Here is a 267,275-nt window from a genome sequence, read left to right as displayed (position 1 = left end):
TTGCTTCTCTTACTTTATAGCCTTTCTAATCTGTCAAGTATTACTGCAGTACAGTGTTCTATTTTTGACATCCAATGTACGTTGTATTTTTTTTTTTTAGGGCATACAACAATATGCATTGTAATACATTTTGGAATTTGTACAGTTATGGAAGTGAAATTTTGAAATAAGATAAAAATTATTCCAGAAACATACAGGGCAGAATACATTCAGTGCCTTTGAATAATGTGCATTCCGTAATGTACTGTAACTGGTCATAACCCACCAGGAACATTTTGCTATGCATGTTAACACTGAAATGAGAGTTGAAAGGGCTCTTGAACAGCCCTAAACATTCTGATGGAGCTTGTGAAGGAAATGTTCCCAATGGATTGTGCCCCTACTCAGCTGGTACGATAGTATATGATTACTAAACTGCTGTCATTGCCAAAGTAATTTTTTAAAATTCCCAGATATGTTGAATTGATATAGAGGAGTTCATATTTAAGTTTCACAAAGGTCATTAAGGTTTCTTTCTTGATTTTATGGAGATAAACTATAGAGAAGCTAATACAACTTACATTTTCATGGCCTTATGCAGTTTACACAAAAATGACTGAATTAGTATATTTGCTAACACAGGGAAATATAATACGTCTCATAAAAATATACTAAGACACCATGGTCACAACAGCACATTCCCTTTCCCAACGGTCCAAGCCCCAGCGACTACTATGCTGCAGATTTTACCAATGCGCTTGGCAAGAAGCAGTGTGTAAAATTGCTACTCGAGCTATAGCATTCAAGAATTGGCAAAAGCTAAGTACGTTTAGTCACAAATGACCACTATCATCTGTTAGAAAATTACTTGCGCGCACACACACACACACTCACCATATCACGTAAATGGTTTACCTCCAAATATGAAATTTTATATAACAACCTATGGTTGAAGGAATGCTCAGTTTCATTTGCCAATAAATTGGTTTTTCATAACTTGCATCAAGTTTAATTTTAAGTAAGCTTTTCTATGTAGATATTTTGTTGAATTTGTACATACACTTAAAGTGTAGATGCTATATGCTTCTAGGTGTTTCAAATAAAAAACACACATGCTTTTGTTGTACTGTGTAAGAAGTACTCTAGCCAATGAAGTGCATGGTATTTGAAAGCATCTACCTGAATACATATAATTTAAAATTTGAGATAATGAGGTATTTAGCCTTCTAGCTGCAAGTTTTTAGGTCATATGCCAGCCAACTAAGACCTGCTACTATGCAACTTCTATTCATATTTTGTGTGTGCAAGGTCCATAGAAACTTATTTAAATGAATGGAGGTTGCATAGCAGCAATGTTTGACAGATTGCATCCAATAATATCAGAGGGCGTCTCAGTGCTTTTCATTAGATTACAACACATATTTTGCAGCTTTGATGCATATACTGTATACATAGAGCACAATTTGCAACATTCTCTCTAAAGACTGGAAAGAAGTTAAGGTTTTCATAGGTCCCGTTTTTCCAAAAAAGCAAAGATCAAAACAGTTAAATGGCACTGACAAATAAGCACAAAAGGGAAAACATTTCTACCAAGATTTACTAACAGTATTGGATATCGGCATAATTTTACAGTCAAATGTAGATGCTAAATTTATCCATGCATGTGAACATACATGGAGAAGAATACTTCTGTAATGGTGCGACACATTTTGTATTAAAATAAATGTGGTTTAAAATTTAACTTGTTGTTCAGTCTGTATCCCATAACATTGATTATACATCATCAGAGATACCCTTCAAATGTGGGGAAATGAAAAGTTATCATTCTAAATAAGACTAGATAAGGGCAGGCTTTGTTGTAGGTCATCATTCTGGGGTTTGTCATGTTCATGGGAATTATTTTTATTACCAGTTGGTTATAGCATAAAAGCTACCAATTGCCATATTTTGATTTATTACAATTTAATAACTTTTTTGTGCTTTGAAGATCGAGATTATTAAAAAATCATAATCTTAAAGTGAGAATACATTATCAACCAAACGAATGGAAGGGCATTTAAATTTGTGGAACTTTCCATTTATATATTACATTTATATCCTGACTTTATTCCTCCTTAAGGAACCTAAGACAGCATACATAATCCTCCTCACCAGTTTTTCCTCACAACAACAACCCTGTGAGGTAGGTTGGGCTGAGAGTCTGACTGGCCCAAAGTCACCCAGTGAGCTTCCATGGCTTAGCGGGGACAAGAACCCAGATCTCCCAATTCCTAGTCCAACACTCAAACCACTACACCACACTATCCTTGTGTGTTCTGTTCTTGGGAGGTGGGGTTGTTGGTTTTTTTAAACAAGCTTTCTCTTTCTGGTGCTAGCATATTGCGATGTTTTCCCCTACGTTATTCCAGACGCATGGGAATAAAACCTGCAACTCACACTCCACTCGTTTAGAATATCCAAAGGTACCCTGGGATTTAATTTCAGATAGAGACTTCCAGTTCTCTTTCACAAGGCAAGAAACCTGCAAAGTTTCAGAAAGATATGTGGCAGGGTTAGGGAGTTAAAATGCTTGAAACACCATTTAAGGCTTTTTCATAGTGAAGCCTGGCGGTTGTGTTGGAATGGGTCATCTCATGGTGTCATCTTTGGCCCACCCCATTTCAACTATACTGGCTATTCCCCCCCCCCACCCCTCCATGGTAGATCCAAAAATAAAGGCAACAATACCAATAGGGATCAGAAAAACAGCTGTAAGGCTAGAAACTAAAATCAAACAAGAAACAGCTGCGCTGGTTATGTTCCCAACACATTGCAATGTGAGTCTTTATCAAGGGAACTGGGGAATATAAAATATTAAATACATGGTAGATTATGTATAAAATACACACCAAAACATTTAATATACAGTTTCACATATTTCCAAAAAACTTTATGAATTAGCTAACTAAAAGCTTATACTAAACTATCCTAAAATTCATGAGTTTTATAATCAGACAAAAGTGTTCAAAAACCTGAGAGATAACGCATGTTTTGAAACCAAAGCAATGTGGAATGCAACAGAAGCAGAGATCAGCGATCAGGACATCCATAGAATAAGCTGCACTACTTCAGTGAGGGCCAGCAAGTACAGGTAGAGGCAGGCGGGCAGTTGCTGGGATTGGCAGAAGCGGCAGTCACAAGGACAAGCAGGCAGATAGCTATGCAGAGCTAAGTGCCACCCTTGCCAGGAAAGCATGATCTCCCTCATGCGCAAGCTCTACACCAAGCAGGATATTTAACTTAACTTTCTTTATTGCGATCTATAGATCCATAAAAAGAAAAGAAACAAACAACAAACAACCAAACACAAGAATCAGACATGAAATCATACAGTTAGAGCTATTATCAACTTTAGTCTAATACACAAAGAGCTCTAATCTTGGCTGCCACTGCAAGAAATTTAGCAACAGCCAAAGTTGCTAAAGCAGGATATTGCACTATGAAAGTAGGGCTGTGCTCCGCTTCGCTTCAGAGCATAGAAGCAATAGTGAGGCGGCCTGATTCGCCTCCGACAAAGGCAGAGATTAAGCAGGTCGGGGGGCTGTGGATTGAGGCGAAGAGGATCAAGACCAAGCAGATCCTTCGCCTCAATCCGGAACTCTGAAAAAAAGGTAAGTGGGGGCTTACCTGGTGCTGCCACAGTCCTTGTGGCAACGGTGGCAGAGCCAGGTAAGGGCAGGGGGGAAGGGTCTTACCCGAGTCTGTCGCATTCCAGCAGCAGCTTCACCTGAACCCAAGGACTCAAACCGGAACGCCAGGCTGCGGCCTGGTCTTCCTGTTTGAGTCCTCAGGCTCAGTTGAAGCAGCCGCAGGACTGCAACGGAAGCTGGTAAGGGGGGGGGGCCTTACCTGCCACCACCGCTGCTGCAAAGCTCCGATTCGGATCTGGAGCTTTGCAGTGGAGCAGACCATAGGCAGATCGACGTGGGGTGAAGTGGACCCGTTCCGGAATTTGCGGATCGGGTGCGGATTGGATCGGGGGGTCCGTGCACAGCCCTATATGAAAGTGGTACATAAGTCAGGAGCCACACCAACCAGGATACAGCACTATGAAAGTGGTACATGGTATGTGCCATGGGCCCCAACAGTTGTCAGTGCACTTCAGTACTGTTATAAAGCAGTAGTGTGGCTCCTGCCTCTTATACTGTTTTCATAACTCTTTCACAGTGCAATATCCTGCTTGGTGTAGATCTGGTCATGGTGAGGGGGAACCCTGCCTGTGGGAGGCAAAAGTTGAACTCTTCACTGAGGCAGCACCAAGAGAGCAGCTAGATGGGCAGACAGCACAGGCAGGGAGTTGCAGTGGCAGCTGGTTGGCAGAGCAACAAGACAGGCGGTGCGGAGAAGTAGGCATCCAACTATAAGTAAGAGCAGCACCCTTGTGGGCACCATCCCCCTGAAATCAAAGGGCCTCTTTTCCTGGGCCTCGCCTGCGTTCCCCTCCAATAGAGCCTCTCACTTTTACTGAAGTTTATTTATTTATTTAAAACATTTCTTGGTCGCCTTTTAGGGCAGAAGCCTTCCCAAGGCAGCCTACAGCCATAACATACATAAAAACAGTTAATATATCAAAAGCGATTAATATATGAATGCAATAAAATAGCAATTAAAACAACAAAGACAACAAAACCAGCAGCAATAGCAGCAGCAACAACAGTCATACCAAGAGAAGGCCGTGGCAAAATAATATATTTTCAAGACCTCCTTAAAAGCCTGCAATGAAGCAGCCTGGCAGTCTTGTTCCAAAGGTGTGGGCCACTGCAGAGAAGGCTCTTTCAGATGTGATCACCCTCTTCCTCCCACCCCCCGCTCCCCACAGAAAATTTCAACTCTGCACATCTGTTCCAGCATTAGGCATAATAACAAATTAGGCGATACAAGGTAGCCCCACAGGATAACAACAGTTCAATGTCAAGTGAAATTCATTAGCAAACCAAGAGCACAATATGGCAGCAAAGTATTTTTGTTCTTGATTTGCAAATGTTAGGGCAAAAGCAGCCGGTATATGGTCAGGGGTAACTCAAATTTCAGTTAGTAGGATCAATTTTCATAAACCTCTACAGTTCATTTGCAACCCTATTCCAAAATAACAGTGAAACATGCACTGAAGAATGTTTTCTGTGGTCATTTCCCTACAAATATGACATGGACTGAAAGGCTCTTTATGACATCATCCATCCATGAGAGAGGGTGTCTTAATCAGGGCCTACACTGTGAACATCTAGACTACATGGTGTGTGCATGTTAAATTCAGATTTCCTTGGTCCAAGTCTAACACTCTGTCCATCACACTATTTTGTTTTGAGTGTGTGTGTGTGTGTGTGTGTGTGTGTGTGTGTGTGTGTGTGTGCGTGTGTGTGTGTGTGCGCATGCACTCCTGAAACAGCCAACAGCTACAAATACGTCCAGGAAAATTGACAACTAGTTCAGGAATGTAGGTCTGTGGCCAATTAGCTCATTTTGTGGTTCACTGAAAAGCCCCTCAACTCAGAATGGTTGCTTGTAACTGGGTGATGTGGTGCTCCAAGCAGAATATGTAAAAATAACACAACTAAGCTTGTGACATGCCTTGGATCCAAGATTACACTTGCTAATTTATAGGTCAGTAGTCCATCTTGCAAAGCAATCACACCTCATCTGTTTCAAAATTTGTCACAGCCATTCAGAGAACCTAGTCAGAGAGGGCAATGTGAACGTAATAAGCATGAAGAGTGAAACAGCATTTTATGCAGAAGGTTGAGCTCAAGTCACTCTTGATGTAATTGCAGAAGCAAAGATGAGGTCACTCTTTGCAGTACCTAGCCCATAGGTGTAAGACATCCCTGTTTATAATGCTTTGCTACTCCTTTAAAATGTGATTAATTAACAGAAGCTTTGAATAAACGTAGTCTGACAGATTAAGCAGAAGTCACAAAGCAACCTTTCAGGACACGTTTGCTTAGTTTATTAACATTCTTGCCTCTGAAGCACCCATTATTTGTAACTGAATGAGGAGAACAATGACATCAATTTTCTCTGAAATATCACATTGTCAGACAGCATTAATTTCATTGGCTCTCTGCCTAATATCTGCCTGTCTAAGGGCATTAGGACCCTGCTATTCTTGGTGTAATAAGAATGTGCCTCTTGATATTAGCATCCCATTGGGTTTTGGTGATAAGAAATGGTACAGGGGAAATATCCATAGGACATAGATAATGAGAACAGGAAAGCCTGTTACAGAGAGAGAGACATCATCATACTGTAAAAGGAACAGAAGTCTTATCATTTTGTTTATAGTCTGGTTGTTAAAGGATTAATTAGGGAGCAATCCTATTGCCCCTAGTCAGTGTGGCCCCTAGACATTCTTATGTCCCCTAGACAAGATACTTCAGATTCCTGGATCCAATGTCAAAGACAGTGCTCTGACCTCAGACTCAGGCATCCATGCTCCCTCACCCCCTTGCAGCCAGTGTAATAGGAACTGTGCCAGCTGCCTCAGAGCCAGCAAAAACAACCATGGAGAGGAGGTCAAAGGGAAATTCCAGTGGGCAGGTAGGAGAAGGGACTGGAGAGGTCTTCTTATACAGTAACCCATGGCCTCTCCAGTCTGTTTCCCTTCCCCTCCAAGATGACACAGCTAGATGGGCAAAAAAGCCCATCTAGCTGAAATGCAGCGTGCAAATATGGCAGAGGCAAGGATCACCTCCGCTTTTCCCCCTCTCTCAGCATTGATACTCACACACTTCTGAGTATGGAAGAAATTTGCACCCTTGACACTTTGTATATAATCTGGCTGTTAAAAGGTTAATAATTTTCTCTGCATTTTTTAAACCAAGTGGCCAAACAGTCAGGCAGTTGCCAGGAAGTCTACAGAGCAAGGGCGGGACAGGTATGTCAGCTGCAGGTCAGGCACCTTTCTTGTTGGGTGCAGAAGTATCTGCTCTGAGAGAAATATAGGTTTCAGTTTGCAAAATACAGAGAGGCTTTTGCAGAAACGTTTGCAAGGAGCTCATCAGAAGAAATTTGGAGGAAGGGTGAGCCTTCCTGATTGGTCAAGAGTTACAAGAGCACCAACTAGCTTTAAGTTATAAAATGTAGAGTCAACAAAGAGTTATTTAGAATGTACAGGAAGTCTGAAGTAGATAGGAAAGTTGGAAAGAAAGAAGAATGAATGTTTGGAAAAGCTGAGAAGTCTAGCAGTAAGTTATTGTTGAAAAGAATTTACAGAAAATCGGAATACAGACTACTTAGGAACCCTGGTTATTCTCTAACCTATTTGCTCTTACATTTTTGCTGTGTGTGTGTGCGTGACCATTTCAATTTAATTTTTTCCTCTAATAATAAAACTTCTTCAGTAAACTATGAAAATGTTATTATTTAAACCTTGTGTTCCCATTTCTTGTTGGATTATCCACCCTATGCCTAAAAGTTAAACCCCACACTTCCTAAACCTAAAGGTTTTTACAGGAAACACAGAGTGTTTAAGTATGGAGGGGGCAGCTAAGGAAAATAAAGAATTCTATCTGGTGGCAGCATAAAGATAATAGGAAGGAAAGGGCAACCAGGGGCCAATCTACACTAGTCTTATACCGTTGCTAGTGTCCCTTTCTAACGTGGTTCTCTGTATCGGTTCTCTGAATCACGGGGCACACTAGCGTGACTTGCGTTTAGCTGTAACGTTACTGCTGGGCACATGGTTAAATCCTTTCCGTTGTTCTGGGTTGCTCTGAGCTGCTGGGTTTGCTCCGCCCACTGCCTGCCTCATTCTTAGCCAGCAGAGCAGAGCAATAGTCTTGAGCACACACAAACCTCTTCCCAAAACATCTTAGTGGAGGTCCCAGGGAATAGCCTGAGTGCATAAGAGCCAGCCACTTTGTTGAAGTTAAGCAGGGTTGGGTCTGGTCAGGGTTGGGATGGGAGACCAAATTGAAAAGTTTTAGCAGCAGCCCTATTTAAGCCCCGCTGGTCATGAGTTTTGGACTGGGAGCAAGAGACCCTTGTTAATTTTCCTGCACGGAGCTTCAGCAATCCTTTGAGCACTCCTCAGCTCCTTTGCAAAGAGGGGGGAAATGTTAAAAAAAATCATAAAAAATCAACCGATGACCCAATTTGATTCAAATTTTAAGGCAGGATGCATGGGAGTACTTCACAATAAAAGCAGATTCTAAGGTGGAAAACTTCTGAGTCTTTTGCATGCAATTGTCAGTGATTGCACAGTATAACGCTGGTGTGATTTATCTGCTGTAGCAGATAAGATAGCAAACGGGGCGAAGGAAGGAGAACAGGAAGTGGGTGGAGCAAACCCAGCAGCTCTGGGTTGGGAGACGAAAATTACCGGTAGAACGAGGCACATGAATCTGTAGCCACGCTGGAACTAAGAAATAGAACCGGTAAGTAGAACTCATTTACAACGTTGGAGACCCAGGGTCACGTGACGCTGTGCGTCACAGTAACCCATTCAAAACGTTCGAATAACACCAGTGTAGATTCCCACCAGGAGCAGGACACCCTATTTGGCCAGGTCTCCCTTCCACTCATGGATCAAGGCATGGTTGGTCCTGTGACACAGGACTCCAAGGCTTCAAGATAGCAGCTTACTTAAGTCATAGTTGGACTGAGATTACATTGGACTGTGGTAGCCTCCCAAACTTTATTAATGTATACACCATATTTATATGCTGATCCTTTAATATATATGAATTGGGTGGCTTATCGGACTGAGAATAAAATACAATATAATATTTTAAATATATCAAATAAAGTAAAATGAGTCCTTTTTAAAGAGCTGAAAAATGACACCATCTCTTAATACATTTTTTTAAAAAAAAAAAAACACTTGTTAAAATGCATGGGTAAATAAAAAGGCCTTGTTTTCTTCTTTACAAATTGGGGTGGAGCTCTTACTAAGGAAAATAGTTATAATGGCCCACATTACTTCGTACCTCCTTGTTCTGAAGGCCTTCATCTCCCCAATCTTCCCTAGAGGAGGATCCCCAACAGCTAACAGTTCATTAATTGTTTTTGTACATTTTCATTCCAAGCAAATGTTAAATAGTTATGAATGCATGTGAATAATTTACCAATGATTTTTTAAACTGACACAGAATAAATAATGAAATGGGTAGCACAAGTTATTCCTATTGATCACACAGACTAAATACGAAAAGGAGGTAGCAATCTGTTTTCTGAGGACAGGAACTGTTGAGAAAGGCAATCCATAAGTCACAAGGATTACTAGTTCTTCCCTAGGAGAACCGCAATCTACCCTCAAAATGCAAAAATATTCGTAAAAGATGTTGTTGTTTATTCGTTCAGTCGCTTCCAACTCTTCGTGACTTCATGGACCAGCCCACGCCAGAGCTTTCTGTCGGCCGTTGCTCCCCCTAGCTCCCCCAAGGTCAAGTCTGTCACCTCCAGAATATCATCCATCCATCTTGCCCTTGGTCAGCCCCTCTTCCTTTTGCCTTCCACTTTCCCTAGCATCAGCCTCTTCTCCAGGGTATCCTGTCTTCTCATTATGTGGCCAAAGTACTTCAGTTTTGCCTTTAATACCATTCCCTCAAGTGAGCAGTCTGGCTTTATTTTTTGGAGTATGAAATGGTTTGATCTTCTTGCAGTCCAAGGCACTCTCAGAATTTTCCTCCAACACCACAGTTCAAAAGCATCTATCTTCCTTCGCTCCGCTTTCCTTATGATCCAGCTCTCGCAGCCATAGGTTACTACAGGGAATACCATTGCTTTAACTATGCGGACCTTTGTTGTCAGCGTGGTGTCTCTGCTCTTAACTATTTTATCAAGATTTGTCACTTCTCCTCCCAAGAAGTAAACGTCTTCTGATTTCCTGGCTGCAGTCAGCGTCTGCAGTAATCTTTGCGCCCAGAAATACAAAGTCTGTCACTGCCTCCACGTTTTCTCCCTCTATTTGCCAGTTATCAATCAAACTGGTTGCCATAATCTTGGGGTTTTTTAGGTTTAACTGCATCCCAGCTTTTGCACTTTCTTCTTTCACCTTCGTCATAAGGCTCCTCAGCTCCTCCTCGCTTTCAGCCATCAAAGTGGTGTCATCTGCATATCCGAGATTGTTAATGTTTCTTCCTGAGATTTTAACTCCAGCCTTGGATTTGTCAAGCCCAGCACGTCGCATGATGTGTTCTGCATACAAGTTGAATAGGTAAGGTGAGAGTATACAACCCTGCCGTACTCCTTTCCCAATCTTAAACCAGTCCGTTGTTCCGTGGTCTGTTCTTACCGTTGCTACTTGTTCGTTATACAGATTCCTCAGGAGGCAGACAAGATGACTTGGTATCCCCATACCACCAAGAACTTGCCACAGTTTGTTATGATCCACACAGTCAAAGGCTTTAGAATAGTCAATAAAACAGAAATAGATGTTTTTCTGGAACTCCCTGGCTTTCTCCATTATCCAGCGGATATTGGCAATTTGGTCTCTAGTTCCTCTGCCTTTTCTAAACCCAGCTTGTACATCTGGCAATTCTCGTTCCATGAATTGTTGGAGACTACCTTGCAGGATCTTGAGCATTACCTTACTGGTATGTGAAAAGTGCCACTGTCTGATAGTTTGAACATTCTTTAGTGTTTCCCTTTTTTGGTATGGGGATATAAGTTGATTTTTTCCAGTCTGATGGCCATTCTTGTGTTTTCCAAATTTGCTGGCATATGGCATGCATCACCTTGACAGCATCATCTTGCAGTATTTTAAACAGTTCAACTGGGATACCATCGTCTCCTGCTGCCTTGTTATTAGCAATGCTTCTTAAGGCCCATTCAACCTCACTCTTCAGGATGTCTGGCTCTAACTCACTGACCACACCGTCTGAGCTATCCCCGATATTATTATCCTTCCTATACAGATCTTCCGTATATTCTTGCCACCTTTTCTTGATCTCTTTTGTTTCTGTTAGGTCTTTGCCATCTTTGTTTTTGATCATACCCATTTTTGCTTGGAATTTACCTCCGATGTTTCTAATTTTCTGAAAGAGGTCTCTTGTCCTTCCTATTCTATTGTCTTCTTCCACTTCCGCGCATTGCTTGTTTTAAAAAAAATCCTTATCTCTTCTGGCTAACCTCTGGAATTTTGCATTTAATTGGGCATATCTCCCCCTATCACTGTTGCCTTTTGCTTTCCTTCTTTCTTGGGCTACTTCCAGTGTCTCAGCAGACAGCCATCTTGCCTTCTTGGTTTTCTTTTTCTTTGGGACGTTTTTTGTTGCCACCTCTTGGACAATGTTGCGAACTTCTGTCCATAGTTCTTCCGGGACCCTATCTACTAAATCTAGTCCCTTAAATCTATTCTTCACTTCCAATGCATATTCCTTAGGAATATTAGTGAGCTCATATCTAACTGATCTGTGGGTCTTCCCTATTCTCTTTAGTTTGATTCTAAATTGTGCAATAAGAAGTTCGTGATCTGAACTACAGTCAGCTCCAGGTCTTGTTTTTACTGTCTGTATAGATGTCCGCCACCTTTGGCTGCAAAGGAGGTAGTCAATCTGATTTCGGTGTCGGCCATCTGGTGAAGTCCATGTATAAAGCCGTCTTTTAGGTTGTTGGAAGAGAGTGTTTGTTATGCACAGTGAGTTGTCCTGGCAAAATTCTATCAGCCTATGTCCCGCTTCATTTTGTTCTCCTAGACCATGCTTACCTGTAATTCCAGATGTCATTTGACTACCCACCTTAGCTTTCCAGTCTCCTGTAATGAAAATAACATCTCTTTTTGGTGTATTGTCCAGTAGATGCTGCAGATCCTCATAGAACTGATCTACTTCTACTTCAGCATCTGTGGTTGGGGCATATATTTTGATCACTGTGATGTTAAATGGCTTAACCTGAATTCGAACTGAGATTATTCTATCATTTTTTGGATTGTATCCAAGCACTGCTTTAGCCACTTTATTATTAATTATGAAGGCTACTCCATTTCTTCTGTGATCCTCTTGTCCACAGTAGTAGATCTGGTGGTGATCTGATGTGAAGTGGCCCATTCTAGTCCATTTCAGTTCACTGACACTGACTCACAGATATTTCCCTGACCACAGAGAGTATTGTTGTCATATATGAAAACAAAATTCTACCAAAACAATGTCTATGAATTATTTATTTATTACTTGACTTAGTACTAGATTTATGTAGCAGCCCATCAACACATCTTCCCTGGGCAGCTTACAAAATGAGAAGTAAAATACAATATTAAAATAGAAAATAATGGCAAAACATTATTTTAGATTAAAATGCAGCATTAAAAATGCAATCACAAAAATGCAATCAATCAACAGCTCAGTTTACCAAATCATTCAGAGACAGATGAGAATTTGTTTGTATAAAATATTAGTTTAAAGGCCTGGGTGAAAAATAAAGTCTTCTCACGATGCCAAAAAGACACTGGTGCCCGGTTAACTTCCCTAAGGAGGCTACAGCCATGGTGCCATTGCCAGTGTTGTAGTTGAGCCATGACTCACAGGGTAGTACTTGAGCTGTGACTTGCAATGCAATGGGACTTTTCGATTAGCAGTGGTCTGTCACCCCCCTCAGGTTCCCCCATTCTAGATGCAGTCTTAACAATAGTTATGTGTGTTGGGAGGGAGGGGCAGAGTGGATAAAGCATTGGACTGGATTTTCTGATGATAAATCCCATGACGAAGCTGATTAGAAAACACTTCAGATATTCTATTAGCATCTGAGGTACAGAATTAAGTGGAAACCATTTCTGAGAAAGCAGCAGGCCAGAAACAGAGCTGGTCTCTTAACTGTGCCTGGATATACATGGTGGAGATTTCTGTCCCATAACCACTGAAAAATCGATTCCACATCACACAGTGTATAATGTCTCCAGTCCTCCTTGACAGTACGTAAACAGCCCAGGACAATAACCACCCCTCGAGAAGGCTAACTTTACTGCCAAGGAATAAGACCTCCCCATTTTTAGCAACACGCACACACTTTTTCATAGAATATATTCATCATTAACATTTTGCAACTCAGTGCCAATAAAATAAGATTACTAGAGCAATAGTACAATATATTGAGGGAAATATTATTACTCTCATCTGGGAAAATTAATAACAGCCTTTATAATAATAGCAATCCACATCTTACAAGTAATTATTTGAGGCCTCTGGGTATATGATCCACCGGAACAAAGCTACACACACTGATACGTTGCCAAGGGAGACTCCTTTGTTGCTGTGGCAACAACCTAAACAGAGCTCTTGTAGGCAAGCCCAATCAGCTGCAATATATTAGTAATTTCATATGTACAGTATATATATGAGATAATGATGATCCTGGAGTCAGTAGTAATGTAGGATTTTTCTGGAATTTCCTGTTCATTACTTGCTCAATAAATGCTAACTGTGTAAGATGACTCTATGGTGCCTCCACCTGGGTGTCACAGTGCCTCCCTATATTAAGGAATTGTTCCTTCAAGAAAATCCCATACACTGTCTCCATGACAAAAAAAACTTGCCCAGGAAAGGAACCTTGTCACCCACCTAAAGATATTGAGATCTTCTGGGTCCAGGGAGGATTTCCTCAGGAGTGCTCTCATCACTGCCACTTTCAGGTGACATGGGGGCACCCCCTCTCTCAGTGAGGCATTGCTAATTTCCTGGCTCAACCAGGGTTCTCACATTAGTCGCAGTGTGTGTGTGTGTGTGTGTGTGTGTGTGTGTGTGTGTGTGTACACAAACACAATCATAGATTCACACCTGTCTGTTGAGGAAAAGGATGTATCTGATAAAGTAAACTTTAGTCTAGGAAAGCTTACGTTCTGATAAATCAGTTAGCCTTTAAGTTGTCACAAAACTCTTTGTTGTTGTGCTGTAAGAGCGAAGACAACACAGCTACTCCTTGTGATATTGTACCTTGGCAGGAATAATATTAATGGTCAAGGGTTATACAGTGGAAGATAATTAGCTGGTGATATACAAAAAAACCCTCTATATATAAAATTCTTCTTTGTATCACTGTTATTAGGAACTAGTATTAGGAATACTTTGTTGGTCCAGTGCTAGGGAGTGGTATACTAATCAATCTTTTGTCTTTCTGTAAATACATATAATAAAATATAGAACTTCTGTGCTTCAGCTGCAAGAGTTCTTGAGTTGATTTTCCCCACTGTTGCCAAAAGACAGTGTGTACTCGATGATGTGCATACTGCCTCTGCAAATGGTCCCAACATTTCCAAGTTTGTTGGGTACATGTGTGTATATATGAGGCTTCACGCAGGCTCAGTGCTGCCATAGAGGCAACTCAGGCGGTGGCCTAGAGCGCCAAGCAAACGAGGGTGCCGAACAGCGTACCCGGAAGCTTCTCTCCTAGAGTGGCTTCCAGGTGTGCTGTTCCAAAGCCGCCGCCCCGGCCTCCACCCAACCCCAGAGTCCTGGCTCCTTCGAAGCCACGATGCTGAGGTTGGAGGCGGAGGCTTCAGTACGGCGCGCCAGGAAGCCACTTCCAGGTGCGCCGCTTCAAAGCCTCTGCCCCGCCTCCCAACCCCAGCATCCTGGCTTCAAAGCCGGGAGTGGGAGGGAGCGGGCGGTGAGCGGGTGAGCGAGGAGGGAGCCGAAGAGGTTAGCGAGGGAGGGAGGGAGAGAGGGAGGGGGGAGCCGGAGCAGTGAGCGAGCGGGCGGGGGCAGTGAGCGGGCGAGCGAGGGGGGAGCTGGAGCGGTGAGCGAGCGGGTGGGGGAGCAAGGGGGCGGTGAGTGAGCAAGGGGGCGGGGCAGAGGCTTCAGAACGCGCCTGCCTAGGGCGCAATATAGTCTGGTGCTGGCCCTGGCTTCACGTGCACATGTGAATGAAGTTATTTGGCAAACTAGCTGATCAAAAAACTTACCAAACATCAGAGTCACCATGGGAATTTTTTGGACAAGCTCAGCATTCACATCTGTTGCTGTCAAAACATATTCCCAAATGTCTCACAAATAGGAAATCTACGTATGCCCCTTCTGGCATTTCTACCTCATGCTGAGTTCCAAAGAGAGAGTGTCTATGTGCAAGTTTCAGGTTCTCCCAGTGCAGACGTTCACCCAACCCATGAATGAGAGGGACCAGGGACAGAAGGTGACGTGATACCATGGATGGGAGCTTTAGTGATTCTTCATTTGTAATGCCCCTACATCAGGTGAGTAGTCTGGGTTCTCAACTAAAAGCACCCATTCCTCTCACTGATATTTCATTCACTTTATGTCCTCTGCATTCCCCCCCAAACACACACTTTTCCTTTCAGTTCCAGCCCTCCCCCATTTCCCATATGCCCTTCCCTTGCTTTATGCACTGCCAAAGAAAATCTATTTAAAGGCCGTACTTCGCTAGAGGGAGTTTAACAGCAGTATATCTCAGCAACTGCCATCTGATATGCGAAGAAGGCATAAACCACTTCAAATTAACACAGTTTGATAGTTTAGTTTGGAAGACAGAAGACTGAAAACACTCCAGGAAAATGTAACTGGTTTCATTTATACATTATCATACAATAATAATACCATTCCATAATAATGCTCAAATAATGACATAAAGCATCCTTTTCCAACCCATCCTCCAGATGTTTTGGACTATGGTGGGATTGTGGGAGTTATAGTAATGGAGTTGTAGTCCAACATGTCTGGAGGGCACCAGGATGGCATAAACTTTGAACATGGAAATGTTATGAGGCTGCCCTTGGGGCTGCCTTGACATCTTCTTTGCCCTGGGGTGGCTCTGAATCTGTGTGGCTTCGGTTAGATGACGCAGCCGCAGATCTGAAGCCACTTGGGGGCAAAGTGCTGAAGATGTGCAGCTGAAATGTTAGGGACTTACCCCGACTTTTCCAGCCAGAGTGAGGGCAGCCTGGCTCTTCTGCTGGTCTGTCCTCACTCGGTAGGACATTTCCGGCAGATGGCAATCTTTAGTCCTGGAATAGCTGGATAGCTGGCACAACACCATTTCTGTTGAATTGCACAAATAAATAGGATGTTACTGACTGTGTTACTTGGGTCACCCTCTCCTGGCCAATGGATGCCAGGGGGTGGCTTAGTCATGCACGTAGCAGCCAGGGTCAAGTTAGAGTTTCAGGACTTTGGATAGTTCCAATCATACCACTACGTATGGATAGTGTCTGGAACTCAGGTGAGGAGTTTCATTCTTCTCAGACCAGACTGCTGCTCCCAGGTTCTACCCCTTTCCAGAAGAGTGGAGAGCCTAGAGCCTACTACTCCATAGCTTCTCAATCCACCTCGTGCTCAACTGGAGAAGCATATGGGAACATGAAGGCCCTGTTGTTAAGGGGGATTTACCCCGAGGCCTTCAGGGGGTGCTGTTTCTGGGAATCCCAGTTCAGTGGTCTGTGGCTAAAGGGGCTCCTAATTGACAGGTTATGCATCAAACTCTGTCTCACAGTCCAGCACCTCTGGGGCTTATGGCATTGCTGTTCCTTATGCAGCTGGTTTCTAATACTGTGTGTTAGAGTCCCACCTGCTGCTCATGACAAGTACAGGATGGTTTACATGTCATTTTGTTTGCTCCTGAGGCCTAAGTTAGGGTGACCATATGGAAAGGAGGACAGGGCTCCTGTATCTTTAACAGTTGTATAGAAAGGGGGATTTCAGCAGGTGTCATTTGTATGCATGAAGCACCTGGTGAAATTCCCTCTTCATCACAACAGTTAAAGCTGCAGGAATATAGCTAGAGTGACCAGATACAAAAGAGGGCAGGGCCCCTGCGGCTTTCACTGTTGTGATGAAGAGGGAATTTCCCCAGGTGCTACATGCATACAAATGACACTTGCTGAAATCCCCTTTTCTCTACACCTATTAAAGAAACAGGAGCCCTGTCCTCCTTTCCATATGGTCTCTCTACCTAAGTCAAGTATATGATTGTGCTCTTAACTCTTAATTCTTGTGAAGCCAATCAAATCATATAGGATGCCATCAATATAGGTGTTGGGCCAAGGTACAGGCATTTGAGAACTGAGTCTTAATAAAAGAAGAAGAAAAATATCAGAGACATAAAGTGTGAGTTGTGTTATAAATCAATTTATAACAATTTTAAAAATAAAAAACACAGGAGTAAGTGTGCGTGCACTAAAAATGCAAAAAGCAAAATGTACTGAATCAATCTTGAATGAAACATATTATTTCTCCTGTTGGAAGAAGCCTAAGAAGGAGATTAGTACTAACTCAGACAAGAAGTAATAAAACCAATTCAGCTTCCATCTGGGAAAGGTAATATCACAGCCCTGTGATGTTCCTGAGATGACAGAACACCAGGCTGGCAAATGAGCTGATGTCATGGATAAAAGATAGACTGGAGCCTGTGTTCCTCTCAAGAACTTTCATTGCTGTTGGGGAGCAGGGTGGGGGGAAGCTGCGTAGACAGGCTGAAAATGTTTCCAGTGAAGTGAAATGGCAGAAGTGTGCAGCTCTAGAATCAATACCTCATCTCTTACCCATTTTAAAACATGAGCAAATGTAAGATGAGAGCAATGAACAGGAGTCATGTTATTGTTTCAGAGTTATGAGTGCGAGGCCTTATTTTAAAAAGTATTGTTAGACACTGAACACTAAAATAATCCTAAACATTTTAGAATTGTGAGATGTCCCGTCCCCCTGAAAAAAATAAGAATGTGCACTGTGAGGGAGTGGGAATACACTTTTCTTTCTTTCTTTTTTAATATACTGACATATCCCTTCCCCCTCTCCCGTTTTCTCCACAGCAAGCTGTAGAAAGGTATTTTTGTGGAAACCAAGATACTTATTATTTCAAGAGCTGAACATTTGGGAATATATGAGAAATAGTGGAACAGGCAAAGGATAAGAGTTGACAGACCGGTCACTTTATTGCAGGTAGAATGCAACAGAGTAGGCAATTCCTTGTAATGTGTGCATGAGTCACAGGCAGCCCACCTAATTATTGATGTAGCACAAGTTAGCAAGTTGGAGTGAGGATTTAGGCCATTACAGCTAAATCTCCATTCTGATCAGACACTGGCTCAGTTCAGACAACACATTAGTCAATAGTCAATAGTGGTGGGAATAGTCAACTCACAGTTGTTTATCTAGGGGGTACTCCCAACACAACGGCTGAGTTTGGACAACACACTAATCAACGGTTGTTTCCCATTCTGTTCCTATTACCCCCTCCCCCATTGATTAGCTTGTTGTCTGAACTCAGCCAACATGTTCCTACACAACTGTGGGTGGGTGGGGCTGGGGTTGAGTGGACTAATAGTCAACCCGGCATTTGACTGACACAGCCCCTGCCCCTTTCCCCACCCTCCCTTCTCCCACAGTCCTCCTGGTGCTATCCCAGCAGCCTCTGCTAGTTGTTCCACCTGTAGCAGAGCAGTCATCATGGTTCTGGCCACTCTTGCCCAGGAACTCTGTAGCCAGCCAAGATAGTCAACTCAACCCTGCAAAATAGTCCACTGAGCCTGACAGACAACACGCTAACCAACAGTTGTGTGACTAGACAATTCTGCAGTGGGTTGTGTTTCTCAGTTGGTTATTTTGAGAAAAAAGTCAACTGTGGGATGGTTTTGGCCTGACAGACAACACAATTACCAACTGTTGACCGCTCAACTTACGGTTCATGACTTAAACCACCGTTGGTTAGTGTGTTGTCAAAACTGAGCCACTGACAACCATGTGAGGTGGTATTTCCTCCTTCTGGGTTGGCCAGTTGAGCCTCACATTTCACACATGTGACAAAATTAAACAAGCAAATTATTTTGTGTGCATTACTGAAGTAGAACCTAGCCACAGAATAAGGTGCATGGGAAATGGAATTAAAAGAAAACTATAACAATTGGAGACCTAATATTTATTTATTTATTTATTTATTTATTTATTTATTTATTTATTACATTTTTATACTGCCTGATAGGTGAGGCTGTCTGGGCAGTGCACAATTAAAACCGTAAAAATGCAATGAGTATACAATAATTTTAAAATGTTAAAAGATAGAAGTGCAATCTAAAATCAGATAAATTACAGTCCAGGGTAAGCCTGTTTTTAGAAGGCATTTAGAAGCTATTACATTTTCTGCCTCCCACACCGCATGAAGGAGGGTTTTCCAGAGGGCGGCTGCCACTACCGAGAAGGCCCACCTCCAAGGTTCTTCATGGCAACATTCCATCCATCCCATGAACATAGAAAGCTGCCTTCTACTGAGTCAGACCCTTGGTCCATCTAGCACAATGTTGTCAACACTGATTTGCAGTGGGATTCTTTCCTAGCTCTGCTTGGAGATGCCGGGGATTGAACTTGGGACCTTCTGCATGCCCAGCAGGTGTTCTACCATTCAGCTTCAGCCCTTCTCACTAAGTAGACTATAGACCCTGAAAGTGTAAGCCATAATAAATCTGTTAAAGGTGTCACAAATCTCTTTTTGCCACAGCAGACTAACAGAAATAATTTATGTGGGAGGAGATGCAAAACAAAGACTGATCTGTTTCTTAGGGCACTGGAAGAAGTTCAGGTGTGCGCGGGTGTTTTGTTTGTGTTTTAAAGAAGAAGAAGAAGCTTTGCAATATTTTCATACAATCAAGAATCAGACCCCAGGTAGAGTGTGCTACATTTCCCCCTTTGGTTGTTGTTTGCAGAGGTAGTAACTGCATTTACCTCTAGGTAGCTATAATTAGCTAGAGACAAATGAGAAGAGAAGACACGAGGAGGAAACCACGGCATATCTTGAGTGTGGGGACAGATGGCAGCCACCTTGGGGCAAGATTGGTTTTATTATAAATTCTTAATGCTATACACTATTGTATTAGACAGGCCAAATTTCTGACAGAAATAGTTCACTGCAATGTAAATTCCTCTTGAACAATGTTTCTGTTTGGGGCCTATTTTTCTGCCATTCTATATTTCCTTTGTATGCCATTTCCCCTCTCACACAATATTTCCCCCTGCTGTCTCCCATCTTTGCACAACTTTTGCTACATTCTTTGAATACTGTGGACACACCCCATTGCTTTCTGCATGTACACGCTCTTCCCTTCCTCATAACGTTCGTGTTGGGCATCACCTTTCATTCCTTGTCTACTTCTAAGCATTGCCATGGTTCCAGGAGGCCCACTTTATTAGGCTTATCAATGGTTAGTTCTCTGCAATGTTTCCCGTGAGGTGAAATGACAGATTGTGCCCTGATATATAAGATGGCCTTGATTGAGCTTCTTGTGAACAAACACTCACATAGGTTTGTCCTTTTAAAAACATTCATTGCAACTGGAAAAAGCATCCCAAACATTTGTCCTGTTCATAAAATAGATAGTGTATTTTATTGTTGTTTACATTTAGTATGTCCTTCAGCTTAAATCTAAGGGAAGGAAAATGGAGGGGGAAAGTAGATGTGTGAGATTAGTTAAATGCCAGGTGTAGCGACAAGCTATCAGAGGGAAAGCAGGAGTTGTGTTGGGGAATCAGAGCTCAGAGACCAAGCCAAGAATGCACAGAAATACAGTACACAAATGAAAGGAAGCTCACCATTGCTAAGGCAAAGTCTCAGCCTAAACAGGAAGCTTTGTATGGCCCTTTCTGATGAGGGTTAGTTTAAGTAGGTGGGGCAATCCAGATCCAAGGAATATTTAACCGCCAGGGGGATGCTCCAAATTGTAGTTCTGCGGCTCTGCACATGGGGTCAGTGGTGTAGCTAGGCAATTCTAGACTCTTGATTTAAACTTTAAAGGTCTTGGGTGGGCTCTTTAGATCGCATTCTGTATAGCTTCAGTTTTGGCCTACAATTCCCATCATGCCTCACCATTAACTATGAAGGGTAGGGCTGATGGGAGCTGTAGGCCAAAATATCTGGAGGGCCAGAAATTGGCCACCATTGCTTTTAACGCCCACTCTGGAATATTTGGAGGATTCAATTGCAAACAAAACAAATGAAGAATTGAACAAATACAATATATTTTAAGAGCTTTTGATGTGTCTTTTTCTTTACCTCATTATAGAATTATCTGTACAGGGCAATCATTTGTGCTTGAAGCAAAGGGATTTGTCTGAAGTGCAAATAGGTAGAGTACATCCACCCACGTATTTGTCTTCTATATAAATAAAAATGTAAATGTTCGTTCGAAACAGACGTTATATCTCCGAAAGTTCTTCATCGATTGCTTTGAAATTTTGACACAACGTTGCATTCGAATATGCGAGCGTTGTTACGTAACTATGTTCTATATAGGGTTAAAAGTTTGTCTTAAAATCGAAGAAATACGCCTCCTCAAAACCAGTCCTGCTGATCATTGTGACATCGCCAACCAGTAGGTCAATCCACTGCCTCTACCTCCTCTCCTATTTGCATGTTCTCTCCTATTTGCTCTTATAGGTCATTGTGACATCGCCAACCAGTAGGCCAATCCACTGCCTCTGCCTTCTCTCCTATTTGCATGTTCTCTCCTATTTGCTCTTATAGGTCATTGTGACATCGCCAACCAGTAGGCCAACCCACTGCCTCTCCTATTTGCATGTTCTCTCCTATTTGCTCTTATAGGTCATAGAAGCAACAATCTTGACAGGACCTTTCAAAGGTGAAGATGTCCTCATTCCTCGAATTCCTATGATTCCAACAGATATGCCATTTCAATTTAAGAGATTGCAATTCCCAATTCGATTGGCGTTTGCAATCACCATCAACAAAGCTCAGGGCCAATCTTTAGAATTGTGCGGTTTAGATCTAGACACAGAATGCTTCTCACATGGACAATTATATGTTGCGTGTTCTAGAGTCGGCAAACCAGACAATCTCTATATCTACACAGACAATGGAACAACTAAAAATATTGTATATCCACAAGCGTTGTGAAATTAAACATATTAGAAACATCCGCTTTGTCTTTTCTTTCTTTTCAATTTAACCAGACTGAGCCACAGCAACGCGTGGCAGGGTACAGCTAGTTGATAATAAAAGCTCATTGTGTAGAACCAATGAGCTGGCCAGAGAGGTGCTCGTCATGGAAAATCCCATTGGTTTGGAAACGCAGAGTGGGGCACCTTCAACCTCCCTTCGTGGTTCCCCTAAGGCAAGGGTCACTTACCTAAGAAAATGTGCACCAATTATGGTCTGAGATCTAAGGGTAGATATCTACTAGTAAGTGAGTGTGCAAGGCCCAGAGGAAACCCTCTCTGAAAACAACTCCCACAGGGACTAATTTTTGATATCTTTTATGTGGTTCCCATGTAACGCTTACAGAAAGGAAAAGAACAACCTCTGATCTCTGCTATAACTTTATTGTCCCCATTAAGATGGATGTATCTTCTCCTAGATCCAGGGAAGTTACCAAGAAATGATTAGACTTTCGACAATGTAACTTCTCTGAGTTACTGTTGGACCGTATCATATTTCAAATATAAATTGAAAATACTATGAACTCATGTATAATTTATAGCTTATGTATAATTAAACATCACTGGAATGAACAGAATTAAACAATGCTCACTTATAAATGACTCCCTCATTTCACAAATGTACCACAAAGAAACCATACAAAAGGCTTAATGGTGGCATCTATGATGGTCATTTGATCTATGTAGTTAATAACCAGCTATCAGTATATTGCATCCTTTTCCAGATGGTAGATCAGTGTGATATTGGTAGCTTCCTATTCCAGGGTCCTGAGGCATGGAGACCTTTTATGAGTATGTGTACTGAGTGCTGATTGATCAGATGTGTAGAAAAGTTGCTTCAGGGCAGCCAGAACAATAATTTGGTGGGGTGGGGATTGAATTCTGAATTGATTATATGAATTAAATCCAGCCTAGAAGGCAAAATAATGCATTCCTCGCCCTGTCAATTTAGGTTGTTTCAGGACAACAAATACCACTTTCTGTGTGACATGTTAGTATTAGCAGCACCATAAGAGGATGTCTTGCTGACCTATTATACAACTGAAACAGCAATACTATCAGAGCTCTTTTTTGCCATCTAACTATTAGGGTTTTAATTATTTATGTGGTATTATATTTAATCGCCGGTCCAATGGATATAACTTTGGCTCCTGCTTGTCCAGTTATAGTGGACACTTTTCAATTTGTACAGCCCAAGGATGTGGACAGGATCCTTGGGGAGGGGAGGCCTACTCCTTGTGTGCTGGACTCTTCTCCTTACTCATTTATAAAAGCAGCCCCGGGGGTGGGGGGGCAGGGACAGGCTGAGTGGGTAAAGATAGCCGTGAATGCCTCTTTACAACAAGGTGTGGATCCATCTTGCCTAAAAGAGGCGGTGGTAAGACCTATTTTTTTGTTTTTAAACCACCTCATTGTATTGGATAATTTCTGGCCAATCTTCCAGTTTTGGCCAAGCTGCTGGAGCTTGTGGTGGTTCCTCATCTCCAGGGATTTGTCTAGATCCATTTCAATCTGGTTGTGGGACAGAGACTGTTTTGGTCACCCTGATGGACAATCTACAGCAGGAACTGGATGGGAGGAGTGTGTCCCTGTTAGTTCTGCTGGACCTTTCAGTGGCTTTCAATATCATCAACTATGGTATTCTTCTGAGGCATCTGTCTGAGGTGGGACTGGCAAGCAGCATTATATGATGGCTCTAGTCCTTCATGGAGGGGCAATTTCAGAAGGTGGTGCCAGGAGAGTCCTGTTCTACATAGCTGTTGGCCTGGGGTGTCCCTCAGGGTTCCATCTTATCCCCCATGCTATTTAACAGAGGCAGGGTGGTGTAGTGGTTAAACGGTTGGACTGGGAGTTGGGAGATCTGGATTCTAGACCCCACTCAGCCATGGCATCTGACTGGGTGACTTTGGGCCAGTCAAAGGCTCTCAGCCCAACCTACCTCACAGGGTTGTTTTAGTGAGGATAAAATGGAGACGAAAGGGGTTATGTATACTGCCTTGGAGGGGGAAAAGGTGGGATATAAATGCAATAAATAAATAAAATACATTAAACCACTGAGAGAGATTGCCCAGAGTTTTGGGTTTCAGTGCCACCAGTATGCTGATGACTCCAAACTCTATCTCTTCTTTTCATCTAAATCAGTGCCTGCTAACTGAATGAAGGCAAACAAACTGAAGCTTAATCCAGAGACAGAGATGCTTTTGGTTAGTTGAAAGGCAGATCAAGGAATAGGGACTCAGTCTATACTGGATGGAGTTACACTCCTTTTGAAGACTCGGGCTTTCAGTTTGGGTGTACTCTATGTCATGCCCTCACTAGAGGAATCCTCCTCAGACAATGTACTACAGCCTCCAGAAACCAGGGGCACACTACAAGAGTTGCAGACCAGAAGGAGCCTGGGCCCTCGGGGAGATGGCTGCAGGACCATCCCCATCAGAGGGATGGGATTCTATCTGTGAGGCAAAGGCTGAGCAACCCCCAGGAGCATCGTTGCCTAGGGTGACCATATGAAAAGGAGGACAGGGATCCTATATCTTTAACAGTTGCATAGAAAAGGGAAATTCAGCAGGTGTCATTTGTATATATGGAGAACCTGGTGAAATCCCGTCTTCATCACAACAGTTAAAGTGCAGGAGCTATACTAGAGTGACCAGATTTAAAAGAGGGCAGGGCACCTGCAGCTTTAACTGTTGTGATGAAGAGGAAATTTCACCAGGTTCTCCATATATACAAATGACACCTGCTGAAATTCCCTTTTCAATACAACTGTTAAAGATACAGGAGCCCTGTCCTCCTATTCATATGGACAAGCTATCGTTGCCTCAAGCAACAGGCCAGTAGGGCTCCAGTGAGAAGTAGTGCTCACTTGCAAAGAAGGACTCCTCAGGAGAAACTGATTCCTCATGAGTAGGGCTCTGACCAGAGAGCTCTAATGTTCTGCAGCTGGGCTCTGGGTGGGTCTTAGCAGGCTCTGCTGTTAAAAGCCTTCAGTGTCTACCTAGCCAATGCTGAAACAACATTGTTCTGTCAGCAGCAGTGCTTTGTGGGTGGGGTGGTATTGTGGTTTGTGATTGATTCTCTGTGCTATTGATTCTGTGTAATGTATTGGACTGCTTAACTGTGTTTTGACCTTTGCCTGCTGTCTTGATCACTCCTGCCATAGCCTGAACACACTGGACTGAAACCTGTGTTCTTGAACCTTTGCCTGCTTAATTACTTTGTTTATTGATTAGTCCCTATGCTCTTTGTCTGCTGCAACCAACACAGGACTCTCTTGGATTCAATCCTGAGCCTGTATGCCCCGGTCTTGGCAATGACTAGGAATGTGTTTGCACAGCTGAGACTGCCAACTATGCCCATTCCTAGAGATGTCTAATTTGGCTGTAATCATGCGTGCCTTTGTTATATGCCATGTGGACTACTGTAATGTGCTCTATGCAGGACGGCCTTTGAAAACTGTTCAGAAACTTTAGCTGGTCCAGAATGCTGTGGTTAAACTGTTGACCATGGCGGGTTACGGAGAGCCTGAAACTTCTTTGTTCCAACAACTTCCCTGGCTGCTGGTCTGTTTCTGGGCAGAATTCAAAGTGCTGCTAATGACCTATAAACCCTTAGATGACTTGGGACCAGGTATCTGAAAGACTGCCTTCTCCCATATGAATGCTTTATTCAAGAAGGCCTTTGGCTTGTAAGTGGGTCTGTTGGGTTGGATGCTGCTCTTAAAAATATTCTGTAATAGTTATGGTTTTTTATTGTATTATATTGTTTTTATCAAATTCAATTGTGCCTGTAAGCTGCTTTGAGTGTAAATGTTGGTAGAAAGGTAGAGCATAAAATAGTTCGTGTAATTAAAAGAAGTCCTTTACACTACTCATATATTTGTTTTTCCTTAACTTTGTTTCTGGTTCAGTGGATGTAACTAAAGAAATAAATATTTCTGAACTACAGAATGCAGAGCTTACTCAAGATGTCATTACTGGATCAACTTCTGTACTAATCATATGGACAAAGTTTGTGAGGATTTCTCTCCACTTTTATACTGCTTGAAATCTGCTTCTAGTAATGTTGGTATTCAGACTACGTGCTCAGTGTATTCTATTCATCTGCCCTATGGTGTATTATAGCTGGTGCCTCTAACGTGTTTTGATGCTTCTAAAAATGAAGAAAAGAGATGCATTGTCAGGAGATGGGGCTGTTGCCTAATGGTGGTGTTTGCTCTCAGCCAAGCGGATGCTATTCTATCTCCATTCCCTCTGGCTGTAGCAGTTATGGATGCCTGTTTGTGTGTTTGATAGGTGTTGTAGAATCTACAGAGAGTAGTAGAACTACATGATAATAGAACAGTTTTACGGATAGCAAAAAGACTGATTTTCTCTGACAGTGTACTGTGATAATCCATTCATTACAGATTGGGTTTTTGCATGTTAAGTTACAGAAATAATTACTACCTGCCAGATGTGACATGACATAATCTGATATAGATGTGATTTTCTTGCATTTGCATTGCAGAGTGTGTGAATATCCAGATCTCAAAAAGGAAGCAGTGTGTCTTTGTATATGTGATATGCAGAAATCTCAACTACTTTGAAAATGCATCTAGAGTAAATTAAATCCTCCCACTGATGGAAAAGCTTCCTTCAGTGAAATGGGGAGGGGTTGATTCCCCTCCATTCCGTAGCCTCCTGCATGTTCTCATAATCTGATCTTGAGGATTAGTGAAGCTACAGAAAACCTTCCAGGCTGGAGAAGGCTTCCCACTACAGATAGTTGTAGATAGATGCTGGAGCTAGCATGCTAGTCCCTGGTCTCCTTTCCCATGTGTAGGGTCTACCTATTTTAGGAATACTTGCATAGGGTTATAGCTAGGGCTGTGCACGGATCTCCTGAACCGCTTTGTGGCCCGATCCGGAACTTTCGGATCGGGCCTGAACCACTTCGGGTTGGGTCGATCCGACCCTCCCCTGCTCTGCTCTGTGGAGCGAGATCTGGAGGGGTGGATCAGGATTTTGCCCCCCCCTTCCCTACTTACTTGCCTCCGCAGAGACGGCGGAGGCAGGTAAGTGGGGAAGGAGGGACAAAATGGGGGCCAAATAAGCCCCCTCCCCCGTACCCCTTACCTGGCTCCATCGCTGTCGCCGCATGGACTGTGGTGGTGGAGCCAGGTAAGCCCCCCCAACTTACCTGCCTCTGTCATGGTCTAGCGCAGGCTTCAACTGAGGCCCAGGCCTCAAAGTGGGAGCAGGTAAGCCCCCTGCCCCCTTACCTGGCTCTGCCGCTGTCACAGTATGGACTGTGGCGCCAGCTGAACCACCCTGACCCTCACTTACCTGCATTCGGCACTCTGGGTGGAGGCGAGCCGCTTCGCCTCGATCCGCAGCTCTCCTGACCAGATTCAGATCCGCCTTTGGCGGAGGCGGATTGGGTTGCTCCGCTCCAGATTCGCAATCCGAATTGGAATGGAGCACAGCTCTAGTTATAGCCTTGTAATACTATCCACATTGCAGGTGGGGAAGCAGGGAGATGAGAATTGCCTGAAAGCTATTATTTGCTGCAGGAGGGAAATTGCTCTTGGATTTAATGCAGTGAATAAAACTAAAATGTATTGCTCCTGATTGAAAGTGGCTCTTAACTTCTTCCCCCCACCCCCACCCCCAGGTATATGATCCCTAAAATGAGGATCTCTCAATTGAAACTGCAGTCCTAAACATATTGACTAGGGAGTGAGCCCCAATGAATTCAGCAGAACTTATCTCTGAACGAACATGCATAGGAATACACTGTAAGAGTACTTGGATATAGATTTAGGCTATGATCCATTGAACTCAAAGTGTGTGTGCACGTGTGTGTTTTACAAATATTTAGGTGAAGATGGATTGCTTTAAAGCAATGTGCCTTAAATCAGTGACTGAAATAATGATTACAATTATCAAGAAAAATGGCCTGTATATCAGTGATTAAAATCGAATTTCCAACTTTCTGAAAGGCATGTACAGACTGGTCCTCTAACCTAAAACAGTTGGGAAATTTATTCTTAGCTGTTGAGTTCCATGTACGACTTCCTTTGGCTTCAATGTGCTGAGTTGTAAACCAAAGGGCAGTATCTAATGGAGACCACCCATGAGTGGCCGGCCCTGCTGGTTCCCTTCTGCAATATTCAGATACTCTCATTATTCCTTCTGCATTTGCTTGTACACTGCAACTGGATTTATCTGATTGCCAAAATCTGGAATCTTTGCAACTGTTTAGCCAGCATTGACATCTGTTGTCCTTCATTCCGTGGCTTTATTGTTGTTGTTTTTCTGAAACAGTGTTCTGGAAAATCCTACCTATTCCTGGAAACATGGAAGAACAACAAAGTTAACAAAATATTTTCATTTCTTTTTTTTTATACTAAGATCATGTCTTATGTAAACAAACACTATAGTTTTATCTGTCCGTTTATATTTTGTAATGTTTATATTCTGTGGACAACCTCTGAGTGAGAATATAATGTAACCACATTGGTCAAAAGCCTGGCTTCTCCACTGTGTAACTGCCGGTAATAAGACAGTTGTGGCTGCCTTAGTCAATTTGCTGTACGAGGAGGCTTCATCAAGATAATAATTTGAAAAGGACTAGGGGGAGAAGCTGCCTTTGTTTATGTAGGTACCAAGTGGATTGTTGAAGGGTTCAACAAAAGTGGTGGTTAGGAGGTCCATAAAGGACCACTAATTGGTGTCTGAAAGAAGACAGTAGGTGAGGGCCCCCTCCCTGCCTATGCAAACACCCTTTATCAGACTTCTCCAAAGTCTTCTGAGGCTGCTTTTGCAACCTTGTAATGCAGTTGGCAAGGTCCTTTCCATGGTTGCTCAAAGGGGTGGGGTCATGGGGTTATAAGATTTTAAAGTCCCCATTCTGAGGTTGTGGAAGTGCCTAGTGATAGGGATTCTTATGAAGGAGAAACAATAATTCCAATCCCACTGTGTCCTTCAGGACTTTTAAATAAGTTTTCTCTGGAAGAACCACTAAATGAAGCAAGCTTGTGATACCATGGCCAATGACATTCTTGTAGGATTTTTATTGGCTTCCCTTTTGTTTAGCAAAGCTATTCATCATGAATTGTTACTATGTATTGTTTTATATTCCTTTTTGTTTTAGTTTTCCTCCCCCTCTGTTTAAGGACATCTGGTTTAAGTTACTATAAATCTATCCTGACAAATCAGCACTATGTATTTACAAACTGTGGCATTTGGTAGTTGCTGTGTAAGCTGTAGGATTGGTTTCTGGCATTATCTGCACCCACCTTTCACTGTCTCAACTTCAGTAGCCTAGAGCGCCCTTGTAAATGTTTATCAGAAAGCTTCAGGTTCTAAGGCTTTATCTTTTGTTATTTGGCTGACGGCTTTTCGGTTCATTTTTCCAGGTCATTCAACAGCTGAGTTTGCCTGTCGGAATTCCTACATAGGCTCCTAGCTATTTCACCTTCACATATATTTAAGATTGAATTTCATATGTGAATCTTTTGCAGCTGATTGTGGGTTTTATATAAACAAGCACAGGGAGCTGAATTGACACATTTAACACTAGAAAGCACCAGTACAGAAAGCACCCTTTTTCATGCAAGCCAAGGAGTAGCTCTAAAATCTCAAACTTGTTCAGAAGGGCAGGGGAGGCTGGTGGATCAGATTTTGGTGGGGTGGATATTCCATTCTGGGTTTTAGGGCTCCTTTAAATGAGTGATTTGTTGCATGCTCATGATTGGCTGCTCACAGAAGTTTTGGGGTTGATTTTAAGATGTTGTCAACAACCAGCACGTCTCCCGCTGAATCCTCCAGAAATCCAAGGATAAAAAGAACCACTTTTAAAGTGGTAATAGCCAGGAAACATCTGGATATTCTGCCACCAGATGCTGCTGTCTCAATAGAACTCAGTGGAACTGAACAGAGAGAAAGTATTCAATTAAAAATCGCTTGTCACCCTTTTCCTCCAGTGTAATGCAGCCCATAACAATCACACCAACGAACAAGGAAGCACATAAGCCCTGGGTAAACAACACAATTTCCCTTAATGTAGAAATGTTCATAGTTACAACCAACCAGAAATCTAAAGGAGCTGTCCAAGGTCCTGGACTCAATCCCCCAAATGGATCTAGCACCTTGGATAGCCCCTTTAGACTTCTGTCTGGTTGTAACTAAAACCCAGAGTGGAATCTTTGTCCCATGAAAATTGGATTCACCAGCTTCCACTGCTGAAGGGGTCCCTGAGGAGACCCAGATCCATAGCCCCAATATACAGTATATACAAAAATCGGTGAGGCTCAAAACAATGCTTCCTCTGCTTTCTACTGGAGGCTCTTGCATGTTGAGGTTTCAGAATCTGTTGGTAACACTTCCACTGTTCTTTTCCCTGTTCCAGATGACAATCTCCAAAGATGTAACAGGTGGGATTATAAATATAAAGACAGGTAAAAATTGACAAAACCTGAACTATAATTGGAAGGGAAAGCGCTATTGGACAGTGGGTTGTGGCATCACTAATCTATTACAGGCATTGTAAATAAATATAATGTACGAGGTTAATAACATACCATCATTGGTATTGTGACTTCCAGTGCCTGTAGTTGTGGGTCATCTCTCTTGCATTTTAAAGGTTTATGCTCCAGTTTAAGTATTCTGGAAAATCATATGTAAAGGTTTCTAAATGCCGTCATCGACAATCATGTGATAAATGTTAGTATGTAATGTTGCGAGTCAACCACATTTTTATATGGGTCAATAAATATTCTTGCAGCATCTATAAAATGCTAGCTTACTTGTCCTTAACTAAAGTGCATTTTTGTCAGTAAACAGATGGGGATAACAGCAGTAAAATTAGTCCAATGAACTGGGTTCTGTTCTATCAGATTTGACAAGTACACGTTGTGCTTCACTGTAAATAATTACTCATATTCCTGTAAGGATTATGCTGTGTATACATTGTTCCTCTCTAATTTCAAGGAATGATGATAAATACCTTTGTCCAATTGATGATAAATACCTTTTGCGTATATATACATACCTGAATGAAACAGAGGTAAAGGAAAGCTATTGTGGAAAGTTAATTCTCTGCTTCACAGAGCCTTGATGTTGCAGGAAATATGTTCATATATTAATTACGTATGTGTTATATATTAATTCTAAATATGTTTTCCTGGTCAAAATAGCTTGAGACAGAATATCTAAAGAAGAGGTGGGGAAGAGGTCGAGGGCCAAATGACCCCACCCAGCCCTTCACAGCCTGGATAATGTCAGGGGCATGGCCACACCCCCGACATCATCCAATCCCTGGATGAAACACTGGTTAGAGCTCCAGTTGGTGGGTTGTTTGCTGACCAGCTTTGGTGCATCTGTTCTTTCCCCAGCTGGGGAAAACTTGCACACAGGAAAGCTGCCTCAACTGCGTTGGTGGCTGGAGGAACACTCCCACCACTGGTTCAGCGAAGGATGACTTTCTCGTGCACCATCCTCCCCAATGGAGGAAGGCAAGGCACAAGCAGGACTTTGGGGCTGTGCACACAGCGCATAATCCCCATGGAGGCAACACGTGGAGCTCCAACAGACTCAGCTGGCACTGAGAGGAGCAGCTCCTCCCAGCATTATTTGAGTACCTGCTGACTACTTCACTGCTGTCATCTATGAACTGTGATTGGAGAATCAATCAATCAATCAATCAAGTGTCTTAGTAATTTGCCATTATACACAAAGATTGGAGATAATGGTGGGGATTCTTCTTGGGGTGGGGAGACTTGGAGACCAAGCCAACCCCACCCCATCCTGAAGGAATCCAAGAAGGTTTCATGAGCTAGACGGGCTATCCTGATCTAGAATAACCATGTCTAGATAAAACATATGATTTGTTGTTAAGAATAAAAATGTTGACCCTGAATGCCACTGAATATCAGTTGCTGCAGAGCAACACTGGACAAGTGTGATGGCTTTCAAGCTATTTTTTGTGGGCTTCCTGGAGTCATCTGGTTGGCCACTGTGTAAGGCAGAATACTGCACTCAGATGGATTTTTGGTGAGGTCCAGTTGGACTCTTTTTGTGCTCTTAAGTTATTCAGTGGCATGCTGTCTCTGAACATGGGGGCATCATATCACCATCATAGCTAATAGACACTGATATACTTTCCTCCATTACAACATTAGTCATGGAGAGACAGTGCATTGAGGGTGGTGCCATGCCCTACCTGGAAGACTATTTGTCTGATGAAGAAGAGGATGGGGAGAGCCAGCACAATGGGCCCAGCCAGAGCCAGGTGAGGAACTGGAGGCTATGGCTGACAGCCCTCCCCTGGAGCCAGTAGAAGAACCTCCAGTGCTATTCCTGAACTCCCCCAAATGCAGGAATCAGAGCCTGAGATAATTCATGTCCATGAATGGCATAGGGTCAGATGTGAACAGCAGAAGAGCAAAAGGAAGCCACAGCTGGGGCCTCCTTTAAAAGCAACACACTGACCTAACTAGCCAGCTGTGTTGATTAAGGACCAGCTATATATCAGCACAGCCAAAGTGAACTCTCGGCTGCAAACAAGTGTCTTATCCCCATGCTCCGCCTTGCTATTCCGGACCTTTGCAGATTCCTAGACGCTAAGCTACCCATCTGGACTGGCCTTGATGCTCAGTAATACAAACTCCTGTGGACTGAACTCTGAACCACTTTGACCCTGCCTCTGTCTTCTCCTGCCAACCATACTTGGAATTGTGTATATGTCCCTGGCCTGGCCTGGCCTCCCTTTTTCTGATTCCTGGCATTACAGAATAGATACCTTGCTGGTCCTGTTCAATATAGTTTCGATTTCTTTCTTTTCCACCCACTTTATCTTTAAGCAGAATACCATTCATGATCTTATCAAAAGCTAATAAAATATCTATTCAAGTAGATTGAATGACAGGCATTTTGGCTCAGAAACTTACTCAAAACCAATCTATTTTAAGCAGAAATGATTGAATGCATCATTCTATTGAAATCAAAGTGTAGCATTCCAAACACAACAACAGGGGAAAACAAATAAAATGGCAGCATCGCATGCACCAATAACATATCAACGTTCTATCAACATTCATGCCTTAACTTCTGAACTGTTCATATTAATAACAGAAGTATATAATGCTGTTCCTCGTTTGACATTAAACAGTATAGTTTTATCTCAGCACATATATGTATTTATTTAAAACATTTTTATCCCACTCTTCAGCTGAAAAAGCTCCCAGGGAAGCATGCATAAGATCAATGCAAATTATGCAATAGAAAAAGAAAAGACACATAAGGAAAAAGTGAGGAGGAGGGAAGAAGAAAACAAGCAAACTCAGGCACCAATGCTTAAAGTTAGTAGTAGTTCTTGACCATCTGCAGTGGAAACAGTTGAGAGACAGGAGGATCCAAATAGAGCTGGTGTCTCAGCAGAATCAAAAGACTGGGCTCTGCTTCCTCCTGCTCCCTCTGCTGCAGCCTGATGGAATGGCTGCTGCTAAATGACAGATAAGAGAAGGGGGAGGTTGAGGAACCAGTCTCTCGGCAGAGTTGATGGACTGACATGCAGAAATGGGAAATACCACATACTGAATTTCTGTCTGTCGCAGAACTATTACTGGCATAGAGCTTCTTCCAGGAAAAGAAATATTATGGATGAGATCAAGCAGGGTCTAGCCATGCCCTTGGAGGTGAGATGCTATGGGGGACTGGGCAAGAGACCCCCAGTGGTCCCCCTCCACACCTACTCCTCCCCACTGTCACCAGCTGCTATTGCTCTTCCTCCTCTTTCTCAGCTTTGCTTGACAGGCAGTGAGCAAGTAAGCAATGGCCTCTACTGCTCTCCTTCGCCATTTTGCAATGGTGAAGCCCCCAGCAAGTCCCAGGGTCTCTTGTCAGAGGGCCCCTGCTGAAGTGTGGGCCCTTGCCTGGGGCCCAACTAGGCCAACCTTTGATACCAGCCCTGCAAGAAAGTCTTCTGCCCTACCCTATGCAAGATTAATGAATGGGGAAAATACTGACGTTCCTTTCCTCTTCCCATATCCCATCACCCGAGAAGCTACCCCTTTACTTAATTAATTTTTGATACTTCCATCCTGACCTACCTTCAGGGAACTCTAGGAGACCTTTTCTTTTTCTTTTTACAACCACCTGGAGTGATAGGTTGGGCTGAGAGATCATGACTTGCCCAAGGCCACCCTGTGAACTGCTAAGTAGAGCAGAGATTTGAACCCAGGTTTCCACATCCAAAGCTGACAGGCTCAGTACTGCACCATACATCAGCTTTCCCCAGCGTGGTACCCTCCAGATATTTTGTACGACAACTCTTATCAGTCCCTTCAGCACAGCCAGTGTTATGGCAGTTGAAAGTAATATTGAGGTGCATGGGACTTCTGCCAGTACAGGGATAGGCAACGTACAGCCCAGGGGCCATATGTGCATCACACACACACCCAGTGTGGCCTCCACCATCCCACCCTACCTGTTGCCCCTTTCAGCCCTATGTTTTCTTCTTTAAAAAGGGGAGAAAAAGTCCTGGTTTGCACTGAAGTTTAGCATCAAAACACTGCAGACCCTTAGAATGGACAAATTTAGCTTGGAAGAAAGCTAAATTTATCTGTTCTAAATCTTTTGTAGTGGCTAGGGTGACTTAGAATGGACACATTTAGCTTTGTGTCCCCTATTTATTTATTTATTTTTGCAGTGGAGGGGCAGTTTTAGGGGGAGGGTGGCCCACAGTGTGTCTGGGGGCAGGGAATTGGTTCCTCGGCTTTCTGAAGAAGCTAACTCCTGCAATAAAGCCTGCTAAAGGACAGGAGCCTTCATTTGCTAATTGGGAGAAATGAGTTGCATGGGGCACAGGGAAGAGAATGGAGATCACACTTGGGGGTGTGACCTATCTGCATCTCAGCAGAGAGGTTTTCTGCAGCCTTTTGTGAACATCAGCATTTTTATGTCAATTACTTTAATTGCTTACACACTGAACAATGATATTAGAAAAAATATGAATGATATTTCTAATGGCTTTTTAATGGAATTTAGCAGCTGGATATGGGAAGCCAGTGCAGTGTGCTGGCTCTCTGTGGACCACCCATTTCAAAGTATCATGTGTGTAGATAGTTGATGTAAACAATGAATCATGTCCTACAACAATTCTTTTGATAAGTTTGATTCTCTCACTTTTTCAAACCAAAACGGAAATCAAAGCAAAATGGCTTGCTCAGAACTCCCTAGTGCATTCTGTCTGTAATAAGTACACACTCCTTGAGAGCCTTTCTGCATGAAGCTTTTATTTTGTGTTCATGATTGTTCACTCATGGTAGTTTGCGGTTTCTTTACATGTCATCCCCATCCTCCAGGGCCTCTCCTGCACTTTGCAAACATTTCCACAGCTTTTTTTTTAGATTGAGGAAAGTGTGGTGTTATTTAGAAATGGTGGGATGAGACTCTTATTTATTTGCACAATTCTGCCATCTCACAGCACCATCTAGTGGTTGGCTAATAAAACATATAGAAAGGCAGAGAAACACACACACACACACCCAAAATACACATTCCTGCAATGAATGAAGCAGAAGCCTTAGTAAAGGTGTGTGGGAAAGCCCTGAGTGCCTGGAAAGCAGTATTTTCTTTCCATGGAATGATTCATTGATTTGGGAGGGTTTTTCTTTTCAATTACAGTGCTGCCTCAAAAGACATCCTCAGGGAAGAGCACTCACTCCATAGTTGTACACCTTGCTTGGCATGCAAAAGGTGCTAGGTCCAATTCTATGCATATGTGGCAAATGTAGCCACTAGGATTCTAAGCGGCATTGCTGGGAAATATCTCAGCCTGCCACTTTGGAGAGCTGTTTCCAATTGGAGAAGACAACAGTGTCCAGATGGACAAAAGTTCAGCTTCATATATTCACCTTGCAGTACATGGAGCTTCAGCCAGAATGGAAAATTAGCAGTTGCAGAATTTTTATTTTTATTTTTTGTCTAGACATGCATAGGATTACGCCCTAAGGCTGTAATCTTATACACATGAACCTAAGAGTAAGTCCTATTGAATTCAGTGGGACTTATGTCCAAGTAGTCAGGCATGGGATTCCACTGCAAATTTATTTTCTTAGTATGGTCTGCCTTTACTACTCTCTTGTAACAGTATAATTTGGTGCAAGATTTTCGATAGGGTATATTGAGAGCGGTTTAAAAACAGATCTGACCTCCAAAGTGAAATCTGGGTTGGGGCGGGGAATGAATTGTTTTATTACAGAGTGTTGCTGTTTTGCCTTTAGCCGTCCTTCGAGGTTATCCAGGAGGGGAGAGTAACACATGGCTATTTCTCCCTGTTTACAAGTGAAGTGCCCCTTTCAAATAAACAGCCATTAGTGGAACAATAGGGGCTTCTAATCTTACTAATCCTCTGAAAGATTGCAGTGATTGTGTTGTATGAATCAAGCTGCTGCTGGCTTGTGCCTCTGTTTTATTGTAGGGAGAAAAGCAGATGACCCCCTTTCCAGACTCATGTGGAGTGGAGCATGTGAACGAATTTTCAACAGGGTATGTAAAAAGGACTGCTCTGAGCCGCTGTCCTTCAGCTAGTGCTGGATTGCTATAGCCTCGACTGTTTCGCAAGCAGGACTCACTTCTCAATGGACTACTAGACCTTCCCCTTTCAGGATCTCTCCCAGCAGACGAGTAAGTGCACTCTAAAATATGCATGAGAGGGTGGCATGTGGTCTCTGTCCATAATTGTCTATCATATTTGCAGTGATCTCTGCAGAAATAGCTAGAGTGCAATGTGGGCATGATGTATATTGTAAATGGCAGATCATTATTCTGAGCACACAATGCAGTATGTGTGTTGCCTGCGTGTGTGCCTTTTGTGCTTGGCAGACTGGTCCCTCACTCTGGATGGGAGGAAAAGCTGTTTGGGTCATCATAACAGAGTAAGAAGGAGACATGCTAGTACGCAGTGCAGAGAAAGTCACTATCACACATGTGGTAGCAAAATAAATAAATAAAAGCATCCTTATAATTTTCACGTCAGCCATCTTAACTCCTGGCAATGAAATCTTCTGACTGCAGATACTGAGAGGCAAGGAACACCCAAAGAAAATGTGCCACAGTGAATGCGTGTGATTAATACATTGCTTTGAAGTATGACACAATCTACAGAAAGTCTGCCAGCCTCCCATTGCATATTTTGCGTGATCAGGAGAGAGCCTTTTACACCAGCAAATGTTTACCCTTAAAGTTTTCCTCTAAAAACCAGTAGAGGGAACATTCTTTTTGTGTATGCTGTGCTACAGCTCTCCAATGGATGTGCACACCCACCTTCTCCTCTCATATAATACATATTTGTGCCACGAACATTTTGCTGTATAATATTTTTCTTAACTTCCCACTTCTTTACCCTCATATAGTAACGTGATGAGCAAGAAGTTACAGTGTTGCTTCAGGATTGTATTTCCATTCATGTAGGAAACTAGAAATGTGCATAAGGATGCAGAAGTAATTGGCCATTAAACCCTCTCTATTACAAATCACATAGGGGCAAATAGTTACACAAAAATACAATTATGTTTCCCATTTTCAACAAGTAATTGTAGGGATAAAATTCTTCTGCTTCAAGCATATCTTTGGAAGGCAGTGTGGACATTTCTTTACCCCATTTTAGTTTTTGGTTTGCCCCACCTTTTTTTTTTTTTTGCTTGATGATGTCTGATAATGAAATGTGAGGAACTCTGGTGTAATCAGAGTTCTGTGGACTTGAGCAGTTTGAATGTTTGTTGTTGTTTGTTTTTTTTGGTTTTTGCAAATTTTTAAATTGCAACATCTCCATTTGGGAATTTGAAATGAAATTCATTTTTTGTTACACCTCTAAGAGGCACACAGCTTACAAAGCAGGTTCAGAAATCTAGTCAATGAGAAGGATTAAGGGCACATTCATAAGGTGGCAGGTTCAGAGATGTTTGAAGTCAGTAAAGCCAACAAAGTGACTCAGTAATTAAGTGGGAATAGAAAGGGCTAGGGAGAGAATTGCAAGAGGCAGCCCAAATCTGATGGGCAGGTTTTTTTTATGCATATCTGTGAAAGTATACCACCCTTCAGCGAAGTTAGGTCATACCTATCCCAGCCTAAAACCTTAAGTAATAAACTAGATCCCAGAATCCATTTCTGCTTTCACCAGGGGGCACATGCTTAGCACCAGGGGGCACATGCTGCCAAAGGCCACATTCCCTTTTAGGGGCCATATGCCAGTCAGAGCCCAAGCCAGTGGTGGGCAGGACCAGAGCTAAAAATAGGTGGGCCAACCCTTTTCTCTCTTCTTTCTGACATCCCCTTCTCCCTCTTCTCCTACTTTCCTGCCTAGTGGACTGCTAAGAGAGGGAGAAATAACCTTGCAAGTGATCTGAAGTTAGCACTTGCTGTGGGCTGTTGAAATTAGATCTAGGGTTGCAGGTTGTCCATCCCTGGTTTAGGGCAATGGCTGGAGAATGGAGGCAAAAGGAGATTCTGGAGATTTGGTTTATTATGATTATTTAACATTTTGAGCTGGTATCCAAGTCAGAGGACAAAGAAATTCATATGGTAAGTGGCAGGCTAGGTAGAGCTTGTGTTGTGTACAAGGAATAAATTAAATGAGATTTCTTTGTAGATATGTTCATGGTAAATATAATTGTTATGGATAGAGAATAAGATGGGATGCTACTTTTAACAGGTCTGTTTCAGAATGACATACAGAACCACTTTCTCTCCTTCTCTAGGATGGGAGGAAAAGAGTCCCATCATCATTGGGTAACTACAATTTTTAATCTAGAGATCATAATGGAGTTTGTTTGTTTTTGGCCATATTTTCTTTCCAATTTGAGGATTTAAATCAACCATTTCATACTGAGAGAGAACTCAGCATGGGATTATGGGAGGGTAACCAAGTTTTGTCAGCATAGAGGCCAGCTGGGTGTAATATTCACTTCATGGAAATGTACAAATCACTTATGAATAAAAGAAGTGTTCTGGTGTTAAATCCCTCTAATTAACAGAACCACTGATTTAAATTAGCAACGTCTGTCTTCTTGGACTGTGTGGAAACATTTGAGGTTCTGACACACTGTTATGCAACAATCTCCACTTCATTTATTGATAGTATTTCTATACCACTTTTCTGAGACCAACCAAGGCAGTTTACAAAACATACCAAATCCTGTACTTAGACTAAAGAATTTGCTAGATCCGCATACTGTTTGGTTGACCATGTTGCATTTTGTTTCATTGGTAGACTATTTGCATTATTGTGAAAACATTCAATTTTGATAACACAGCAGCAGTAGGAGCGAGTTCTGAGGGAGGACAAATTGGCCCCAGAGCCAGCCCAAGACATTTGGGTCCCCAAGTCAAAGTACAAGACACACCCTTGTCCCAATTTCATGGATATAAGCTGACAGGACTGTCAGTGGAATCTCTCTCTCTCTTCAACACTGTCAGTGGGACTGTATTCTCCACCTCATCTGAAGGTGCTAGCTTAAAGGGCACAGAGCAGGTCAAGTGGCACACAGTTTTCTCTTTCAACACCTTGCTATTACCTCCCAGAATTTGCCTCCTGAGACAACCGTCTCACATGCCTAATGGCAGGGCTGGCACTGATTGGGCCCCTGATGTTACCCACCCCTGATTTAAACATTTTCACTTGGAGCCAAAGGTAAGTTAACTTAGAGAGCAATCCTATGGCTCAGAGACAGCATCTGGGGGGTGGAGGCGGGACACAAGATAGTTCAGATTTCTGGATCTTGGACCCAGCAGTCCATGCTCCCCTCTTGCTCAAAGCCAGGGCGGAGAGAACCACAACAGCTGCCTCTTCAAGGTCACAAATGTGACCTTGGAGGGAAGGTAATGGGGGCGTACCTGTGGGCATAGAGGGGAAGCGACCAGGAGGCTGGTTTAAGAGGAATCTTCCGCTCTCCTCAGCCTCCCCCTCCCTGATGCCTCAGGGCAGAAAAGCCCATCTAGTTGAGCTGCAAAGTGGGAGGAGTGTGGAGGCGAAGAGGCTTACAGCCATCCTCATAGGATTGCACCCGTAACACATTGTTTTGATGTCAGTTGAGCCTGTAGTTGGATAGGTGGTGAAATTGAACAGAAATACTAGCTATGATTTATTTTGGCACCAGAGCATGGAATTTTGGGTTAGGGCAATGGAGAGTGGGGAAAACCTGTCTTTTATGTAAGAGTTTCCTCAGTTTCAGTTCCCACCCACGCAGACTTGGCTTCTTTCTCGCTCTCCTCTGGCCATCGTGTTTTGGCGATTCACTTCTCCTAAGGTCCTCGCTCCGCTAAGCATCTGCTGCTGCTGCTGCCTTGATCTGCATTTCCATCTCGCTCTTTCAGCATCCTCCAGTCCCGCCGGGCAGCCCAAACCTCCCATTTCTCCCCGCCCTTCACCCTTGCGGGGAAGACGCTGGCGCAGGGGAGCGCTCGGATGTGAAACTCCAGGCAGGGTAGGATGAGGGCAGGAACTTCACGGGGGCTTCATTTGGGCACTGGGCATGTGCGAGGGGGCTGCGCACATGCCCAGTGAGCCGGCGCGGAGGCGAGGCGGGTGCTGCGCCGCCGTTGCACCTGCAGTAATGTGTCACCGCGAATAGAGAAGAGATGGGCGGGTGGGAGCGGAGTGCGCCACTTGCCTCTGCGCGCCACCTCCCGCCTTTCCGGGGGGGCTTAATGCGCTGCGCCGAGGAGCAAGCCGCCCTCTCGAGCCCCGTCGCCGCCACCCACTGACGTCCCCTGCCGCCGCCCACCCGCAGCTCCTTTGCAGCTGCGAGGCTGCGGCTGCTTCCCGCCCCGCGAACGCCCTACCCTGCCCCAGCAACGTTATCCTGGTTGCCAGGCTCAAGAGTGACATCACCCCGGTCCAATCAGTGCCCGGCGCTCCCCCTCCTCCGCCCCCCTCCTCTTGCCCCAATCGGCTCGGTTCGCCCAGAGCCCCTTAGGCAAGGGCGGGCAGCTGCCGAGGCGCTTGGGCGGACGCGCTGTGGAGCAGCGGGCGGTGGGCAGGGCGCTCCCAGGTGCTGGCGGCTAGCGCGCGAAGCCTCCGGCAGAGAGTCCAGCTGTGCCGCCGCTGTCCCTGTACACAGGTAGGAGTTGGCGCTGTTTTATTGTTCTATCTGCGCAGCGGGCGAAGGTTGGAGTGGCCGGTTTACCTATTTCTGAGTTTATTTGAATGCCCACAAGCCCGGCCCACCCTCCGGGAGCGGTGTGTGCCCGTAAGGGCTGAGACCGTTGCAATAACCTTTTCTGTGGGGGTGGGGTGGGGGAGCCAGCGACACTTTGGAGGGGGAAGTGGTGCGCCTCAGGGCGAAGTGTGCCACATTGACGTCAGTGTCATGTGGGGGCAGCCTGGGGGAGAAGTGCCACGCATGCCGCTGAAGGAGGAGTCGGGTCAACTTTTCCCATTGAAACCTGCCCCAGCAAAAAAAAAAAAAAAAAGGAAAGCCGCGAGCTCGATTTTGCAGTGGTGGCGGCGGCGGTGGTGATGGCAGCAGCACGCTGTGACTCGAATGATAAGATGCGACCGCGTTGGGGAGGGAAAGATTGGTCAGAGGCAATCAGTGCCCCCTTTTCTCCTCTTCCCACTCTCATACATCCTCCCTTTCAATCTTAGAATATCAGAAGCCAAAGGCACATCACTTCTTACCTTTCAGCTCACCTGTTTGACTCTTTTTTCTCAAGCTATGGTGATATTTATTTATTACATTTATATCCCACCTTTTTTCCTCCAAGGAACCCAAGGCGGTGTACATAACCCTCCTCCTCTCCATTTTATCCTCACAACAACAACCCTGTGAGGTAGGTTGGGCTGAGAGTCTGTGACTGGCCCAAAGTCACCCAGTGGGTTTCCATGGCCGAGTGGGGACTAAAACCCGGATCTCCCGACTCCAACATCTCACCACCGCATTTGGTTCAGTGGCTCAGGCTATGGTGATAAAAACAAATTAATATTGCCCCAAGAGTGTGTGTGTGTAAAAGAGTGTTTCCCTCCTCCCTTTTTCTGAATTGCACCGTCTCTCAGGAGTAGCTTGCCTGGATTTGCAGCAGACAGAAATGGCAAGGAGAACAAGAGAGAAGATTCTTCTTAAACTTTGGTTACACAAAAAGTACATGTTGCTCAGGGGTGATATTTTCAGGGGGATTGATGTTCACATAAGCATTCCTAATTGTTAATTCACAATGTCTGAACTCATGGGAGTGTTCACTGTGGAGAAGACCCAGCATGACACTCACTTCGAAGTAGTGTATGGTATTTCCATCTGCAAGGAAATGATCCAGTGAGGCAATATTAATGTGATGGTAGGTACTAGGTAGATCCCTGTGAAAAGGCTTGTTAACCCATTTTAGGGCTACAAAAGTATATACTTAGAGAAGCACTATGGGATATTTTATCCCAAGTGGGTTGTTATTGACCACATATACTCCAGCAGCTAGCCTGAAAGAGCAGACCAGGAATTGGATCCAACTTTACATTCAGTGAAAAGACAAATTAAAGTGGGCTACTCCAATTGCAGTGGCCTCCAGAAGGTATCTTTAACATATCCTCATTGCTGCTGTTTGCATTTACACTCTAAATTCGGTGCATGCTATATTTACATCCTAAATATGGTGCATGCTATATGCTAAATATAGTGGAAGTAGGACAAATAATTCAACATAAACTTCATTTTAAAAATTCTTATTACATAAAAGTTGTACAGAAATAGAAAGCCTAAAGAATGCAATTTTCTTTAATATCTAGAATATTTTCCGGCTTGTGTATGAATAATGCAGGCATTTAGAGCTTTCATTGTAGTTCACACATCCATTTTAGCACTGCAGGCATCTTATGTAGACACTGTAAGAATTCCAAAAGGCAGGCTGGTTTCTCCCTGACAATTTTTGTCCAAAGTTTTTATACACACACACTCATATATATAGAATCATTGACAAGCCCACACTTGTACATTTATTTTCTTGATTGCTTTATTTGAAATGCAATTACTTTTTTTTACAAATTGTCACTTAGTATATATGTTGCAGTTCATCTTGATTATAGTAACACCTGCTGGTGAGAACAGAGAAATTTCTCTTGGAGTTTGCCACTGCTGAGTTCAGCAGTAATGTCCTCATACTAAATAAAAATGCATTATGGAAAAATAAGTTTCACTGGCTTTGGTGGAAGTTCTTTCTAAGCAAAGGTGGTTTTGCTATATAACCAAAGGGCATGAATTATAACTTTCACCTTTGTTTATCAGTTGAGACCACAGTCAAGACCTCAGTAAACTAAGGGTAGAAGTAACAATATATGCCTTTAAACAGGATTTTATGTATGTTATCATATGTAACTTTTTTAAAAAGTAAGAAAGACTAAACAACGTAATCCTTGGTTAGTTAGTTAGTAACCCTGTCCAAATATAACCAATGACTATGGTGCTTTATGGCATTTGAGTCGGTGGGTGGGTGGTGATGGTGGGAAAGACAGATATCTCTAACAAGTTATTTAAAGTACAATATTTATTTATTTATTTTACAAAGTCCCATTATTTCTTCTCTTGACCCATATCCACCCCCATCATCCAGACTATAATAACATAAGAAGAGCTATCCTGGATCAGAACAAGGGACCATCTAGTCCACTGTTCTGGTCACATAGTACCCAACCTTCCCATGTTCCCCAGCAACTGGTGTACATAGGCATACTGCCTGTGATATTGGAGGCAGGGCCGGGCAAAGCTGGTAATAGGCCCGGACCAGATGGGAAATGTAGGCCGCATTTCAAACTGCTCATTAAGTATTACTAGATATCACTCTTGCTATCAAGCATTCTCGCATCAGTCCGCTGGTCTCTGTCCACCACTCTGCCGCCAAGATCATCTTCTTGGCCCGCTGCTCTGAGCATGTCACTCCACTTCTGAAATCTCTTCATTGGCTTCCAATTCACTCCAGAATCCAATATAAACTTCTCCTGTTGACCTTCAAAGCTTTTCACGGTCTAGCTCCTGCCTATCTCTCCTCTCTCATCTCACACTATTGCCCTGCTCGTGCTCTCCACTCCTTTGATGCCATGCTTCTCGCCTGCCCAAGGGCCTCTACTTCCCTTACTCGGCTTCGTCCTTTTTAATAAATATTAAATTTAATATTTAATATTAAATAAATATTAATATTTAATATATATATTAAATAAATATATATTTAATATATATTAAATATATATATTCATCCTAAATAAATAAATATTATTATTATTATTATTATTATTATTATTATTATTTATTTATATAGCACCATCAATGTACATGGTGCTGTACAGAGTAAAACAGTAAATAGCAAGACTCTGCCGCATAGGCTTACAATCTAATAAAATCATAGTAAAACAATAAGGAGGGGAAGAGAATGCAAACAGGCACAGGGTAGGGTAAGCAGGCACAGGGTAGGGTAAAACTAACAGTATAAAGTCTGCACAATATCAAGTTTTAAAAGCTTTAGGAAAAAGAAAAGTTTTTAGTTGAGCTTTAAAAGCTGCGATTGAAGTTGTAGTTCTCAAATGTTCTGGAAGAGCGTTCCAGGCGTAAGGGGCAGCAGAAGAAAATGGACGGAGCCGAGCAAGGGAAGTAGAGGCCCTTGGGCAGGCGAGAAACATGGCATCAGAGGAGCGAAGAGCACGAGCGGGGCAATAGTGTGAGATGAGAGAGGAGAGATAGGAAGGAGCTAGACCGTGAAAAGCTTTGAAGGTTAACAAGAGAAGTTTATATTGGATTCTGAAGTGAATTGGAAGCCAATGAAGAGATTTCAGAAGCGGAGTAACATGGTCAGAGCGGCGAGCCAAGAAGATGATCTTTGCGGCAGAGTGGTGAACAGAAACCAACGGACTAATGTGAGAAGAAGGAAGGCCAGAGAGAAGAAGGTTGCAGTAGTCCAACCGTGAAATAACCAGTGCATGAACAAGCGTCTTGGCGGAAGAGACAGACAAAAATGATCGAATCCTGGCAATATTATACAGGAAAAATCGACAAGATTTAGCTACTGCCTCAATATGAGGAATAAAGGAGAGCGAGGAGTCAAATATAAAGCCAAGGCTACGAGCTTCCTTGACCGGAGTAAGCGTAACATCATTGACAGTAAGAGAGAATGAGAGATGAGGAGAAGGTTTAGGAGGAAAAACTAGCAATTCATTCTGCTTAATTTTATCTCCCACCTTTACCTCTGGGGAATGCATTTTATGAAGGAACTGAATCGCTTGATCTAGCCTTTTGTGATTGCTTTCGGCCCCATTCATGTGCTTTTGTCTCATCTCTGCTGGAGATGGGTGTGTGTGTGAAGACACCTTGGCTTTTTGACTCTCAAAATGGAGTCAGTACTGCTCACTCACAGGAGAGCAACTTTGTAACAAATCTTTACCTCTACTCTACCAGGGGGACTTGGAGTAGACCCCCTAAAAATTGTAGGCCCATGCCAACTGGTCCCCCTGCCCCCCCTCTACAAGTCATGATTGGAGGTAGCACAAAGATATCAGGACTAGTAGACATTGATAGCCTTCTCCTAGAATTTGTCTAACCTCCTTTTAAAGCCATCCAAATTGATGGCCATTACTATGTCTTGTGGTTGCGAATTCTATAGTTTGACTATGCGCTCTTTGAAGAAGTACTTTTTTTATCTGTCCTGAATCTCCCACCAATCAGCTTCATGAGATGGCCCTGGGTTCTAGTATTTTGTGAGAGGAAGAAAAATCTCTTCCTATCCATATTCCCCACACCATACATGATTTTTTATACCTTTGACATGTCTCCTCTTACCCTCCATTTTTGCAAGCTAAACAATCCCAGCTGTTGTAACCTTCCTTCATAGGGGAATTCCTCCTGGCCTTGATCATTTTAGTTACCCTTTTCTAGAACCTCCTCCAAGGAGAGAGAAGGAATAAGTGAGGTTATAATTAGTTTAATTATGTAATCCAATAAGTAAAGGTACTTCTGTTGACCAAAAGTTTCCAAAATCCATATTTGTGTAATACTTTTATTAAGTCAACCAAAAGATCACAAAAACATACAAGCAATTGAGATCTCTTGATCCCTTCATCAGCCAAGTTACTGCAAAAAGCAAGTTCGAAGAGAAGGGACAGACGGACAGATGGACAGGATCCTGACTTGTTGAAGTTATATTGTGTCAGTCCAAAGATTAAGTGGCAGAGCGGAATCTACAGATATTCAAATTAGGCTCAGCAGGTCAGGTGATGGTTACAGGTTAGACCTGAAACTGAGACAAGAAATGGGGAAATGTTTTGAAAATATAAAAGCAAGCTTTTAATCAGTAGTGTCTACATCCTGGGCAAAGCACACAGGATCCTTTTACTGGTGGACCACAGAGAGAAACAAGGCAGTCTCTATATTTACAATTCGATTTGTTTAGACCCCTGGTATAGTTCTTAGAATGTTCAAAAGTCAATATTATGTTGCAAGACAGGTTGTTGCTATTATTATCATCCTATTGCAAGTGGAAGGGGTCCCAAGGCTGAGAGATATTCACTTGACGAAGATCACTTAGGCCTTAGCTAGACCTAAGGTTTATCCTGGGATCATACCGGGGTCATCCTTGCCTGCTTCCAGGATCCCCTGTGTGTCACTTACATGAACAGGGATGACCCCGGGACAATCCTGGGATAAACCTTATGTCTAGCTAAGGCCTTAGTCACATTATGCCAGAGGTGAAATTCAAACAGTGGATTCATAGTTCATGCTCTCAGATAACATGACTCACCCACTCTCCGTACTTACTGTAATCCCAGGATATTAACTTCTCAAAGCAGCAACAAGATCTCTTTGGCCTTCAACATTGAGCATACCCTAAATCTTGGATCCATAATTGACTTTATGGATGATCCCTTATGACAGGGATGGGCAGAAGGTAGATCTCCAAATGTTTTAGACTTAAACTCTCAGCATGTATGACCATTGGCTATGCTGCCAGGGGCTTCTAGGAGTTGAAGTCCAAAACACCTGGAGATTTACTTTCTGCTTACCTCAAACTAGCAAGCACCTTTTGTTATCTGTTAATAATTGGAATTTACAAATGCAAATTACTTTCACAATTCTCTTCCTGCTACATCTGCCTGTGAGCAACATGTGGCCCTTCAGATGTTGTTAGACTTAAGCTCCCATCATTCCTGACCATTGGCCTTGCTGGCTAGAATTGATGAGAGTTGGGAGTCCAACAACATCTGGTTTTCTGGACACCCCCCCCCCCCCGAGCCTTCACTTCTCTAGGCAGACCACAAGAATTGCATAAAAGGTTTCTTCTCCTCTAAATCCCAATTAAGCCTACAGGCTAGAAAGGATATTTTATGGCTTTAATTTAAATGAATCCAGCTCCACTAATGCAATACTGGTTTCCCACAGCCTTTCAAAGAAGTGACTTGGGTATTCTATTCTTAATAGTTGCAAAAGTTATGAATACTTATTAGTTCATGCACTTTTCTTGACATGAATATCTGATCCCAGAGTCATCCTTAACCTAAATAATCTGTGCTTGTTCCGTCAGACTTTATTTCTTTATCATAAATTGTGAGGTTGATATATAATGCCACTCTTTCCTCTTGCCCATTAATCCAGTCATTCCTCTTCCAACACACATCTGTCATTGTATGAATTCAAATTGTGGCTACTTCTGAATACTGTCATTATTGTTTGCAATTCATTAGTGATATCTAATAACAACCTTGTGATGAAATGTTATCATGTCATGAGCAAAGCTGCCAAATCTCTTAGCTGCATCTCCTTATTTATTTTTGAAAATGTGTGTGGTAATAGTAGAATAAACATATTACAAACACACATAAAATAATGACAAAATTAAACAGCAAAACAGTAGATTAAAAACTGGCATCAATGCAATCATCATAGATGAATAGCTAAAAGCCCATGGAAATGGAAAGGTATTTGCCTAGTTCCCCCAAAAAGTCAGAGGAGGGGAGAAAATTCCATAAAGTGGGGTGCCATCACTGAAAAGGCCCTCTTCCTAGGCACCATCGGCTTCACTTCTGATAGTGGGAAGTGCATGGGAGGCTTATGCAATTTCATTCCCTGCAGTGAGCTCTGCCATAGGTTCCCTGTCCTGCTAGGGCTCTTTTCAGCATGTACTTGGTTAAGATGTACTTGGTGAAAATCTGCCTTGTATGCATCCCCTCAGTACAGGGGTTCTCTTAGGGTCTGAATCGGGCAAGGTTAGACACACCTTTTATCCCCAAACCCCCTTTCCAGTTTGTACTGACAGTATGATCTATATAACACACCTGTTACAACCCAATGCTCCAATAACTGTTCATTTGTTTAATTTTTTTCAGCTCTTCATCTCACAATTCATTTGTGAGATAATTTGATGTTGTTCCTTAAGTGAAAGTTATGCTGTTGTGGGATTTTCTCTCTCTCAGGTTTCTAAAGTTGTGCAGAGTGAGAAATTAGATTTTCACAATATTATGTACAATAGCCATTTAGGGTTGATTTACAGCTTCAGTAGGTGTAGCTAATTTTCTCCCAACATGGGAAGCACACACAAGGGCCAGAGCATGCCCTCAAAAATACGTAAGACCATCATGAGATTTTCTTATTAATTGCATCCTTTCTGGAGTCATGGTAAACCATGTAGGGTTGCTAGCCCCTGTAGCTGTAGCTTTAATGACACTTTGATCTGCAGCAGCTATCAGCAGGTGGAAGTGTTTAGCTCCATGCCATAAAACACCTGCTAGTTTTTGCATATCAAATCTCTGTTAAAGGCACAGGAAGAGGCTAGGCTTCCTTTCTTCTGGCCACTGGCAATATCTGAACTCCACAATAAATAAGTTAGTAGGATGCCAGTAGGTATGCCTGTAATAGAGGCTAGATCTGCAGCAATTAGCAGATGATAACATTCATCTCCAAGGTATAAAAGCTTCACCTGTGTATTGCAGCAATCAAGCTTTTTCACACATACTGAGGAATGAAGCAATAAAGAGTCTTAAAGACTAACAAATTCATTATGGCACAAGCCTCTGTGGAGTAAAGTCTACTTCATGTCATAATATTTTTTTTAGTCCTTAAGGTGCAACAACACTCTTTATTTTTGCTGTAACAGACTAACATTGTTACCCCTCTGGAAATACTGTTCAACTGACCTCTCTAAGTATCCCTTTAACAGCTAGCAAACCTAGATGGCTATGAATGGGGAGCTCTCCTGACTAGTGTTCCTTCCTTCTTCCCGTTCCCTTTTATGATGTTCCTACTGAAGATCACGTGTGCTTGCAAGTACAATAGAGAGCTATTGCTAATTGTATAAAGGCCACTGGGTTAAACTAGTAAAACTGCAGTAGATGTCAGGGGAGTTTTGTTGAATTTGCATAATGAATAGTCTTTACTGGAAACTGATCATTAAAGTTGCAATCCTAAATCCACTTACTAAGGAGTAAGTCCCATTGAACTCAGCATGGTTTACTACTGAGTAAATGTGCATAGACAGTGCTGTATTTCAAATGGTGCAGTTATTAAACATAGAAAATTGTATTTATTTTAAGATGTTATTTTTTTCTTCAAAAGTCTCAGGTCATGCTTACAATAGCCTTTTGATTTAAAATGCTTGTTTATGTTTCTGCACATATGAACTTTTCCTTTCAAAATCACATTATTAATAGAATTGGGATAAGGTTAATCCACACTTCATTATAAGGATAGCATTGACTAAAAGATAAATTGGACATGATCGAAGCATGCTTCTTCAAATTAGGGCATATTATACATTTCTTGGAATACTACACAATGTTATAAGCATAAAGAACGGCTTGTAGCTGAAACAGTCCTAGGTTTGTGACCCAGCACAGCTGTTCCAGTTCCATTCATGCTCTCTTATTGTCGGATGTTCTTTGGAATTTCACAAGCAGCTGACTAAGTCCTTAAGAGGGGTTGATCTCTACAAACCTGCATTGTGTTGGCATATTACTGGAGAATTCAAAGGAAGTGATGAGCTTTATTCCTTGACAGTTTTCCCTTGATGAATCTGGCCACAGAAGCCAATAATGTTACTGTAGTTTGCTATATAGAATTGCTGCAATTTGCTGTCTCGAATTACATCGGCATTAAGAATTCACAGCTGGATAATCATTATGTTAGGTCCACAGCATAGTGACTAGATTGTTGAATCTAGACCTATCCAAGATAGACCTACAAGACCTGGGTTCAGATCTTTAAGGCACATTATTTTTCAGTCTTCACATAGGTAAACATTAGAGTCTCCATCACCCCTTTTAGCATAAATTGCCCAGTCATGAACATGTTTACTCATAGAATCAGTGGGACTTGTTTAATCATAAGTTTGCTTAGGATTGTAGCCTAACAAGCCATTTCAAGGCTTGTTAAATAAATAAGGGAAATAACTGTAGTGGATAGGTACATAATATCACATTGAGCAGAATAGTCTGCAGAGGTTATGGTAGGTTTTAATCTACCAATAGGTAACCTGTGACACGTCAGATTTTGTTTGACTACAACACCTGTCATTTCTGATTATTGGAAGCAGAGTCTAAAAAGATCTGGAGGGAGACAGTTTCCCCACCCCTGCTCCAATTAAATGGTCCATAAGAAGCGGCCTTATACTGAGACCAGTATTGTCGACACTGATTGACAGCAGCTCTTCAGAGTTTCAGACAGGAGTCTTTCCTACCCCTCCCTACCTAGAGGTGCCAGGGATTGAACCTGGGACATAGGAACATACAAAGCTGCCTTACACTGAGTCAGCCCATTGGTCCATCTTGCCCAATATTGTTGACACTGACTGGCAGCGGCTCTCCAGGGTTTCAGGCAGGAAATTTTCCTGTCCTACCTGCAGATGTTGGGAATCAAACCTGGGATCTTCTGTATGCAAAGCATGCACTCTATCACACTGAGCTATGATCTCTCACCACATGCAAAGCATATTCTCTACCACTGTGTCATGGCCCCTCTCCTGTAAGTGGGGGTGACATGAAAAGTTTCAGGGCATCTGAAGACAGAGTTACACCATTTCTCACACACATACTATCAAAGCATAGAACAAAAATCCCAACAACCTAGACATTTTGAAAACCAAGTCAAGGCTCTCTTCACACATTAAAATAAACATGTACAGAAGAAGGATTGTTCCTTTGGTCCTTATTCCCACCTACTTCATGAATTTAGAAAGAACTAGAGCGGTGTGAAAGGGATATTGAGATTGATGTCAAAGGCCATGTTGATGTCAGTGAGTGCAATCCTGCTCACCACTCTATGTTCAGTGGATACTGGGGATAGTGGGATAGTTGGCCATGAATCTTATTTTACAGAGGGTGGTCCTCAGTTTTAAGGGATTTCTTGCCCAAATTCAATTTAAAGAAAACTATAAGTAGCAAGAATAGGGATTTTGAATTTGTCCATCCACAGCTACCACTGTCATTTAGTCATGGTCTTCTCACTATGGTGGAATGCACTTTATTTCTACTTAAATTATAGTAATGTTTCCCAGATTTGCATGTATTTATAATTGTACATTTGTTATACTGATCTCTAATCTGCGTTCTCTTTTCTTGTCATGCATTTTAACATTTTTGGCAATGTGTAAGTGGTCATTTTAGGTAGGGGATATCTGCAAAATCATTATGGCATCTTCTCAGCAGCTCTGATAATTAACACACTGGTTTCTAGGTAAATACAAAACTTAATCCAGCATTCTTGAATTAGTGAGTTATTTGGGATCCTATTATGGAGCTGGAAACTCACAAACATAAATACTATTCCTTAATGTTCTCCAGAGCCAACTTGGCCAAGAAACTGGTTGTTCAGTGGAGTATACCGTTGTCTGTAGAATAAAAGGAACACACCACTGAGTTTTTGGTGGGCTAGTCCTCAGACATGAAATGCCAAATATACCAATTCAAGTATACATCATAAATGTACTACCAGGATATCTTCTTTCTAGGCCAGTGTCCTTGAAAACAAATTTCACATCAATTCCCCAATCTTCATTTGATACAATATTGAGTGCCTATCTCAGCACATCTGAACAAATACTAACGGAGAATTTGCTCATGCCTTTAATTGGCCCATACTCTTCCTTTGCACGCTTTTTTGAAACACCCAAAGTAGCCCTTTCACTCCTCCTACTTGCAGTTACCATAAATCTATTTCATACCTGTTCTCTTCTGTCATTCTTCAGATTTCTTTTGCACAGCCTTTGGGCTATCCATGTTAAAATGATGGCAAATACCAGTAACATCAGCTCCCTTCTTAGCAGAGTGTTTCACTATCTGCTGACACATGTCAAAGCAGTAGAAAAGCAGTACAATAATTTTCCTGAAGCATGTAAGCAGTGGGGTCGGAATTGCTGTCTGATTTTTAATGGTAGCATGCTTGGGGAAAGCCTTTGTGATGTCTGGTTGCTGTTTGTTTCATCAGGAGAGATATTTGAAGGATTTCATCAGCAGAGAAATTTGAAGGATTTAACATAGAATCTACATTTTCATGGCAATGTTTACATAGGATGGCGATTGTTCATAAGTTGAGCAGTTCTGTAACAATACCAGGCCATGGTTCATATTTATTGTAATTCTGCCTTCAATTAATAATGGGGTTATTCAGACATAATGCAGCGACACCATCACATGGTGTTATGAGCTTAAGCTGGCATGAACTTTGGGCTCACCAACTTTCTTCTTCCCTTACTTGCAGAGATTAAAAGCTTCTGATTGAGGTTAGCAACAGACCATCTGTGGCGTTACACCCCACAAGTCAATTCCAAATGTATGTCTGCAGTTTGTAAGTCTGTGGTTTGTAGAATGTTGGCCTGAGTGGGCGGAGTTAGAATGTCTTGGGAGGGGGGAGGAGTGATATATATAAGGGAATGACTGAGAGGATTGTGAGTTCTTGTTCTTTTCAGGAAAGCTTTTCAGGGAGACTTGTTAGGTACTTTTAGAGTCTGTAATGCTCTCTGTATTTATGGTACTTAAGTTCTGGGAAATTTGAGAGTCAGTGTAGTGAGTGGTGTCTTTAGGGCGTGGTGTGCACGTAGTGGAAGTATATTAATCAATACTGATAATAAAGAAAGTTCAAGAGTGATTGTGTGAGAAAAAGGAAAGCGTGAATGTGAATGAGTGACCGGATTGTATGAAAGGTTTCAAAATGTTATTTGAAACAAAGCTTATGAACTTTTAAAAATAAATTTTAATTGTTTTGTTTTTAAAACTACCACAAAAATCCCACGTGTCTGTTTGGCATTTATCATCTTAAGTTTACACATTTAACACCCACTCTGACAATCATTCACCTAAGCAGATATAACTCACAGCGCATTATTATATATATTAAAATCCATTCTCCATTTTTAACCCCTTTCTCCACATAGTTTGGAGGAAGGTGGTTTTTATCCCTTGCCTCCGGCGTATCAAGCGGTGGTGCTTAGCTTGAGCAGGGAGTAGCCTCGGCCGGATCTGGTGTTCAGAGCCTGTGTTGCCCCATAAGAAGTGGTGGCAGACGTGAGGTCTGGTGTTCAGAGCCTGTGTTGTGGCACCATCATTTGCTATTTGACAGAACCCAGGAATTTATGTTTTGCTAAAACCATAGTTTACCCTTAAATGAAGGTTGCAAGCTATGGTTTGGTTTGCAGGGCAAGCAGTAGTTTGCTGCAAACTGAGATTAGAAGCTTCCAGTCTTGTCATGAAAGAGGAAGGGGAGAACAAAGCTTTCATATTTGTGCCTTGTTCCCATAACACCAAACATGTTGTACAAATGGGAGTTTTTTGCTGGGTGAATTTCAGGTGTGTGTGCGGAGAAGGATTAAATTTCCTCACCCTGTGTCATTGTATTTAAGATAAGGTGGTTCTGCAGATTCTGTGGGGGGGAAACATGGAGTTCCAATAATGGAACATTTACATAACATTTAATTTGGCTCTACAAATAGGAACAATAGAGTATACAGGCACAAGAGTGTCCCTATTTTCTACAATAAACATTAGAGGGCATGAATTGCAGGCATGGATGACCCATGCCTTTGCTAGTGTGCAGATATGGGTTTCTAAAGCATCTAGTTCTGAAAGTTACATGCACTTGGGATGATGGGTATAGATTGTGCCCATGTAAACACAACATTGATTTCTATTGACTGCTATTGGAAAACTTAGGAGGCTGCTTGAAGAACCACTATGTAGAGTATGGTTCTTCCAGTGCATCTGCAGATGGAGATAATACTCCATACATGCATTTAAATCCATACATTAAAAAAACTTCTTCCTTTTTTTTAAAAAAGGCAACGTTTTCTCCCACAAATGTTTGCAGTTGAGAAACTAAGGAAGAAAGTGGTGATTAATGCTAGCGGATAGCCAGAAAGGTGTGCTTGCCAAATGAAGTGAGTCAAGTTGCTAGTAAGGAGATGGCCTTTTCCGTTGTGGCATCCCGGTTGTGGAATGACTTCCTAAGAGAGGCTCACCTAATGATGACGCTGTGATCTTTTTGGCACTAGATGAAGAACTCCTTATTTTCCCAGGCATTTTAGTCTTTGTTTCTGCTGATTTTTATTTTGCTTATACTGTACTTTAAAAAATATATATTATGTTTTATCATGCTGTATTTTATAGTTTTAATTGTTATAAACTATCCAGAGAGCTTTGGCTATTTGGTGGTTTAAAATGTAATAAATAAATAAATAAATAAATTGCTAATGATGCCAAGTGGATGAATATGAAGAGCCCAGTGGCCTGAATGGGGTATGTGAAATCTTGGTAGCTGTGTCAACAACCCATCCAAGCCTTAATTGAAGGTGGAGACCATGGGGTTTGTGTAATATGTGATTGGGTCATAGAGCTAAAACATGGGCGAGGAACTAGATTTGGGGCAGGCCAGATGATGGGGCCTCATCCTTCTACTGATATACCATAATGATGCCCATTTTACCTTCCTTCATGCAGAGAATGGCATAGAGCTCTCTCTGCATGGAGAAAGGATCTCAGCTGGTGTTTGGAAGAGCTGCTTCCCCAAACGCTGGCCAGGTCATGTGGAAAATTCACCCACTGTTTATTGTTACCATTGGGACAATGAGCAGCAGATGATGGGACTCAGCATGGGCCTGGATGAGCCACTTTTCCCATCCCTAGCTGAGCCCTAAGCCAGCTTCATTCCTCCTGTGCATTCCCTGATTGGGGAAGTCGAAGAACAAGCAAACTGAGGCCATAGCTAGACCTAAGGTTTATCCCTGGATCATCCAGGGGTCAAACCTGTTCATCTAGGTGACACACAGGGGATCCAGTGCTCAGGCAGGGGTGAACCCTGGATGATCCCAGCATAAACCTTAGGTCTAGCTGTGGCCTGAGTGAGACATGGGCTCGGGGCTGTAGCTCACTTGCTCTCCTGCTCCATCTCCCTTATGAAGGGCAGGGATTCAGGGAGGGGAGAAGCCCCAGGTGAGACCTCATGGCCAGACAGGGTAGCCTGATAGGCCTAATTTGACCTGCATGTTAGAGGCTTCCCATTTCTGAGCTATAGGAATAGAAGTCTTGAAGATGTGTTGAATGACTGAATGATTGATTATAGCTCTAGGATATCGTATATGGTAAAAGGGAAACAGGAGGAAGGTTTTAATACTTTCTACTGAATGCCAGAACCCAGCTGTGAGTAAGAACATATATTTTAAAATGTGGCTGTATTTTTTGTTTAGAATATTAGTTCAGGTTAGAGTGAATTCTTATATTAAGCAGAGTGGCTAAAGAGAGGGATAATAATCTTGTAACATAATCTTGTATATATTATTCAATAGTAGATTTTAAATAAATGCTTGCCAATAACCTATACAGACTAATTACTGACAGTATGAAAGATTTCTGTGTAAGTGAGTTATGACTTAATAACTACCAAATGGTAAGGATAGTTTTAGTTTTAGGATCTTTTTCTTTGCATTTATTAGGGTAATCTTCAGTAGAAATGTTCTGACCTCCCAATTGATTTTTGAAGTTTTTCTTCCTGTTCTTTAGAACTGTTTCCCATAATTTGAGTTTACCCACAAAGCTGTATTTCTTTGCTTTTGTGATGTTTTTATTTATCCAGTGAAAGTTGGCAGGTGCTTCCTCTCCAAATGCCTGAAGAAGTAACAATTGTAAGTAATGCTACTTGGGAATTGGCAGAGAATTTGGCTAAGGAAATCACTCCCTTCCTTCATGCTACAATATAGTCTTTGAAAGACAAGTTCTAGTTCTGTTCTCTTTTTTTAGGGAAACACATCCCTACCCCCTCCCGAATGGATCAAGGAAATAGATATAAATGGCCATAATGCCTTCAGACTTGATGTGCTCATCTAAACCAGCTGAGGAATGGGTGACTGATGCTTTTCTAAAGTAGTTTTAGAAAGAAGAAGAGAGTGGAAATTGATCAGGGCCAGTGATCAGGAAATTGATCAGGGCCAGTGATCAGGGCCAGTGTCAGGGATCAGTATTGCTAGGTACCTGCCCAGGTGCCAACTTTGGCCTTGCTCCTCTTCTTCTTTCCTGCTTGCCTGGTTGTTCATGCCCTCTCTGCACATGCGAGCAGTGACAAGAGCATGGAAATGGAGCTTCAGGCTCCACTCACCTTTTCCTATTCTTTTGGGTAGTGGGACAGACTGGGCCCAGCAGAAGTGAACAGTTGAATGGGCAAAGAAGCAGAGACTGACTGAGGTAGTCTTGCCCAAAGGCTCTATAAAACTTGGAGCCAGCACGGTTTCTGATATACAGGGACAAGTAAAGAACAAATGCTACTGGGCAAGCCTTGAGACATGCTTAAGTAGCTCTTCTATGGGATCCAGTTTTTCAACATTAATTAATTATATCACTCCATTTTGCTGCTCCTTGATTATTATTATTTTAACTGTAGTTGGAAATGTTTTTAATGGTGTGTTTTAATGTGGTATTTTTAATACTGTATTTGAAAATTGTGAACTGCTGTGAGGTATATAAATGTCCAGAATAGCTGTTTTCACAAGGATATTGTTTTTATGCTTCTTATGTTTTTAAATGTTGTGCATCTGTTTTTAATGTTTACTATTTTTAACTTTTGTAAACCACCCAGAGATCCTCGGCTATACGGTGGTATATAAATGCAATAAATAAATAAATACAAATAAAATAAATATAGGATCCAGTCTTGTGTTGGAAATAGTGCAAAAACAATATGGTCTTGTTTAATACGTACCTAGGTCTGAGACTCACCCGTGTATTACAAGCCTGTGGGAATTCTTAATGGAGAATTTTGGAGCTAGACACGTATATGAATCATTGCCACTATTTTGAAACACAAGAATTACTCACACAAGATTACTGATGGTGCCAGAAAAATAAAAATAAAATATGTATCAAGTTTAGGCAAATATTATCCAGTATGAAATGTACTATTCTTGGCTTGATTCTTTGGATGGCAAATGTGCTTTCCTCTCCCCTGGAGAAAACTGTAATGACAAACTAAGTGTTAAGCTTTGAGAAGGGATATTGGGATCAGCAATTGCAGAATCCCATATGCTGTTTGTCTGTGTGTTTGGCAAGATGAGGTTCTTTGTCATCCCGATAAAGGAATGATCTGGCCTTCTTTGTCTATTTTTAAATGGACTAGGGCATTAAAATTTACTTGGACACAAAGCCAGCAAACTGAAGGAAACTTGTACTAAAAGCATAGCAGTTTTTCGTATAGGCAACACAGAATGCAGTAAGAACATTTACTCCTTTCCACTGCTTGGTATTCCATAAATTGCTGCAGCCTTCCTTAACCTGGACTTAACTCTGACTAGCCTAGTCAGCATAGCCAATGGTGAGGGATGCTAGTTGTAGGACAACACATCTGGAAGGATGCAAGTTGCCCACTCCTGGCATAATTGAAGGCTTGTTTACTCAGCTATCCTGAGATGACACAGTCCACTAAGTTCAGTATCTCTCTATTCACACTATTTCTTTGAAGTTTAGAGTAGAGAGAAAATAAATCTCTAGCACTAGGGGTTCTTGTTTACAGATGAATAGAATTATGAGTCCACTGCAGTAACAGAGGTCTGCTTGCTCCAATCAGTTTTCTGTTCAAGCAAACAGCGACATCATCTCCTCATACATATATGTGCCCATGATTGTGTGATGAATACTTTTGTGAACCATGTGTATTTGTGGTATTTCCCATGATTGTGGTAGATGGAAAGTGCTAATACAATACCAGATATTGCCGCTAACTGTAGTTATGTACAGCCTCTTTTGCATACCTGGTAGGTTAGCTATGTATCCTACTTTAGAGAGGACAGTCCAAATCCAATTTAAAGACAAAGAGCTACAAGGGAGAGCACAGGCATTGAAGTTGTCCATCAGTGGTTAGTACTTGGACAGCAAAATGGATAGTCACATAGGTTACCTGGTCATAGTCTTCCACACAATGGTGAGATGTATTGTATTTCTATTTAAATTATTATGTTTATTAATTAAATGTGCATCTATAAAGTAGCACATGCAAAGTTTATGAAAATTTGTGTCCTCTTTTGCCCTCTTTTGTGGTGTAGTTGATTTTAATTATTCCTTTCTATTCACTTTCCCTGTCCCTTTTGAGTCATTTGTCAGAGACTATACACACACACACACACACACACACACCATCTAGCACAATAGTAGGCAGTTCATAAAACACATGGCCATTTGTGTGCAAAGTCAAAGGAACTAACTTCTTCATTTTTATAACTGTGTGTAAAAATATTTTGGACTTAAGAAAACTAGTAGATTTATCATTTCGCTAAATAAAATATGGCCGATTTTTATTAGATTTTAGGTCTTTAAGCTGTAGTATTGGAGTCATAGTTCATAAATAGGTAACATATGCCAATGATCTCCTCAGCTATTTTATCTGATAGATGTAAAATTCATATCTTGCTTCCTTCTTCTCTTACATGATTCAATTCCATACATCACTTTTAGTTCTGTATAAACCATAGACTCCAATTCTGGTTTGGAGCACAAATAATAGCTTCCTGACTTGGATGCAAAGGACAACTATAGTTTGCCAAAAATGCACATTAGGGAGGGAATTGGAGCATGCAAGATGAGGGGGACGAGGATGGCCAGGTCATGGTTGACATTACATGTAAATTGACGCAAAATTGTAGCAGTAGCTACTGCTGTGATTTTAAACTTTTGGTCATTAAGAGATTTGTATGTGTACAGGAATCACACTCCTTCTTCCCTAAGAAAAGAAGCATCTACATATAAATCCCAATATATGGCCATGCTGATATGCCATAAAATATAAATATAGAATTTGGATGATGCAGATATGTAATTTATAAGTGACATATACTTCTGAAATTGAGGCCGCCTGAAAAGCAGGCGGCCTCAATGAAGACGCTGGTCTTCATTTAGACCAGCGTTCTTCAATCATGGTCCCTCCAGATATTTTTGACTACAACTCTTATCATCCCTAACAACAGCCATGCTGGCAGGGGTTGATGGGAGTTGTAGTCAAAACATCTGGAGAGATTCAAGTTTGTAAAACCTGATTGAGACTATGGGAAAGTACTCTAAGGGCTCATCTACACCAAGCAGGATATTCCACTATGAAAGCGATATGTAAAAGGCAGGAGCCACACTACTGCATTATAGTAGTATTGAAGTACACTGACAACTCTTGGGCACCCATTGTTTCATTTAAATCTGCTCTTAATTTACTTTGATGTCTTGTTTGCCGGATGAATGCATGTATGTATGCATTTGAAGGCTACCTTTCAGGGATTAAAACATAAAATTCAGTAATAGCATACTGCAAATCATAAAAGCATAATCTATAAAAGACAAAAGGCATCTAAAAACATTATCTAAAGACAGTAGATGAATAATGTCAGTAGTTTATATGTATTAAAATATATCAGCACAATTCAGTAGGCACACACAAACATATGCAGAGTGTAGCAGTGTTGTTTTTGAGCCAGTAAGTGCTTTTTAATTTTGAGACAGGTTAAAAAGCAGGCTGGTGGTGATTCAAGGGGACAAGTTCAGTGACAACAAACTGAACCTCCTTACCTTTTTGCTCTTGGGCTGACAATGAAATGTGAGGATTTTAGTTTGTCAAAATATTTTTCCCCTTTGATTTATTTTTATGTCTTTTGAAACACACACAATATCAGTATGTGTATATATATAATAATACATGTACATATACTGAAGATGGCTTACTTCACTTTTGCAGTCTGCAAATATATCTAATTTGTATCTGTAGTCAACAAAGCATTCATTCTATATTATTATGAATGGTTGCCAAGTTAAGATGCTATGATCTTTTTTATATATATACTGCTCAAAGAGCAATCTAAATAGTCAGCATTGGACAGATGGTGTCCTATGTGACATCCTCATGAATGTTCTTTTGACAAGGAAGTAATTGAGTTTATAGTGTTGCTAGTAAAGGGATCATGTTTGTTTTCTCTTTTTGCACTTTAGGCAGTGATGTGTCCCTAGAGAAAAACCTTATGTCATCATTGGAAACAATAAGTAGGTACTATAAGATCTGAGAAGTAGGTCATTTTTAAAATGCCCTGCTTTGCATATATCAGCCACTAAAGTAATAGAAAAGTCAATATGTATTAAAACCTCAGGGCATCATTGGCTGATGCTGATATTGTCAAAATGAGTAGTCTGACATGTCTCTGATTAAATATTTGCATGATTGAATTTTATGAGGGAGAAGCTGATAATCATGTAGTTTGCCATTCATAGTTTAATAGAATTCTTATAAAACAAATGCCTGTAGTCCTTCACGACTATGGTCTATACAGCAAACAAATTTTGCACAATGGTATGATTTAAAGGAAAAATGATTTAAAGAAAGCGCCGTGTTGTGGAAAGGAGCAAATGCCATCAAAAAAGTGCCATCAAATATATCAAATGTATTTGTAATAGTTATTTACTAGTTTTTAGAGTTTATCTAGTAACTCTCATCCAGCTTTTAAAACATATATTTCAAGGATTTTTTAAAAAATATTGGTTACTTGTAATAAAATGTATGTGTCTGGCCTGGCCTGGGGCTGCTTTATGCCTATGAGATAGGGCCATAAATAATCTATATGGTTTAGGAAAGTAAAAAAAGAAAATAAAAAAGATACAATTCTAAAGTACAAGGAAATATATATATATATATATATATATATATATATATATATATATATATATTTCAATTTATGTAAAACCCAAACAGATATTAGTTAAGCTTTATATTTGTTATTGGCTATGATCTTCAATCCTGAAAATATGGAACTCTTATTTTAATTTTATTACGTTGTCTGCTTTGAGGAAAATGGCATACGTCCTGCATAATCACACTGTCTTACTGGCTTGTATTGTTGCCTAGCATCAAGAAGGCTTATTAATGGCTAAAGAAGTACCAGTTTTGTACCTAAATGAACATAAATGGTCCACCACCTCTAACATGATGGCTAGAGTTTTGGGACACACAAAAGTCAAATGTGGAACTTTAAAAGCAGATATATAATGAAAAGGTGAGGGGAGCTTTAAAAACCTATTTCATAAATCTGAATACTTAGAGAAACAAGCCTTTCTCTTCACGAAATTAGTTCAAATCACAAAAAACGGTTATCTTCCTTTGAATTATATATTATCTAAAAAAAAATCCTTGAGGTTTTCCCCATACTATTAGAAATGAATTCCATGTATTTCCCAGCCCTGAGAAACTTGACTTGAATGAGTCTTGCTTCACAGGATAGGGAGCATATTACTGATTTGTGTAAAATAAGTAAGTAGATAGCTTCTAATCACTTTCCAGTTTGAACAGCCTCATTAGCGATCCCCCCTCCAAACCTCAACCATATTTATTACAGGCTGAAATATAGAAAGGACTTATAATCTGAAGTTAATGATGTAAGCAAGAATATTTCCCCACCCCCTTCCTGTGGCAATTAGCTAATTAGTCTACAATTCTATGCATGTGTACCTGGGAGCAAGTCCCATTGAACTCAGGTTTACTTCTGAATAGGCATGTATAGGATTGCAGTGTAGGTAAGTTGACATAACAAAGAGGTTTGTGGCACTTTTAAAAGGTTCACAGCTTTATTATTGGCATAAGGTTTTGTGGACTACAGTTTAATTCATGTGATACATGAAGTGTTATCCACAATTAGTATTGTATGTATATACACATACATCTATCTCTCTACCTATATAAAGGTAAAGGGTAAAACTGTAAATGGTAGGTTCAAATAAGACGTAGAATCTGACAATTCAATTAAAGCTTAAATGTGCAGCAACCATTGACTGCACCTGTAATTGGTGACAACCCAACAATGCTAACAATCCTAACAATGCTAAGTTAATTAACACATGCAGTGGGTAAGGAAACCATTATCTCAATTCAAGCCTAAATGGATAGAATCAAACTGATAAATTCTAATTCACAATTTCATGCTTCTTTGGAATTCCTTCAGGAGAATGGTAATGATGTATTTAAACTTGTGAAATAAATTGTATTGAGATGTTGCTGTTTGTTCTTGAAAGCTTTATTTGCAGACCTTGCAAATCAAATTCTTGTTACAAGCAAGTTGAATAAATTTCATTGATTAAAATGAATGGATAATGGCTATTCAATGCGAACTACAGGTCTAGAATCTATGAGGTTACCTAATAGAATATCTTTCTAAGATATGAATACAAATGGAGGCATGTCTACATGTTAAAGAATCAATGTTGCATTTTTATTATAGGAGATCTATATTGCTGTGAAGACTGAAAAATCAGGAGACATACTTAGTATGATGAAGTTTTGAAAGTGCTGTGATTAAAGTCAGTGGCTACTGGGCAATGGCTGCAGCCCTGAATATTTGTTAGTAAAGAGGAAATGCAGATTGTATTCCTTCATATGAAATATACTAGCTATGTTGAAATAAGGGCTACTAGTCGCACTATTTAAATACTGGGGGAGGGGAATTGAAATAATACCTGCCCCTGCCCCTCTGACCTTTATGAGCTCACTGATGATTTCATCAGGGTTCTCCTTCACACCCCAGCTCTAAATTGGCCACCCTTGACGGCTTGCTATTGGGAATATGCTTTTAGGTTTAGGAATACCAGATGGGATTAATTAATATAGTGCCTCAGTTCTTTTGTAATTTTCTCTGCTGATGTCAAATTGGCTGACATAATTTCTAGTCCCTTCAGGCTTGGGATACTGGAGAAAAACAATGGCAATACAATTAGGGTTTCTTCACCTGCCATCATAAAACGTAAAACTAGGCTATTGAACATTCACGTGGATCTTATGGGTTTGTGGCTTGTTTAAGAATCTCCATGTTATGCAGCACTTGCCAATGGAATTAGCTTGGATACAAATGCCAAAGACTTCTAAGGAGAAGACAGATAACATGCAACCTGTTGAATACTGTCCAGCAGAATTTACGTTTTGTAGTCACTGAATTAAGTCTTTAAACACGGTTGGATGGGGGAATTATTTCTTTGTGAAAGCATCAAAAACAAGCAACTTTATAGACCTCACAGGAGGACTTCAGAACACCTTTGTGGCATGATGTCGTCTTCTAACAGTGTTGCTGAGAATTGGTTGCTGAGAAAATGAATTGCTTATGAATGCTAAATAAACACAGCAAATTACTCATTTTAACTGTTGTAATCTCCCACGTGCTCCTTGCATTTGTAATTGTGTTTAAGGCCATTGGAGATAAAATATACATTGAAATATCTGTCCTCCCTTCAGCACAAGTAAAGCAATTAAATTTCTGTTCATTCTAATTTGCAATGCATTATGACTGTACATAGGACAAACAAGGAATGAAGAAAAGTAATTATATTGGAATCATAACCACAGAAAACTATGTGTATTTGTGTAATATAAATCATCACCATATGCTATTGGCAAATACGAACGGTCAAATGCCTATCACTTTGTAAGTGGAACAAGGCTACCCACAAATAATACAGTGGTTTCTATATATGTCAGTATATAGATATATGTAATAATAATATCAGCTGGTAAATTAAATGAAGAATCCCCAAATGGCCTAATGCAGACTGTGCATGCTTAATAGTGTCCAGGAGTCAATGAATGAGTGTTTGTTGGAAATGAAAAATGAAAAAGCTGAGTGTGGTGGGAAGTAAATTGGCCTGCTTGAGCCAATGTACCATTTATAGGGTAGTATCCAATGAGGCACAATGCCCTCGCAGTTCCGTTATGCCTTGCTGATTCTGCTCTGCAACTCGATCCAATATGTGAACACTACACAACATGTAATCAAAGAACCCTGCTTACTTTGATAGATGGCATGGCTCTTTACAATGAATAGCTTTTTGGTAAAGTAAGATTGCAATCTACTAGGCACATCTGAATTAAATGGGAGACGTGCAAGAACGTAGCTGTTGTTTTGTAGATTGTACTCTAGGTATGCATAAAGTCAATTCCCTCATTTAAAACCAGCACTCGTATATTTCTGTTATGTGTTTCTTGTTTAATTGTGTGTAGCAAAGTCAGTAACAACTTTAAACTTATCATACTGAGATATCCAATGACTTATGTCATCTTGTGCATTGAGATCCAGGAACAGAGAGATAATATTGATCAAAATTTGAAAGTGCTCTATAGGTCAAGGGGAACATCTGGAATTTAATATCCATCTGATAGGCAAGCAGTATAACTGATCCACAATTGTTGTTATATGGTCTTGCCATATGATAGGCAAAATTCAGTTAGAATGGTATATTTGATAATGGACTGGAATAAGGACTTGAAAAATGAGTTAAAATTGCTTATAATAAAGATTTGAACAAGGCTATTATGACTATGAGATGGAACAGGGAGGAAGTCACGGGAAGGTTATGAAAAATTTAGGGTTTATGAAACATATTCCATATAGGAGAAAAGATGAAACATTAAAGTCTAGTTTACACTGTAGTTTTCACATTTCAGTGCCAGGACTCTTACCAACAGTGTGGACCTGTCCAACGGTCATCCAGCATCCATTTCATATTTCTCTTTGAAAGTGAATGGGATTGGACAGGGCTGCTCATATATACAGAAAAAGATATTGTGTGAAGGGACAGTATGTGTGCTATGATGTGTGCTATGGAGATGCTGCTGGAAACATTAAATCCTATAGTATATACCTGGGTACTCGTAACTTATGAGTATCCAGTGCAGAGCAGGAGGTGCACTGCATGTCTTGCTCTGCATTTTAGCTAGATGGGCAATTTCACCTGTCTAGTGGAAGCTTCAGGGAGGAGAAGGAAAGGAGGCTGGAGACAGCTGAGGATACGTCATATTCCCAGGGCCTCAGTGCCCTCCTCTCCCCATCCCCGGAATAACTCCTTTTCATCCCCTACAAGCTTGCAAGCTTGTAACAGCAGCCAGCATGATCTTCTCAATGCTGGCAGTGAGAGGGAGGTAAGCAGAGTTTCCTGGCTCCAAAGTCAGAGCCAGGAAACCAAAATACCTTGTGTTCCCAGATGCTGTATAGCGTGCATAGGATTGTTCTCCTGTTTTATTGATTTATTATATCTTTAATCCACCCAATAACCATAGTTCCTGAGAAGATTACAAACAGTTTAAAGGAAGAAAATACAATAAAAAGAGAAAAAGCACAGCTGCAGATAAATATAAAGATCTATAAAATAGCCATAAAAATATTCAATAATTTAAAAACCTGCCATTTTATTTATTTATGCCACTTCTCAGCCAAAAAGGCTCCCAGAGCAGTTTTCATATAATCAATTAAACAAGACAGTCCCTGCCCTCTGGCTTACAATCTAAAAAGATGTAACACACAAGGAAAAAGGAATGAGAAGGGAAGAAATTATTTCTTTTAGCAGGGTGGTGGAATGGCCCTGCTCTCCTTCTCATCTCCCTGCATACAGCCCAGAGTTAAGACCAGTGATAAGACTAACCTGTGTTGGCTCAGGGTCCACAAAGCCAGGAAATTAGAACCTTAGGGTGATGCTTTAATAGGTGTGCCCTGTGATGTAATGATGTTGTGCAATGTCGGAAATGGTGCTTGTTTACAACTTACCATCCATCCACTCACCCTTTTCCTTGGACTTCCAGGCCCAAATCCATAGGAGGAGATGAGAATGCTTGGGACCCACAAAGATGCCTTTCATTGTCCTGGACCTGCATTGCTGCATGAAGCATCTGAGCCTTACTGTTTTGCTAGAGGAATCCTCCTGTGAGTTGACCCATGCCAGTGAGAGGGAGCCCTCTTTTAGCACTTCAGGCTAGATCTTCATAAGGTAATACAGGCCCAGGACACATGGGACATCTTTGCTGTATGAAGCAAGTCTTACATACTGTGAAATATCTCCCAAATGGAACATCTTTGCCTGAGCATCTCTCCGTTTAGGAATTAAACACTGATCCCTTTTTCTGTACAGCCTTAGAACGTGTAAATGAGGTCCACATTCATCTCCGTCCAAACAACAGTCTAGTCTTGTTTCACAACAACTTTTCATAAAAACAGATTTCTAGTTAAAGGCAAGCTCTTTGCTCTCATTCCCTCATGACTTAGTTTATATCAAAGCTCACCAGGGTTCAACTTAGACATCTGTTTGCAATACAAAAGCCAAGAGCTGGAATATGTGAAAGGAAGTACTTATAAGCATTTCCCCTTACCATTGAACAACCAACTTGTCGTTATAATAATAATTGCCCTTCCCCCACCCCCCAATATTTCCTGGGTATCTTAGATTGTCTAACCAAAACTAACATAACTTTCTACCTATGTAACCCACAGACACCCACCTATCCCAATTTTTGAAAGCCATTTGTGACCATTGAAAATGAGAATCCATTTAACAATTTTCAAATAGAGAATTTTATGATATCAGGTGAGATAGAAAGCAGATTAATCATTTTTATGCTGTTTCAATGTTATTACGGTATTTCTAAGCCTGAAAAATTATTATGCAATTAACAGAATTTATATTAAATAATGTTTGAGACATGGTAAAACTATTGTAGATAGTTTTTTAATCAATTTAAACATTTTAATGAATGAAGATGCTGAGGTAGTTTGACCTTTTAAACTCACTTACTTTTTAAAGTGGATAAGCATATTGTATAGTATATATTTTCTTTAACCTTTTTGGCTTTATAACCATTTATCCTTGAATCTCAAAGCAGTAGATTGACTTGGGGGAAAAGGATAGTTCACACATTGGAAAAACCTTTAAGATTAGAGTCTAAATGGAAATTTAAATTACAAAATTATCTCTCTCCTGCTGGGCGATGAATATATAGGCTTTGAATATTTAAATTCAATCCAGCCTGCAGTTCTATATCTTTTTGAAGCATTTGCACCAGCATATCTGGTTGTAACAGTGTCATAAAGCACCTTCCAGCATCAGTGTAATGTGATACTATTGTGACCTTGTGCTGCAGCAGTTTGGCACTCTCTGTGTGTGTTGGTATAAATTTACACCCATTTCCAAACCATTTGTTTTTGGTTGATGTATCAAGCTTTCCTCCGTCCATTGAGTTATGATGTATTATGTAGCTTGTTTTGCAAACCTGAAGACATGTAGTGAAGAATGATAAGTGACCATGTTGGTATCTATCCCCAAACATTTGTATTAAAAAGCCTCTACATTTTTTCTGTGTTGAACAAAGCTTGTAATACCCAACATACCACAAGATATAGTGATGGCCATGAACTTGGACAGCTTAAAAAGGAGACTAGAGAAATTCATGGAAGTTAAGGCTGTCAATGGCTACTAGTCATGATGACTATATATTACCTACAATATCAGAGGCAGTATGCTGGGAAATATGACTGGGAGGGTGCTATTGTGTTCTTGCCCTGCTGGGGGCTTCTGGTTGGCTGCTATGTGAACAAAGTGCTCAAAGAAATAGGCCTTTGTTCTTAAGACGAACCACAGTTTCTCCTAGCTTGATTCAAGGGGCTGCTATCAAATAAGTGTATGGCTGTAAAAGTCATAGGCCAGATTCCCATTTGACAATTGGAAATTTAATAAATCTATTGCAATTATTTATTTAGAATATTTATATACCGCTCCTCATTGAAAAAATTTCGGAGCGGTGTACAAGGTAAAATGAAAATAAAAACAGAATAAAACAGTTAAAACAAAATTTAAAAAGAAGCAAAAAACAACAACACAGAAATCCAAGGCTGCATGTTAAAGAAAGGCTTCTTGGAATAAAGATGTTAATTACTTGCTAACTATCTAGTGGCCTGATCCAGGTTAGTGTGAACAGAAAGAACAAAACAGCAACACCTTGCCAACAATATACTACAATTTCTTAAATTATTAACAAAAAGTTTTAAAGAAATACTACAATGGGGCCAGAGGTCACTGGTACTTAGCCCACCATTGAAAATGGTCTCTATTGCCATCTTTTCTCAAGGAACATATCTTTCAGATAAAAAGACAGGTTTGCTATGGGATGTTACACTCACAGGACACCTTTCTTCAGTTGGCAGTACAGGTGTCTCACAAGATGTGTTGTTTTCATTGACATCTTCTAAATCTGTTATAGGGGGATCAGAAGGCTCACTAAGTTGAGCACCCTGTTCTGTGGAAACAGATTCACTCTGCTCTAAATCTGTATGACCACAGCTTTCAAATGCTCGATTTCAAAACTTTAAGTGACGTTTATTATGGTGATACATACACCCTTCTGGGGTTATCACTTGATATGAACGAGGCTGTTCACATTTTGTTGTAACAACAGCTGGGAGCTATTTTTAATTTGACTCTTATCTATACTGAATTTCTTTCTTGTAGGGGCTTAAGAGGCTTTACTGTACAATCATAAAAAATGTTTTTGTCTGTCCTGGGCTCTCTGAAGGTTCTTATGCACATCAATAGGAATCTTGGGGTGCAATAAATTATTTGCTATTGGAAGTTTGCTCTTCAATATTTTCTTATTAACATTTGTGCAGATGAATATGACATTCCAGTAACAGGTGTATTCTGATATTCTAGAAGTGCTAGATATGGATCTACACATGCATCTTCCAACCTCTTTATAAGTTGTTTTATAGACTGGATTGCTTTTTCAACTATCCTACTAGATTGTGGGTATCGTGGGCTGCTAAAACACTGTTTAAACCCCCACTCCTGAGCAAATAATCGAAACGCTCAACTAGCAAAAGGCATATTGTCCCTTACAAGTATCTTCGGAATTCCATGATGAGCAAACACCACTTTAAGCTTAGGCCTTAGCTAGGCCTAAGGATTATCCCAGGCAAATGTAGGGGTTATCCCTGCGTGCTCCCGGGATCCCCTGTGTGTCATTTGGGCGCACAGGGATGATCCCAGGATGTAGGCCTGGTCTAGCTATGGCCTAAATCACAGTTCTTGAAGTTTTGTCAGGCAAACTCTGGGTATTTTGAAAAATAATCAACTGCTATAAGAAAAGGGGAAGAGCGATATTCAAAAATATCTACACCCAGTTTTTCCCAAGGCATTTCAGGAATCTCATGTGGTTTAAGTGGCTCCTTTTGATTACTTGGAGCAAAACAAGCACAAACAGAACCATTTCTAATAACTGTCTCAATCCCTTTAAACAAACTTGGCTAATACTTTAAGTCTCTTGCTTTCGCTTTCATTCTCTGAATACCGTGATGAGACTCATGAAGTTGAGAAAGCATACACTGTCTCTGAGACAAAGGAATAAATAGTCTTTCTCCCATATAAAGAATAATGTTCTGACACTGTAAATGGTCCTTAACTGGCCAAAAAGACTTTGCAACAGGGAAACATCTCTCAAATACGGTGGCCATCCCAGTTGTATGAGTAATGCCACAATCTGAAGTTGACAATCTTGCTTTGTTGTTTCCTGTATAGTAACCACTCCATCTGAGTGCATAGCCAACATACTCACGTCATGTACTACTCTCTCACCTTCTAAAGAATTCTCACCAGCCATAGGAGGATCCACAGCAGCTCGCGACAATGTATCGGCAGTGTACATAAACTTGCCTCGGGTATTCACTACATTTAGTTGATACTTCTGGAGTTGTAAAAGCATACGCTGCAAGCAAGCAGGAGCAGTACCTATAGGCTTTTAAAAAATTCTTTCCAAAGGTTTATGATCTGGCTGGACTAATACAACTTTGACAAACACATACTGATGAAATTTTCTCATTGCATACAAAACAGCAAGCAATTCTTTATCTACTCTGTACAGCACCATGTACATTGATGGTGCTATATAAATAAATAATAATAATACTTTTGCTCTGACATGCTTCATGCATAAAACACCGGTTTACTCTCCTGAAGCAAACATTCCACTTCTCACACCATGTGATGTCATGCTCTTAGAAGGGACTTGTGGAGAAGAATCTAAAAGAATAAAGCCTCCAATACGGCAGACAAAACAATTTTATCCTGCATTGTAGGACGGCAGCCAAAGCTAAGCAGCGGCACACTCTCTGTACAAAGAACAACTAACCACCAAACCTTGATTACTTAAATACAATTCAGCTGTGCTGAGACAGGGTTAATTTTAAAAGAACATTACACCACAGGTACTTTCTTCCCAGGGTTAATAGTGGGCATGGGGGTGGGTGGCAATCTAGTTTACCTTTCATCCACAGCTGCTTTTTAAATTATTATTAATCATGCAAGAGCTAATCTCGCATCTAGTTTGATCCAAAGTGTTCTACTTTGTAGTACCTAATAGTGGACACGTAGAACTCAAAGTTTTAACAAAGTTTTAGAAATATCACTTATGAAATTCACTATCATTTTTTTTAAAAAATGACATTTATCTAGTAATTAATGTTTTATGAAGAAACATTTGGTTATTTACACTTTACAAAGAGTGCATAGTATTTTCAACTTTAAGAGCTACGGAACATACTGAATGATACCAAACAAAGTACTTGTGTTGAGGTTGATTTTTGCTTTTGTAAAGCAAAGAATTTACTTAGCAGACCAAACCCTTTAAAATGATTGAATACTAAAGAATGCCAATATAGCACTGTACCCAGTGGTGTTATTCTGCAGACTCCATTGTACAAGCATAATGGGCTACTGGTTGGTCAATCCATTGTGCAAGTGCAATGCCCAACTAGTTGTGCAAACATAACTTTAGTTGGATTATCTTCATCTGCAAGTTCGGGACCTATCTTCTGCTAGAGCAACATCACTTGCGCTAGTGGAATAACACACTTGTGCCTTAGAAACAGCCTTTATTAATTATGGCGAGTTCTGATAAAGTTATGTGCACCTAAGCCCTATTGAAATCCGTGCCTTAATCATTTCACTGTAAAAGTCTGGTTGAAATGATTTTACTGAGAATTAAGCACACCTATGTTTCTCTGGATTGAACCCTAAAGCTGCACTCTTAAGCATGCCAGGAAGTAAGCTCAATTGACAAGGTGGCACTGCATTTATTCTTAGTAAACATAGAATCATAGAATAGCGGAGTTGGAAGGGGCCTACAAGGCCATCGATTCCAACCCCCTGCTCAATGCAGGAATCCAGCCTAAAGCGTCCCTGACAGATGGTTGTCCAGCTGCCTCTTGAAGGCCTCTAGTGTGGGAGAGCATAGGATTGCACTGTAAATGTTCTGTACTTTGTTACAGGAGGATTCTGTTTTAAGCTTTGTTCCGCAAAGTACTACTTTGCACTTTTGATGCAGCTGCATGGTATAGCTTTCTTAAAGGGTTCATGGTATAACTTGCTTAAGGGTTCCAGCTTATCAGGTTCCTCTTACTTAACTATCATGATGACATTTTCTGCATGTGCTTTACAACAGAAACGGTCATGTTTGACTTTCATTGACAATTCTGTTTTCAGAGGAGAACAAAGATGCCACTATTTCCAATTTAGTCACGTGTTTGTAAATGATGAGCTTCTGGTGCCAATGACTGCCTTGTTTTTTGTGTTCAGTTGTCCATGCTCTAGCGCACTTTCGCTTGTCCTGAATTTACTCTACTGTTTGAGAGGTACTTGGAGAGATTATTTCTTTCCTACCTCAGTGGACTAATATTTTCAGTAGTTTACCATAGGAGAATTCGAAGGGGATGAACATGTGTATTTTTGTTTTCAAAAGAACTTTAAATATTTTCATTATACATGGTGTCAGTGATCTAATTTTATTATTACAGTAGTATTCCTGGGTTGTGACTAGGGCTGTTAGATGACAGAACACAGGTTCTGGGTTTGACCTTGGGTACAAATTGCATAGCTAAAGTTTTCTTTTCATACTAACACTATGCCTTCCGAAGGGTGAACATGTGTATGCAAATGTGATCATAAAGATAGGTTATAGCTGAATTGGTGGTTAAGTACCAGTTGCAGTTTTCCAGTTGGCTTTGACCCACCTGTCTTTCTTTTGGCTCTAGCTTTGCCCAGTCTGTTTGGGCACCCTGCTTTGCATCTCTCTGTGCTTCTCCAAGTCCTGTGCTATTGTAGCTTCTGCCTGTGTGGGTCCTATGGGGCTGAATTGGAATAAAACTTGCAAGGATTTGAATTAAACAGACTTTTTAAATTTAGAACCACAGCTATAAAACAATACAGCAATGACCACATAGATCTCAGTACATAAGTAGCCTGTTAATACAAGAGCAAGACAAACAGTAGTTTCTCTTGGTCCAAAGAGAAATATGTAAATCCTGCATGCAGAACTTTGTACTTAGCCACTCTTAACATCCCGCTGGTTCACCAAGTGCTGGATACTTCAGCTGCAGATAGCTTTAGTTCCAAAACAACAGCACAACAGTAAACAGCAATGTATAAATTGCAGCATGAAGGTCAAAGGCCTGCAACACTAATGCAAATATATACTAGAGATACAAACATTGATTTACCATCCCCTGGCATATCAACCACGTACATATATCAATTCAATTTACTTTTATACAAGGTGATAAGAGCCCGTCATTATTCAGCTCTCATGCAGAACAAGCTGTTTTCCTCCTTGCTCTCTTCTGGATGACAATCCCACCCACATTCACCCTTTCATCCTTTGCATGTAAGACTTTAAGAATGTCCTATTTGCAGTAAATATCAGGACAATATTTGACCATATAATTTCTTCTCTTTACTGTAGAATACTTTTGTCTTTTGTGTGTGTATATCCTTGACTTGATTATGTTTGTATAAATTACCTTTTCTTGTATAATAATTGGGTATAATGAAATAAATAAATTAGAAGTCACTATTTGTCTTTCATCAATTGGAGATGCACTGGTTGCTAGGCTGGCCAATACGTACATTTGAGATGAGTGTGGAGTTGGGAATGGTGCCTGTTGATTTCAAAAGGACACTGATCCCTCCCTAAAGCAGGGGAGAGAATTGTTATAATTTGATATAGTTTCTAAATAGGAAGGAGATGTGTTTTTTGGGGATGGGGAAGGGTGCCCACCCTGGAAACAGGGTGCATGTTCGTTAAATGTAGTCCATTACCTTTACCCTTTTCTCACTTTCCAACAATATCTATGCTACTTAAGTAGCAGGCTGACTTGAACAGGCCTGCATAACTTGTAACCCAACAGGACAAAAACACTAGACCAAACCAAGCCATGTTTTTTGGCTCGCTTGTGTGACTGACAACTCCCACTTTCCCATTCTTACAGTCCCACGCAAGCAAAAGATTAATTTCAAGCTCACAAGTTGATCAGACATTTGTATAAGATTGGCAACGTGCAGGCTGCATGTGGCTGCCATCTACTCAAACTATGTAGTGGCAGCAAAGAAAACCAGTCGTTTACCAGCAGGTCCCTGCTACAGAAGGCTGAAACAGAAAAATTTAGCTTCAGAACAAAATTTATTTTTCTGTTTTAACCGTCTGTAATAGTTTGCCTCTGAAATTAAGTGGTGCAGCAGTGGTAAGTGTGGTCTACCAGTGAACGGGGGTGAAGGAGATGGGAAGGAGAGGTGAAAATGGCCCCTGGACCTCCCAGAGTACCCCATTCCTCTTATAAAAGAACATACATTGTTCTTTTTTCCCCATGAAAACATTAAAATTAGGGAAAACAGACATTGTTCATTGTGAGAAGTGCATTTCACTCATTCTTGGCCTTACATATGGTGTGTTCTTATAATCTCTTCTTCAAGACTTTCCTCATTATGAACAGGAATTTTGTTCTCGTAAGTGCTTTATTATGTACATGTTTGTGCATCTTAACTACTACTGTATTTATATACTTCAAACCTGGTGTCCTGTGGGTGCAACTTCTTCTGAATTTCTTTTATTTTTGGCTTAAAGCAAACCACTTTATTTATTTGATAAAGACAAGCTCTTATTAAAGATAAAACTTGATCTGATAGTATTTGAACATGATGATCCAGTGAAAACATTGAGCCTGCTTCAAATTATGCCTCTGTATTTTTACAAACATATTTGGTTAAGTGGTGGCTTGGCATGAGAACATTTTTACTATCTTATAAAGTTCTGGTGCATATAAATAGACAATGCATAATTATAATACTACAGAGACTTCTGTATGTGAGAAGAAATGCAGTCATTTGCAATGGATAATAATCGCTTTCATTTTCAACAGTGTTCTTCACTGTTATTTAGGAAGATGTGATTGGCACAAGGATTAGAGAGCACCAACACCAGACAGAATTTGCAGTTCTTCATAGGCAACATTGTGCAGTTGAGGTCTTCTTTATCTGTTAGTTTTTAGTAAGTTTTAGTAAGTTCTGTCTCTGTGACTAGTTGCTAGTTGCTTTTAAAAACATCTCTGAAGATAACACACTCTCATTTTATGAATTAAAAAAAATCTATTACAGTTTTCCAGTAAATTATAATTTTATTTCATAGAAAATTGCAGTGTAATGGTTTACACACACAAATTATCTTATTAAGATCTTATTAATCATTTTATATGTCATACTCGATGCCTAAATCAAATGTCATGATAATTATAATTACTAGATATGTGCATTTCTTCATGAATAGCTGCAGAAGCCTTTTGTGGGTTTCTAAAGGCTGGTTCCCACTTGAAGATACTTCCCTATGTGAGTGTCTATTGAGCATGTGGAACCCCTGGCAGGCTCTGTCGAGCTGTACCATAAGAAGGTATTGTTTGCATGAACTGGTGGCTCTACAGAGCAGCTATGCATGTGATAATTGAGTTTTCCCTCACAGCAATCGCACTTACCTGAAGCAAAATTATTCACATATTGTAGTATACAAATCAGCACACAGAAGCACCAATTCACACAAATAACTCTGTAGAAGCTTCTTGAAATAAAGATGTCTTCAGCAGGCACCAAAAATAACCAACATATAGCCTAAAATTTGTTTTGGGTTGCTGAAAAACTAGATGTGATGATGGAGGTAGGTGTTAAATGCGGCTCTTCCTTAATCATGTGTGAAGACAGGCATGGATGTATGGTCTGAAGAGCAAGAGGACAATTTGGATAAGGACGGCAGAACTCTCAATCTGTCCACAAATTGCCACTCTGTGGCAAATTTCACATGTGCACCCCTCTTTCTCTTAAATTGGATGCCTTGTCTTATATGTGGGAACTTGCATTGAGAGAGAGAGAGAGAGAGAGAGAGATCTGTTATCATTATGTCTAGTTTGGTCCTAAGCGGGATGAAGCTGAGGTTGGATTTGGGCTGAGACTTTCAGCCGCCCCTCGATTAATAATTAAAGTATTTGGTTTCAGCTATTAATGTATTCTGTTGTTGAAGTTTTTAAAATACTGTTGATGGAGGAGTGTGTATGTGTGAGATTCCTTCCAGGTAGCACACTGTGCATTGAATTTTCAGTCCTGTAAGTGTCTCCAGGAAGATTGATTTCTGAGTCTCTGGGAGCTATTAGAGATATTCATTGGAGTGTTCTGTACAGCATCTAGTATAGCATTAGTACAAAATCCAATAGCAACAGTCATAGGCAATAAGGCAGCAAAAATATATTTAAAAACTTAGGGAATTTGCTGAATCTTATATAGGGTTGAATTTGGCTTCAGTTAGAGGGAAATGGGATATTCCCCCCCCCCCCATTCGCCATGTACTTTCTCCAAGGCTCCTGAATTATTTATTTTCTACCTAGAAAGAGGAATACACACCCTCCATCTTGGCCTCCCCCTTCCTCTTCCAGACCCATTTATTGCCTGCTTTGATTTTCTCATGCATAGTCCCTTATTCATGAAAAGGCATCTCTCAGGGTCAAGAAATTTGGCCAATGGGAGCAGCCTAAAATTAACTCTTCACAGCAGGGCTCCCTTCTGTTCATCCATATTTTTCTTCCTCTCCGCGCTTCATGGGCCGTTTGCCGACTAATTGATTGATTTACTATATTCCTATAAAGATAATAATAAATGTAATAATAAATAAATAAATATATAATTAAAATAAATAAATAATTGGAGCCCTGCTGGATCAGGCCAAAGGTATATTTAGTCCAGCATTCTATTTCCCACAGTGGCCAACTTAATGTCTGTGGGGAGCCCACAATTAGGATATGAGTGCAATGGCCCTCTCCCACTGTAGTTTCCCAGAAAGTGAGGCAGTATCAGAGGCAGAAAACCTAAATGCGGCAGTTGCTGGGGAGCATGGGTGGCAGGGTGCTGTTGTACCATGTCCTGCTTGTGGGTCCCTGGTCAACAGCTGGTTGGCCACTGTATGAACAGAGTACTGGACTAGATGAACCCTTAGTCTGATCCGGCATGTCTCTTCTTATGTTCTTATTTTCTGAAGTGATATTCAAAGCCATAGTGCTTCTGATCTTGGAGGTAGTACATTAGGGTGACCATATGACCGGATTTGCCCAGGTTTTTGGTGACAAATCCGGGAGGGGAAATCCAGATTTTTCCAATCTTCCCCAGCCAAAGAGCAGCTCTAATGGGAATTAACAAAAATGCTTATAACTCTGTCATTTTTAAAGATAAAGACATGAAACTTGGCACGATAGTAGCTCTTAGGAAGGGCTTTAGTCATACCAAATTTGAAACAGTGATTGATTTCATCCATTGATTTTTTTAGGATTTTTTTAATAATTGAGGTTTTAAAATTATTATTTTTAAAATTGTCATTTTTAAAGATAAAGACATGAAACTTCGCATCATGATAGGTTTTTGGTAGAGCTTTAACCATACCAAATTTGAAACAGATCTGTTCATCCATTGATTTTTTAGGATTTTTTTAATAATTGAGGTTTTAAAATTATTATTTTTAAAATCGTCATTTTTAAAGATAAAGAGATGACACTTTGCACCATGATAGGTTTTAGGTAGATCTTTAGCCATATCAAATTTGAAGCAGATCTGTTCATCCATTGATTTTTTAGGAATTTTTTAATAATTGAGGTTTTAAAATTATTTTGTAGAACAGATTTGTCTTAAATGTGTGCTGTAAAATCAGACATGTGACCAAGGCTATGTTTGGGTGGGCACACCCCCTTGGGGGCCGACCATGTTGTCCTCCTTTTTGGTTTCCAAAATATGGTCACCCTATAGTACATAGCCATCATGATTAATAGCCATTGATAGCAATATCCTCCATGAATTTGTGTAAACCCTTTTTATTTTGACCATCCTGAATAATTTTATGTCAATTTATGATACCTCGCTGCTCACCTCTAACTCCAGATAATTAATTAACAAGTTAAAAAGTACTAATCCCAATACAGATCCTTAGAGACCATACTTCTTCCATCCTTCCTACTCCCCGCTTCCTCTTTTTAAACCAATTACTGATCCATAACACTGATCTTTCATTGCCTGCTCCTCAGTAATCCATGTTACTTCTCAGTATTTTAAAATGTACAGTTAACATTTGAATGACAAAGAGTTAACATTAGAAAGTCAAAACTGAAAACTGTGTTTGCGCATCCCACAAATATGGTTTTAGTTGTGTGTTCTGTCCTTGAAATATTTATCAGGCATTATTGGCAACGTATTATTTTCTTGTCAGGTACTTCAACATTTTAAGTGCTTTTGGAGATCCTCTGGCAGGCTTGTTACAGAAGCAGTAGTCTTATTTTGTTTCAATACACTTTTGGAACGCATTAGACCTTGTTTTAAATTTGATTCCCCTTCAATAACTTGTCAAATTACTACTTCATACAACCGTAACTACAAAGTTCTAAGGAAGGAAGGACAATCTTAGCATCTCCGCACACTTTATATTCTGAACATTTCCCAATGAGAATGGGAAGAAAATGTTTTAGTTGTGATTCCAGGATTTAATGCCCAATTCTTTTCACAGTCAAGTAATACTTGACTCCTTGTTGAATATTCAAAATACTACATATGCATTATTTCTGTAATCCTTACACCAAAGTTAGGGCTCCATCACACCTACTTTTTCCCCTGGTTCGTCTCTGCAATTTCCACCTCCATTTCATTAGTGTGTCAAGCTAATGGTCCCTTTCACAAGTGTTTGTGGTATTGCCACTCTACCAGTGAAATCTCTTTTCGCTTGTTTGCTCTCCCCACTCCACCTCTTCTCCTTCTCCTCTAGTTCATCGGTTCTTGTTGTTCATTTGACATGGTGTGCTGGAGGTGGAGAACCGCCCCACCCTCCTCTTTCATCAGCAAGACCTCCCTTCAAAGCACACACCCTAACAAAGCATATAGCATGAGGACGGCACTACAGGGGGGCGGAAGGGCACTTTCATCCCGCATGTAGGAAATAAACCAGACTTCACCTGCTCTAGGAAAACACAGAAAATGGAGGGGAAGAGGCAAGGTGACTGCAGGACAGGCATGGCATCATGTGAGTACTGCGCTGCAAAATTGCAAACCAGGCATGATGAGAGTGATGGAGCTGGTGTGATGGAGCCCTTAGATATGTACAACAACCAGTCAGTATAATTATCTTGGGTTGTGAGTTGAGAGGGGAATTGGAAGACTGTGAATAACCACCTAATAAGTTCATGCTAAAGTAAGTTTTGAACCATTGACCACCTGGATCATAGTTTGTACTCTTAAACATTCAACTATGCTAGCTCTTATTATAGGAAAACACTGTTGTGTGAATGAAAAAAGGTTAAAAGTTTCCAATAAAAATATTTTTGAATTCATATCGGTATAGGCCCTATACGCTAAATCCTGTAGGTAAATACTAATGGGATTGTACATGAGAATAGCTAATGAGGGTGGGGAAAACTTAAAGATAGTGGTTCCTTGTTCCTTTACTAATGTGGCTTGCAGCTCCTTCAACTTTTTGGTTTTCCCTTAGAACCAATGCAAACTACCCATTCCTTGTGCAAATATATTGGTTGAGCCTAACCTTGTTGGAGCTGGGTCTGTGAAGAAGTAGACATATTGTACATCTAGTATCCAGCTTGCAAGATCCACCCAGCCTGTTTTCAAAAGGAGACTGTAGAGTTCCTTTTAGGAAGAGGAGCCATAGTTCAGTGGTAGAGCATGTGTCTTCCATGCAGAAGATGCTAGGTTTGATGCTTAGCATCTCCCACTTTAAAGGACACAGTAGATGATAATGGGAAAGACCTCTGCTAGTTAGAGTAGACAAACTGAGCTAGAAGGAAAAACAGTCTAACCTGGTGTAAATCCTATGTAAATTATGTAAGCTGTATTGTAAATAATAGTTTGAGCTGTAAAGTTATGTGAAAACAATATATTTCCTATCTGTTCAGCTACTCATAGTTATTAGTCTAATCATTATCTTGGGATGTGCAAGTAGTTATGCCCAACTTCCTTCACAGCCCAAAAGGTATATTTGAGCTAGAATGAATTGCAGTACTCCTTCGCTTCCTGACTAATTCTGTTGGAAAAGAGTCTCTGGCTGTGTTCAGAAGACACCTTAAACCATGGCTTTAACCATGGTGGTTAAGCCAAAAAGCCAGACTGTGTTCAGAAGACACCTTAAACTGTAGCTTTAACCACAGTGAATGAAGCAAAAAGCCTTCTTCACTGTGGTTAAAGCCATGGTTTAAGGTGTCTTCTGAACATGTCCTGGCTTTCTGGCTTAATCACCATGGTTAAAGCCATGGTTTAAGGTGTCTTCTGAACAGGCCCTCTGTGTGTGGTTTCTACTGACTCAGTCCCAGAGTTCCATCACTTCATTTGGAAATCTGAAAATCTTTGTTCAAAGTGCCTTGGTTTTCATCACAATTCAAGTAAATCCTTTTTGGAGGTGTTATAGGAAGTACTATAGAACAGGCTATTCCAAAAAAAAATTTTTTTATAAAAATTTATAAAATAGTTCTATATTGTTGCTGTCCAAAACAGTTCTTTCCCAAAATAAGCATTCTGTGTTGAATGTTATCTAAGATACCCTGCTTCCAATACTGATATCATCATTGCTGTTTTAACACACTGCAGTTCAATCCTTTTTTGGTTTAAATGAAATTTAAACAGTATTCTGTTTGGGGGTGACATTTATGCTGATTATCTTTACAGCCTTTTCACTGCCTCTGCCTTTTATGGTGGTTGTATTTCTTTAGGGCTGCTGCTAAGTGGAGTATTTTATTGGGATGACCATCTGATAAAATGGTTTGGGATGCATTTTACAGAGAGGGAAAACGGGAAAGCCAAGGCATAAAAGTTTTCCAATCAATGCTTTACCTTTTATCGGCAATGCAGGTTTATGATTTATAAGCACAATCATCAGCACCTGGGTTAATTCACTACGTGGCTAATTTCTGGTTTAAATCTGTCTTTAGGTGACATCACTGCTTCATATTTTTACAACAGACATTTTCCTACCAAAATATATACAATTCTGATTTGTATTTGCCTTTTAAACCACATTTGCAAACCTAGACCAGATTTAATAATTCCTGTTCCAAAGCCTTAATTGAAATAGGTTCATTTCTCTCCCCCTTTCCTTAACTAAAAGTAAATAATTAGGGCATGATTGACTGCTTTTTTAGTTTACCTTTTTGTTAAGGCGGATAAAGGTTATTTTCATGCATACTCATTGCTGGCTGATCACTCTGTTCCATGTCAGAGGAAGGCTTGAATAATCTCTTTGAAGGCAGCATTGAGGCAGAGAATTAGCATTCTTTCCAGCTGTACTCCAGTGCACACAGGTTGGTTACTCATTTGCCGTTGCAGAGTTTTCATGAGATCAGCTGAAAAGATGCTTTTCTCCCCTTTGGAATACAAAATTAGAAATGAAGAAAAGAAAATAGAACTAAACTGGTAAGTGTGGTGTAATGTGTGTCAATTAACCATGAAAACATCTATATTGTGCATTTTAAAAATGTGCATGTTACTTTGTGTACAAAACATTTTTTACATACAGGGCTTGCCCTAGACAAAGCTTGTTAAGTTAAAATACTTATTTAGCTGTTACAAAGGGCCTACTCTTTATTAGTCCTAAAAGGCAAAGATAAATTTCTTAAAGCCTGTACAATTCACAATCTTTTAGAGGTATTTGATCATAGTACTTAACCTGATTTCTGGTGTTTTTTTTAAGAGTGGAATGTAGCAGAATATACACACATTTGTAAGTCATTTGGAGAGAACTGTGCTTCCACACTTCCCTTTGCATGTGAAGTGAACACTCATACATTACCAGTGCTGCATGGCAGCCAGCTATCAAGTGGCTTTGTTGTGGAATCCACAGTGTGTGGCAGACATAATTACTGGTAAGGTACAAATTACCTAATAAGGCAGGTAGCCATTACCACTCATTTTGTAGATCAAGCAGAGGGAAGGAGACGCCAACTGAACACTGTCACGAAGGTGGACTTGTTCAATAAGTTTTGGTATCTGAATACTTCGATCACAGCTTGTCTTCAAGGGCATTCACATTGGTAGAAATGATGTATGTAGCATCCTACACTAAGCAGGATATAACACTTTGGAAACATTTTGAAGACTGTATAGGGAGTATGGGCCTTCCTAGACGAGGGTTTAGCCCGGTGTGAGGCCCGGGCTCTCTGCTGTGCGTGCAGATGACGCACAGGGGATCCTGGGATCAGGCCGGGAAAAACCCTCCCTTGACCCAGGATAACCGGATCCACTTGTGGCCCGGTTTTTCCGCAGCCCCGGGCTGAGACTGGGGCTGCAGAAAGTCCAGCTGGTTTTGTGGCTCTTCCCGGCTGCTCGCTTACTTGTGAGTAGCCGGGAGAAGCTGTGCCCATCGGGTCGGGGGCGAGGGAATCGCGGGGGGGGGGGGGAGTGATGGGGGCCAGGGGGGAAAGAGCGGACCCGGCAGGAGAGTCTGGGGGGGAAGAGCGGAGCCAGGGTGGGGAGATCGCAGCTAGGGTGGTGGTGGAGGGAGCATTGGACATGGCGAGTGAGGGGGCGAGCGAGCAGACGGGCAAGCAAGGGGGCGAGCGAACGGGCGAGCAAATGGGCGAGCGATGGGGCGAGCGAGCAGGTGAGCGTGGGCGAGCAAGCGGGGGGGTGAGCAAGTGGGTGAGCAGGGGGCAAGCGGGGGGCATCAGACATTGTGGGGGGGAAATCGGGGGCAGGGGGAGCGGAGAACCCTTTTTTTTTAAAAAAAATAGACCTATCTTTTCGTTGGTGCGCTCTTGCGCACATGGCCCCTTTAACTTTTTTTTTAAATGGAGGACGCATCTGACGTCTGGATAGGCGCAATGGCCCGTGCTAATTGTAGCACAGGCTCACCACGCCTGAAGGTCGGATTCAAGGGTAGGTCTAGCAAGGCCCTATGTCCTGGGCCCCAACAGTTGTCATTACTGTTATAAACCATTTTAAAGCAGTAGTGTAGATCCTGCCCTAGTCTCAGTCCTGGTCTTTGGAGCCTTGAAAGTGTGTGTTGCTGTCTTCCTTTGCCCATCTCCAAGGTATGTTTCTGAACCTTGGAGCTGTGAAAGGGGAAGGTGGTGGCAGAAGCACTTATAAGGTCCTTGTTCTTTTTTATGTGCACTTGGACAAAATGCTGAAGCATTCTACTGGAATGCTTTCAAAGGCTGAACTCCTTTCTGGTCAAGCAGTGGAATGAATGCTCAGTCATGTGTAATCCCTGAAGCATTTGCAAGACTGATTTTAATAGTGCAAAATCCCCATTAAACTCTGTAGCAACATTAGCACATAAAGAGCCATGTTGGCTCTATATATACAAATTTTGTAGTACTGATATCCACATTAGGAAAATGTAAGAGCTTTCTGGAAAAAATGGTAGCAAGAAAGCAAGTGAAACAATAGATTTCATGGCTACCTCTATGAATGGCTTAATAGCAGTTATATTTAGGATGAAATATGTATCATAAAAGTAACCTTTTAAAATATCATAGTTTCCTGCCCCATTTAGAAAAGTGTATTTACTTTCTGTGACCAAAAATGCTGACAGCCATGCCAAAAACATGTATTTTAAACATGGTTATAATATACTCAGACATATTATAATTATTTATATGCATGTTTTCTGTAGACAGATGTTTGTGACATTATGCACCAATTTACAGCTGTGTGCAAATGTTTCTGTAGCTTTTGCTATGGAGCTAAACATCATTATTTAAGGTAATATAATGATTATTTATAAAATAGGATTGTGATAAAATGGGTTGAAGCCTTCAGTTAAACTATACACATTTTCCTATGCTATGACATACCCTAGAAATTACGAAGCATTGCACAATTTAATTTTTCTGCTTAAATTTAGTTGGGGTTTGTCCTTAGCATCTGGACTTTGTGGGAATTCTCTGCCCATGTGTCATCTTCCTCTAGGAAGGCTCTGGGAAACTTTCCTCCAATCCCCTCCACTGCCTGATGGTGGCATTTCTTTGGGGAAAAGTATTGGGATGTGTGTGTGTCACATATTGACAGTGAGGTGAGCCAAAACCAAAAGACTGCCTGCACACACACATTCCCACCCAACCAGAAATGACCCTCCCGGCAAACAATACAATTCTCATATGCATGTACAAAAATGATCCACTGCACAGCTCACCATTTTTCCAGCAATCAGTTGAGCAACTTGCCCCTTATTTCATGTACACAGGTTTAATACCCAAAACACATTTGTTAAATTAAACTTCATCTAATTGTGTAGTTGTGTTCAGTAATTCTATTTCAACCAAAGCATTTTTTTTGATTGGCTGTTTTCCTCCACAGGAATATATAACTAATAATCAAGCTGGTAGTGTCAAAAGGAAACATACACATTTAAGTGGTTTGTTTGTGTTGTGCTTCATATTGTAATTGTGTACTTGATTGTTGCATTTCTACACACTCCATGTGCATATGATCGCACCCTTATGAAATAACTACTTCACCAGGGGCTGATCTTCACTGCTGCTTATAACGTTTTTTCCTTCCACTGGAAATGTTATAATTTGAGTCAGATTTTAACGTCACGGGGCACACTCATGAAATGGTGCATTGCTTACCTTTCGCTTTGCCATGATTCATTCAGTAGAACAGGACACACAGAATCTTTACCAGCTGTTTCTTGGTCTTTCTCTTTGTTGCTTGTGTCTTTGCTCCACCCACTTCCTGATCTCCTGGCTTCCCAAAGTTACCCACGAAAACCAGCAGTGTTGAAGGAAGCGAGGGAATGGAAAAACTGGCCTATCTCTTTAATAATACTTCCCACTGTCTCTGTCTCTCTCTCCCCCACCCCCGCCTTCCCCTGGCACAGTAATATCTCATAATGTTTATTGGGAAACTAGCCAGAGTTCCTCTAAAGGATCTTTCACAATTAGTAGCAGCAGTACCTCAGAGTCAGTCAAATAATGAGGGTCAGGGAGCTGACCCTTCCTGTCTCTTCAATTTTTTTAAAAAAATAAATATTATTTTTCTAAAACAGATTCATCAGGAAAGTTGTGACAGCCTCTCCAAAGATACAAAAGGAAAGTGGGTTTCTGCAACAGAAATCCAAATAGGCACATAACTATAATGCTAAATGATTCCTGAAAAAAAAAGGGAGATAGCATTTTGATTTTGACACACAAACAGCAGTTGGTTTAGGTGCTGACAGGAAGTATAAACGTCCCAAGGAACACGATTGGCTGAAATCCACATTTGAGATATCACTGAGAGAGAACAATAATGAAGTAAGGGGGCACATACAATGTCGTGCAATGCTATTAGAAGGTAACAATGGAAGAAATACATCAATTGAAGGAAGGGAAATACAATGATGAAAAAACGGTAAAAAGTTAACGTCATGTGGCCCAATAAGTTACCATAACCCTTTCTTAACATTTTAAACCATAAGTGTAGATCCTGCCCTGGTTCTGTTCTCCATTAGTAGGCACAAGTGATGGTCTCTGCCTTCCCTATAAAGCATTGAAAGGGTAGGGAAATGTAATCCTCTTAGCAACAGCTTAACCACCTTGATTGTGAGTATAGTAGGGAGTTCATGGGTGCTAACAAGATTGTGTATCCTCTGCAATCATTTGCCCATGAAGTATTATGCTACAATAAAACCTATTAGTATGTTGTGCAGTCCTATACACTTTGAATCTATTCATGTTTGGTCTTGAATGCATGATATTAGACATTTCTTTAGAAAGTATAAAAAGGTCTTCTTTATAAAGTAAGAACAGAAAGCAGAGAGTAGGAATAAGCAGTAAATTTTCCCAATGGAAGGAAGTATATAGTAGGTCCCACAGGGATCTGTATTAGGGCCAAAGTTTTTCATGCTGTTCATAAATGATCTGGAAGTAGGAGTGAGCAGTGAAGTAGTAGTAGTAGTAGTAGTAGTTGTTGTTGTTGTTATTATATTCCACCTTTTTCCCAATACTGGGACTCAAGGCAGTTTAACAAGATTAAAATGTATACAATTAAAACATATAGATATACATTTGCAAAAGTTAAAATAGTATTAAACACACGGTAATATTAAAAACATTAAAAATAATTAAAAAGCAAATAATTTTTAAAAATCCACTACATTAACACAGGTCCAGAGTATACCTAAAGGCCTGCCAGAACAATTTTTTTTTTGCCTGCCTCTGAAAGTGTAACAAGGAGCGACCCAGTCTAGCCTCCCTGGGAAGGGAGTTCCAGAGCCCTGGAGCAGCCACTAAGAAGACCCTCTCCTGTGTTCTATCAGATGGGACTGCGATGATGGTGGGACTGAGATCAAGGCCTCCCCTGAAGATCTCAGATCACTATCACCCTATCCAGCACAGAAAACGAGGTCCTGAGTGTGCCCAATAGCATGGATGGGTCCAGATACCATTTGGGACAGACCCATAGTTGTGGACATGAACTCATGAGCCACTCCTGACAGGGGCAGCCTCAGCATGGATATTGAAATCCCCCACCACAATGAGCCAAAGGGACTCCAAACACCAACCATGAGACTACCCTGGCTAGTTCAGGAAGGGAGACTGTTGAGCAACAGGGTGGACGGAACCCCAACAGAATCCCTATTCTGTCCTGGGTACCCACCTTCAGCTACACACACTCAAACCCAGCAGAATGTGGGATGGGGCACCTGGTCACGGGTGTGTGTGTGTGTGTGTGGAATCCCGATAGACCTCTTCCACTCTGTCTTCCCGCCCCCCAGGTCTTGCTTGTTGCTAGACAGAGAACCCTGGTGGGCAAAGCTGAGAGAGGTTAACTCCCCCAACTTCATCCAACCAGGTCTCTGTGATACAGGTCAGGTCGGCATGTTCATCCAAGATCAAGTTGTTTTACCATTCACTGACCTGGCATTCACCAGCAGTAATTTCAAACCAGGGCATCTATTGCTAGGGCCATCTATGTTATATGAGTTGGGGGATAGTTTGGGGTCAGACAGCAGCCTGTTGCTGTACCATTTCTCATTAAGGTGTAACTATCTCTCCCCCCGCCCCCGGTATATCTCTCTGTCTTTTTTACTGCAGACTGGCAATAACCTCACATGACATTAAGTGGAGGCAGTCCTGCAGGCCCAAACTGGAAGCAAGCAGCCCCTCTCACTCCTTTCAAAGTAGGAAGATAGGCCCCCGCCCTTGTGTACCCCCCACAAATGGATCCCATAAACAGCAACCCTCTTTGGAGTTGTCCTCTTTGGGAGTGGCCCTGCCTCCACAGGAGCTGGCTTTATATGCCCCAGTCCCCAAAGTTGTTGTAGCTGGGAGTGGGGTGGCATTTTGCTAGCCCTGAGTCTGTAAAGGGCTAGCTGAGAAGTTCCACAGGTGAGGTAAACCCCAGCAAGGCAGTAACAGCAGCAGCAGCTTCTAGATGACCACTTGCCTTGCAATGCTGCAGAGCTTCCTCCCCTGGGTCTGATCCAGCATAGCTCCTCTTATGTTCTTACGACCTTTTTAAAAAAGACTATGAGAAGACATCATATGGAATATGTGGGCTTCCGAGGTTAATAGAGTGGTAACTGTACTAATCAAGTATCTTTAGGAAGGGGGCATCGCGAATTTTGATAGAGCATATGCTTTGCATGTAGAGGGTTGCAGTTTCAATCCCTGGCATCTCCAACTAGGGCTGAGAAGATCCCTAACTGAAACCCTGGAGAGCTGCTGCCAGTCAGTGTTGACAATACTGGGCTAAATGGGCCAATGGTTTGATTCAGTATAGTCTTTTCCTATGTACAGGTTGGGAAGGTTTTCTTTGATAGTGATGAAAGCAGAAACATTGAGATGAGGAACAGATTTGTTGAAAAGGACAAGGTAGTTATTCTTGAACCAACACTGGCTGCTATTTTGTTGCGAGTGTGCGCAAATGAATCTGTCATCTCTGAACAAAAGTCAGAATTCACACAGTGCTGATTTCTATTGTCGTTCTATTCTTTATTGGGGGAAAATATATTTCATTTTTTTCCTATACAAAATGACTTAAGGCCAGACTAAACATTCTTCTAAACAGACGTAGTAGAGCATAATTTCAGTGTATCACACAGATGGATATTTCACCATTAAGAAGATTGTAAACATAAGGTCCCTAATACGTTTTTGAACTTGAGAAGATGAACAATAGCAATTAAGGGGTTTATTCGTAACATACTGATCAATATTGGGATAAGTGCTCTTGAATCTGTTGGATGCTTTTGAAAAATTGTGACTTGATGGGCAGTAAAATATGTGGAGTTTAAATTATTCCGGAGAGTTTAGAAATAATATGTGATTTATAGGTTTGGCTTGATGGTTGTCATTTAAATCATTCCACTAAAACAGTAATTGTATGAATGTATATATTTATTTTTTAAAAAAACAGCTTTCAATAAAGGGTCACACACAAAACTATACATTAAAACAGCAACAGACCTAATGCACAAAATTTGTGTATCTATAAATATTTTTTTTTTTAAAAAAAAAGATGATTAAGCCAATGGTATTACATATGTATTTGAATCTGACATTAATTCAAGAATGTTGGAACTACTGAAACTTATTTGCATGATACTTGTCTCTGCACATATTCCTGCTTTTATAGATTGTTATCAACTTACTTAATGAAGTTATTAGTGAATATATGCTAAACCATGTGGCCAATGGTTTTGTAAATTCTTAATGGCTTCCTTTTAAAATAAAAATAAACCCACCAAAACAGTATATTAGAAGGGTAGTAATTTGAATATTTAATTCTAGGTATTAAATGGTGGTGCATTTCTAGTCAACCATTGTCTTGCTGAGGTGGTCAATTTTACGGTGAGAGTTTTGCTATATATGGATAACATTTGGAACAAGTAATAGAATGCATTCAGGCAAATTCCCTGGAAGGATTACTTACTTTCAAAGAGGAAATGCTTTGGGGGTTTTTTACGTGTGTGATTTATTTGAATTTCCAGTTGAAAATATTTTGGGTACAGAAATGCCACAATATACATGTAAGGTAAATGCTTAGCATAACCAATAACTTGACTTAATGAAGATTTAATTTACAATACTGACATGAAATAAATTGTTTCTGCCAAACAACTTGTATATAATTTCCCCTTTCCTGAACCTTAACATGCCCATAAAAATGTTAGAGAAGGCATTTAGTGAAAATATTTAAACGCTGTCTTAATCTATAGGCATTATGTAACCTCTCCCCTTTGTATTGGAACATCCCACTTTTCAGGTGAAGGATCCAGGACTTTGATTTAAAATATTGATTTACTGTAAGACCTCTTAATAGGGTACCTACCATAAAATAGTATCTAACTGCTATTTCCTGCAAGACATATAGCATGGTATTATTTGATTGTAGTTATGCCTTCTAAACAAATATTTCTTCACAATCCTCCTCCTTTTTGTCAGGAAGGAAGCCAGGGCCCAGAGCATTAGCAAAAGAAGCAAAACATTTGCAGCTTTTTATCAGGGCTAGTCAAAAGAGGTGGGCAACGGAATGACACACCTGCTCTTGATTAGGCTGGAACAAGAAAGGGGCCAGCTGTTAATTAAGAGGAAATATACTTGGCCCAGTACCAACAAGCCAATTGTCTTCAAGGAGACTTGCCAGAGGGGAAAAACAGGTGTGGTGAGAGAGCCCCATGCTACACTGGCCAAACAGTTTATCTTCACATTTAGGCCTTAAGGTTTATCCTGGGATCATCCCAGGGTCGTTTCTACCTGCTCCCAGGATCCCCTGTGTGTCATTTACATGAACAGGGATGGCCCCGGGACAATCCCGGGATAAACCTTAGGTCTAGCTAAGGCCTTGGAATCTTTCCATGTGTGAGGGAGACGGAAAGAGAGAGGGAAAAAGAAAGAAAGGACTCAGGGGAGCTGGATGCATTTATTGTTTATTTTTTATTTTATTTGTAACATTTATACATTGGTGAATATAATAGAATCTCTCAGTAGATCACAACATTAAAGTACAGTATTATAATACAGCATTAAAATGCTTCCAACTATAATAAAGGAGCAGGAAAATGGAGTGGCCTAATTAATTTACTTATAGCCCAGGGAAAGCCTGGGTGAACATGTGTGTTGTCAAGAAACATTTAAAAGATCCCACATTTTCTGTCTCCCAAATATTCTGTCCATTTCAGAATAACCAGCAAGATTAAGATCTGCTGATCTTAAAGGTTGCCTGGCTACGTATAAGGGAATGTGTATTCATTCTATCACAAGAGCACTTCCATTCATTTCAGGTTGAGCAGCAAGTGATCCAAGATGAAACCTTTCCCAGTGGAGTAGATGAAACAGAGCAGGAGCAGGGAACAACGGACATGTCTAGATATAGTTGCAATGATATTGTAATGATTTGTTCGCAGGAGCAAATCAAAACAGATAGAGAGTGGAGAAGAGAAGAATATTTAAGAGGATAAGACAATGGCATTGGGGAAAAAACACTACTGCAGTAGTATTTGACTTCTGGACTCTTTCTTTCTCTGTTTCCAGGTAACTCCAACGGTCTGAAATTATTGCACTGCGGCATTTGGAGATCATATGGTAAGTTGTAGTTGTGCTAAGCTCTTAAACTTTGCTCTGCTCTTCTCTAACCACCATTTAGCATTTCTTCTGAAACCTATGCTGTGGTTAATCTCAACTAGGTAATTGAAACAAGCCTATTACATAATCCAGTGTTTAATGCTGGTTTATGTAAACCATGATTATGAAAAACCATAATTTGTTTGGGTTCAAACGTTGCTAAACGGAGGTTGGTTAAGTTGAAAGTGAAATCTTCTACACTTCTGTGTAGGTATGTCAGAGGTAGAAGTTCAGGAAAAGTTGACAAGCCTTGCATATAATGCTAAACTATAGTCAGAGGTTGTTCTTGGTTTCTGTTTCTGGCTTGTTAGGAGAGGAAAGTAGCCAGGAATCACAGTTTGGACATAATGGTAAACAAACCACAAATAGAAGTTTCTTAATTTGTTTCAGCTCCCAAGTAGGAATGATTGGGCACCTGCTCATTTCAAATAAGCTGTTCAGGTACATGTGAACTGGCTCCTTATCATACAAGCATCAGCTGTCCATTCACATCTTGGTTCTTTTTCCTTTCCTATCTTACTGTGTTTTCAGTCCACATTGCTTCCTTTGCTACTCCCCCTGGATAATAACTTGTAAATTAGAAGCTGAAAAAATGGTTCCTTTTTTTCGTGGATGCATGTCGTTTTTCTTAGGTGCAGAGTGTGATTTGATAGTTTTTGTGCTATATATGACCAATGATTGAGGGATGGGCTGTGCTTCAGAAAAGACTAGAACATCCCTGCCCATCAAACTTGACTTGTCCACTAGTATTTTATAATGCATACTTGAATTCTTTTGGGAGACAGAATGAAAGAAAAATTATATTCCGTCTTGCAAGTTTTCACTGGAACAGAGAGCATTTGTTTAATATTAATGAGTGTTAGACATAGTAGAGATCTCTGGTTCTCCTCTGATTGTTGATTCCCACAGCATCAATAATTCTTTTTGAGAGGCTGGTTGGATCCATACATTTGTTGCTGGAACTACTTTAATTCGTTTTCAATCCAGCCCAGTTGCGTCATGTCTGGAAACTTTTCTCACTCTATGGCTATCTTCTTGTTTATAGGATATGTGTTTGTCTCTAGCTGGAATACATCAGAGTATTTCTTAATAGCTACCTACATTTGAAAATATATATAATCAAAAGATTTCTTACAATACCTTCCATCCTCTGCATCCTAAGAAAGAACCAATGCAGGCTAAGAATAAAGAATTAAGATCCCTTCTTATTCTTGCAGAAGGCCTTTTTGAGGTAATAGGTGATGTATTACTTTTGGAGTACATTGATGTAACCCCCAATAGTTGTATCTTGTATTTCTTTAATAAATTATTCTGTAACTCTCTAAGGAATTTCATGAACACTTGCATTTCTAAAGAAAAAATGGTTGAAGATAAAGAATAGGAAAGAAATAACTTTACTGTCAGTGAACTTTATTTTTTATGGATATAGCTGCACCCATAATTTTATAATTATTATTCTCAATTAGCATTGTTCTAAGATGTATAAGGCAAAAGCACAGTTATGCTGTATTTTTTCCAGATCTGAAAATAGGCAAGAAAGTATTATATGGGATAAATTGGGTTTTACCTTAAAAATAATAATTCCAGATTTTTTTAATTAAAAGAATAGGAAGGGTGGCTTTGATCCAGCAAAGCTCAAAGGCAGTGACATTTTGCTGCATTTCTAATAGGCTCAGATGGTTATACAACTTTAATATAAATCTATATTATGTAATCTGCTAAAGGATTCTGTAGAAGTGACAAAACCACTGGTTTCATCATTATTGGTTGAGCTGATATGAAGAGAATATTCAGAATTATTTTGTGACAATGAAACAGGGATCATAGAAAATGCAGTTACATGTAAGGAAATATAAAGTGATGCACATTAGGGCAACAAATCCTACTTTCACTTATTCACTGATGCCATCTGAGCTAGCAGTGACTGACCAGTGAAGTGGTCTTGGTGTTGTAGTCAGTAGCTCAATGGAAACATTGACTCAATGTGTGAGTGCTTTAAAAAAGGTGCTCGCACGTGGGGATCATTAGGAAAGGAATTAAAATAAAATTGCCCATATCACAGTGCCTTTATACAAATACTGGGGAATACTGCACACAATTCTGCACACAATATTGTAGAGAAGGAAAAAGTGCAGAAAATGGCTGAAGCAACTCCCCTGTGAAGAAAAGTTATAGTGTTTGGGGTGCCTCAGCTTAGAAAAAAGATGGGTAAGGGTGATATGATAGAAATGTATGGTGAGGAGAAAATGGATAGAGAGAAAAAGCCTTTTTTCTTTCTTATAAGACTAGAACACGGGGTAATCCAGTGAAAGTGGTAGGAGATTCAAGACAGATAAAATAAAGTACTTCATATAACACACAGTTAAACTATGGAATTCACTAGCGCAAAATGTAGCCAATTTGGATAGCTTTAAAAGGGGATTAGAGAAGTTCATGGAGGAGAAGGCTGTCAATGGCTGTTAGTCATGACGGTCACGATGGTACTAAAGCCGCAGCCAAAGCCAATAAAGTCTGCAAAGAAGTTCATTATCGAATGCTACCATGCTTGGATGTCTGATTTGCAGGGGAACCTGGTTTCCTGAATATGTAGGGTGTGTGTCCTCTCTCTACAGCAATTCCCTAAAAAAAGAAAAGTGCTAAAAAGAGGAGATTGTGGGGTGGGGTGAATATTAGCAAAACATGCTCCCCCTTCCTCCAGGTCAGACCAGAACTGCTATTGTCTGAAGTGATCACTTCAGCTTTCTAGTCATTTAATTATTTGATTGCATGGTGAAATATTTATTTATTAAATTTATGTACCGCCCCATAGCTGAAATTCTCTGGGTGGTTTACAAAATTTAAAAACAGTGAACATTAAAAAGTATACAAAATTTAAAACCAGTTTTCAAAATTTATTATCGGGTGGAGGGGTTGTGCTTGTTGCATTTTCTATTAAGATAATTCCATATAGGATGACGATGTGGTATATTGTAATTTTGTAAGTTATTTGCACTTGGATGTGTCTCTAGGCATCTGCTTTCAACAGAAAATAGTATGATGGGCTTTTATTTTGAAGCCCATTATGGTTTTGAACTGATGCTAAGCAGCACATGAAAAATTCAATTAGTCTCTAAACTAACCATTTCATTACTAATGTGGTGCTAAGAGGTGACAAATTAATGTTTCTCGGCTTGTCTACTTCCATTTATAGTTTTCTGAGAGAGTCATATGTGACATTATCATCTTGTTGGCTATTTTAAGACAAGTACTATATACAATAAAATATATATTTGGAAACTATAGGGGCATGTACAAATCCCATCTTTCTTACTTCGTTTTTCATTGTGATGATGCAACTTGGAGTACAATGTTTTCAAAATTTGGCTTACTCCTTGATTTTACACAGGGATCCTAGCAGTTATCTAGAAAACCTCTCTGTGCTCTAAAGGGCATTTATAGATTTGAACTGCAGTGTCTTGACACCTTGAACCTTTTCTCCATAGAATTATCAGTTATTTTATCTATAGATATACTGTTAATTAATAACATGTGTGTCTAAAAAAAGATGGTATAAATGTATCTGTTTTCTATGGGCTAAATTACACAGTTTATTAAATATGTAGTGTACATATTTTTTATCATCACATTTTTCTTGGTTGAAGTGCATGGGCCTCTGATCCAGATTGGGACATGGTAGAGAAGGTTTAAACCTTCCCGCCCAGTTGCTTTACCCTCTGAATTCAGCCACTGACATACATACACCCAAGGCTTAAAATAGATAAGAAATTATACTTGCTCCAATGGAAGTTTTTCTTTTAGCTCCCGTGTGTGTGTGTGTGTGTTAGTTTATGGGGGGAAGCTGCTGGTTGGGGAGTTTTAAAACTCCCTATTCTACATTTAGTGGTCCCAGTCCAAATCAGGTCCTTATGACCTTATACTGAGGTAAGAAAAACATGAGAATTAGGTGCATGCTACATATTTAACATAGTGACCTGGTTCTTTCAATCATTTTCACAGGAACTCCCTCCATAATGTTGAATACAACTAATGCTGTACCAAATCACACCCAACAATTTTGCTGATCTCTATACACACACATACAAGAGGCAGTTTTTAACTAATAAGAATAAAATAAATCCATGTGCTACTCTCCAGCACACCACAGCCTTCTCAGCTGGTATACTTACTGGAATTACCATGGGAGGATATTTCATCATGATGTCCTCCCACAGGCTTTCCAGGAAGTATGCTGGCTGGGGAGCAGCATAAAGATCTATTTTTTAAGTTAAAAGACAGAACATTCCTTAACTATCTCATTCTAATTATTTAGATAAGCACCCAAGGGGCTTCCTGTAAAAAAAAATAATAATCCAGTGAAATTCTGCCATTTTTCAAAAGAAGTGATTTCTCCTTACCTCTCTTCTTGAGAATGCCTGAAATAAAACTTCAGCTCACGTTACCAGAACAGCTGCAACTGATCTGTGACCAGGGCCATATAACACTTGGAAAGTGGTTTGAAAATGGTATATGGAATGTGTTATGGGGCCCAACAGTTGTCAATGCACTTCCATACCATTATACAACAGTAGTGTAGATCCTGCCCAGTTGTTAAAATACTTGTATCGCTTTCAGCAGTAGCCAACAATGCTATGAGCGGAGTGGGGAAACACAGAACCTGGGCAAAGGTTATTGTACTTAATGTTCTGGGAGAAAGGAAACTTATGCAGAGCAGCTCTGTGTTTAATATAGTATCTTTAATTTAGTCCTTTATATGTAGGCATTAGGCCTTCATAGGAAATGATATTCAAAGACCATTTTGCTAGGTAAAGTACAACACACAAAAGGTGATCATTGCTCTTTGCCTGAGCTTATACAATTAGCAAGCAATTAGTCCTTTACTTAGTGTAATGTATTACTCTTGTTTCAATTTTTGTTTTGAAAGGTGCTACAGTTGCAGAATAATAGAAATGTGTTTGTCTAGTATGCTGTCATTGCTAGTGAGTTCTTATATTTCTTCTTAAATACTAGTATAGAAACCTGAGCTTAATGGGTGTATGAATTCCAAGAGTTAACACCATAGAACTATAGCAAAATTAGAAATGGCAACAGGACAGAAAACCAAAAATCAGGACAGTAATCTAGCTGTTGATCCTACTGATCTTCTCTGATCTGTGTGCATGTGACACTGTTGCTCTTAGCTTGTGGAAGACTCATGCTTTTTTCTTGAGGGTCAGCTATAGAACTCTGCCATGGTGCTCATTTTTGGGATCAGCACATGCTGGAAATCCAGTCTGAACAGCACTTGTGATGTGTTACTTCATATATTCAAATCCTTGCAGTAGACTGGAACTTAGAGGTGGTGCTGAAAAAAAACATATCAAGTTAGTTTATGAAGCATTAGAGTTTTTCCTTGTTGCTGAATTGAAAGAACCATTTGTTGGAATTAGAGCTTGACTTAATCAGCTGATTTGATTTTAAGTGTTGTGGGCTATGCTGTCTTTAGAGGTTACCTATGAGGGTAGTTGTGCTGTTGAAGGCAGCAGTTTGACAGTTCTCAAGTGTCAAGTCTCAACCAGTGTGCTTCATGTGGGTCACTGCTCAGCAATTAGATGGTCAATAAATACTAATAGAGATAAAATCAGGATTGCTGATTGGGACAAGATCAATGAGATTTTCATCCTAGGAAATTCCTTAAGTATTGTTTTATCACATGCATGAGCACAGACACAAATAGTAGACCCTAATTCCCTACTGTTATAGCTTTATAGTGATGAATAGTTATGGCTTTCTGGTAAACCTTTTAACATTTTTCTCTTTAGGAGATGTTGATTTATTATGAAATTCTGACTGCAGTTGCTGCAAAATGCAGCAGCCAAATTGTTCTCTGGTGTACACTTTTTAGACCACAATACACTGGTATCATGTCAACCACACTGGCTTTACTTTCTGGCCTAATTAAAAGTACTGCTGATTTCCTATAATGCCCAGAACTACTTAGGATCAGGATATCTGAAAGCCCACTTCTCCCATATGAACCTGTCTAAAGATTAAGATAATCTCACACCACCAAAAGAGACTTGGGGCTTATCTACACTAAGCAGGATATTCCACTATGAAAGTGGTATGAAAGCGGTATATAAAAGGCAGGAGCCACACTACTGCTGTAGAGTGGTATTGAAGTGCACTGACAACTGTTGGGACCCATGACACATACCATATACCACTTTCATAGTGTTTAATCCTGTTTGGTGTAGATGTGTCATGGGCCACAACAGTTGTCAGTGCACTTCAGTAGTACCACTATAAAGCAGTAGTGTAGATCCTACAGTGCACTTCAATGCCACTATAAAACAGTAGTGTGGCTCCTGTCTTTTACATACCACTTTCATAGTGGAATATCCTGCTTGGTGTAGATGAGCCCTTGGTGGTGAGACATGGCTTTTTCTGTGTCAGCACCCCGGTTCTGGAATACCCTCTCAAAAGAGGTAAGACAAGTCCCATCCCTGTTGACATTTAGGAGGGCAGTGAAGACAATTTTTCTTTTTAATGGTTTTCAATATATAAAGGTTTTGTCCTTTTGTTTTCGAAGTCTTTGTTTAAAATGTTGTTTGATGCTGGGGGGAGGGGGCGTTCTTCAGTTTTGTAAACTATTTTGGGGGGCTTTATTAAGTAGTAAAGAACTTTAATAAATCAATAAATCTATTAAAAAGGAAAATAAAGAAAAGAGAAAGGAGGAGTGCTTATGGACAGGCACAAAGAAAGAGCACTCCTTATATTGAAAATTATGATGGGAAACCATTAATGGATCTATCAAGCAAAAATAAATCTAAAGTTTTGCTAGTATTAACACATTTGTATTACAAATACAAAGTCTGGTGCAGTAAAACTGGACTATTAAAACCCCTGACAAATCTTTCAATGGGTGTTCTTTTTTGTGGCTGTTTATGACCTCTCCTTATTTTCTCTATGCTTGTTTTACCTATTATCATTTTTAGGGACTAACAATGCAATCCTGTCTGTGCCTACTCTGAAGTAAGATCTACTGAGCTAAATGGTACTTACTTTCAGATAAGTGCATTTAGGATTGCAACCTTATTTGTTTCCTCCTTTTAATATATTTATTTATTTGTTTCATTTATATCTTGCCTTTCACCCAAAGAATCCAAGTCAGTATACATGATTCTCCTCTCCATTTTATCCGCACAACAACCCTATGACGTAAATATGCTGAAAGTCAGTGACTGGCCCAAAGTCATGGCTGAGTGGGGATTAGAACCTGTGTTTCCCAAGACCCAGTCCAACACAGTAACCACTACATCACACTGACTCTCGCTTTACAACATATACCAGTGGAAATTCATGTTAATGTTTTCTGATTTAGACAAAGCAGGTTTATTGGATGATAATAAATCTTAGTTGAGGAATTGAGTCTCATAGAATATTGCAGACAGAATTGTGTCCTCTAGGGGACTTTGAATTATGAAAGAGACTGGTATTTTGGGGGAGATAATCCTATGTTTGAGGGTAAATGGGCATCTATCTTTTGGATCTCGTGCTGCTTTTGATAGACAAGATGAATGATATATTGGTGACAGCTAGACATATCTAATAAAAATAAACAACTTTAGTTATCTAAGGAATTAGGGCCTCAATTACTGGCACATTCCTTATAAGGAACTGGAAATCATAAAGCTATGACTATTAAGAGGTTTGGAAGAAATGATACAGGTTACACAATCATAGGGTTTACAAGAAACTAGATTTTTTTTAAAGCAGTCTCGTTTAAAGGTTCTTTGTTTCTATGACCCATCATATGAAGAGGTGCCATAAATTGGTCTTTCTGGAAACAAATTCACGCAGAAGGGTACTTAAACGAAAAACATTAGTGTGTCTTTCTGAAGGCTCTTATATTTTTTCACTTAAGCTTGTATTTTGTTTCATATATTTGATTTTTAAACCAATGGATAACTATTGTATATTTCATCCTGTGTAAGACATAACCCTTGCAAGAATTTACATGAAACTGACAGAAATATAAATGCCAAGAAGTCATTGGTACCTGGTGATATAGGTAGCTCCTTATATAAATTTCTATTATGTAGAAAATTATTCATTCATAATTTTGGAAGTATAAATTCCATTTCACTAAACAAGGGGGTTAATTGATGTACTCACATGCGATAGGATTATTATAAACATTAAGGGCATTATGTATTTTTGGCAGCATTGTACCCCAGCATGAACAAACAGTTATCGTGTAATTCTTCCATTTAGTGTCGTCAATTCATTATTTATGCTGTCTTCTTGCACTTAGAGAATATTCATTATCATTGTTGCTTGAAGGCTCACTTCCTGAAAGACTATTCTTCACAGATTGCAATCGTGGCTTAGATGATATAGCCACTCTTCTTTAAGAGCCCAGTTGTATAACTTGTGACATGTCAAATATCCCCTAACAGCAAGACCACGATATGTTTTTAGTGATGGACCTGATGCTGTTTGGGAGCATTACTGGATTGATTTTTATGTATATATTGGGCCCTGAGTTTTATTATTATTTCAAATGTTGATATGGGTATTTAAATGATTTAACTGTATTTGTATGCCACCTAAAAGTCTTTGAAATAATAAAATATATAATAAAACACACTTCTTACTCTAAGAAGAAGTAATCTTGAGTTTGATTCAGAGATCCTGTGGAAGGGGGAGGGCAGAAGACCTTTCTACCTTCCCCTCCAGCCCCCTCCCCCAAATGGCTGTGGCATGGCACACTGAGGGGAAGGCAGAAATTGTGAAAAATTAGGAAAGGTATCTTCCATGAGCAGACCAGAAGGTGCTTCTGCCTAATTCTCCAGGATCCCCTGCCTTTCCACTCAGTCCTACCTCTCATACCACAGCTTATCCCACCCAGAATGGTCCCCTGACCCTCTGGGAGCATTTTTAATCAGCTCTGGGATCCCTACCATGTGTACACACTTCTAAAAGATATGTAATAAATTTATTAAATATATTCTCCCACAAATAAATTAAGACTCCACAGGGATGAACAAAAGAGGCATTACATTTTATATGATTCTGCGATTCTACTATTTTAAATATAGTCAGTCCATAGTTGAGGTTTACTGAATTTAGCTCTCTCCTTACTCATCTGTATTTTATTCATCCAGTGATGTTGGATGAATGTTATGTTATGATAAAATTATGGGAAGGGGAACTTTCTTATTGGTTGGTTCCTATGCAGGTGGAACTTCTCATTGTTTAGGAACTTTAAGATGTATCCTCTTGGGAAAGGCATAAACAAAGCATAAAAACCCAGTCTGTTTCTAAATAGTAGATTGTTGTTGGAAGTGTTTGTGCCAGCCAGTACAGAGAGAGCAATCGTATCTTATTCGTCTCAAGAGAGATGAATTACTCAACTGCCTCTGCTCCTGCTGCCTTCCAGTGTTATCCTTGAATAATATAATGATTTAGTGTTTTACAGAATTACTCATGTGGGTAAAGAAATTTCTAGTAGGGAATAAGATAAGAACATAATTATGCAATATTTTCATGTGTAGGTTCTCATGAGGTCACGTCAATGTATGTGAGTGTTACCCAAAAGTTCAGTTGTCTTTGTTTTGCTTTCAAAAAGCTCTAATAGTGATCTGAAAGCCATTTATACTGAATGAAGAAGGCCAAGGAAGGATAAAGGAGGCTGAAAGAGGATTTGAAAACTCTTTACACTTGAATGAGAAGGGAAACGCAAGAGTGCCATTTTCCTTCTACACATTGTATTCCTGTAATACAGGACAGAGGTGGGCAAACTGTGGCCCTCCAGATGTTATTAGAGGACAGTTCCCATCAACACCAGCCAGCATGGCCAATGGTCAAGGATGATGGGAGTTGTAGTCCAACAACATTTGGAGGGCTGCTGATTCTTTATCCTTGCTTTAATCTAATCTAAATACCTATCAGTGACAGAAATTGAAATAAGTTTTTTTCTCTAATTATTGTAAAATGTAAAATTCTAGAATACTATTCAGAAGGATATTTTGGAGCCAAGAGCCTCTCTGGATAACAGATAGAGAACTTTATGAATGCTTTAAAGTCCAAAGAATCATGTAGCTATGTGTAATGTATTTCTGCCCCAGGTGAATCCCTGGCAAATATGTCTTTTATTCCCCTTGACCGGCCCGGGCGTGAAGGGGAGAAACAGTAGTTGCAGTAGGGAGGAGGGGAATGAAGGCCTCATGTGTTGCCCACATGGGCCATGTGAGGCAAGGGCGGGGCCAAGCGTTTAAAGGCTGGTCCTACCCTGTACTCGGCCTCTCTGGTGTGGGAATTTGCTATGCCAGAATAGGGACGGTGACCACTCTGGCACCTTTTAGGTGATTGGCATAGCCAGAGTGTCTGCTCCTTGTGAGTTTCATGGCTCACATGTCTGGATATGGTATGCCTTTGGAGAGCTTTCTGCCTCATCTACTCAGTTTTTTATGGCTCTACGTGGGGATGACATGGGCGGCCTTCCCACAATCTTGAAGTGTCGTATAAGAAAGGGGCTGGGTTACCCGACTCCTGGCTTGAGAGAGTGTCTTGTCCTTAAACCAGGCAAGTAGCCTGAGGTTAGGACATATTGATTCCCGCATTTTTCACATGCAGTTCCAGGGAGGGGTCGAATCTCCCTTGCTGTTAAATAAAGAGGCCCTAGTTTATCCCAAGCTCTGGTGTATGTGTCTTTATTCCGTGCTTCCAATGGCAATGGTCTGCCATTGAAATTTACATCTGGTCAAATTCAAAGCAAACACTGATATTTCTACTCTGATTCCTACTCCTGTCATTCCTCCTGCTTCTACTGCTTCTGCATCTTTTCTTGACCATTCTGTCTATTTTCTATTAATTTGCTTCTTTCACTGCCCTTCATTTTTCAATTCTCTTCTGTTGTCTCTCCTGTTTCCTCATATGCTGTTTCATACCCTGCCTGCCCACCCTACCAAAAGCCCCTCATGGAGTTCTGCTATACAAGACCTGGTTCAAAAAACACTGGTGTAATGTAATTGCTTCTGGCACTGCTGGTTGCTTTAGGGTTTGTACTAGAGACAGATTAGGTTTTAGATCCTTAGCAAAGCATTTGACTGGACCATAAGAAGGAAACTTGCAAACATGAACTAATTTGAGTCAGTGCAAAGTGTAAAGTTATACTCTTTCTTGAGAAATGTGTCCTGTTGCTGTTCCTCTAGGGTGATGTGTTCATTTGGGTTTCTACTGACAACTTAGCTTTGTTCTCTAATTCTTTCATCATCAAAGTATGGGGCTGAAAAATATTTTCCTTGCATCTCACCATAAATGGGACTTTTAAAAAATAACTGTGTGACTTTAGTTGTGCACTTTAAAAGTATGATCTGTCTCAGACAGGCATAGACCACCGAGATCCCTTTTATCTTCTGTGAGCATCTAGGGCCCCAAACTTCCATGTTGCATTTGCATTAAGTAACAGTTGATGAAATACTATATTTTTATCTGTTTCTTTATATTTTGTAGTATGTTTGCTTTCAATCAGGTTATGTAATCTAGTAGTCTAGACGTCTTTGCTGCATTGCACAAGTAATGGCTGCCATGGTTACAGTTGCTATGGAAGGAGGTAGCTGACTGTTTGAAAATGACTAGGGGCAAAAGTTGTCTTTCTTTATATGGGTACCAGGTGGATAGTTAAGTGGATAGGTCAACAAATTTGAGGAAGTTAGAAGGCCCATAAAGAACACAATTGGTTCAGGGCAGGATATCAGTTGGAGAACATAGTTGGGGACTGACTGATAGTGGGAGGTTGGCTAGAAGAGGGTTCAAGAGAGTAGAACTAAGAAAGAATCCTACTGGAAGATCTGAGATTGGATCTGGTTGCTGAGGAGAGCAGAAAGCTGTGAGGTTGTGGTGAAGTTTCAAGCAGGTAGCACAGGAAGCTTCAGCAAGTAGACCTTGTAACAGAATAATCTTAGAAGCCAGAGGCAACAGGAAGAACTGAAGACAGAGAAAGGCTGCTGTACAACACCTGTTCCTGATTGTGAAGGATTGGTTGGGATGGAGTTTAGGCAATCTGTTCTGAGGAAAAACTATTTAGAATTGATTTATCTTAGGAACACTCAGTTATGTATTAGTAATGGCAACAAAATATATTTAACCTAAGTACATTTAAGCAACCTATTATTTGAAGAGTGACACTTTATTCCTTTAATTTGGTTAGTCTTGTAAGATTGCTTGGTTTCAAGCCCAGGACTATAGGAGGCAGGCTACTAAGCTTTTAGAAGGTACAGAGATTTTATTTTGGTGGCAGGAGTTAAATATTTAATAGCTAAGGCAGCATTCCCTAACTGTGTGGTCTGTTTGGCAATTTTATTAAAAACTGTGGCCATAGACCCAAGCTTCATATTTTTGAAAAGGAAACATGTCACCACAGGTAAAGGAACAATGAGGAATAATTAGGGTGACCATATGAAAAGGAGGACAGGGCTCCTGTATCTTTAACAGTTGCATAGAAAAGGGAATATTAGCAGGTATCATTGGTATATATGGAGAACCTGGTGAAATTCCTCCTTCGTCACACCAGTTAAAGGTGTAGTGACCAGATTTAAAAGAGGGCAGGGCACCTGCAGCTTTAACTGCTGTGATGAAGAGGAAATTTCACCAGGTTTCCCATATATACAAATGACACATGCTGAAATTCCCTTTTCAATACAACTGTTAAAGATACAGGAGCCCTGTCCTCCTTTTCATGTGGTCACCCTACCTTCTATATTTTGGGATGGATAACCAATTTAAATAGGACATCCAGGGTTTTTTGGTTTTTTTTTAAAAAAACCAATGACCAAGGAGTACAATGGACCCTGTGCCACTATGTAAAGATCTTGAGAATCGATATCTCTTAGTCTCAGTTTAACAATGCATTTGGCTCTCTCCCAGTACATAGATAACATATAGGAAAGAGACAGCCCCACTCAAATAGCTTTCTGCACCACTTTCTTCTTCCAGGCAGACTTGAAGGAGTCTGTCATCACCTGGGATACAAAGGAATTGGGGATATGTAAAATACATCAATGAAACCAAAAATGGATGGAATATATCCAGGCCAAACAGTTTAAGGAATTAAGGCTAGCTTCCAAATTAAGAGCTGCACTAGCAGTACACCTGGGCATACCAAATACAGATATAAGAAAGTGGGATTGAATTTCTTCAAAATTATTTTATGAGAATAGGATTCAGATAGATGTTCCAAAGAGAATCTGGGATACAATTTTGTCTTTAAAGACATGGATGGCCCCTGGAACTAATTGGCCACCCTTTGAAGAGCTCTGGCCTTTGCAAATCTCCCCTGAACTCGCCATATCGTCATGAAGCCAAATGCACAAATATTTATAAGAATTATCTTGACCAAGTCTATGATTATCCAGGGACCAGGAATATAACCTTCCTCTTAGAGAATACGGCAACTTTTGATTTTGAATAATTGCTGGTTAGAAGATTTTTATTGCAATAGTAAGCAAACCCTGCTACTTGAAATCCAATTGTGTTTGTGAGATTAAAACTGCATCATCTGCATAGAGAATATATATCTTTGTAGAGCTGATTTTAGGGGGATGAGAAGATAATGACCCCACGAAGGAGAGGAGATCAACCAGGTACAGATTAAACAAAGTGGGGGCAAGAATGCATCCTTGTCTAATTCCTTGGGGGGAAAATCTCCTCAGAAAGGTGACCATATTTGCTACCATGTACCAGGGCAAATGTACAGTGCACAGATCAGAAACAGTAACCTCTTAGTGAGCAAATACTGCTCTAATTTACTCCACAGACAGTCACAGAATTTGGAGTCAAAAGCAGGTTTTAAAACAATGAAGGCTGCAAATGGTTTTTCTTCCTTTGGTTTGGCATATTTACCTGCTAAATGAGCCAGAATGAAGCAATGATCTAGAGTAGACCAGCCAGACGTATATCTGATTTTCTGCTCCCCTATGATCCTGTAAGCATTAATTCACATCTTCAATTTATGGCATGGGATACTAGCATAAACCTCCCAAAATATAGATAGCAAATTTATAGGTTGATAATTATTTCAATTGTCTTTTGGGGACTCCCTTGTAAACTGGAATGATAAAAGCCTAGAGTGAGGCTGCAGGTATTTTACCAGATGTATTTATTAAAGAAAAAAGGAGGCCAACAGAAGGGCCCACCAACTGATATTATACTTCAAGAGTTCAGAAAAGATACCATCTGAATATGGAAATCAGGACTACTATGACATAACCTGAAATAACTGCCAAAATGATTTAGAATTTCAGGTGAGAGATGCCGTAACCAGCATTTGTCAAGATTCCCTAATTGCCTTTCTTTTATGATTTAACAGATTCTAATATTGTTTCCATTACTTGTAGTAAGAAGGAAGTAATTAATGTTAATTATTTTCATGGTAGATAACATATATAGAGTGAATTCTCCTGAGCCTGGCACACTCCCCAGCAAAGCAATTGGTTGCAGATCTTTCAAAGGGCAAACAGCAGCTTGAAGATGAGAGTGCAGATCTTGGATTACCCTCTCAAAATCTGATACTCCCTCTCCAGGGGGAGATGTGTTAGTGATGGGATAACTTACGTGGATTTGTTACATAAATCTTAAACACATCGAAAGAGCAACATTTTTATTTTTCTGATATTGCTACTCTTTGGATGTTCAGGTACCTTCTTTGTACTGAGGAAATCATAGAGCACATGATTTATATGTAGAAGGACCAAGGACAAAACTGAAACCCTTGAGAATGGCTGCCAGTCAGTGCAGACAATAGTGAGCTAGATGCACCAAAGATGTGACATGGCATAAGGAAGCTTCCTATGTTCTTTGTGCTTGAACCCTTTGGGGTCAGATTTTCCCTGTGAGTATCCATTGTATCCGGGGTGTGTGCGCATGTGTGCATGAATATGCATATATGTGCACACACAGGTTGGTATCTTGACAACAGATTCATTTCTAGCATGCTGTCTAGCATGATATTTATGATTAGCTAGCATTGATTAGTGTAATGTATGGAAATACCAATACATTGAATTTGCGTCATAGACTGAAGACCAGTATTTGCTTAGGGCAGCATTCTGTGCACCTTTAATAATAGGTCACATTGAACTCATTAGGGTGTACTTCTGGGTAAGTATCAAAAGGATTTGGATATTATGAGGAATGTGTAAGCAAAACTTGAATGTTGCTTAAAATACTCACTAATTAAAAACTGTATTATAAAAATGTCATCTACAAGTTAAAATTACAATATTAAAACTGAAATGTGTCACAGTTTATGTAGACCATTTACATAAATATTCATGGATGACTGTTAAATCACACCAATATGTCTGTGAAGGTTTTATTAATACACCATAGACATGTGAATATGTAGACCTTTATTTGGAACTGAAAACACCTTCATGTTTAAATAGAGGAGAATTAGCTTATAGAAATGTGTGTTTTTTTAATGTAAAATTCCAAACATTTAAAGATTAAGGTACCTTCCAGCTAAAGCTAGTTGTGAATAAATCCCATTGGTTTCAATTAGATTAAGATTTAGTCACAGCAACCCTTAGCTAGACTATAGCCAGAATATGTTTCATAACTGCATTTAACATTTATTTTGAAAAGGGCTATTTAATATATGAGTGATAGCTTTCCCCAACATCATGCCTGCCAGATGTTTTGGACTACAACTCCAATCACCCTTGACCTGATGGGAGCTGTAATCTAGAACATCTGGAGGGCATCGTGTTGGAGAAGGCTCTTATATACTATCAAAGTATTGCTACTACCACTGTTTGCTCTGTTTTGGATCTACTTGCTCTGTAATTAGTAATGCAGTGCCCAAAAAAGTGGGGAACTCCACCTTCATTTTTAAAAACTTTTATTTTATTATAAAATGTTCTAACTGCCTTTTCTAAAAACAGCCCAACACTATGTTCAACATTGAGAAATACAAAAAATAACAATAGTAAATAACTGCCCCCATGAAATACTCATGAATTTGTATTTTGTAGAATTATGCAAAATAATAATATCCACAAAACTATCATAGGTGTAAGTTAAAAAGGTTAAATGAGATATTGTGGAGAGGTAAGTCTCATAATTTATTTATTAAATTTATATACCACCCCATAGCCAAAGCTCTCTGGGCAGTTTACAAAAGTTAAAAACAGTGAACATTAAAAAGTATACAAAATTTAAAACCATCAAAAATATAAAATCAACAGTATAAAACAATAATATCCATTTAAACAACAACAGTTCTGGGGTCCATTAAAAAACAAACAAACTTAGCATATGTTGTTAAATGCCTGGGAGAAGAGAAAAGTCTTAGCCTGGTGCCGAAAAGATAATAATGTTGGTGCCAGGCGAGCCTCATTGGGGAGATCATTCCATAATTGGGGGGCCACCACTGAAAAGACACTTTCCCTTGTTGCCATCCTTCAAGCTTCCTTCAGAGTAGGCACTCAGAGGAGGACCTTAGATGTTGAGGTTCATGTCAGGAGAGGTGTTTGTGAGTCTGCAAAGTTAATATACTCAGAATGCTGTAGGCATCATCTATAAGTCACAGATGTGTTAGATGGCTTATGATATATATTCAGTGTACTGAATTCCAAATCTGGTTTACACATCCTCAGTTTTTCCTGTGATATGTGGTATTTACATACATACCTTGTTTCAACATTGCTTGGATAAGCCTTCCCATTTATTTTAATGAAGAAACCTGATCCAATTAGACATTTCTTATGCATGGTTTGATCAAGTTCCTCTATACTGAAATGAATGAGAAAACATCTGAGAGATGGTGATTGTCTTTTCTCTCTGTTTTGTATTATCATGTCCCTGTACTCTTCCTGGCATACTAACTAGAAATTAATTCATTAACACAGTCATTATTTTTAAGAGAACTATGGATAAAGCTTAGTAACATGAGTTATCTTATCAAAATTCTGAGTGTTCCAAAGAAAAGGGCATTTAGGCTTTACTTCAATATTATTTACATTTATATACTGCCCCATAGCCGAAGCTCTCTGGGCAGTTTGCAAAGATTATAAACCACTTAAACATACTTTTAGAAAATCAGCGCGAGTAGGTGCATTCTCTGCAATGATATCTGAAAATGCACAAGCACATACACCAGTTTAAATAAATGCTTAATTACATGCTGTTTTGAATCAGAAACTAAGGGCTATATATGAGAATTATAAGCTCAGTGGGCGTTACTAGACGAGGCTCTAGCGCGCGTTACCTTCCGCAGTCACGTCGAGGCTTCCAGATGACGTTCACGAGGATCCGCCGTTATCCTGCGGTGAAGCCTCTTTCTCCCGACTTTAAAAAAGTGAGTTTTAGGGCACCTTTTCCTGCCGTCCCGCGGTAATTCGGAGTACGTGTGGGAGGATGTGAGGTCACTGCGGTCCGCACTGGGCAGGAAAAGGCATGCTAAGGGGGAGTGGTCAGCGGCTTCGGTCAAGCCGCCTCCGCCATTTGCGCGCAGTCCGCCAGCTGGGGCAGCGCGGCGGAGCGGCTTTTTTTTTTTACTCCCCCAGTGACAGTTTGCGCAGGAACGGAGGAACGGAAAAGTGGCTAGTGTGCTGCTGGGGTGTGTGGGGGATGGGTGGGGGATGTGCGCCTGTTCTAGTGGTTTTTTTTTTTTATTTCCCCAGTGACAGTTTGCGCAGGACCGGAGGACCGGAAAAGTGGCTGGTGACTCCTTGCGGTGGGCAGCTACCGTGGCCGCATAATGGCGGTGCTGTACACTGCCTGTTAGTGTGGGTACCAGGCTGGCAGAGGGCAGAGCTGTTTGTGGGCTGCTGCCATGGCTACGGCCAGATGTGGGTTGGCTCCTTGGGATGGGGCACAGGGCACAGAGGCGGTCATCGCCGCCGACACCTCAGAGGCATGATGGGAGATGTAGGCACAGAGTGGCCATGCAGACGATTGACCTTGGGTCATATGACACCCGCCACGACCCCCATCAGGAAGTGAGCGCATCAATGTTGACCCTCAACAGCACCAGCAGCACTTCAGCTGGCACTGGCACTGCCGCCGCTGCCGCCGCCAGGGCCGGCGGCGGCATCGCTGACGGCTGCGCAAGTTTGCGGTCTTTCGGACGTGCGCAAACCGTGCAGCGAGCGGAAAAAAAAAGCCGCGGCAATCAGGCCGGTGTGGCTGCGCAACCGTGCTCGCGGTGGCAGCAGCACAACCGGCACAAACTTCCGCCACAAATCGAAGGCAGGTGTGGATCATGAGGCGTCACGGCTGAACGGGAAAATCCGCTTTCACCGCTCCTCAACGACGGAACACCCGGTAGGTCTAGCAAGGCCCAGTGTGTCCTAAAGCAGCTGTATTACAAGAAGACTCCATAGGGTTAATGCCTAGCTTATTACAAAAACAGCCAAGAACACTGTGACACTTTAAAGGCTAATAAATAAGTCTTTAAGATTCTGCAAGATGCTCTGCTGTTCTTGCTGTCACAGACTGACACAGGTACTTCTCTGTAATTAATTACAAGGCATACGTGATGGACAAACTGTTAGTGTAGTCCTACAAGTGATTGTTGCATGCCTCATTCACAGTGTAATTCCTTAGTCACTCTGAGCCATTCAGATGAGTAAGCTATCTTGGGGCAGTCTCTCCATCATTTTAAAGATAGTTATCCTGGCAAGCAGTAAGGAAGATTTTGCCATGCATCAGATGTAGATGTGTGATAATACGACTATTTAGTGCAGGGATGGAGAAAATGTGGCTCTCCAACTCCCATCAGCCGCAGCCAGCATACCTAGTGGTGAGGGATGATGGGAGTTCCAGTGCAACAACATCTGGAGGGTCACATGTTCCCCATCCCTGGTTTCATGTGTCTTTCATTTCTCCCATTGAAAGGCACATTTCTTGCCTCTCCCATTGAAAGGCACATCACATGCCCAAAGACTAGTTTATTGTTTAACGAGAGTTCATCATACTCTAATTTCTTTAACAGCACAACCAGATATCTCTTCAGAATGACAGTGTAGCTAGCTTCCATTAACACCATTTTTTAAAACCCACTATATATCAGTATGGGGAGAGACAGAGAGATTTAGCAAAATAAACAAAAAATCTGCAAAGTTCATTTTTAAGCTGGGGTATCTCTTACTGAAGTTGGTAGGAGAAATATGGCCTGCTTATAAAATGATCCACAAGCAGTCCTGTCCCACAATGGGTAACTGGTTTGATTGAGGAGGTGTAGAGGCAACTGGGCATGCCATATTTTTTTCTGGATCGCATTAATAGTTGTTAAGTGTGGCAACAGCATCTGGATTTTGAACAGATCCAGGAATAAACTATAGAAACTTTTTTGAGAGATCGGCAACTAATCAATCAGAACTTGATAATACAGTACTATTTAGTTCAATGATACTTACGCAAAGAATGTATGTAGAACAGGGCTTCTTTGTCTTAAGTACAAATGTGTACAATGCACACAATAGCAATTGGGTGTTTTTTTCTATTACTCTCTCTGTGGGTGCGCAGATGTGAACTGTTCCTATGGTGTGTGTGGGATTCTGACCATTTTTCTTTCCAGCTCTAGCCTTTATGCTGTGTTAGATACCACTTGGAGGAATTCCTCTTTTAGCTGTAGCTCTCTTTGGGGAGGGGGTTCACTAAAAGGGCCCCTGTGCTTCTAGAGAATCCCACATGTGGCTCCTTGCATTCCAGCCTATACAGACAGACCACATTTAAATTCCAAAGTATTAGTGGCTATTTAAGTGCATTTCCACCACCTGCTGCATAGTGTCAATTGTAGTGATTGCAAGAAAAAAGTATGCAAATTAATTCTAGTCAACTTTCTAATCTTGTCCATTGGTTATTAGATAAATGTGCCTATATCAAGTCAAGTAGGGACATTTATTTGGTCTTTTGGTGTGTTTTTCTTAGACCACACAGCTCAGTTCTACCACTGAGTGGAGATCCACCCTTGTTCCACACTTGCTTTTCTGAGGGGAAGCTCTTGGCTCTTCCAGTATCCCTATGCTTATAACACTTTAGTAGAATACAAGAAAAATGTGTATGGGAAGAAACGTCCCATTCAAAACCTTCTAGTCATCCTGTAGATGACTAGGGCCTAAATTATAAACATTATAATTCAGTATCATTCATGTATTTGTCAAGCTCTAAGTTAATACTAACACATTTGTTTTCCTTCCAACACAGTCTTTTGTTGGACTGTTTGAGAACTTAATTCCCTTATTTATATTTTTAATCTATAGTTTAAATTTATTTCTTTTAACCAATGTTTTCTTTAAAATTAAATGAGCACTTTCTACTCTCTTACATTTTCATCCATTATTTATTTTACAGCAGAGCCATGACTCTCTTCAGTCTTGTTTTGCCAAGCTTAAGTAAGCTCTTTTAACCACATACATTCAGGCCTTAGCTATATTTTGTGTGTGTTTTGAACGTTGTGTTCTGAAAATTGCCCAGTGGCTCTTTTTTGGGGGGGGGGCAGAGATATTCTAACTTTGGCCTAATAGAACTTTTGAAATGCTTTGAGCCCTGAGCCTGAGCCCTAAATGCAACTACAATTGAAATCTAAAAGCACCCCTGTGTTCTTGCATCAGTATCCTTTGAAATTAGAAGCCAGAAGAAGAACACAGCTATTGCTTTTTAAAAATGGACTTGTGAAATGATTAAAGCAATTAAAAACTCCAGCTTGCATTACTGCATTTGCACTACCAGCCTCAAGCGTGCTGTGCCAAAAACGTGGCACAGACCAGTGGAGTACAGTGGAAGAAGCTGACACCTGAACCCTGCCTGCCAGTCCAGATATGAGATCAACCTCCTTGTGGACCCAAGGCTTGCCTCATTGAATCCTGCCACGTTGATACCTGAACTACAAAGAAGAAGTTCCAGAGCATGACTTGAAGTCTTGCAACTTGGCACCAAACCTCGCCCAGACCTATACGATGACCTCGAGTTGTTTACTGATGGATCCAGCTACAATTGTACAACAAGCAGCTGAACTCGTAGTATGCACAGAAGCCCTGATGCTTGTTTCAGGCAAAAGACTATATTTACTGATTCAAAATATCACATGGACAGATTTGGAAAGAAAGAAGATTTGTGACTGCCTATAGAGCAGTGACCCATGGAGAATTAACAGTTGATCTGTTAGAAGCCCTGATGTTGCCAAAAGAATTGGCTAATTTGTCTACAAACAGCTGCCATAATTGGAGCTAGCCCATTTCTCAGTATTTGAATCCACCTTATGCATAAGAAGACTTGGAATTAGCACAATAACTCAAAGTTTTCAAGAACCCAGAAAGATGGGATTTGTTACCCCTGATGTGCCAAGAATCATCATGACCTCCCTGTTTAAAGACCAGGTGTTTAAAGACCTCACAAGATGGACATTGATCAGACTCTTCAATGACTGAAAGACTTTTTTTGAGAACCATGATCAGCCAAGGAATATAAATGCTCAGTGAATTGTTTTTACTGGCTTCATTTGTAAATGCATCAAAAGAAAAGCCCCTGCAGACATGGACTTGTTATCTTTTTTTTTTTTAAGAATCCAGAACACCATCGCCCTGCTCAGACATCTGGAGACTGCAGGTTACCGTGCTAGTCAAGCCAAAGCCCAAATCTGCAAACAAGAAGTGACATATCTGGGCTTTATCATCAAGAAGAACACTCGACTTTTAGCTGCCAGCAGGACCCAGGCAATCAATTGTATACCCCAGCCCCGGAACAAAAAGAATTACGAGTTTTCCTGGGCATGGCAGGGTACTGCCAGATCTGGATCCTGAACTACGCTGCCCTGACACAGTCCCTCTATGAACTCTTGAAACAGAAAGTCCCTGAATCCGGGACCCTAGACTGAACATCTGAAGCAAAAGAGAGCCTCCGGAATCTTAAATCAGCCCTTACCAGTCCACCCGCTCTAGGACTACCTGATATCAGCAAGCCCTTCCACCTCTATGTAGACGAAAAGAAGGGCACAGCCGTGGGCATTCTGACCCAGAGAGTGGGTTCGTGGAATCGGCCTGTAGCATACCTAAGCAAGAATACTGATCCTGTGAGCAGAGGTTGGCCAGGATGTCTCCGATGTATCGCTGCCGCATGCCTGCCCTTAACTGAAGCCATTAAACTTACCTATGGGCAGCACATAGAAATCACTGCCTCGCACTCCATGAAAGCCCTGCTAGAAACCCACGGACCAAAGTGGATGACCAACTACGCCTACTGCTTTAAAGGTCCAAGGGAATTCCAGTTGGATTCATTGGAGCCGAGCAAAATTAGCCGCACCCGAGAGATGGCAGGCCACGAAAGGTGCGGGCCTAAAGCTCACCCTGAGGAAACAGCCCTCACCGCTGGACGCGACGGGAGAAGACTCCTCGGGACCGGCAACCGAGGGAGCGAAATAACTGGGGGCGCTGCATCCCCTCTCAACCTGGAAAGAAGAGGTGGACACCGCCCGAAGCATGTTTTGCCTATTTTGCTCTTCCTGCTGACCCTGAGCATATCATCCCAGAAGTCAAAACTTGATCTCTGCTCCTCTTGTATACAAACAGTGAAACTGCATAACCAAATCAAACAGACTATTATATATCAGAGTAAATTGCAGTGTACTGAGACCAAAACGTCTTGCACTTTCCGTAATGTTTCTTTCTCAGCATGTTCTCTTAATGACAAAGTCACATGTTTTGATCCCAGAGAAAAATCCTGTTAAATGGCACCTAGAGGTCAGAGATGCTAACCAGCAAGGTACACTATTGTAGAAAATACCCCTTAGAACCCCAAATTCTCCAGCTTCTGTGATCATAGACCCTTGCAAGATCTCCCACTGGCCAGATCAGTGTGGGGATCTCAGCTGGGAGAAGACATACATGCACGAAGACAAATATATATGCCCCTCCACAGACCCGATGCAGACAACCATCCCCAAACAAGCCAATTGCGATAACAGCTGTCCTTATTAGAACTGTGTATGGTGGGCCACTTATCCAACAACACCCCCCCTTAGTAAAATCCACGCCTCTTTAACCAAAGTGCCAGTCCTCAGTAACTGCAAAGCACAACAGTGCAACTTAGTGAATTTTACCGTTTTTAACCCACAACAGTTCGTGACCACTTTTGGGAACCAATTCGGGCTCCGCATTCATGGACGGGGAGCAGATCCCCTGGGGCGGATTTATCTGAAGCTCACCCAGTTTGTAGAAACAGGCCACACCATACAAGAGCACTTCTTCCAAGACTTTTAGAAAGAAGTCGAACAGCCTTTTGAAGTGCCAGAGATAGCGCGCAACCTTTTTGTCACTTTTGCAGAAACTGTCGCTGCGACTCTGAATGTATCTAATTGTTATGTATGTGGAGGAACCAACCTAGGAGACCAATGGCCTTAGGAAGCCCAAGAATACAATGTCAGCCAGCCGTATAATAAGACCACTGACCCCAATCCCCATAGTCAGTGGATGCTGACAAACACCCTAATTGGAAGGCGGTGCATCCAAAGAATATCTTCCGGGGGTCCCAAGATCGGAGAAACCCCGTGTCAGACCATTACCACGCTGAACCAAACTATCTTGTCCTATTGACCAAATCAAACCGTCATACCTCCTAATCGCCCATGGCCAAGCTCACTTCAGGCCAGGGCTTAGGCTCATGGTTCAATTAGTTTGGTGGGCTAAAAGAGATGATCAGTATTGTTGTTATAAGAATTATGTTATGCTTGCTGTTACCCTGTCTTATGCCAATGATTATACAAAGTTTGAAGGACATGATAGAGCAAATTGCAGATAAACGTACTGCAGTGCATCTAATGGCCTTGCAGGATTACAGGCCAGTCCCTGTCAATGATGACAATCTAGGATAATGATAGCACTCTGTGCCTTCGCTAAGAGTGTATCAAAGGGGGGAATGTGAGGGAACTGGCTGTCATTTCCGGTTATGACCTTAATGAAGGCCGTGTTCTTTGCGCATGCCTGAAGTCCGAGGCAGACATTCCTACCGAACAGGTTTGAACCGGTTGTGCTATGCTGCCAAGATGCGCACACAATTCCTTTGTGTAAAAGTGTGGGCGTTTCCTCTGCATGAGGGGCGTGTATAAAAAGCCCCTCCTCCCAGTCCCCAGGGCAGCCGCCCGTGGACTCATCCCGTGCTGCTGTTTCGCTAGCGAATAAAGCTATCTGTTAAACAAGAACTTTGGTGTGGACTCCAGTTTCTCCGTGTGGGCTCCAGTTTTTCCGTAACATAAGGTTTATCCTGGGAACGTCCCGGCGTCGTCCCTGCCTGTTCCTGGGATCCCCTGTGTGTCATTTAGATGCACAGGGATGACATCGGGACAATCCCGGGATAAACCTTAGGTCTAGCTAAGGCCTCAGTTCCCTCTCTCCAGATTTGAGAGAAAAAACAAGTTAATAAATAGTTTCCTTATAGGCAGATTGTATCTGTTTCTGTCCAGACTTTTTTCAGACTTAACCTCTGCTTCAGTCTTTCGGTATTGATCCATTACTATACTTTTACTTTTTTGCCAAGAGCTATTTTACATATTTACATTCCTAGGTGTATATGTAAAATATCCCAATTAAACTGTGAACGGAACAAATATATTCCTGTGAATGTATGCAACACGTAGATACACTCATTGGGAACTGTTTGATAACAGTTGTCTTTCAGTGTACACTTAGGCCTTAGCTAGACCTAAGGTTTATCCCAGGATCTTCCCGAGGTTGTCCCTGCCTGCTCCCGGGATCCCCTGTGTGTCATTTACATGAACAGGGATGACCCCGGGAGCTAAGGCCTTAGTGGCAAATCCAAGGCATGGATTTAACTTTGTCCTTCTGGCAACAGAACAGGAACAGCTGAGGGGAGGGATTTTACCTCCCCCTTGCAAACTCCTGTTTACTTCCAAATTCTGTTCCAGAGGTTTCAGGGACCCTCCAAAACAGATTTGCCATATGTCTGGGAAACTGCAGAGGGGGGAGGAGAAGATGGAGGAGTCCCGTTGAATGACTAGAAGTCTGCTCACACAATGATTTAAGCCCAGGTTTGTTGCTATGTAAAATATAAAATGATAAAATGCTATCCTAAAAGGCAGAATAGTGTTGATGTAATTAATGGAGGTAAATTTGTTATTTATTAAAACATTTATATCCTCCCTTTCCTCCAAACTGCTCAAGATGGCAAGTAAAAAAATTGAAAACATCACTTAAACATCACCTAGACTGTTTTCAGATGGGGGCGGAAGATTGCATTTCCCTACCGTTGCTTTGCCTCCTGCTTCTCCCCCACAATAGGGATGAGCAACTTCTTCTTTCTTCACATGGGGAAGAAAGAGGAAGCAAGTAGCCCATTCAGTGGGCGGTTTTATAGCACAGCTTCTCCTGCACACAGCAAGAAATGGCTCCAATTATTGTCAGTGACAAGAAGAAACGGATTTTCTGGGTCTTATTTTGTAGCACGAAAAGCACAGAAGAAGCAGAAGACATGCAGGAGGATTCCTGCTTTGTCAAAATGATCTGCGAAGATCCCTTGAGTGGCCAGTCACAAGCGTGCGATAAAACACTCATCTAAAGATGCTCTTAGTGTTATCATCCTAACATTAAAACACCAAACACCAAAACAGCAGTAAGAAAGAACAGAAAAAGCAATAAAAAATATACAAAATCCAAAGACCCTTAAAACTAGTTCAATAAAATAATAATAATCAGCCTTCCACTACACAAATGCCTATCTAAAAGGGAAGATATGAACTTATGGAAGGCCAATAAAGAAGGGGACAAGACTTGCTTCCCATGGAAAGAAGTTCTAAAGCCACCAAAAAGGCCCTCTCTCTGTCCTAACTAAACATATTTCTGGGGACATTGGGACACAGAGGAGGGCTCCTCTGAAAATGATCCCAATAAGTGGGAGTTGACGGCCCTTCTGATATCCCAGTTCTCAATCGTAAGGGCTATAAAGGTCATCACCAGTACTTAGAACTGTATCTGGAAACAAAGAGGAAGGCAATGCAGCTACAGCCAGGCTGCAGAATTCTGGAGCACTTGTACTCTTTGGGCATGTCTAGATGGGGCAATATCCTAGGGATCATCCCTGTTTGTCCACATGACGCACAGGGGATCCTGGGAGCAGGGAGGGATGATCCCTCCCTTTCCCCAGGATATGGCCCTACCCTTTAATCCTGGTTTTCCTGCGGTCTCTGGATGATCCCGAGACCACGGGACGTGTGGCTGGCTGTCCCGGTTTGTCCTGGCTCCTCGTGAGTAAACGTAAGGAGCCGGGAACCAGGCATGGGTCACGGAGCTCCTCAGGAGTTCTGTGCCCCTCGGTGCTGGTGGGGGGGGCACGGAAATATTTTTTTTAAAAAGCAAACACCATAGCTTTGCGTAGGAATGCTCCTGTGCTCATTTGTGATAAAAAAAAATGTCAGGTGCGACGTCCTCTGTCCTTCGGGGACGTCGCATGCCACATGTAGACAGAGAGGGAAGGATCCCACGATCTCGATATTGTGAGATCCTTCCCCCTCCCTCCCGGAAAGCCGGGAGGTCTAGACATGCCCTCTAAGTATCAAAGGTATCAAGGCTGAAGAAACCCCAAATTACTAACATGTGTTTTCAAGGGCAGCGCTGCCACATCCAATACTGGTTCAGCTCAAATTCTTGGATCAGCTCTACTGACCATTAGCAACTCTGTCTTCTCTGGATTAAGCAGAAGCAACCCAATCCTGTCATCCAGCCCAGCTATTTATGAAAGACAATGCCCCCTTACTTCACAGTTCAATTTATACTTGGGCTCAGTTAACTGAACTTTTTGCCTAATAATTCCAAAAACTGTTTGGTAATTTCTGAGCCCAGTTACAAGATAGATTAAGTTTCTGCTATTCTAGTAGCCATGGTGGAGGGCGGGGTGAAAGGCATATACACCTCCCTCTGTCTTTCCCATGCAACAATGCCAGAGCAGCATGTGGGTGGGAGGCAGGAAGCAAAGAAATCAAAATCCAAGCCAGAAAAACAACAACTCTGGGTTGGGGCAGGTGGCAGTGAAGGGTCTGTAGTGCTTGCCGAATGCTTCAGTTGAGCATTTCTAAAAACTGAAGTTTATATTCTGAACCAAGGAATTACTAAACCCAGTGACATCTTTACCTGGTACTTAGTGTCTTGTGGCAGGAATATTGAGAAAACAGAAGGAATTGGATTGATTGAGGCTTCCTAGAGCAGGGGTAGGCAACATTTTTGGGCCTGTGGGCACATCTGGCAATTTTAGAAACTGATCTCGGTACCAGAACAAAATGGGCACATTACAGATGAAAGCACTGACCTGCAGCCTCCTGTCATCTTCATTTCCTAAAAATGTCTCTGAGCTGCATATGTGGTCCAGAGGCATTCATGGGAAAAGAAGATGGGAACAGCTAGAGGTCCTCGCTTTGCTTTGAAGTGATCTCAGCTGCTTTTAAGAAATTCTGTTATTTAAAAGTAAAAAAAAAAGGAGTGGTAGGGTACCTTGACAGGCACCAAGAAGGGTGTCCAAGGGTGCATTGGTGCTACTCAACCCTGTTTTAGTGGCAGGATGTAAAGTCTATTCTGGAAATGCTGTGAACCAAACAGGATCATCATCTATATTTGGAAACATGACTCTAATATAGTCAACTACTAAACAGCTAATTCTTCCATATTGGTGTGCATTTAGGTGTATGTACATAACAGAATGGTACAGGCATGATAGAAGTTCTAGAAGATAATCCGCCCAGCTAAATTTGAAACAGTGCAGCTCTTTTCCCTTATACCAAATTGCTTGGCTTTGGACAACCAACTAACTAGAACAAAGAACAGTAGGGAACAAAAACAAAATAATGTGCGTTCAGCAGCCTCAGTGAACAAAAAAGCCTTTCAGTGCAGTTGAAATTCTGTCAAACTCCACTTCTGATAGATAAGGCAGCAAGTTCCAAATGTGGCAGCTCATGGCTATTGACTTGGAAAGCTGTACCATTGCCCTGAGAAACCGTGGACCCAAGCACAAACATCCCAGAGAGGCCAACAGAACTTTTGTGGTTTAGAGTCAGGGTTCAAACATGGATTGTGAAATATGCGGTGTGTGAGGAGAAATAGAAACAGATCAGAACTGTTTGCTTAAGGGAGAGAGAAGGGACAAATAAAGGATTTCCCCTGAATGGTGCAGTGTACAATAAAGGAAAGTTCAAAAAGTTTAAATCTTGTAATTTGCAGATACGGTATTCTGTCTGACTTCTTGATAAACATTCAGTAGAGATTCTAAAGGGGTCTGCTTAAAATTATATGTGCATTCCATATGGAAAACAGCTCTGTACAGGGGGGGGGGATTTAAAATGTACTACCATCACATGTAATGACACTGCATTGTTCATTTCACTGTGTGTACATTTAGCAAAATATATCTGTGTGCAAAAGACATATGCAACTACTTCATGGAAGTGATTTGTTCATGGAGGAAATGCATGATGTTTCAAATGGTGTTAAGGCACCCTGATATTGCCTCTGATGTTTTAGTTCACACACACACACACACACACACACACACCGATTCTGAATGCCACATTAATTTCTTATCAGAGTGTAAGCTATTTTTGGAAGTACTCACCGGGTATCAAATTGCATGTCTCCCAGCCCTAGTTGCTGTTGCATGATAATGACAGCTCATTTAGTGCCAGTGTATGCTGGTATCATTTTATGTCTACAAAAGGAGGGAGGATGTTGAGTGGAGAAGCCCACTGCAAAATAAATTCAAACCAGGGTTAAGGGATCAGGAGTGGCCCATGGGATGTGGCATTTCTCCCTCTTATGCACTCTTGCAGGAATTTTACCTGTCCATCTACCAAGGTTAATCATGGCATACGTTCATTGAACATTCCTAAACTCTATTGCAATACTTCCATTTTAGGAATCAAATGGATAGATGAGCCATGGACGCATACAGCTTTTGATGAAATATGAAATGCTTTTGGAACTACAGATTTCAAATCTAATTCCAGATATATATTTTTGGCCTTTTTCTGGTCAGATGAGTTATTTGTTAAGGGAACAGAAATCTTAGAGTCACTTTAGACTTTTCTTGTCATGCAGAAACTGAATCTGCCACAATCTATCCTTACTCCTAAGAATTTAAGACCACCTACATAGATTTAGGAATTTCCCAGATTTTCTATGCTAATTTTTCCTGTGGACAAATTCTTCATTTGTAGTACACATTGATTTCCACCTGAAAAGTTGTATATCTATCTCCTACACAGGCCATGTGCAAGGACTGTACTTTTCTCTCAAGCCAAATTTATACAGGAAAGAAAACTGTGGGGCAACTGACACTTTCAGCAGTGTCATATCAGAAGTGAGTCTCAGTCTCATTGCAAGAGATAAGAGTTCCTCATTAATCTAAGAATAAGAGGTAGGATTTCTACAGCTGTAGTTACTGTCCAGTCTACGTGGCATCACCAAGCGCAAGAGAGGACAAATCCAAATGGTAGAAATTGTATAGATAGAAGAAGGCTCTTGCTTCCATCTTTTTAGGAAGGCTTGTGTGGCCTGGCTGTTTATACTATGGGCTGTTGTCTTATATTGTTTATTTCTGTTTTCCTTGTTTTTTTTTCCTTGTAGGCCACTCTGGGTACTTTTCTTATCCAGGAATTGTAGTATAAATGTAATAAATTATTAACAATAGTTTTATTGGGTTCCCTTCTGATGGAGTGTTTTAATTCCATTTACTCAGGTATTTTAGCAAATGTCTGGATCGTTTAGTTTAGTTTAGTTTGGTTTGGTTATATGACATTAACAGCACAGTCATGTGTATGTCTACTCAGAAATTGTGTTCAATGTGACTTACTTCCAGGTGTAAGTGTGTATAGGATTGCAGGGCTAAAACAGGCATTACCGTAGACTAGCAGCTATGTATTTTCCCCCTTCATTTTTACTTTTTTTAATGTTTCCATTTTATTACCCCTGAGTAAGCATGGGGGCAATCTGGATCAGGACCCTAGTTTGGAGAATATGGGGAACTTTTAAGATCTGCATCAGGGGCCCCTGCACCTGCTGTAGAATTTTTAAAAAGATATAGCAGCTAGACATAGATTTAAAGTAAAGGGTTGTTTTGGCTAGAAGTACTAATATGAGCTTCCTCTTGAGGAACCTACTTTCTTATATTAATATTTTACTTAAATTGATGTTCGTGAATTAAATACCTATTGGTTGATCCTATTTGGTCAACAGCTTTTTTCCCCTCCTCTCCACAACATATCCCTTTTAAAGAATATCTTGTGACTCAGTATAATTTACTTTGTGGCTATGAATGCCATTTACAACAAGGTTTCCTGGCATTCAAATATATTTAATAGACTTGTAACATCCTTGAACTTTCAAAATGCTTCAGACTCACATCGATATACAGTATCTGGAAGCCCAGTAATTTCCCCATACTCTGGTGCCTGACTGCATCTCTTTTGTAATGAAAGACGTAATGGTGTAAGTGATTTGTGGCAGATATAAGTCTTCATGTCTGATAATGGTATTATACTTATCTGAATCTTTTGCATCAATGGGATGTATTAGTATTTTTTTTTATCACTGATCACCAATCGTGAATGCTATTGTGCATGTGCCATGCACAAATCCCCCCCCCAATCTTTTTTTCACACTTTAACCATGGAGGAAAATGATAGTGAAAAATGTGAGAATTTCTCAAGAATTGTGTTCCTCCTCATGTTTGGGGTTGCAAGCAGAACATGTTCACATGATTTGCGACCAGGAACAGAATTCTCACACATCCTTATCACTTTTCCTGAATTTTTGTGCTCAATATGTCCACCACAGATTTACCAAGGAATAAAACAGGTAGCTCAAGGCAGAATGTCTCAGAAAGGTAATTCTGAGCCCTTTCCGAGATTTTAGTACACTGAAGCCTCATTCCAAAGTGCTTGTTTCGTTTTCCTTGTGCAGGAGGAGGGAGGTCAATCCTTTTTTTAAAAAAAACCAAACATGTTTTTTATCTATTGCCATTTTTACATAATAGGAATCTCAAAGAAAATATTGAAAGGGTAAGAAGGGAGGTGGGATAAGGGCTATTTTGTAGAAGAGGAAATAGTTTTCTTTCATCAGCAAAGGAGCCACATGCCTCTCATGCTTTAATTAAAGTAAAAGGTACTCTCTTTAAGATAAACAAGAATCATTAACTAAAATGAGTATGGGCCAATACTTGATTTCACAATGACAATTTTTATTTTGGTTCTTCAGTACTAAATGGTAGTTATTCCATGTCCAATCCAATACTATAGTATTTGCATACTCTGTAATGGACCTGAATTTTCTAAGGCATATAAGTTTTATATGCCTCATGCTGTGTTTAGCTGACAGGGAACCGTTGCTGTCATAGAGTGTTCAGTTGATAAGGAGCAGTTGCTGTTTTTCATTGTACCAACAAGTGGAAGATTATGGTTAATTGCCATTCATTACCCTGTCATCCAAATGTCTTTTTGCAAACTACCAATGGAATGTGGGTAATTCTTTCTAGTATTTCAGCACAAAGAATGCCAGGTAAAGATACGTTCAATTAAATATATATGTACATAACAGAATTGCTTTGAATGTTCTGCATTACCATTTTGTATTCTGTCTCAATATTTTGCATTGTACAAAACTACTGCATCCTGTTCTTAAACTCTCCTTCCACTTTCTACTAGCCCATGATCTTCAGTAAGATTTCACATGTACACATAAAGTGCTGCTGCTCACAGGGACTTTTTTATTGTTCTCTTGGGTAGTAGAGTCAGTTCTAAAAGAAAACACAGAACTGCCCTCATTTTCTGGAGTCCAACGTGTGCTGATATTCATGTGCTCAGGAGCTTCATGTGTATGAGAATACATGGAGTTCTGGTTTGGAATGGGGTTCTTCAGACTTACTTTTTTAAAAAAAGAAGCACACAGTTTATACATCGTTGAAGCATTTCATACATTTTGTTCACATGTCTGGCATTGGCAATAGAGTATTGAATACTATTCTAATAATATCTAAAATATTTTTATTTATGTTTTAATTTAAAAAAACCCATCAGCAGTGTTGATAATGAGGTTTCCTAGATCAAACTATTTTTATTTTTGTTAAGTCAAAATATAACTGCTGTGATATATCTATCAAAAAGGCTTTGGGAGAAGAAAAGCAGAAGTAACAAATCTACAAATGTGGTTAGCTACTGTCTAACTCAATTTTAAAAACTGCTTTCCATTTGACTCATGTAGCTTTGGGTTTCACAGTTATTTTGAGGTTATTTATTTGAAAGATGTTGTTAAAACGGATAATAAGTTTATTGGCTTTTAAGTAATATCCAATTGTAGTTTTTAAATCTGCTACAACTGTAATGCAATAAAGACATTGTAAAACTGGGAATCTATTTTAGTGTAGAAAAAGAATGTTTTTCTTTCTTTAGATATGCTGTTGGATGATCAAATGTGGATATGCAAATTATCCAGTTTTTATCATTTATTTTCGCTTACAATCATCTTTCTTATCCAAGTAAACACATTTTATTTGGAAAAACCTCCATAGATTTCAACAGAATGTATTGCCTACAAGGTACAGGTAGCAGCCATTCAAGATATTTGGTCACTACCAATGGTCATTGCACCCTTTGAGTCTGGGAGGAGCATTTCGTTTCACCATTTTAAACACGGATTCCACTCTGCTACCATCTGTGGCATCACCAACTTCAGTGACACCACAGATGGTGGTAGTGGTGGGATCCATGTTTAAAATGGTGGGATCTGTTTTTAAAACAGTGGGAGCCATGTTTAAGTGTGTGAGGTAAAATAGTGGAAAGTTGACACTTCATTCTATAGCCCAGGAGAAAGATGGAAGTCCTTACTATGACGAAAGAAGCTTTAGTGGAGCAATGTCAGTTATTGGGAATACCCTCTGAGGGGAAAACTGTGGATGAATTAAAAGTTTTGATAATCAAACATCTAAAACTTAGTGGTGCTGGCGAGGTAACAACAGACATAATGCCCTCTCACAGCCCTGGGTAACTTTATAGTTTCACATAAGATAGGGTGACCATATTTTGGAAACCAAAAAGGAGGACAACATGGTCGCCCCCCAAGGGTGTGTGTCCAGCACCAAGGGGGCATGCCCACCCGAACATAGCCTTGGTCACATGTCTGATTTTACAGCACACATTTAAGACAAATCTGTTCTACATAACATCTTAATGTTAAAATCACTGAAATAAAGAACAAGTGAGAGATTCAATGTATCTGAAATTAACTTCACTCACTCCTACTTTTGTAGGTTTTGCTGTACTTTGAAGCTTTTGCTGTACTCTGTGTGTTACATTCTCCCCTTCCCTCAAATATCTTTTCTGACTGTATCTTCACTCATTGCAAGCTGCTGTTGTTGTTAACAGGGTTTGTTACTGGCCGGCCGGATGGCTGGCTTTTTTAAATTTCATTTTTTAAAGAAAGCTTGTGTATAATTGTCACAAGTTTCTCTACTCTAACATTAGGGTGGGTGTTGTGGCAGTGAACACTACTTTGCCCATTCACACTTCTCATTTATATACATTAGCTTCTCAAGGCTTGTGTGTTGGAACCACTTCGCACATCTAGACTTTGAACTCCTGTCTACTTCCTGCACAAACATGCGACTCTGAGACCCTCTTCCTAATGCCCTGCATTTCATGCCAGCACCATGGGGCTAAGTTACAATAGATGTCTCTGGGTTGTCTGTGCAGCCTCTGTTGTCTCTCACTCTAAGTCACTGCAGACAAACCAAAGCTTCCAGCCTCAAACAATCTCTCTCTCTCTCCCCACACACCCCAAAGTCTCCCAATGGTCCAGCTAGGCTGCACACTTGTGGCTTGGGATATTGCTTATTGCAGGTTATTGCTTGGTCATGTCTGGTGACTCTTACATTATCATTATTATTATATCCCGCCTTTTGCCCAATACTTTAAAAACCTCTGTCACCAGCCGCCTCCACCTCCTCTCCTCTTGCACAACTTTGATGCACTCTTAAAACACTCCACGTGGCAAGCCAGCCTCAGGACCCAGCTACAGGTGCATCTGGGTTGCCTTCAGCCTCTCTCTGCCTTATGCCAGCCTGCCAACATTTCCAGCCTCAAATAATCCCCCACCCCCCCTCTCTCTGCCAAAGTCTCCCAATGATCCAGCCAGGCTGTACACTTGTACCCTGTGGCTGGGGGTAGGGCAACAGCTTATGGCTTGGTTGCATCCGGTGACTCTTGTTTTTTTAAAAAAAACTCCACCGCCAGCTGCCTCTGCCTGCACCAAAACTAGGCTCTGAGATACTCTTAAAAAGGCTCTGTGTGGTACAGCAGCCTCTCAGGGCTCAGCTACAGCCATCTCTGAGTTGTGGCTTCAGTCTAACTCTGTCTCTAAGAGATATGCCAGCCAGCCAAAGCCACAAATCTATCTATTTTTCTCTGGTATGCATTTCAAATGTTCTGCATTGCATCCCAGCAGTGCAGTCAGAGCCTAGCTCACAAGTGTACAAAGTGAAGTGGAAGGGAAGTGGTAGCGAAGCAAAGCAATGATATGCCATGTTCCAACATTTGCAACAACAGGGCATCCGCAAAGAAGAGAGCCTCTCTCTCGACTGGCACCCTACTGTTGGTCGTGAGAGTTTTTCTCTAAAGATGACCCTTCATTGCCCATGATGTGGAAATTTGAGAAAAAGGCCTCTGGCCCATTCTGTTCTGCCCTGTGGGCAGCTTTGACTGACCTCTCCTTTCCCACAATTTGATTTGTGGATGCCTTGCCTCTGCTGAGCTCCAGGTACCCAACTGCACACCAAATGTGCAACAGGAAAGGTGCCCTGCTTGCCCAGGACTTCTTACCTAAAGACTAGAAATCCCCTTAATGCCAAGGGCTGAAACTGCTCAGTGTGCAACACCCCAAAGAGGAGGTTTCACAACCTGAGTTTGAAGGATATAGCTCCAGCTATTTTAAAACTTCAAACTTTTTAAAAAATCCTAAAAAAATATATGGATGAACAGATCTGATTCAAACTTGGCATGGCTAAATCTCTCCTTAAGAGCTATCATGGTGCCAGCTTTCAGCCCTTTATCTTTAAAAATGTCATTTTAAAAAAATAATTTTAAAACCTCAAACTTTTTTTAAAAACCTAAAACTCAGTGGATGAACAGATGTTTCAAACTTGTCATAGCTAAAGTCCTTGTTAAGAGCAATCATGGTGCCAAGTTTCATCTCTTTATCTTTAAAAATAACATTTTTTAAAAAAAAATCTTCAAATTTTAAAAAAATTCCTAACAATCAATGGATGAACAGATCTGTTTCAAATTTGGTATGGCTAAAGCTCTACCTATAAGCTATCATGGTGCCAGTTTTCAGCTCTTTATCTTTAAAAACGACGATTTTAAAAATAATTTTAAAACCTCAATTTTAAAAAAAATCTTAAAAAATCAATGAATGAACGGATCTGTTTCAAATTTGGTGTGGTTAAAGCTCTACCTAAATACTATCATGGTGCAAAGTTTATCTCTTTATCTTTAAAAATGATGATTTTAAAAATAATAATTTTAAAACCTCAATTTTTTAAAAATTCTTAAAAAATCAATGGATGAATGGATTTGTTTCAAATTTGGCATGACTAAAGCCCTTCCTAAGAGCTACCATCATGCCAAGTTTCATGTCTTTATCTTAAAAAATGACAGAGTAATAAGCATTTTTGTTAATTCCCATTAGAGCTGCTCTTGGAAAAAATCCGGATTTCCCCTCCCCCTCCCAGATTTGTCATCAAAAACCCGGACAAATCCGGGCAAATCCAGTCATATGGTCACTCTAACATAAGATCAGAGATAAGCTCCCATCTGTCTTATTAGACTAAAAGTTGCACTTGTTCCTACGAAAAGCACATACAGACTCCTAGTAATGTAGAATATGATAATAGCCAAACAATTCCTCTGGTGATACCATCTCTACAACTTATGAAGTCTCTAAATTCCATTCTGTCTTTCTCGTTCTCTGATTTTGTATCATTGTTTTTAGTTGTTTCTTGGATTCGATTTTATAATTATCAGCCTCATGATGTATTTCATGATCAGGTGTTATCACAGAAAAAACAGTTCCGTTGCAAAACTCGTATTAGAAAGAACATACATTCTTACATTCCTATCCTCAATATAATCCACCCTGAATGACTGTGTGTGAGAACTATGATGATCATTTTTAAAAAATATTCACTTCTGTTTTAAAGTGATTTTGGCAGATTAAAATTGCCAGGATTGGAATAATAAGGAATATTAGGAGTAGAAGACCATAACTTGCAGACAATTGGGTGGGAATTTTTTATTTCTTTTTTGCTTATTACCTGTCATTTTTGAAGTATTTCAATAAAGGACAATTCAGTTCTGTACTATGGGAATAGAATATATAGTATTCCTGAAGTGGTTAAAGAAAAAAGAAAAAAAGCTTGGTGTTTATGACTCTAGCTTTCTGATTTCAGTACTATGCTCCGTCATTGGTCAATGGAATCATACATTTCTCTTGTGGAATTTAGTGTGAACAATCAGGTAGTGCAGATAATATGCACTTGGAATAAATAGAATGATGGTGGAGGGTGGGGGTTGTGGTGGCGATAATATAGCACTTTATGCTGTATTTTTTTTCCTTCAAAAGAAGAAGCAATAGATTCCAGAATAAGTGGGGAGAAACATAGAGATATTGTGCCGTACATGTTACATTTCAGGGCTGTAGGGGTGGAAAACCTGGATCTGCATCTGACGTGGGCTGTAACAACTGTTTGCTGCAGTGAGTCAGTGCCTCATCTTGATTATTTTAGTAAGCTGATCAATATATTCCCATTACTGCCTGCAATGCTGGCTGCAGGAATATTCAGATGCACCGAATATTTCAGTGCGTGTATTATGCATGTTGTGCTCGTTGCTTGAGTCTCGGAGCTGAATGACAAAGATCTCAACATGACCGGATGATCTTTTGCAGAAAGTGACTGCAGTGAGATGCTTTATAATACCAGGCACACAGGGCAGGGCAGGGCTGTATGGGACAGCCTGTTTAAGAAGATATAAATCCTTGAGCTTACAGTGCACAGAATGCTTGATTTGAAAGTGTTGCAGCCATCAAGAAAGCCAGTTTCCAGGCTGTCTAGTCTGTTTTCTCCAGAAGGTTGGCGGAGAGAGAACGGCTGTGCTTTGCTCTGAGGTCACAGCTTGAAATCTCCTCTCTCTCTCTTTCTCTCTCGCTTTTTTAATTTGCTTTCTGCCGCAGGAGAGGATCTTTGAAGTTTATTGGTGCAACCCTGTTTGTATGTGTGTTTCATAACGTAAACTTGACATACTTAGTATGGACAAAAAGACAAAAGGGAACTCTTCATCTAAGGTAAATGATAATATAAATATATATATATTGCACCTTAAATATAATAATTTACTAAGGTAGAATGTGCTGAGACAGGCTTATATGCAGGGTTTGTAACATTCACTCAGATCAGATCTCTGTATCAAAATGCAGAGTCAGTTTTTTTTAGATAGCTATTGTTTGTGTATGTATATCTAGGGCTGAGATAATGTCTTAAAATTATTTATGCAGGAGCCTTCTGAATGGTGGTTATAGTGTGGGAGGCAGCCTGTTTCCCCCCTCTAAAATATGTATTTTTTGGTCAGTCTGGGAGTGCTGTTGATGACTGCTTCATGGGGAGGGGCAGTACAGTAGAGCTCAATCGATAGGGAAGAATGATCTACTCATTACCAACCCAAGCAGGATAATGACAGTGGCGTTTCATGGACTTATATTCCTACAGCAGTGCCTCTATATTTGCTTTTAGTGTAGGCACTAGGTGAGCTATCAGAATATGCTGTCAAAATGGCTTGCAATGACTGAGATGCTCAAACTGGCTAGAAGTCTGAACAGAATGCAATCAAGGGTCATATCTGTCTGCACTTGTTTGGAATAAACCTCCTGATTTAATGTTTTAAAAACATAATGGTATGTCTTTTTAGTGACAACTTACATGTACTTGAAAATATGAAATGAGTATGGAACAGTCTGTTACAGTGTTGTACATATGACAAAAAATTTAATGTGACAACTTTAATGCAAAGATATATTGCATTTATTGGCAGTATTACTTAGTATAGCTGTTGATGTTTCTCTTTACATCAGATTTCAAAAACAGCAATAGATTTGTATTTTTCAAAATCATCATTTTATGTTGTATTTAATGGAATGCTTATGGCCTGAATTGATATGTCAGACTCCATAACCCACCCTTCCCCAATCTGGTGCACTCCAGATGTTTTGGACTTCAGTTCCCATCAGCATGACTTCAAGAATGCTAGAAGTTGTAGTCCAAAACATCAGGAGGACAGCAGTTTAGGGAAGATTGCTATAATCGATGCATGCATATAAATATTTATAATTTATCAGATGGAAATATTCCCCGTCTTACATATGGTTAGTACAAAGAAAGGCTATTAAGAAACCAATAAATGTAGAAAGTCACATTAAAATATCCATAGCTAATGTATTTACTAATATATTAGTACATTAAGGGTGCAACCCTATTGGGTTGTCACCCATTAGGATGAAGTCTCTTATCTTGGAGGCTTCGGAGTATTCTGTGCCCTGCCAGGTTGCTGCCAGCAGGGTAGGAGAAGGGATAAAGGTGATAGTTGCTTAACCATCCTATTTTTCCTCTTTTCTCTAGACTGGCCTCTGAAATCTTCTAAAACAGTCATACTGCTGGGATAAAGGCCAGGGTTGGAGAAGCCATGGGAGTTTGCATATCCCAGCCTCTCCTCTTCCCTCCTGACCCCTTCCACTGTAATGCCCCCATTTTGTCATCCAAGGTGGCTTTCTTTCCATGGTGGCAGAGAGGGGGAGGGGTTGGATCTTGAAGTCATAGCAGTGTCAACAGCTTCATAAGGGGGAATGTGAAACAACCTATGGTCCTTGGGATGCTCTCCTGGGGATCATAGGATTGTGGCCTAAATAAAATTTGATGATAACTGCAGTCGCTGCTTCCCAGTATCTGTGGCTCCCAAACACTATGCATTGAGCCAAAGATGTGCTTTCTTTCAGTGATTAGGAATTCAAGCTATGCTGTGCCGATGAGGGAACAGGGATACACCATGTGCTGGATGAGGTTACACTCCTCTGAAGGTTTGGGCTGGTAGTTTGGATGTACCTTTGGACTAGGCCCTGAACCTGCATGTCTAGATCTTGTGGTGTGGACAGTTATACATTTGCACAGCTTACACTGGTGTGCCAACTGCGCCCATTCCTAGAGATATCTGATCTGGCCATGTCCACATGTCTTAGTTACATCCCATTTGGACCACTGTAACACATTCTACATGTGGCTGCTTTTGAAAACTGTTCAGAATCTTCAGCTAGTCCAGAACGCTGCAGCCAGGCTTTTGATGGTTGACGGGTAACACGTGACTCCCTTGTTACAGCAGCTTCTCTGGCTACCAGTCTCTTTCCAGGCAGAATTAAAAGTTCTGGTTATGATCTGTAAACCCGACATAGCTTGGGACCAGACTACGGCCATCTCTCATACGTGCCTGCCTGGTTCTTAAGATCTGGAGATGTCCTTGAGACTGTTGTTTTGAGACAGATGTTTTTTCCTACAACTGTCATCAGCCTAGCCAGCAGTTTTAGTCCAAAATATGTGAAGTGTTACAAATTGCCTATCTCTGTTTTAATCAATTCACTGCAAAATACATGCAAACAGCAAGATATATGCACATTTAATCAGCAAGGAAGTGATTTTGTGGGGGTTGGCAGAATGGAGGAATGTCCCCATAAACACTTGTGTAGGTTAACATAGAGTTAGACCATGCATAATAGAAATGTGCTGGGCAATGATTTTATTGTAGTGGCAGTAAGGCATCTGTATGAGAATCTATGTCTGAATTGTTGTGCCTTGCTTTTAATTAATATCATCACAGCTTGTCTTTGGTAATGTGGCAGAACACTCCATTGCCATATTGATGAATGTAACCTTTAGAGAATGTGTCCAGCTGTCTCTTTTCCACATTGAGTTTCTGAACTGGTTGAGGTTAGTGACATACATACAGCTTCTGTGAAGCAGAATTACTTGCTTGTGTTTTGAAGGCCTCTTGGATGCTGAGTCACTGAGAACATTTTAGGCAATGCTAGCTTTCCTGCTGGCAATATATTATTCAACAGCTCTTGCAGTGAAATAAGAATTGTTTACAGAGGACGGTAACTGAAAACATGTGTGGAAGGAAGGAAGCCTTCGAAATTCTTGCCAGCTTAAACAGTATCTTAAATTAAAAGTGGTGGTTTCTAACACATCTCTGGCTGTGTTATCTCCAAATGTTAAGTGAAAAGATGTCATCCAGTGGGGAGCCCTGGAGTAACATGTATTCATAGCAATAAATAAAAGGGAATATGTTGATTAAGCTGTTCACTGCTTATGTTACCTTTCCCCACAAGGACTTATTTTTGGGGCAAATGTCTGATAGTTCTGTGCCATGATGCAGATTGTCACCTACAATTCTTTTCAAAGGAAAGGTAATACAAATCCCAGATACTGATTAGTAGCAGGAGAATTTGCAGAACCAAGTACAAAAGGGCAGCCCTCACTGCCAAAGCCGTATGTGTGTGTGTGTGTGTGTGTGTGTGTGTGCGTGAGAGAGAGAGAGAGAGAGAGAGAGAAAATGAAGGGGTCAGAAAAAGAAAGGAGGTACTGTCTGAGGACTGTTATGGCTAAACTAAATGTTCTCCTAATCCCCTGCAGCTGTGTGTGGTACTGCTTTAGGTGAGGAGGGTTTAAGCTTTCCTCACCCATTTTTGTCCAAAAATTCCATGCCCACGGAGGGGTCTAAAAAAAGGAGAGAAAAAAGATTCCATTGAGTCCAATGGAGACTTTTTTCTTTTTCTATATATTCACCCACCCACCCTTTGGACTGTGTGGAATTTTGGGTCAAAACTGCGGTAGGGTAGGGTAGGGCAGGATAGGGAAATTCAACCCTCCTTTCCTGTAGTGGGGGCTGCACACACCTGCAGGAACAGGAAAATGTTTGGCCCTAACCAAGTAAATATTGAGTTGGAGATATAAGGTATGTAGAAGTATAGGGATTTATGAAAGTCACTGTATCTTAGCCTCAACACAATGCAATGAAATGCTCTTAGATCTGTAATGGTCATGTGCTTTACCATCTTACTTTTATTTTCTATTGAAATCAGGTTTGTAAGAGGCAAACTAGTCTTACCTGGTTAGATTATTTAAGGTTGTCTTCATTAGATACGATACATACTTAGGAAGAATTCATGCTTGAATCCCTCATGCTTTAATTGTGTGTATTCTTGTGAGGTGTTTTTTTTAACTAGTTTGTTGGTATTGTTATAAGGGGAAAGTTTATGTTGTGATGCTATGTCACAAAAATAAGCTGTGATGAAGAAATGAAAAAAATTAAAGTATGAAGACAGGGAGGTCCCAAATAGGCTATTCATTTATGGTAGGGTGACCATATGAAAAGGAGGACAGGGCTCCTGTATCTTTAACAGTTGTATTGAAAAGGGAATTTCAGCAGGTGTCATTTGTATATATGGAGAACCTGATGAAATTCTCTCTTCATCACAACAGTTAAAGGTGCAGGAGCTATACTAGAGTGACCAGATTCAAAAGAGGGCAGGGCACCTGCAGCTTTAACTGTTGTGATGAAGAGGAAATTCCACCAGGTTCCCCATATATAAAAATGACACCTGCTGAAATTCCCTTTTCAATACAACTCTTAAAGATACAGGAGCCCTGTTCTCCTTTTCACATGGTCACCCTAATTTATGGATGTTGCCAAGAAGCTAATAAAGTTGCCTTTCTTTCAGTATTCAGAATGTGCATATTTCAGAATTTAGAAATGTAGAAGATATTCAAAATCAAAACAATTACATTTCCATAAGAAAAAGTTTAAAAGTCATGACTCTTTTTAGGGGGAAAATGTACCTGATTAATTTATGCCTAGAATATTTTTTTTTAAAAAAATAAAACATCAAGACTGCATTCATTTACACCAGGAGTGTGTAACTGGCATTCCATCAACTTCGTGTTGAAGGGTGGGAGTGTTGGAGAAAATGCTACTACATATAGTGAAATGCAAATCCTTTTTTTGCTATTTTTGTAGGAAGGATCTGTTGGAATGATGACAGCAGCCAGAAATCCTCTGTTGGTACACTGGCAGTAAGCCTGAGCTCAGAAACCGAGATTACTGGTTTCAGAGTCAGAACTGCTTTCTAAGCCAAAGTGAGAAAAATTACAAATATTACCAAATGAAAATGGAACTAGAATACCCTGTTTTCTAACTTTGCTTGTGGAGTATCTCCTCACTATTGGAATTCATCTTCAGTTCCTGATATGGCTTTGTTGCCTTTCGATGTGTGGGCCAGAACTAATTTGTCACATGTGTCAATTTAAATAAGCGAAGGGACTGACATGGTATTTTCAGTAAAAGCCTGCAAAGAACTCTTTAAAGATGGGTGAGTGGGAGAGATTTATAAATGGCAACATTTGGTTTAAAAATAGAGTCCAGCTTAGAAAGAACATTCTCCTAACCATCCCTGTGTGTCTGTAGCAAATGTCATCTCGTCCCCTCATTTACTCTCCCTTGTGATGAATAAATGCTGTGTTCCAATGTTTTTCAAGGTGACTTTTCTGAGTTGATTTCTTTTGCTGCATCTGTTACAATTTTGTACATGTGACAAAGGCTGCTTTCCCAATAGTTTCTCTTGCATTTGAAACATACAGTTTCTCTCAGGTATAATGATCCATCCTCTGTAGATGTCATAAACAGGGAGTTTTATTTGGATTTATTTTCTTTTTGAATCAGAACATTTACCTGGAATCATGGCCTTCTGATGAAGCTATAAACTCCATTTTCTGACTCAGATTTCTAGTGTGTTTTGGAGAATATTGTTGAGTCTCCCTGAACAAGGAAATGAATCCAAAGTTTAAGTCTTTTCCCTTCTCTAGTGTAGTGAAAGGGAGTAATTAACATGAACAGTCCAGAAATCTGGATAGGAGAAGGACCAGTCAGCAATAAACTATGAGCTACTTAGCCATGACTCTTCATTCTAGTTGAATACTATAACAGGGGAAGGTTGGATTTGTAGAATGTGAAGAGCTTGCCCAGTGCTCCCTTCCTCATTGCTGCCATCACTGCAAATGCACTCCCTTCCTGCCAGGCTTGCCACACAGGTCGAATCCTACCTTCTGAGGTGTAGTCCCATGGGTCAAAGATAATGAAGTTAGGGTTAGCAGAGAAGCTGACCAGCATGGAGCACAGCAAGACAGATGATTCAGCAGTGGCTAGGCTTAAACTGATTAATAGTGATGATGATGCCCCACTCCTACTTGGCTTGGCAGTAGGGCCTGAATCAAGAGCACACGTCCACCTCATGAGTAGGGCTCAGGTATAGTTGCAATGCCAGGTGGGCACTGTGTCTGCCTCTGGTCCTGAGGGTGATCCTGGTGGGTCAGGAAAAGAGGGATGGGACTAAAATGGGCACTTTAATTCCTCCAGGGCTAGTCTGCTTGGGGGACGCATGCCCCCGAGTGATAGTTTCTAGAGGGCTATTGGCATTCTCCACCTCTTTTTGACTTCCACAAATACTAAGGCCAGCAGTAGGATCATCCTCATCCACTAAAGTCTCTTCCAGTTCGAAGTGGTCCTGCCAGGAATGTGGTGGGACATAGCAATTTGCCAGAAGAGTAAGTGAGGTCAGGCCTAGAGGTAACACATTATGTCCAAACATGAGCACCCAAGACAGGTCTTTCAGGCTTGTAATGATCACATTTACCTTGGGTAATGAATCTCTGTGGTTTGCATAGTGAATAGGGCTGTGCAGCGCCTTGGATGAATCTCCAAAACCAAGGTGAAGCGGGCAGATTCGGCCCACTTCGCCTTAGTTCCGAGGTGGTTCTGGGTCAGCCCAAGGTACCCCGAACCCGATCGGCTCTGAAGTTTTGGGGCACTTCGGAGCAGCACTGGGCTGCTTACCTGCTGCCATTGCTCCGTCTTCTCCTCGGTCCTGCCGGCTGCTGTCATCAACGCCAATGCCACATCTGAGAAGAACCAGCCCACAGTTTTAAGTTTAGTACCTCTATGGCCACCATAGTTTGTGGCCATAGCGGGGAAAGGGAGGGCCCGAATCTCGCCTTGGCTTTGGCACTGAGGCGAGGTGGGCAATCCCCGAAGCACCCCGAGGTGAATCGGGGCGTCCGTGCACAGCCCTAATAGTGAATATGAAAACTGGTAATCCTGTAGACCAAAGATTAAACTCCACATTGCTGCTTAGATATGGCACCATCTTATGTGAACCGCCCAGAGAGGTTTGGCTACAGAGCAGTATACAAATGCAATAAATAAATAAAGTTCTGTATAATATCATCTAAAACCACCAACATCAATTAAAATGAATTAGCAGTTCTACCAGATAAAAGAATTCATAATTGGATTAAAACAGCAGCAGTAAAACAGTTGCACAACATGGAAACCCCTTTGAAATAGCCAGGTTTTCTCTTGCAGCTGAAACGGGATAGGAACTAAATGTACCTCAGTAGGAAAGGAATTCCATAGTATGGGTTTTACAGTAGAAAAGTTCAGACTGTGCATTCACAGGGCTCATCTACACCAAGCAGGATATTCCACTATGAAAGTGGTATGAAAGCGGTATATAAAAGGCAGGAGCCACACTGCTGCTTTCTAGTGGTACTGGAGTGCACTGACAACTGTTGGGGCCCATGACATATCTACACCAAGCAGGATATAGCACTATGAAAGCGGTATATGGTATGTGTCAATGGGCCCCAACAGTTGTCAGTGCACTTCAATACCACTATAAAGCATCAGTGTGGCTCCTGACTTTTATATACCACTTTCATATCACTTTCATAGTGGAATATCCTGCTTGGTGAAGATGAGCCCATAGTCTTCACATTAGAAAAGGAAAGGGGCACAGAGCAGGGCTTTCCTGAAGGATCAGAGGACACGAGGAAAATATGGGCAAAGGGGGGCTCTAATTTTATGCAGCTTATTAAGGGTTATCGCCAGACCTTTGAACTACACCCAGAAGAAGTTATCTGAAAAATTGCAAAGATTTTTCATCCCAGGATGACATTTTCTTGTTTTATATATAAAAAATAACAATGTAAACAGCAAGCCTTGGATGTAAGATTATAAGACAATGAGAGGAACCCAGAAAGAGGAAAGTTACATGTTTAAGTGGTCTTCATCTGTTAAAATCACAGTCTAATTTAACTACATTCCTGGTGGCCCTTTCTTCCCAGAGGATTCTGTGTGTCATTTTTGTCTCCCCAGGCTGCGGGCTTTTCCAAAGAAGAGAGTAATTTGGTCTGCATCATTAGCACCTCATTATTCTCCAAAGTGGAAGTGTAGTAGTCTTATTCATTAAGGCATAAGTAGTTAGCTGAATCTCATAAACCTCTGCTGCATGAAAATCTGAGTTTAATCAAAAGCTATTGGAGTTTTGTATAATTATTTTGATGCAATGTAAGAGAGGAGTTTGGGTTTTTTTTATAAAAGAAGAGACATTGATGTGAAGCTGTTGAAGTAATAATACCTCAAGAACGAGACAGTAGAGATTATTTTCAGACAGGAAAAAAATGCAAAGAAAATAGGATTGTTGACTGATTTAATGACAGACTTAATCAGTTGCTTTAAGTAATTTAAATAAGTTTGCATATTATCAAAATCTCAATATAGGTGCTTTTTTGGAGGATATTTAAAGAAGTATGAGATGCTAAATTTGTTACTATTCATTGCCAGAACAAAGCACCATCTTTTTCATTTTCTACTACCATGACAAAATAACAAAAAAGAATGTTCTTGACATGTAACCTCACCCCTTTTGCTTTCACTAAATAAATTGGCTACTACCAATTTAATCAACTAAACTTGTAGTTGATTAACCTTTTAACTAAACAGAATGAAAATTATATCCTAATGGAAAATGCCAGTGTTTTACACCTTAATTACCCAATATTAACACATTTGTTGACTTTAAAAGGTTCTTTATCCTTTGTAAAGCTATCAATCTGTGGCTTTGGGGATTTATTGTACTTGGTTTTTTATGTCTTAAGGCACCAAATAGGAGGGCACATTCGATAAAATAAGGTGGGGCTAGAATAGTAGGTTCTGTTTGGTCAGGATAATATTTTCTGCTTGACGTAGCTGGGATTCTCAGCCTAAGAAAACGTCTCTACAGGTACCCATTCTGCAAACCTGCTTCTGTGAAGACATGTAAGCTGATTTGTGGAACATTACGCATATGGCTGCACCTATCATTGTGATTGAAGTCAGCAGTTCCCTTGGGCCCAACTCATACATGAATTTTCTCTATGGTGAAAAAAGATCTTGAATAACCAGCCTTAAACTTTACCAGCATGCCTCTTTAAAATAAAAAGGCTAGAGAAAACTATTATCAGATAGAAAGTGTATGTACTTTTTGGTGCAACTGGAATTCTGTTGCAAGTGGATAAGGAAGCATGGAATAAAGACACAGACACCAGAGCTTGGGATAATCTAGGGCCTCCTTATTTAACAAGGGAGATTTAACCCTTTCCTGGAACTGCATGTGAAAAGTGTGGGAATCAATATGTACTAATCTCAGGTTACATGCCTGGTTTAAATGCAAGCCAAACCTGGCCCCTTATACAATACTTCGAGAGTGTGGGGAGACCACCCCATGTCATCCCCATGCAGAGCCATAAAACCCTGAGTAGATGAGGCAGGAGGATCTCCAAAGGCATGCGATATCCAGACACGTGAGCCGTGAAACTCATGAGGAGCAGGAGCTCTGGCTATGCCAATCACCTAAAAGGTGCCAGAGTGGTCATCATCCCTATTCTGGCATAGCAAATTCCCACACATCCTGCTGACAAATTCACCTTTTTATTAGGGGTGTGCACGGACCCCCCGCTCCGCTTCACTTGCAGATCCGCCATTTTCCGGATCGGGCCGCTCCGCCCCGCCCCCGCTCCGCCCACTTCCGCTCCGCTCCGCCCGGAGCTCCGGATCTGGATCCGGCGCTCCGTTCCCCCCCCCATAGGCTTGCATTGAAAGCTAAAAAATTATACAACTTTTTTTCTGTTCAAGTTAGAAACCTCATGTTTGGCACCATGACACCTCATGGGGATATACACACGCACGCCAAGTTTCAAAGCAATCCCATCATCCCCTGATTTTTGGCGAATTTTTGAAAATCGGGCACCCCACACACAACATCCCTGCGAGGTGGGCAGGGGAGGAGGGAGGGAAGGCAGGCAGGCATGCAGCTGGCATTTCTGGGGGCATAAGGAAGTGAGCCAAGGATAAGCCAGTAATGCATATAAAATGGAATAAATCAATAAATAAACAAAGGAGGGGTGGAATTAAAAGCAGCAGTGTTGCTGAATAAACAGCAAGAAGATTTTTTTTAAAAAGGCTATATCTGTCTTTTACCAGCAATAGGGGGACGTGCCCGGGGGAGGGGGAAGCAGCTGCCAGTTCAACTCAAGACAGCCACCAACAGCTCTGAGATTAAGAAGTAAACGCTCACTTCAACTCATAACAGGCATCGCTCCACCACTAAAAAGTGACCATTCACTTCAACTCATGATAGGCATTGCTCCACCGTTTTACTCTCTTTGGAAGGCTCTAATGGCCTTCCAGTGCAGGAGAGAGTGGGGGCACGTCCACAATGAGATGCCCTAGGGGAGCTCATCCCCTTGCACCACATCTTTTCAGTTGTTCCCCAAAGTTAGGGTGGGGAGCAGTGCTGTGTTTCTATCTCTTATTCTTGGCTTAGTATATGATTTCAGGTTGTGTTTGTGCATTTGGTGGGGCTACTGTGTTAAAAAACACGGGGAAAAGCCCGTTCAGATGAAGAAAGAGAAGTTTCCCAGAATCCCAAGTTACCTGTTTTGCCTATGCCCTCCTCTAACTTTGGGATCATCATGACCGGGAGCTGACTCTGCCCCTCAGCCCTTTGAAAAAGGTATTTTTCCCGCCGATTTTTAAAAAACTTCTAGCACGCGACCCGGACAACGCAGAAAGTTGAGAGTAGTCTCAAAATGACCCGCATCCACGACTCTCTGTGCACAAGAATTTTCAGAACGATAGCTTAAAAACCAACCCAGTTATGCCCGAGTCTTTCCCTCAATGCAATCCTATGGGCGAAAAGCCGAAAACGCCGTTTGAGCCGCGCGGTTGACCCGATTTTCACAAAAATATAGCACGCGACCCAGACAACGCAGAGAGGTGAGAGTGGTCTCAAAATGACCCCCATCCACGACTCTCTGTGCACAAGAATTTTCAGAACGATAGCTTAAAAACCAACCCAGTTATGCCCGAGTCTTTCCCTCAATGCAATCCTATGGGCGAAAAGCCGAAAACGCCGTTTGAGCCGTGCGGTTGACCCGATTTTCACAAAAATATAGCACGCGACCCAGACAACGCAGAGAGGTGAGAGTGGTCTCAAAATGACCCCCATCCACGACTCTCTGAGCACAAGAATTTCTAGAACGATAGCTTCAAAAAGAACGTAGTTATGCGCGATTATTTGCCGCAATGCAATCCTATGGTGAAATGTTTTCAAGATGGCGACCGGAGCGCTCCGCCTGAACTAGGAGCTCCGAAAAATGGCCGCTTCTCTTCGCCTTGCTTCTAGAGGGTTCGCGGTCCGCTCCTACTCCGCCTCTGGGTAAGGCGGAGCACGCCAATCCGCTACTGCTTCTACGCTCCTAATCGGAGCGGATCACACCCCTACTTTTTATCCATCCTCGATGTAAAACCTCAAGTATGGAGTAGGCAAAAACCTTCACACAACTTGTGGAAAGGAAAAAAATCCTACTCAGCCCAACCCCCAAAGGGAGCGACTGGCAAAGTCCCATGCTAGAAGAGGGAGGAAGGGAGAGTGGGAGCTGAGAAGACAGAGAGACTGACCAAGTAAGGGGCAGGAACATCTTTTAAAGCAGTGGTTCCCAAACTTTTACAGGGTTTTGACTTGATTCATATTTGATGGCCAATCAGTGGTTTGCTCATTGGGACCATCCATGCCTCAGTGCAATCTTATGCATCTTCAGACAGAAAAAAGTTGCTGGCTGGGGAATGCTGGGAATTATAGGACTTTTTTTCCTGTCTAAACATGCATAGGATTGTGTAGGTACTGTGCCTTCTTTATCAGCAGCCTTAAAGAGTTCAAAAACTGTACTAAACTGCATAGGTTAATGGTTCCTAAAGGGGAGGGACTGTATGTTTTTACCTGCTGTTTTGGTAATGTTTGATGAGGCCCTTAACATAGCTGAGTGAGTCAGACCAAAAAATCAACATAGTATAGTATGTCAAATTCTTCAAGTCAAGCCTTCCAAGTTTTAAGGAAGCTGGCATTTAAATCCATGACATAGGCCTTAGACTAGTTTTAAAAAAATTCAAACCCCTCTCCCCCCCCCCCCCATTAACTTGATCAATCAAGCCTGTAGAGAGAACTGGATTATTGGGGAAGTATGCAGTTGTGACTGTTTCTATGTTCAGTTTATTATTACTAAATGTTGTGTATGAGTCGAGGAACATTTTTACTAAAATATCCTGGATTTTAATCTCTGACGATTTAAACTATATTATGTCACAAAGATATGAAGCGGCTTATCCATTCGCAGTGTTATTACAAAATAGCATTATAGTCTTATGGATAAATATTAACATTTTGCCCTTGTGTTGCACTTTTCAATCAGTGATTGGAAAACTAGGACTGCTCTGTCTTGCACATGCTTTACAATGCGAAGAGATAAGATATTTCTTGCGTAAGAAAACCCATGCATAGTCATGTACTGTGTTTCTCTTGTATGCAATTTCTTAAAATAAGGGCAATTGCATATGTAGTGTCCTGGACCATCATATTGTGCTTCAAAGTAGTATTTGGAAAAGGGGAGCAAATTTTCCCACATCACATTACATTCAACAAGTTTACAAATTTCTGTCAATTGAGAAGCATTAGCCTCCTTACCTTAGATGCTGCTACTGATAAGTTGCAATTTAATGTGATTTTATAATGCAGGTTTTTTGCAATAAATACTATGGTCAATATCCAAGCAGACTGTATCACAAGCGGAGCCCACCGCTGATTTCATTCCGCAAGCAGCGCCCATATCTTGCACAATGGGAACTGAGCGCTTTCTTTAGGAACCCCCCAAGTTAGAGAAAATGCTTGTTTCTAGATCGGGACATGTCAGCAGAGCTTTCTTATGTGAGCTCTGCTGACCCGCTCCATTCTAAAAAAATGAGTGTTTCTGCCCGTTTCTGGTTTCTAGACTAAATCCCTGTTGTGCAAGTGAAGAGTGTCCCTTGTGGAATGGAATCAGCAGTGGCCCCCACTTGCACAATGGCCCTTTGGATACTGCCCAAAGTTGCACATTAACTACTGTGTGAAAGGAAAGCAGTCCGATTCCTGCCTAGCCAGCACGGCTTTGATAGGACTCGTCTTTGCCAGAGGAAAGGAGCCAAGTAGATGCTGCATACGTGTGTTGCACACACACAGCCTTCGGCCTGGGTGGGGCTGAGCCTATAAAGGCTGCCCCCACATGATTCTCTGCCTCTTTTGAGTTCTGGCCCCACCCTTCCTCCCTAGCAGCTAGTATGGGACTAGCCAGTCAGTCCTTTTGCGGGGCGGGGGGGAGCGAGTAGGAATTTTCCCTGGCATTTAGTGATGCACAGGTTTTTGCATACTTCATACTGGCTTTAATCATGAGCATTGGAGGATAAATAAGTTAATTCGGGGGTATCAGGGTTGTGCGGGAGTTACATGAGGTTAGAATAGGGACGGTGAGCACTCGGGCACCTTTATGGTGATCGGCAATCCAGAAGTCCTACTTCTCGAGGGCTGTGCAGCTCTCATGTCAGGATATGGTTTGCCTTTGAAGACCTTCCTGTCTCATCTACCTGGAGTTGTGCAGCCCCAGGTGAGGATGATGCAGGGGAGTCCCTCCATATGCAGAAGTGTAGCTTGGAAAAGGGGTTGGTTTTACCTTACACCTGTGTTCAACTGAGTGGCTCGCTCTTTATTTGCAGGCTAGTGGCCTGGAGTAAGAGTGGCTAAGATTCCCGCACTTTCACATACAGATCCAGGGAGGGGAGAAGTTCTCTATTTAAATAAAGATGCCCTAATTTTCCCAAGCTCTTATTTCATGGGTTCATTCTCTTTTCGCAATATATTTGCCTAGTTTGGCTCAGGAGGTGAGGAGCAATCTCCACTGTGCTACATTTTGTGAAAGATGGCTTAGTACCATTTTGCAATTATAAAGAAGTAAGCCAAAGAGTGTTTTTATCCTCCTTGGCTGCACATGAATCTGGTGAATGGACTGGAGAATTTCCTTGTTGATGCTAGATATTCCTGGGGCTGTCCATCACTGGCATGGAAACATGTCTGATTTCCCACATGCTGGAAGATAAAATTGTGCAGTGCACTGTGATTTTAACAACAGCAGCAACAACAACATCATAAAGGTGACATAGAGAAAATTGGGGAAACAGGGATGTAGGAACTTAACATGCTTTTCCCCCTCCCATGCTGAAGGTTAGCCAATATTTTGTAACTCTGGCATAAGTTAACAGCAAGAACTTGGGTATTTGATATAGCTGGAAATGATATTTTACACCAGAGATAAACTGAATGCCTGAAACCATAGCTTCTGGTCCCTTTACCTTTGCAGCCTGATAATTGTGTGTTGAAACATACCTCTCTTTGCTATAGTGACATCCAGTGGTCAGTTTCTTTATTTAAAAACTAACCCTAAGAATGTTATGTATTCATTGCAGATTTTAAAGGATAATTTGCACACTCCACTGACTGGATTCATAAAATGTTTCTAACATCATGGGTTAGTAGTTGCCTTTGTATTCTCGAAGCCAGATGGACTAAATAAAATAGTACACTCAAGTCCAGAAGACCATTAAGTCAAATCTTCTGCCCCTAGGCAGTATCCCTTGTAGAACTCTCCATCGATTATAATCCAGACTGAAGTGTGTCATAAACACAGAGCAGGAATGTTACCTGCAGAGCAGGTCACTCCAGGTGATTCTAGCAATTGAGCTAAGCCGCTTTATCAAAAGAAGAATGGGAAGAGATTCTAAAATTCCATAGAAAGCAAAGAAAGTAGAGACCACATCATGCCAGCCTTTTCTAGCTTCATTGGCTGCCAGTCCAGGTCCGGCCCTGATTCAAAGTGCTTGTATTAATATTTAAAGCCCTAAACAGCTTGGGGCCAGGCTATCTGAAGGAATGCCTCATCCCGTATGTACCTGCCTGGACCCTAAGGTCATCTTCAGGGGTCCTTCTCTGCAAGCCCCTGCCAAAGGAAGTGAGGCAGGTGGCTACCAGGAGGAGGGCCTTCCTTGCTGTGGCACCCCGGCTGTGGAATGAGCTCCCTAAGGAGGTTCGCTTGGCACCTACATTATATGCTTTTAGACGTATAAAATGTGAAGACCTTTTTATTCTCCCAGCATTTTAACAGTCTATAAAAAATGTTAACTTGGTGTTTTAAATTTGTAGTTTTGCATTGCTGCTGTTTTTATCTGGTTGAGCTTTTATATTGTATTTTATATTATGGTTTTATACTGTTGTTTTATACTTTGAATGTTTTTAATTTTTGTGAACCGCCCAGAGAGCTCCGGCTATTGAGCGGTATAGAAATGTAATAAATAAATAAATAAATAAATAAATTGATGTGTTGGGCAAAAGGAAAATTGCAAAATTCATATTAGGGCAATACATTTTATTAGGCCAACTGAAAAGTCACATAATATTGTGTAAATTGATAAAATACTTTGTACGGTTTTGAGTTTTCTAGAACTTTTGCTCAGACAAGTAATTAAACACATCAAAAAGGTTAGGGTGGCTCCCTCACAAGCGTGCCTCCTTATATAGATAGGCCCAAGTGCTGCTGCAGCGAATCTGATTGGAGGGCCCCATTTAAAAAGCAAGTTGAGATGAGATCTCTTCTACATGTATTTCATAATTTCAGAACAATTTAGTTTTTAAATATCACAAATAATTTTGTAGCAGGAAAACCGTGTAATTTTATTTACATATAGGTTATAAAATATAATTACAGGCAATAGCTTCCCTTACACAAATCAACTAATCAACCCGTTTTTCTTAAAAGCTGTTGATGTAATTCCAGAGATATTTCTGAAGAGCTAATTTTCTGAGTGTTCCATGATGCTACGATCAGTAGATAGTAGTGTTCCAACAATACAGGTTTCCATTGAAATAAATGAGATTTTTAATATATCCAGAACTTGTCTGCAATGCTAGGTGTATTATTGACCAGTGGTGAGTTGAAGTGGATTTAGGAGGTGGTTGACCTGACAACATTTGTGTGGCAGCCTCTTGCCAGAATCCCTGAAATGCTACTAGGGTCAATTTATATGGGAGGTAGCTAGTTTATCAGTACTGGAATTCTGATGGAAAAATGTTTCTTGCAAGACTTTTAATGTTCCAATATGAAGGGAGGAACATTTCCCACAAAACTTACTTCGTTATATAGACCTCTGTGTGTGTACATACGCTCATGCACACACACACATACAATTCTTTAAAGTTGTTGAACTAATTCTAGAGATTTTACTGAAGATTTAATCTTCTGAGTGCTCTATGATGCTACAATCAATAGAGTTTTAATAGTGATTCAAAAACACAGGTTGTTTCCATTCAAGCAAATTAGACTTTTAAGAGATCAAGGACTTGTCTGCAATGCTAGGAGTAGAATTAATCAGTGATGAAGTGGATTTAACAGGCAGTTGACCCGGCAACATATGTGTGGCAGCATCTTGCCAGAATCCTTAAAATGCTACCAAGGCCAATTTATATGGGAGGTAGCAAATTTAACAGTACTAGAGTTCTGGTTGAAAAATGTTTCTTGTATGGCTTATAAAGTTCCACTATGAGGAGAGAAACATTTCCCACAAACCTTACTTGGATACATAAAAAACTATATACACCCCCCCCTACATTTACCATCAAGGAAATTTAAAATGGTGTGATACTGTTGCACACTGCTCCCCCCACAGTATGGGGGACAGCAGAGAACAGTTTGCTGAAGAACTTGGAGCAGAACTAGGAAAAACCCTCTGCCTGGTGTCATTGGTGAGTTGCTGGCCACTGCCAGCCAGTGTTTACAATACTGGCCTAGATGGCCCAGTTGGCCTATTCCATATAAGGCAGTTTCATGGGTTCATATTTGTCACCTGATTCATTACAGTTTTTAGTTTGGTTGGGGGCTTCATTTGATATGGTGTATTCCCCACAGAGCCGAATAATTTTACTAATGCACAATTGCCGCTTTTCCCTCAAAAAAGTATTTCATTTAAAACAAAATTAGAGACATTGTAGTGCATTCCAAGAGAGCAATATCTCTCTTGCACGGATTAAATGATGACGGATAATGTAGAAAATGCACATACTGTATTTCTTCAATTCTAAGATGCACTTTTTCCCCCATATAAACATCTCTAAAAATGGGGTGCGTCTTAGAATCGCGGGTGTGTCTTAGGGTTTTTTTTTCTGTTGGTGGTACTGAGATTAGTATGCATCTTACAATCGATGGCGTCTTACAATTGAAGATATACGATACTTATTTAGCAGGCAAATAAATTTTTGGATGCAACTTCCCATGAGTGCGAGCACTGGTATTCTGGGTTCCAAAGTTGAGGGGTATGTTGACAGGATCAAGTAATTTATCAGGGGGGGGGGGATTTTCTAGTTCTCCTTTCTAGAACCGTATGGTAAATGAGGGTACCCTAAACTATACCATATCAATGAAACCCCAACCAGAATAAAATAAATAAACATGCATTAAGATGAATTTCGTGAAATAGCACTAGGTTCTTTCAGTGCTTTAGAATGTAAGGCGTTGCCTTTATAAATGCAGAAGATCTCAAGTTAACTGGAGGGCTAGGAGGAGGGCTAGGAGGAGGGCTTTCTCCGCTGTGGCACCCTGGTTGTGGAATGAGCTCCCCAGAGAGGTCCTCCTGGCGCCTACACTGTACTCCTTTCGTCGCCAGCTAAAGACCTTTTTATTCTCTCAGTATTTTAACGTTTAATTTTAACTTAAATTTAAATTTACTGTTTTAACTCTGTATTTTAATTTTATATCAATTTTGCTGCGTGGTTTTTATCCTGGTTGTGCTTTTTATACTGTATTTTGTATTTGTGCTTTTAACCTGTTGGTTGTTTTATTATGGTTTTAATTTTTGTGAACCGCCTAGAGAGCTTCGGCTATTGGGCGGTATAAAAATGTAATAAATAAATAAATAAATAAATAATGGCATCAGTGAGAATTCAGTGTTATCAGCTAAGGCTGTGCAAATCTGGGCCTTGGATTCAAATAATTGAATCACGACAGCCATTTTATGACAGATCCGCAATTTTATGATGGATCTGCCATTTTAATGCAGAGCCCTAGGCATTGTTGCCCTATACGGCCTACAACTCCTAGCATGCAGTGCCGGAAGGCTGTAAACAGGGCCCAGGAACATTCGTGTACTCGCTGCCACCATTGCCCAGGGCCCAGGAACAGAGGACACCTGCAGAACTCACAGGGACCCCTTCTGGGTCAATGGAGTATTTCAATTGCGGCAGCTGCCGCCGATCATACCAGGGAGCCAGCGATGGCATGAAGGAGCTGGTGATAGGGCAGAGGAGCAGGCAAGAGTGGCGGTGAGTACACATATGCCCTCTGTTCTTGGGCCCCGGTAAGTAAACCCCTCCCAGGCACTGCATGCTGGGAGTTGTAGGCTGTTTGGGGGCCTAGGGCTTTGCATTAAAATGGCAGATCCATCATAAAATGGCAGATCCGTCATAAAATGGCTGTTGTGATTCAATTGTTCAAATCCAAGGCCCGGATTTGCACAGCCTATTATCAGTAGCTTTCAGAATAGTAGCAAAATATTTTTTTAATGAAATCATGATGAGAAAATGCAGCTTAAAGGTTCTCAAACTTGAGGAATAAAACTTGAAGTCTCTTTCAGTCCTTTAATGCATGAATCATGGCTTTAAGTGTCACAAATCAGTGCCATGTTACACTGACTCTTTTTAGATACAATTATAAATATAGTCTCATTATATACCGTTGTAATATTAAAAATACTTCAGGTTAATCCCCAGACTGACTTGTCTATCACTGTGGCATTCACACAAAATTTAAGCTAGTTTTAATCTTATTAGACTATACTGTAGTATAGGGTTCCTGCACAGTTATTCATTCAATAATATCATTGAATGAGGCTAAGATTATATCCCCATTTGGCTGTTCATCCCTCTTTCAATTACATTTGTGTGAGTAGAAAAGCAGGGCCACATTTGCTGGCCCTGCTACTGCTATCCATGCATTGTGTGTGAAGGTTTGAAATGGGAAGTCTATTCTATGCATGTTGATTCCTTGTGTGATTTAGTTCTTGCACAAGTAGGACTTGGCTCCTGGTGGTGCAAATAAATCTATAAACTGCTTCTTCTTATTTCTAAATAGAATTGTTGTGGTACTCACGAAAATGGGGGACTAGATAATTCAAAGGGCTAAAACATCAATTGGAACATTATACGTATCTAAATACTAAAATATCTATATACTCTTGATACTGGAAGTAAAAGCCATCATGACTAGTACCCATTGATAGTCTTATCCCTTTGTGAATTTGTCTAATCACATTTTAAAGTCACCCAAGTTGGCCATCGCTGTAACTTGTGGAAGTGAATTCCATGGTTTAGCTATTTGCTGTGTTAAAATAATCACAGTGGTCCATATGAGCTGGTTCACATGATCATATCACAATTTATTAAGCTGAGATATGAAGGAGCATTATATCAACACACACTCTTCCTTAGGACATCTAAATGTAATGCAGGAGTCTTCAGTTATACATAGTTTCCCTTTTCATCCAGACTCGGAGCATGAGGAGCCCCAGTGACAAAACGTCTCAGACCCAGTGACAAAGCATTTGCAAACAAGCGAGTTAAGCAACTGGGCAAGGAGAAAGTAAGTGAAATTTTTTAATTAACTATTAAGTTATCTCAGGTAATCATTTATATTATATATACTAACTATCGTCTGATTGCAAATTCATTATCTGGATCCATTCCAGGCTGGATTCAGGCCTGGTTTTGGGACAGAATCAGCCTGAGGGTTTTGCAGCCCATGGGAGGGGAAGATTACCTGTAGGACCATCTCCCCTAGCACACCTGGTTTTTCATGGCCTGGGGGAATGTGATAGGGGATGTCCTCCTTTCCCCAAATGGAAAAATCCCGAGGGGTGCCAATTCTATAAGCGACATCCAACAGGCAAAGAATGTTTCAGTCAATTATAGTGACTGGCTAGTGCCAGCATAGTGGAGTAGCTGCCCAGGGATCCCCCTTTGCAGATCTAATTCAATAAATGTGGCTCGATTTTCAATCCATACAGTTGTGTCATCTCTTTATTTTCTTGCCTCCTTTCTTGCAAATCTTTTCTATCAGGCCATCAAATATTATCAAACATAATATTTAATGTTATTGTGGTCAATTGTTGTTTAAGCAATATACAAATAAATAGCTTTATTATTTCATGATAAAGAGCATGCTTATGTTTCTTAGATTGAGGTAGAGAAGCCACAGATGTGATCTGTGATGGCACACTGCATTTTTCAAAGGTACAGAGAAATGAAAGATAGAAATTCTAAGGCAAATTCATTAGTAGAAAAGGAAGAAGTGTGTATCTTGGTCTTGCTGCTGCTTCCTGTAAGTGGGACAAACTGCCTTGGCACAGTAGTGCTTTGGAATTAAGCAGGCCCTGGATGCTTTGATGATACAGGAAGTTTGCTTTCAGCATAAAAGAAACGATGTTTGGATAACTGTCCTGGTGTTCTGAAATTGGCTTGGCAAGTCGAACATGAAGTTTCCTTCAAAGTGAACAATAACTATCCCTGTACTGGGATGCCCACCCCCTCCTCTTGCCTGAACACAGCGTAGAATGCATCTTCAGATATTACCACTTTTCCCACTAGCCAGCACATTCAGGATCATATATTCATGAAATGCTGTCTCTGGATGTCTTTTATTACCTTTAGGCATATGCTTTCATAGGCTGCCACTATTTCATCAAGAGGGAAGTCTTTTTATAGAGGTATTTTGTACTGCATATTAAAAGTTGTGATGAACCAGTTGTTGGCTGAATAAATCCCATCTATGGTAGCCTCCCTGAGAGCTGCTTTAAACCTAAATCTAACAAGACATTTATTTATTTATTTATTTAATTTAATTTATTTATTGCATTTATATACCGCCCCATAGCCGAAACTCTCTGGGCGGTTTACAAAAGTTTAAAACAGTAAACATTAAAAACAAATATACAAGTTTAAAAACATAAAAACAACAGTGTCCTTATAACATGATTAAACAGAAGGAGTTACTTTTCCATCTCTCGCACTTGTGTGTGCATTTTTTGGTTTGCATTGTTTCATTGTTCCCCCCCCACACACACTTTTCTTGTGGTTAACTTCTATCATCTTCTTTTTCCGTACTACGGTTCCTCTCATAACCCACTTCATCCCCAAGGAGAGACTTATATGCTGTGTTTGACTTTATGCCAGTGCAAGTCTGTTTTTAATATTCATGTTGAATAAAGCATGCTTGCCTGTGATTATCTCTCTTAATAGATCACAGACAGCTAATGAATAACATTTGAGCTTCTTTTCCCTCTGGAGAGGGCTTGGTGGATGCGACCTGGTTTGTCACTCATTTTCTTGGGGTGGGAAATGTAGTAATCACTAGCGACTTCACAAAACTGGGCCCATCACTCTTTTGGTATGAGTTTGTTTAGTACTGGCAGCTGTACACCATTCAGTGATCGTTCCCATTTAGTTTGTCCTCTCCTTTCGGCACTGAATTTCTTTTGTCAACTGATAGAAGTATCACTTGTATCTAGGAAATGGATAGGAAGAACAAGGCAGTATTTACATGTGTATGAGTTGCTTACTTGCTGTTTTGATCATACAATAGTCTACATAAGGAGATTTCTCTTGACGGTAATACATACATTTCTTAAAAAGCATGTTGCATTGCCAATGAAAGCAATGGCACAGTCATACCTAATTTATTCTGGATTACACATATTTTATAGGTACTTTCATTGTTTAATAGTGATGCTCATTTAATGAGATGGAATCAGTCATATTTTCCATAAATGACCAACAATTACTGTATGAATAATATGGTGATTCTGAAGCTTTTAATATTAAAAACAACATTTAGGCTGCAATTCTTTACTTGCTTACCTGGCGAAGGTCCCCTTGAAGTCAACGGGGATTACTTTTAAGTAGGCTTGTGTAGGATTGCACTATTATTAAAAGAATTTGAGAAATAAAATCATGAGGCTTCATTGACACAATAAATTATCTGGTAAACAAAAGCAGTTCGTTGCTTAGTGCAGTTTCTTATAATTACTAAAATTAGCCATTTTTAAGTTGTATCTTCTCAATTCCAATAGTCAATCCCAAAAAAAGCTTGTTATTAAGACTACTTAAAGTTTTTCATAATGGCCAGAATTTTTCTTTATACTGGACCTTAAGCAAAACAAGTGTAGTGGGGAAGAGTTTTGCTGTTAGTGTGGCTTAAGTTTGCATAACACCTCCATTTTAAGACTATTCTAAGGAGCAGGGATTGGGACTTTTCCATCATGCCCAACTAACCCCACCCTTTTTGACATGTTAGATAGTCCTAATAAAGGTATTCCCCTGTGATTTTGGTTTTTGTGTGTGAAATGGATCAGTAGTGCTACCTATACTTTGTATATGCTTTGGAGAATACCAGTACAGAGTGCATCTTTGCAATGACTTTCTGACCAGTGTGTCGTAGAGATCAATTTAGTGATCAATTTACAACATCACTAAAAACGTTTAAATATTAAAGATTCCCTTACTATTAACATTTTAATTACTAAATTATGAGTAGAAAAAAGCTACCTACGCAGGCAGTTACCAAAGCATCAAGTTAAGAAAATGAAATTATATGTCATAATCCTTGAGCAAGACACCAACAAGAAAAGCTACATAATTTTGCAAATATTAATTTTATACATAACTTTAACGAACTAACACAAACCTATAGAATGAGATTACGCCTTCAAAAATATTAAAATCTGCAATTTATACATTTTTCTTTTGGTATGAGTTTAAAAAGTTATGATGATCATAACCTTATAAGCCCACTCCAACTCTACTATTCTATGATTCTATGACATTGGTGTAGTCTTCGCTCTGAATGTGGTATATGAATGAATAAGAAGGAAGTATTATCAACACTTGCTGTCATATTGTGACTAATGCAAAAATATATACTAGGCAACTGCTGCCTCACTTCTCAGAGATATTATTGAACAATACCCAAAAAACAAAAACAAACCCACAACCCTCTCTATTCATTGCCGTATCTTATCTTAGCATAGTGTGTCAGTCAATATAAAATCTTGTATTAGGTTAAATAGTATAAATTGTAATATGGACTATAAACTTTGCAAAGATTTTGCAGATGTGGCACATTGTATTTAAATCTTAATACCTCTTGTGGGGAATGTCTGAAGTCCAGCTGAGATGTAAATTGATATCACTTTTATCAACTGGAAATGTTTGAAAGACGCCATGTAACATGTTTCACTTCTGTGGGATTGTACAAAGATTGTTGGGTGCAATTCCTTTATCATTTAAATTGGACTCAACAGGGTCCAGTGTGCGAAAATGTGTGTGTATGTGAGGAAGAGAGAGAGAAAGAAATGACGTGTTTCTCATGATAATTGCATAGATTTTAAAAACATAATATTTAACTTTCATATCATCTGCCATGAGGAACAGTGCGATAAATATAAATCCTGTGCTTGAAAAATAAAAAAGAGTAAGAGATGTTTTTATTCTGGCATTGGCCAGTTATCCTGTTTTTATTACAGATAGGTGTCATCTCAGAAAGTAATGACATGGCTAAGAAAGCTATTAAATCCTTCCCTTATTTTTTAGGCACAATCATAAGAACCATAGATTGGGGTTGAACAAGAGTTCTCATGAAGAGTGGAATTAATAGTTGCTTCATTTTTATGCATGTTATCTATAACGTGCTACATAGGCTTAGCCTAAAAAGAAGTCTTGCATTAAGCATGCATTTTCATTACATAGACTTGAATTCTCTGTACAAGGTTCTTAGTATGGATTTTTTATTTGTGGGCACAAAAGTAAATGCCATCTTCTGTTAGGCCTTTCTTAAATCTTTTAAACCAATCCTTTTAGATGCAAGACCCAGCAATATTATTTTCTTTTCTGTTTTTAATGATAACTTTTTAAATTGCCTGTAGGCTGGCATGTTTTGGGATAGTAATTAGTAGAGGAGGAGGAGCAGGTATTTTTTTTTGTCATTTCAGAACCCAGTCAAATATTCATTAAATTGATTGCCAAAGCAATATCAAAATAAAACAAAAATGCAACTTTAAAGTCTGTTGGGTAAGGAATAATGACCCAGGTTCATGGTTTTGTTTAGGCATTGTACAAGCTCATAACCTCTTCCATGTCTGTTGAGCGTTGTCTCTTCTGGTTGGGTAGTGAAGGGGTCGAGAATGGCAGTAAGAAAGAGGCTGTTAGGAGCAACTCTGAACAATCTGGCTGAAAGGAGTCAGTTTGATAATGTGATGACCAGTAATGGCAAAATACAGTAATTACAAACCAGTATTTTAACAGGATTATTAGCTGTTCAGACATATAAATGTTAAGGTCTTTACTATCATGTATTTATAGATGAATATGCTGTTTGTTGAATCGTTTACTAAGGCAAAGTTTCCCCCATGTACACTAGAAGTGACCTTGTTTTCAAGAGGCTGCCCTACTCACTTCACTTGAGGACACAGCTCAGCACAGAACTCTAGATTGAAAAATGTGTTCTTCTATTATTAAACTGTACATATTCACCATCATTTATTAATTTCACAATTCTGCTCATTGCCACATTCATAAAAACTTTATTGCAAAAGAATATACAGTACTCTTCAACTGAAGCATGTTAGAGTGTCATACTAGGACTGATGAGATCCAGATTCAAATTCCCACTCACTCACAAAGCACACTCGGTGATGTTGGAGCCACTCACCATCTCTCAGCCTAACATACATCACAAGATAATTGTGAGAATAAAACTTTGGACCCCTTCAAGGAAGGGTAAGATAAAAATGTAATAAATATCAAAATCCAACGAGCATATTTTATATTACATCAAGAAAAACACACCCTCAGTGTTTAGGAAGGGTACACAACACTTAAATTTTAAAACGAAAATATGTGGCATTAGTTTTACAGCAGCCTGAGGGATCGTCCCATCCACTCGCATTGATCAGCCACATTTCAGGTTGGGCTCTTCTTTGATCTGGGCCAATGATGAAATGGGCTTACACTCCCAACTCATCTGTTCTCTCACCCTCCCTGCTAATCTCCCCACCCCCACTTTCCCAAAGAATCTTACTTTGGGGAAGGAGGAGGTGTTCCAGGAATGGAGGGCAGGTGAGTGAACCAGGAGAGGTTTCTCCTTGGTGATAAATAAAATACCTGTCACGAAAGGACAGTCACAGTGAGTCATTTTCCACCAAGAGGACACCTTGTGAGTATGTCGGTTCCCACATGGGAGAGGCCCTAAAGGGCCTTTTTTTGCCCACTAACTGCTCTCCAATAATTGTTACCTTTCCCAAAGGAAGTTCTCTCCCTTTTTGGCAGGGATGGGAGACCTCCCTACTGCAGAGGTTCCCCATTTGGTACCTGGAAGTTTGGGCTCCTTCCTAAGCCTTCAGACTGGAGACCAACAGAGAGTGGCGTTCCCACTGTTATCTCCAATCAATAGTTGAAGATAATGTACTGCATCACTTCCCTTTACGATTGCAAGAGGCATTCTAAATTCTTCGCCTGCCCCATGTCCTCCCAATGGTTGAAGATGTGGGGCAGATAAAGCTGCCCTAACTGAGACATGAAAGAGTGTTCCTCTACCCTTTACCCCAGCTGCGAAGGCAGGGGCTTAGATGCATGGGGTCTTCATATAGCAAAGCAGTAGTGAATGACGTCAGGAGGTGTAGCCCTATACCCTGACATCATTTGCCCCCTGGGGTTGTCAGGGAGCCAATACAACCCCTAGAGTAAAAATGTTTCCCAACCCCTGCCCTTGGGGAAAAGGGGCACTAACTGGGGACAGGGAAGAGGAGCAGATAAGGAAGGAAGGCTTTGAAAAGGCAGAAATTGTTTTTCTTTATTATTGAACTGTTGACCAGCAAAATCATCTTTTCAGAAGAGCAAACAGGTGCTCACCCATTCCCGTCCTGCAGTATATAGTCACATATTTTCTCATCCAAAGTTAATGCATTTAGATCAATATTTTTAATATAATTTAGGAAATTATAATTTATTCTTATCTCCTCATATGTAATGTCTATGATGTAAGAAACTGCTGACTTGATTTACAAGTTTTTTTGCATCTTCCATTTTTTTAAGTAAACAAGTGATTCATTTAATAAGCCCATTTAAGGCTAGATATTAGCATGAAATAATCTGGCCATTGGCCAATCTATTTTAAAATCACCCATTAACTCTTATCTAACAATGTCTGGCTAATAAAATGTATTTAAGATTTAAAATAAAGTCACAAGTTGCATTATTCCAAACCAAATGGAGACTGGATTGTTTTTCCTTTCTTTCTAACTTGCAGCTGCCTAGTTGTCTAATTTATATTGTTTATTCATGGAATGAAAGAGATGTTTTAAGCATTCTCAACAGAAGCAAGTGACTGATGTTAAAAAGGCACTCCATTTAGGAGTTGCTAGGAAACACACAGTTTGGAGGGGGGAAATCGCCTACTGAGCTTGTCCTCAGTGGTAGCAGGTTTTGGATTTTTTGTTTTTTAAAAATGTCTTTTGCTATGGCCTTATTCTGAGATGCTAAGAATAATCAGTTAATTTTGCATAGTTTGGATTTCAGAATCTTATTTACAAAACTTCATGAAAGCAATTAGCTTTCAAACATTTTGACTGATCACATCTGAATTCTCCCAGGACAGTGTACATGGAGATACCATGTATTTCTTCGATTCTAAGAAGCACTTTTTTCCCATATAAACATCTCTAAAAACTGGGTGCGTCTTAGAATCGCAGGTGCGTTTATTATTTCTTAGAATCAAAGCTTTTTTTCTGTTGGTGATACTGAAATTAGTGTGCGTCTTACAATCGATGGCGTCTTACAATCGAAGAAATACGGTAACCCATATTTTCCTTGCCATAAATCTGAATTAGGTAGACTGATGCAGAGTGTCTAGCTGATGGTCAGCCATGAGCTTTGTCAGTCTAGAAGGATTAAATATTAATAATCTCATGGTTGGACTGCTTACAGATGTAACACGGTTTAGCATTAAGAGGCATGCTTCTTTCCTCTCTAGCCCCATCACAAGTAGATCAGAACCTTCTGGTTCTCTTTTAAATTAAACAGTTTAGTGTGTTGTCAGAACCATAAACTGTGGCTAATTTTAACTATGATTATTTGAAATAAACAATGTATTTTAATAAACATGGGATTATGCCTACCATTATTAGGGAAGTTGCTTCATTATGGATGAAGGTGTGTGATTGATACTTGTTCAGTGGGAGCTAATGATTATGAGATATCTAGACATCTCTCTTGAGTGTTAGCCTTCAGGGTTTTGAGAAGGTGACCTGCTCCCCACTTCAACTGAGGAGAAGAACCAACATAAGGTGTATATGTGAAGGAACAAAAGATGCCATTTTGGAGAGAGTGGGAGGGCAGAGAATTATGTGAAGGGTAAAGGTCATGGGATACAGGGTGCCCTTTTCTAATGCGAGGAAGCAGTTTAGTACAGGTGCACATGCCACTTGCCTCCATTTGTGTATTGTAAATAAATCACATATTGCCAAAAATGTCACAAGTCTCCAGAATTCTCTCCTCCAAAGAAAGCTAAATCCGGTTAGCAGTAGCCCTAGAACTTATCATGGTTTTGGGAAGTGCTTAGAAGTAATGAGTGTTGTAGGTTTACAAAAGAGTGGTTCAGATTTGTTAAACCAATGGGATAACCTACCTGATTTGTTTTCTCTTTAATCCTGCTAAATACATTATATGGAGATGCACCATAGTTCAGTTCCTGAACACCTGTTTTATTCTCATATAAAGCCCCCAGGTTCACTCCCCAGCATTTCCAGTTAACAGGATGAAAATGACTTCTACATGGACCCCTGAGAGAGCCACTCCTGGTTGGAATAGAAATTGCTAGACTAGGTGGATCAATAGTCTGTCTCTATATAAGAAAGCTTTGCATGTACATATAATATTTCAGTTACTTTGAAATCTATGAAAAAAAGAGACGTTTATATGTTGGGTTTTGGTACAATACATTTAGTGTAAATCTAGTTTCCACTGCTGTATCATTGGTTGAAAGAGTCCTCACATGTGCCGCTCTAGCATTAGAAATATTTCCTTAGTTGGTGTACAATTGTTTGTAAATGAATTAAGGCCACAATCCTATGCATTTTTAAACAGGAAAAAACCTACAATTCGCAGAAACCCCAAGCCAGCTTGGATGACTGGGACATGCTGGAAGTTGTAGTATTTTTTCCTGTCTAAACATGCATAGGATTGAGCCCTAAACCTCATATCCCCCACCACCTTTCAGTTCAATGGTCATTGCTTCTTTCTCCTCAGTTTCTTTACCCTTCCAACACTGACAAGGTACTTGATACAATTGTATTACTTAATTTTGGCCCCATTCTTTCTTTTCTTCACTTTTAGATTCTCCTTCCAGTCCATTGACAAAGCTGTAAAAAATAAATGCTTTCTTACATGATCATTATTGCTGGAGGATTATAGGCTTTCCTGTGGAAATAAAAAAGGCACTGCTGCTGTCATTCTAGCCTCTAGAGTGGCTCTTTGATAAAACTGTAATCTAAGACTCTAGTCTCTAGAGACTAGATTAGATTTTTATAAGAGACAAAGAAATATGTCTTAAAAGTTTGCAGAATAGCAATGATACACTTTGATTGCAAATCATGGTGGATCATTATATGCTCCAGCAAAAGCACATAAAAATATGTCTTTGTTAGCGCAAAGTATTTAGGGAGTAGAATATATTGCTTTACAGATCAAGTCAATTTCAGAATCATGTACTGAGACTTGTCTTTTTATTTCCAATTTATATGTGTGGACAGTGATGTGGTTACCACTTGAAGTATAAGTGCACAAATACAGTGCTTCAGGAAAAACAGTTCATATGAAGTGGTGCCATGTGTACTTGTGATTTCAACCACAACAGGGTTCATTGGCATGATTCAAATTGCCACAGCCATGTAGAGAGCTATTTAGCACACATAGTTGCCCATTGAAGCTGTACCCACATGGTTCCATTTAGGGCATAACCACACTGAGCCCATAGCTAGACCTAAGGTTTATCCCTGGATTGTCCAGGGGTCAACCCTGTTCATCTAGGTGACACACAGGGGATCCAGTGCTCAGGCAGGGGCGAACCCTGGATGATCCCAGGATAAACCTTAGGTCTAGCTGTGGCTTTTATGTATATAGCAAGCCAATGAAGAACTTGTGGAAGCAGACTTGCATTTTGTTTGGTCAGAAAGCAAAGAAAAAGTGAGAGTGAAAACCCCCTCCCCCCCCCCCCGCACACACATTTTAGTTCAACCACAGCATTTTGAGAAGATGAGAGAGAAGGAAAACAACAATTTCAAAATGATATGGTAGGACAGAAGACCTGAGCACTGGTAGTGAATGATAGCCTTCAAACCTATACACCAGAGCAATTTTCAAGTCATTATGTGTCAATAGTATTCCTAAACATAGAAGCCATTGAGTGAAGACAGACTCATACAGAAAGAAGACTTGCAGCACATTCTTCAGGTGTGCTGCAAGCTGAGTTTTGACATTGAACTGACTAGCTTAGCAGCTAATTGAACTGCTTTAAATAGTCAGTCTTGTCTTTCCTTTGTCCACCCTCTTGTTTTCTCACTTGAGTCTGCTGCCACAGTCTCCTGCACTAGTTGTGTGAAATGAAAGTGGCACATCTCCCCCCATTTCAGGCCTGTTTCAGGCATTCAGCTGCAGTGGGGTCTATTAGCTCCTCAACCCCCCCCCCCCCATAAAAGGGGGAAGAAGGAGCAGTAGAAAGGGAGGGAAGACATGAACAGGAGCAAAGTGGATGGGTTGTTATTCTCATCTGGTAAGGCTGTGGTAAAGCAGGGACTCAGAGTTCCGTGAACTAGCTGGGAGCTCTGTTTTTATATTGTGTCTGGCTTCAGTCATAGAAGTATTTGTCATAATTAAGAAAGCATCAGAAATGCAGCCAAGGGATCAAGACACTGAGTAATTTCATACCATAACCATTATGACTAATTTTCAATCCTTGGCAGCAGTCTTTCAAAATGAGCAGATGTTAGCTGGTCTCAATATTTTTTTCTCTTAAAGCAAGTTTTTCACAGCTGAAAATAGTTTACCACCCAAGCCCATGGAAGAGCCCAGGAATTGGAGAGGGCAAATAGCACTTGTAGCACTTCCCCAAGAGGAGTGTTTCTGGTTCAGGGCTTTACACAACAACAAGTCATGGCCTTCTCCAGAGGATATTATAAGCCTTTACAGATTCAAGCAGGCCCATTCCCCCTTGCCCCCATTTCTCCTTTTAAAAATTGATAACATTCTATGGCTGCTGGAGGCCACTACAATACTTGGTCTTCATTGGGCTTTTGGCAGGGTAGGAGGATGTGTCTTTTTAATTTATAAACCTATACTACTACGCACCTAGGGAGTGTGTAGAAACTGATACTTTATTTGTAGGCAGCCATGTTTTTCTTCCAAATATATATACCGTATTTCTTCGATTGTAAGACGCCATCGATTGAAAGACGCACACTAATTTCAGTACCACCAACAGGAAAAAAAATCCTAACACACACCTGCGATTCTAAGACGCACCCCATTTTTAGAGATGTTTATATGGGGGGAAAAGTGTGTCTTAGAATTGAAGAAATAGGTAAGTTGAATCTGTGAGATTCCTTTTTTCTATCTATGCCTTCCTACAGAATATTATACGCTTCTAGGAGTTCCAATGAGATAATTCACTCTCCCCTGTTCTTTCCCCCCCTTTTTTTTTCCAAGTGACACACAGCACTCCATGGTATGCTCTGTCTTCATTTAGCTCTTTTGGGTTCATTACTTCCTCTTTTAATTTACAAAATTATATACTTTTGCATACCTGGGGAATCTCCCAAGGCATGTAGAAACCGCTATCCTGTTTGCAATGGTGGCAGCTCTATTCCTTTTGTAATGTCTAATTCTGCCCTAAATCAGACTATATCTACTTAAAGATTAACTTTCAGGATAGAAACATTTTTCACTAATGGCAAACCCTTCTCTCTCTCCCCTCCCCCGATCTCTCAACAAAAATTCAGAGTTACTGAGCAAAAGGTCTTTAGATCCTTAACAAAATGATAGGCAGGATGAATACGCATGAACTCAGCACATCCAAATCTGACTTTTGAAACGGTGAATCCCTTAGATCAGTTTGAACTGCTATTTGGGCATCTGAGCTGAAATATTCTGCTCAGTTGCAGCTTTCAGATTTATAGAAAGGAGCTGGTGTACTCTCTCTTTTAATAGCAGTCAGCTCTGAGGACATTTGTCATAGCAGTATATGAAAAAGCTTCACTACTTTTGCTTCTCATTAGGTGAATAAAGGTAGACAGACTTACACTTAGCTTCTGCTCTTTTGAAGTATAAAAAAGGGCACAACCTTCCTTCTTCCATGTACCCTTTGACACTCATTAATGAGTATTTACAACATGGAATTTAACTGCCTTTGCTTCTTAATACATTCTCCGTGATATTCGGCTTCTAGTAGAGAATCTATGATATAGAGATTGAGACAGATTTTCAAAATGGAACCTGTTTTGCTTAAAAAAGAAAGAAAGAGGAAGAAAAAGCAATGACCATATTCCAAAGAAATAGTTCAGTTGCATACCACTTACTGTTAAACCTTTGTAAGTCAAAGTGAAATGAGTAGGTTGTAGCATTTGACATGCTTCATGAGTAATTATCATTAGTACTGCATAGACTTACTCTATTATCTCAATTTAATTTGGTGAACCATTTTGCGGTAATTTAAATTTTAGAATTCATATTACTGCTGTGCAAATGTTTTGAACTAGGCTTTGAACAAATATTCCATGCTAGGCTAAGGTAAAGTATGTGATATGGAAGAGGTTGGCCAGTTCAAATAACTTTCAGTAATTAATAGCAAATTATTGTTTGGGTAGGTAAAAAGGAAAAGGTCTTTCAGAAGGGGAGACAACTGGGCAGTGTCTTGAACATAATTTTTTTTATTGATCTCTGAAGTTGTAGAGAAGATATAAGTATCTTGTTCTATAGATAGGTGATGACACGTATCCTCTTCAGCACTAGTGCTAACTAGTGATAACATTAATTATGTTTTGATAGTGTAAGCTATCTCTGGCGCAGTACCAATACTTTGCTTGATTTGCGGAATGCCCTGGAAAACCCATCATGCCAGAAAATGATATTGGTGTTGCACGAGAAATAAACATAATTTACTTTAGTGTTAGTGATGAATAGGATACTGCTCTGTGTGGATAGTATGCTGGCCACTCTGAGCTGGTCGCTGGGGACAGATTGCTGTTTGCCCGCTGATAGCTGTGGGGATAGCGAAGTGGGGATAGCCACAGGATAGCTGTGGGGGCAAAGTTCGAGCCTGTCCCACCCCCAACAATGCTGGTGACAATCCTGATCAAGATTTCTGGTGGTACAGACTTTAACTTTCCCCCTCCCCCAGCGATCCCTGCAAGCAATACTACTATTTCCTTACTGCTATTAGCAACAGGAAAGCCACAATCTTGATCAGCATCATTATGTGAAGTTAAAGCCATAATTACTATCACATGTAAACCGCCCAGAGAGCTTCGGCTATTGGGTGGTATAGAAATGCAATAATTAATTAATTAAATAAATAAATAAATAATTGTGATAGTAAGAATTGTGTGTTTCAAAGATCTAACAATATTTTTATACACTGTCTATACTTATTCAATCAGCTATTCATTGGTCAGAAACAAAGTAAGTTATTCCTTTTTTCTTCTCTTTATGGTCAGCTATTTTCAATTATCTGAAGTTCAGTGTGGCAAGACAGAAATCCTTGTGAATTAATATCCTTGTGAAGATGAAGCTGCAGTCTTTAACCAGTCATTTTGTTACAACCTGTTTCATTTTCTGCCTGGCAGGTAAGATGACCTCTATGTTTAATCAGTTAACAGATGCTGAGGTGACACTAACAGATCAGTCTTATTCGCGTCTATTCAGAAGTAAGACACGGTATGTTCAATCCCATTTAAGTGGGATTGAACACAGTGGGACCTACATCCAAGTAAACATGCATAGAATTGAGTTATAAGTTTGGAGTCCTTTACCCATTTATCTGTGGGTATACATTTAGTACCAATGCATGCAGTAGCTCCCAGATTTTTACAGTTTAAGCCCTCAATTTGCTTAGATTTGGAATCCATCGCTTGGTGCTTCACCAGCAGTAATGAAGTTAATAGCTAGGGGCGGGGGGGGGAATAGTAGGAGTACTTAATAAAAGTAGTTAGATGCTGGAGGGTGGGGGAAGAACATATGAAAAGAACATATTCATTGCAAAACTGACAGAATGTAACATCATTAATCACCTCTATATTTATGCTAGGCATTTATATACCATTTTGGGGTTATTTAAAAATGCAATGAAACATCAATTTAAAAAATAACTACAGTAAAATAGAGAAAGATGAGCAAAAGTTTTAAAGCCAGTTTAAACCATCAATTGAAGTTAAACTGTAGGTTCGAGCACACCAGATCTTAATCCTGTCCTGTTGCAGCCCTCCAGGTTTCCCAGAAGGCCAAAGCCTTCCCCTTTCCGCCAACCATCTGGCTTTGTGTGTTTTTCTCCCATTCTAAAAGGTTGAAATGGATCTCATAAGGCTTAGTTTCTGGCGGTCAGAGCTTTAACTTACTTACTTTCTTTATTGCGATCTATAGATCCATAAAAAGAAAACAAACAAACAACAAACAACCAAACACAAGAATCAGACATGAAATCATACAATTAGAGCTATTATCAACTTTAGTCTAATACACAAAGAGCTCTAATCTTGGCCGCCACTGTAAGAAATTTAGCAACAGCCAAAGTTACACTTGAAGACTTATCTTCTAACATAAAATTTGCCTGAAGTTCTGGGCAGTTTGCTCAACAATGGGGTAATCATAAGATGGCGGGCCTGATTATAAAAGCTACAGGACAGAAGGATATGCTCCATCGTCTCCACTTCCGTATTCCTACAGGGGCACCGTCGTTCCTGATAAGGGATACCAGCATATCTGCCCTGAAGTAATTCAATAGAGTAAACATTGCATCTGGCCTTGGAGAAGGCAATACGATATTTAGCGACTGACAAGTTCTTTAGATAGTCAGCCAGCTGAAGAGGCCCAACGTAATGAACGTGCAATGCACTGGGAGAGCAAGAAACATGAGAGCGAGCACGTAAGTCGCAGAAGGCTATATCCCACAGTCTTTGTTTGATAGCTTTAAAAGCAAAATTCAAGCCCAGATTAAGGAGGAGGGAAGAGGAGAGACCTATTGAAGCTGCCTTCCTGGCAAGAAGCTTGGACCAGCTGTTCACGTAGTTGTCCTGAGCCAGACAGGGAAGCAGACCTGAGCCCCTCCCAAAAAGACTTACTTCCATCCACAATTTTAAGGCAGACCACCAAGCCCTAAGCGAAAGAGAGCTTTCCCCGGTTTCCAACAAAAGTACCGAATTAGGGACACACTTTGGGAGTTGAAGAAGGGTCCTCAAAAACCTTGTCTGCAGCCTATCTCAGATGTTAATCCCCCTATCCAGATATTGGAGGCATATAAAAGCTGGGCTGCAGACTTGGCATTAAACACTTTGATGGCAGACGGTATAAACATTCCCCCTTTAGTAAAGAAAAAGCGTGTTATTACAGCTGAACTGACTGAAGCTTTATTAAGGGTGGCCGATCTATGGGCACTCCAGGACAGGGTATGATGGAATAGCAGCCCCAGGTAAGAGAAAATTTTCACCTGTTCCAGGATATGCCCATCAAGGGACCACCGACGTTGAGAAAATCTATTTTCAAAGACCATGACTTTAGATTTCTCAAAATTAATTTTCAGATCGTTGGTCAAACAAAAGTTGGAGAATTTCATTAAAAGATGTTTCAAACCAGGTCTAGAGCGGGAGAGAATAACAGCATCGTCTGCGTAAAGTAAAATAGGAATTTTCCTTGCGCCAAGTTTGGGCAAGTGTCCTTCATGGTCAGACAGGGCTTCCTCAATATCATTTATGTATAGGTTAAATAGTGTAGGTGCGAGGATACAGCCCTGTCTTACTCCTCTAGACATAGGAATTTCATTTGAAAGCTGTCCCTGTGTGCCACATCTAACTTGCATCCTGCTGTCGCTGTATAGAACCATTATAAGATTAAGAAGTCTTTTGTCCACCAGGATTTTATCTAATTTCTCCCATAGTTTAGTTCTAGGGATGGAGTCAAAAGCGGACTTCAGATCCATGAAGGCGACAAACAGTTTGCTACGTAGAAACTTAAGATGTTTCTCGGCTAAGTGAAAAAGAATCAGACCATGATCAGAAGTGGAATGATTCTTTCTAAAGGCAGCTTGGGCCTCCGTGACAACATTATTGGCCTCGAGGATGTCAGTTAGTCTATTAGATAGAAATCGAGCATAGAGCTTGCCTATTATTGAGAGGAGGCTGATAGGTCTAAAATTCCCAGGATCCTTTGGATGTCCCTTTTTGTATATCGGAACCACAATTGCGTGTCTCCAACTGTCAGGGATTTTGCCAGATTGATTTATAACGGTAAAAAGAGCAGCTAACAAAGGGGCCCACCAATCCTGATTGATTTTAATAAATTCAGCAGGGATAAAATCTATGCCGGGTGCCTTACCCCCTTTAAGTTGTTGGATTAATTCAATCACTTCCTCCTTAGAGACTGAATTCCAGGGGGGGAGGGAAGAGAAAGTGACATCCTGCATATCAACCTGAGCTGATTGTATAGTGTCTGGGTCGGTGAAAATGGCTCTGAAATGATCCTCCCAGACCTGAGCTGGAATTGTACAACTGGGTGCTTGGCAGTTGGATCGTAAGGCGCCCGACACAATCTGCCAAAACATTTTTGAATCATTATTCAAGGAGGCATTTAACAACAGGGACCAGGAGTTTCGTTCAGCTTGGCGTCTTTTTTGGGCTATGAGGGACTTATATTGCTTTTTTAGCTGAAAATAGGTCGAAGGGAGATAATTGTAGCCCGATTTTCTGTAGGTTATATAAGACTCCCTTAACTCATTTTTCTTCAGGTAACATTCTCTATCAAACCAAGTAGGGCCCTTATAGATCATAGGGGCAGTATTGTCTGGGGCTGACCTGCCTGCATGAGTTAAAGCATCTTGGAAGGAGTCGATTAAATCATCATATGCTTTTATAGAGGATGCAGCCGATTCCTTGCACAAAATTGCTGATCTTAATCGAATTATTGAATCGGAGTTTAATCTTTCCTCTAGAAGACTGCTTAATTTATCAGACCATTTTACCCTTATTCTGTGTGGGCACTCAAACAGGATATCAGTTAAATGGGTATGGGGTGGTCTTAAATTAGGAGTTGGGGCACATAAAGTAAGGGTTAAAGGCTGGTGATCGCTACAGGTTCTGGTACCTATATAAAAATGATAAACTAACTGGAAGGCATTTCTAGACGCCAGCCCATAATCTATTGTGCTTGAACCAAATAAATTTGAGAAGGTAAATTCACCTGAGCCTTCCCAAAGGTCCACCCCATTTAAAATAATTAAATCTAGACTGAGCTGAAGTTGAGCCAGGCAAAAGCCAGCATAATTCAGAAACTGATCTTTTGAGTTTCTGTGTGGAAATTTTCGATTTTCCCTAAGTTCGCTCAAGATAGGGTATCTTGCTTCTAGATCGTTGTTATTGGAGCCAATCCTGGCATTAAAGTCACCCAGAATATATAAATATGCATCAGGGAACCTAATAATTTGAGTGGATAAATAGCTCTCTACTTTATGCCAGAGTTTCTTGATCTGCTCATTGGATTTAGCAGGAGGGATATAAACATTCACAAAAATAAAGTGACTAGCATTAATTTCCAAGCAAATTCCAAACACCAGTTGTTCACAGTTTTCTAATTCAGTAACCTTAGCTATCAGTGAAGAGGACACCAGAATGGCAAGGCCACCCCTTGGACCGCCTTTCTTATTTACCCGGTGAGCATTCAAAGAGTAGGAGGAAAATCCATTAACAACAACAGTGTCCATGGCCCAGGTTTCCTGAAGCAAGATTACATCAAAGCAAGAGATATATTGACAAAAGCAGCTATCCCAACGTTTGTTTGCCCAGCCTGCAATATTCCAGGATATGATCCTGAGGTAGGAATCACCCTGGGGCCACTGGCATCAATCCAGTGGGGTAATCCCGATCAGTGATCCATCCATGTCCCTCTGAATGCAGCCGTTCCTTTTTGCTGTCATGTGGTTCGATGGAAGCTGTGGGTCGGAATCGATGATACTGGGCAATATTAACTCTGATGTCGGCCCTACTTGATTAGCATTAGGCAGCCCTCCAGACAGCTGTGGCAGTTGGCAGGATGGGATGGATGACGTCTTGCTCCCCACCGATGTATGCAGCACTCCTGGATAGAGGCACGACGTCAGACGAACATTGTCAACTTTCACAGGAGTGTCTTGGCCAAAAGTTATCAGATCTTGCAAGGTAGAGATGGTATGTTGCCCTTCGACCAAGGGCTGAGCACAAAAGAAATCGACCTCCACCCCCGAATGAAGTGAATCAGGAAACAGTTCCTGTTCCAAGATAAGGGAGTCGGAGGGCCTGCTCGGAGATTGCTGAATGCTTTGAGGCTGGTCTTCACACAGTAGGCAGGAGGATGGTATAAAGCTTTTGTGTGGTAAATCTACTTCTTCAGTCACCGCAGTTGAAAAAGCCATGGATTTGCTGCTACTCAGTTTGGGGGCATTACACTGCAGCTGGAGGATAGAATTAGAGCGGCTTTTGATGGATATTAATGGTTTAACCTGGAGATCTTTAAAAAGCCGTGATGGGTAGATCCCCACAGTGTGCAGAAAAAGTTTTTCCTTCATTAGTAAATTTGGGGTGGTAGGTTTAGTAAACTTCAATAGGTACCTCTTATAAACAGGTGAAGAGAAAAGTAGTTCCACAGCCAACAAATATGATGGCTGAATATTTAGCAGCCATTTGAGGTTTAAGTTAGCACTTTGAACCGATGCCCAGAATGGGTGTTGTCCTCCATGGGGATGTACATCTATAACCATCGAGCAGGGCTGAAGAACTAGGCCACCATTTTTTCGCTCTATTATTCCAATATCTGGTCCACTATTGGGGGTTGTAGATAAACAGCCTCCATTATTGCGGTGAGGTTCGAAGACCAGATCTAAGCGGGGAGGGCGTGGTGGAGGTTGAGCCTGGATGCCTTGGCAGAGAAGCTTTTCTGGGAGCCACGTCAACAGTTTATTTAAAGAGCTAAGCACAGTTTCTAAGTTAGAGCTAATCGATTGGAGTGTCCTCGCTGTTAGAAAACATTGCTCAGCCAGTAATTCAAAGGAAGGAGCTTCACTTTGGGAGTTTTCTGTGGATTTGCCAGTTGGCTGGTTTGTTTGGGAAACGCCAGCTTCCTCTAAGATAGACTCACCGGTAACTTCGCCTCCCTCGGCCAGAGGAGCATATCTGTTAGACAACGTGATTTCATCTCTCGGAGAAGCAGCAGAGACGGCATGAGGAGGCTGCCGAGCAATAAAACTGTCGAGCCTGCACTGTTTAGCACGAGGCACGTTACTTGCATTTTGTGGAGGTGATAAAACTCGTTTCCTTCTCATGGTCAGCCAAATGACCAAGAGGTAAGCAAGCTAAAAAAGTCCACCCTACTAAAAAGTTTAAAACCCCTTCCAGGGAGTGGCAACTAAAACTCGAAAGCTGCCAAGTATTAATTAAATTCTTGGTAAAAAGCAGTTTGCAGTTCAAGGAAGGAGGCAGCACGTCAAGAGCTGCAAAACTGCAAGCTGGAAATGCAGAGGCAGTAAGAGCAATTAAAAACAAGTGAAAGAGTAAAACAATAAAACAATAAAACTGCTTAAAATAGGTCAATAAAACAGTAAAACTTCTAAACTAAATTCTATTGAGTCGCGGAGACTCACACAGCACTGCAGCCTCCAACGCCATTTTCCCGGAAGGGTCAGAGCTTTAAGCTAAAGTATGCTGGTCTTTGTGTAGGGTTTTGTTTTGTAAAAAACGTTTCATTCTTCCCCTTTTCATTTTGTCCCCACCCCTTTTCCCTTCAGCCCTTCCCACCACTGGAATGCAGTCTCTGAGAGCTTTTCTGAAATTGAATTTGGCCCTTAGGCTGAAAGAGGTTTGACACCCCTGACTTAGGGTGTAGAACAATGTGTGTGTTTTTGATAGTAAGAAGGTTTTTAAAAATCAAAATAAGCCTTCTAAGTTTCAGATATTATCCTTACAGACATAGTAGTAGCACCTTGAACATTTTTAGGAGTGGGCCTCTTGAGAAAAGCTTCCATTTTGAACATTATGGCTACATGTACCAAGTTATCTTTTATTTAAATGACAAATTTGAAAGAGTTTTTTACAGACTCGGAGCAAAACTGATTTCGGAAAGGCAAGCACATTAATTTGTCGGACAAAGGAAGCCATTACGGCCTATAGATGTGTGAAATAGAAATCACTCTGCAACTTCCTACATATTCTAACTGGTCACATTTGCAGAGTCATGACAGCTTTTGAAAAGTGATGTGTAGCATTTTTATTGAATAGTGGTGAGCTGCCTGTTACAGTCTATGTGTATGATTTAGAACGCTGACTAAAAAATTAATTATATTATTTTTGAAATAAAAAAATAGAACAAAATATGAAAACAGTCACACAGAAAACATTATCACACACATAGAAAATAATGTAATTTGAGACATAGGAAGAGTAGTTGTGTTAGTCTTTTGCAGCAAAACCAAAAAAGTTTTATAGTAACATAAAGGCTAACAAGTTCATTATGGCATAAGCATTTACAAACGAGAGTCTACTACCTGAAGTCCACAAAAGTGTATGCCACAATGAATCCATTCATTTTCAAGGTACTACAAGACTTTTTGTCATAATTTGAAAGAAGACTATAGCCTTAGCTAGACCTAAGGTTTATCCCGGGGTCATCCCTGCCTGCTCCCGGGATATCCTGTGTGTCATTTACATGAACAGGGATGACCCCGGGACGATCCTGGGATAAACTTTAGGTCTAGCTAAGATAAATGTGAACGGAGATCAGTATGTTGGCTTTATGAGTGAATGTTCAGGGTTTTGAATTATTGTGATGTATTACAGAATTCCTAGGTTATGATTGCAGCCACTGGCCTTATAGAGACATCAAATTCTGTAACCTCTTTTGACTGTTTTGATTTAAACATTTGCCCTTCGCAACAGCACAGTATATGGTAAAGAGACGTGATCATAGTGGTAATATTAGGATAATTCATTCTGAAATGAATTAATGATTTTGATCAACCTCAAAATCTCTCTTGAAATATGGATTTGGAGACTCAGTTCTAATTTTAATCACCCCCAATATTTTTGTAATTAAATCTAAACATAAAAATAGATATTTGTAATTCGTATGAGTTACTATTTAATGGAAATAGCTAGGGTCCAAAGCTCTTCCATGCACACATTTGTTATGATAGTACTATTTTTTCCCTTACAGATTTAGTGCTTTATGGATGCCAATCAAAGTCCCCTTAAAGTCAGAGGGTTTTCCCAGGAACGCTGCAGCCTGCTGGCCCAAGATATGGAAGAGCTAAAAAACTGCCATGCACGCACCCCATTGAATTGGATTGTGCTATAAGTCTAATAGCCCAGAACTCTAACCAATGTAACCAGTGTACTGTTATCACCTGTTTTGGCTTTTCATTTCTTCTAGAGTCCATCTATTAATTCTTATTACTAATGGATCTCCGAGACTAGACCCTTTAGTTGATTAGCTTTAAAGGAAAAGAACATGTATGCCTGGGAGTTATTCTCTCTCTTTCCTTTTGTTTCCCTTCCTTCTACTTGAGATTAAAGCAGACAGAGGATGTTTGTTCTTTTATGAAGACGATATTTGCTTTGAAGTTATTTAGTGTTTATTCTTCTTTTATTGAAAATAGGCCTGAGGTGCTCAAGTGCTGCAGGAGGTTCTGGTGAGTGACAAGACAATCAGGAACTTCCTGATTTGCTTCTACACAGATTAATACTGGCATATCCATATAAAGCACAGGAGGGACATGAAATGGAAAAATTATGTGCTAATATATTTTAATATTTCATTAATTGAAATCAATTCTACCCACTGAATTTGACAGCAGTCTGACACTGAATTTTGAAAATCCCATCCTGTATGTATTTATTTAGCACCTGAAATGCCGAAAAACACACAGATAGCATCTGTGGAAACTATTTTCCAGAGATAGAGCCTGTATTCCTTGCACACCTAGCTGTCCCTCTCTCATGTCCTAAGAAATGTTCCATCACTTAGCCATCACTTTCAAAAAAAGTATGCATCTCCCTATTCTTGGGAGTACATTGTGTGTATGTGTTGGCAAAAGCCGATATTCCAAATTCTATCAAACTCAAAGCACCATCCAGCCAAGCTAAATGCGTTTGATTCCCCTGACAATACAAGAAACTTAAACACACACTTCACTCTCCTATTGAGATGCTTAAATTTGGCTGGACTGTGCCCTCAGAGTTTAGAACAAAGCATGCAAATTGAGAGCATAAATATTTACAATACGCAAATTTGCAAATGTTGGGTTGATCTTCAGAATTCTGTATTGCGCATAATCTTCAGTTTAATGGTCCTCCTATTGGTTCGATGTTGTATTTCTAAAACAAAAATATTCTCTTAATTTCAGCTGTGTTTTTTTTAAATGCAGTGTTGTTCCAAATATGCACAACTAGCACAGTTTGTTTATGAATATTTTGCATAATTACATGGTCATATGTTTATAACATTGCTTATTGGCATAATTTTTATTTATTTATTTATTTATTAATTACATTTCTATACCGCCCAATAGCCGGAGCTCTCTGGGCGGTTCACAAAAATTAATTTCTGCTGCAGACTACTTGTTTCGATGAAGAATTTGTACAGAATAAACCTGTTCTGCCTGCTTTTCCTTTTTAACATGTGTGATGTTAAGGATTTCATATTTGGTGTTCAATATTTGGTGTTCAAACATAACCTGCATGTGTGATGCTTTGTGATCCTGATTTGTATGTGCATTGCAAGCATGAAACCTCAAACTGCTATAGGATGGACATTCTTCAGATCGGCACTGTATAGCTTGATTTTGCCTCCTTAATCTTGGGCCCTTTCTACACCTAAGGATTATCCCAGGGAAATGGAGGGATCGTCCATGCCTGGTCCCAGGATCCCCTGTGTGTCATCTGCATGCACAGGGATGATCCTGGGATGATCCCTGGAAAAAAGGCAGGTGTAGAAACGGCCAAGGTAATCAAGGAGGAAAACACAACAAGGTCAGCTCCAACCAATATTAAGTACTTTTTGGTGGGACTTGATCTAAATTGTGCCCTTGCTAATGAAACAGATATTGTATGAAATGATTTCCAAATCACACAGTAATCTTTAGTATGCCTTGCATTCCTACAAAAGCAGTTTCTGACACGTTTCATTTAATAATAGCTGCTCAAGAAGAATACCTTAGAGACCCTTAGGGAACTAATTTTCTCTCTTTCTCTTTCTCTTGCTTAACTTTGCTTGAAGTACGGGATATGATCCATGGGGTGACAGTCCATGTGCGAGGTACGTTTGTGTTCAGTTTGAATGGCGAAACTATCCAATTCTAAAAAAAGAAGAAAAGAAAAGTAATTCTAATTAATTTGAAAAGAAGGCTAAGAATTAAAAGACTAAACAGGAAAGCATTTCATCTCGACTAATAGGGCAATCTTATACATTTCTACTGAGAAGTATGACTGAGTTCAAATGGGGCTTACTTCCAAATAAGTGGTAATAGAATTTCAACCTAAAGATATATAGAGTCCATATGAAGTGGTGAGCATAGTTTATTTATTTACAATATTTGTATACTGTTCTTCAATCGTAAGTGGTTCACAACAGTAAAAAGAAAAGAAAAGAAAAGAAAAAAGCAATTAAAACATCTATCCATCCATTCATTTATTGCATTTCTTTACTGCCCAATAGCCAAACCTCTCTGGGTGGTTCACAGCCTGATAAAATTAAATATAAAACATCTAACATTACAAAAAATAGAACAGTTTAAAAACAAGTTAAAAACAATTGACCTTAAAACTACCAGGACCTGATAAAAAAACCTCTAAAATGCCTCATCATATGCTATTAAATGCCTGAGAGTAGAAGAAAGAAAAAATGATGGATGGAATTCACTGGGCAGAGCATTCCACAGTCCATAGCATTCTGCAATTAAAATAATGAAAACTAAAATCAGTAATTACAAAAACAAGGGAAATAGCACATAAAAAATGACACAGTGTCAGTGCTCCAAAATGGGCTGCTTTATACTATGTCAAACCACTGGTCCATCTACCCCAGTATTACCTATGCTGACTGGTGGCATCTCCCCAGTATTTATAACATTTCAAAGTCCCTAACTGATGAAACTCACAGGAATCTGGAACTCATACAGAATAAGCTTGAAACTACTTGCTTGATAGTAGAGATAATTAACAGGGAACATAGTTCAAGAAGAAAGCAAATTACATACATAATAAAAGAGGTTGATATCTGACACTGGGAAAATTGGATTATGTTGATAAAAAGGGCAATGCAAAGTTTGGAAGGATTTGAAAATACTGTATGTAGTTTTTTGATGAAAAATGTTATGGCTTGCATCCTGAGATCATTTGAGCAGAATTCTGCTCACATGACATTTCCACCAGGCACCTAGCCTGCCAATAAGGGTGAGCCACTCTCCAAAGCAAGGAGTTGGGTAAACCCACCCTCTCTCTTTGAAAGTGAGGGGAGACCGACCTGCATCAACCCCGCTTGGTGCTGCACAGCTCCGAATAGGTGAGGCAGGAAGATCCCCAAAGGCAAACTATATCCTGACATGAGAGCTGCACAGCCCCCGAGGAGTAGGTCCTCCGGATATGCCAATCACCAAAAGGTGCCAGAGTGCTCACCGTCCCTATTGTAATATCATGCAAATTCCCACATACCCCTGTCAATACAATCTAATCCACCTAGTTACTCACCCTCCGCTAATTGTAATTCCAGTATGGAGTAGGCAAAAACCTGTACACAACTGCGAACTTGTGGCAGGTAAAATACCTACTCAGCCCCCCCTCCAAAGGGAGTGACTGGTTAATCTCATACTAGTTAAAGGGAGGGAGGGTGGGAGCCAGAAAGCAAAAGAGGCCGAGTTTCTGTGAGGCAGGCCTTTATAGGGTCTGCCCTGCCCACACTTCATGCTGCTCACATGCACCTTGCACATGCAGCGTCTTTCTTCCTCTCCTTCCCACCTGTAAAAGCCACCCCCCGCCCAAGCCATTCCAGCTGGGCGGGAAGTGGGCATCTCCCTGCAGTGGAAGAGAAGATGTAATAAATGTATGAACTGGAACTTGTATTGAGATGGATGTAATGTCTCTCTATTTCAGTGGCCTGGTTCGCACATAATGACAACCCAAAGTAAGGGTTGAGTATGGTCGTCACTTAATCATGGCTTGCTGTTGAGTCATGGGTTGTTGTTACATGTGAACTCTGAACATAATTTTAACTATGGTTTGTTAACTACAAACAACCCAACAGCAAACCATGGGTTCTCTTCCTGGGTTGTTTGTGGTTAACAATCCATAGTTAAACTGTAGTGCAGGGTTCACATGTAATGATAAGCCACAATTCAACAACAACCCATAAACCATTGGCATCCATTTTTAGTTAATTAACCCTTGAGAGGCTGCAGTGCATGCCAGCCATTACTATGAATTTGCAACTCCCAGCCGGGGATTACCATGGCTTGTCATTTCATGTGAATCCTGCCAGGGAGGGTTAATTGAGGGTTAAACAACCATTGCATAACTCTAGAACAGATCACGGCTTATCCAAGGCTTGGGTTACCCTCGAATAATCCTCACCAGCTGATTTTTCATGACAATCCCCAGGTTGGACCATTCATAATTGTGGACAGCATGAACCATGGCCTCACAAGGGTAACCCACAATTGCTGATGTGTTGTCTGGACTGACTCATACTCAACCTGTACTCTTGGTTATCATTACATGTGAACCAGGATGTAGTGTTAGGTCTGTGGACTAGTATTAACAAACCAAAGTTATCTTTAAATCAGAACTCAAAGAATAGGGTTAGAAGCTACTTTACATACCATAATTAAAAGTAGCCATAGACAGACTCGGTTCACATGTCATGTCTACCGGGTTTTTTAAAACCTGGATAGTTGTGAATGAGCAGGTTCCAATTTTAGCTTGTGTCTCCCCCAATAACTCAAGAGTTCCAGGTTCGCCCATCACAGTAAACAAGGGTTGTTTAGCTCCTCACATTTGCAGTGGGAGTTAATGGGCAGCCAGGGGACAGCATGCTCTCTCACTTCTTGTTCATGACTACCCAGTTTTTTTAAAAAATCTACGTGGTCATTATGTGTGAATTGAGCCTTAGTGTTAACCTCAGTGAAGATGTACATAGTGGTTAACTTTGAAAATACAAAGTAGTGGTAAGGAATTTGCACAGAGGGGGAGGGAGAACCTGATTCATGGGACAGCTTTTAATAACGGTTAAGAAATTAAAAATGTTACATCTGCACCTCTTCTGTGTTCATAATCCCCTCCTATTCTAAGGATTTGTCGAAACTAGAGACTTGCTGATATAAAATACATGTGTTTCTATGAAGTTTCTTTGGCCAAACAAGAATGCTACAAAATTAAGGTCACACAGCATAAATTTCGGTGGCAGTTGATCTGAAAAACCCCATAAATGTTGTCCGTAGCTGTTTGAATGAGCATATGTAAGTTCTGCATTATTTGACGCACCTGATATATAAAAACAGTAATTATTCATGTTACCCATAAATCATTGCTGGAAATCCACTTTTCTTATCCATCTTTCTATAACATATGGCTTTTCAGAGTACATTTTCTCAGATAAAAGGTGAAACAGCAGCAAATTAGTCAGTTGGGAATAAAGGGACAGTTGGCTTTTGAGGACTCAAAAAGGTATTTCAAGATTTAACTGAGCAGTGACATTTTACCCTCCCTTTTTCTACAGAATGTCTATCTTTTATTTTGCAGTATTTTGTAGTTAATCCATTACTTTTTATCTTCAACCAAGGGGAAAAAGTCATAGGCAGCAGAAGCTTTCTGTGCTGGCTGTGATTATATATGAAAACACACACAGGGTTTCTCTCTTATAAGGAACTGGATTTTCTGAAAATCCAAGGTTGGATGATACAGCTTCAGTATTTCAAGGTTGACATGTTAGAGCACATTTTCCCAACATATGTATGTACTTTAGTATTCAAGAATTATGTAGATACTTCCGTCTAGTCATCATTTCATAGCATGAGATAAATCAGGCTGCTACTATTTTTTCATGCTGTATTGAACACTTCTTTTAAAATTTCCCAGACACAATATTGTGGTCACTGTTATGTTCCTAATGCATTTTCAACTTGAAAAAAAAATCTTTTATCCCCCTTGGCCAGGTGGTCACGCTGGCACCTTTTAGGTGATTGGCATAGCCAGAGCTCCTGCTCCTCATGAGTTTCACGGCTCACGTGTCTGGATATGGCATGCCTTTGGAGATCCTCCTGCCTCATCTACTCTGGGTTTTACGGCTCTGCATGGGGATGATGTGTGGCGGTCTCTCCACACTCTCGAAGTATAAGAAAGGGGCTTGGTTACCCAACTCCTGGTTTAAGAGAGTGGCTTGCCCTTAAACCAGGCAAGTAGCCTAAGATTAGGACATAATGATTCCCATACTTTTCACGTGCAGTTCCAAGGATGGGTGGAATCTCCCTTGTTGTTAAATAACGACGTCATGTTCCCCCTGGTTTGGAAGAAGGTGTTTCAGGTGATCAATCAGAATCAGACTCTGAAGTAGAGGAGTCCGTGCCAGACACAAGCCAGCCTGTACCAGTGGGGGAGAAAGCTCTCACGGGTTCTTCACCAGCGGGTGGTGAACTCTCTCCAGAGCTTATCTCATCAAGGACAAATGATACACAGTCAGTGGGAAGCCAAAATTCTTCTGAAGGAGAGATCACTGACAGGTTAGCAGATCCTAGAGTACGCTGCAGACTAAAATGGGCAGAGCGAAAGGAAGGAGAGAGAAAGTTGGCCCAGCTCGCATTGCATCAGAAGCCACCTCAGAACTAGTCTCTCTGAAGTTAACATGTCTTGGGAAAAGGCTTTCCATTCTCCATGAAAGGACAATTGTCTTGCTTAGTTTGCATAGTTTTGCCTAGGGGGAAGTTCCAAGAGATTAGACTCTCTTCAGGTGGGAAGAGATGTTTATTGCTTAAATAAAGCTTTGTGGATTACTTAGCAGGCCTCGATATTGTCTCCCAAGAAGGCAGGAGGTTCTTGAGAAACATGACAAGGCCCTAGTTTATCCCAAGCTCTGTTGTCTGTATTTTTATTCCGTACTTTCTTCTCTACTCTCAACAATTTAAACCTATATAACCTGTATGGAGTTTTTCCTCCCTCTGTTGTGAACTGAAGGCTAGGTGTTTTTTTTTTCATGAAGTGCATAACATCTGGCAAGTTTCAGAGCTTTTAACCAAGTGAAACATTCCAGCCTCTAAAGAAAAAAAAGTGTTATTGTATATGCCCATTATACCCTACCAGTGTTGCTGTATCTCAGGAAGTTATCCTCACAAGCAAACATTATAGTACTTGACAAAGTTAACAAAAAACAAATCATGTAATTTGTTGTGACCATAATTTTCTGGAACATTGGAATGCATTCTTCTGGCAGATGTTTTGGCTCTTTTCAAAAACAAGTTTGTACTAATGAAGATCCCCTTTAATTTGAATTAAGAATCAGTTTTTGCACAAGACAGTTATTGATAGTTTGGAGGTAGATGTTGTAAAGGAAGCACGCCCCAGCAAAAGCTGGCCTCTTGACTGGATTTAGCACGGATCCCCAGGACAGACACTCACGGCTCACAATTTGAGGTTTAAGATCTTTTATTTCAGGAAACGGGTAGGATACATGGGATTAGCAGACTAAAACTATAAAAACATGCATATAAATGTAAGAACCCAGAAGGCGCAAGCAAGAAAACTTAAACTACGAATCATACGTCACCCAACCTTGGTGTCCAGCCGACCGCAATTGTTCCCCCCACCAAGTAGTCTTTATACTCTTTTTTTTCATGCTCCTTCCCCCCTCCCTTCAGCTCTGATGCGAAGATCCATTCACACCTCTGCCTTGAGATGTTAATTCTCTCAAGGCCGAGCGGACATGCCACAATGGCTCCTTGGCTCCGGCCGACTCCCACATGCAGCTGGGCCGCTTATCTCCCCTCCTATGGACCATAAAATTGACACATTAAAAGATGCCAGCCCCAAGTTCCATTCCCTTACAGACATCCTTCCCTTCCCTTCCCGACATCCTGGTTTTCTACCTCATGTAAGGTTGTGTTGGTGTTATTATCCTCTCACCCTTGAATATATTCTGAACTCCCTTTTTTAATGACACTGAAAGATGCTCTGTCATCAGCTCTAAACTGAAGCATTGGTTACCCCCATGCAAACTGGGAACAATGTGCATATTTTTAGCTGATGCCATTTAGAAGCTGTATTATTTATTTCATATATTTATTTCAGTATTTAGTCCATTATACTCCCAGGCTTGGAAGGGAACAAACAGGCTGGATTTATACCTCTGTTTTTCCTAACAATTATTCACTTTAAATGGTGGAATAAAGTGGAAATAGGTTGCCTAAAAGTGCCAAATGAGTGGTGTTTTCAGTATGTACGGAGAGTAGGTGGAAAGTCTTTTACGCACTGGACATCTTTATGTAACCTGAAGTTGGTCACCAATTGATTTCTCCCTTTCGGTGATAGCAGAGGATGTTCAGGGTTGAGTGGGGGAGATCTCATCTGAGTTATATAAATAGTGAAAATAGAAATTAGAAATTAGCAGCTATTCATTGAATGTATAGAACAGCTTTTACTTGGAAAAAATGAAAAGAAGTGCAACAGGAAATATGACTGGCCTAGAGTTCTCCAGTTCTTTATTCCATAGAAAATTTTGAATGATCATTAGCAAACTCAGGTGCTGTGTTATGATGGCTATGTAGCCAAAACAGGGCTATTGAGAAACAAGACAGTGGTAGCATCCTTGGGAGAACCCTAAAGTTTGGAGAAGTTAAAAGATACTTTGGGGGAAAAACACTCAGTGAACAACCCCTCCCCCCAAACTTTCCTCATAAATAAGGACTGTGCATGCTCAGTGACCATATAATGCTGAGTGTCTGTTGGCATGGAGAATAGAATAGGATTTCCTGAGTGAAGTCATGGCTGCCTGTCCCTCTTGTGATATTTCTAGGAACATGTCTTTTCTACTGATTCAAACTAGCTTAATGGCCGTTCCTTCTTCCCAAGAAACAATGGATAGAAACATATGGTGGTGCAGAGCAAGCACTAATGGTGTTTCATTAGTGTTGGTTTCTGCTAATCCATTGGCGTTAGCCATAGCACTGTGCCATCATTGGATACTACCAAAAGTTCTATGGTGACATCTGTGTGTTATGTCCAATGGTGCCCTTGCATGATGGCCCCTACTGCTGATGGCTGCTATGTAGTACTTCTCAGGGCAAGCACCAAAACAAGCGGAGATGCTTTTCCAGAAGGGATGTGACCTACTCCTTCCAGAAATGAGTGTTTCCGCTTATTTTGGTGCTTGCTCCCGTAAGTGCCACATCACAGCCACCAGTAGCAGAAGCCACATATGTGTCCCAACAGGTGGGGTTGACGGTGCATGCACACAGGCCATGTGGGACTGGGACGCCCATGCAAGGGCATCATTGAATACTGCCCTCTGTCAGAACCTCACAAAGTGCAATTCCCGGGATTCTTTGAGAGCAGCCATGTCTATTAAAGTGGTACAAAATGGATATACATTTGTAGCATAAATGTGGAGTGATTTATTAAAATAATATATGGATTTTCCTGAAAAATGTTTATAACATGTTTTCTGATGCATGTGCTGAAGACAGTGGCTTTGGCTAAGAATGAAATTTATGTTTCCTTTTAATGAATTGTTTCCCATTCTAAGAATCCATTAGTTTTCCATTTTATTTTCCATTTTAATGTAATATGATTGCAATTCTGGTTCATGAGAACAAAAACCAGATGAAAACAAAAAGGCAATAAAAAGGAAGCTATTCCTTAGAACATTATTTGTATTCATTCAATTAAGGTGACCTAATTTAAGTGTTGCTTCATTTCAAATGCAAACATCCTCTTAATTACTGGCATGTAGTGTCCAAAGTCGGGGAGATTGAAAGATCCTCTGTATACAGTCCAGGAAGCGCTGTCTGTAGTTTACTAAGATGTTAGTTATCAGCCAGCCTTTTTTTTAAAGTGTGTGTGTGTGTGTGTGTGTGTGTATGCATGCCTGTGGTAGAGAGAGAAAGGAAGGCTTTAACTGAATTGGAACAAAGCGTAATAGCAGAAATGAGTAGCAAAATAAGTATAACAAACTTTATAGATATTATTTTTTAATAAAAAAGTGTGTTTATTTCATTTTTTTTAATGTTACCCCAGTTTTTATAACGGCTTTAAGCCTCTATTTGCTTTGTACAAATTTTGGTACAGAATCCATACATATTCATATAGAGATCTGGTATGAATCATCATTCTTACCCAGAATCTTACCTAAATAATACACTTAGTATTAATATTATTAATTATTAATTATTTGTGCTTTTTATACTGTATTTTGTATTTGTGCTTTTAACCTGTTGGTTGTTTTATTATGGTTTTAATTTTTGTGAACCGCCCAGAGAGCTTCGGCTATTGGGCGGTATAAAAATGTAATAAATAAATAAATTATTATATTTATATCCCCCTTTCTTCTACCATGGGACTTAAGGTGGCCCATGGGATTCCTAGGTGGACTCCCCATCAGGGCACTGACCATACCCAGACCTGTTTACCCTCTGTAAAGTCTGCCTCAAATGCATTCCAACTGTGCCCTGGGGCTGCTATCAGGCTATTTTCTGTTCCTTTGAAGATTGGAATATGCCCTACTTTTTGCATGCGAAGCAGGTGCCCTGCCAATAAGCTATGGTCCCTCGACCTTCCCACAACCATTTCATGTTATCCTCTGCAAGCACAGTAATGTGATTTAAAACTTTGTCCATATTCCAGAGCATTTCCCTCTAAGGACTGCACCTGTGGGGGGAGGGGCAGTGTACTCTGCCCCTGCTCCTCTAACCTGACTTCACTTCTTGGGTGGCCTCAGAACCATGGTCTTTGCCAACAGCCACCCTCTCAATTAGATTCAAGGGGGAACCCAGTACCATCTTTATATCAAGTGGCATCCTATCCAGGGAGGGGGTATGAAGAGGTCCAAAGCCCTCCCCTTCCAAAGGCCTGGTCACTTCCCCCAAGGCCCTACAGGACCCACCCCCAGCAACAAGCAACTAGTGGGGCAAAGGGCCCACCCACATGACAACAATCCAACCCAGCCAGTCCCCAGGGATGGGCCAAACAAGGCCCTAAAATAAAATCTCCCCATCCCGATGTCCACAAACTAGGCAGGCCATGTGGAGGAGAGGCATCACCAAAACCTGCAAAGGACCGGCTGTGACGGGGTTGCCCTTAAGAGCAGCCTGCCAAGCGAGCTGCCTGCTTGCTGATCTGGGATGGCTCCTCCTTCACAGCTGCACATGCTGAGGAAATGCGCCAAGGTAAGGGGGTGATGCACCGGGAAGCTGAAGCTGGGGCCAGTCCTCCACTAGCACCAGCTGCCGAGCGTGGGAAGAGGAGCCACCCAGTGATACAGCTGTCGCGCCCGACTCCCAAGGCATGGCGAAAAGGGGCGCAGGGCCCAAGCATCACTGCCGTGACAAGTCTAGCCCCATGGCCTGGGTATGGAAGCTGGAGCCCAGATCTGGAATTGAGGGGGGGAAAGGGGGATGCCAAACCAATACGGGAGCAGGCGTCCTCTGTCTCCTCTCTCACTGAGTAAAGGGGGCTGGCTCTCGGGCCATGCTGGTGAGCCAATGACCCTTGCAGTTGCCTCCTTCGCTTCTGATAACGCTGCTCCATCAGCAGCTGGAAAGCAAGAGAGGCCAAGCTTTGGCAGGGCTGGCCTTGATAGGCTCTGCCTCGTCCACGTCTCCCATGGCACACGTGCACCTTGCATGTGCCATCTTTCTTCCACTCCTTGCCACCCACAAAAGCAGCCCCCCCTGCCCAAGCTGTTCCGTCTGGGTGGCAAGCAGGCTTGTGATGATAGCCCATGTGGCACATGTTTGAGTCCTTGACAGCCAAACAGCAATGTTTCCCTTGTAATTATCACCATAGATATATTGCACTGAAATAATCATGGGTATGGGACTAGAGTGGATTGGCGTTCATTGAATCTGATAATGTCACGTGTTTTTATATTTTCTTATTTTAAAGTCCAGATGTCCCTGATTTCCTGAGATAGATACTATATGCTGCTTTTAACTTTTATCCTCAAACTCTCTCTGAATTTTGTATGATTGAGATTCATGATAAATATCAAGCATACAAAATAGATTTTTGTTCATCCGTATGAGATGGCCACCTTAATATGTTTTGCTATGAAAGCACAGTTGCATCGTTGTAAATCTTCTTCTCCAAATATTCACAGTTTGCACCTTTGAAAGTGCATATGCACAGGCCTGAATATGGAAAATCTTTCCAGTCAGTTGTGTTCTTGGGCTGTCTTTCCCTAGAGAGAAGTTGGAAGAACTATTGTGGTCAACTGCTCAAGTCTGCCAAGTTCAATGAGTAATGCTATGACACAATAGCCTGTAGAAGACAAATCTTTACTAAACGTTCTAAAATTTTGCTGACATTGAAGAGAGATCAATCTTTACATATACACAGGGCTATGAAATTACAGTCCATTGCTTAATTTCCTCTTTTATTTGTGGATAAAATTGATTTTCTGCACTAAATTAGATACATGCACACTCTAATTTTGTGGTTGGTAAAATGAATTGATTCAAATGAAAGTGGGTGAGGCTTTGCTGTTTTTCTCCAGAGTGAAATTATTTTCCAGTCACAATGACTTGTGACACTGATATCTAGAAGAAAGGTCAAATAATATATGTTTTGTGATAATGGGCTGTATTAATTGCTTCTCAAAACCTTTAGATGCTTACTGAATGATCTTTCAATGTCTCTAGTTTATTACTGTATATTTTACCCTTTATTGTTATCACTTAAGGAAAGGACCACAAAGAAAGAAAGAACAAATCACTTTGAAGATTCCCATCTAGTTTATTGACTTTATGATCTTATATTTACAGTAAGCGATAGTTCAAAGAATAGTGCTCCTAGTAAATGGCCAGACAAAATAACAGTTTTAAACATGTCTTCTTTCATTTCTATAATTGTTGGATGGATTTCTTTGTTACTGCATATAACATCAACAGCATGAAGTGCTTACAAGCATTTTAGGGACTCTTTCAATCCCAGTTATAGCTGATATTACTGCAAAAGTAATGTTATTTCATATTTCAAAATGTACATTTTGTAGATAATCAGTGGTAATTACCTATAGATGGGGAATGCCAGAACAAACTGGCTACCTCCCTGCTACCCCTCTTATATTATCAATCATAGTGTGAGGGAAAGGCAAACTGGACCAGACAATAACACTGATAATACCAGGCAAGTGACTTTCTGTTTACTGGAGTATTTATTCTGCTAGAAATATAATTGCTTTTTGAGGTCTGAATATAGAAAACAGATCCAAATGAACATGAGGATATGCCCATTTGTGTATAGATATTTGATATAAAATAATAATAATAATAATAATATATCAGATTTTGCTAAAGTTTGTATTTGCAGTTATAGTTCAGATGAATTGGAAATGCATAGTATAATTAGAAGCTGCTTGCAGGGCTTTAAAATCCTATTCAGAAAATCTCCTCCAGAACAGGGAAGAATGGGTTTGTTTTTTTTATCAAATAGTAAGTACAGATTAAAGTTTTGATACATTTATTTATTATTGCATTTATATCCCACCGTTTTTCCTCCAAGGAACCCAAGGAAGCATACATTTGTTTTTAAATGGATACTGTTGTTTTTATACTGTTGTCTTTATGTTTTTGATGGTTTTAAATTTTGTATACTTTTTTTTAATGTTTACTGTTCTTAACTTTTGTAAACCTCCCAGAGAACTTTGGCTACAGGGCAGTATATAAATGTAATAAATAAATAATCCTCCTCTCCATTTTATCCTCACAACAACAACCCTGTGAGGTAGGTTGGGCTGAGAGTCTGTGATTGGCCCAAAGTCACCCAGTGGTTTTCCATGGCTGAGTGGGGACTAGAACTCGGATCTCTCGACTCCAACACTGTAGCCATGCTTTGGAGATACTTTGCTATGTAGCCAATTCAGAAGTTAATGTAACTTAAGTAGATTTACAGATATCTTTAAAGGTAGAAAAATGATCCCAAAAGAAATACCTTGGCTTTATTCCACCATTTAACAGCATAAGTAATATAGCTCCTTTTCAGTAGACATTACTAGTGTCTGATTAGTACTAAGGTACTAGCATTCTAAAGGATGGTCATTTCTACAATAAAAGGTGCCAGGGGCTCTCTATTGTCTCAGATATCTCACTTGGAAATACTTCACACTTACCATAGATGTAGGCTGTGGCTACTTATTGTTGAGGGAAGGCAGTCTGCATATGTCCCCCCCTCCCTTGCACTAAATGCATTCCAATTGTCAGGGTCCATCTCTGGGAACACTGCGCTGTCGTGAAAAGCAAGATAACAGAAAAATCAGATGGCAATTTTCCCTGCAGAGTTTGATGACTAAGGAGGGTGCTAATGAATCTAACCTTTTAACTTCAGTGTTGCTGTATATAATGGCTCAAGCCAGAGGACATCAGATGTCATCACCATCTGCTAGCTATTTGCTGGACTGTTCAAGAGTTTTTAGCTGTCTATATCATCCATACGAGCAGATGTACAAGTTACAGATGCCTCCATTAGCTTTGGCACCAGTTGGCAGGCAACAGCAAGCCAGTGACCTTAAGAGGAACTTTATCTTGTTTATGTCTTTTCTGATGGGACATGTATGGACAAGATATAGTGTTGAATGGGAAGTTAGAGCACTTAAACTGTTTGTGTGGTTCTCACTGAGGAAAGTGGCATGTAGATCTCTGTGGAAAAGAGTTTCTATGACAAAGTGAGGCTTCTTTTCACAGAGATCTTTTCCCTCCTGTTTGCATTAATCGTAAACGGGCATGTCAACATGAAGGGTTTAGCCCAGGGTGGATTTGCAGTAGCGGCAGTTCATCTACATGACGCAGCCACCATCACGAAGCCATCCGTGGGCAAACCCAGGAAACTCCACTGAAAAAAAGTTGGGCAACACCGCACCTCTGTAAAAATAATAATAATAAACAGGGAGGAGAGGAATGGGGCTGTTCCTCCCCCTTTTTAATTTTATTATCTGTATCTGTGCAGCTGTGCAGATACAGATAATAAAAATAAAGGGGAGGAATGGGTAGCTAGAGGGAGGTCAGAGGTAGGAGAGGTTGTTCACCCGGCATCCCTCTGGCTGCCTCATTCATTTACCCCCACACTGTTTTTTTAAAATTACCTGTATCTGCGCAGCTGCAGATAATACAATTTTGAAAAGGGGGGAGGAACGACTCCGTTCCTCTCCTCCTTTCCCCCCGGGTTTTATTTTATTATTTGTACAGAGTGGGAAAAGTTCGCACTTGCATTCCTTCCCATGCAGATGCTGCGAAGGAACGCAAGTGTGGGAGCCAGGCGCCCCACGGTGCCAAAACACTGCCATCAAGATGGGGCCCAGGTCTGTTTACAGTTGTCCAATGTAGCCACAGCTAAAGTGTGAGCTCAGCCACTGTGTTGACTCTCTAAAATTATTTATGTGATTTTATAGACATATATACTCTGCATTCTATGTGCACTGACCTGATATTTTAAATCTCTCCTAATTTATTTTCAGATGAACTAAAAGGTTATGGGCCAATTTTTGAAGAACAGCCCATTGATACAGTCTATCCAGAAGAATCTCCAGATGGAAGAGTTTCAATGAACTGCAGGGCTAGAGGAATCCCTACTCCCACTTACAAGTAACATACGTTGATCTTTTAACTTCTACTAATGTATAGGAGTTCCCATTCTCTTTAGTCCTGGAGATTTGGTCTGGAAAAATGCAACTGTGGTGGATTACCCTGGTAGCATTGGACAAATCGGTATTGCTCAGTTCCTCATGGGAATAATCACATGGTAGATGTGAGGAGAATTGCCATGCCATAAGCAAAGCACTATGAAGTTATTTTTAGTGAGTGTCAGTGTATATCTAGAGAGACACATTTAAATCCATAACCTGCCTATACCATTACTTTTGGAGTGGTGCAGCACCATGTGCAAATATAATATACATGTAAAATATAAGTTAGTACTAATATCACATTGTATTTAACTCCACCTCACTCCCATTTTTGAATGTCTGTCCAAATAAAATCAACTCATATTTGATCAGGAGATGCAACAATACTCAGAATTTTGAAGTAAGTGCTGTAAGGCATTTGTATGTTGCCTGGCTTTCTATGACCAGAGCGTTAGGGACAGAAATGGACGTTAGTAATATTTTAGCATTCTGTAATAAAAGCAAAGAAAGAAAGAAGTGTAGCAAGCTATACTTATTCAGAGTTTTGAGTATGAACCTTCTCAGTGAGGTGATTCTAAACATTTACTTCATACTTAATTTACTTGCAGTGTGGAGAAGGTTGGATATGAGGAAGATTAGATACGCCCTCTGGTGTCCAAAGTGATACCATTCTATTTATTCCAGACCAGTGTAAGTAAATGAGAGAAAGACTGGCGCAAGGCAATACAAAATACTAGGGCCCTTTCTACACCTAAGGATTATCCCAGGCAAATGGAGAGATTGTCCCTGCCTGCTCCCAGGATCTCTTGTGTGTCATTTGGATGCACAGGGATGATCCCGGGACGATCCTGGGGGGAAAAGGCAGGTGTAGAAATGGCCTAGGTCAATCCTGAGACTTTGAGCACCTGAGAGCCCAGTTTTCATTCTGTTTCTGCAGCATCAAGGCCTAAATCACACTAGATTCAGTATCTGATGGTTGGTATTGGCTGACTGAAAACTGGAGCTGCAACATACAGGCTCAAAAGGTTGCATGAACTAGTCAATACTGACACAAGCCCAGAGAAGGAAGAAATCAGTGTGTCCAGACGGCTGCTCACTCTGAAAATTGTAGTCAAATGAAAACTCCCAAGTCATATCCCTAATAATTTATGGTCTTTTACTTTCATCTTCACATCCATGCTCTCTTTCATCTAGTGTATGGTTGTTATTCTGTGACTAGCCATAATAGAAGGTATTATATCCATTTTATACCTGGATTTTGGCAGTTTTCGTAGTGGTATAGAGACTTAAATGTTACTGATGCTTTTCTGCTATTGAATGATTGTATATGTAAAACCGGATGTGTTTGACTCTGATGCTTTTCTTCCTCAAAAGCTGGGATCAGTGCCATGCTAATAAACATTTTAATCACTTTCATATCCTGATTTGGGGAAAATAATGTGATTTTAACATTTGTAGCAGAACATTAATGCAATATACCAAATTATGAAATTATTTTACAGAATATATATTTATTAGAAGCTATACATAAACCAATTACTAATTTGTTGCATGGGATGCAGACATTTTAGCTCAAGAGAGCACTTTTACGACAGAGATAGTGTTCTTGTCACTGGAAAGAAAGCATATTGACTTACTTCCTCAACTCTGCTGGCGCATCCATGGGGATTTAGTGATTTATAGAATCTGATTGTGTCACAGACACCAATTTGATAGAAACAATGACATCACTACGTAATTTCCCCTGCACAGTCTTGCCTGAAGAACGGTGTGACCTTCTTGAAAATGTAATTTTAGTTTCTGTTGTTTAATACATTTTTTAAAAGCTGAGCATTTCCCATCTTTTCCGCACCAGCACAGACACATCTCTATATTGTCAAGCAGTGCTTTTCAAATTTCATGCATCTTTTCCTTTTTGCCCATTTTCATTTATTGAGTTCTATGAAAGCTGTGAAATAATCCCTTCCAGTGCTTGATTGCATATTCAGGAGCATGGGTGTCCCTCTATTGCAAGACTCCCTCTCTTCCATTCTGTGGGAATGGGATATAATGCTTTTGGTGCAGGAATGAAGTGCTAACAGAAGCCTTTTTCAACCATTATGATCATAAGAGGAATGGGGGGTTGTGCATGTTGTCCCCCCATCCCATGTGTCCAATCTTCGTATTTGAGCAGGGAAGCCTTCACATTCACTTGAAGCCTCGACATGAGTGGGGCCTCTGCTTTATTAGAGTTCCCAGTTGTACAAAGGATGCTCAAATAAATGCAAGTAGAAATCTCTTTCAGACCTTCCTGTTCAACACAGGAAGGTTGGGGACTTAGGTAGTGGGGCTGGTACATATGCAAACATTGGCCATTCTGCCACACCTGGCCTAGCCTGGGCATGGGGAGGTGTTTGTGGGCGGGGGAGAGCCGAGATGTGCCTGCCTGGTATTGGTTGGGCACTGGCATGGTGCCACATAGGGGGAGGGGATGGTGAGTCCATAAAAGGGTGACTCTCCCTCCCTGCCCCCTCTTTGCTACACAGCTCCCTCCCTCCCTGTCGGCAGTGTGGGCTTGCTGGTTGCCATTCGGAGCCGAGTAGGAATTTTTTACTCTTGTACTAAATTGTACAGGAGTTTTTTCACCTACTCCACACTGTGAGACAGCGTGGGTGTATTAATTAGGTTAATCCGTTAATTCAATTTGGTCACATTTGCTATTTGGCGCTAGGTACGGGCATCCAGAGTGGGAGTGGGAATGGTGAGCATTTACATGGCATTGTTCATGGTGACTGGTAAGATCTGGGGCTCCCAGCTTTGAGCCTCACGGCCTACCTGGGAGATAAGGCTTAGCTTTGGGGCCAACCCTACTCACCCACTCTGAGCTGGGCGGGCGGAGATAGGGTGTGACAAAGGAAGGTCCCCCTACCCCACAAGGGGAAGGCTCGGGGGAAGGCAAAAGGTGCAACACCTCCCCTAGGGCCACGAATGGCTCACCCAACTTCAGGGGCCTGGCAACAGGCCATAATGGATGTCCGGTAGGTTTTCTCCCCTTTTGCAGATCATTTAATAAATGTGGCCCTGTTTAAATCCAGCTGTTGTTGTCTTGTCTCGTTATTTATCGACCTACGCACCACAATGATAGTGCTATCAGTGTGCTTGGCTCTGTTCTTCTTACCTGTATTCATTTGCCCTTTTCAGGCATAAAAGTGCAAGTATTTAGATTTTTCTTTCTCTCTTGATAGGTGGCAACGTAACAACTGGGATGTTGATATTAAAATGTCAAAGGAACACCACAGTATGGTAGGAGGTAACCTGGAAATCAATAATCCTGAGAAATCAAGGGATGAAGGAACCTATGTTTGCATAGCATACAATATACATGGAACTATAAGGAGCCGGGAAGCAACTTTAAACTTTGGATGTAAGTAGCCTTTACCTTTTTAACCAATGAAAATGTGAATATTGTTTTATTAGTTTGCGTGTAAGCACTATACTGTTGAAGTACTGGGTTAGCTGTTGTATCGCTCAGTTGTCATATTGGCTTATGAAAAATTTGTAAATATCATGCAAGATATAGTTGTAGGTCTTGAAGAAAATCCATCATAGCTGTTTCCCATATTTTGTATTTATCATGGTTAGACAAGAATAATTACAAACATTTTTAGAGGGTTATTGCATGTCTTTCAATATGTTGTTTTATAACATTTTTAAAAAATATATAAAGGCCAATGAAGAAGCTATATTTTTATTTTATTTTTCTCCCTTCCTATAAGCTAGAGCACTTCACAAGCTTACATGTCTTCAATTTATTTTGGATGCCACCAACCAATCAATGAACATCCCTCTTTGTATTTTATGGAGGTTTATTCTGGCCCTGTTTTGAAAAGTTCCATCCAAAGTATAAATGTGTAACAAGAAGAAAACATATTTAGAAAATGAGAAGGCTCAAGGCCTCATTTGAGTAGCTACATATTTTTTACATTGCTTTTCTGCATCACAGTGACATTGAAGTTGGCTTCTAAGTAAATAAAACAAAAATACAATAAGAGTAAAAACCCAACTGAAAATTGTCAAGAAGATACTTTCATTATAATGACTAAAAGCTCTTTGGGGCAAGAAACTGTTTTGCTTAAGTTACACTGTAAAGTGGCATGCATGGACCTATCAATAACAATGCAGCAGCCTTCAGTACAGAACCTTTCTCAAAAAGATTTCCATCCACCTTTATAGAGGGTAAAACCAGATTGGACATATAGTATCCAAATTGTTATTGGACTGAGAATTCATGAAGAAGTGGTTGAGTCTGAGATGGCATTAGGTATAAAGGATAGCACTGCAGCAAGATGTTTATGTCACAATATTCTAAAGATAGATCTCTAAACCTTCCCCTTGCACAGGAAATCCTGCTGAGACCATTTCTGTCATCTTAGGGAGACTTATGCAAATGTTTTCTCTGTATTTGGTGTCATTCAGCTTTGAAAAGGTTGAATGAACAATAAGTTAGACCTAATTTCTGAACAGAAATAATAACATTTATTCCATAAATATTGTCATAAGCCCTTTCTACACCTAAGGATTATCCCAGCAAAATTGAGGGACCGTCCCTGCCTGCTCCCAGGATCCCCTGTGTGTCATTTGGATGCACAGGGATGATCCCGGGATGATCCCCTGATAAATGCCCTTGGTTTGAAATACGCTGCCTTTAACAAAACAGGAGGGGAAACTCTACTGTGACAAGATACTCCATAATTTCCTATTACACATATTTATATATACATCTGTGTATACATAAAGTCCTATCTGTTGGGATTGCTATTAGTTGTATATTTCAAGGACTGTGGGTGGGTGGGTGTTCTGTAAAGAAGCTAATTTCTATTCATAAATGATCATTTATGTGAAGACCCCATCGTCTTATGATTAGATACAGATAAGAATTATAATCCAATAAACATTAATATTTACCCTTTTTATAGATATTAGAATGGGAGAAATTGGATTAAGGTTAATATGAGAGACTGCTGTAGCTTGTAATAATATTTAGAAGAAAAGGGGACTGTAATTATTTATCATTTGTAAATTTTTACTTGATATGTTTTTATTTCATAGAATTAGCCACATATTATATGATTATATAACATGTACACATTGTTTTGAATAGATTTATATCCTTTTACACCCGAAGAAAGATATGCAGTAAAAGTACGGGAAGGCGTGGGTGCTGTCCTTCTCTGTGACCCTCCACCTCATTATCCAGGTAATTAAATTCATATTTTTTAGCTTTCATTAGAAAGACAGGATAGAAGCTAATATGATCACAAAATTACTAACTTTGAATATAAGTGTATAAGCTATATAAGCTGCTTAAGCCCTGTAATAAGAGAAACACAGCTCGACCTCTCTCCTTGACATTTTTTTTTAGTCTCTTAGAGAGTAGTTGGTTTTTCTCAGATTAAAAACTACTGCCTATGGCTGCGCTTAAAACTTTAACTTTGTTGAACATCTATACATCTATACTCTCAGAAATGGAAAGCACTTTTTCTTCAGGCATAAATGGAGTGCATACGATATCATTTCCTAACACAAATCCTATATTAGCCTATGCAGAAATATATTTTATAGATGATCTAGTATAACTAGTATAATTGCCATCATATAATGGGTGGAGTGGCAGGCCAATAAAGTGGCAGTGGACGTGGCCCTGAAGTAACAGTTGAGTTGGCTGAGGGAGGGAGTTGGCTGAGGGAATGAGGGAATTTATCAAGATGGATTCCTTAATATGTAAGTGTACAAGGTAATTCATAACTTCCATCCATTTGTCAACGTGCATTTATAGTCTCCAGTGTGCCTGGGCTTGAAAACAATTCTGTCCTTGTGTTGTTTCCTGACCTTTTATTGTCCTTGAGAGGGTGGTGGCCTTCTGGCTCTAAACATTCTTGGGTGAGATCAATTATCCGGATCTATTTCAATCAGGGTTCAGGCTAGGTTTTGGGCTGGAAACAGCCTTGGGGCATGTCTAGACCAGTTATTATCCTGGGGATTGTCCCTCTGCGTCCAGATGATGCACAGGAGATCCCGGGAGCAGCAAGGGATGATCCCTTCATTTCCCCAGGATATCAGCAGGCCATTTTAGCCTCATCCTGGCTTCGTCCCGCCTCCTCGGGAGTAAACACGAGGAGGCAGGAACCCGGCACGGAGCTCTTCAGGCACTCCATGCCCATCAGGTGTGGGGAGAGAGCAGGAGCAGTTGTTTTCTTTAAAACTCACTTTTAGTTGAAGAGCACGTGCACTCATCCTTCTGTAAAAATAATAATGGCGGGCGCAACATCCCTCCTTCCTCCCAGAATGTCGTGCGCCGCGTCTGGACAAAGGGGAGGATCTTGTGAGCAGAATATCGTGAGATCCTCCCCTCTCCACCTGGTCTAGACATGCCCTTGGTCTCCCTGTATGATAATCTGTGTTGGGAGAGGCAGGGGGAGTGTGATCCTGTTGATACTCCTTAATCTTTCGACAGCTTTCGATACCATGAACCATGGTATCCTTCTAGAGTGGGGTCATCTGGAGTTTTGGAGTGCATTGTCATCAGTATGCTGATGACACACAGCTCTGTTTCTTCTTTTCATCCTTCCCAGGGAGGCTGGGGAACTGCTGTCTCTCAGTGTATACAAAACTAAGCTAATGCACCAATAGTGTGACTTGGTAGAAGGCGGCCTCCTATGTTACAATATATAGTAATGCTACAGCTTAGTCGCAGAACACATGCTTTGAGTATATGACACCCTAGATTCATTCACTATAGCATCCCTGGTTAAATTAGAACAAGTGGGTAAGACCTCTATTCACTCCATTGGAGAACTTCAGTCAGATTAGGCAGCAATGACTCAAGAAACCAATAACTTTAATTTCACCACAATGCAGTTCATTTTATATCCATTCAGACTCTTGCTTGGATATATACACACCTGATCCTTTTTTATTCATTTTAGTTCAAACATTTTTCACTCTCTACAGATGATCTGAGTTACCGCTGGGTTTTGAATGATTTCCCAGAATTCATCACTTTGGATAAACGGCGATATGTGTCACAAACAAATGGCAATCTCTACATTGCCAAAGTTGAAGCATCAGATAAAGGCAACTATTCTTGCTTTGTGACCAGTAACTCAATCACTAAGAGTGTATTCAGCAGTTTCATTCCACTCATTCCCCAATCAGATCGTAAGTATTATTATGTATGTCAAGGTGTCCTGTTTGCCTACCTTTCTGTTACGTTCTTATACAGTATTTTTAGCTCTATGCAAATGAAATCTAGAAACAGGTGAGTTTGTTACTTCCAAGGCATTATCTTTTGCTGTTGGCTTCAACTACTTTCTCATTTTTTAGTTTCAGGGCCTCTTCACGAATTAAGATGTTTTAAGTGTCACCTAAAAATCTTTTGTACATTTTACAAACATTGTTTTTCTAAAGACATTACACAATGAGAGGATAAATTTACATGGTGTTTTATTATTATTGTCCTATCTGCTGTTCACAGCTCCAAAATGTTGGATGTGGAGTGGTATATAAATATTGTAAATACATAAATAATCCGAAGACAGAATGAGGACACTATTCGCTCAGATTCGTCATGAATTGGACACCACACTTAATGCAGTTCCACTAGTAGAGGCGTTCAGAGCGCCGTCCGGTTCAGTTTTATTGGATGAGTTCAGTTTTATTGGATGAGTTTCAGTTATTGAGGCCCAAGGATGTGGACAAGGTGCTTGGCCAAGTCCGGTCGACCATCTGTGTGCTTGACCCTTGCCCCTCGTGGCTCATTACATCAAATAAGGAGGGAATCGCCGGCTGGGTCCAGGAGGTTGTAAATGCCTCCTTGAGAGAGGGAGTGGTGCCGGCTTCTTTAAAAGAGGCGGCAATTAGACCACTCCTGAAGAAGCCTAATCTGGACCCGGAAGATGTTAACAACTACAGGCCGGTGGCTAATATCCCTTTCCTGGGCAAGGTGCTTGAGCGGGTGGTTGCAGGACAACTCCAGGCACTCTTGAATGAAACGGATTATCTAGATCCATTTCAATCGGGCTTCAGGCCTGGTTTTGGAACGGAAACTGCCTTGGTCGCCCTGTGGGATGACCTCTGTCGGGAGAGAGACAGGCGGAGTGTGATCCTGTTGGTTCTCCTGGACCTCTCAGCGGCCTTCGATACCATCGACCATGGTATCCTTCTGGATAGGTTGTCTGAGCTGGGAGTTGGAGGTACTGCGTTGCAGTGGTTCCGCTCCTACTTGGATGGCCGATTCCAGAAGGTGGTGCTGGGGGATTATTGCTCTGTGCCGTGGCACCTAAGCCACGGGGTTCCACAGGGCTCTATCTTATCCCCTATGCTGTTTAACATATACATGAAGCCGCTGGGGGAGGTTATCCGGAGATGTGGACTGAGGTGTCATCAATATGCGGATGATACCCAGCTCTACATTTCCTTTTCATCAAACCCAGGTGAGGCAGTGGCTGTTCTGAACCAGTGCCTGGGCACGGTAATGGACTGGATGAGGGCTAACAAACTGAGACTTAATCCAGACAAGACGGAGGTACTGTTAGCGGGTGGTTCATCTGTCCGGCGAGGTGATGTTTGCCCTGTCCTGGATGGGGTTGCACTCTCCCTAAAGGATTGGGTCCGTAGTTTGGGGGTGCTCTTGGATCCAGAACTGTCACTTGAGGCACAGGTGAACTCAGTGGCAAAGAGCACCTTTTATCAGCTCAGGCTGATATACCAGCTGCGCCCTTATCTGGACAGAGATAGCTTAGCTACAGTTATCCATGCTCTGATAACCTCTCGTTTGGATTACTGCAATGCGTTATACGTGGGGCTGCCTTTGAAAATGGTCCGGAAACTTCAACTGGTGCAAAACAGGGCAGCAAGGTTATTAACAGGGACTGGCCGGCGAGATCACATTACGCCAGTCCTTTTACAACTTCATTGGCTGCCAGTCCAGGTCCAGGCCCAATTCAAAGTGCTGGTATTGACAGTTAAAGCCCTAAACGGTTTGGGGCCAGGTTATCTGAAGGAACGCCTCCTCCCATATGTACCTACCCGGACCTTAAGATCATCTACAGGGGCCCTTCTCCGTGAGCCCCTGCCAAAGGAAGTGAGGCAGGTGGCTACTAGGAGGAGGGCTTTCTCCGCTGTGGCACCCCGGTTGTGGAACGAGCTCACCAGAGAGGTCCGGCTGGCGCCTACACTGTACTGCTTTCGTCACCAGCTGAAGACTTTTTTATTCACTCAGTATTTTAACACTTAATTTTAACTTACATTTAAATTTTACTGTTTTAACTCTGTATTTTAATCTTATATCAACTTTGCTGTGTGGTTTTATCCTGGTTGCGCTTTTTATACTGTATTTCGTAATTGTGTTTTAACCTGTTGGGTGTTTTACTGTGGTTTTAATTTTTGTGAACCGCCCAGAGAGCTTCGGCTATTGGGCGGTATAAAAATGTAATAAATAAATAAATAAATAAATAAATAAATGAGATAATGTGAAAGCAGCTTCTCATGCTACATTAGTGTGAACCAAATATATCATGTTCTGTTGAAGAATTATCTCTAGAATTCTTCAAAAGCTTTTTGGAATCCTAGATACCATGTGGAAGGCCAAACTACCCCAGTGTCATGCCTCCCCCAGAGTCCTCATCATCAGAGCATGAAAGGGGAGACATAGTACCCAGGATAAAATTGGTTCTGTGTATTACTCTGCCAGATAGTTATTAGGACAATAGTTATTCGGACACTTCAGGTGTAAATAAGTGGTAGCACATGTGTTTAAATGGTTATCTGTATGGGCTTTATATCCATTTCTGCAACAAGCTGGGGGTGTTGAGGGGGAGGTGATGGAATATATTTTGATGGTTGTCTTATTTGCCACTGCTTTTTTGTGTGTTTTAATGTCTTGTGCTTATTGAAAGGATGTTTTAATTGTTATGTTTCCAGTTTATTATTGTTGTTCTTGTATCTGCCTTGCATTCCTAGGAGAAAAGGTGTGCTATAAATGTTCCATAATAAATACATTATTTATTTCCCTCTGTCTTCATATTAGGTTCAAAAGGCTATCTACCAGATATCAGAGTGAAGTTCAAGGACACATACGCACTTTTAGGACAAAATGTGACACTGGAGTGCTTTGCACTTGGAAAGTAAGTATGCTTGAATTCAGTTATACCCATGGGCAAAGCTTGGGTAGACTAAACTGGGACAGGATTGACAGCCCTAATCTGCCATCAGGTATAATCCTGGCTTTTGTCCTTGGAAGGTCCAAGTGCTCCCGTCTCACTCATTCCCCATGCTTAGGGCAGTTTTGGACATACAGATTTAACAGGCTGCACCTCCTGCTTTTAGCTAGGCTGGCATTTGATTAGATAATTTGAAATTATTTGCATTTCCCGGGTCATACAGTGTGCTCTCTACTTAAAACATGGATGAGGATGAAGGTCCCTTCAATGAAACTGGCAAAGCAGTTTCATCCTCTGTGTCTGGATTTGAAAGACTTCTATCCCCCGCCGCACGCACATACATGTTATCTCCTATCCCTCTAGTTGTTGTTTAATACATCATTTCATGTGTGCCGTTCTATCCAAAATATTTGGCTTGATATTCCCATATCATGGGAGGAGATCATAAATATAATTTTTCGACAGACCATTTTCTTGACAGAACTACAATTTAACAGGTCACTTGTGCAGAATCGAGAAATGGTGCTGTAGAGAGATGAGGCAAGGAATTGGGGAGGGAGTGAATAGGAGTTGATTGTGGTGAGGAGTGGTGGTGGTGGTAGAGCACAGAGCATGTCAAGAGGCCGTAGAGAAACAGCTATGTGAGAGCTGTTTCTTTAAGGAAGGCTTTCTTGGGGAAAATGAACAATGAGGAGGAAGTTAGAAGTGGAAGTGGTTTGAAAGTAGAAGGGGAGAACAGCATGTCAGAAAGCATGGACAAGGAAGACACAGGGCTACCAAGGGACCCCAAAGCGCTAGTTCACATGTTCTCTATTATTCCCTCAAAGTCCTGTTCCTGAGATAAGATGGAGTAAATATCTGGAACCTATGCCAATCAATGCAGATATAAGTATGTCAGGTGCCGTCCTCAAGATCTTCAACATTCAGTTTGAAGATGAAGGAACATATGAATGTGAAGCTGAAAATCATAGAGGAAAAGATAAATATTCAGCAAAAGTTTATGTTCAAGGTAGGTAGAACATGTTCCCACACATTTCATTACATTTTACCGTGCTGAAAACATCACAATCCAGAGTGTTGCATCTGATCCCATCCTTTCGAAAGGTTGCATTTCAGTTCTAAAATTTATGAAGTTAAGTGCAAAGTGCATTAATGAATGGTTCATTTTTCTTTCTTTCTTTTGCATTGATTTCACTATATTTAAATGTTGACTACTCTGTGAGACTGTTAAGTGTCTCACAAAGGTCAGTTAATTAATAGGACTGAATGTGCAGCTAAGGTGAAAAAGACAAATTCCATGCTGTGGATTATTAGGAAAGGAGTCTGCAAAAAAACCGTATCAATATCATAATACCTATGCAAATCTATAGTGTGACCACACTTGGAATACTGTGTGTAGCTCTGGTCACAGAATCACAAGGAAATTGTAGAGCTGCAAAAAAGAGCAATGTAAATAATCAAGGGACTGGAGCAACACCCCTATGAGAACAGGTTTATTTATTTATTTATTACATTTTTATACTGCCCAACAGCCGAAGCTCTCTATTGCAATGTTTGTGTCTTTTAGCCTAGAAAAAAGGCTAGTAAGGTGGGACATGATAGTGGTGAATAACATTATGAATGCTGTGGAGAAAGTAGATAGGGAAATGTTTTTCTCTCATCTCAGTACTAGAACATGGGGTAATCCAATGAAGCTGAGTTGTGGGAAATTCAGGACAGGTAAAAGGAACTACTTCTTCATGCAGTGCGTAGATAAACTGAGGTATTTGCTACCACAAGATGTAGCGATGGCCATCAATTTAGATAGCTTTAAAAGGGGATTAGACAAATTCATGGAGGATAAAGGCTGACAATGACTACTAGCCATGGTGGTTGTATATTACCTCCAGTATGAGAAGCAATATGCCTCTCAATGCCATTTGCTGGGAAAGGTGAATCAGAGAACATCATGCCTGCTTGTGGGCTTGTCATGGGCATCGGTTTGGCCACTATGGGAATAGAATGTTAGACTAGGTGGGCCTTTGATTTGTGCATAGCTCTTCTTAGGTTCTATGGCCACAAACTAAAACTCTCTCTCTCTCTCTCTCTCTCTCTCTCTCTCTCTCTCTCTCTCTCTTATTCCAAGTTTTAGTAAAGCAGTACATCATGCCTCACACATTCAATTCTGGCTGTGCAGGATTGGGGATGGAGGGATCATTCTGTTTCTCGCCCTTGTCAATTTCACCTGTGTTCATTTATAAATTTCTTTTATTGAGTATCCACATTAATCTGTGATTTTAAAAAATCCATATGAAAATGCATGTATTTAAATATATTTTAATACATTTGCTTATAAAATACATATTTCTACAATATTTTATTTTAAAGCACACATTTGTAAATGTATTTTATTCTAGGGTTTAAACAAGCCAGTGTCCTGAACTTGAACATAACGGGAAACTATGAATTGTATAAAAGCAGAGGCTGGTTTCCAAAATCGTCTGATGCATGCCAGAAGAGGCAAAGTTATTTAACTATAAACAATGGCTTTCTTGTGCTCATGTGTTCACATGAGCACAAGAAAGCCATTGTTTATAGTTAAATCTGAACTGCCCATTTCCACAAGAATAAAATTATATTTTTTTTATTAAATCCTCAAATCAAAGAGTGGTGAATCTTATGTTTCCATGCCAGAATTTCAACATGGGGATTATCTATAACTTATGTCGTGCATTGGAGGAAAGGGCAAGGCAGCAAAGCTAGAACAGTGCAGGAATTTAGAATTTCTTAAAATGGGACAAAGTGTGATAAGGATGGAAAGAGGTTCAAAATGGCCCAAGTGTGAGATAGTCTATAGATGGTCCCTTAGGATGATCTCATCATGAATACTGGATTGATGCATAAAATCGCTAAGTAGGATTTGGAATGCATGTTAGTACTGGAAAACAAGAGGACAACTGGTTTTAAGTATGCATAAAATACAAGAGCTGTGTTATCATTGTCTTTCAGCATATCCAGAATGGGTGGAGCACATTAATGAGACAGAGAGAGATGTAGGAAGTGAATTCCATTGGCCATGTGTAGCTGCAGGCAAGCCTCTTCCAACAATTCGATGGCTGAAAAATGGATTACCGGTAGGCTTAGGTTATACTCTGAGTTATGTAGACATTATTTCTTAATGGTAATAGAAAGTGTGTGAATAAATTGAGACAGATTTTTAATAGATAAAGCTAGGGCTATGCAAGATCCTGATTCAGAATTCCGAATCATGGCAACCACTTTGCGTGCAATCCACCATTTTCTGCACATCCCTAGTGTGAAGAGTGAAAAGGGTCCTATAGCTCCCAGCATGCACTACAGCCGATCAGAGGACAGTATTGTCTTCTCTATGGCAATAATGGGCTAAGCCTGTGACTGATGCTTTGTCATGTGGACTAATCGTTTGCTTTAAGTTGAGTGATAATGTGGCATGTAGAGAATAGAAAGGGAAATTTAAGAAAACTACACACTGCTCTTTAGAGAGAGCCACACTTAAACTTCTCCCACTTTATGAAAACCGGCAACAAATTGCATGAAAATACATCCAACATTTCCTTTCTATTCATCATCACTCAATTTAAAGCAAATATGAATGTTCGTATCCAGATAAAGCCCTCCTAAAAATATCTCTTTTAAATTTACTAACAAAAAGTTGAAATAAAATAAAGAGCTGATTTGCTATGAAGAGAAAGTTTTGTGGCTTATGGGGAAATTACAAATCAGTGATTTAACAAGCTAAATAACTTTTTGACAGAAATCTACATATGGGATTGCCATACTTGATGAAGTATATTATTCTCAAATAGTACGCCAAGCAATTATCTTGCTTTTGAACAGAATGAAACAAACTATCCTGATTGCTGTGATATTTGTTAAATCCACTAAAACTAGATATTTCTCTTATTTCGCCCCCAAAGGGCACATTTCCTCCAAAAATAAATGAATAAAAAGAGCTGAAATAGTTAGGATGGAATCAAGAATGCAGATAAATTATATTTATTCATTTGCTGTTTGTTATATAATTAACTAATAGATCGACAGGTCTTTAGACTGAATGAACTAATAACTCACATCCCTTGGGATTTCGGTGGAACTCATTTCTCAGCATTTGTCCTAAACAGAATGCAGTAGGAATAGTTAGAGCTGGGTTGGGAAAATGAGTTAAGCACATTCTCTGCTCTCTGTTTATTATGTGGGCAAATTGCACAGAGAAAATACCCACCTAATTCAAATCTAGAGAAAGCCAGGGTACCATTGAAATCCTTTTCCTTAGATTTGTTTCCACAGTAAAAACTGACTAGTTAAATAGTAATGCAGTAGCATGGCATGATATTAGAGCTATATACATCCTAAAACTCTTTTGGAGAATGTTGAAGTAAATTCATTCCCCCCCCCCCAAATAGAAATATTTTAATGTTAGCACGTTTATGCTGCAATCTATAAAACTTACATGGGAATTGAAGTTACTGGGATTTTACTTCTGAATATGTATGTTTGCAATTAAACTGATGGTATTTTGTGTCAGCTTTTCAATGTCTTATAGATCAATTCGTAAGAGAGATCAGTTCCAATCGAAGAAGCAGGCTTCTGCATACAAATCTTTTTACTGAATTGGGCCTTTTACATGTATTAGGAACTGCACACACAGAGCTCTGGGTGGATGTTCACAACCAGAAATTAGATCTTCTCTGGGGCCACCAAACAGGTGGTTAGCAATACTACCACCAACTTTGATAGCAGTGATCACCTGTTTTAGGAATGAAATGGCTGAATCCAAGCCACACTTAACCTCCTTCCTCTGTTTGGGCTCAAGTGGGATTTGGTTTTGGCACCAACCTATTCCAAAAGCAATGCCTGACATTGTCAAAAGTGTCAGCACTTATCGTCCGTAGGGTGCACAGAGCACCATGCATGGCTCATTGCTGCATGTGCAACAATGAGGGGCAAATGTATTGAATACAGCAATGTCCCAGAAGGGAAACATATCCAATGTGGACGATGACCTTAACAGGATATGGAAGATTTCTTGCCAAACAGAAAGGAATTTAAACAGCTTAAATCTTTAACACTGCCTGTTGCCTGTCATTTTTCTTATTGTGTGTTTTATTTTCAGTACTGGAAAGGAGATTTGAGATTTTCTATGCTAAAGCTTGAAGATACTGGCATGTATCAATGTGTAGCTGAAAATATACATGGAATGATTTATTCAAATGCTGAGCTGAAAGTTATCGGTTAGTGAAAATAATAATCTGTATCATTTGAAACCATTTCTAATAATTAAAACAAGTAATGAGTTAATGTCGTATACTTTGTAAGGTCATATATTTTGCTCACAGGCCATCGGCTCAGTTCAAAGTGCTATTTTTTACTTTTAAAGTCCTTTATATTTTGGTATCAGGAACCAAAAGCATTGCCTATTTCATTTGTGCCTATCTGCATCTTAACATCTTCATCTGAAGTCCTTCTCTGAGGGCCTCCACCATCTGAGATGCAGTAGGTAGCTACCAGTGAAGAGCCTTTCTGTGGCAGCAGCCTTAGTTGTATGACACTTTGCCCACGGACATTCATCTGGCTCTTACCTGATGTCATTTTGGCGAATGCATTTTATTTTCCCAGACCCACTAATTCATTCTAACTTTTAATTTAAGATGATCTGGGTGATTTTTTGGAATGATTTTCTGCTGCTTTACATTTTATTACTACAAATACTTAATTGTATTTTAATATTTGATGTCTTATGATTACATAAGCTTAGAATTATAAGGCCCAGAATTATTTTTCCTGGTTTTTTTTTCTCCAAGGACGGTTTTTGTTTTTCCCCCTGAAGAATTCAACAGCTTTGGATTATGCAATATTTTATTTTAGAATTTAAGAATTTATTTCTATATTGTCACCAAGGCTTTACTCCCCACAGAATGATTTCTGAAAACTATGTAAAAAGAACACTTTTATAGAAAGAGTAGCAATGTAAATTTCCTGGAAATAATAAAGCCACGAGGAAAGATGTAAGCTTCCCAACATAGTTATTGCTTTCATTCCTTATTGAAGTTATTGATCTAAAGTATATTTTACTGATAGTTATTTATGCTCAGTTTACCAATATGTGAGTAGAGTCATCATTGTGCATTCTTGAAAGTAAATGTGCATTCCTTACAGTTTGTTTTATCAAGTCCTGTGTTTCTGGTGCTGTAGCAGTCATTTAATGGAATTCTAATCTATTCAGACAATAATTACACATTTACTAAGTGTATGTACTTTTTAAAGTTTTAAAATACAATGATAATTGTATGAGCAAACTTATACATAAAATAACTTTAGGAACAGAAAGACAGCTCATCCCCACCTGGTGCCCTCCGGATGTTTTGAACAACAGTACCCAGAATTCCTGACCATTAGCCACGCTGCCTGAGGTTTGATGGGAGATGGATATCTGGAAGGCACCAGGTTGGGCAAGGCTGTCTTAAACCAACAAAGTGACTTCAGATCTGTAAAGAGCACTAAAAAAAACTATTGCTTATTTTTCTATTGTTGTTGTTATTGTTGTTGTTGTTGTTGTTATTATTATTATTTTAAAAAATCAGTTTTTTCCAGGAAAAAAAACGGGGGGGGGGGGATGTGTTATTTTTCCATATCCTCAAAATTTCCAGAAATTTTACTTCTCTCGTTAAGACCCCCTGGGAATTTGTTATATAAATGTCCTAAATATAACAATGTAGTAAATTCTGATGCAACCTTTAGTTAGTTTAATTGGTAGATTAACCAACTAAGCTCTTGTTGATTAATTAGTGTTGGCTAATTTCAAGTGTGTGCAGTGCTGGGCTATTTTGAGGCTGTTTTGGTTCTAGTATGTTACTGTAATAGGAATGGAAAAATAAATATTAAAGGCAGCCCTCAGTGGATGGCAGCTTTTGTTATACAAAATTCTCATACTGCCTTCAGTATCTCAAAACAAGACACCTATATTGGGGTAATATGCAAATATATTTATATTTAATCAATTCCTGATTTAATTAATTGATTAAAAGGCAGATTGTTACATTAATAAAATAGTTCCTTATTTCTGCAATATATAAGATTTAGGATGCACTCCTACAGGTGTTTATCTCAGAGTAAGCCATATTGATCTCAATGGGAATTCTGAGTAGACAGCACTGGTAGTGTTTTAAGTAAGTGTATAATAATAAGTGCCTAATAATAATTTTTCTCTCTCTGCAGTTTTAGCTCCAACCTTTGAATTCTACCCAATGAGGAAAGAAGTCTTGGCTGCTAAAGGAGGTCAAGCTATAATTGAGTGCAAGCCTAGAGCAGCTCCTAGGCCAAAACTCACATGGAGCAGAGGGACAGAAATTCTTAGAAACTCAACCCGGTCAGTATTATTGATTAGTGCAGTCAGCACAACTTGTAACTAACTATGTCAAATGGAGCCCCCTAGCCAAATATGACGACCCGTCAGGAATTTCAGGAATCTCTCATTTTGCTGCTTGCTTGGGACTGAAAAAGTGTGTGTGTGTGTGTGTGTGAGAGAGAGAGAGAGAGAGAGAGCCGGGACACTGTGAAGGGTAAGCATGGAAGGGCAGGCACCTGCTGAGGGCCCACACCCCAGTAGGAGCCCTACTGACAGAAGTTCCCTGGACATCCTGTTCCTCTTCACCATTGGAACCTGCTTGTTTACCTGGCTTTTGCTTTGGCCCAGACACCGGAGTGGTGAGAAGGAGGAGCAGTGGATGTCATTGCCTGCTTGCTCACTGGCTCTCCATCTGTCAAGCAAGCGGCAGCAATCATGAGAAAGATAAGGAGGACAAAAGCTGCTGGTGACAATGATAGTGAGAAGAGGGTCCACTGTGGGTATCTTGCTTGAGGGTCCTCAAAAACTTGGCTCTGGCTCTGACAGAGGATAGAATAAATGACACGTTTTGCTTGGTGGGTCCATTAGCTTCATTCACACAATGTTTGTGTGAAGAGGTTCCATACAATTAAAAGGCAGTACCCATCTTCCTGCCTCGATCCTCAGATGTCTCTGTGTTGAGGCAGGATTGAAAGCCAGCTTCCTTTTCAAATATTTTCTCAACTGCAGAGGTCAGGGGGCAGAGATAGAATGGGCACAGTGTTTGGGGTTTCACCTCCCTCCTGGCCACTTCTTTAAACAAGAATATGCAGCCTCTATTGGCTGCATATTTACTATATTGTATAGTTTGACTCCGAGTTTGGATTTAACTATGTGGCTTAATGTTTACTAACCAAGATATGAAACTAGGATTGGATCATGTATTCCTTTTAAAAATGTTGTTCCTACAAAGATAATTGTGCTGGGGCCATTTTTCAGATTATAAATTTGCAAAGGCGAAAGGATGCAGAGTACCCTCATGGGCCTTTGAAGGAATGATGGAAGACGAGAACCTTTTAGAGGCTGATTGTTTTTTCCATATAATATGGCTATTTAAAAATTAATCTCATTCAGGAAGTAAATTCAGTCAGGAAGTAAAGGTCCTGCAGATGCTACTATTTTAATTTGTTATGCTGCCGGTTTTGCTTCAGTTGATGCATTAACCCTGCAGAGTTGATTGCTGATCTATTTGACAGGATAAGAGTTCACTCTTTTTTATATATCGGTAAAAATTAAATCAGGTCCAGTTTCTTAACTTTGAAAATGGATAAGCACAGAAGCTCTTCATGGGAGACAGAAGAAATATTCTTGATTGGTATTTTCTAAATATATTTACTTTCTATGTCAACAGTGCTCTCTTTCTAACAGTCATTTTTCACAAATCTCCTCAGAACAGTGAAACACCACAAGAATTGAATGTTATAATCATGCATTTGCATAATCTAGGTTTCTAAGCTTTAAATTTCTTTGAGTACACAATCGAAAAACATCACAAGAATTGAACATTATAATCAGGCACTCACAAAATCTACGTTTCTAAGCTTTAAGTTGCTTTTTTATAGAAAAGCAACATCAACTACCCCATCTAACTAGCCCTATTCAGGCATGCTGAAACCGAGTACTGTATAACCATGAGAAGAGAAGTCTGATAATCTGGGCATACTAGCCATCAGTGTTATAATATGCATGAAATTATTACAGTTTCATCATGAAAGTTAATTCAAATTGAATGTAGTGTTTTTCTACTGCATTCTTTTATTCCCTGCTTTTATCATATGCACACAGCTGAAGTTTCTCATATGCCAAAGCAATGAACCAGTCTTTAGGCTGTGTTGCAAACACTTAGTGCATCACACAAAGCATAGTTTCAGTGTTAATGTTTATAATGATGTCCTGTACTTGGATTCAGGTGGAGTACTCCAGGATGTGCATTTATTAAATTTAATAAATTGAGTTGACAAGAAAGGGGAAATAATTTGATGTACATATGACATGCTTTCATAAGCAATAGAAATCACAATGGTGCCAATCTAAGTCTAAAATATGAAACATAAAGCAATAGAAGAGTGAATACCCCTTTTAAGGGCTAAGGGAGTGCTATACAGGCTATGTTTTTAGACACTGAGAAAAAACAAGAAGAGCAGTGCAGTCCTATATATATCTACTCAGAAGTAAGTACCACTAAATTCAATGGGGCTTACTCCCAGGATTGCAGCCCTTTGAACAGGGGTTTATTTTTGAGTAGACATATAGGCTTGCTCTGTTAGTGAGCCAACTTAGTAATTGTAATTGTCTCATTCATTATGCATTAGATGTCCATATGAGTTGTGCGTGGAATACTTGTAGGGTGATCTGATGCAAAGGAGAAAAGGGCTCCTTTGCCTTTAATAGTTTAATTGAAGAGGGAATTTTTGCCAAGCAGCAAAATCTGCACTTGATAAAAACAACTGTTAAAGTTACAGGAACCCTGTTTCACTTTTCATCTGGTCATCCTAACTAGGCGGTTGAAGAAAAAGAGAAGGGAAAGCACCATGAAAAGGCTATAAGAAAAAGAGGCTACAAGCTCTGGTGCTAAGAAATGTCAAAAGACATTAGGCGTAGTCTAATACAATACATGGACCTATATTGTATTGGACTATGCGTGTTGTTCCTTTTATTTAATTTTAAGTTGGATGAACTTGTTTACAATGTAATATGACTTCATATATATTTTACTTGAATGTCTTATAGCTCCTGACGAAAGATCTTCGGATCCGAAACGTTGAGCGTTGTACAAGTTTGGTTGAAAGTTTTTTTTGAATATTTTTATATTTCAGATAAAAATAAAGAAATTTCTTTTGAAATTTCTTAGTACCAGAACTTGTAGCCTCTTTTTCTTACATCCTAACTAGTCACCATGTGCATCCTTACCATTTAAGCAGTTTCCTATCCATATTATTTTGGTAGGATTCTGAAGGGTACTGGAAAATTTAATTTTTTTAAATAATAAAATTCCCTTCTGAGAATGGTTAACATGTTTTAGCGAGACCTTGAGGGGCACAAGAACAGACTTTTGCTATTAAGGCAAAAGATAGCTTATTGCTAGGAAGGTGTACTTAGGTTTGCAACTCTATTAGTGACCTTATTTTCAGTAATAAAACTAGAAAGTGCTACCGTATTAAGCAGTTTTTAAATCTGCATACTTATGTGCCTTACAACCCTCATTTCCAATTGTGCTGGCTTGTTATGCTTTAGAGCTAATCTTGTACTAGTTGGCCTTATTCATATTTTCTTTATGATCTATTTTCCTTTCAAGTAAATCTCATTTTTGCAGTCTTAACTTGCATCACCATTGGTCCATGTAGAGTGAAACACATATTTGCCAAAAGCATCCCCGTTTTATGAATTTCACATCTGGCTTGGGCTTTTCTCCTAAAGTAGTAATGCAATATGGGACTCGTTCATAGTGTAAGTATATAAGGCCCATATAAATACAAGATGGCAGCTGTGGAAATTACTGTGGAAATAACCTCTTAATTGTCTAATTAACCTTGGTCACAGTATGGCTTAGAGAGGTCATAGACTTTTCCATGCAAACATGAGTTTTAATACTAATTTCTACAGTGGACCATTTTTAAAAGGAAATTGTTCAAGTGACTCATAAATAATGCCATAACTGGCATAGACTTACTTTAGTTTCATTTGTACAATATAGTGGGAAGACAAATAGAAGAAGTTTTGCAGGCAAAAACACAAAGCACCAGTACATTTAGAAACATATTTTTCAGGTGACGAGATATTAGAAGGAATCTGAAAATCGGGTTCTTCCATGGTTCTGGAGAGCATAAGTGTTTTAGCTATATCTTGAAACATTGCTCAAACTGCAGAGCTCCTGTTACTATGATGCTTCTTCACGGACTGTGGAATTTCGGACGATTTGCAAACTATTTGCCTTTATAAAACTAGCCCAAATGGATAATCAGTAATTCCTTGATTCTTAATTTGCTTAATTCAGTATTAAACAAGAGATACTTATGAATACATTCATAGCTATGAGTAATCAAAATGTTTACATTCCTATGGCCTGTTCTCAATATCTGTAGCCATTTACAGATACTTTGATGGAAATTTAGAAATGAACATCCTTGCTTGATTAATGCAATCAATTCAAGGGGCAGTTCTGATGTGACAAACTGATCACATCGTTGTTGGATAGGCATTGTTTCTTTTGATGTGTTTCCTAACAGGAGGGTGCTGTTGCACTCATGTTCTGCTTGTGGGTTTTCTATGGGCATCTGGTTGCCCACTGTGTAAACAGACTGCTGGACTAGATGGGCTCTTGGTTTGATCCAGCACGGCTCTTCTTATGTTCTTATTTTTTCTTTCAATAGGATACGTATTTGGTATGATGGAAGTCTGGAAATTATTAATGTCACAGTAGCAGATGCAGGCAACTATACGTGTTTTGTGGAAAATAACAAAGGAAAAGCTAACAGCTCTACAACTCTTTTAACCACAGGTAATTTGTTCAATGCTCATGGGCTAAATTCACAAAACTCACTGCAAATAAAACAAGGCTTCATAATGTTGGTGTACTACTACATGCCTGGAAATCCTCTTCAGATCAATTCTTCATAGGGTTGCTTACTGATTGCTTAAAACTTAAAAAGAAAGAAGCTAAGAAAGCCTCTCTAGGAGTTCCACAAAGTGGTGTCACAACAGAAAAGACCATGTAGAAGACAAGTGGCTGATTTACTTCAGAAAAAATGAAGATTGAGTTTCAGTAGTTCTTTGCCATTACTCCACCATTTTTCTCTACGCTTACTTATTTCACAAACCACAAATGGTCAAACCAGATGTTATGCAATTCACGCAATTAACAATTATATTCATGTTTGGGTTATTTTTAGAGGAAATAGCAGGCATAGGATCCCTGAATGGATACCACCATAGTCAGCCCCACTGATCACAGCCCCCCCTGCACTCACAGTTGCTATATACACTAGGAGAAAAGGCTCCCATTAGAATTTATGCTCTTCTTTGTTGACTTTTCTGTATGTACACATTTTTCTGTTTGATTGTTTTTCAATATGCCCGCTTCCAGCCTACCCTGAACAGCTTGGGGTGGGGGGTGGCTTTGTTGGGTGGGGAGGAAGGGAAGAAAGACGTTGCACATGAAGTGGCACGTGAGCAGCATGAGGTGTGGGCAGGGCAGAGCCTATAAAGGTCTGGCATGCTGAAGCCCGGCCTCTTTCGTTTCTTGACTCCCACCAACCAAAGGTGAGACAGAAACTTCTAACTTTTAAAAAATGTGCTCTGTTTTTGTCTAGGAAATCATCTCCAAATTGCTCAAGGGTCCCCTCTTTGTTGAAATTATATATATTTTTCTTTTAAAATGCATAGATGATCCATGATGAAATTTCATTTTTCTCATATATGTTTTTGTGTCTATTTGTCCTATATATAGCCGGTACAGAATCTTAGTTGTTGCACTTCAGCTGGTTTATTGACATGCACCTTCCCCACTTTTTCTTTTAACTGCACAGCTCCGACGAGGATTGTTTTAGCACCAACTAATATTGATGTCACTGTTGGACAGAATGCTACCATGCAGTGCCTGGCATCCCATGATCCTTCTTTGGACCTGACCTTTATTTGGCTTCTCAATGGATATCCAATAGATGTTGATAAAGAGAGTGATTATTATGAAAGGTCCATCATGGTAAGATACTACATATTTTATGTGATGTAATTAGGTTTGAGTAACATTATTACTTTCTATTCTTATATTTCCAATTTGTTGGAAAAGACTAATTTTACACAGGCGGGGCAGAGAATAACCATCTTCAGGGACTGTTATACTTTTTCATACTAGTAGTTCATTCCTAAAGGTTAAAAAAAATGGGGGGGGGAGAATAGCTGCCTTAGAAATCATGATCTTATGGGTTCTTGTAGAAACGGCATTATTCATAGAGGAGGTATCTATCTATCAGGCATCAAAATGAGCTATTTCAAGAATCTCCAACTATTCATTAAACCCTTCATATATTCTGACAATATGCAAGTCCTTAGTTATAGTCAATGATTATATAAAGCAAAGATGGGGAACTGTGGCCCTCCATAATGCCTGACCATTCCAAGACAATGACTTGGATGATGGAAGTTGGAATCCAACAACATCTGGAGGGCTACAGGTCCCCCCCCCCCAATATAAAATTTTGCTTCTTCAGTAGAAGTTTATTCCTTGGACTAATGGAACACACACCTTTCTCATTGGGCAACTGTTATGAAATTCAATTAGATCCCAATGAAAAAGGTGTGTGGTTATCAGTGCAAGGTAAGTACTTCTGTGAAAGAAGCAAGGCTTTCTATGGTTCCTTGTTATACACTATTGCTAAAGAGTGTGAAAAGGCTGGATATGTTTGATGTGATGACAATGTACTCCTCCATAGCACTCTGAATTTGGAAAGAGAGATTTAAGTAGCCCTTGGCTGAAATATTAGTATCATATTAATATTATTATCATGATATGAAGCACACTGCTGGTGGGAAGAAACATTGGGTATAACTAAAGTGGATGAGCTACATCTGAAACAGCAGCATATATCCTTGGCAGGGCCTTATTTTTACTCTAGAGCAGGCTCAGGAGCCCTGTTTGGGTTTTAAAAGCCTGCCTAGTGCCCCACGCCAAAATCCCCATCTGGATCAGGCCCTCTATGCCTACTCTAGAGTAAAAATGAAAACGGTATAGCTGCTAGACACACAAAGTAACACTCTAAGCTTTTATGCAGGTTTAAGCTCTTACTGTACAAATTAAGTAGTCCTCATGGAGGGTGGGTTACTTCTGCTTGACACTGGGACAATAACACGCATATCAAGTAGGAATGTATGGATTCTGTTAAATCCGTTCTTTCCGTGTTTCCCAGATTGTCAAACATCTTTCATTCCATCATCCGCTCACTAATGTAATTTATTTTTCAAGGGATGTACAAGAGTTTGATTCTAGTTGTGCAGATGTGCTACCACAAATGCACAAATGTGCTAACACAGGGCTCAATCAGTGCCTCCCAGTCTGAAAGGTCAAAGCTGTACACCCCAGGCACAGGTCAGATTCCAGAGGTGGAAGTCAAAGGTACACGTACCATTCAGGACAGACAAGAATCCAACTTCCAAAGTGCCCCTTGGGAACTGAAGTTCCCAAGGGGCAGGGCAGGTGACATTCTCCAAGATAGGCAGTCTGTTATTCAGATACTGAAAGGTGGTAAGTGGTACAGTTGACAAGAATATCAATGGCTACTAGCCATGATGGTTGTGTGCTGTCTTCAGTATTCGAGGCAATAAGCCTGTGTGCACCAGTTGCTGGGAAACATGAGTGACAGGGTGCTGTTGCACCATGTCCTACTTGTTCATCCCTGGCCGATAGCTGGTTGGCCACTGTGTGAACAGAGTGCTGAGTCCACCCTTGGTCTGATCCAGCATGGCACTTCTTATGTTCTTATGTTCTAATACAGGTTGGCAGGAGCAGGGACTTGATTAGGCTGGCCGCTCAGTTTCTCAGACTGGTAAACGTCTGAAGCAACAGTTCTATAAGGCCAGCAAGGACTGTGTTGGCCACACAGACCACCTTCATGCCAGCTGGGGGAATACCATTGGTGGGGGATAGGGCAGATGCATTCCCCTCTCCGATTCGTTCTGCAACTGCCATTTTCCATACATTACCTTTACAAGGGTTACTTGGAGTTTCCTTACAACATGTAGACAGTTGAAGGTTGTATGATGGAGACCTTGTTTCTGGTGATGTACATATACATGTCTTCTATCCTGCTACAAAACCCTTGAATAGAGACCATAGAGGGGTGAGTGTGCACATCCTGGGTAATGATGCTTCTAACAGATCACCTGCAGCTCTCTGCAAAAAAACTACTGTCCATCATGAGACAAGGAGAAACCCACTAAACAGTTGTTAATGCAGTTTTTCCCAGCTGGAATCCAAGGCTAAGCTAACTTCACTTGTAGTTCCATCCTTAAAAACTATGCCCATTTCTAACCTTCCTTTTTCCCGGGATCATCCCAGGATCATCCCTGTGCATCCAAATGACACACAGGGGATCCTGGGAGCAGGCATTCCTCCATTTTCCTGGGATAATCCTTAGGTGTAGGTGTAGAAAGGGCCTATATTTCTCCAGCCTTCTTTCCAAGCTTGGAATGATAAGCTGTGGCCACCAGGGGGCAACTTTGAATAAGGTTTACTGTTGGAGGAAGGAGACAGGACAGCATTTCTGTGCACTGCAGAGGAAATCTTCCTTCTCCTCTCCAAAGAATTCAGCCAGCCTCTGTAACGAATACAGTTGGTTTGAAAAGGGTTTTTTTTAAAAAAAACAACAACAACAACTATGAGCAAAAAAGCCAGCATTTCCATGGTTGCTTTTGAAAAGGTTGAGCTTCCATACAGACTCTTTACAAGTGTGCTTCATAGGCCTACAAGTATCTAAATAGTATAGATGCTTCCCATTCTCCAAGCTTTGCTGTAGGTAACTCTATCCATAGCATCAGAGTGAGAGGGAAGCGTAAAGTGTGGAGGTTGGATAAACATGCCAAAAAGGACATGATTATTACTTCAAGTAATAATCGAAGGTCGTCATATATTGGTTGTCTTGAATTTATGTCAAACATTTAAAACACATCTTTCTGAGGGCTCACAGTGGTTAACAAAACATTATTTCCTTCCTCTTCCATTATCTCATGTTCCAACTTCCTACACTTGTCGAAAGCTTTTCTATATACTATGTTAACCATCTACAAAGGCCCATCTACCTCCACCCCACCTTGGTGCTCTTGAATGCTAGGTCAGTAAATGAGAGGAACATGGCCATCCAGGATTTGTTCTTGATGAGGGAGCTGACTTGGTGAATTTGTCCCAGTTGCATCCACCACGATTCTCCATAGAGCATGAACCAACACTGGGGTGAAGGAAGAGGTGGAGTTGCTGTGGTCTGTCATAGTTCTTACACCCTGACTGGATGCCCCTTTCAACAATTGTCCTGTTTTTAGTGTTTATTCTTTAGTATAGGTGGTCAGGACAGAATGAGGGTTCTGCTGGTGTATTGCCCAATAGTCTGCCTGGCTGAGGTAGCCAAAGTACTCTCAAACATGGTGATGGAGTCCCCCAGGCTGGTGGTACTGGGAGACTTCAACATACATGGAGAGTCCACCCCATCAGGAACATGTCTGGACTTCATAAGAACATCAGAAGAATCATGCTAAATCAGACCAAGGGTCCATCTTGTCTAGCATTCTGTTCAGATAGTGGCCTGTGGGATTTCTTGGCCTCCAAGACAACTGTAGGGCTGTGCCAAATGATACCAGGTCCCAGTCATAAACAAGACAAGCTCTTGTTTGGTTGATTCTGATGAGATGACAGTGATCAAAGTATGGAAGACATCACCATCTAGTGAGTTATAGACTTACAGGAAGGACTAACCTCTGCAGAGGTATAAGACCTAGTAGAAAGATTCACTCTCACAGCGAGATAGATCCAAATGATTTCTGACAGTTTGGGCAGTTACCTGTCGTTTGTGTGGAAGCCCTGGCCAATCTCTGAGAAGGGAAAATAACACAGCGAGTTGATACAACTGCTCATGAGCATCCTATTCCTGCTGGTGGTTTTCCAGGGAGATGAAGAAAATGAAGCAGCAGGGATGCCAACTAGGGTGATGATAGAGGAAAAACTCAGGATGAATCTGACTGGATTCAGGGTGGAGCCCATAATAAGAATTATGTATGGCAGCAAAGAAATCATTTTTTTCATTTTGCCACCATTGTATCTGTAGAGTCATCCAGCTGAGCTATTATAAGTTGTGAAAAGTTTGTTACATCAAAATAAAGTAAAAGTTGAGGAACGTGACTCAGTAGACTGCTTTGATGTTTTTGATAGATTATTTGTAGATAAAGTCAATAGCATCTGCACTGATTTGGATTTCATAATTATTGCAGGTCTTAATGGTGTCTCTTTGCTACCTGTTTGTCATGTTGTAATGGATACATTTCAACTTGTAAAGCCTGAGGGAGTGGACAGGAGAGGTGGTTTCTACACCCCACATATTTAGGAGGCTTGGCTGATGGGGATAAGAGAAAGGTCCTTATCTGTGTGCACACCTAAATTCTAAAACTCTCTGTCCTGGGAAGTTGGGTTGGTCCCCTGTCTTAAAGGTGGTTTGCCATACAGCACAAGTATTCCTGTTTAGGCATAAGTTTGTTTTCTCATATATATGTTTGGTGTCTGGTGCTTCCGCTTTATCTACTGCACCTGTCTGTTTTCATGATATTGTTTGTCAGGTGAGAGAATTACTGTATTTTATGAATGGTTTTAATTTCTGTTAGCTGCTCTGCATAGTGCGTGAGCAGCAGCAATTGTTAATTAAATGCATATACCACCTTATTTGTTAAAAAGCCATCAAGAACACTGAACTCTTAAAACAATAAAAAGAAAGAGCAGTAAAACATTTACTACATAACTACAGTACCCCAAAGACTTAACAAATTCATTCTTACTCGAGTTTCTGTGGATGTGCACACTTCTGGTGAGTTGGACAGTGCCCATAAAGTGTATACCTATATAAATATGTTTGTCTTTAAGGTGCCACAAGACTATTCGCTGCATAATGTAACACATGACTATGGTTACCCTCTGGAAATGCGTATATAATTTAAAAGGCTAAATTTAAAAGATGTGTCTTCATACTATTTCTAATATCCAAGAAATTGAATACCCATCGTAGTTCTTGAGTGAACACATTCCATAGTTTGGAGCAGCACAATATAGCTTACATGTATTTATTTGTCATCCATTACACATTTTTTCCAACACTTTACTGACATGGAATTATTTGGAACATAGTATAGGAATTAGTATTAAGACACAAGTATTCACAAAGGGAAAAAGCTGATTTAACATGTGTTAGTAGCAAAATTTAAAAGTAGGTTACATATCAGCTTGGTACAGCACTTATATAATGTAGTTCTTTTCCTTTAAACTTTGAAGAAACCTCTGAATGGTAAATAGCATGTATCCTTTGGAACATCTCTGAAGCTGCTATCAAAGTTTCCAGTTTATGATTCATTTCTTCCTGTAGTTTGTAATCCAGTCAAGCTGAGGTTTTCAGTGAAAAGATAATTGGACATGCATGTCTATGTTGTGGCTAGAACATGCAGCTGACCATATTCATTATTTGCTTGGTAAGCTTTATTTTTACCTCTGAGCACCAACACCCCCACAGAGGAGTGGAAAGCTTGATTGGAAACCACTAAATGCTTGCTTCCATAGATATTTCATGTGCAAACTGACGCCACCTAGATAGGAAGATTATTGCATACTTTCCTCCCTCAAACGTACTGCTGCATTGCTTCAGCACAAGCTGCTTCAGCTACACATTATTTCCATGGAGCTGTGTAGATGTATTGGTAAATTCAGCATTTTAGATCATCTAATCCTATTTCAGACTCTAAAGCAGCCTTCACCAGCCTGACACCCTCTAGATGTGTTGGACTACAATTCCCAGCACCCCCCAGCAGATGCTAGCTGGGAATGTTGGTATGTGTAGTCCGACACATTTGGAGGATGCCAGGCCGGGAAAGGCTGCCTTAAAGTATATATTGGGCAATGTATAGTTCCAGGGATCTTTAGTTATATTTATTAGCATTAGCAAGCTGATTAAATGAAAAACCTTTGACATGACTCAAAGGGCCATTTCACACATTATTTTTCCATGTGAAATCTTAGTATAGGAAGCAAAATGCATCTCATAATATATGAATGGCAACATTTGTCTCTCCCTCCACCCCTGTAGTTAGTTACATACATATTTATTTATCTATTGCATTTTTATACCACCCAATAACCGAAGCTCTCTGGGCATATTTGGGGAAACCAAAATATGCAAAAGCCTTGTGTTTGCCAGGACCACCATTCCCATTTTATGAAGCACATTTTTCCAAAATGGAGATTAATCCGTATGTGTGAAACAATAAATGTGATCCATTTGGAATGAAACAGATCTTTCCTGTATATATTCATATTTAAATATGTGTGTCCTTTCCAGCATGTTTTAAAACATACCAGTTTGGGAAACTTAGTAGTCGGAAGTCAGTTTATAAATACTTGAACAAATAAATAATGTATCAGTCTCAACAATAAATCTCTCCCCCCCCACCCCATGCCTCCTCCGCCCCCGCCAATGTTATGTTACTGAGGTAACTGCACTTTTCACTATTGGAAATTGTTGTTTGTAAGTAGACAGCTTCCATCAGGACTCATTAGCAAAAACCTCAAAATACTTTTGCTTGCCTGGAAAGTTTCCTCCTTTGTATTCTTCCTAATGCTTCAATAAATAAATATCAGTGAACATCTCCATCACCTCACAGGAGTTCTTATTTCCCTAACCCCCGTTGGGATACTGGTTGAAATGAAGTGAATAAATCAACTGGAATGAATTAGGGGAATTAAGGCTGTAAAATGTTAACCATTCCAAAATGCTATGATAGCAATCCAGCTGTTAATCTCTTGTAACATTTTACCACTATAAAATGTTCTGGGTACATTTCAAGGTGATTGAGGAGTTTATGAAAATACTTTAAAAGAGGAGCATATGTGTAACTCAGTTAACTGTTCTCAATACATTTTCTTGATAAACTGCAAAGTAGATTTATAAAGAAATGTGCCAAAGTAATGAAGCTCAGGTTACAGCGCTAAAGTTGTGTCTAGATTTTAACTATATGTTGTGGCACTTAGTGGGAGTAGGACATGAAGCTATGCATTTATATTTTATATGTTGAACTGCCCCAAGACTCTATGATACTGCATCTAGTAATAGTTATGTTTTTAAAAATACATTCCATAGAAAGCTACAGTTCTACTCAAATCACAGTTACCAAATCAGTCTGAAGTGTCATGGTTTTAATAACAGCTGTGAAGTCCTTCCCCAGATAAGACTACCACACAATGACTGTTGTTGCCCCCGGCACCAGAAACATGCGTCTTCAGTACCAGATTCAGGATCACTTACAACAACTCAAGCAGGGACACTGTTGGGAAGAGAGTTAGTCAGTATACTAACAGAACTCTCAGTATGTCTTTCCCAAGTCTAGGTACCAATACTTAAAAGTTTGGTTTATTCCAAGTGGACTACATGGTTAAAAATTGCATAGCATTTCATGCCAGTAATTTGGTGAGATGTATAAGTGTAAAATCAAAATTCAAAGGAGAATGACTGTTTTCTCTAATCTCTTTTTCGTAGATAAAGGCCAATGGTGAACTTATTGTCAAAAATGCCCAGCTGCGGCATGCTGGAAGATACACATGTGTAGCTCAGTCAATTGTTGATAATGCCACCGCTTCAGCCGATCTTGTTGTGAGAGGTAAGAATTTTGTTTAAAATTATTTATTTATTTATTTATATCTTTTATGTATTTTATATTCAATCATTTCAATCAAAAATGGCATTCAAGGCAGCTAGCAATAATAAAATTGAGAATAAGCAAAGCTTAATTAAAACAAAAGATAAAACAAATACATGCATATAAATATAAAACAATATTTTAAAAAGAACTATGTATATATTGGTGGGCAATGGGTAAAGCCATTTCTCTCCTTCCCTCTCCCCCACCGAATGCTTGTCAAAATGAACCTAAGCATGGCATAGTTTAATTCTGCGATGTTATGGAGATTTAGAGAGAAATCCCATGGCCCCTAGACAGCGTCTGGGGTGGGTGGGTAGGATACTTTGGATTCCTGGATCCGAGCCAGAGACAGCATTCCGACTTTGAACCCAGGAGACTGGGCTCCCCACTTCCTCCCATGCAGCCTCATAGCTTGCATGGTGAGAACCATGTCAGCTCCCTCTATGAGAGACACTCTATGAGAGACACGGGAAAGCAGGCATGATGGGGGTGATGGGAAAGGACTGGGGAATCAGGGATACGAACTATTGATAGCCTCCATACCTCCCTGAAAACTCAGCTAGACAGGCAAAGATGGCCATCTAGCTAAATTGCAGAGCAGGAGGCATTCCCTCCCCCCTTTCTGAGTTCAGAAGCTTACAAGCATCAAGGGCAGATCCATTAGGATTGCACCCTTAAGCATAGATTGGTAGCATAGAGGAGCCAAGCACTGATGAGTTTGCTATCCTCACCTTCAAAAGTTTGCCACCGCCTCTCAAAATGTGGATGAACGCAGTCTCACAGCCCTATTTCTCTTTGCAACATAATTTGGATGTACTTTTGAATATTGGAAATTTTCTTCCAGCTGTATTGTTAAATATTATTTATTTGTTACATTGATATTCCACCTTTCCTCCAAGGAGCCCAAGTCAATCCCCCTGTTCTCTATTTTATCCTCAGAACAAACCTGTGCAGTAGATTAGGCTGAGATCAGTGACTGTCCCAAAATCACCTAGTGAGCTTTATGGCTGTGTTGACTACAGCCTGAATCCCTCAAGGCCCAGTCTAATGACTTACACTACACTGGGTCTCTTGCTAGCTCTATTTGTACAGGGATGGATTTACATCTCCCTGGATTTACCTAGAAATGACCCAATTTCTCTCCCAAAAAATTAAAGAGAAATCAGCTCATTTCTTAAGCCAATTCAGGGGACTCAGAAAATGAAAGGCCTCCCCCCCCCCTTTTTTTTTTTTTTACTTACCTTTAATTCAGGATAGTTCTGTCACTGGTTTTAGAGAAAGTATGGACTTTAATTCAGGATAAATCTGTCATTGATATTAGAGAAAGTATGGACTTGATTTCACTTTTATTACTTTTATTAGATTCAACAATATTAGTGTTGTAGCATCAGGTTGAACAGGAAGGAGGATTTTTCTGTTCTTTCCCCTCCATCACCATCACCTTAACATGCTGCAGAATGCAGCAAGGCTTCCAGAGAAATGTCATTTGGAAGTTGTTACTTTTAAGACTCCTAGATGTTTACATCCAAATCAAGCCCTGGGCAAATTCCCATGACACCCGTTTTTTTATTGGGTTCTTAGGTGTGCAAAAGCTGCTATGTTACTGTATAAAATAGCATATTAATGGGAGATTTCCTGAAACGCCAAAGAAAATGCAATGCATTTTAAACTTCAAACTTAATTTTTTTAAAAAAAAGTTTGGTATCTGTCTAATTTTTGATAAGATTATGTCATAATTTTTCATGGAAATATGTTTCAGGTCCTCCAGGCCCGCCAGGAGGACTCAAAGTAGAAGAAATTAAAAACACATCTGTAATTCTTACTTGGAGCCGTGGGACAGAAAATCATAGTCCTATTTCAAATTACACTATACAGGCAATGACATTTCTTTCTGACTACTGGAAGGATATGAAAACAGGTAAGAGTAATCTTAGAAATATTGGTATAGAATCTAACTAACACTTCAGGGGCCGTGTCCCCTTGGTGGAGTTCCATTCATGGGAAGTTCCCACCAGCAGAAGATTAGCGTGGAAGGGGGAATTTTTGCTGATTCCCATTATCCTGTATCTTGCGCTCCCAAAAATCTGATCCAGAGAGTCAGAGGGAAACTGGAACATACGTTGTCAAGAAGTGATATTACTTTTTTACAAACATCTGTTCAGCCAGATGTTTGTACTATAACATAAGAAAACTAGAGAAAAACAATTCTCAAGTGCCTACATAGTTTATTCATGCCCAATTTATTTTGGATTAAAATTCCTTCTTCAGAAGTATTCCTTTTACCAACGATGTGCAATAATTATCACTTTTGACTTTCTCCTTTGGTAAATCTGAAAGGGTTGCTTAGGCACTTTGAGAATTGTTTCTGGCTTGTTCCCCCTCCCCCCCATATTCAGTGCCTTTCCCCTTTGTTGGTTGTTTTTCTGTAACATCAGAATATTATATTACCTGTTTGTGCATGTGTATATGTGAATTATGCCAAAAATGTCCCAAAAATTACAACAGTAATATCCTAATGTGTTTAATTATTTTACAAACGGTAGCCATGTCATATCTTGTTACATTCATGGGTCATTGGACATAGACCTGTTTCACATATAGTTTGTTTTGCATTATACCATGCTCAGATTATTTTAGTCAATTGAACATGTACACACATATGCATACATGTGCAATATCACATATGTCAATATCTGAAAATGATCACTGTGTTAGTCTACATATGATGTAATTTTGGTGCTTTTATGAAAAGGTATACAGTTGTGAAAATTTGGGCTATAACACTGCTCAAATAATCTGATGTTTAGAAGGCCATTGCCACAGTGGTGATTGAAATACTCCCTGGCCCCAGCAATAATGGATAAAAAATGTAAACAATTCAAACATAATATATCAATCAAATATGCTGAGAAGCTACTAAGAATTTAATTTGATGTTCATTTTTTATCATGTTGATGCCCTTAAAATTCATTGAAAGAAACAGAGCACAAACTAGAAAAGTCAGGTAGATTCTTATCTATTTTTAGGATGTATGAAATACTGGCTTCATCAATGGAAAGCGAGATAGAAATAATGTTTCCATCATTTCTGGTAGAATTTCTCAATGGTCTCTAACATTCAGATTATAATCCTTTGGAATGCCACCAGTTCAGGGACATTTCCCACCTGCATTTGGTTCACTGCATTGGATTGACAAGAAAGGCATTTTTGGCAATTGAAATATGGGCATGCCAACTTTGGATATTATTGTATGATGTACTTTTGTTAAGTGATCTTTATGTTTTCATTTAGATCCCCTAGTTGTTGAAGGAAATGTAGAGTCAGCTAAAGTGATCGATTTAATCCCATGGATGGAATATGAATTTCGGATAATGGCCACTAATATTTTAGGGAGAGGAGACCCTAGTATTCCATCACAGAAAATTCGAACAGAAGGATCTCGTACGTACATGCTAATGTCTTGCCTGATTTAATTATAAGTTTGAAGTCCAAAATAGTATGGTAATACCTAATGTACTGAATCACAATTTTCAGCAAAGGATTAACAAGTGTTCTATGGGTTCAGGTGAACATTTTTATTTATTTGTTTATGTATTTATTTGCATTTTGCATTGTGTTTTGCAGTTTCTATATGGTAGAATAATTTAGAATAAGTTTATCAGACAAGATGTAATGCTTAAAGACCGCTACACCCACATGTATTTTTAGATGGGTCTCATTTGTATTCCATAATGTTGTGATTATAAAAGTTGTGCATGCTAGTGAAACATTGGTTGTTGAAATCATCCCGTCCTCAACCCGAAAGAGCATATTTTTAGAATTTTTATTTTTACTCCATCTAATTTCATATAGATTGTGTTTACTTTACAAAATGGAGTATTTTAGAACATACTAATGTTTTTGTAGCTATTGAATGTTCACATTATGGTGCAGTTTTTGGATGCTAGAGCAGAAAGTGTTCTTATACTGGCTTCAGGAGACCACCATTAAAAAGACACACACACACCCAAAAGCAACACCACTGTTTCTAGATGGAATATGTAAAATAGTACTACAGTACTACTTTCTGTTAATATCTGTGAGCTTTCAAGGAGCACTCAATGCATTCCTTTTCTGGAATAATTTCAGATGTTATTCTGTTGTACAGTAGTAAGAGTTGCCCAAGCAGGGGCAGAATCCTTTTGGAATTGGACCTGATGGGAGATCCAGATGTACTCTGTGAATAAAAGGAGACCTCCAGGACAAAGAGGGGATATTGTTTGCTTCTTCCTGGCTTTGGACTATGACCCAACAGTCTATCAAGACACTATAAGCTGTGTTAAGACCCAGAACTTCATACTGGGGTAGAATTGCTAAGATCTAGCGCTAACTGCCTACCTACCCACCCACCCCCTGCCACCCTGGTGGTTACATCCCAAATCCACCAAGATGAGTGTTTTAACCTTCTCTTGGCTAAATAGAAGAGAATCCATCTTGGGTTGTGGAGCCCTCAGTTTCAGTAAAGATAATAAGCATATAACCCTGATTAGAGGCCTCTATGCTATGCTACACTTCCATTCCGAGTTACCAGTTGTTATCTTCTCCTGGAAAGGTTAAAAAACCAGGGCTCTTGCCCAAGCTTCATAGCTACACTGAGTCTCAAAAATCCAGTTTGGGGAGCTGTTTATCTTTGTCTGATATGCAGTTCCTGTCCAGGACTTTGAAATAAAGAAGATGTAAATTTTAAGGCAATGTTGTACAGTGCAGCCGGTATAATTTTGGAACAATTGGAGAGTGGTTTATTTTAAATTTGCAAATATAACAATAACAAGCACAAGCAAAACAAAACAAAAGAGGAAGCCTCTAATAGAGAAGCAGGAAAAAAGAAGAAAGGGGGGGGCAGTAAGAACATGTCATGAAGCATATCTATACACAGTAAACATTTTTATAACTCTTAATAAAGAAAAAAAGAATAATAATTATGATACAAATAATTAAAGAAACAAAAACATTTCAAGCCTCTTATTCCCATATTATTCCAAAACTGAACAAAACATGCCCATCTATCCATATATTCTGTGCCTCTTAAAATTCCTTCCCACCTACGTATATAGTTCGTCAGCTTATCCATAACTGCAAGTTTCAGACATTTACTCAGCCATTCGTTTTCCATTGGAGATTGTGCCGCCTTCCACCTTCTGGCCCAAATAATCTTAGCTGCAATGATCATTATTGTAACCAAGGGCTTTGAATTACCAGGAATTTCATCTATTACCTCAGTATATTGGTCTCAAATAACTCGAACCATTGCAGATATAATTGGCCACCCATTAAAACCAACCTTGATGTTGATAATTTTTCAGATTATTCCTGATGAAATTCAGAGTAATTTTTTTAATTGTAGAATTCTTGAAAGATTATTGTAATTGCTGTCCCAGTTCAAATGAAGCTGATGAGAGTCTGTTCATCACAAGTAATAATAATAAAAAACCCCACAACCACTTCTGCCTTGCTGATTCTGAAAGCTTTAAGTTATAAAGTGATATGGTTCATCCTCTGGGCTGTGTTAGCCCCCTCCCAATCAAACAGCCCAATCCAGGGATGGGGTGTTTTTATCTATCCCTTGCTGGACTCGAGGGCTTCTGTTCTGAGGTGTAGAACCTTCAACTTCCCTTTTATATACACCATGAAGTGGCTTAACACAAGCAACAGAAACTGCCATTGAGTGTTGGTGCCAGTCAAGGAAGAAAATAGGCGAATGCTGCATTATGATCATAAGAAAACATGCTGAAGTGTGCTTGCATTTTGGACTAGATAGTGTTGGTTTACAGCTGATTGAAAGCTTCTAATGCAGCATCAATAGCATGATCTTATCCTCCATAACACATGCTCTGGTTTGTCTAATTTGCTTAATGTTAGATATCAGCACACGCTGTGCATATTCTTTAGATGTCAATAGGTATTACTTTTTCTACATGAAGAATTAGCACAGCTCTTATTGTTCCACATAATGCATGCTGTTTTGACTGTATGAAGGAGATAACAGCGTTTCTCTGGAAATCATATGTCATTGCAGAAATACCCAGAAAAGCCTACATGTCATTCTTCAGCAAATTCTAAATTATTCTTTTGTATTGACCTTGCAGTCCAGATATTGGCCCATTGTCTTTAATGAATGCATATCTGAAGTATAAATGTGTACTGCTAAAAACAATCACTGGCATTCTCTTCAACCTGGCATTGGTTTGCGGACTACAGACACATTATAGCTAGACAGGCTAATTAAAAGAGGAAAGTAAACTTCCATGAAGAAAAAATCCTGTAATTCTAAGTAAAACAATTTCAGCCAATGAACAGGAATAATCTATCTGACTTCCCTTTTTCCAGTTGATCTAATACAAGAGTTTAGATATTAAACATAGTATATATGAATTTGTAGGAGTGGTGGCATGCCAAAGAAGCACTTTTGATAGCTTGGTGACTGGTACAAGGAATTAAATATGTCAGGTGATGGATTTTTGCTATAAATAATAAGGAAATTGTACTTTTGTTAATAGCTTCACCTCAAATATCTCTGCAAGATCACAGTGTTTCAAAGATCCAGCTCATTCCTCCTCTCTGATTGAACATATTATCTGATGGTCACTAAGCACTAGGAGAGAAGTAGTGAGGGGCAGATTTGAGATTACTCTAGAAGAGATGTGATGTGAATGGCACATAGAGAGTCCCATTGCATCCCCCACTGTGCACCATACTCACAATCCTTAATCCCCTATAATCTCTCAAGTAGTAGGAGTGAAGTGAGATGGGCATATTGGTGAGCCTGAGTAGGCAACTAGGGACCTTCCAAAATCAAGACCCGGATACTAGGGCCTCTAGTGATAGCAGCTCCCAAGCCAGCTCCACCAACGGGCCAACACCCTCACCTCCAAGATCATCACATACTGTTGAGTTTATGCACAATTAGAGGCAGTACGTGCCCAAAAGCAGAGTACCAGGCTTCAGGCCAGAGAGCTACCCCTTTAAGAATCAATCATCTTCAGCAAAGGGACAGAGCCCTGGAGGAATATTCAGGTGAGGATCTATATAAGAGCTCAGTTGGCACACAGCCCTTGTTCAAAGAAGTTTTCTCTTCCTTGTGTCCTGTCCAAGGTCCTGAAGCATGTGTCTCTTTCCACTCTTTCTCCTTACTCAGTTTTTGACCTGCTAAGTTGCTACACATCATTGTTTGTTGGTCCCTTGCTCTTGCTACCTTTCATTGACCACTGCCTAACTTGCTTCATCCAGGACAATGCGAACATGAAATCAAATAATGAATGGAAAGCAGGGTCAGGATAGGCAGTCAGTGGGGGTGGGACAGGCTAGAGCAGTTCAAATCCCCTTTCTGTATATTCCAACTATCACCGGAGAGGTTTTGTTAGCACTGCGTGGGTTTTGCTGTTTTGGAGAACTCAAGTGTTCTGTGTACAATTGCAAGTGTTCTTTAAGACCCTAGAATTAGATTCTCATTGATGGCATTCAGTGTTAAGTGCTGTGAGTTAGCAGAGTATCACTTCATATAAGCTATTCATAGATGTAACGTTTAGGTATGACCATAAAGGAGTTAATCCTCAAATATAAACCCTTGAGGTAAGAATGATAAATCCTCCAAACGTCCAATTACTGAAAAGTAAAACATAATGACTAATATAATCAAGAAAAATGATTCATTATGGCCAAGCCTAGATTCAAGCATTGAAGGAAGCTAGCATGCTTCCTCTGGGAGCAGCTTACGTTTTACATTTGGCAAGCCCTGAGACTTTTTTGGCTATTACAGGCTATCATTACTATAATTGTATGGGTCTTATAGGCTCATTGGCATTCTTAATAAAAGGGAAGAAATTAAATAATGGTTTCTTTATTTCTTGCAAGTGGAGAAAATGTGTTCTCTTTCTGTTACTTAGCACCCAACGTGGCTCCTTCAGATGTTGGAGGAGGGGGTGGCAGCAACCGAGAACTGACAATAACATGGATGGTAGGTATTATAAAGAAACTACACTTGTTGTGTATTCTTTTATAAAGCAACTGATCCTGCTAACGTTGAACCAAGGATTCTTGATTGGTTATGTGTATTAACATTAAGAATGTGGGCCAGCACAGAATTGTGATGCTCAGTTATGGTTATTTGTATATGATCTTGGTTTTGAAGACATGTGTTGTTGTTTTTAATGCATTTCATTATTTGTGGGAACTCATCTTAATAGAAAAAAAATCATAACTCTATTAAAATTAATAATGGTGTCATTATTTGGAATTACCTGGTTAAATATATTAATCTGTCAAGCTCATAATGCTTGGCTGAATTATAACCAGAGTGCCTTTTTCCTGAGAACTTCTTCTGGGGTTCGGAGGTTCAGAACAGCCCTCTACACATGCTCTCCTGAATGCATGAAGGCTTAAACTGGGAATGGGGAAGGGGCTGCACAAGCTACCCCATCTCAAATGTCCCTGTGTGTGCCTGCTGCACCCCCTTAGCTCTTCAAACTTGCTGTGTTGACTGGCAGGGTCGTGCAAGGAAGTTCTTATTCATGGATGCGAATAGAACTCGCAGTGCAATTGGGAACCCTGCTTTATCAGGAGTCCGAGTTACCTGGAGAGTTTTACTCTCATTCAAGCAATCATGTGTAGAACTTCCTACAGACTTGCTGCTCAACATGGCAAAGTTAGGGTACTGAGAAGGACTAGGGTTGGGGGTGTTAGTGCAGGCCCCCATCCCTGCCCCAAATTTAGGCCCTCAGGCATTGTATGAAGAGCGCTAAGGTTAACTGTGATTCTATACATACACATTCAGCAGACCTGGTGCCTGAAGCCAGTTGTTTGGTAGGTGCATGCATAGAAGTTACTTTACCCTCAGTGTTATTTTCTGGAAACTGTGTGGACAGACCACGCAACCAAGCGGTCTTTTCTTTGATGAGTATCTTCTCCATGCAGGTGAATGATCTTGATCGTTTCTTGAAAATGTTTTATGTGGTTGTTTTTTCTCATCCAAATCTCAAACCCTCTCTTGTTCCCAGGTGTGTTTTGTATTGGGGAGGCTGATTGAATTTCCAAGCAGCACTCCACCATACTGATGCTGTCAGGTGGGGGCAGGGTAGGTGACTCAAACTACAATTCCCAAGCACAGTACGAAAATTCGCATGTGTATATAAATCCCTTCAGCACTCATGAGCCAGGAGAGAACTCTTAGAAACAGACACACTTTTTCTTACTGCTTGCCAAGCCGATTTTGAATTGAGCCAGGGAGAACTTGCCTGCCACTCTTCAAAGGCCATATGCAGTGGATTCTTTTTAGTGTCCTTCAAAAGACAAAAATGCAATATAAGAAATTTTCTTAAGAGCATCACTTCTTAAACAGAAAGTGAATTCCTTCAGAAAGAATATCTTGTTTGTTACTCTTAATGAAGTTTTAAAATGTTATTTGTGCAACTCCACTACACAAGTGTCCCCACAACTGTGGAACTCCCTTACCTTGATGATGTGGCCTATGGTATTAGAAACGCTAAACACTGAAGCAAATTTTAAATAAAGTGAGAAAACAGGAGAAATTCTGAGTTGGTTCATATGAGTAGTTCATCTGATTTAATATCTTGTCTCCAGGGGTAGATAGCAAAATGTTATCAAAGCAAGCAATTTTAAGAGTATGCCGGTCCCTGACAGTCACTTCAGCTAGGCCAACCATCTGCTGTTTAAAGTGATAGCTCTCATTGTGTGATTTGTGGTCCATATTTTGCAGGCTTGAAACCATACACAGAATATTAGGGTGCTTCCAGATGAGGCTTTTTATCCCCCTGCCTCATGAATGGAATTTTATGGGGGATGCAAATTACACCTTCCCTCATAACCCTGCACAATGTCTTCTAAGAGTTAGTGCTAGAACTTTTCCATCTGGAAGCACCCTGAGTGTTTGGGGAAATAAGTCCTTTTATCAGACCTATTGTTCATCTTAATTCTTCTACTACCTATCATACAGTAGCTCTTGTTTAAGTATTATCTTGTTGGCATGTTACGTTTTACCCAAAACAAAAGTAGTTGACAGGTAGAAGAAAACCATGGGAATTTTGCAGCTAAGAATTTACTTAGCTGAAATCAGTGAAAAGGTCAGTATATCAGTCCAGTGGAACTAAATGGGAATTGGCATAGTCATAGTGCATATATTGTTGCATTTTCGTCTTGACAGCTATTTTACAATTTAAGGCACAGGACTGTCTGCAGAAAATATTTCAGCTATAAGACAAATTGTATATATTACTTCCATGTTTCTCATTCATATATGAATATATAATTGCTGAATAACAGTGCTTAATACGTATATTAGTATAGCATATTAATGCTGCCATATTGACTCAGGGGATACATTTCAACCTTCAGTTTGTCTGTGTTTGAAGATTGCACTTAACCTTCTTCATAAAACACTCACCCCTTCAGTATGTTCTGTTTTACCGAGCAACATTGTTCCTATGTCATATTTTCAGCAATTGTGATTAATGGTCAGTCTCAGGACTTTTGAGCGATATTCAAATTACATGGGAGATGGGAACAGCCGAGGGGAACCAGCCCCTCATCCTTTGTGATGATTCCCTTTCTCCTGTTGACCTACAAAGCTTTTCACTGTCTAGCTCCTTCCTATCTCTCCTCTCTCATCTCACACTGCTGCCCCGCTCGTGCTCTTCGCTCCTCTGATGCCATGTTTCTCACCTGCCCAAGGGTCTCTACTTCCCTTGCTCGGCTTCGTCCATTTTCTTCTGCTGCCCCTTACGCCTGGAACGCTCTTCCAGAACATTTGAGAACTACAAGTTCAATCGCAGCTTTTAAAGCTCAGCTAAAAACTTTTCTTTTTCCTAAAGCTTTTAAAACTTGATTTTGTTCTGACTTTATACTGCTAGTTTTACCCTACCCTGTGCCTGTTTGGTGCATTCTCTTCCCCTCCTTATTGTTTTATTATGATTTTATTAGAATGTAAGCCTATGCGGCAGGGTCTTGCTATTTACTGTTTTACTCTGTACAGCACCATGTACATTGATGGTGCTATATAAATAAATAATAATAATAATAATAAGGGTTCATATTTTTTTATTGTTTTAAGGTTTTAAATTGTTGTACACTGCCTTGCTGGTTTTTTAGCAGATGTGCCAGAATATAAATGTTAATAATAACTATAAATAAAATAAATTTGGTCTAACCCTAACCCTAACCCTAACCCTAACCCTTGTGGGTTTATTTTTTAAAAAAATTACTAGCAACACTATCTATACATAGATATCACTTGAACATTAAACATTCTGTAAACTTTGCTTTTAAGTATTTTTATCACTTTGTGCAATGCATTAAAAAATACTTTCGGTTGGATCCAGGCATGCCCTTCCACAAATGAAAAGACTCCATCCATTTTTAGGACGTATTCAGTTCCAGCAAAAGCACCCACTGGACAAAAAGTGGGAATGATTTTCTCCAATTCTTCCCTTTCCCCTTGTGTCCCTAAAAAGCTGCTTAGTGTGGGAGGTAGAGCTTCTAGAGGGAAGTCAGAATCAGTGAAAATCGCCCACCCCACTTCCTTCAGTGGAGTGTGCATAAGTGGAACTCCACTCTAGGGAAGATCACCCATAATTTTTTTTTAAAAAATGATGTTGCCTTTTGTTTTGGGGAATGATTTCTTAAAAACCCGTGTCATAAAGTTAAGAAAAATAAATTACCTTAGTATTGACAACTGTTGACTTCCAAAAGCAAGAATAAATTGCTATGACACATCTTGTGCTGCATGTGAAGACCCATATATATAACTGTGTTGGCACTGCAAAGAGTTGGATAATTTCCAACTGTGACTATATTTTTTAAAATTATAACCAGGGGGGTGGTGACTAATGCAAGATCAGAGAGTACCAAAACAAGATTGCTTTGTTTTTCCAGATGGACCCAAATAGATTTATATGCCAATTATTTTTTCCAGCCAATGGGAGGCTTTCCCATCTCTTCAGAAAGTCATTAGCCAAATAGATGGGTTGGAGTTAATTGATTTCCTGATCAGTAATTCCCAACATGTACTTGAACATGTATATTAAGGATGTAAAAGTCTTTTATTTTCACTGTCAACCTGGCTCAGTGTAAATAAATAGGTTCATATAAGGCTGTGTGTGGGTTTTCTAAAATGTGCAGAGTTTGCATTTGATATTCCAATAATTTCATAACTTATTCCATGAGAACAGAACTCAAGACAGGTTGGCACACCTACAGGATTTACTGTGATTCACTAAGCCCGAAAGGATGAGATATTCAGGAACTTAAACTACTTCCAAATATTTTCAAAATAGAATGATAGGGATATGAAGTTCCTTTCACTGCAGTGCTACTTCTAACCATTTTTCTTAATGCAGATGAAAAGTTAGTATTTCATGTCTCCTTTTGAAGGCTAGACTCACAGTAGGATACATTTTCTTTTTTAAAACCTATCTGTTCTGTGTCCCATGGGATTAAAAAGAGATACAATCATTGATTTCCTCATCTGTGAAACTTTTCTGTGGCAGCAATCCAGGTTTCTGTCTCCTTTTAAACACATGAAAGCACATATAGAAGAATAGGGAGATAGGGCAGAATTGTAGGGATTCCAGAAAACTTTCTGTAAAAATGAAGTTGACTCCCCAATATTATTATATCATTTATCAATTATCAATATGCTTAATGCCATTATTCATGAGTGTCACCACGTGTCATTTCACAAAAACTCACCTAGGGCTTTCTTTTCACTTTTTTCTAGCAGCGATATGAATTGTAGTCTTGGGATCACAACAGCCTGTGAATACAAAATCAGAACATGTTAGTTCTCTGTTATTTATCCACTGTAAGGCTGTGTAAATGCTTCTAGGGATTTTCTGCTTTCTCACACACCTTGCATTGTCATTAGCTTTCAATAAGAACCCCACATTCCATTAATTATGGTGAACTCCTTTTTTGTTCTTTAATGGCATTTCAACCCCTAAATTTAGGCAATTTGCTATATCAGCAGTACAGACAGCTCTTTCAGTAATTAGTGTAGCAATCTCTCTGCATTAGGGACAGAATCATCTGCGCAAGCTAAATTCCTGATACAAGCAATTCTTTCCCACCCATCCACAGCAGTGCCTTGAGTATGCACTTCCAGATATGTACACATAAAGATTTGTTTCCATGCAGAATTTGTTTCTACGCATGGATTTCATCTTACCAGATAGTGGACAACATATGACATAAAAAGAGGAAAAAAAGTTTGTTTGTTTATTTATTTATTTATTTATTACATTTTTATACCGCCCAATAGCCGAAGCTCTCTGGGCGGTTCACAAAAATTAAAACCATAATAAAACAACCAACAGGTTAAAAGCACAAATACAAAATACAGTATAAAAAGCACAACCAGGATAAAACTACGCAGCAAAATTGATATAAGACTAAAATACAGAGTTAAAACAGTAACATTTAAATTTAAGTTAAAATTAAGTGTTAAAATAGTGAGAGAATAAAAAGGTCTTCAGCTGGCGACGAAAGGAGTACAGTGTAGGTGCCAGGCGGACCTCTCTGGGGAGCTCATTCCACAACCGGGGTGCCACAGCGGAGAAAGCCCTCCTCCTAGTAGCCACCTGCCTCACTTCCTTTGGCAGGGGCTCATGGAGAAGGGCCCCTGTAGATGATCTTAAGGTCCGGGTAGGTACATATGGGAGGAGGCGTTCCTTCACATAACCTGGCCCCAAACCGTTTAGGGCTTTAAATGTCAATACCAGCACTTTGAATCGGGCCCGGACCTGGACTGGCAGCCAATGAAGTTGTAAAAGGACTGGTGTAATGTGATCTCGCCAGCCAGTCCCTGTTAGTATATGGGCTGCTCTGTTTTGTACCAGCTGAAGCTTCCGGACCATTTTCAAAGGCAGCCCCACGTATAACGCATTGCAGTAATCCAAACGAGAGGTTATCAGAGCATGGATAACTGTAGCTAGGCTATCTCTGTCCAGATAAGGACGTAGTTGGTAAATCAAACTAAGCTGATAAAAGGTGCTCTTTGCCACTGAGTTCACCTGTGCCTCAAGTGACAGTTCTGGATCCAAGAGCACCCCCAAACTACGGACCCGATCCTTTAGGGAGAGTGCAACCCCGTCCAGGACAGGGCAAACATCACCTCGCCGGACAGATGAACCACCCGCTAACAGTACCTCCGTCTTGTCTGGATTGAGTCTCAGTTTGTTAGCCCTCATCCAGTCCATTACCGTGCCCAGGCACTGGTTCAGAACAGTCACTGCCTCACCTGGGTTTGATGAGAAGGAAAGGTAGAGCTGGGTATCATCCGCATATTGATGACACCTCAGTCCACATCTCCGGATAACCTCCCCCAGCGGCTTCATGTATATGTTAAACAGCATAGGGGATAAGATAGAGCCCTGTGGAACCCCATGGCTTAGGAGCTATGGCACAGAGCAATAATCCCCCAGCACCACCTTCTGGAATTGGCCATCAAAGTAGGAGCGGAACCACTGCAACGCAGTACCTCCAACTCCCAGCTCAGACAACCTATCCAGAAGGATACCATGATCGATGGTATCGAAGGCCGCTGAGAGGTCCAGGAGAACCAACAGGGTCGCACTCCCCCTGTCTCTCTCCCGGCAGAGGTCATCCCACAGGGCGACCAAGGCAGTTTCCGTTCCAAAACCAGGCCTGAAACCCGATTGAAATGGATCTAGATAATCTAGATAATATTGTTGAAAGAGTCCTATAATTTTTTAAATTTTTTTTATTTATTACATTTATATACCGCCCCCATAGCTAGAGCTCTCTGGGCGGTTATTTCATAAGTGTAGGAAGGGATTTAATCCATGAGGTTAAAAACGCTCTTCCCCACATAGTTTCAACAGAGTGGGGGAGGGGAAGTGACTTTTTCATTTCTCTTTCCTCATACCTTTCAGCTCCCTGCAAGCCCTGAATTATGAGTCTGTTGTTCTGGGCTAACTTCAGCCCTGTACAGGAGCACTCCTGCTAGGCCTGGGGATACATTTCAACATTTAGTTGTGTCTCGACTTGTGTTAAACAAAACATAATTTTCAATCTTTTGTCTTGTAGCCTTTGCCAAGAGAGTATCACTTCGGTAATAATTTTGGATATGAAGTAGCCTTCAAGTACTATGGTCAATCTGAATGGAAACGAGTTACAGTTCCTCAACCTGAAGCTAGTCGGTATGTCCATAAGGATGAATCAATGCCCCCTTCATCGAAGTTTCAAGTAAAAGTGAAAGCATTTAATAACAAAGGAGAAGGACCATCTAGCCTTACTTCTATCATCTTTTCAGCACAAGATGGTGAGTAGAAATTGTGTGAAAAAAGTTAAGTGTAGGTTCTATTATATTGCTTGTCTCATTGTAATAAAAGACTGCTCATGTGAGTTGTCTATTTGTATGAACAATATTACATGACAGCCAGGTTACATACATTTGGCTCGTGGGCTTTTTTGCCCATGTAACTGGGGTGGTTCCAAACAAAACTGATCAACCAAGATATTTCCAAGATCAATGGCAGAATCCACAACATCAGGTTTGACAGCAAGGCCACCTGAAACAGATGGCGTGGTATTATCGGAATCATGCAAAGGTGTGTCTTCTATGTTGAGACAGTCAAATCTGTTTGACACTGGTATTGCAAACTTTCTGGAGCTTGAATGAATATTAGTCGGGGCAAAAAAAGTCATCAACTTTGTGTTTTTTAGGATCAGGAGACAGAAACAAGACTGATGGGCTTCTGGCTCACTTTCTGATACCCTTTCCCAAGTTCCTTGCAATTGCTGTCTGATTATCCCCACAGCCCTTTCACTCCTACTCTGGATGGTGCCTCTGGGGTTTACAAACCATATGCTGCACCACAAACCAGCTTCTTTTTCCTCTCTTCTCGGTGTCTTTGGAAAACTGACAACCACCATCTTGTTGCACTCAATCTTCTTCTTACTCTCAATCTTTAAAAGTATGGCTTCTTTGTGTCTTCTTCTTCGTCCATTCTTTATCTTTACAGCTTTTCTGTCAGGGAAGTTGCAGCAGTCAGACTCAGGTCCAGAGAGATTGCAAAGAAATCACCAGGCATTGCCAATCTTCAAACAGCTCACCTCTAACTGGAGTGCATTGGAGGAGAAGGGAAGGAGACTGATGAGGCCTGGGGATATGTTATATCCTGGCTTCCCCAGTCCCCTCCCCTCCTCACCCACTGGCATGCTGTCCTCTTCAACCCCTCTCTGAGGTCACTGACACAGTTTTCTCGGTGCTGGTGGAGAGGGGGAGGAGTGCAGATTCCTGGAGAAGTGCAATTGCACTGACTCTGACCTCAGATCCAAGATTCAAAATTATTCTGTGCCCCTCCCCAGACTGTCTGGATATGATAGGATTGCTCCCTAACAGTGCTACCATATCTATCTATCTATATATCTATCATCTATCTATCTATCTATCTATCTATCTATCTATCTATCTATCAGAATCTACCACTGCACTGGAAATAATGTGAATCCTGCAAATACATTGCTGGAAGTTTTAGAATTAGAACTACACATTCCACAAGTACAGGGTTATAGTCCTAGGTACCTTCAGTTTTTTAAACACCCATTTTCTCTTCATTTGTCTATCCTGTAAATATACATAGAAACGTAGATCATCCGTGATAACTCTTTCTATTGCTGAGGTGAACATTGAACTCAGTAATCTCATGTGCTGAAAGGGCTCCTGCAAGGGAAACTGCTATTACAGTTTCAATCCGGCCACCACATGTTAATTATAATTGCCATGTGAAAACTCAGTCATTTTGCCAGAGCATTTAGTAATGGGGGCATCTGTGGATAGATTAAATGTATAAATTTGATGTATTGGCTGTTAGTGAAAGCTAATTTTAAAAAATTATGTTCCATACAAGATTATTTGGTTTTCTTTGATATTACACATCCAAGATATAACTGTTTTTCCTGAATACTGACTGTTTTGATGCATAGTTGACTGCATGCCCAGTTAGAAGATTAAGTATATGAAAGGTTTCCTGAGCTTGTCTGTTGCAACTTGTTACTAAAGATCCTCAAAAGACAAATGAAATCTTTTCTAGACACTGGACTGCCTTATGTGTCTTATGTTCACAAACCTAACTGCTTATTTAATTAATCTTGCATTTATTACCACAAGGCAACTTAAGTAAATCTAAAATAAAGTACTGTGTTTATTTATTACAATTGTAGTGAAACATTGAGCAGCTAGAGCCATACTTCCAAAATTATCTATTCTGTCTGCATTCAACAGAGGACACGTTCAGTGTTCGTGAGCATTCACATCCAACAAGAAACACAGCCAGATACATACATTTCTGTACTAAGAAAGAAAGTATGAACTTTTAGCACTGAATTGATACCTAAGCAATATACATTGCACAGAAGCAACTGTCTCCTGTCTTTTGTTGCTGCAATATAATATAGTAGTAGTAATTTATTAATGCTTAGGCCATCGGCCATTCGCATACAAAATAGATACACTATGAAGAAACAACAATATAAAAATGCTACATATAATCACAAACAGATCATACATAATAAAAATAAAATTCAATACAATTAAAAGCATAATGCAATATAATATATGTGCCATGATACCTTAGATTTTTAACTTCATTAATGGGAAACATCTGTAAACATCACAATACATGTTCACACATCCTTTTATTTGTTTGTGCATTAAGTAATTAAAAATATTTAGCACTTTTCCAAGGCAGCTTGCTTAAATAAAAAGAGATTTTTTTTAAAAAAAAAACACAAATTAATATGGATGGCTCAAAGATTATACTTGTGTTTGTATTTTGAATATGGCGGATTAGACCTACAGTATTCAGTATTTTAAACAATATATTTTATTGGGGTTTCTCTTTGTGTGTGTGCGTTGATGCCACATTGAGACTGTGTTACATTGTGCTTCAGTTTTGATTATAATTTGTTTTAGTTTTTCTATCTCTTAATAAAAAAATAACTAAAAAAGGATTTTAAAAAAACCCACCAATAAAACAAAAAAACGAACTGAAAATACTGCCAGAATTTGTTTATTTATTTATTTAAAAAAGTCATACCAAAAGCTAAACAGAAGTAGCATTTTATATACTTCTCTATGTCATAACTTTGTATTGAAGTGAGTGATTTGATTGCATTGGGGGAACATCATGCATTGGATCCAATGGTACCATTCCACCAGCAGAAGAGAAGTCACTGGTAGAACAGCCTTCACCCAGATTGTTGGGGGACTCTCCAGAGGGTATGCAGAGGAGACTGCAGTTGGGAGGAAAGGATGGGGGAATCCCACTGTATGTGCGGTCCTCCGATTACATGACATTAGACCCAACCCCATCACTGTAAATCATTCCTGTTGAATCACTACAGTTGTTGTATTAACCTTTGAAGCCATTCGTGTAAAGCAGGTGTGCAGAACCTCTTTCAGCCCAAGGGGTCTGCATTCCTGTGGTGGGTGTGGTTGAAGGCAAAAGATGGGCCAAAATAGAAATAGCATACTTTAGCTTAAAGCTCTTACTGCCCGTAACTATGCCTTAGGAGAGGCACTTCAGTGTTTTAGAATGGGAACAGCACTGTGTAAAAGCCAGGAAACTATGAAACGATAAATGGTTGGGAGAAAGGGGTGGAGCCAGGGGAAGGGTGTGGTCTTCAGGCAAGCCCTCGAGGCCCAGATTTGGCCCTGGTCCTTAGGTTCTGCAACCCTGCTGTAAAGGATGTGTTGACTGCGTTGCCAAAGCTCTGCAGTTCCAGTTTCTCTGGTGTGTACCTGGTAGCAATGCACACAGAGAGTTGCAGATGACCAAGAAATGTCAAGTTGAGTAGTATTGTCATCCTAGATCAGTACTCCTCAAGAACTTTAGGTCAATACCATTGCCAAAGTACAGCAAATTCATAAATTTTTAGGGAGGTGTTGTTGTTTTAATACAGCTCCTACACTTGATGATGAATGCACTGTTTTTAATAACAATTTGAATACATTGCAGCCTTTGAGAGCAGTGCATTAATGGAATTCCATCCAGAATCTTTTTGGAGCAGTAGGAGTTCTGTGCTACAAAAGTAGCAACAAATTAAATAATTGTAAATCAACAAATTGCTTGTAGCATTGCTCACTCAGACTATTTGACTTATATGTACTTATATGACTTATATTACTTATATTACTCATATTCATTTTTCCAGCTCCTAATGAAAGTCCTAAACATGTGAACGTAAAAGTCCGATCATCCACAGAAGCTACTGTTTCTTGGCAGCATATTTCGAATCCAGCTGTTACTCGGTATGAGGTGAGCTTAAAAAAAAAATTCTTATTCATTAACAAATATCAAATGAGTGGTGCCACCTGCATAATAAGAACAAGGTGTGAAAATACTGCAAATGGTGTTGAATTCAGATTTGTTTTTCAGTTCAATAAGTAACTGTGAGATTGAAATGAACTAGAAGTAACAAAAGAGTCATTGAATTATTAGGGACTCTTTAATGTTTGTGGGCTCCAGAAATTACTTAATTCCCCCTGTTGCATAAATAGCAGCAGTAAATATCCCATTTACACAACTGGGAAAATGCTTGATAGCTGGTGGAGGTGGCACAGGACTCCTGCCCTGAAGCCCTTGCAAGGAAGAGGAGCCCATGAGGGTGTGACGGCTGATGACACTTAGGTAAAACAACTGCCACCGCAGGGATGGGAGAGGGAGAAAGGGGGGTGCTTCTTTTTTGGAGAGCGGTGCCAACGACTTCTGCCCCAGCCGGCTCTGAAGCCCTTGCAGGCTGCCCTTCCTCTGAAGCCCTTAAGGGCTTCAGAGTTATCAAGGGCAGGAGTCTCGTGCTGACCCCACCAGCTATCAAGCATTTTCCCCCTTCTGTAAATGGCGGCCATGAAGGCCCCATTTATGCAACAGGGAATTATGTAATTTGGAAGCTCTGGAAGAGAGCGGATGGCTGGCAAGCGCTTGTTGGGCCTTGCGGGTGCTCTGCGAACGCACCATGATCACCACCCCCAACTGTATTTTAATCTTATATCAATTTTGCTGTGTGGTTTTATCCTGGTTGTACTTTTTATACTGTATTTTGTATTTGCGTTTTTAACTTGTCGGTTGTTTTATTATGGTTTTAATTTTTGTGAACCGCCCAGAGAGCTTCGGCTATTGGGCGGTATAAAAATGTAATAAATAAATAAATAAATTCTTTTCACTTCAATGTTGTATCAATTTGTCCTTTTGCATGTTAGGTAGTGGGTAAGGGATAACTGGAATGTTTCCTCCCAAATACCATTTCTACATTCACTACTTTCACTAGGTCATATGCGTTAGTGTAACTTTAGTCCCACTCGTTTCAGTAAGTCTTCTCTAACATTGGGTAACACCCATTTTGTCCCTTAGGTGTCACCAGTTGGCATTATGTTGTAGTTGTGTGTGAACAGGTACCTGCTGCTCCCAATATGATCTGGGAGAAGGAGAGCATTAGTGACTTAAGTCCCATTTATTCCAATTGGTCCACTTTAAGTAGGGTTTATGTTGTATTTTACCCATAGTAAGAAGTCCTTTCCCCCATTTATTCATATGGAGAAACAGCTGTTGAATAACCAGGGAGATAGTGGACAATATCCAACAGGGTGAAACTGGTAACATACATTATTTCATGCTAGCCCAAACTAGTCAAGCGCAACACCCATAGCATTAACTGGTGCATGGATTTCCCTGGGAAATCGGCGCAGCAGCTAACAATATTGGCATTGCACTAGAGTAGTTTACACTAGCACAACATAATTTATGTTAGTTGTTGCACCTTGTTGGATACTGCCCACTGGTTCAATTTTTTGAAATAACAGGACTGTCCCATCCCCTTTCTCATGCTTCTCTTGTGTAGTTTCCTGCTTTGTTTCCTCTATAGTACTAACTGTAGTTTCCAGTGGTATCTGGTTTTTTAGTTCGTATTTAGATAGTCTCTTCAATTCCCAAACATCTTTTCTCATTTCTTTGAAATAACTAGCAATCAAGGAACAAGCGTTGTTTGAAATCTATTCCGTCTGGTACCATATAACCACATTTCTTTTGTGTTTACAGATCCGTTACTGGTCCAGTCGTCAGAGAGAAATATCCGCAAATAAAATAGAAGTAGGCAGTCAGAATTTTTCTGTAAGGTTGGAAAACCTGAAGCCTGACACACAATACTATGTAGATGTGGCAGCTGTCAACACAGCAGGCATTGGACCAACCAGTTCTCTTTTTACTTTTACTACAGAAAAAGCACGTAAGTAAAGTAGTTTATGTGCTGATCTCCTTCTTCATTCTATGCATTGTATCTGTAGTCTACCTTAAGTGCCATTCATTTCATTGGGTCTCTTCTAAGTAGGACTAACATTGGATACAACCCAATAATTCTATTCTCCGTAAATTATCAGTTTTACATTCTTATTTGTTATGCAGACACAGAAAGCTTAATTAAAGAAGGCAGAATAACTTGCTGAAAAATATTTGTATACATTAATATCAATATTATGCTTCCCCCGCACCAAAGTCACTAAAAAGATGCCAGCAAATAGCAAATGTTTCTATGCTGTTTCACTCAGTTTAGGCAGGCTATTTGAGATGGTTAAATCTTATAGGGTTCTTTGGAAAAGAGAAAATACAGCTATACGTTCCTATTAAGCTATTGTTTCTAGTTGCAACACAGAGTTTATTTTAAAATGTGTATGTTGATTTCTCTAATTAAGCTCAGGGTGGATTAGCATGATTGATTTTATTAATTGATAACAAGAGCCATAAAAACATTTTATTTAAAGAAAGAATAAATACCCTTCAAAAGAATGTATTTATTTATTTAGTTAAAATATTTCTTAAACACCTTTCAGGGCAGAAGCCCTCACTAGGTGGCTTGCAACAATAAAATACATAAAAACAGTTACAATTTTAAAAGCAATAAAAACAAACAAAATAAAATAACAGTTTAAAAATAATAAAAGCCAACAATAAAATCAGCAAAAGAATTGTGTGTGTGTGTGTGTGTGTGTGTGTGAGAGAGAGAGAGAGAGAGAGAGAAAGCACAGGGTGAGTGTGAGAGTTGTTCAGTAATAAAGGCTTAACTGTACTGGTTGGAATAAAGGGCATATGCTATTTTTCAGCTCCAAGACAGCGACCAAGAATTATCAGTTCTGTAAGGTCTGGTTCAAAGTACATCATCACATGGGACCATGTCAAGTCACAATCCAATGAATCCACTGTGAAAGGCTATAAAGTAAGATCTGTTTTAAAATCCTTTGGCATTATTATGTAGTTTTGGCTAATATGATACCGCACGACTTTTGTAATTAATCACTTAAAAGCAAGATAGTTAATGGACTTCTGAACAGGTTCCACAGACAGGGTTCACATGACACACCAATCCATTGTGGTTTGGTGTCTAAAACAACCCACAGTGGGTTAGTAGGTTGTCCGAACTTGGATAACTTTCTGCAGAGTGAGTTGTTTTGGGGGGGAATGGACCCTGATAACCATGGACTATTCTAGGGATTGTTTTACGCACAATGGGCTGGTGTGTTATGCAAACGCAGTTGCTGCTGACTAGAAGGGTGGACAAGAAGGGGGCTCCCCAAATGGTTGAGGCAAGACTTGAAAATCCAGGAATTATCTGCGTAAGTGGGTGATCTTGAACACACAGGTGGAGAAAAGTGCTCAAGATCACCAATTTACCCAGGTAATCCCTGGGATTTCAAAATCACCACTTACCCAGGTGGTCCCTGGAATTTCAAGCATGCCCCTACTAGTAGACCCTTCTAGTTCTGCTGCCAAGTGCCCTGGAATGCTAGGGGGGAACTAACCTAGGCCAACCTCAATCATCTGTCGGGTGCATAAACCACACGTTGTGGGTTGTTCACAAAACAACCCTCAGTGCATAGCTTATCACCCAGGATGGGTTGGCATGTTGTGTGAATGCGCCCAAAGTGTATGCAGCTAGCAGAAGTTAGGGAAACACAAATTCTTTAATTAACATTCTGAAACTGCCTTCAAGATTCCCTAGTAGTGATGCTATCAGCTAAATTCTACAGATTGTTATCTGAATATAAGTCTTGACAAGATATGAAAACAATTGTGTGGCACAGAGGTATATATCCCTATCCAATAGTTCTTCCTCCTCTCATTCAAACAGCTGTGCAAATCCACCACCACCAGAACTATTATCCATTATGCTAGGAGCAGATTCATATATTCATTACTAAAGCATGCATGGAATCTCTGCTGCCTTTTTTCGGTGGCTAAAAGAAGGGAGCAGACTCTGTTCTTCTGGAAGTCAGTGCAGGTGGTGATGGCTGTGGATCCTTCATGACACTTTTCCCATTTCACCAGGGGAAATGAGCATCAAGAGCCTTGGACCCTAGAGCACAGATGATCCATGAGGAGGCAAAGTAGGGGAGCAATCCTTGGTGCCTTATTACTGTTGTTGCACATATGAATGGGTAGGTGAGGAAGTGGCTCTCCAGCTTCTGGCAACTGTCTCTGGTCACTACTTATTGATGCAGGCAGTGACAATGAGAAGGATGCAAAGGATTGGTATCCTACTGGAGCAGCCTTCCCCAACCTGGTGCCCTCCAGGTGTGTTGTATTACAACCTACGGCATGCCTCAGCCAAGAGGGGGCACTGCTCACTGGTAGAGCACATATTTGCATGCAGAAGGTCCCAGTTCCATCCCTAGCATCTCCAGGCATGGCAGAAAAAACTCCTCCTGAGACACCGGGGAGGTGTTACCAGTCAGTGTTGACAATACTGGTCTAGATGGACCAATGTGCTGACTTGGGATTTCTATGTTCCTATGGAACACTGTGCTGGAGCTTCTCTCTTTATGCTCTGAATCTGCTCATCTCTGACAAGTGAAGCTGTGGATCATTCTTGGCACTCATAAGCAGGGATCACAAGCCACTATCAACTTCAGTAACCTCCACAGTTCAGGTAAAGCAAAATTTAAATACACACATTCCTTTATAGTGAGGGTCATCTGCTCTCACCAAGCTATAGAGAAGGAATTCAGCCATTTTTCACTTTTATATTTAAAAATTACCTATTAAAAGGAATATCATGCCGGCTTATGATAGAATTCATAATTATTCCCTCCCGGGTCCTCATAATATGCCATGACTTTTGGATTTGTTGGATTAGGCATGCTCAGATCTCTTCTTTAAACCTCCAATGATCAAAGATAGGGGGAGTCTTTTTCTCGTACCATGCAAGTTTTCCTCTGAGGGGCAAATTGCAGCTCTGGGGTGGGGGGAGCACTTTGATTTGGAAAACAGAAAGCAGTTCTCTCTTGTTCAGTACTGTGGTTCTGATCCAAATCTCTCTTTCCTACTCACACACAATTCACACACATGCAGTTATCTGCCATTCTTAAAAACTATGCAATATCCAAACATGGATGTCTGGACATCACATCTACTTTAATCAGATAGAGATGGAGATAATTAGAGTCAGAGATACGACCAGTAAAAGCCGGAAATAAGTTTAAATCACCTTCGCATTCTCATTAGAACAAAGCAACTTAATTTTAGTATTGGTGGGTGTTTTTCTTTAAAAAAAAATATTCATTTCATTCTTTAGTTATTTCTTTAATGCCTTTTTAGAATGAACTGGGCTGGATCCAGCATCTGCCTTCTGTGAATGGAAGGGCTCCACTTATGGAAGGTACCTCCACCTATTTGTTGGGATTCCCCCTCCCTCTTGCATCACAGCTCACCCCATTTAGCAGGGTCCCCCAACCCCCTCTGTATAGCATTTTCAGGTGGTTGGTGTGGCTGCTGTGGGCAGGAGGGAATGGGGAGGTCTACTTGTGCCAGTCTAGTCGCACAATGCCTAAATATGGATCCAACCCAATATGTGTTTTAGTACTTGAATTATACTGTGGACCTTACCTCTTGTACCATGTTATATTTTGTCTCTAAAAGGTGCTCTATAGACCAGATGGCCAATTTAATGGCACGCTGTTTAAGACTGGTAAACATTATATAGAAGTTCCTGCCCCTGTTAAAGGTCAATATGTTGTTGAGGTTCGAGTGCACAGTGAAGGGGGAGATGGAGAAGTAGCTCAAGTAAAAATTCCAGGTATGTGAGCTTTGAAATATATCTGAATTTGAAACGTAAACGTACATATTCCGTTTTTTCTAGAGTATATGCCACTTCCATTCTAATAAAATTATTCCAGAACAAATATACAATGTTTTCCACTGTAAACATGATTCAACCATTCCCCAGTAAACAAAATATACTGTATTGGAATCAGGTTCTTAACTTCGTGTTCAATTTTTTCCTTAAGTAGGAGAATAACAGCTAGGACAAAACCCATTAATTGTGGTTTACTTTGGGGACCAATTTATTTATTTTTCCAATCAGATTTGCCCTCATGAAAAGCATTCAGCATGAAGTCTCACAATATAATTGTTCAAATAATTGTGAGAAACTGTACCCCAGAAAACAGGTATGTCCAGCCCTTAATCAGTCCCTCTACTACAGCGGTGGGCAACTTGTGGCCCTCCAGATATTTTGGCCTACATCTCCCATCATTCTTCAAAATTAGTTATGCTGGCAAGGGATGATGGAAGTTGTGGGCCCAAATATCTGGACTGCCACAGTGCTGTGCACAAGCTGCCCTCTTTCTGTAAGTTAGAAACTGTTCCTGGCTATTCTATAACCATCCAATCAGTGACTCTTACAATGGGATAGCACTCAAGTACCTTTCCCTTTATTCCTGTAATATTGGCTTCTTTTAGACTCTACTTCTCAATAGGCTGTTGAGTACTAGACATTTGTGTACTAGAATTTTCTTAAACAATAGCAACAGCACATGCCTTCTTGAACCCAGTTGTCAGATACCAAGTGGGTCCAACAGTTAATTTGATCCAGTGTTTTCTCTAAAACTGTGTTTGAATGTCAGTCCTCAGTTCTGACTGACATGAAATAATAATAAAGAAGACACTGGTTTTGAACATGTGCAGAATAGTGTTTTTCATTAGTGTACATTCTTATCCCTTGTTAAATATGATTGGATAGATCAAGATGGTTCTGTAAGTCTCATTACTTGCAGTGAAACCTCAACATATTTCCTTTAGATTGGTCATTTTTAACTTGAAGAAGAAAACGTCCTTGATATTTTGTCCATTAAGAGGGTACAATCATATTAGGCAAGTCCTATTGACGTCAGTAAGATTTAAGTTCTTCATTGTATGCTTGGGTCACATTGATTTCAAAGGGAGTTAGATATGTTTCATTTCTTCTGGTTTGCTTCTAGACGTTTTTGTGCAAAAGTGTTTTAAAAGTCCATGACTCGTAGCTTTGAAGGTACCTTAGGGAGCACCTCCTCCCCTATGTTCCAGCCCACCACGTAAGGTCCTTGGAGGGTCATCTGCTGTGACTGCCTAATGTGAGATTGGCAGTCACTCGCCAGAGGACCTTTTCATTTGCCACCACTCAGCTGTGAAATGACCTGCTGGTTGAAATGCACCTGCTGCCCTCTTTGAATGCCTTTAAGCAGGCATTAAAGACTCTGTTATTCTAGCAGGCCTTCCCTTTTTAGAATCTTATTGCTGACCATTATATGTTGCTTTAATGCTGTATGGATTTACTGATTGTTTTATCTTTTAAAATTGTTTTAAACATTTTTATGCTGCCTATGATGTTTTATTGATTTTTATCTTTTTAAATTGTTTTAACTTGGTTTGCCGCCTAGCGTATTCTTTATATAGATGGGAGATAAACTGAAATAATTATTATTATTATTATTATTATTATTATTATTATTATTTAACTAATGAATGCATAGAATTCCAGCACAGTTGTTGCTGCCTCAAACAGAATCCAATGCCATGTTCAAAGGTACTCAGAAACTCCTCATCCTCTATCATAGATGTTCTCATCAAAGGCTTAAAAAATAAAAATGAATATAAAATTTCCACAACTGCAATAGTTTTATAAAATAAACTAGCCAGCTCTCTACATAAGATGTCTGCCATAAATATATGGACTGCAGCAGGAGATTGACAGAATAAAGTGTTATTTTATATATAAGCACACAGTATTTCTAGAGAGCAAGTCAGATAACTAGATGTCAGATTGCCAGATGAAAAGTTGTTCTGATTGTAAGGTGGTAGGCTGATAGATTTTGGTTTGGCATGCTCCCTGGACCTGACTTCTCCTTTGCTTCACCTCTTCATCTAGTAAACAGGGAAGAGTTTCCAGAATAAATCCAGCTTCCTAGAATGGCCTCATTGCTACAAGATGGCACAGAAATAGAGAAAGCCATCTTTATTTTGGGAAGTTCTTTCCAGCTACTGAAGGAGAAATAAAACATAGGAGATGGTACTCATGCCAGTGGTGCAGTGAGTAAGAGGGATAAGCTGAAAAGGGGTGATTCATGGCACTTCCTTCTTGAGTGATGAAAACTTTAAGGCCACCTCTGATTGACCTGATGGGCAACTTTGTGTGGAAAGACTAATGATATAATTAAGCCATTGCTTTAGGCATGTAATAGATGTCTGGTACATTTTACACAGACTAACCTTGAACATTTCCATCAATCTTTCCATGTAGATGGGAATCCATATCTTCATAAGCTATCTATGGCCACTGGTGTTTTTTTCTAATACCACATATATTACTAGACATACGTAACTCTGTTGTTGTTGTTGTTGTTGTTGTTGTTGTTCATTTGTTATTTTTCCATAGCTCAAGCTCTCTGAACTCCATGCAACTGTCTTTGGACTAAAACTGTGGAAGAGCTTTTTTGTTTAGTTTTAGCTATTGTATTTAGCTTGTTTAATCATTAAAAACATTAATTGGATAGTTATTCGTTAAAATCACCATTGCTTTCTTATTAAATCATTGTATTGTTTCCGTTCATTTTTATTTCCCATTGCTTTAAATTGTGGACCCTTCTGCTGCCTGGAACTTCTGTGTTTTCCACCTAACTAGCATTAAAAATCCAGGGAATTACTACCCCTCCAAGGAATCAGATCTACCAAACAGGCACATTTAGTCAATGTAAATGTTACAACCAATTAAATAAGGCAAGAAAAGACCAGTATAGAAACTTGCAAATACTGAGTCACCAAGAAGGAAGAACTCATATAGGCAAAGAAGAAAGTGCTTTTCTCCCTCGTTTATAGTCTTTCACATTCCCCTAGGTACTGTGATTGGATGATTCCGTGTGTGTGGAAAAGGCCTATCAGAATGTTGTGGGACTTTTGCTAAAATGTGCAGTGCTTTAATTGAAAATTGGGCAGCTTATAGTGTCAGTTGAATTTTCCCTGTTCTCTCTAAAACTCCACAAACTGCCATCAGAGCAATTCTGGCTGCTAGAATGAAAGCTAAAATGGCTCCAAATGCATTCTGAATGAGGCATTTTGGAGCCATTTTCATTTTCTGAATGAGCAATAAATGAATATATAATATTCATAATTCTGACGTTTATTTCTTGAATAGTAAAGAGTGAAACAAATGGGGCCATATTCATATCAATTTTCATTTGTTACAAAACAAATATTACAAAACAAATGTTTAGGATCAGGAACTTGCATTGGTTCAGAAAATATTTGGCAAATATTCATAGAATATTTGACATCAAAAATCGCAAAGGAAAGATTTGATAAATTTGTTTTATCTGTAGACTTATCAACATTTAATATAATGTCTATCCCTGATTTTTTTAAAAAGCACAATCTGTTTAATTTCCAGGACTTGCTGCTGGTGTATCACCTAGTTGTCTTGGTTTATTGCTGCCTGCCATTGGTATCCTTCTCTACTTGGAATTCTGAATGTAGCTGGATATAATATGTCCTCAATTTAGTGCAAAAGACCTTCCACCCTGAGAAGATTTCAATTCTTTTTTGATTCCTGTGGCACCATCCTAAGCCAAATAAATTTCCTTTTCAAGCAAATTATCCTCCCGATTTAACTGGACTTAAAAGACTGAGGCATCCAGGAACTCCTTCATCAAGCAACTCAACTTTTGAAAGTTTGAGGAATGATTTTTAACTTGTTCCAATTATGCCTTATAAAACACTTGTGCTGATCTGCGACAGTTGCATGGTTCGGTCCAATGGGGCAAGTTACAGTGTTAAAATCCAATAACATAGGCTGTACAGTAAAAGTAAAATCACCGCACATAGGTGCTTTAACTTTAATAACAAATTGTGAAAACATAATAGAGATTGAAATGTTGATTGTATGTGGTATATGTAGGAGTAACTACGTTTGTCCGTACTATCCTATCTGTTTCGTGCACTGCATATTTTTGAATGGCCCCTGTCATTTATGACTTTTCAGGTTTTTAGAGATACAGTCAAAGCAAAAACATTGCACTCATTTTTTGTTTTTACATCTTTTCTTGGAGTGGCTAAATGTCAATTGAGAACACTGGAATCCAAGTTCAATGGATCTTATTTCAGATGGATTTAGAACTGTTATATGAGTATTAACAGTAAAGGACTTTCTGGCACCTTAATTTTAAAATGATACTTTTAACTCACCATGTTGTTTTAGAAACAAAGCTAATCAAGCCAAGTGTGAATTTTCTCAGTCACAGAGAGATTTATTTTGCTGTAAGTGGTATTAATAGCTATATAAGCAAATTTACTTACTGCCACATATGAGTAATTCCACTTCTATAATAAATTACAAGATATAAATTCCAACATTATAAGGAGCTTGTTTTTTACTAGCCATTATAATGGCATGATGGAAACTTGAAAAAATGATTCCATAATAGGATCAATATTAAAATGGGTAGAGTATTTAAAGTGGTATTTAAAGCTCAAATCACCTACATTAATAATAAAAGGGATATGCAGTAAAAAGACAAAGTAGCACATAGCAAAACTTATCCTGAGATTTATTTTTTTGTGACACACATATTGCCTTACTTTAGTGAAGGCTAACCATTAAGGAGAATGATTTGCATTTTCCAATAAATTAATATTGTTCTACTTCCTAGAGCTGTAAATAAGAGTTGTAAAGTTCTAACATGTTTTTTCCCTATTTAATGATCCCAAGAGATAGATGTTATTAAAATTCAGGCAGATCTCAACCATTCTGTCTTCTTTAAGTATTAGTTACCTTTTCAAAACTGGAGTTCTCATAGGGGATACAGAATGTCTTTGTTCTGACTGTTTCTGTGCTTTATTTAAAGTTATTAAAAAGAAATACGTATTTCTTTTGGACTCCATGGTGTGCTGGGAATTTGGTGTGAATGTTGGGGGGAAAACTCACCCCTCGTGATATTAAATCAGCTGGCTCAAGTAATAGTGCAATGTCTGATGCTTCAAGAATTATAAGCTTTGAAATCATATTTTATTAGCACAGTCTTGCTAGCTGCTTTAGAAATAGAATTTAACTTTTTAGGACTGATACTGTAGACGCCCATAATAATACTATCTACATCAAGCAAGAACAAACCTGTCAATACTTTACACCTCGTCTTTAATTTGTATGATTTTTGTACTATATATTTACATTCTAAAAGTCTAGACTTGTATTCATAAACAATATCAATAATACTGTTCATTTTGACTCTTTGTTACAAGTTGAAACTTTTTTAAAAGTAGGTGAAAATGATAATTTCCCTATAGAAGAATGTTAAAAGCTACACAAGCTTTACTGACTTTCATAAATTATGTAATTATTTTAAAGAAAATAAGATGTCTTCATGCATAAGGAACTAATACCTTGGAAGCCTTCTGTGATATATTTTAATTTGGTTTAGTTTTTATGCAGTATGACTTATTTTTATATAACCTACAAACACATTTTTTTGCCAAAATGCATGATTGCCTTTTAATTTTCTAACACATGTTATAAGGAACAGAACCAGACTGTTTTTGCATGAGGAAAATTTGGAAGGCCAAAGCACACTTCTTTAATTTAATCTTCAACACAGATGAGGTAGATGTCATCACTCATACTAATTAGCTAATCCCAGATTTACATTGTTCCACACAATTGTACAATTTTTACTGGGAGATTCAGTTCCCAGCAGTTGTCAGCACAACTAACTATATACTGTATCATCTGCTTTACAATGCAAGGTTCTTAATTAAAGTTTATATAGATAGACACGTTGGTTGTTTCTTTGTATTTCAGACAATATTGATATTAGTATTATTAGATACTGGTGATTTTTGAATTTTTTTTAAAGTTACTTTTTATTATTTTCTTTCCTATTGAGTAGAACTGGACCATGCTCTGTCCATTTTATGGTTGAAAATAAATTATAATTAAATAAATGTATTAATGGTACTCCAAATGTAACAATTGTCATTTGCGTTTTCCAGGGGTTTAAGTAGATTTGTTTGTGTGCGAGAGAGACATAGAGAAGGTGGGGAGAGTGGAAGAAACATTATCCATAGAAACAAATGGTCATCTGGAAGCTTTTCATCATCATGTGACCTACGGATGAAATGGCACCCCTCTCCTTGATCGTTGAGTTTCCCCTATCTAACTGATTGTGCTTGGAAACATTACCATGCTCATATTTGGCATTTTTTTAAAAAAAACACCATAAAGAATTGAGTATTGCTTTAGTCAAAGTAAATATTTATCTTGTCTGCGACTTCAGAATCTTTCAATGTTGCTTGATAGCTACCATAATTGTACTGGATAGTAGAGCAGAAAGAAAGACAGTGCTGTGAAATTGTACAATGATTTGCATAATGACCAAAGATATAAAACTTATTCACATTATAGTCCCAGTCTTCTTTTTATGGGTTTTAACTAGGGTTAAGCTGTAAGTACTCATTGGTTTTTATGAACAGGTTTTATTTTTCTGAATGTATTTCAAAAGGCGCACACCCTGTCTTTTGCAATTTTTTTGCTGATTGCTCTAGAGTGTTTGGGAAACATTAACCTTACTCTGAATTGACTTACTGTTCAATGAAACAATGGTACAGTCATGATGTCATCTTGTTAACTATATGACACCTGGTTGGTTGGTATCCATTTATCTTATCTTTAAACATAAGACTTTGTATATCCTCAGTGATTTCACCACATAGCAAATCTGACCTATGTATTTATTTACTTATTTATAACATTTGTATACCACTCCATGTCTAAACAAGTTCTGGAGCAGTGAACAAAATATAAAATCATTAAAAGATAAAAAGAATGAAACACAATAATATATATATAAAAAAGTAGAGTGCCATTACAACCAGGAAAGTCTTCCTGGAAAAGAGGTGCTTTCGGAAGGCACCAAAAACAACACAGTGTTGGCACCCTGGCCTCCAGAGGCAGGGAGTTCCATAGGGAGGGAGCCGCCACACTGAAGGCTCTTCTCCAGGTAGACTCCAGTCGAGCCATAGGTCCATGTGGAACTACCAGGAACACGTCTTCATTCTCAGTGACCAGGTAGGTTAGTAAGGGAGAAGGCACTTTCTCATGTATCTTGGTTCCAATACATCCTGATCTGTACGTGATGGTTGGAATCACAATTGTTACTAATGAAGGAAGATGATGACATGGTAATTAGAAGAAGAAAAAACTGAAGCAGATAAGGCAAACATTTTCAACAAATAGGATAAAAAGGTGAACATTTAAGTGGCGTTTGGAGAATATATTTTCATCCACAAGCAGCAAAATGGAAGAAGTGGGAGGTATGTTTTTCCCCCTCCAGGGAGGGTGAGGATGCACTTCATTGGCTTCTCTCAGTAGCCACGTCCATTTCACACACACCCACAACACTCTTGTGAGGAATGCTATGCCATTACATAGTGTAGTGGGGCATAGGGGGAGGGAAATGGCATTTGCTAGTGGGGCCACCATTTGCCCCCTCTAGAAATGTCTCTGTAAATGACACTACATGGTGATATGGTGTCACTCACTGAAGCATCATGGGGAAAACAAAATGGCAGTTATGAAAAGGAGCCACACAGCCAGGAGGAGCCACGCAGTTGCTGCAACAAGTAAAAAATAAAGTGAGGGAACTTTGCTCACCCCATTACTCAGGCCAAACTTTCAAGTTTTAATCTTTATTTCTCTCTTACTTTCAACTCATGTGAAACAGGAAAACTTGTGGTGGAGCCCTAGTCTTCAAAAAAAAAAATCATTTGCATTCATTTTGGTTCTAGAATTTATCTCCACAAGGTGGGTTCTGTGGTTCTTTCTTTTTGCAAGTCTTCACTTGACGCTGCGGTCATGAAGTGATTAATATGCATGTGTGAATAAACCCTCAACAGTTTTGCTGAGGTGCGAAGAACTTAAAAAGAAGTGTGTCTGGAAGAGAGCTCATGTAGTTAGTCCTAGAACTTCCAGAAGGTTCCAGTTTGTTCTCTGCATAGATGCAATCCAAATGGCACCGGGAAGCCATTAAAGAACAACCGATACAGGTAGGTAACTCTAACTATTAACCTCACTGCAATAGTATTTGTACAGTTTGCTTAATTAGCCTCATGCAATGATTTATTTGCTTGCTTATTTTAAGCATTTTACACCACTTCCACCATGAAAGGTTCCTAGAATGGCTTACAAAGATTGATAATAAGTAGGTCTTGTCCTTCAGTTTACAATCTAAATGCAACGCAAAAGGCACTGGGAAGGAGAAGGAACAAAGCAAATTCTGAGGCACAAGTTCTCAGTTGTTTAGTTCTTATAGGTGTTCTTTCTGACAGGAGGAAAGCAAGTTCCCTGCAGCTGTTCCTTTTCTGAGTGATGGATCCCTCCGCCGGTGATGCTTTCTCTGGGAGTGCAACCTCACTGTGAACCTTATATAGGAAGGGCTTGACTCTTCCCTTCAGTTAAAAACCTTGCATATATGACACAAAGTTGTTACAAGACCTCTGATGTGTTGTTAAGTTTAACTGGCAAAAGCAAACTCCGCTAAGGCCAAGATTCTGCCATTTCTGATTTCAAAGTTGAGTCTAATTTATTTTAGATAACAACTGGATCAGCTCCAACGAAGCTGAAGGTGGAACACGTGTGCAGAAAATGAATCCATTGTATAATCATGTGAATGCATGCAGAATACTTGTAATTGGAAAGGCATTTGAATAGTGCAACAAAAGCTTGAAAGTTGGCAAAAATAGGTTATGCATTTTCCCATCTGTTCTTTTTTAACTAACTGTTGTAAGTTTTATGCACCTGGTGACAACAAACAAAAGGGAGTTTATTTCAGAGTGTTGTACTCATGCAGCACAAGGGGCAGCATGGGAACTGCCATAAATATTTCAGTGCAAGATTTGTTGTTCTGTGATACACTGTCCAGCTTGGAAAGGAAGAGAATGAAAGAAGAGCTTGCCAATGATTGCATACTGTTCAGGCTTTCCTTCCCCGGGTGTAATGAATCCTGACCTGATGGCACAAGCTGGTCTTATACAAAGGCTACAGAATATCTGGAGAGCGAATGCAACCAGAGAGAGATCCATGCAGATCCCTTGGTGCAGATAACAATGTAGTCAATGTAGTTCTTTTAACACACACCCCTTCTCTGTGTGGGATTTTGGGGGGGGGGATGGGTTGGGGAAGGTTTAACCCCTCCCAGAGTGCCATGGTCCTATCAGAATTGAGGCTGAGTGTGCTTACACAAAGGTAAAGAAAACTATCAGTACCCAAAGGTTTAGTTTAGCCCTAAGAATAGCAAACCAAAGGACAACAAACTTATGCTTGAAAATCTCACCACAGGGTGAACCAGAGTAGATAATAACTTGTGTAGGAAAGGTATAAATAAATCAAAGCAAACAAAGGCAGGAATAGAGCAGGATTAAGCCAAAGCATAAAAATATCCACTGGTTAATTTCTAAAAGGATCTGGGTTTGCATTACATGTGAGAAAAAAATTACTTTAATTCCAGAAGTATGGAAACAGGAACAAAACAGACATTACTTTAATTCTGTATCTAGCAGCTCTGCCTTCTTACTTTTTTACCCTACAGTAGGTGCAGGCCCCTGAATTGAATCTTAAAAGATAACCTATCCCCCACACACACACACACGTCTAGGTCCTGACCTAGATCAGATGATCTGCATCCATCCATCCATCCATCCATCCATCCATCTATCTGTATAACTTAGCTGCTAGATAGGGGTTTAAAGAACTGTCTGTTTTGGCCCTGAGACTGTTCACTTAATCCCATTGAGTTAGTTGGCAGCCTCTGATGTTGAAGGCTGCCAAGTATCCAATGAAAAGTAGCCAGAGCATGGAGGTGATCAAAATGGAGAGGCAGGTAAGAAATATATTTTTAATTAATTATTATTATTATTATTGTTATTATCATCATCATCATCATCATCATCCTTGCTTCTCTGCTCCAGCCTCCCTGCACTTTTGCTAGATAGGCAATGTCCTAGTGGAGGCTTTGGAGAGAGGTTGGGAAGGAGGCTGGGGGGCACACATATAAAGGTTCCCTGGTCTCCTCCACTCTCTGCCTCTGGGACCGCCCCCTTTTCTCCATCTCTATGCTCCATTTCCAAGTGGAGGGGGAAAAAACATGCTAGCTATGATGGGGAGAGTGTGGGGAGCACAGTTTTTCAGTTCCAAGGTCAGAGCCCTGGTTCTGACCCCGGATCCCAGAAACCGAAAAATCTTATGACCACCCCAGACACTGTCTAGGGGGCATAAGATTACTCTCTTAGTGGTGAGTATAATGTTCTGCCTGTATATCAAGGTAGCAATGAATGACTGTTCATTACTTTGCCTGTACCAGACATGAACACTGACATTAGAAGACATCTGAATTGAACCCCAGATTAAATTTGAGCACATTGTGGTCTTGTTTCTTCTTCAGTGTCCCTTGTTATTATATCCAGGCTGGTATAGGGTTAAATCAGATGGCAGTAATTGGAAATATGTTGTCCATCAGTTTGCCTGCTAAGCTTGGTCAGCAGTGAAAGGATAAGAACACCAATGTGCCGGGGTACTACTTGGATGACCAATAAAATAGTACATGGATGTCATGTTATTTGATGTATAAATTGTACCTTGGTTCAATAGAGCTGTCATCAGCTTATATGTCTACCTTCCACTTCCAGCAATATGTTATCTTTCATTATCTTTGTTTCACAGAGATGAACTAAACTTTCCCAACAAAAAAGACTAAACAGAGTAACAGCTAAATGGCTCTTCCATTCTTACTCTACAATGATTACTAGACCTTTCTGCCATGCCCACTAGACTACATTAAAGTTGAATTCCCTTTGTGATCAGCAGTTCCATATGCATGTTGTTATTGGTGAATAACACACTTGATTTAACTTCTTCCTAAACCTATTTACATTAAAGTGAAATAAATAAATAAAATGCATGTAAGTACCACAAAATGTATACTTTGAGCTTGGCTAGAAACATTAGGGATAAATCCTTGCTGTTGAAGGCGACCTCATTCCGTTGAAAACCTTTCCCACATTTTGGGGCCCAAACTACACATTGCGTTGAATGAGTATCATGCAGCTGCCCCTCTATTTTTCTCTCTCTACTCACAGATATGCATGAGGGACATGAACTGGATTGGTACTACTGTGCACAAGGATTGAAGGTGTTATCCTCCCACCACCACCTGCTTCTTTCCTAATATTCTCCACTTTCCTGCATGTAGGGGGTTTAAAAAGAAAAAGAAAAAAACTTCCATCGGTGCCAATTTTAGAAAGCTGCTCTTCCCATCTTTGAAGGTACCAAGCTAATGTGTCACTTTGCTGTTTTTTCAGGTCTGAATCCCCCAAGTGAATATCAAAAGTTGGATTTCCCATTTAATACATACCCATACTCCCTGCTCCCCGTCCCTCTTTTCACAAGCTAATAGCCACTCTTGAGAAATGATATTTTGGTTTCCTTACACAATTGGGTTATGAATAAATCCATTTTCACACCTCCTGGAAAATTAAATCCTTGGATGATCTGTATGCAAGTCTTCATAAATCTTTGCCTAGGCATTGGATTAAGTAACACACAATCAACCTTTGTAGTAATTTGAGTAGGAAGGAAGTCTCTTGAGCCACAATGTTCATCCTTTTCATCATTTTATTATTATTTTCTTTCTGCTTTTGCAAAGGATCACAAAGAAGAGAAATTGAGCCTGTCTGGGAGCATTCTTTACAGGATCTGTTATTTTTGTTACAATCAACTATTTTTTAAAGCCTGCAAGTGCAAAATGGTATTGGAAGGCCGACAAAGTTCTCTCTTTCTCGGTAAAAAAATTATTTAATACTGTGATAATTCCTGCTTTCTTGGTGATTTTCCCAACTTTTAGCTTCTTAAAAAAGACTGAAGTTGTTATTTGTCTGTGATGTTCCTTCAGCTGTGGGTTGATGCTGTAGCTTCTCTGTTGCTCGTTTTAGATGTTCCTGGCATGAATTTTGCATTTTGACTCCATCTTTCAACACTTTATGGCAAGTACTTACCTTTCCATTCTTTATGTTTTCAAAGTGATGATGGTGGTACTGTGATTCTTGGCACTTTAGTTCACAATGCTTCTTGAATAAAATGCCAAAAACACCTGGCACAATGGCAGGTGGGCTTGAATGCTTGAATTGAAGCAGACCCAGCCCTTACATTGGACTAATGGGGCTTTTGCCCTGGAAACAAGTCCTTTTGACACTGCACTCCTTTGTCCACCAGGAGTATTAAAGCATAATGCTACACCTCAGTTCTCCGGCATGCTTTTCTGCCGTGTCAGAATTCCTTTTGCCACTCCAATCCCTGTTTCCTGAATGTGGTGCAGTGTTCTGGAATACACTTCTTTCTGTCTTGCCTCTCTGAAGCTTTTTGACCTTAAACCAACTCTGGAATATGAAATACAGGTGAACAGAAACTTTGATTAACAAGAGGCATTTGAAGAAAGGCCATTGCTCAGTGGTAGAACACTTGCTCTGTATGCAAAAAATCTTAAGGTTCAATCCCTGGCATCTCCAGATACAGCTGGGAGAGAACTGCTGCCTGAAACCTTGGAAAGCCGCTGCCAGTCAGTGTTGACAGTACTGAGCTAGATGGACCAATGGTCTGGCATGGTCTGAGGCAGCTTCCTATTGGGGAAGGGCCAAAGCCCAGGAACAGAGTACATGCTTTGCTTCGGAAAGGATTGAGTTTGGCATCTCAAGGTAGGCTGAAGAGGGCTCCTGCCTGAAACCCTGTAGAACCACTGCCAGTCACTGAGCAAGTATGACTTGGAATAAGGCAACTTCCTGTATTGTCCTAGCTATGAATTGCAGCTTTTAAGCATCAAAATATGTGAGTGGTGGCTGGTAGGGATGGGTGCCTGGACACCCATACATGCTGCTTATGTATATATTTCACTGAAACCCAGGTTCCAGAAAACCAAAGTATGAAGCAGCTCTGACTCTGGAAATGAGCAAAGGAAGAAGCCTTACACTGCTACCCAACAAGGTCAGGGCCTCCCTCCATTCAGAAAGACTGATGATATTTCTTCACACTTGGCAGCTTCTACTTTTCTCACTCAAAATTCTCCTCTGCAATTTCCTGGGGGAAAGGAAGTGACTAGCTGTGTTTGTTCCAAAATCCTTTACACGCATAGAATTGTGCACATGGACTTAGGGTGCAGGTATGTGGTTTCAATGTGCGGGCTTGGAGCTTACTGCCACCCACAGTCTGTGCATTCTTCATATGCATGGAGAGGAGTTCCTGTCTCGATACTATGGTTCATCGGATTAGATTATTAGAATAGAATTTTGTATGAATAAATTTGACAGAAACCATTATGCAGAAATAGGCTTCTGTAAGATTTTCTGTACTAATGAGGCTGAGCCGCAATCACAGAGTCAGCCACTGTCTAAACTGAAATAATTTTTTTTAGGCCTTCTCAGTGCTCTCTCAGTGGATGACCTCATCCTTTTCACAGAAGCAGCTGACCAGGCTTCTTTCAGGCTGGCAGGCGTCCAGCCTTCCTTCCACACAGCACAGTGGCTGACCTATTCTTAATGTGATCAACCATTCCCATTGAAACACCTCCAGTTTACTAGCAATACACTGAAGTCGTTATGGGAACTGAGCTTCAGCGTGCCTTCCCATCCTATGCTAAAACTTGGATCCAAGCTCCTGCCACACTGCTTTGATTCCATGTGGACATACCCCCAAATGGTTAGCTGTTTAACTTCCTATACTTTGTCAGTCACTGCTGGTGTTCTCACAAAAGAACTATAAAGGAGTGGGGGTGTGGGGATAGGCTTGGTGTGACACCATGAAACTCAAGAGGATGTTGTGAAAAGAATATTGTTTCTGTTGCACAATGCCAGACCCAAGCCCTGTAGATCTGACAGAGGGCAACATTCAAACAGATAAGCAGAGATTTGGTATGTTCTCTCACAAATACAAGGAATATGTAACTGAAGTCTGTTGATCTGTGTTGTTTCTTGAAATCATTTTGGTCAATTCACTTTTCTAAACCTAATATTTAAGTGCATTTCCATTGGTGGTCACGCAGCATCTTGTGGTGGCTAGTTTTCCCATAAAGGATTACATGTAGAAGTTTTTGTTTTTCATTTGCATTCCAGAAATACAAACCTTTCCTGAAGGATCATCACCAAATTCACCTCATATGGTCTGAAAATAACGTTTGACTTTATTGATAAAACATACAACCTCTTTGTCTTATGTTAAGCCAAAGTAACACCACAATCTTACAAATGTTGACTCTCATAAATAAGTTCTGCACAAACACACAAACAGTTCAAAGGTGTTTATTTCATAGTGGATGGGATTGTGACTCCACCTCTGGCACATACAATTAAGCTCTTCAAGCTTCTGGATAACTCCCCAATATTGTACTCAGACTCAGGTGCACTAACTCAATATTGAACACATTCAGCATGAATTAACAGTAAGGATTGTGCCAGGTACTCCCCAGTCTTTCTCCACAATTTGGCTGCTCTGCTCTATGATTTATATTGTTGTTAACAGTCTTCCAGTTTAGTTTGGGAAGACCTTCTACGCTATGAATCACAATGGAATTTGCTACCGCTACCAATTTTGAGATGTTGGCAAGAACATGCCCAGACCAAGTCTCTAAGTGTAAGCTATGCCAGGGTGCAGGAGCTGTATACTTACTTAGCTTCTATGCATTATGCATGGTACAAATGAGATGATAGCTTGTACAGCCAAGATACCAAAGCTGAAAAAAGTGGAGGGATTTGCTCATTGTCACACAGAAAGACTGAACAAAAATGGAAAACACATTCTCAACCTCACTGAACAGTTTAGATACAAGGCGATCATGTCCTTTTGCTATGGCTCATTAATTTCAATGGTTGCCAGACTGCCTGGAGCATAGGATAGGTCTTCTTGTTAATTGGAACTACACCTTCCTAGATTTGACAGGATAAATAAATAATCCATTTGGGACCATAATAAAGGAGAATTCAAAGATGTCTCATTCGAGTCTTGTATTAGTCACCGTCCTGCCAGATAAAGATATAATTTGGATGCAGCTGGAATGTGGCCAGATCTTTTGGATGCCAACTTTGCTATGAAATGTGCCTTTACATGCAGTGCAAGGGATTGTGATGTTTTAATACTTCTGAAACTTACTCGGCATTGTATGAACATTAGGCACTACATTGATGTGCTCTTTCAAATTATCAGAAACTAATTAAGAGCTGAAATGGAGGCAAGAGGTATAAAACTAGAAAAGAATGCAATTGCGAGTAAAGTTATTTAGTCTACTCAAATGTGATGAGTGACCTGAGAATCCCCTTAGTGTGAACTGTAAGTCAACACATTGTAATGAAAAGTGGATCTCTGGAAGGATGCTTTAGGAGACATCCTATGTGCAAGGTGTTATCTGAAAGGCTTGAGAACTGAAGTGTAAGGTGTCTACTTCAGAAGGGGCCTTTTTTGGGAGGGGAAGTGAATGAAGTTGATCGTTGGTACTATTTGCAATGTATGTAGTATTTTAGCCTGTCTAATCCCAAAGATAAAATTGAGTCAAGAAATAATACATTACAACAGGGTTGTTGGAGCTTTTTCATCTAGAAGGCCAAATGTGATTTTGGAGAAGCTTTCAGGGGCCATATGCCAGTAGTGGGCAGGTCTGAAGGCAAAAGAAGGGGACCAAAATACCGTAATATTTTGGCTTCAAGCTCTTACTGCCAGTAACGAAGCCTTAGGAGGGACATTTCAACCTTTTAGAAAGGAAGAAAAACATGCAAAAGTGGGAAACCACAAAATAGTTGGCAGTCAGTGAAAAGGGATGGGGATAGTAGAAGCAGGTAGCATTCTGGACAATCTAAGTGAGCTGGATTTGGCCCCCAACCCTAAGGTTCAACACCCCTGCATTGCAACATGCATAAAACTGAAACAGACAACATGCCACACGTGTTAAACAGGTTGTTGCATGGTTGGACCTTTCATGTACTCTTTCTGGGGACCCACAAGTTGAAAGGAACATCTCTACTCTCTCTGATCCTGCTCTTGTTGAGATGGGGTACTCCTAATTGCCGGAAGACTATTAGCACTGTCAGCCTCCCTGGAAGCTTATGACCAGATCTCTGGTTCAGATTTGACTATGTCCAAGAAGGGGGACACTTCCTTATATCATCAATGGCTTGACAGCAGAAGGATGGGCATGATGTGGACTTGCCTCTGCAAATCATCTCAGGCTCCCACATCTCCTATCTTTTGGGCTTTTCAATGAGAGCAGACTTCCTCCAACCTATAGGAAGGAGTGATGTGGTGAACACCCGACCTCCCAGTCCCTGCTCAGCTCTACCATCAGTTCTGACTCTTGCGTAGGTGAGAGCAGGGTGAGGCAAAAGGAGAGGGAAGATTGACCGTCTATATAATCCGCAAGAGGAGGTCTACTAATGGAGACTAGGAAGCAAGCTTGAACCAGATTTCTTTAGCGGAGTCAGTCACTGTCACATCTGTTGCTGCAAGGGTGCTCCTTGGCTGGGGTGTATCATCTCCCTGGAGTTCTCAAACACAGAATTGTTTTCTGCCATTTATTTCCAGTGGAAAACTTAGAATCCACAATGGGCTTCACTTGTTTCTCGAATAGTCCTGAGCACATTTTGACATCCTCAGGCCACTGAAAGAGGCCAGCACAGTATAGTTCCCCTTAATTTGCCCTGAATAAATATCCTATAACTTGTGTTCTTCTTCGGAAGAATTGCTCAGGTAACTATAAACTTGGAAATATAAAATATTTCTCTCTTCCCTCCTCTGAACTCCAATGTCAGATGAAAAAAAAAACTTTTGAAAGCTTGCAACTTTGCAATGGGTTAAACAGCTATGTAAGGAATACCGTTTTATAATAGTTGTTTTATTAATCATGGCAGTTTCAACACTTGCATATTTTATTGATTCATGAAAAGAGAAACCAGTGGTGTGTCTCTTCCCAGAGAGACTGAGGTTACTGCTTGATATGCATACCAAGATATAATGTTTGAGCAGAAAGCTATACGAATTTTGCTGTGCACTAAATACATCTATCAATTAGGGGACTATTTATGAAAACAGGAATGTAACATGGAAGTTGCATCATGCATGAAGTGCTTCAAAATAAACATAAGAATATGAAGGGAGTTTCTACCCACCTGCCAAGAGAATAATAGATCTGGCATCTCTGGTGGAACTGTTACAAAAGGTCAGTCTCGTGAAATGAAGGAAGATGGCTCTTCTGATCCTGAGGAAAGGGAGTGTGCTGGCCTGCCACCTCCATCAGTGTGTTTGTAACCCCTTTACATGTGCAAGATGACTTTTTGAAGAGGGGAGCCTCTCGTATCCATGGAAGCTCTCCAGTTGATTCAGAATCTGGATTTTCCGGCATTCTGAATCATGTGAAGACCCTCCAAGGATACAGGAGGCTCACTTCTCCAGAAAGCCACCCTGCACACGTGGAGGGCAATGAACATGACAACAGAGGAGGTTGGGCTAGCACATTCCCTCTCATTCGTTTACACCAAATCAGAATGCCTGAATAGGGTTATGTGTATCTGTACTTGTATAGGGTGGCCATATGAAAAGTAGGACAGGGCTCCTGTATCTTTAACAGTTGTATTGAAAAGGGAATTTCAGCAGGTGTCATTTGTATATATGGGGAATCTGGGGAAATTTCCTCTTCATCACACCAGCTAAAACTGCAGGTGTCCTGCCCTCTTTTAAATCTGGTCACTCTAGTATAGCTCCTGCACCTTTAAATGCTGTGATGAAGAGGGAATTTCACCAGGTACTCTATATATACAAATGACTCCTGCTGAAATTCTTTTCTATGCAATTGTTAAAGGTACAGGAACCCTACCCTCCTTTTCATATGGTCACCCTAACTTGTAGCCTTGCAAGGTTTTTACTCTTATCTTTTGTTCCCACTATTTTACTCATACCCCTTTGTCAGGGACAGAATTTCGTTTAGTTTGTTTTTTGATAAGAACATCTAAAGAATTTCTTCATAAACAGGATGGAAGGAACTTGAAATTTTAAAAATGTAGGAGAAAGCAAAGCTGATGGATTTTGGTCATCCAGGTAGCAAGGGCCTTGGGAGATGAGCTCTAGTCTGACTTTTACAGAGCTGGGAAAAAAAGTGCAGGAAAGGGCAACTAAAATGATCAAGGGCCTGGAGCTTCTCCCCTGTGAGGGAGGATTACATCAGCTGAGATTGTTTAGCTTAGAAAAAAGGAGGCTAAGGGGAGACATGATAGAGGTGTACAAAATTATGCATGGTGTGGAGAATGTGGATAGGGAGACATTTTTCTCCCTCTCTCAAAATGCTAGAACCCAAAGGGGTCATCCCATGATTGGTGGGAGATTCAGGACAAATAAAAGGAAGTACTTCTTCACACAGCACATAGTTAAATTATGGAACTCACTACCACAAGATGTAGTGATGGCCGCCAAGTTGGATGGCTTTAAAAGGGGATTGGATAAATTCCTGGAGGCGAAGGCTATCAATGGCTACTAGCCCTCATGGTTGTGTGCTATCTCCAGTATTCGAGGCAGTAAGCCTATATGAACCAGTTGCTGGGGAACATGGGTGGGAGGATGCTGTCGCACCATGTGCTGCTTTGTTGGTCCCTGGCCGTCAGCTGGTTGGCCACTGTGTGAACAGAGTGCTGGGCTAGATGGACCCTCGGTCTGATCCAGCATGGGACTTCTTATGTTCTTATTTGAATCTCTGTGCAGTCAAATGTTTGTAATTGTGCTTTTAACATGTTGGTTGTTTTATTATGGTTTTAATTTTTGTGAACCGCCCAGAGAGCTTCGGCTATTGGGTGGTATAGAAATGTAATAAATAAATAAATAAACCATGTTTATGGCACTGAATTAAGCTTGCCACTTCTTTTTCTGTCAGGCTCCCCATCTTTAACAGCTACATGGTGAGCAAATATAACATGGCCCTTTCCATGCTGGGAATAGTTGTACCTACTGAATTTGGCCAGTGCCGATGAGTGAGAATTTTGTTCAGTTTGCTTTTTTGTTAAGAACTTTGCCAAAATCTGCAAATTTCTTCATAAACAAAATGGAAAGCACATGAGATTCTAAAAGTTCAAACATGGGAGAAAAGACAACTGACAAATTTGCCATACCTACTTTTTGTTGTTATTGCTTTGAAGATAGTATCAGGATCTATAGTTTCAGGTTGTGTTACAATAATAGACCTCATTAAAGAAAGTTTTTAAAATATGATTTGCATTGTGATCCAGATAGATATGAAATATGGGGTAATACAAACTTTAGGTTTTTAAACAGTGCTATCAAATCGATCTCTTTCCTTTCCTCTTCTAACCAAGCTCATCTTAAGGAAAATAGAATCAGCAACAGACACTATTATGTGTTATCTACACCTGAGTATTGCATTCAATTTCTATTTTGGCTTTGAGAAAAAAGCTTTTATTTTTAGAAGACGATTGATTGATTCATTAAAAAGGTTAGTCACTGTCTAATCAAAAGGAGGGCCAGATCTTGTTAGGGCTCAGCTGCCAGATCTTTCCCCAGATGGGAAGCTGCTCTTGTTAAGCACTCCATAGTGAGTCACCATTCCTATCTCACCTGGCTTCTGTTCTCATCTTCCAACAGTGTCCAAGTCTGCTGTCCACCTTTCTTACCCTCTTCCACATCCAGAACAGCATGCAGGGTTCTGCTTATCTGGGTCTTTCTGCAGAAATTTTAACAGCTCAGTCCGATGCACATTTACTCAAATGTAATCCCCACAAATTTGTGTGACTCCCTAGTAAGAGTGCATAGGATTGCACATATTAGCCCTGCAAACCCTCAAGGTTTAAGATCACTAATTAAGATTAATAGTGAGTACATTTATAAGTTTATACTTCAAACAATCATCAGCGCAGGGTGGTAGGTTTAGCATGGTGGACCTAGCCCTTGGGAGCACCCATAGCAAAATGGAAGAGCATGCGCTTTGCATGCATGAAGGCCCTAGGTTCAATCCATGTCATCTCCACAGGGCCACCCAGAGGAATCTGGAAGCCCAGGGCAATGGCATTTTCGGGCAGGAGGGGGCTGTCACGCAAAAGGCTGCCAGGGCAGCTTACAAAGATTAGTAATTAGTCCTTGCCCTCAGGCCTACAATCTAAAAGACTTGGCACAAAAGGAAAACAGACTGGAAGGAGGAAAAGAAGAAGCAAGCCTCAGACACCAGGTGTTGTTTTTTCTCCCAAAGTTCTTACAAATATTATTTGTAGCAGGGAAGGGCAAAACAAGGTCTCCACATGGTCTTTGACTGTAGAAGCAGCTCACACATTCTGCCATGAGCCAAGTGATAAGTGCCCAAGTGATGATATGCTGTGTTGAACATGCACATATGGATCAACCCTAAGTGAATAGATTTTATTCATACTTGGTATCTGATTGTTAAGCACATGTAGTAGTGTGTCTGTGCTCTGCTTACTGATGTGGTGGTGGAGGAGTGCTTGAATGACAAGGGGACAGAGTAGTCTGGCTCCCTTGTTTTGTGATGGCCCCATTAGCTACTGCTTTTGATAAGCGAGGGGGATGGTTTGCTTAAAACTGGGAAGGAGTTGGGAATGGGATTTGTATTCGTTAAAGCACTCACTATCACCTTCCCACCCATCATTTAAACACTGGGATGGATGAATTGCTACAGCACTGTTCATTGCATCTCTTCATTCCAATTGCACAATGAAGGTAATGTGTGTAAAGCAAGCTAAACATAAACTTTCATTCATATACGTATCAGTAGTGTCACAGATAATCTGGATGGACGACTTCAAATAAACATATTTGTTCATCCCTGCAAAATGTGAAGTTGTTACAAATATGTTTTCTAAATAATCCTTCTTTGCCACTGAGGCACTATGATGTTTGAGCCATCCTTTAAAGTATGGTGCTTGTTCCAGTGATTTATGACTCGAAGTGAATAATATGATATATGTGGTGTTAATTGTACTGGATGGAATCCAGATGCTTTAAAATGCTGCTCTTCCCTCTTCGGCTCATACGTTTTGATTTCTGGACTGTCAGTGCAGGATAATTTATGAGAGTATCACATTTGTAACCTCCTACGATAGTTAAAACTCTTGGTGTTGGCATGCTGACACACCTCAATTCGTACTCCCTCACATACTTTGGCACATAATAAAGCAAAAGAGGAATGCCAGAACTTGGCATGGCAGCATTCAGTGTAGGAGTTGCCTAGGTTGCTTTCACTTAGACTGACATGCTTGTTTGAAGAAGCATAAGTGTTACACCTGTGGTAGGGTGGCCATGTGCCCTCTTTTACAGAAGGCAGTCCTCTATTTCAAGAGCTGCCAATCCTCTATCTGAAGGCATTCTCCATTTGAAGGGCTTTCTTTCCAATTCCTTTCCAAAGATAAAAACTTCTGCCCATCAACAGTTAACCCCTGAAGAAACAAACTGAACAGGTAGGCATGCTAGTCATCTGGTCACCATCTTCTACACTAGGGTGAAATTACTGCATTTTTGTTTAAATTATAACAATCGTTTCTAAATTTGCATCGCCATATATAAATAAGTGTATGTGTATCTTCCTTTGGGGTGATGTATTTCCTTGTTTGGAGGGCAATTCATAAGTGGCCACCCAACTGGTTTTATCTGTTTTATCTTTCATTCAGATAAGGGGCTCCTGTTTCTTTAAGTGACCTGTGTTGGAAAGAAGTTCAGCAGGTACAGCTTTTTTGCTTCATCACTCTCTGCTCTAGGGTATACCACAGAGCTGTATGCACTCTATTCTGAAGAGGGTGCTCAGGAGCGATCATGGCAACTGCCTGGATCACTTCTGCATTCCACAGATTGACCATGGTTTTGACAAGAGAGCCAGCCATGTCAGCCAGACACTCCCCCCACCGAGCTGTCTAGAAACCATTCAGATCCAATAGCTTTTGAGGGTGGACCATCTTAATAGGTTTCCTACCCTTGCGAGGGGAAAAGCTTCTGTAAGTTTAGACCTCAGCAGGTGATGATCTGATCATGACAAAGGGACTAATTCAAAGTCTCCCACCTTCAGATCACCATCCCCATGTCCAGCTGAAAACACACACCTGGAGTATGCCCCAATGACATGTTGGGACAGTCGCATGGTTGTCTTGGAGATCATGAAAACTTGAACTCTTCCAGTGCCCTCCTCATAAATGTTGACATTCCCCTGGACCTACTGTCTGGGGGACCTAACAGCACACCTGAGATAACCTCTGTTAGCCCAGGTAGGGAGACTGTTGAGCAATGGGGTGGGCAGTACACCAACAGAATCCCCATTCTGTTGGTGTCTGATCTGATGCTGAACCAAACACTCCAGAGGGCAAGCTGGGAGAGCCTCCTCCCTGTTCACCCACCCAGGTCTAGGGAATGAATGCCAGATTGACCACCTCATCCACTGTAAAATCATAGATAAGGTCTGTGCATGTGTGATTTTGAACTAATCTGGCATTTTAAAGCAGCATCCAGAAATTCAAGGACAGACTGATAGGACAACCATCAAACCTGCATGTAGTGGGAGGGTCGGAACACAGCACAGCTGTGATCTGTCTGGGACGTGTTCCCCTAACTTGGCCAGCCATCCTCCTAACACCTCTACCCGGGCAACGCTTTCCTCCACCAGTCCATTGTCCATTTGCTAAAACGTGCCTTCTGACAATGCAGCCATGCCACTGTTGCCTTTCATTATAACTAAATTAAACTAATATACTCCTCTATGTTTGCATATTTCCTGTTCTGCTTCATGCAGATTACCACTAAAATCTAGTAGTTCTAAGTGAAAGATTGATAGAAAATGTCAATGTAGGACAAGCATGGTAGTTCTTGATGGCAGAGGCCAGATCTACACCAAGCAGGATATAACACTTTGAAAGCAGTTTGAAAATGGGATATGGAGTATGTCCAGAGCCCCAACAGTTGTCAATAAACCATTATCAAGCAGTAGTGTAGATTCTGCTATAGATTGGATGACCCTTACTGTGCATCCAGGAAAGGAACTATTTGTCCTGTTCATGACTCTCTGTACGTTTCCCTTTGCTCTCCACAGGCAGGACTCTAAGAAGTACAGGGGAGAGAACGTACTCCTTATACAAGTCCTTGTAGACCACAAGGGCAGCCTATCATGACTGGCAGCAGTGACTCTAGCACTTCTTGTTCCTCCATGGGATTGCCATCTAGCTTGTTCCAGGCCGACTCCTGCACCCCTGAAAGCTTCATGACAGACAGTTATACGGTAGGTGATGTCCCTAGCATGGAGATGGAGCTTTTAGGGCTGCTCTGCAACTGTACAAGGTACTGGGGCCCTGCTTGAGTGACTGGCTGGAAACTCCATACATCTCTCTTAATTTTCAGGATTTGCTCCCATCCCTGGTGCTGTTCAATAAAGGCTATAACCTCTATAGGTCTGCCACTGAAGCAGGGCTTCTGACATATCCTATAACCCAGGGGTATTTAAACTCTTTCATCCCAAAGGCCAAATTCCATTTCAGAAAAGCTCTCGGGGGGGGGGGCACATTCCAGTAATGAGTAGAGTCAAAATTCCTAAATTACCAGCATGAATAAGCCTTAGGAGAGGCATGTCATGGTTTCAGAATGGGTTAAGGGGGATGGTCCAGCAAGACAGACTGGGAATCCCAGAGGGCCAGATTTGGCCTCAGGGCCTGAAATTCTGCACCCCTTAGCTGGTGGATCTCATATAAGACTGCACCCTCAATCATTCTGCAGTAATATGTCTCTTCCACTTGAGTTAATATTATTTTTAGCCTCATCGCTCAGCTATTCCATTTGCTTTTTGCCTGTGTCAGTTCTGAAGAGAATGGAAAATTCATGCCAGCTAAATATTAATCCATGATCCTACTATTGCTTAATTGATCCCAACTCATGCCAGAAAGACAATCACAATGTCAGCCCATCATCAATCTTGTATTGACAAATTCAATGCAATGGAAATCTAGTCTCAGGGAAAAGGATCTTGTCTCAAGGAAATGCACAGTATGCATTTCGTTTGATCATCTCTTTTGGCTGAAGACAAGAATAAAATAATCCAAATGAGTCTAGCTCCAAGCAAAAAAAGAATACTGTACAGTAAGCAAGTAGAATGCACTATCTAGCCTAGGCCCACCAAAGCTTAACTAACATAACTCTCTTGATCGTTCTGCCAAGACTTTTCCACTAAAGGAGAGGGAGACAGAGACAGACAGAGAGAGAGACTCTTGATTGCTCTTCCACGGTTATGGAATCATTGGAAGCTCACCAAGCCTTTGAGCGACTCTTGGAACTGCTGCTATATTAGATAATATGCAGTGCCAACTCTCTTTAAGGCATTGTACAAGGCCACAACAATGGTTAACATCCCATCCCACATTTATCCACAAGCTGGAAAAGCAGAATTTAGAAGTAAAATAAGATGGAAGTCTTCTGCAGGGATACTACTGTAACAAATACAACGTCGGTCAGTGCCAACTCCAGGTTTTTGGGGACCCGTTTCTAAGATAACCCCTCCCTCAGTGAGATTATTTTCTCACCATTGCCACCAGCTGCTATTCCTTCTCCTCCTCTTTCTCATCATTGCTACCACTTGCTTGCTTGACGAGCAGAGAGCCAGTGAGCAAGTAGGCCGGGGCATCTACTGCTTCGCCTTCTCACCACCACCATTGTCTGGGCCCGAGTGAGAGGTGACCGAATAAGCAGACTGCAATGGGGGGAGAAGGAACAAGTCCAGGGGTTCTTGTCAGGGAGCCCCTGCTGGGGTATGGGTGCTCAGCAGCTGCCCAGCCATGCCTACCCTTGATGCTGCCCCTAGCATCAACCCACATAGAGTTGGCACACTTTAACTATGTTGAGCTCAATGGGACTTAAAGGCACCTAACTGCACTGGATTGCGACCTCTGTGGGTGTTTAAAAATCAGGTAATAGCTCTGGTGTATGGTCTGTGAAGGGTTAAAAGATTAGCTGTAGCCACCACTCCTCCCAGGACTTAAGGGGTGGGACTTACGTCCTGTGTTCTCCCCTCAGTCAGCCCTGTGCTTGTGAGCCTCAGGGCCTGTTTAATAAAGCTGTTCAACTGTTCTCCAAAGTCTTCTGTGGTGCATGGTCCACAGAGAGCCATGCAATCATGTGAGCAGATGCACAAGAGACTCATACAAGAATACTACAGTAGCTAAGATTGAATAGATATATCACTTTATAACTGGGCTTAAAAGGACCAGAAACTCTAAGTTGGCTTATAACTTGCGTTCTATTTGACTTTCCAAATCCAGCCCTAATCTTTCTATACGTGCACGTTTGAATAGGCGTTTTGCTCGTGATAGTGTCATTGACAGTTGTTAAGGGAAACCTGTGCATGTTTTTACAAGGCCGGAACTGTCGCTGGAGAATAAAGAAGAGGTTTCATCAACCTATTAATTAATCTGGCAAATAGAACAAGTTGTTCATACTTTTGGCCTCAGGCAGCATGCCTGTCCAGAACAAGGAATGCATTCTTTCTGGGAAACATACTTACATTGACAAAGGTGAGAAATCCTTCTTGTCTCTTCTCCTTTTCTTCCTTCTCCCCTACCTTAAGTGGTCCTCTAGGAAGTGGCTGCCTTCTGACCTGGGGGTTAAAGGAGATGAAGACTCAGGTTCATCCCAATTGTGTGCAAGGAAATATCCAGAAAGTGTGAGGTATAACAGCTAAGGGATGTGACCGTTTTCTTAGATGAGTGGGTGATTGGAGGAAGAAGCTCCTCCTTACCCCAGAAAATAGCTTCCAATTTATTCCACTCCACTCTGCATAAAATTGATAATGTTGTTGATAAACAGGTACATGCCTCAGGAAGCCAGACCTTAATTGGGTCTCTTGATTAGGGCTGGTTTGCTGGGGCTGAGAGCCACCATTTTAATTTCCCATAATGCCACAGAGTGATGCTATACTTGAAGCACTATGGAAAATTAAAATGGCTTCTCCCAGGCCTAGCTCCCTGGCAGTGATCACAGTTTGCACAATCAGGTAAGCACACCAGGGTTAGTGCTCCTGTAGAATCTCCTCATCAGGTGCTCATCAGAGAGTACTTAACCAAGGGCCCTCTCAACCCTGGAACTGATCCTGTTATCTTTGATCTTTTTAAGAAAATGCAATAATATCAACGTTTATAGTGGAAAATACACATTTAATCTCAGGTTCAACGCAGATAGCCAGGATGACTGGTGGGACATAGTGGGAGCTGCCTGTTTTGTTTTATTGTCACACCTTTATTGTAAATTTATTTTGAAAAGTCAGTTTTCAATAAATAAGCTGCCTTGCATGCCAATGTTTGGTGGAAATGTGGGCTCTAAGTTAAATTAGAGCCCACATTTAATTATTTAATTAAATAAATAACCATATGAATCTAAGATCAGGGAGGTCTCCAGTTCCAATTCCACCTCTGCTAATGTAACAGAGCATGGGCGGCTGGGAGCACAGACTAGGTGCCAGGACCCGGGAGAGCAAAGGTGTACAGACACTAACACACACAAGCTGTCTGGGATAGACCAGTTTACTTGTACAACCACAACATGGCAGGGGCAAGGTTCCAGGGGCAACCCGGTGGCAGAGACCAGAGTCCAACAGGGCCAGCGGTAGTAGCAAGTCCAGGGTCAAACAAGGGTTCAAAAGCAAGGTCCAATCTGAGTCCAGACAGGGCCAGAAGCAAGGGCACAGTCCAAGGTACAAACAAGGCAGGGCAGAGGCAGGAGCGGTAGCATAGTCCAGGGTCAGGAACAAACAAGGCAAACAGGAGCCAAACACTACAGAAACAGTGTTGCTGTGGCAAAAGCTAGGGCTACAATAGCCCTGACTCTAGCTGCTCCCAGCTGCACTGAATTAACCCACCATGGACAGCTGCTGGCCAGGGCCTGAGTTCTGGTAGCACTGACTCCACCCACCCAGCCTGGCCATTCAACAGGAAGGAGTATAAGGGGCAAACTACATGTGATATTAGCCATGTAGTTTGCCCTTGAATGCAATCTTTTCATTCTCAAATTTCCAGCATAAGGGCCCTGATCCATATTGGTGGGGGTTCAGGTGCATTAGCCCTTTTGACCCTGCTATCAGTCCCCTACACCAATGGGAGCTTGCCTCCTTATGCAAACTGCAAGCATGAGGAGCAAATCTGGACTGCAGTTGGGACAAAGCGTTCAAGCCTCCCATGTCAGGGTTCGAATATGGATAGGGGAGAGCA

General features: G+C 40.4%; 1 protein-coding gene across 1 annotated transcript; it reads left to right on the top strand.

The window, feature by feature from the left end:
- The first annotated feature begins 126,827 nt into the window (after positions 1 to 126,827).
- On the top strand, positions 126,828 to 246,424 carry CNTN1 (contactin 1). The gene is made up of 26 exons (XM_063133998.1): positions 126,828 to 127,392; positions 146,971 to 147,064; positions 160,239 to 160,367; positions 168,410 to 168,442; positions 170,029 to 170,067; positions 183,457 to 183,583; positions 186,849 to 187,027; positions 188,765 to 188,860; positions 190,615 to 190,821; positions 193,691 to 193,787; positions 194,651 to 194,832; positions 196,812 to 196,936; positions 198,955 to 199,072; positions 201,057 to 201,207; positions 205,596 to 205,723; positions 206,751 to 206,926; positions 214,497 to 214,617; positions 216,419 to 216,577; positions 217,951 to 218,100; positions 222,582 to 222,652; positions 229,753 to 229,987; positions 233,884 to 233,987; positions 235,764 to 235,950; positions 236,822 to 236,934; positions 239,634 to 239,790; positions 243,415 to 246,424. The coding sequence occupies exons 3-26, from the start codon at positions 160,307 to 160,309 to the stop codon at positions 243,492 to 243,494; spliced, it is 3,096 nt and encodes a 1,031-aa protein (XP_062990068.1). The 5' UTR covers positions 126,828 to 127,392; positions 146,971 to 147,064; positions 160,239 to 160,306; the 3' UTR covers positions 243,495 to 246,424.
- The last annotated feature ends 20,851 nt before the right edge of the window (positions 246,425 to 267,275 follow it).

The sequence above is a fragment of the Elgaria multicarinata genome, chromosome 9, assembly GCF_023053635.1.
Source record: "Elgaria multicarinata webbii isolate HBS135686 ecotype San Diego chromosome 9, rElgMul1.1.pri, whole genome shotgun sequence".
Lineage (NCBI taxonomy): Eukaryota > Metazoa > Chordata > Lepidosauria > Squamata > Anguidae > Elgaria > Elgaria multicarinata.
This window is presented reverse-complemented; position numbering and strand designations above follow the sequence as displayed.

Coding starts and splice junctions, on each gene's coding strand:
- CNTN1 (XM_063133998.1), top strand. CDS start 160,307: ATGAAGCTGCAGTCTTTAACCAGTCATTTTGTTACAACCTGTTTCATT. Junction 183,584..186,848: donor ATCCCTACTCCCACTTACAA/GTAACATACGTT, acceptor CTCTCTTGATAG/GTGGCAACGTAACAACTGGG. Junction 193,788..194,650: donor GAGTGCTTTGCACTTGGAAA/GTAAGTATGCTT, acceptor ATTCCCTCAAAG/TCCTGTTCCTGAGATAAGAT.